At 40.6% G+C, this 288358-nt stretch overlaps 16 protein-coding genes across 24 annotated transcripts; 10 read left to right on the forward strand and 6 right to left on the reverse strand.

The window, feature by feature from the left end:
- Positions 1 to 4253: 4253 nt before the first annotated feature.
- On the forward strand, positions 4254 to 25969 carry kcnn2 (potassium calcium-activated channel subfamily N member 2). Of its 3 annotated transcripts, XM_063888977.1 has the most exons (9): positions 4254 to 5122; positions 5497 to 5592; positions 14843 to 15261; positions 15542 to 15683; positions 15794 to 15904; positions 15990 to 16117; positions 18116 to 18124; positions 21009 to 21078; positions 23980 to 25969. In XM_063888977.1, exons 1-9 carry the CDS (start codon positions 4352 to 4354, stop codon positions 24253 to 24255), a joined length of 2022 nt encoding a protein of 673 aa, XP_063745047.1. In that variant the 5' UTR covers positions 4254 to 4351; the 3' UTR covers positions 24256 to 25969. The 3 variants fall into 3 exon arrangements, with proteins under 3 accessions (XP_063745047.1, XP_063745045.1, XP_063745046.1); XM_063888975.1 differs by lacking the exons at positions 18116 to 18124; positions 21009 to 21078 and having other exon boundaries at positions 23980 to 24228; XM_063888976.1 differs by lacking the exons at positions 18116 to 18124; positions 21009 to 21078 and having other exon boundaries at positions 5500 to 5592; positions 23980 to 24228.
- Positions 25970 to 26929: 960 nt separating this feature from the next.
- Positions 26930 to 32794, forward strand: drg1 (developmentally regulated GTP binding protein 1). The gene is made up of 9 exons (XM_063890123.1): positions 26930 to 27157; positions 28116 to 28239; positions 28370 to 28545; positions 28648 to 28717; positions 29016 to 29185; positions 29895 to 30025; positions 31196 to 31363; positions 31521 to 31643; positions 32439 to 32794. The coding sequence occupies exons 1-9, from the start codon at positions 27119 to 27121 to the stop codon at positions 32536 to 32538; spliced, it is 1101 nt and encodes a 366-aa protein (XP_063746193.1). The 5' UTR covers positions 26930 to 27118; the 3' UTR covers positions 32539 to 32794.
- A 5979-nt stretch (positions 32795 to 38773) lies between these two features.
- On the reverse strand, positions 38774 to 45399 carry stard7 (StAR related lipid transfer domain containing 7). Its single transcript, XM_063889190.1, has 8 exons — positions 42973 to 45399; positions 42659 to 42819; positions 42432 to 42481; positions 41842 to 41952; positions 41635 to 41717; positions 41406 to 41505; positions 41225 to 41309; positions 38774 to 40935 (listed from the first exon to the last, which is right to left on the reverse strand). Exons 1-8 carry the CDS (start codon positions 43425 to 43427, stop codon positions 40757 to 40759), a joined length of 1224 nt encoding a protein of 407 aa, XP_063745260.1. The 5' UTR covers positions 43428 to 45399; the 3' UTR covers positions 38774 to 40756.
- Positions 45400 to 47088: 1689 nt separating this feature from the next.
- On the forward strand, positions 47089 to 59954 carry slc20a1b (solute carrier family 20 member 1b). Its single transcript, XM_063889732.1, has 11 exons — positions 47089 to 47386; positions 48408 to 49123; positions 49496 to 49636; positions 51251 to 51336; positions 51621 to 51717; positions 54994 to 55113; positions 56218 to 56475; positions 56674 to 57286; positions 57414 to 57599; positions 57724 to 57808; positions 58364 to 59954. The coding sequence occupies exons 2-11, from the start codon at positions 48772 to 48774 to the stop codon at positions 58517 to 58519; spliced, it is 2094 nt and encodes a 697-aa protein (XP_063745802.1). The 5' UTR covers positions 47089 to 47386; positions 48408 to 48771; the 3' UTR covers positions 58520 to 59954.
- Positions 59955 to 64094: 4140 nt separating this feature from the next.
- On the reverse strand, positions 64095 to 70911 carry pcyox1 (prenylcysteine oxidase 1). Its single transcript, XM_063889186.1, has 7 exons — positions 70376 to 70911; positions 70012 to 70159; positions 67593 to 67799; positions 67332 to 67506; positions 67026 to 67237; positions 66603 to 66755; positions 64095 to 66513 (listed from the first exon to the last, which is right to left on the reverse strand). Exons 2-7 carry the CDS (start codon positions 70121 to 70123, stop codon positions 65843 to 65845), a joined length of 1530 nt encoding a protein of 509 aa, XP_063745256.1. The 5' UTR covers positions 70124 to 70159; positions 70376 to 70911; the 3' UTR covers positions 64095 to 65842.
- Positions 70912 to 70936: 25 nt separating this feature from the next.
- Positions 70937 to 74016, forward strand: fam136a (family with sequence similarity 136 member A). Its single transcript, XM_063889191.1, has 3 exons — positions 70937 to 71230; positions 71336 to 71476; positions 73192 to 74016. Exons 1-3 carry the CDS (start codon positions 71144 to 71146, stop codon positions 73378 to 73380), a joined length of 417 nt encoding a protein of 138 aa, XP_063745261.1. The 5' UTR covers positions 70937 to 71143; the 3' UTR covers positions 73381 to 74016.
- On the reverse strand, positions 74004 to 80809 carry gmcl1 (germ cell-less, spermatogenesis associated). Of its 3 annotated transcripts, none has more exons than XM_063889189.1 (16): positions 80701 to 80809; positions 79469 to 79521; positions 78748 to 78930; positions 78516 to 78639; positions 78291 to 78387; positions 78106 to 78203; positions 77888 to 78000; positions 77734 to 77799; positions 77479 to 77563; positions 77301 to 77391; positions 77055 to 77195; positions 76637 to 76706; positions 76444 to 76519; positions 76199 to 76344; positions 75791 to 75878; positions 74004 to 75679 (listed from the first exon to the last, which is right to left on the reverse strand). In XM_063889189.1, exons 3-16 carry the CDS (start codon positions 78921 to 78923, stop codon positions 75539 to 75541), a joined length of 1512 nt encoding a protein of 503 aa, XP_063745259.1. In that variant the 5' UTR covers positions 78924 to 78930; positions 79469 to 79521; positions 80701 to 80809; the 3' UTR covers positions 74004 to 75538. The 3 variants fall into 3 exon arrangements, with proteins under 3 accessions (XP_063745259.1, XP_063745258.1, XP_063745257.1); XM_063889188.1 differs by lacking the exon at positions 80701 to 80809 and adding an exon at positions 79767 to 79802; XM_063889187.1 differs by lacking the exon at positions 80701 to 80809 and having other exon boundaries at positions 78748 to 78925; positions 79469 to 79821.
- Positions 80695 to 88623, forward strand: agxt2 (alanine--glyoxylate aminotransferase 2). Its single transcript, XM_063889185.1, has 14 exons — positions 80695 to 80931; positions 82002 to 82090; positions 82240 to 82430; positions 82548 to 82671; positions 82772 to 82866; positions 83138 to 83231; positions 83793 to 83886; positions 84679 to 84779; positions 85003 to 85095; positions 85818 to 85950; positions 86083 to 86171; positions 86323 to 86472; positions 87744 to 87842; positions 88231 to 88623. Exons 1-14 carry the CDS (start codon positions 80835 to 80837, stop codon positions 88330 to 88332), a joined length of 1551 nt encoding a protein of 516 aa, XP_063745255.1. The 5' UTR covers positions 80695 to 80834; the 3' UTR covers positions 88333 to 88623.
- Positions 88624 to 99136: 10513 nt separating this feature from the next.
- LOC134868217 (alanine--glyoxylate aminotransferase 2, mitochondrial-like) lies at positions 99137 to 104372 on the forward strand. Its single transcript, XM_063889184.1, has 14 exons — positions 99137 to 99298; positions 99986 to 100074; positions 100301 to 100491; positions 100601 to 100724; positions 100832 to 100926; positions 101015 to 101108; positions 101576 to 101669; positions 101890 to 101990; positions 102121 to 102213; positions 102289 to 102421; positions 102541 to 102629; positions 103072 to 103221; positions 103437 to 103535; positions 103723 to 104372. The coding sequence occupies exons 1-14, from the start codon at positions 99202 to 99204 to the stop codon at positions 103822 to 103824; spliced, it is 1551 nt and encodes a 516-aa protein (XP_063745254.1). The 5' UTR covers positions 99137 to 99201; the 3' UTR covers positions 103825 to 104372.
- dnajc21 (DnaJ heat shock protein family (Hsp40) member C21) lies at positions 103901 to 109021 on the reverse strand. The gene is made up of 12 exons (XM_063889183.1): positions 108632 to 109021; positions 108293 to 108386; positions 108075 to 108198; positions 107790 to 107921; positions 107308 to 107612; positions 107049 to 107215; positions 106779 to 106875; positions 106286 to 106453; positions 106144 to 106192; positions 105869 to 106059; positions 105571 to 105658; positions 103901 to 105351 (listed from the first exon to the last, which is right to left on the reverse strand). The coding sequence occupies exons 1-12, from the start codon at positions 108726 to 108728 to the stop codon at positions 105190 to 105192; spliced, it is 1674 nt and encodes a 557-aa protein (XP_063745253.1). The 5' UTR covers positions 108729 to 109021; the 3' UTR covers positions 103901 to 105189.
- A 624-nt stretch (positions 109022 to 109645) lies between these two features.
- On the forward strand, positions 109646 to 113526 carry bxdc2 (brix domain containing 2). The gene is made up of 10 exons (XM_063889672.1): positions 109646 to 109868; positions 110205 to 110316; positions 110438 to 110481; positions 110561 to 110631; positions 111281 to 111330; positions 111554 to 111627; positions 112068 to 112118; positions 112420 to 112521; positions 112634 to 112762; positions 112878 to 113526. Exons 1-10 carry the CDS (start codon positions 109719 to 109721, stop codon positions 113118 to 113120), a joined length of 1026 nt encoding a protein of 341 aa, XP_063745742.1. The 5' UTR covers positions 109646 to 109718; the 3' UTR covers positions 113121 to 113526.
- rad1 (RAD1 homolog (S. pombe)) lies at positions 113455 to 116409 on the reverse strand. 2 transcript variants are annotated; one of them, XM_063889673.1, is made up of 7 exons: positions 116334 to 116409; positions 115765 to 115964; positions 115447 to 115555; positions 115186 to 115343; positions 114923 to 115023; positions 114478 to 114576; positions 113455 to 114373 (listed from the first exon to the last, which is right to left on the reverse strand). In XM_063889673.1, the coding sequence occupies exons 2-7, from the start codon at positions 115957 to 115959 to the stop codon at positions 114196 to 114198; spliced, it is 840 nt and encodes a 279-aa protein (XP_063745743.1). In that variant the 5' UTR covers positions 115960 to 115964; positions 116334 to 116409; the 3' UTR covers positions 113455 to 114195. The 2 variants fall into 2 exon arrangements, with proteins under 2 accessions (XP_063745743.1, XP_063745745.1); XM_063889675.1 differs by having other exon boundaries at positions 116246 to 116376.
- A 2485-nt stretch (positions 116410 to 118894) lies between these two features.
- On the forward strand, positions 118895 to 170696 carry dym (dymeclin). 2 transcript variants are annotated; one of them, XM_063889784.1, is made up of 17 exons: positions 118895 to 119106; positions 119864 to 120073; positions 122950 to 123002; positions 123208 to 123301; positions 124369 to 124505; positions 126087 to 126159; positions 128183 to 128308; positions 130104 to 130243; positions 135764 to 135949; positions 136079 to 136257; positions 138379 to 138504; positions 138644 to 138757; positions 138970 to 139064; positions 142357 to 142456; positions 157641 to 157823; positions 159966 to 160079; positions 169248 to 170696. In XM_063889784.1, the coding sequence occupies exons 2-17, from the start codon at positions 119934 to 119936 to the stop codon at positions 169395 to 169397; spliced, it is 2010 nt and encodes a 669-aa protein (XP_063745854.1). In that variant the 5' UTR covers positions 118895 to 119106; positions 119864 to 119933; the 3' UTR covers positions 169398 to 170696. The 2 variants fall into 2 exon arrangements, with proteins under 2 accessions (XP_063745854.1, XP_063745855.1); XM_063889785.1 differs by having other exon boundaries at positions 126093 to 126159.
- On the forward strand, positions 147631 to 151514 carry LOC134868886 (uncharacterized). Of its 2 annotated transcripts, XM_063890259.1 has the most exons (5): positions 147631 to 148731; positions 149482 to 149541; positions 149677 to 150063; positions 150362 to 150505; positions 150595 to 151514. In XM_063890259.1, the coding sequence occupies exons 1-5, from the start codon at positions 148063 to 148065 to the stop codon at positions 150856 to 150858; spliced, it is 1524 nt and encodes a 507-aa protein (XP_063746329.1). In that variant the 5' UTR covers positions 147631 to 148062; the 3' UTR covers positions 150859 to 151514. The 2 variants fall into 2 exon arrangements, with proteins under 2 accessions (XP_063746329.1, XP_063746328.1); XM_063890258.1 differs by having other exon boundaries at positions 149482 to 150063.
- A 6718-nt stretch (positions 170697 to 177414) lies between the features above and the next one.
- On the forward strand, positions 177415 to 194007 carry smad7 (SMAD family member 7). Its single transcript, XM_063889760.1, has 4 exons — positions 177415 to 178859; positions 179783 to 179836; positions 183143 to 183214; positions 193098 to 194007. Exons 1-4 carry the CDS (start codon positions 178394 to 178396, stop codon positions 193634 to 193636), a joined length of 1131 nt encoding a protein of 376 aa, XP_063745830.1. The 5' UTR covers positions 177415 to 178393; the 3' UTR covers positions 193637 to 194007.
- A 34896-nt stretch (positions 194008 to 228903) lies between these two features.
- ctif (CBP80/20-dependent translation initiation factor) lies at positions 228904 to 269630 on the reverse strand. Of its 2 annotated transcripts, XM_063889778.1 has the most exons (14): positions 269461 to 269630; positions 260383 to 260617; positions 260114 to 260185; positions 258722 to 258844; positions 258446 to 258519; positions 257286 to 257390; positions 257062 to 257140; positions 246817 to 246893; positions 243400 to 243480; positions 239586 to 240216; positions 238304 to 238603; positions 236143 to 236298; positions 232428 to 232481; positions 228904 to 231781 (listed from the first exon to the last, which is right to left on the reverse strand). In XM_063889778.1, the coding sequence occupies exons 2-14, from the start codon at positions 260557 to 260559 to the stop codon at positions 231557 to 231559; spliced, it is 2154 nt and encodes a 717-aa protein (XP_063745848.1). In that variant the 5' UTR covers positions 260560 to 260617; positions 269461 to 269630; the 3' UTR covers positions 228904 to 231556. The 2 variants fall into 2 exon arrangements, with proteins under 2 accessions (XP_063745848.1, XP_063745849.1); XM_063889779.1 differs by lacking the exon at positions 243400 to 243480.
- Between the last annotated feature and the right edge of the window lie 18728 nt (positions 269631 to 288358).

The following is a 288358-nucleotide window of genomic DNA, read 5'->3' on the forward strand; positions in this document are numbered from 1 at the left end:
AATTATTATGAATGATAAATGGCCACTGTAGAAGCTATTTTATTTTTCTTAATTACTATAATTTCATTATTTAAAGGCATTGCCCTTTGTCCTTTTTATCAATGTTTTAATTTGTCTGTAGAAGCGTCAAAGTTGACTGCAGTATTGTCTGAAAACGGAAATCAAGAATGTGCCCTAACTTGAGTTTGAGGCAAAATTGAGGCTCTTCCAATTGACTTATTTAAAAAAAAAACACTCATTCATGCTTTAATTTCTCATGATCAGATTTGATCTCATCATATCCTGTAAGTGTTATTTAGAGCACAATTTAATAAACTTCTATTAGTTGAATAAGGCGTATGAAGTAATAATATAATGGCAAAAGAATATGTTAATAGATTTAAGAAAAAGTTAAATCAATCCTTCCAACCCTTGTCATAGTTTTAAAATGCTGTTGAATGATCAGGTGGAGTCCACTTTGCCCAACTTTGTCATTCACCTGATGATCCTGAAGCAGGAGGACACCTGCGCATCCCAAAAACAATATCCCCTCATAATTGTGGGAATTTAAAGGCGATCAATGTTCGACAAAAAAATGTAGTTTCCTATGCCTTAGGATAGTGTTTTAGGTATGTTTCTTATAGCTTATGTGTCTACTCCCAGTATACATGCACGTGAGACACTGTAGGACAGAGTGAAATTGAAATTGGGTTAGAAAATACTCCCAGAAAAGAGGTTGAAAGGAATGGCCATGACTCACAGGAAGAAAATATTTATGTCAAGGGTGTTCTTGATGTTTTCCTGTCTAAATGGAACAGTACCTTCACCCAGATGAAACTGGGAAATGACTTCAGAGCATTTTTAGGCTGTTTCTGTTAACCTAAGCAGGTAGCTTACTTTGCTACTTGCCTGAAAAAACAAATGTTTCTACCTGTCAGAATAATGAAAACACAGTCCAGTAGGTAAACACATAGAAGTGAGGATTAAAGTGCTGCCGACTCTGTAATTGTGTAAGGCAGCATGTTTCCCTTTTTAAGGTACATCAGAAAAGGAGAGGAACGCACGAATAAGGAAGGGCCGAAGCCCACAACTCTGAAACTAACTTTCTTTTTCATGAGCTTAACAGCCGTTTTTATCTGCAGGATTCAAACCTCACTGGATCTGAATGACATTTTAAAGTCTATAGGAAGGAATAGAGATGGCATTTCATAATCATGACAGGCAGCTTACATCTCTGATGTAGATATCAAATTGGCCAACAGAGTAAAGATGATGATTGATAAATGTCATCATTGTTGTGCCTTGCACACACCCTACCCAAACCTCATGCATTTACAAAACAAAAAATACTGTTACAGTGGTCAAATTTCACATTTGATGACAGGCTTTTTTATTGCTCAAAGCATTCTGCGTATTCTGCCTTCTGTCCCAAGTTTTGCAGATAAAATCACTTGAGAAAATAGGTACCTTCCCAAAGCACAACTTTTCATAGTCATCCAGACAGAAGAAATCAATATGCATGGAGGTAATTTTACTGCAAAGTACCTCCATTATGTTCTTTCAGACAGGACGATAAAACAGAAAGTGAACCTCAGCAGCCAACAAAGTCGGTCCTCCTCTGGAGTGACAATAAACATGCTCTTTAGGGCTCATGGTCATGTTCCTCAGTGAAACTGGTCACACAGGGATCTTTGTTTTTTGCTTTAATTATAATTCACATAAAGTTCTACACTGAAGTCATTCTTTATGACACAATAAATGTGTTTATCAAAACGTTGCCTCTCTGTGTCTCTATATTCTCTATATATGTTACATTTACATTTAAATATTGTATGTGGTATCTGACTTTGTCATCTTGGTTTGGATTTGCATTATTGAATTCTCCTATAGACTTGCTACATGAAATTCCAATTTTCCCTTAATGTTTTATTCTGTATTGTTGAATCCTCGTTCCTGGAGTAGCTGATGTGTGAACATTGGATGCCTTTTTTTTTTTACCCAAAACTGTCTCCTGTGTATGTGACCTCTGAAGGAAATTTAGTTTTATCTGGGAAAGTTTATATACTAATGTGAAAAGGTACTTACTTACCTCACTAAATTATAGTTCTTCACACCTCTTGTGAGACAGTCTCCAGTCATTTTCACCACTAGGGGGAGCAACAACTAGTTTCTAATGTACTGATATGGAACATAAATGAATAATATGTGCATGACCAATATGAATGCACTTATACTAATTATAGTTCATTGATCATAAATCTCTGACTGAGTGAAGAACTGGCCTCTAAGACTCTCATGGGACTCCTTGAGCCTCTATAAAGATTCATCCCAGATCTCCCTGAGCAGGGCCTTAATGTGTGAGCATATACATAAATAATTATATATTGTCTTGCATTATGTCCTACCTTTTGTTATATTTTGTATTTTTCCACCACTTACTTTTTCCCAAATATATGATTGTTCTTGAATATCATTTAATATTTAGTCTCTTCACATGTTTTTTTTAAATCTTTGAATCTTATCAGATATCCCTTGAATCCTAATCTTAATGGGACGGATTATATAGTTTAAAGGCTATATGTGAAACTGTACTTCAAGATTTTATGATTTTACAGCACTAGATATCAAAGATAATAAACACAATAATGAATTAGTTCTAAATAAGCATATCCAAAGAGCCATGTTATTTTCAATTTTTAAATTATCTTTGTTCTGGTTGGAAAAGCCAAACATTGTGCTGTAATGTAAAGTTATATAGCTGGAAATATTTTTGTAAGTATTAGTATGAGTTAATTCTGTAGTTGGATAGAAAGTTCTTTTAACTTTCAGATTCATAAATCAAAATTAATAAGTGCTGATGAGCCTCGGTGAAAAACTGCAGAGGTAGTCGGGGAGCTTCTGATTAACTGACTGAGGAGGGGGGCTGAGGGAAAATCGGAATACTTTCGGTTAATACCAAGATAGCTGCAATTAAGTTGGTGCAAATAAGTAGGTGCATGCTTTCACCTGCAGCAATAAAATATAGGAAGATCCCTTGACAACGCAGCTCTTCTGTCTACAATAATAACAACATTTTTCCCGAATAGGAAACCCTGTGGCTTGAGTTCTTGCAGAATGTCTCCATTCACTGGACTCCACACTCACAGAGAGGAGAAGAGGCTGTAAAGGTGGGGGTGAGTGTCACGTGGTTTGCGGACTTAGCCAATCAGGGCTAAGTGCGCATTGCGATCCTGTGCAGAGGGCTTGTTTTATTAAAGGGTTGGTAGTGATCAATGAGCGAGTGGAGCTGTCCACGGTGCTGAAAGTTAGTTCCTCATGGATTGACTTTGAGCACTGTGGACAGCTACACGTTTCTTGCTCCTTTTCAAAAACAATATGTGATATATTTTTGACTCGTCATTTTTCAACTTTGCAGTTGTTTTGATTTTTACAATACTGTTGTATGATGTGTATATATAGAGAGGGACAACTTTATGAGTTAATACAACTGAAGCTCTGATTACAATCCCAATACAAATACGAAAACTACTCCAATATAGTGTAACAGCCCTAAGACTAAATGTGTTGCTGCTGCATACACCCGGACATGTGGATGATTGTGTTTCAGCATGTGCTTTATGCCTTCACAGCTGCTCAATCTCGGGCAGTTGGCTGTATTTCCTCGGGGTGATATAACTCTTCTACTCCATTAATAACGCAGCCACCAGCGGTCACATCAATCTGTGGCTGCAGACACGAGCTCTGGCCATATAGGTGCTACAGGCCTGCACGATCACATGGTCAGCAGCCAATGAGCTGAATGGAATCAGCACCGTGTAACTCAGCGATGACAGCGAGCTACGTGTGTTTCCTATGAAGTCAATAAATGGGAAATAAGTCTGAGATTTATGAATAGGCCTGGCTGATGGCTGTTGTGTGCAAAAGCTAAATTACAACCCTTTCAATGGCAGTATCTCAGAGGTGTGTTCATAGAGTGCAGTACAAAATTAGAAACACACCTTTTATGTGTTTGAATTAACACTTTAAAAACATCTATTTTTCAGAAGTTTTAGAAAGAAGTTACGTATACGTTCAGATATTTGTAAAGATGTAAAAGTGAAGGTAGATCTCCAAAAATATGAAAACAGTCATATAATGTATGTTGATCCTAGTGGAATGAGGCTGGGCTTCACGTCTCATGGTTGCAACCTTTTTTTCATGACGTCGAGACAGTTGTTTTGGTCCCCCCTGCCCAATCGGAGGCTGTGCTCTCATTCTACCGGAGCCGAAATGGGTCTATTCATGCAGCGGCTCTGTCCTCCCGTAAGTACCATAACGCCCTTCGTGGGGTGCTCTGTGGTACCCGACTGCTGCTTTAAACGGCAGCACTGACATGGAAACCCCATTGCAGCTGCAGAACGATTTCTTTCCAGAGCAGCAGTTCCAGCACTGTAAGTACCAGCACTACTGCGGGCGGGAGGATCGGATCGGCAAGCAGCACGACCAATGCTGCACCTGCAGTAGCTGCACCTGTGATGCGAGAAAAAGCCTCGTCTTTCGCGGGACATCGCCGACCACTGTGGGAACTTTGAGGACACCTTCGGAAACGTCTTCGAGACAAGGTTGCCAGTACAGCGTCTGCGAGTTCACACCCTCTAGTCATGGTAGTTCATCCAGGCATCATCATCCTCACCATCAGCAGCAGCATTGCCGCGATCGGCAGCGGGGCAGCCTGGGCAGCAGCCACAAAGACAGTAACTCCTACAATGAAATAGCCATGAGCAGCTGCAGATACAACGGCGGCGTAATGCGGCCGCTGAGCAACTTGAGCTCGTCCCGCAGAAACATACACGAGTTTGATTCCGAGTCACAGCCTTTGCAGCCCATCTCAGCCGCAGATGCGTCGGACACTTTAGTATCCAAGCCGGACAATAATTCCACCACACTGATGCCTTACGCATCGGGAGACGGAGGGGGAGGCTGCGGTCACAGCGGCGGTAAATCGGGGAAAAAGAAGAACCAGAACATTGGGGAAAAGCTGGGGCACAGGAGGGCCTTGTTTGAAAAAAGGAAGCGGCTCAGCGACTATGCTTTAATCTTTGGGATGTTTGGGATCGTTGTTATGGTTATAGAGACTGAACTCTCATGGGGAGCTTATGGAAAGGTACGTATCCACGCAGAAGCCAGACACTTAATTTATGACACTGACGGAAGAAGTAATTAAGCAAAACTTGGGCAGAAAGTGTTATATAAAAGTTATATAAAACACTTTGCCTTGACTCACTGCAAAGTGTCCCATGTAGTCACATGCAGGCCAAAGGCCCACTGCTGTCCACCCATCGACCCCAATAGTACACAAATATATCTCATGTCAGAATTTTCTGCAGTATATGCTACACTTTAAGAAGCTGCATTATTACTTGTTTTTCCTTCAGGTTTGTGTCTTACATGTAATAATAAGGCTGGTTTACCATCATAAGAATGTGCTTTTATGTCATGATGTTGTGTGTTGGCTTTAGTGTTATTGCTCTTTTCCAGGAGTCCCTGTATTCATTAGCTCTAAAATGCCTGATAAGCCTTTCTACCATCATTCTCCTGGGGCTGATTATCATATACCATGCAAGAGAGATACAGGTAATGTTGTCACACTTTTCCTATTCTTTAACTGTTCGTGTTGAATGGTCATCAGTCAGTACATGTCTCATCACATTCAGTTAATGCTCAATTTGATGTGAAATGAACCCAACTTTACAGGAAGTCACAAATAGGTTTGGTGGTCAAAATGTTTTCCATAAAATTAGTATTTGCTGTCAGGAATTATGTTCTTTATTGACTTTCACAAGTGCACTAAAACAAGTTATTGTATACTGTAGGCAAGTGAAGTGTAATATTTCGGTTTCTGTGCACTGTGGGACAGAATAACTCAATGAATTCATATTTATTCTTTTTCTTCCCAAAGTTCACATGAATAATGTATGTTCCAGGACTCTGGATGTATTGAACCCCAACAAAAAGCTATAGATCCCTGTGATTGCATAATGACAGTAGATGTTTTTGCACAGTAGAGTTTAGTAAACTGATGATCATCTTTTGAAGCCCCATTACCAGTTCATTATACATTTTGATAAGATTAATGAACACCTCGCAGGGCTCAGTGGATGAATATAGATTGTCTGCGTCCCCTGAGATGTTCCAACACTTGGACAGTTTTATGACCTTGCCTCGGAGCATTGTTACATTACTTACAGTTATTCCTGCGCTTCAGCACTTGTGTCTTTGCTTAACAGCCACAGAATGAATGGTGCCACTGTCTGCAAGGTGGATGTATGTTGACAGCAAGCTTTAAGGGATCAGAAACTGGCTTTTCTTTTAAAAATTAAATCAACCTAAAACAAAAACTTGTCTTGAAAAAAAACACAACTCAAGCATTTTCGCAAATCTTGAGTGACACAATGTTTAATCGTGTTAATGGAAGGATGATGAAAATGTTGATTTAAAAAATGATATTAGCTGATCCAGCTTTTTTTAATATGATTATATTTCAAATGTAGAATCTGTTTCAGGACACAGTAAATGTAACATTTTGACAATTTGCATTGTCCATCAGCGTTGTTGGAAAATGTAGTGCTTACTAGTCCAGTGGAGAATCAGTCATTGAAATAGACCAACAGTGAACGTGTTGCCCCCTTCAGAAGTTTCACTGTAAGCCTTTCTTTATGAGGAATGAAACAAATGCTCAAAATTATCATAGTTCAATGCATGAGAGAAGACTTGTCATTTCCCCAGCAGGCAGTACCCAGTAGCTGTTTATAAATTACAAAGCATACTGTATGTTTGCATGAGAGTGTCGTATATCAGTCTTCCCTCCCATGGCCTCCGCACCTTTTACTTAATCCTGTGTAAATTATTCAATTCTTAAACTGAGCTTCTTGCTTGTGTTAACTTTTCTTTATGTTAAATAATGTAGTGATTTAGTTGTGACTAATATCTTGCAAAGGTGCATTTTTCATCACGGCAGGTTTCCATTTAGAGAGTTTTACAACAGATTGTGTTAGATTAGTAGTTGTGCTCAGCTGTGTGTTTATGGTCCTTGTAAACCAGTTAAATACTTAAGCACTGGATTTGACTACACACTTTCGTTCACCATTTCCCACATATTCTCACTGTCATGGTGCAGCAACACATCTGTATTTGTAAATATGGTGATGGAAGCAGTTTAAAAGAAAACTTGAGGGCTCTTCATTTTATAAGGTAGAAATGTGTTTTAAGCAACACAATTTGCTTCCCTACAAGTCAGCTGAAATGTTCATTTTTAGCTCTAAAACAAGCTATTTTCCCCATTCCTTTGATTGTCAGTAGCTGCACATGTACCACACCAGAAGGCTGTTTCAAACCTCTTTGATCCAGACTCCTCTGACAGTCATGTCGATATCTAACCAATTTTTCATCCTAGATAGCGCTCTCTCGTTTCACAATAACATTTCCTCTTTTGCTGACCCAGAAAAGTTTATGGAGGCAATTGTTTGCCCCAGAGTTGATTACTGCAATGCACTTTTCACCACATATCCCCTCTCCTCAATGATTTATATACACTTTATTGAAATGTAGAAGCCTGAACACTTAAATGAATCAGAAAATGTCATCACGTTACTGCAGTGTTTCTCACTCTCTGCTCCTTCTCTATAAATGTTGATTGTAAGGTCTGTCCTCAATTCAGCAAGTCCTCTTTGGAACAAACTATCAGCCAGTTCTTGGAAACTGACTCCGTCCTTTTATTTAAATCCAGTTCATGGTGTTTATGTTTGGACTTCCACCACACACATCAGCTGCTCCTTAGCTTTCCTTCCTGAGGGACTTTAGTGCCTGTTTTTGCTAATCTGTCAATACTTAGTTCCTGCAGACTGACCTTACTTGCACAACACAAACACACATGCACACATTGTTTACAATTGTGTTCCCCTTTCGCTTTCTCTCTTTCACTCCTTTGCATCTGATAAACATATGTGGTTTGACTTCATATGAATTCAATGTAAATGTTTCAATTTTATTTTTCCAAGTCTGGTTAAAAGCCATGTGTTTCAATGAACCCCTGACCCCAGTTTTTAACACTAGTTTTTGTTTCCTTTGCAAACTTGTAGGCTTCTTGTCCAACTGATGCTGACTCAAGTGATGTCCTCTGAGGCAAATTATGGGACTTTGTTCAGCTCTCTCTAGAAATCCAAAAGACATGTGATATATTGTCAGTTCCCCTTTAAAAATCTGCAGAGCTAAGCTAATACACTGAAATAAGTAACATTTTAAGATTATCCAGAGCCTCATACATTATACAACTATCTTCAGATGCTGTGCTGCACTTCAAATGACCAGTACATTTACTTAAACATGAAAGCATCAATGGAGAGCTCCTTTACGTCATAGCCTTCCCACATAGAACTTCACTGAACAAACACAAACATACTGACTAATTGACTCCATACGTAGTATTAAAACCCTGAATAACATACCCTGTTGTGTTATTCAGAATACTGAATGTCCCTGTTTTGTCAACCCCACTTCATTTTTGTTATGCCTACATGAAGTAAAAGCAAAATTAGTAAGTGCTTTTTCTAAAGTGCACTTTTCCATGTGAGATTTTTTGCTCCTGCAGTGAAATAGATTATGCATGCACACCCATGTGTACTCACAGATGCCTGTCAGATATAGAAGCATAAGTCAGGATGATGAAATATTTCTTTACCACTTCTAGCCCCTTAAAACTGATTTACTTGTCAGACTCGGTAAAGACGGTGCCCTCTCATGTTACAGGGTATACCAACAGGAAGTTTTTCTTCCTCAGAGTGACTGAAATCTCAAAAGGTCAGGTCAGAGGGGTCAGATGTTGGACACCAGCTGTCATTTGAAATTTTTAGGGATACATACATTCATGGCTGTGCAGCGATGGCAGTGATGGTGACCTACAGAGCTAACTGCATTAACAGAGAGGAACAGTGTGTTCTGCTAAATATCCTTAGACCTGTCTAGCCCTCTACAATTAAGATTCCTACTATTTATGTTTAATCTTTTGCACATATTAATGTTGTTCAGTGCCTTTTTGTACTTCTTCTTCAAAAGTTATTGGCCTGATTTATCCCCACTGATGTCTCTTGTGACAGCTGGCGATCCGCCTGAGGAATTTTTAGACTTTTCAGTTGAGTTTGCTGCGTTAGCAGGCAGAGACTTACTGTACAGGTCGAGTGGAAGTCTATAGCTGCTGCATGCCTTTGATTTGTCATTGTCAAAGTCTGATATGAGCCACGAGCTGGGAGCATCGTTCTGCTCTCACTGCTAAGAGAGTTGATGAGTTCACCTTTTTCCCAAACACACAGGAACTGACATTTTTGGGAGTTTTCTCTCCTCACATCAAAGGCTTGTTGCCGAGGGGCATTTGTGTGAAGGCCATTGTTTGGTCACCGTACCTTGTCATGACAGTTCTGCTGACTTTTCCTAAACTAATGCTTTGGGGGCTGCTCTGTCTTTGATGTTTACTTTTTGTGATAAAACATGTTTTCACAGTTGCACACCATTACATTTTACAATCTGCAGAAAAGATAAAAGAACAACAATTATCCAAAACTGTGCCAGAGAATCCTGCCAAAGTCAGACTTGGCCGTGCTTGTCAGACCGCCTCTGGGTGGTGCGTGTTTGTGTTATAGATATGGTGTAACTTCAGGACATGCTGTGCATTTCTCACAGTGAAATCTGTCCTCTACCTGAGACACCAGACGGGAGTCAGATAACCACCACTGGCTGGTGACCTCAGTGTTTTCACTGAACATACAGGATTTCAAGGGCAGATGCATGCCACCTCCCACAGAGTTTATATTCCTTAATGCTATTGAAGCTCTTCATGTGACTCCCATGCAGATGATGTTTAGGTTATTAATTTGTTGGCCACAGCTGCAACACTTTCAAGAAAAAAAGATGTATACAAGCTTTAACTTTGGCTCAGAGAAGCTTAACTTAACTTGAATAGAAGAATGTGTATGTAAATGGGAGACTTAACTTAAGAAACAGAAGCAAACTGATTCTGCAACCGCTTCAGATTTACTCCGTAAAGTGGCCGCTTTGATATCATAAATAAAGCATTGCATTAATCGAGCAGGACCTCTCAACCTAATTCGCTAATGAGATTGAGCGATTTCATTCTCAGTGACAAGATATATGTTCCCATCTCCACATTACACAGATTAAATATTGAGCTGGACTCCATTAGTAATATTGAGCGTTGTGAAACCAGTAACCAACCCAGCTTAGCATCGCAGGTTAGCTCCTCTGAGACTGCACAGTGTTGACGCAGGCGGAGAATGATCTCAGGACATATTCAGCTGTATTGTGTCTCGACCTGACATGAATGAAACCTTCCTCATGATGAGGAAGGAGCATGCACTCTTAGAGATTAGACTGGATTTTGAGTCCATCAGAAAACAAGCTGAGAAAAACGTGACTGCTAGGTTTGTCCTCAAATCGTCCTCGTCGCCTCACTCAGTGTTTGTTCTCTGAGATGCGTTTCACAAAGCAGGGGCTTAATGTGTGTGCTCTTGTGCTTTGTTTTCACTCTGAAGAATACAGATTTTTTTGGAAAGAGACGACATTTTGTCCGGGGACAATGTTAAAATTAGGATTAGAATAAGGCTTGCATAGTCATACTCCAGTGTCCATAACAATATATGGGCCAGATTTAAGAACACAGACCTTTTAAGAAAATAGTTATTAAATCAATCAGTTCATAACCGATGACAGTTACTTTGTGTGTCGGTCCGCACCCCTGTTTGATATTTCTTAACCATTTTAAATTAATTGCATTAAAATGTTGTGCAGACATTCATAGTCTCGATTGGATGAACACTCTATTTCCTCTAGCACGTTTACTTGCTTAGTGATATGGCTAAACTGACCCATTAGGTGACTTAATGAACTTACAAACTTTTCAATTTGTATGTTTGTTTGGTTCAGCTTGAAACTGATGTTCCTGTTTGTGTTTATGTAACGTGGAAGTTGTTAACAATCCCTGATGGCAGATCTTCATTTGTTTCTTGTTTTTTCAGTTTTTGACGATCTTGCTGTAAAAGGCATTATTATAGTTTTTGGGGATGTGTTGTGAGGTGTAATTTATTCACATCCCTAAATCCCTCTCCAGTACACATTAATGATATTTGATTTATAGTGTAATACAGGTATACAGTATAGAATTATAGGCTCAACTGTGTAAGTTACCTCAAATTTAGACGCCTTTAATCTGCTGTGTTTAAATTATTTGGCAGCCTTGTGTAACTCATTTAAAAGTGTCCTGTTTCATTATGTATGTCTTTATTCCTAATTCTCGGTGTCTTCCTCTCCATCGTCTTATGATCTAAAACATATATGTATATGAATATGTTGTTTCCTTTACCTCTCCGTCATAACTGTTGGGTCTGCTGCTGGCATGGAATATCGATGCTCTGAAGTAAAGGGCCCTTGAGTATTGTATTTCAGGTCATCCATTACCATAATTGCTTTTAACCACCAAGTAGGCTTTCCTTATGCAACCTGCGCTTAAATGTTTAATTGCATTGTTTTGAGTTAACACACTTTTTAACTGCTTTTGAAAGGATGCCTGTGTTGTTCAAAATGTAAAATAAAACGCTGCTTGTGCAGTGGGCAAACAATAGATTTAGCTGCATTCAGAGCACTACCTCTGTAAGTAAGAAACCATAGCAGATTGGAGTCACAGCTTGTGTTTCCGTGTCTACATTACACTCACTTGGTAAGCCCTACAGGACAATCTTGGTTAGAGTTACACACTTCAATGACAGATGTCAGTTTGTTAAAAGAGCTCGGTGTCGCTCATTTGATATGAACAACTGCCTCTGAAAATTTAATTAATGTGTTTTCTGTGTTTGGGGAAACTTTGATTGTAGGCTTTAAATAAATATAGATGAGCTGCAGCGGCTTTGTGGGTCAGCTGAACAGTTTCTTTGGGGCATGTGTTAGGTGTAGCTTGTTTTGTTTTTGTTGTTATGGACCAGCTTGTTGACGGTTGTTATTTCTTGTACAGTGACATATAATTGGCTCAGAAGCAGTAATAAGAGTGCAGTGTTTGTTGATGTTGGGTCAGTGAAGTTAGTGTGTTGAAGCGAAGCGCTGCTGTAATGCTGGAGTGCCTTAGAGGCTGTCAAACTGAAGCATGTGGAGCATTCATGTATGTCTGTGAGAAAAGTGGCAGTGCACACCATTATTGATTTGTACTTTCTTTGTCCTTGAAAATGTTGAATAAGGGCCTTCATTTCAGTGTGAGGAAAATGACTACTTCAGCAATTCAATTTTATGTATTACTGTGAAATTTACAATCTAGGTCACTGATCCCATTAGCCCTCTAGGTTTGGGATCGTTTTCTTTTTTTCTATAATGAACAATTCCAGGTAAAACTAAATGAAGAGTAGTCGGCACATGCCCCAGTTGTGTTGTGTGCCTTCAGTGTGTGTTAGATGTTATGAACATTGTACCTTCAAAACTGCTGTTCAATAAATCAATGTATACAGTATTTCAGGATTAAACAGCTATGGGGACTGTTGGACAATTAGTCTGGTGGGTAGTGAGAGGCCAAAACTTAGGCTGTTGACATGTGACATAGAGAAAATTAAAAAAGGGAATTTCAAATTTGATTTCAAGCTTACTTTATAGTGAAGAAAGTAACTGTAGTTCTGCTATAATGCAGAATAAAGTAAAGGTGGTTATTGCCTTGTAAAAAAGGTCATGCTTTATAAAGAGATACATTTATTATATGAATTAAATTCCTATAACTGTAGAGAACTGCTTTTAATCTTTCCAGAAACTGATATGTCCTTGACAAGAAAATACAATTATTGGTCATGACGCACACAAACAAAATGTTATTGATGCAACTTTATTGCAGGAAAAGGGAAGGAATTAAATAGAAATCCAAGCCATTTAAGAATTAAAAATTGAGATGTCGTCCTTCTCAAAAATGTAAAACTAAAATTACATTACCACTGTTATAACCCCGGCATCATTATTTTTGTGTCATCCCTTAAATTTAAAAATATATCCCATCCTTCTTAATGGTTAATGTCAACCAGTATTTGTGTAGTTGAAAAAAATCCAAATTGCACATTTTAAATATCAAAGATGTGCTGAGCTCAAAGATGAATGATGTACAACCCTTTTCTTAGAGATACCAAACTTTAAGCAAAAATATTGTACTTTAAGTGTGCATATTTTCATTTAAATCCAGAGATGTATAATTCATTGCTATGCATATCAACGAGTTGTCCAACAAAATGTAATCTTGTGCAGTTTTTTCAATCCTCACGAGAGGCTTCTGTTCTCATGGCAAATGCAACCGCTAGGAAACATCGCTTATATTTGCTGACGGCAACATTTAGTGAAATATCTGCTGCCAGTTGTGATGGCCTGTAGCAGGCAGAAGACCTTGAGGTGATTGAGTGGATAGAACAGGAGCAGCTGTGGAGTGTGGTGTGTCAAGAAGGGGAATTATTTGACAAAGGTGATGGAATCCACTACAGTTTGAAAGTATTTAATCTGTAAACCACAGAGGCAAATATAACACTCAAAGAGAGGAGTAAGATTGAGAGTTTATCTACGACTGTAAGCATGATCGGGGATCACTGTGATGGCAGTGATGGACTCCGACGTTAGTTCAGGGTGAATACACCCAGCAAGTGAATCTTCTGGCCGAAGATTGGATTGAAAGTGATGAGGAGGAGGGAGGGGGATGGACAAAAAGAGGGGGCAGCAGAGGTGACCATGTGAGGAAGTCGCTGTATATGACAAAGGACAGGGTGGAGAAGAGTGATGAGGAGTGTTGAAATCCACCCACACTGAAGTCCCCAGTGTGAAGCCCTACCTTCTGCTCGGGGTGGCCAGGCGATCAGAAGCTAATGCTAATGTGGAGGCGGCAGATGTTCTCATCAGTAAAATGCTTCCTGCATGCTGCTAATGAAACACTTATTTTCTTATCCGTTTTATTCAAGGAGTCTGTAAGCAGAAGAAGAAACAAACCTTTTTGTCTTCTCTTACTACAAATCAATTCCATTGTATGAATTCTTCCCAGAGCCCTAGGTGATTTCTTTAAATGCTTTGTTTTATTTAACCAAACCTGAAATTGCAAAGACGTTACATTTGCAACAATGATGACAAAGAGAAACAGCCAATCCTTTAATTCATGAAGATGGAAACTGGAGTTTGAAATTTTTCTCTATTTTTGCATGACTTCATAATAGCTGAATCATAATGCTTTCGATTAATAGATTTTTAAAAATCTATTTAGCTCAAATTTGAAGTGACTTTCTACCTTACAGACAGCAGTTGAATTAACTTTAATATTTAAATCAAATAACTCATAAAATACGTAATCTCACAGATTTTGTTAGCATGATGAAAGTAATGGAAAAAACATGCAGTATAATTTTCTTTGAAAAATATACTTAAACATGAATGCATGATACTTCATGTTGCAACCTTCATCAGATACCCCAGTGCATATCTGAAGGCCACATTTTTGCCTCAAGAGTGTGTAGCGTCCTCTACTCATCATATAAGTAATTTCTCTTTATTTTTTTCTCCTCCAAATGTTGTTTCGAGCAAAGGGATACATTTTACGCTCATTAAAATGGCCAAAAGTAATATGATGCATATATCATTTGTTTTAAATGGGGAACAACATTGAGAAAAAAACGCTAGGTCTGAGACACAAAAATATGATTTAATGACCCCAGGCTATTTGTGACTTATAGTTTAATAGGGTTTAATGATTTCCTGTAGCTTGCTGTGTCACCATGATGGAAATGTTACCCTCTGTCAGCCTCACCGTGCCCTTTCCCTGCAGTTATTTATGGTGGACAACGCAGCAGATGACTGGAGGATAGCCATGACATATGAGCGCATCTTCTTCATCTGCCTGGAGATCCTGGTGTGCGCCATCCACCCCATCCCAGGGAACTACACCTTCACCTGGACAGCACGCCTGGCCTACTCCTACGTGCCATCCAAGACGGATGCAGATGTGGACATCATCCTGTCCATACCCATGTTCCTGCGGTTGTACCTCATCGCTCGTGTCATGCTGCTGCACAGCAAGCTCTTCACAGACGCCTCGTCCCGCAGTATTGGTGCACTCAACAAGATTAACTTTAACACACGCTTCGTGATGAAGACCCTCATGACCATCTGTCCCGGCACCGTGCTGCTGGTCTTTACCATCTCACTGTGGATCATTGCTGCATGGACTGTGAGAGCCTGTGAGAGGTGCCTGGATCCGTTTCTCACGCTATACAGCACTGCTCAGCATGAAACATAGATAAGGCATAAAAATAGATAATGTACACAGTGCTTACCACACTGGATCTAAGCATCCTAGAAAGATTCCCAGGAAACAATTGTAGTCCCGAAATATACTGACAGCACATTTTATGTTATGTACAAAACTACCAGTATTTCTTTATTTTTTTACACATGGGAATTAGTCATAATGTTAATCTGGAGTGCATCTCATGCATGAACCTTATGCATTTATTATTTATTGCAGGTACCATGACAACCAGGACATAACCAGCAACTTTCTAGGAGCCATGTGGTTGATCTCAATCACGTTTCTTACCATTGGTTATGGGGATATGGTCCCAAACACGTACTGTGGGAAAGGAGTCTGCCTCCTGACTGGCATTATGGTGAGAAAATCAGAGTGCTTGCCGGTCAATATTTAAGTAATAATAGTAGCTTCTATGTTACTTTCCACACACATCCACATGATGTGCCTGAATGTGTGGCTATTCCACAGGGTGCTGGCTGCACTGCTTTGGTGGTGGCTGTGGTGGCAAAGAAACTGGAGTTAACCAAAGCTGAAAAACATGTCCACAATTTTATGATGGACACCCAGTTAACAAAAAGAGTAAGTAAAATCTCCACATTTTGGATGTTAACCTTTCTGATTTCTAAATTCAAATGTATCCTCATTTATGTGTTTTGCTCTATAGGTCAAAAACACAGCTGCGAATGTTCTCAGGGAGACGTGGCTCATCTATAAGAACACCAAACTGGTGCGGAAGATGGACCACGCTAGAGTCAGGAAGCACCAGAGGAAATTTCTCCAAGCCATTCACCAGTAGGTACCCCGCTCTCAACCGCGGACCTCGCTGTTCATGTTGCTCTAATGCCTTTCATTCCCCCAGAGTGTTCACTTGATACTGATGAAACACTCATTTGAAATCTGACTTGTTTGACACCTGTAGCAAAAATATGTGCTGGAGGATCTTTTATTTGTTTCACCTGATTTAACAAACTTTACATTTGCAGCTGTGGAAATTAGTTGGCTTGTTGATTCTGCTTCACAAAGAGTGGTAAAATAGGCTATAGAACTACATGTATGTGAATAGCATTCGCTGATACATAAGAGGACGTTGTAATACATGTATTGTAATTCGTCATTATGTAAGTTGCATATTGTATGTGGAAATGGGCATTTTCCTTGGAATGAGATATCACTCCTCTCCAAGTCTTCAGTTCTACATAGGTACTTTTACAAAGATTTAATTTTACCTAGAAATATTCTCAAGTTACAGAATAGAAAGCAGTATGATATTGATCTATATCTCTGCTCCTCTCACCTTTTCTGCAAGATTGACCGGTGTGTGCTTCTTTCGCTGTAAATGTCAGGTTGACCTCGGGGCTGACACATGTGGGTTTCTACTTTTCTAGCGACTGGTCAGACACTTACCTGTCAGCTAGTCTTTTAGTTAGTCCCCAAGGACCCCCAAGGTACTATCTAACTCCAAAACAGTATTGATGTAAGCTACACCTCGCTCCTATTTTTCTTCAACCTCCAGTGCTTGCAAGCACATCTCAGCACATCTGTGGCCCTTTCCAATGACTGGCAATCAGCTCAGTGCTTCATTAAAACAAGTAACTAGTGGTGCATTGCTATTATGTAGCTTTATGCTCAAGTACAGTGTCCTCGCTTGTATGTTTGTTTGCTGTCTGTGGTTTTGTGTATGTTTATGGGTCTTTGTTGTGTGCAACTTTTATTTGTTCATGAATCTTTTGGACATATATTCATGTTTTAAAGACATAAAGATGTTTAATCACAAGGTAGAGAGGTAGAGAAACACACAGTCTGCTGCTGCTGCTGCTGCTGCTGCTGCTGCTGTTGCTGCTGCAACCTGCTTCCAGATTTGTGCTGTTTAATAGCATTTTGTCATGGTTGCTGTGATGATGTCCTTGCTGTTGTATTTGGCCGATTTGCAGCGGTAATGACAGCGACTCATTTCCACCTCCTGTTCTGTAGGAAAGCTTGATAATGTAAAACCCTTGGAGCTAAATTTAAATCTACAGAGAACCAGATTTAGTGGGAAAAAGTCACGTCCAGCTCTGTGTGCAAGGACAACTACTCGGCATGGAGTCAACATCCTCCCGTCACACCGTTATCTTTTATCTGTTTCGCTTTGAAGGTAGTGTGTTCACAGGCTTTATCTTGGAGAGTTTGAAGTATTGCCTGTAGGTGAGATGAATAAAGGACAGGAAGTGTTCTGACAGCGAGCAGTTCGCTCAAGTGGAGGGTTGGAAAAGACCTACAGCATACCTTGAACTGTCATGACGCAATAGCAAATATCAAATTAGATACCCTTGTGCCGGTTTCCTCTAGTCAAAGCTGCAAGGCAGTGAGAGGAACTTCCAGAAGTTTTCATGAATCACTGTAAAGGATGTGAGGTGTAAACATTTTTTGAATGGAGCCATACGTAGATGCCTTAGGCCACTGTTTGTGTTGGGGAATGTTTACAGGAAGTTTGTTTTGATCTACTGTGTTTCTGATAACCAGGACAAGTGTGGAAAAAAGGGATTAGACTTAGAGAGCAAGACACGCTGCAGCTAATGGAAAACAGTCCAAACTCAAAGAGATAACACGCTGGTTGCAGGAAGAAATAAGTAAAGGGAAAATAGTTGCCGCTGTTCAGAGGTGAGGTGACGGCGTACCAATGAAGCTTCAAGCAGCCAGACTTGAGAAAACAGATTTTGCCATCTGAATATGTATATCTGATGTTGTAATAATTCATTTGTCTACTTCATGTTTCCTTTTTTTCCTGGTTGTGTCGACACAATGCAATAGAGCTCGAAAGTAAGTCTTCGCCTCACATGTAGATACAGACCTGTTGTGTGCATGCTAACGAGAGCTTGTCCTTGAACCCAATATGTGACTAAAAAATTACACTCCCTCATTTGATAAGTGAAATTCATGACACAAGAAATGTTGTAGCATACACTGATCAAATCATTTTGCACGACATTATCATATTGTTGCTAAATAATTTCATTAAAGATACAAAGGTTTACACTTGATGCCCGTTTCCACTGACTAACATGTCAATTTGATAAAACATACATTAACCATTGCCATTTACCATTTTGCATACAAACAGCTTTATTAACAAACGCCTTTTTTACGTCTTATTATTGGGTAGACTTGTGCTGCACTTCATAGACACACCCATGATGCATCTTAAGTGAATTTCAATTATCGGTGATGGAGGGTGTTTTTCTTTCCATTTTCTGCATGGATGTGATGACAATTTGATCTTTAATCAGAAAGCCACTGATTAAACTCCAACCAACTGTGCTTTCACGTACCGAAGGATGACAACTAGAGCTCTACAGGAGATAGGCCTGCCGTAGCACAAGTATACAACTTACAATATCCCTCAAGTCATGTTATACAACTTAGCAGTCATGCTCATACCGATCAGGGCTCAGGGTCATCTTTCGGCGTGTGGAACCATTGTTTCGCCTGTTGCTACATTTGCAGCCACATTTCCTCCATTTCTCTGTTGGATGACACAGTGGAAGACGCTGATCTAGTGTTATCATGGCTGGTAAAGAGCATAATAACACGGACGCATAGCTTTCATTTCTGCACTAGGTAGCATTAACAGAGCAAGTAGTAGACACAGTTTAAAAAGTCCTGAGGTCATTTGGATGGTGCTGTTTATCACACCGCAGGCATGATGTAGTGTGCATGCAACCAAATGTCTCGCAGTATGTTTGAGGCCATTACATCTCCTACATCATGTGTCTCAGTGCAGTCAGACCATCCCCTTTGGGAACGCTGTCCCTTTCCCTTTACAAGGTTGAAGTGGGAATTATGGAAAGGGGCATGGCAGTGAGTGCTTGTTAGCTCAGAGATCAGTGGATTGGAGAAACAGGAAAGTGACCCGAAAGGAAGGTCAAAGTAAAGCCTCCTAGCAATCCTGTTTGTGCCCGAGAGGCTGCCACGGTGACCGACAGCATGAAGCTGTCAGCAGGGACAGTAAAATAAAAAAACAGACGGGCTGCAGAGTGGTCTCCCTGCCTATTACACTGAAGATAAATTAGCATTTCTTTCCACAATGAGGTAAAACGAGGTCATGACAAAGAAAGCAAGCCGAGGGGGTAAAAAATATGGCACAGCACTAACTGAGATTGCCTTAACTGATTTAGTGTGGTAGTGAAAAGCTTAGCGTAGCCCTTTTCCTTGATGAATAGCAAGCACATTTAGAGTGGCGATTGAAAAGGAGAAATGCTCATGGGGAGTGATTGACTGGGGGAAAGAGACACACAGTATTCAAAGACGGGCCAAGTAGGTTTCCTCGTCCTAACCTCGAGCTGCCCTTTGCTTTGAACCCATCTGACAGGTATTCGTCATCCAACTGTGAAATGTATAATTTCAACAGGTCTTACATCAAACGTAAAGTAATTTGACATTGACTATCCATTACCTTCCATCATTTTAGATACGCTCTTTTTCTTTTATTTAAACACATGAGTAATACAAGTGAAATTGTACTCTGTACTTGTCTTTACAGTCTGCTCTGTATAAAGCATTTGCTCCTCCAATGTCAGGACACCGTCCTTGGCCTTTAGTTTTCTTTAGGGACTTCCCTCTGAATGTCTAACCTGTAATCTTCGCTCAACATCTGCCTGTATTCAGGAAAGAGATAAATGATCCTGCATTGCATGAGAATAGTTGCATTTCACCTAATTAACAGATCCACCCTCCCAAGGGCCCCTTAAATCCGCTATTCATAAATAACCTTATAATCACCTCAAACTGAATTCAGTCAGCCATAGGTTGTTCTTATTACATATTTGAAACGTTAGCAAACTGGCCATCATGATGCTATTCTGTGTATTGCGCCCAGCGTAATTTAGCATGCGTGGGTGATTCAGGAGAAAAAAACCCTCTTTAATATCTTGAAACCACGTGAGGTCGACTCTCTACAATACTGCACAGTTGCTGTTTTTGATTCCCCTGAGAAGCTCAGTGAAAACAGGCTTTAGGAGCCTAATTAAGCAGGCAATGTGAATTATTCAAGCATGTTGTATGAAGTAGGCAGTTTTTTTGCATACCACAAGTAGGATTTTTGGTGCACAAAAAAAGTGGGCCATTAATTTACTGACGCTGGGAAAAAGAGGCCTTTTTATTCCTTTTTTAACAAGTGATGTATAATTATTCTATTCATGATGGAAGATTAACAGGATTCATTAAATGGCAGACTGTGTAATCCAAATGTTTGTAGTGGAAGACCGTACACATATGTGCAGCTGACTACTTTCAAAATAAACTTCTTTATGTCAACATAAAACAGTGTTTGATATCTATGGCTTTTGAGTGACTTAATAATTCATACAGAGAAAAGTTGGTTTAACCAAAAAGACAAGTTTAAAGATTCAATACACTTTGGTGTTTTATCATCTGACATGTTAAGCTTTAGGACTTGATATTGGGTATTGGATTGAAAAGGATGTAGAGCTGGTCTCATTCTCCTCCGTGGCAGCGCCCTCACCCTCTGTGGTCTCCTTTTCACTTGCATGCAGCTCAACCAAACAGACTGACCCCTGCATTCTCGACACACATTCTGTGCATGTCCTGGGAGTGTTCTCCGTGTGTATGCCTTGTGTGTGCACAAATTTAATGACGAAATTCTGATAGCGTTAATTTATTGGGTTCTGAATGGTCTTGTGTTCAGATTGAGAAGTGTTAAAATGGAGCAACGCAAGCTGAATGACCAAGCAAACTCACTAGTGGACCTTGCTAAGGTAAGCTAGACTAACAGTCTACTGCTGCATTGTACATTAGGCTACATAACTATCCTGATAAGCTTCTTTCCTGTGTGATTGAATTCAATGCATGCTAGTTCACACGCTGAATTAGTTGTGTCTTCTGATATAATAAAGTCTACAGGTGTCAAATAAACAGACAGGATGATTATACATACATCTGTGTGATGCCTCTGGTTGTCTGCACTCAACTGAGATCCTGTTTTTTTGGGTTTAAAATATTAACTTCATTTTATTTCACAGTGTAAATTGCTATCCCCGTGACATTTTTCTCCAGAAAATTAATGAATGAAAGTGAGGAGAAACCCTTTTCTGCCTGTGCCGTTTTACACTTTATGTATTCTCTGATGTTTGTCTCCAGATGCACTAAACAGAAGTTGAAAAAACCTTAGGGAAAGACCAGGCAGCGTGCCAGCCTGACACAGCAGAAACAGTAACCTGGGAAGGGAGACACACTGTGATCTGATGATTCAGCCAGAAGTTAAGGCAGAGAAAGGGGGGAGAGAAAGGCAGGGGGCTTTGACATTCAAACGTACAGCGCAGTCGAACTGGATTCAGGCCAGCGTGTCACCTAAGGTATTAGTTAGTATTGCCCAATCCCCTCGCACTGTAAAACAGCAGCAAGAGTTGTTATGTGACATTGGATAAAAAGTGGCTTGAAGCCAGTGCTGGATATATAAACCCTGTTATATGAGTCTGTTGCCATAAGAGGGCAGCGCAGCCTCAGTCTCCCTGTGCTTTTTTTCTGGAAAGATGGAGCTAAATAGAGCTGAACATATCATTGGCAGCTGCATTGCCACTGCAGTGCAATGTGAAATTCCTCAGAATACAATGTATCCCCTTAACTCATTATCTCCTCTACAATCTTGGATACAACCTGTTTTTTTTTAAATTATTTTTATTTGACACACGGTTTGAGTGAATGTTGTTTCTTTCCACAGCATTTACTTTTTTACATTTTGTCACTCAGGCTGAATTAGATGTCCTCAAATTACAAAATCGCTCACTGAAGCTGTTGTTTATAATGATCTCTGCCGCTCTCCTCTCTCGTCTTCTTCAATTTTATTGTCAAATACTAGATATATGGTGTCAATTTTTGTTTTTATTATACAGTTGAAGTTCATCCAACATAACGGCAGTTTCATCCTCGATTTATATGTGTTCCCTCCCTATGATTTTTCTAGGGCCATTTATTTTGGTCTCTAGCATTTTATGTCATCACTTTTAATGTGTTTCTGTTGCATTTCATGATTTACAGATGTCGCCCAGACTTGGGTTGTTTTAGATCCACATGCAATACATTTCTGAGTCATAGGAAATATTACATGATAATATATCAATACATTTTATTAATACACAAACCATTTAAATGTTGAATTGCGATTGTGAGCAACTGTCAAATCTACACATCAACCAGACATTAAGCATTTCATTTATGTTAAAGTCCATGATACAAACCCTTGTCTCCACTAGCTGTCAGGGTGAGCGCTGTCACTGCTACTTTAGTTTTCACTGATTCACATAAACAACCCATCCCATTACTCCCACCTCAAATCAGAATTGGACAAGGTAAGTGATGGATGACATCGCCTCCAGGCTGCCAGCAGGGATTATTAGTCCTCCGCTGAATAATACCTCAGAAACCGCCCTGCAGCAACATCACTTCCACAACTCATCCCAAATGTGACATGGATTTCTTTAGAGTGTTGACTACTTTTAAAGAGTGAACCTCAGGAGCTAAAAAGCAGAAGCTACAGTATATTTTCCTGATGGATCAAAAGGGCAGAAAGCATCATGCGAAATCAGTAGGCACCTTTCTTGTCTCCTCAAGGTTATAGGATAATATACTCTTGTCTGCATGGTAACGAGAGGTCTTGTAAACCGGTCATATAAAATATACCCTTCTCAACCGGCCTTTGCCAGAAAGCTGTCCTCATGGTTGTTATTTAACCTGATGTTGCCCCCGGGACTGGAGGACAATGGGACACCTTGATAACAAAGAATCCATTATGGTACCATAATAAAAGCTTTTACTTTAACTTGTAATATTTGATTTGACATTTTGGCTTGATTGTTATGATGCTTACTGATATTTATATTTCCTCCTATTGCCTTTTGTGTTGATGCTGCGATTATAGGATGGCTTAACACAATTTTTAATACGGTATTGAAAGAATTCCCATATCAAAGTTCAGTAAAAAATATACGTAGAATCATATGTAAAATGTTCAATATGAGGCTACAGCTGTCGGGTTCAGGGGGGACGCATTAAGTCGGTATCTTCAAAAGTAACTTTGTTTAAAAAAAAGTATTTCTTTGTGTTATTACCCCTCCACTGTAACTCAGAGAGTAAATCCTTTCCACTGAAACACAAAAGGGGAACTAAAAAGACAGTAATTTTCCTCGCTTTGGCTGCTGTAGCCTCATATTAAATTCTGTCCCTATCACTTACATTGAAATCACTTGAGAGGGGGATATCTTTGCCAGCACAGAACAGCGAGAAAAGACAATTGCCAGAACAATTAACACTTTCAATGAACCTATGGGCACATGAATCTTGTTTTAAGACAGTTTACTTATAGTGAGTAACTACTGATCTATTCATATTTATTTTTCTATTGCTGAAAGTCTGAACAGAATGTGGTGCAAGAGTGAATATCTTAAGTCAAGGTCACATTCTTCTATTTCATTTTCCTTCTTTTTCAGAATGAACTCTGTCAGCTGTATAGTTATTGAAGCATCAAAGTGTTGTTCTGTATTTTTTATCCTGTGTGTTAATAATGGGTATAGATACAGTATGTTATTTTCAGGTTGTCAATCAAAAATAACAGCAATTTGAAAAATGACAATATTAACTGTATTTCCTCTCCACTCTTCCAGACTCAGAATATCATGTATGACATGATATCAGACTTGAATGAGAGAGGAGAGGACATGGAGAAGAGGATTGCGCTGCTGGAGACAAAGCTGGAGACTCTACTGAGTAACTTGCAGGCTCTGCCGGGACTCATCAGCCAGGTCATCAGCCAGCAGCACAGGGACTTCCTGGAAGTGCAGCTCCAGCCTTATGACAAACACAGCCCTGAGCGCTCACAGTCAGTGTCCCGACGAAGGTCGTCCTCCACAGCACCACCCACATCCTCAGAGAGCAGCTAGAGTCCAAGGGGCATGCCTCCACTGATGACTTTTGCCATCATATGGCCAAGTTGCATTTATCGTAAAGCCTTATGGTTTCAATAAGTATTATCCAAATTCTGATGACAGAATCCACAATACTGGGGACAATGCATTTTAATGGATAACTTCATGCTGTTATTTGTTTTTTAATACCTCAAAAGATGATGTTATCCTTGCTCTGGTGACATGACCCCAATGGCGCTTCCCTCAGTAAAAGGCCTATCGATGGGGGTACGATACAAACTCTACTCCATCTCTATGCAGAGATAGCCAGTTTTATGTGGCAAGGTTACCATAAGTGAAACTATTGCACTAAAATAGTGCTTCTCACAGACTTTGCTCCTGCTGGCTTGAGTCAGTTGCCGTGTTCCTCGAAGCAAACTGAGTAATCACTGAGAAATCAGCCAGGAAGCATGACAGTGATATTGGGGAAAAGAGCTGTGTTTGATGGACTGGAGTGAACTGAGAGCAGGCTGCAGATGAAAATCGCTGCTGCACACTGTCACTCAGAGATAACTTTAAAAAGCTTGAAATGAGGGAAAAAAGCATATATCTTTTAGGTTAGGAACAGCATCAACTATAGCGATTTTCCTTTGCAGAGTGCCCCTGTAGAATGACTATTTTTGGGGTGGCACTGCAAATAATTTAATCCTCTAGTCAAAATGAATGCATCAAAATCTGTACTTGCACTTACTTTTTAATCAATGCACTTCAATGCTGACTGACGTATTATATAAAAATGCGTTGCTCATTAAAAGAAGAACATTTGAGATGTTTGGGCATGGGTTTATTATTGTCAATTCTCAAGTTGTGGCTAGTGTTGATGAATCAAGTCAAAGCCCTTTTTTCCCCACAAAGAAGCATTAACTTAGAGCTGTAGAGATCTACAGGAGTTTGTTTAGTGATCAGTAATAATTATCCCTTGTCTTGCTGTGTCTCACCTCCTGTTCATTTTTTCCCTGTGCTATTTATGCTTGCTGTCACCCCAACTGGGCAACAGCAAATGCTGAACAACAACTCGCTGAAACACGTATCTACCTTTTAAAAAGAAAATGCCTATTTTTATATATTTTGATGAGGACAAGCACACCTCCTACAACTAAACAAACAACAATGGGGATAAAGCGACGGATTCAGCATATCTAGCATTTGGTTTAACATTTCTTGGACTGGAGTTAAGATACATAAGGTTGTCTAATCAATTATATCCTGATCTTGATTATGAACTATTTCAAATTTGGAATCTTTTTAAGATTGCATTGACTTTTTACAGCAAAGGCTTTAGATGACGCTTGGCTGAGCTCGAAGGGCAATATTCAAGAGCGGAGCTGGTAAATCTATATCTACAATTTCTATCAGGTTTTGAATTGTTCAAAAATAAAAATAAATATAAGTAAATATCCTCTTTGGCTTTTCATACAGTCAATCTCTGTATTAACTGTTTGAAAGGCCCTGGTGTGGCCAATATACCCACTAGATAAATAATATTCACTATATGACAATAGTTTTGAATGCAACCTTTATTAAGGTTCACAGAGCATAGCATGGGCCAGAGGAGTTAATCAAATTGACAGCACTGATCTTGTTCAACCAGCCCACCCACTAACCAATAAGTCAATGATGGTCAACAAAATGACAGATATTCAGTCCACAAACTTCAGCAACATAGATACCAATGAGAGATTATACTGTATGCGACTTAAACAATAAACAATTAAACAATAACAAATATACAAGTTGACTGCATCTTCTTTGTTGTGAGAGGATTTGTATTTTATATGTTTGTTTGTGTATTAAATTAGATTTTTGGCATGACAACCTTTGATTTTTCACTGACCTACCAATAAGTGGAAACAAATAAAGGTAGGTGTTTTCAGGGTACATTTTTTTCTATTTTAAGTATTCTAACGTATACTGTAAAAGGTTGACCATCAGAGAGTGTATTCTATTACAAGTTATAAATCCTAAATGTAAATTCTACTGAAGTAAAAGTACCTTTGTGTTACCAGCATAGCATATTTGAAGTGGTACCTTAAATTAAAATTAAAAATAGAAGAATAAACTGTCAAGGCAGAAAAATACAGTAAACTCACTCACTCACATGTTATTTTCAGTACCACCATGCCAACTTGGTGAAAATAATGCAAAATAATTTATTTTAATTGTGTCTTATACACACCAATTTTGAAATAGCTTCTACTGTATGTCATGTGACCCAGTGAAACTAAATCAATACCAAAAATGAATATTTCACTGGACAAAATGTCTAAATTTTTTATTGAAATTGTTTGCTTAATATATTTATTTGTGTATATATAGTTTAAGTCTTATTTCTCTTTACTATAGCTTCCATGTTGTGTAAACCAATGCTATAAATCCAGCATTTTATTACTACACTAAACAAATAGGACACAGCTGTTATTAATGAGAGTTTTTCTATTTTATATGAATAGTGTTATACAAATGCGGTGCTTCCTTTATTGGAAACGTCTATAATCTCCTTAATACTTTACATGTCAAGTGACCTAATGACTTAATCAATGCAGCTTTTTAATATTACACTGGACAGGTGGGTGTCATCCCATTTCACTGGATTTTAGTTCAAAAACTGTGAATTAATTGTCATTTCTCGCTCCTGGTTATTCTGTCCTGTGAGTCAACGCAGCGGGCAGTGTGCCTTCCTAAACCATCGCGAGATTTCCCGTGAAGTGGCGCACAGTGGCTCTTGCGTGGTGCGGCCCGGTGTGCATGTTAAACAACATCTAACTTTGCCGAAACTTCACGTTAAATACTTTTTAATTTCTTCCAGTAGCGTTGGTTGGACACAGGAACATCCGCCACCATGAGTATACTTGCCAGAATAGCAGAGATCGAAAGTGAGGTAAGGTATTAATAGACAGTCGGTGAATCAGTCACGTTTTACAGTGCTAACAGCTAGCTAGCAGTTAGCACTGTAGCCTAGCTAACACAGCTGGGCCACGTATATTTAAGTTACTTCTATTTCTGGCCCATAGTTACTTGACATGTAACAGTGTGTATGAAAAAAGCTGCTTTACGTGTTAATTCGAAATGTATTGATAATCCGAAGTTAAAGGGCTTTGCTAGGTTAGGCCAGTAACGTGGATACAGTCACTGCTCCAGATTGTGTTTGACTGACTGGTGACCAGGCGGCTAACTTCACAGACTTTGTCTTAAATGAAGTGCCATGTGTACTAAATACTCCATTCCCTGCAGCGCAAGAAACATCCAAATGTAATCAAAATGAAGTTAATATAAAATACGTCGGTTTTTGTTTTGAGCAGCCATCGTTTCCTTTTTTCTTTTTGTAAAGTTCCACCATAGAGATGTTTTTAAAAAATGTTTTAAAAACTGGTTAGGCCTAAACTGAGAAAATGGTGATACAGAGAAGACGTAAAGGAAAACCTCCCATTGAACAGATTCCCATTATTCCCAGTCATCATTATGTCTTACTACTACCAGCTGGTTCATTCAAAGTATAGGTTTTCCCTTCGTTTATTAGTATTTAAACCTATCTTTAAACAATCATCAGTTGACTATAGGAACATGTAAACTGTTTTTGCATATGTTAGTAGGTAAGTCCTCTTCATGGTTATTAAAAGGTCTCTTGCTAATGGACCAATGTATGCAATTGACCCCTTTCTGCAAATAAATGTTTTTTATTGTTCATCACAAGTTTTTGTCTTTCTATAAGTGTGTAATAATTAGTTTCTTTGACTGTTACTTGTAAAAATCTGTCATAACATACTGATCAGTCCTTACTACGAGACTGCCATGTAAACAGAAAATATAACATCTGATGCTGGTACTGTTAATTGTAGATGGCCAGGACTCAGAGGAACAAGGCCACAGCTCACCACTTGGGTCTGCTCAAAGCTCGTGTTGCCAAACTGAGAAGGGAGCTCATCACACCAAAAGGAGGCGGAGGTGGTGCAGCAGGAGAAGGTAAGCTCAAATACTTACAGTTTCTATCATTCTTTTACAAACATGCCTTTAAGTGTTGTACTGTGATTTACAGTATAACATTGAATATTTAGTTGATTTGAATTGTGTATTCTTACATTTTTTCTTTCAGGTTTTGATGTTGCAAAGACGGGCGATGCCCGTATTGGCTTTGTTGGTTTTCCCTCAGTGGGAAAGTCAACCCTTCTTAGTAACCTGGCAGGTGTGTACTCTGAGGTTGCTGCCTATGAGTTTACCACTCTTACCACGGTCCCTGGAGTCATTCGCTACAAAGGGGCCAAAATTCAGGTACAAGAAAAGTCCTGTTTGTTTAGGGCCTGCATAAGAGTTTTCAGTGTGGTATGTTTTCAGTGGGTTGCTGTTTTAACTGTCTTTCCTTTTGTCTTTTAGCTCTTGGATCTCCCAGGAATCATTGAGGGGGCCAAGGATGGCAAGGGTAGAGGCAGACAGGTCATTGCAGGTAAAGATGTGATCAGTGAGGTTTCTGCTCAGACAGGCTTCCATTAATGAAATATGGTACGACAATTACGAACAACACACTTTTTGTATGTTCGTGGGTCATCAATTTCTTTAATGGTTTTCATTATTAAACTTGGTAATGTGTAGTGCATACATTTCAGTAATTTCACAAAATGTTCAACACATCTAAACAGTACATTATAAAGAGATGTCCACATTTGTTTCATTTTCACAACAGAAGTGGTGAGTCTTTTATCCTCTCTCTAACTAATGTCTTCTCCATCCTTCCCATGTTTTAGTGGCTCGAACTTGCAACTTAATCCTAATAGTGCTCGATGTGTTGAAGCCTCTTGGTCATAAGAAGCTGATAGAACACGAGCTGGAGGGCTTTGGCATCCGACTTAACAAGCAACCACCCAACATTGGCTTCAAGAAGAAGGACAAAGGAGGCATCAACTTTACCTCTACAGTATGTCTCACACAGAGTAACAGCAATTTAAATACAGAAGTGCACGCTTCTCACAGTTTTAAGTCTTTAAAATGGTGTAAAGAGTGTTATACTTTTTAGTTTTCTTTAGTGTAGTGTGTACTGTTTAAATGCTGGTTGTTCATTTGTCCTTCACCCTAATGAGTTGAGAAAAAGTGAAATAATCACGAAAAGAACCATCACTCTATCAATAGTCAATTAAAGGATATACCTGAATATAGCAATTATTTTGGCATGCAGGATTTTAGTTGTCAGGGATATCTGTGGGTGAATGTCAGTTTGTTTTGATGGTGGTTATTTTATCTGGCATCCCATTCATTTAAACAAACATGTGAAAGCCTTTTAATACTGTGTGTTTGTATAGATGAGTTATTTGAAGGTTGGCTCTGATCTGCAGAATCAAATGCAGACAACACGTTTTTACAAAAGATGTCTGTCACCTTGGTAACAAGCCATGAAACCCTTTAAAATGTCGCTCTCTCGTGGACATGTATGAGATTACACTTGCCTAAATTGCTCCGACACATTTATTCTTCTGTCCTGCAAAATATCAGCATTTACTTTGCATTTGGTAAAAACCAGCACCCGTGATATTTTAATGATAGATTTCCCTTCCAAGGTATTTCTGTATTCATTCGTCTCACTGTTTTGTGCTGATTGACATCATGCCTGTCATCCCCTCTCTCATCAGTGTGCACAATCCGAGCTGGATGGTGATACTGTTAAGAGTATCCTGGCAGAGTACAAGATCCACAATGCCGACATCACTCTGCGCAGTGACTCCACAGCTGATGACCTCATTGATGTGGTGGAGGGAAATCGGTAAGCTGCTGAAGTGCCAGAATGGGCCTTTCTTAGTCATTCCCTGTGGGTGTGGCTTCTGTGAATCATAAATGACATTTAATTCACACAAAACCACTGCAGATACATTTGGAAAGGCTATTTTTGGGTTCCAATCACAATTTCTAGTCCACTGTCCATTTTTTCATAATATTTATAATGCATAAAGCTATAGGACTTCAATTTCTCCATTTAAAATCTCCGCTAATATGTTAAAGTGAAGCAGATGGATAACGTAGGGTGTGGCTTGTTCAGTGGGTCTAACTCCTGTATACTCGAAAAGGACTTCATGTCCCAAGACTGTCTTTCGACATTTTATTGCAAGGCACCAGACAGCAGCCTAACCTTCCGGCAATTGTAATGAAACTGATCCACATGGTCTCTCCTGCACAAATGCTCCCTGTGCCTTGCCAGGATAAGAATTGCAGTGCGATAAAATATTCTTTCTCTTAAATATTACAACCAGAGGAAATGCAATAACACACACACGTGAAGTTGTAGAGAAACAGAGCGCTCACGGGGTCTATTTGCATAAATGCTCTCTGTGTCTGTAACACAACGAACAGTCATAAAATGCTCCATTCTTACTAACATGGTCCCAGCAGTACAGTCCTACATTTAAGGCTACACCGCATTAATACCACACAAGGGTTCTCTCTGGATGAACAGATTCAAGTTTAATAATGAATACAATTTTGTCCATTTTATTTACAAATATAGGTACATTCACATCTTAAGTAATGTCTTTTGACAATTGTAGCAGAAACACAAAGTAGATGAAGAACATGCTGTACAAGATGAATTCGACATATCAATTTCTATCTATTTCTCCCATAATAAATACATTAATGTAATGTTGGGAAGCATGGAAAATTAGGAAACATTACTCAAGAAGTATCAACATGCCCCTGATGAAAGTCTATCATAATGCTCAAAGGATTCGACTGGTTTTTATATATCATGTTCACTAACACTACCAGTAAATGCAGTAAATGGTTTACAGCAGTTTGCAATTGATGGTAATTATTTGTTGGAATCATTTTATTAATATAAGTTTAAGACGAAACCACCATGGTGAAACCATTAAATGTATGTTTGCTCACCAAGCCGAGATTTCATGCGGCAGCAACTTACGGTCTCTTGTCACAACAGGGTCTACGTCCCATGCATTTATGTGCTCAACAAAATCGATCAGATCTCCATCGAGGAGCTCGACATCATCTACAAGGTGCCCCACTGTGTGCCCATCTCGGCTCACAGCCGCTGGAACTTCGATGACTTGCTGGAGAGGATGTGGGACTACCTACAGCTTGTTCGCATGTAAGAGATGTTTCAACAGTCCCCACTAGAGGGTGTGAATGGCGGTGAAAGAGAGTTGGGGATTTAAATGGTGCACAAGGAGCCTACTGGATGTGAGATATTATATGTGGTTGGTTCAGGCTGGAAATTTTGACTGAGATCATGTGTTGTTTTGCAGCTACACTAAGCCCAAAGGTCAGCTTCCTGATTACACGTCTCCTGTTGTGCTCCCCGATGGACGGACTACTGTCGAGGATTTCTGCTTGAAGATTCACAAAAACCTGATGAAAGAACTCAAGTAGTGAGTACTCTCTATTGGCTGGTATTTTTCTTGAACACCACCCCCTGAATAGTTATTCAGTTATCAAACATTTAAGCATCTGGTGTCATTTAAAATGTATATAGACAGAATAGAGCTATCTTTTAAGCTTGTTTTTTATTCCTTTACACATTAAGGATAATTCTGAGCTTTAGCATCATTATAAAGCACGGTTCTTGTTTAAATTTTTAGCATTTTTTACCTTTTTGAGATGACAATGTAAAGGCAGGAGGCTCCTGTAATATTATTTCTTTCATATTCCTTGCTCAAATGTGTGGAGAGAATTAAACCAGAAGAAGTGGTAAACAAAAGTTTCAAACAAAGAAGTCGCTTTAATCACTGCCATTGCCCTATTTACGGTGAGGTTTGCCAGATAAGCATTAATTCAAGAGGCTGGATTAGGATCTGAGATGATGGGTTGCACTACCTTCTCCAAATGGAAGCGCTAAGATCATCAATCAGTCGATTTGTTAGTGCTGCTGAGCATTACCTGTCCTCCAGGGAATAAATGGGTCAAACAGTGACACCCACGATTAGGAAGCCTATGTAACTGAAGGATTGCATTGCACCCTGTGGGTTACTTTATAGTGCAAAACCATTATTGCTGTAGCACAGAAAACATTTATAGTACCTTTGTCAACCAAACGTTTTTAGTTTGGATTGTCACATCATAGCCTCTTTCATGCCGTTTCTGTAGTTCTATAAGGTGATTTAATTAAACATGTCTTAAAGGAATAATTAATGCAAAAATGTTAATATTATTTTTCTTTCTTTCAGTGCACTTGTGTGGGGAGCATCTGTGAAGCACAACCCTCAAAAGGTGGGCCGAGAGCACCTGATGGTAGATGAAGACGTTATTCAGCTGGTGAAAAAGTAAAAGGAGTCAAAGTCCCTGCATGGCCTGTGTATCACAAAGAGTTCTGTACATTTGCTCAGTAAATCACCAACGATATCTATTGGAGCATCTGCGTCATGCGGTTATTTTGGCCGTAATTCAAAAGACATAACTTTAATTGTCAAGTATAAAAGATCCCACTGTACTTAACACCATGAATAGTTCATATTGAATATTGGTTAAGGCTTGCATTGGAATGAAATAAAAATCAGTTCAATAAAAAGTGTTGCTGTTTAAATTCTTGCCACCATTTTCCTTTTTTATTCAGCCTTATATTTGATGAAATGTTGCAAACCTCCTGCAGTATATCATGGCTAACGCATACCTTTAGCTTATAGTATGTACAGCACTGCCTTTACACAATATATACTGTTACATGCGGAATTCATTATATTAGGACCACCATAACACTGCAGCTTAAACATTTGACCCTTTTCTATTATACATTTGCTGCACAATGGATGCTGGCTTGCATACTCTAAATTGTGATGGGATGCCGGAGACGACCTAATTTCCACACACTGATTTGGACCTACTAAATATTTTTCTGATATACTAAATAGTATGTTTCTGTCAGTGTTGCAGCTTTTTTCAAAGAACATTTTTGGCCACCTTGCCTTCATCAGGATGGTGCAATATATTCATCAAGTGTAGCCAAGCACAGTTTTTCTCTCTTGAAATCAATAAGATCTAATGTGCTGCATGCTGTTTACTGCAGAAGCGTCACAGAAATGTTGCATCACTGAATCCTGTGCTTGTCACAGTATCATGGTCTCTTTCAGAAACACACCAGCACTCGGCAACAGTGTTACCGCGGCCATTTCAGTCTGGCTCAGAGAACAGAAGTCATTTAAAAGCCCTGTCCTGCTAAGTGATTTACGTGACATTGATGATGAAGGCAGTTATTCAGGCTGCTGGACCACACCCTCTCTCTAGAAGGGACGGCCACTCAGGTTAATCAGTTCATTCACTCAGATGCAGTCTGGGGACATCATACGCCAGCTGTTCACAACTAACAAGCCTCCACAGTAAAATAAAGAGCATTTCATCAGAGCTGGGAGCCCTTCTGGAAGCTTGCATTATCTGATGTCGATATGTTGCAACCTGCATGAAGTGAAGCGGCCATTTTGTGTCTTAGCACCTAATGCCTGCCAGTTATTCAGTGGAGGGTGCCAGTGAGTACATAAGTATATGGACTATGGTATGATAGGCAGATGGATAATTAAAGATTAAACAATTGAAGAAAAAAAACTAAAAGATGGATCAAATTCAGCTACGGTTTCTAAAATCTAAAAGGCAAGGCAAGTTAATTTATATAGCACCTCTCAACAGGCAATTCAAAGTGCTTTACAAAAATGAAAGACATTTAAAAACAGTTATTAAAAAGCAGAAAGAAAATAAAATGAACATAAAACATGAATGAGGTATAAAATACATGAATAAGAGTTACATTGCAATGTTAGAAAAGAATAGTTCAATAAAAAGCAGCGGCAAAAAGAAACGTTTTCAGCCTATAGAAGGGTTGTTCAGAAGCACTTAATGTGCTGCAAAGATGGGATAGTGGCGTTTATTCAGCTGCTTCTGTTTGAATTAAACAACCCTTGGATTTAGCTGATACAACACATACAACAAATGTATCCAACATGAAAAGCTAGGCATGCAAAGATATACAAAACTAATTCCAAAAATATCAAATCTACAAAAAAAAGATTGTCTGCAATAAAATAAAAATACAAATGAAATGTGCAACAGCTGATAAGGATTTCAAAGTTATTTCAATGTCTTCATTTTCAATTTCTCCATTGAATGATCTCCCCTTTGCATTAGAGATGAAAAACTGCTAAACGAGAACACAAGAAGAAATGTCCCTGCTAATAAATAAGAATACATTTAATCATAAGGGCTATAAATAATGTCCATAAATTACTGCTTACTCTGTGTCTGATAAAAAAACACTGTTATTTTGGATGTTCAATAAGGACATGCAACAGGATTCATGTTCATGGATAGGAAAAAAAAGACAATATTCTCACATATTTGCTACAACACTATGATGATCAACGATGATGCTATCGAGTATATTCGATGTTATCAACTAACATTTCTTAAACAGAGTATAGCCACTTTGGTTGGAAAAGCTGCAGTGGTTGAGGGTATGCATGCCTGTCCCGCAGCAGAAGGAACAACCCTCCACAGAAACACCACCTCTTCCCCACCCCCTTTTACCCTGTAAATTATGGCAGCACTTTAGCTAATGAAAGAGTTGAAGACTGGGCACTAATAAAAGCCATTAAGTGAATAAAGCACTTCCCCTCTAACAAAATTAAAGAATCTACCCATTTGGAGAGGGAGGACTTTGTATTAATATTTATGAAATGCGGAACCGGTGGCCCCCCCAAACACCCCAACCCACGTCCAATCCCAGCCTGACCAAGTCCTCCTTGCCAGCGCACCTATCCCAAGAGAACATCGCCAACCCCTCCTTGCTTGAAGGAGGGGCAGGAGATGGGGACTTGAAGGGTGCTGAGGACGCAGTCAGGACAGTCTGTCTGCAGTTGAGCAAGCTTGAAGACCCAAAGACGCAGCTCAGATCTCAGAGTCGCCTTCGCCAGCCCTCAGCCGGCTACACCTAACACCGACTTTGGGACCAGAAGATCGTAAGGTGGGTTTCCTAGCAAGAGTAGCCGGAGGTTTTTCCTTAACATAAAAAGTAAGTTTTGAATAGTCTCATATTTGTAGTGTTTTATTGGTCCTTTGCTGGGTCATGACCCTTAGTCTGATTTTTTATACTTTGCTTTGAATCTGAATCTTTTAATGGTAAATGACCAAGAACAGTTAAACATTCTATAGTCAAATTAAGAGTCAGGTGCATGAGTTTGAAGTGCAAGTTCTTTAAACAGTGATAGTGTTGATTTTTCAATTTTTGAAGAAAGAGAAAAACTCCCAAAACAAGGTAAGGATCCATAATTATGTCTCACAATCATCCTTGCATAAAAAAAACATCACGCCATCCCATCAGTCACACTGCATCCCTTTGAAACATCACTCATTGTTCTGAAAACAGAGGTCTTTTTCACCGCCGTCGCCCACCATTTTCACCCAAAGAACTCCCATTTTCGTGCCATTTGGTCAACTACAAATGCAGGGTTTCACTTTGGTGCATCAATATGCATTGTGGTGTAATTTCATCACACAAAGTGGTTCAGTTGCCAGAGCTCTAAGTTGATTATCGCACCATGGCTTCTCCTTTAGTGAAAGGTCCCTGGGGAGCTGAAAGAGACACAAGAGAAGGTAACAAGATTGTCAAAGCTTTTGGAGAAACAGATGTCTCTTAGCTTGATGGTATCATGACTCTCGACATTGCACTCAGTGACCGTTAACATAGTTAGGACTAAATTGGCAGAAGGGGTTGTGTCTTTACTCCAAGAATTCAGAAAATGTCTTCAAATGGACAACAGCAGTATAGGTATAACTATCATTCTTGAGTCCATTGGTATCTCTGGCCACCAAGACTTGGTTTTTAGTCAATTACACGTACAATTTCAAAGACTGGACTCTTTAAGATGTTGCGTTTCCCAACTAGTCAATGACGAATTACCCAAAAGTGGTTTCCATTGATCAGTTGAATAGTACCCAACAGACTGATGGAAAACTAATTTGATTTAGCCACCATTCCTCAGGCCTGCTGTAAATCTTTTCCAGAAAACCTGTAATATTTGAATGTTTATATATTTGTTACTTTTTTTTAATCGTGTTTCTTTGAGTTGGGCAGAACGGGCGGGAGGGTGTGGTTTGTCGCAGTTTCTGCGCAGGAAGGGTGTAGCCCTTTTTTCCGCAGTGAGTTTGACCTATGACTAATGTTTTTCACACTGCAGATGATTTTAACTGCAACCTTATAACGATCCTTTTCTAATCATTGTGTGAAACATTGGTGAGATTTGTCTTATTAACAATATAACCATTCGCTTGCATCTCCGCCCTCACAGCTTTGGACTTTTTCAACTCTTGAACTGAAGATACAAATCTTGCAATGTGATTGTCCTCTAAATGCAAGAAAATACTTGGACGATTATGTATTTCTTTTAAGAGTTTTAATACTTTATGAATTGGTTGACTAAAAAGTTATATTTCGTTTACTGTTTTTCTCCGCTTACTGACATTTACAGAAAGCCCGATGACAAAGTGTTCATGTTCCTCGGATGCCTTTGAGCTGGATCTCCTCTGACCTGTGTTGGGTTTTCTGTCTCTGCCCAGGACACCATTGTGCTTGATCTAACCATGCAGTGCATCTTCTGTCCATGGTTCTGCCAAGCACCTTGGAGGCTTGTGAGCACTATCGTCAATTTAGAAAAACTCAGATTTTCCTTTTGAAGTCAGAAATGTAATGGTCAATCTTTTGAATTTGTGAATGAATAAACTGAACGCTAAAGTCAAGCAATAAAACGCAGACATTTGGAGAGAATCAAGACTAGAGACTATGTATGAAAAGGACAGTAATTATGTGAGAACTTTGTTTTAATCTTAATCCTGTTGTTCTCTCCCATGATGTATTCTAAGATGTACAACCAATAAAGAACATTTTAACATCCTGTGTGTTTAATTCGCATTTTCTTTCTTTTGAATGTTGAATGAAGGTCAAAATTGGATTCAAAAAATAAAAATAGAGTGGGCCTCCAAGGATTTATATCATTCCTATAAATAAAACTGTCAATTTCTAAAATCTGGTTGGTGTATAACTTGGCAGATTTGTGGAAACAGATCAATTACTGCAAGTGCTCTGTGGCTTTCAATAATGGCTAATCATTTCAGACAGTTGAGGTCATACATTAAAACAACAGCACTCTGTTGAGACTGCGGACACATAACCGTTCTGTAAATCAAACCATATGACAGATGCTCATGTGTGTTGTAGAGGGAGTTTATGTTCTTGAAATGATTATACAAATCATGTTAGCTTTGTTTCTATATAGTTCCCAGCTACTTACTTTTCAGTCCATGTCGTCCCATAAGTCACAATTAGTACATTCAAACAATAAATGAAATTATAAAACCAGACTCATCCTTTCTTATGACTCTTTTTTTTATGATTCCAGTCATTGTGTGCTGCAGGCATTACATGACTACATACAATGATGAATATTGCTTTAGGACTTTTAAAGTTGATTCTCTGTTAGATTGACCATTAAAGCGATGAAGTACACTGCTTTTTCTTTTCATGTTGTACAGGGGCAAAGCACTCCACCCTGGAGACATATTTATTCATGCATTTCTCATATCAAACATTATCCCCGAAAAAACAACTGTCCTTTTTTGGAAATTCAGCAGTGTGTGCCAGTTAAAATGAAAGATAGCCTATATTGGCTATGCTTTTAGAGAATCAGTAGACATTTTTTTACCAGCCGACAGTTGTAGAAGGAAAAGCATACTTACATTAATGATGTCTCTGTTCTATTTAAGTGTTCCAGTTCATAAGGACCTTGAACGGCATAAGGAATTCAGCCGTCAATCATTTAGTTTTTCCCCAACTGTTGTTAAAAATCAATGAAAAATCTGTTGAAGATTATTTAAGCAAACAGAATTAGCACATTTTTCTGTCAAGTAAATACATTATTATAATATTCAATAAGCCCTTCAAAACGACAACAAAACCCATCAACTTCGAAGTATTTCTGTGTGGACCTTTTCTTATTTTCAACAAAGCAATGAAAAAAATCTATAATTAAAGTATGCTTGAAGTATGACATCTTATTTCTCTAAAATGCTAGGTTCTAATAAAATGTACAGCATACACCATGTCTACTGATTTGAAGCAGGTTTTAAGTGTAGTGGAGCGTGACGTCGATCGACACTAGATGATCTGGAAGCTAGAGCAGTACACTATGATCATATGTAGTACATACTGCCACTTCTCTATGATATGTGCTTTACATACTGTATGGAATAGGTATTTAGTTTGATTTAGGAAACAGATTTAGCCAGTAGAATAACTCTCGTTCCAAGCTGATGTGTTGAGCTGTCAGTGCGTTCAATAAACTGCGGAGCCTCTTTACCGTCTGGCACCGACCTTTTGCCCAGACAGGGAGTGTGGGGTTTACAGATTATCCCATTAGACAGGACTACTATGGCTGCTTCGCACAAACCCAAGGATAATCACCCATTTCTCTAACCAAGACAAGGTCGAATCCAAGAGTGCTCTGCAATGAACAGCTGAACCCAGTAGGACACACATGAAGATGTTTATTTGATCTAATTATTCGCAAGTCCATTTGAATCAGTCTTGAAATCACAGTGTAATAAGTGCACACGATTACTTATCTGTCCCCAATTAATTCTCCTGTTAGCTAATTACAACACACATTACTGTCTGCTAAAAGAAAACACAAAAACATTATGCGACAACTCTTCTAGACTATGGCAGGTGGCACAAAGCCGTCAGCAAATGACAAAGCATTAGCAGTTACATTCGCAAGCTGAACATTAGCACATGTTGCACAATGTTTAATTGGTTACATATCTTGAGTCCATGTTGTTTGCCCACACAAAACATAAATATAAAAAACTGCATTTTATTTCCATCCACACTTTCAACATATGTGTATATCACAGCTTACACTGCCATTTTTTTATGAATCAAATAGCTGGAAATACATCATTTCAGAATTGTACACATTGGATATATTATTTTGTGATACTGTGGATCCCACCATTCTGCTTTATTTTGAGACAGCTACTACTACTAATTCACTCAGATGTACCAGCTTAATATGACATTACATTTTAGAGGAAGAAGGGATGTTTTTAAATTAATGTCAAGGTATTTGTGCCAATGTTTCAGGCTGTAAACAGTGTATTTGATTAGGCATGGTTTTATTTCACATATTGTGAAGCTCTTCGTACATTCACAACACCCCGTACCAAATGAATTACAAAAGCAACAAGGATGAATTGGAAGGATGGATTATAGTTTCAGTAGAGCCCACATTAATAACAAAAACTAAAGAAATCATGGAGGACAAACATGTTACAGAGCTTGTGAATAAGGATGTTTAGTATCCAGGCATTGTTGTTTTTTTTTAAATGAATGTACAAGATCTACAGTAACACAAAGAAAAAAAAACACACCAATAATTCCAAAAGTACAAACTCGTTATGTCTGTTGTGGACACCAGAAAGAAATAATCTGAACTAAAATATGACAAATTAACTCCTATGAAATGGAAAAGGATGGTGGTGGGGTACAAGTGTGCCCCAATCTCTCTAAAAAGGGCATTGACTCATTAAATGTGTCTCTGTAAAGAAGTGCATCAGTACCATGGTATTTGAGGATGTATGTTGTTGTTGTTATAAGACACTATGCCCATATTGCTGAAGGACTGGTTTATCTTCAGAAGGCTGTTTTGTCAACGCTGGCAGTTTCTTCAGTTTCAGCATGGTGTCATGAAAAGCGTAAAACCTTCACTACGCAATCCCCAAAACAAAAACATGCCTCTGTGGGCACATTTTCCAATGACGGCACCATGTTTTTAATTCCATCCCATCCAGTCCAATGAAGATCAATAAGCCATGCTGCAATTCTTCATCAGTGTAGAATTTGTGGCCGTAGTTTTACAGTTTTGTGCTTCAGTGATGTCTAATAGAAGTTAATGTTCTATGTCCATTTCACAACATCTCTCTGAAATCTCACCACGCATACAGTAAAACAGAATTGTGGCTGCATGCGGTCTGAACAGCCTTTAAACTCGAGCCTTGCCCACAACGGAAGACAGGACATAGAATGACAATTGAGAGTACGTTTTTTGGCAAAAGCATCTCTACAATTATGAATTTTGGCTCGATCTTGACAAGAAATACATCATTACGGAAGGAGGCAAAAAATAATAATAAACCATTGCACTTCCTGCATAGTTAGGCAATAACAGGGCCAATGTCACCAGTCTGAATGAACATCTCCACAGAAACGGTTGCACCAAAGCACAGTAATGCTGCCTTCAATACAGTCCATTGTTCTTGTGACAGCTCATCTATCACCGATTTGGCCATGTCTACGGATGGACATATTATTTACTTGTCTTTAACGTAGGTTACAACTTCCATTTGCAGTTCATGCAATCTACTTAAAAGTTGGGCTGGAGGGTATAATCAAAGTTCAAGTGCACGTGAAAACACACCAATATAACCCCAGGTCTATAACATATCCATCTCAAGCGTAGAGCTGTCCAGAACCACCAGTGTGAGACTTTTCGCCTCCGAGGCGCTCCTGGCTCGATTGGCGGTTGGCGTCACTGGATTTGACGACACTGGCGTAGTCATAGATCCCCACTTCCAAGTTCTTGGCCCTCAAGGTGGCACTATGCAGCTTCTCTAGAAAAGCAGGCATACCTGCCAGGCACAAATGGAGAGCCTCCTTAGTGTCAGGTGAACAATACACAACATTAAATGCGAAATGTGAATGTAATGCATAAAAATAAAGAAATATGGAAGCAACAAAAAATAAAAATGATAAATATGTACAGGTTCCTTGTGTTAGGATCTGAAGTGTGGGAGTTTGGTGGTTATGTTTCCTTTTGATGTCATTGAAAATGGTAAATGATAGACAAGTAATTCAATTTGATACAACATAATGGTTCCATGCAGCCCAAAGTAGTTTTAACCAGCGAAGAGATCTCACCACTTGACACCATCCAGTTCACGCAGTAACGGGGAAAGGCGGTCTGGGGATCGTCACTGTAGGTCAGCAGATAATCAAATCCATTCTGCAAAGAAAATATACGTCAAACGCGATGGCCACAAATCACAGTACCCTGGATGCAAGTTAAATACATTTGTGTCACACCAGATGCAGGACAAACCTCATCAAAGGACTTGTGAGGGCGGATGACCATCTTTGACTCATATGAATGGACCCTTACATAATCCTGAGTCTCAGGGACTCTAGGATGCTGGACGGCTCTAAACAACAAAATCACAAATATTACAGAATCTTACTGAAAATTACAGATGTAACTAATTTCATAATGTATAACAAATAAAAAACAAATGCATCACATTTGACTCCAGACATTATTTTTGAAGTCCTACCTGGACACCAGAACCATCAGGTTGTTTTCCACGTCCACATCGTAGCGGCGCACATACACATAGTCCCTTGAGTACATGGGATACTGTGAGGGAGATTAAACAAGGTTAGCAGCGGACAATCTAAAGTGAAACTTGTTTCCTTAACCACTTGATAAGCTAAGGTTATACTTGGCTTGTACAACAATTAGCAAATCAACAGAAACTCACAGGAAAGTGTGTAGCCCAGTGCACAACTTCAGAGCCTGTAGAGACATCTCTGTCCACCACTTCAAGCTTGATAACCAGTGCATCCCACTTCTTCCTGTACTCTGTATCCAACTGGGGGAAAGCGAAAAACACAAGTCACGGGTCGGGGGCTTAATATAGCTCACAGAGCAAGCTTTACGGTTGCTTTTGTACTGCAGTGCAAACGTGCTGCTTGTGTAATAGCAGCTGGAAAATACAAATGTAAAAGAGTTTGCAATAAACATACCATAAACATAAGCTATGACAAGATTAAACAAATGTTCGATTTCCAATGCTATAAATATTAATTGCTTTAATCAAATTAAAACCATTTCCAGTTGTCTTATTTACTTGAGTAATACATGGTTCGTCAGTCAGACTTCGTAACGGAGGAGATTGCAGCACACCCAAAACCGTGATAAGGGATTAAGATTGCTGATCCCTCCCTCGCCCAGATGTTTTCCTGATTATAAGCCAGCATCTCAATAGAATAAGTCATCTTTTGAACTTTTTTAAATTAATTAAAGAATAAACATTCCTACACCACATATCAACATTTTAAAAGTGTGTACCTGTACATTGAAGAACTGCCTTGGGGTGACATCGTTGTAGGAGCCCAACACTGTAAAGAATAAATAAAAGCACGCCGACTTCAAGCTAAATCATAACAATATCACCACCACCAGAGTACCATGAAAAATCTCAAAGCACAAAAGGCACTCAGAGAGTTAAATGGGTGCATTTATTATCTGCGTTCCAGAGAGCCTGGTTACATATGTGAGATTGTGAGTTGGCTCACCTCTGTATTCGTAGAGGTGACTGTCAGGTATGGGTCGCTTCCATACTTTGAAGCCTTTGCTATCCAACACAACTTCCCAGCCAGGTTCCAGTCTGGAAGCTGTCTCTGAAGCTGTGTTCAGACATTTTACAGCCTCCAATGCTTGTAGCTCAAGTCCACACCTTCAAATTGATGCAAACAACAAGAAAGGTTATTTAACATAAGGCACAGGTCACAAGACAGTTGTAGTGACACTAATATGGATTTATATGTTTTCCTGAAGACATTTTTCAAAACATTAATTGATGTATATAACATTAAGAAAGATATCAAACCTGTGAATTTCCTCATCTTGAATCTTCTCATTCTCCCACATGAATATACCAGCAAGAGCCGCGACCAGCTTCCCTGTGGGGGCATTTTTGCTCTGAAATCTGCGCCATATGTTACCAACCAGGGTCCACCTGGTGCGCTCGGAGTACAGGTTAGAATAAAGCTCTCCGACTTGGCAAGCACGGCGGAGCCTCTGTCCGGTTACAAAGCCGCAGTGATCGGCAAATATGGAGAGCAGGCCCTTCCTCTTCTGTCCGGATCCAGCAGCCTCACTGGCACCAACACCTGCCCTCTGCAGCCAGGACAGCAGCAGGCCCATGCGCCTACCCAGCCATGGGAGACTCTCAATCTTTCCTCTGCCCTCTTCGACTGTCCGCCTGAATGTCCGGCCGCTTTGAAGCTTTAATGTAGTTACACCGATCTCACAGATCGGACGGCGAGGCATAGAGTGAAACATGCCAGCAGTGTGACCGTGACACAAGTTCCCCAAAACAAATGTGTGTCAGCAAAGTGCTGCAGCTAGCTCACAAACTTAGCAGCTAACGATATAGGGTATGTTGAGATGCACAAAGCATAACCTTTATACGGATGCTAATACGGACAGAGTCATACCTGACCTGACTGGTTTTAACGTTAGTTAAAGAAATGTCTACGAGCACGCGTCATGTATCTTTAGCATTAAGCTAACTATCGTTATGAGTCAAATGTCTACAGGTACGACACTGACAAACCACACCAACAACGCGTTCTTTCTGAATCGATTCTCTAATAACGACAGTGTAGATTATAGCTTCAAGTGTAATTCCAACACAATTGTCTACCTGTAAATCTTTCCTGGACCCACTGTTACGCTTACAAACTCTTGTAGTACATTTGACCTCCTTTTCCTACAGTCTCCCACACACCCACACGGAAGTCCCGCCTTACAGACTGTCGGCGGCCGGTCATTAGACGGTTGACTTTCAGGGCCAGTTCTGATTGGTACCAGTGGGAGCCTGTCTTAAATGAAGTCGTTCGGGCACAAGCAAGTGTACGGTAGACCTTACCAAAGCCCCTCACTTACCAGTTTATTCGATGAACTGGAATCAGATTTAGTGACATACCGCTTTACTGAGTGAGGAAATGTAATTTTAAAAACTGATCCAGGATCAGTATCTACAGAAAGCAGACTGGGTAGAGGATGTTGTCGCCCATGATGTCGCCCTGGAACATTAGTTATATAGCATGAACAATTTTAAAAGACAGCAGTCACACGTTTGTGATCAAACACATACAAACAAATACATGTTATTGTTTGGATATATCTTTCCAATCTCATTGGAAACAAACGTTTTACATTTATAAATGTAAAAACCTAACATACAACTTTTAAGAAATAAATGTGTATTAAGAAAACAATTTCAGCAGAAATGATCTGTAGGTTTTTATATAATGTTAATATTACAGTCGAGTTGTAATATTGTTAGTGACAATATACAAACACACTTCATTGTTTAACGCTCACTCGATGTATTTGGGGTAGTTATGGGAGTTAAACATTATAATAATAGAGCATTGAATCACCTTATTAAAGGATAAGGGCAGATAAAAAACACAATTGTCTGTTGCTATTGTATTGTATGTTATTATTGTAGTATCCGCCAGATGGCGCTGTTTAATCATACACAAAACGATGTGTCCATAGATGAACATAGGGTCCATACAGATAAAGAAATAGTTATTTGATCAAAAATGTAAATCTAATAAACACAGCTTTTAAAAATGGTACATCTGAGCACTGTCCTCAATGAGTTTGATCCGTAAAGTTTTGCGATGCACTGAACACCACTCCCCAGATATCAATGGAAGCGACTGTCTAATGTATTTCCATTTATCTGACCATGTCAGTATATTCTTTTTTGATTCAATGTTTGTAACTTAGAGAAAAAACTCCAGGCCCTCGTTTGATCGATTCGTCAAATGTTGGCTTTCCCATGAAAGGTGTAAGGGATTTTAGTATCATAAGACCATTACTAGACAAACACAGCATGTGACTTTTTATTTCAGCCTTTTTTCTTAACAACAAAAACAACATAAGTAAACAGACATATCGAGGTTATCCTGACTGCTCTAAGAAGTTTGAAAACGTAGGCTGCAGTAGGACATTTGATCAATTTGTTTTCATGCTCTTGACTATTGTACTGGAAACTATAAACACAAACACCAGTTGAATTTAATTCTGCGGTTGTTACTCTTTACTGACATGTTGACAGTCCCACCATGTTATCTATGACGAGGTCACTTTGTTGGTTACTGGTGAGTGAGTAAACAAGAGGTGTAATATAATTGCCAGTCACTCACTGCTATATTTCTATAAAGACATCATTAAATTAAAACGTTAAATTGTTTTTCCTTAGATAGCGCGCAGTTTAAAAGTCACCGCTCTACAAGTTATACAACCGATGTGAGGGCCACTCCTTCCTTTGTGAAACGCTGCCTTCAGGCACCAACATAAGAATCGTACGAGAAAGTACCAGTGATCACGGCCGACCCACCCCTAAACATTGCCCAATGGATTGAGAATGAGGAAATTTTCCATGATCCTCAAATGAATGACGTGAAATTGGGAGAGATTATGTGGGAGTACGGACGTAATGAGAATAACAACTATATGCGTTTTTATTACAGAATTATCCAATGTAGATACATGTTTCATTGTGGTATGTTTATTGAGTTCTAAAAGTTAAGATTGTTTTGTCTTGCAACAACTATTTTGCCTAAACAATAAGTCTGAAAAACAGATTTTGCTATGCTTATTGAGCAATTCTTCCTCCATTCAACATATTATGTTTCTATTGAACACAGTAAAGAACTCACGAAAGAAAACGTCTTTTGTTAGAGGGTGAATGTGTTGTGATTTCCAGTCGGATGCACTTGAATGAATGACAAGTCCTCTGTAATGCAGTCAACATCACCACCGGGTGTTTTCCTGCACTGTTTTGACGGGACATTGTTTTCCTCAGTTGGCAAAGCAATGTTTAAAGGTAAAAAGTGGTGTTTGTCTCTTTAGTGCCTACAAGGTTGTGTTTTAAATACAGGTCACATGAAAATGTAGGTAGGTAATGGAGGAGAGACACAGACAGACAAACAAACAGACAGACAGACAGACAGACAGACAGACAGACAGACAGACAGACAGACAGACAGACAGACAGAATATATATATATGCTAAATATTGAAGAATAACAACTCTAAATACAGTTGGGTAGATTCACTTTTAATACAATTTGTATTTTATAAGATCACCATATGTTTTGTATATAATAACCTGATAGGCAAAGTAACTACATCTCTGAATAGGATATGTGCAGAGCAGTAGCCCACAAAGTACATGATGTTCCCCTCACAAAAAGTGTAATAAAGTTATATAATAAAACAGCACAAAATGAAAAGAAAAGGTACAAACACCTCAAAACTGTACTCAAGAATATTATTCACATTAAATGTAAAGTAAAGTACTTAAAAAGTGTTAAAGCCACGACCTTTCTCTGATGTGGGATCCTTTTTCTTCTCCTTTTTTCAAGAATATATATATATATGTAGATAACAAATACACACAAAACATTGACACCAGGGTTACACAGGAACATATAACGAGTACAAATAAGAATATAAAAAATAAAGAAAAAAAGAATGAAATATTGAGAAAATTGTAATAAAACAAACAAGGAAAGCTTTCAAGTAAAAATATTTATCAAAAATACATTTGGTTTTGATTGCCTTCTTATTTTGTTATATTTTGAATAACAATAGTGCCATATTAGTGTAATAAAATAAAATATGTCAATATATCAACATTTGGAGTCAGTCCATTTCTTCTTGGGCATGTGAAATTGGAGTTTTATAAAATAATTTCAATAATAATAATATATTTTTTATCATATCCGTGACGTTTAAAGCTTATACATTTCCTCATCCTGAATATGTATCTTCCGTCCCGTTTTTCCTTCAAGAAAATACTCTGATGTGGGATCCTCTGACGAACATGCACCGGACTCGTGATGAGCCTAAATAAAAGAGCCGGCTGACAGCTGGGCGCAGGGCGGGGCTTAAGAAGGGTGTATCCAATAAAGAATTCTGTTCCGCTCCTCAGCACGAACAAGTTCTACACGCGGCTGTACGCGCTCATTCAATCGTAGACGGTTCTGGATTTGGAGTTATTTCACATATTGTCGTAATTGGCTTGTTCACGTTGTCACTTTATTTCATTTATTTTTTTGCGCAAGTGGTCTTTCCGAAGGGGGTCGACTTCAAATCCGTTTATTTATCCGTTGTCCCGCGCGCGCTATAGTAAAGACTCCATCTGTGCGCCAGGCTAATTAGCTTACTGGCTAGCAGTCACTTGTTCTTCGCAAGTCTGACAACGGCAACGTGTGGTAAGTTTTTATAAATCAGACTTTCTATCAGAATATATCATGTACAGTGTTGCTGGTGTTTTTTTTACTGAACTCCAAAAATAAGGTTATCGTTGTTAAATGTAGGGGCAAAGCTAATGCTAACACCAGCTGGTCAGATAGACCATTGTGTATTCATAGCTAACCGAGGAGTTTTATAGTATAAGCGCAGGGGGAGAAAAAGCTTGTTTTAGGATAGAACATGGTGGCTGCTTTTGAGGTAAAGTCAACATTGATGTCTCGAACCGAGGTTAAAGGGATACAGGCAATAAAAACTCTTCAATTATGTTAAGCGTAAAGAAAAAGGCTCGACACACGCATATCATAAATGTCGTTGCTTTGAGTCACATCCGGTTGCATCCCCTCTTAAAAAAATACCCCACATTAGACATGATTAAAACTGTTACACAGTATTCATTATAATACACATAACTGCCCTTTTACATTAGTTAAATATATACGAGCTGCTTTTATCTCGTGAAGCGGTATGAACAGATCAATATAGCGGCCGTGTTCAGTTCTGTTCAATGAATGGATGATGACACGTGCACACGTACAAACGACTATTATGTCCGCTGTTAAATAAGGAACTCCGTACTTCGTAATGACGTCCACTGTCAGCAGTGCTACAAAGAAAACGTAATAGATCGTTATACAGGTGGTGAATTGGGATACAAGTGAGGACGTTGGCGTAGTATAAGCTCCGGTTTCTTCCTGCGACATTTACCAAAAATGGCTTCCCATTAGGTTTCCAGCAAAGGCATCTAATAGAGACCATCCTGCCGATCTAAGCCTATACACAAGTTTGTGTTCCACGTTTCTGACATGTTTTAAATTATCTAGCTTTACAGATGCTGTTATACCCGTTTGAAACCACCCCTGAACTCCACTCTGTCCCTCAGTTGTTAGTATTGTTTTGTATGCTTTTTCATGACCCTCCACATGAAGGTCGAATGAAAAACAGATTTTAAATCAGACGTTTTTTTGTCTTTTGTCTTTTCAGGATGTACCTGAGCTCATCTGCAGTTCAAGTTGCACAATGGCAGTTTTAATCTGTGTGATATCTCAGCACAAAAGGAACAAGAACAGATCTAGTTTAATTACAGGATAGCAATACGCCGACACTACACCTCTGTTTACCTTTTAATTGTGTTCTGGTCAGCGCCAGTTAAACACATTACAAATGTGCACTGCTAAATCTCAGTAACCCTGTTTAAAACAGGCAAGCCTAAATAAGATATTTATTTACCATTTACCTCTTTAAAAAAAAAACTTGCTACTGTTTATAAGTAGCATTCTATAAATAGCTTTGACAGGCATTACTTCCCTTTAAAGATTGTGAAGCAATTTCTATATAATATAAAATCATGGTTTCGACAACTGCCACTGCAATGATACTGGCCAGCACAGTTGGGCTAGCGACCCAGTCTACTTATCTAACAGAATACACATGGCTGCTGGTTGTTGGCTTCATCATTGCCTTCGTCTTAGCCTTTTCTGTGGGTGCCAATGATGTTGCCAACTCATTTGGCACAGCTGTAGGCTCAGGAGTAGTCACCTTGCGACAGGCATGCATTCTGGCCACTGTGTTTGAGACTGTAGGGTCTGTGCTCCTTGGGGCCAAAGTGAGTGAAACAATCCGCAATGGTATCATCGACGTGAACATGTACAACGGCACCGAGCACGTGTTGATGGCTGGATCCATCAGCGCCATGTTTGGTGAGTAACTGCAGCATATCTTGTGTGTAGCTAAACCTACGGTCATTGAACCCTGTAATAGATCTTTGTGGAACAGAAGGCAGTGCGCCATCTGGTTATCACAACTGGAATAGGCAGATGTCAAACCCACACCTGGAAATGTGGATCAAACTAATTGCGCTTTGTTTGCTAAATGTTGGAATCAAGTGGTCAAAAAATAATTTGTGAAACGGCTTACTGCAAATGTTTCGAATGTTTTACCTCTTTAACCAATTTCTATTGTGTTTTGCCATAGCCATCTATTGCATTTATGTTTTTCTTTTAACAGATTTTTAAAGCTGATTAGGGGTTAGTTTGTCAGCCTAATATGATGATTGCGTTTTTTATCTTTAGGTTCTGCTGTGTGGCAGCTGGCTGCATCCTTCCTTAAGCTCCCCATCTCTGGAACACACTGCATTGTTGGTGCTACTATCGGCTACTCGCTTGTTGCCAGAGGCCAGCAGGGAGTCAAATGGCTTGAACTTCTACGTATCGGTAAGTGAAACACTATTATAAGCTGACTTAATTTCCCCAGTGTTTATTTGATATACATCATATGCTATATTGATGTTATGGCATGCTGTGACTAGTAATTGCAATTTTTATAACGTGTCAGCCAATGTTTTGTGCCAGCGTACAATACATGGGTCATTAAAGAATTAGAAATGTTGGAATGCTTCCACATTCAAAGAGTCACCACTTGCACAATATGTAATGTAGTAATTTTGCTGCCTGGGTTTTATATATAGGACATTTGATAAGCTCTCAATGCTTGTCAGCAAACGAGTCAACTGTACTCAAAGCTTTACTGGAATATACAGTAGCAGCTTTCGCAAGCTGTTTCTCGCATTTGTTGCATTAGATGGTAGATTGCATGGCTATGTTCCACTATGGGAAGCCCAAACCTGATGAAAACCACAAAACTGAATCGGTTTCCCAACAGGAAATGCCTTTAAAGTGTAAGAAGAAGAAGACATACTTTTATTATCATTCACTGCTTCATCTCCACCCGCCTGGATTATTGCAATGCCATCCTCACAGGTCTCCCCTCAAAAACCCTGGACAGACTGCAATATGTACAGAACTCTGCTGCTAGGGTCTTAACTGGCATTAAGCCCTGGCAGCACACCACCCCCACCCTCATGCAGCTCCACTGGTTACCTGTCAAATTCCGCATCAAATTCAAAATCCTATTACTCACCTACAAGTCCCTCCACGCCCTTGCCCCCCGTTACCTCTCCGACCTCCTACACCCCTACACCCCCCTGCGGTCCCTCAGGTCCTCTGTCAAGGACCAGCTGGCAGTACCCCGCACCCGACTTAAGACTTTTGGGGACAGGGCCTTTTGTGTGTCTGCCCCTACCATGTGGAACCAACTCCCCCCACACATCCGCTGTGCCCCCTCAGTTGATTCATTTAAAAAGCACCTCAAGGCACACCTTTTCTCTGAGGCCTATGGACTTTAACCCCCTCACAACCCCACCTGGCGCCCTGCGCACTTGCACCCTCACTCACTCTCACACACGCACTCACACACACACACACACACACACACACACACACACTCTTTGTAAAGCGACCTTGAGAGTCATGAAAGGCGCTATATAAAATTAATTTATTATTATTATTATTATTATTAATCCCTTACAGGGAAATTGCTTTCTCTACTCTGTTGTGTTGACACACATTAAACACACAGAGGATATACATGCACAAACACAGAGGAAATGCATGCACACACAACCACATGCAGAGCAGAGAGGCAGCCAGGTACCCGGCGCCAAGGGAGCAGATAGAGGTTAGGTGCCTTGCTCAAGGGCACCTCGGCAGTGGCCTAGGAGGAGAACTGGCACCTCTCCAGCTACCAGTTAGGTGCCTTGCTCAAGGGCACCTCGGCAGTGGCCTAGGAGGAGAACTGGCACCTCTCCAGCTACCAGTTCACTCCATATTTTCTTTTGGTCCAATCGGGACGTGAACCGGCGACCCTTCGGTCCCAAGACCAAGTCCCTACTGACTGAGCCACTGCCGCCCCTACTAGCTAGTAAGCATGTATTTTTTGTCAGATATTGCTTTCACCTAATTTGAATTCTTATCATTTTTGCATTGCAGTTGCTTCCTGGTTCCTGAGTCCTCTTTTGTCCGGAATAATGTCAGCCATTGTTTTCTACTTTGTGCGAATGTTCATCCTACACAAGGTAAGCTGACTTTTTTTTCAAGTGGTAGATAGTATGTGTTTCTGTGAGTTAGATGAGAACCTTCCTGAGAGATTGTTCTTGGTCAGTGTCAACTCTCCCCTGCCAAAAGTAAATAGAGGAAATGTTTGTTGCATGGTGAGAATCAAGCTACTGTTCTAGCAGTTCCTTATTTACATCATTACAGGGAGAATCGTATTACTGTAACCTGACAGCAAAGTCTGGCAATTCTGTTAATGTGAGAGGAATCTGTTTTTCTGAATTGGTGCTTTGTTTTGTTCCTGTAGAAAGACCCTGTGCCTAACGGATTGAGGGCCCTGCCTGTGTTTTACGCCATTACTATGGGAATCAACATTTTCTCCATCATGTACACTGGAGCTCCGAGTGAGTATCATTGTTTCAGTCATTTTGCTCTGCATGCCTGCCCACAGCCACAGCCTAAAATAAGCTGCTCCCTCAGACAGCTGGATGCCCACACCTATTCCAGACTGAATCAGACTGTTTACCCTTTTCACAGAAGCTGTGTTTATTTTAACATGTTTTTTGGGGCTTTTCTTGCTTGTGGTTCTATACGGGTCATAGCTGGAATGAAGTTTTTAGAGCGGAGCACAACAGGGAGATGGAAATAAGATTTCACTTTACTGTTGACGTCACTGTCTGCCCTTCGTGAAGGAGGAACAGAGAAGTAAAGAGGGTGTTGTAAATGGCTGTTGTTGTCCAATGCCAGTTTTATTACTGCTCACAACTTGTATGGTATTGCATTAAATGTTGGCATATCGTTTTCCAGAATCTCGTCATTAAACGAGCAACTTTCGCTCCTTGTGTTTTCTTCTCTCTACAGGGCCTAAAAGTTCAAGATGTTAGCTGGCCTGGGCCATTAAATGGCGGCTACAGGCCAGAGTTTGACCAGAAATGGTGCGCTGATGTGTGCATGCACATCAGCGGCACGCTCACAGAAAGGAGATGCGGTTCCCACATAGCCCATAACCCCGCATAGCCAGGCACATTCTGTACAGTTGTGTGAAGTCCCTCACACCTCAATGCACTGTACATGAGGACCTGTACCTGGGTACCTCACATGGAAAAGGTGCGAGACTGCATTTCAGACACCTTAGCTAGCTCAATGCATCCTATTTAATTGTCACCAATCACACAGATCTCATTGTTAAAGCCTCAAGACTACAGTGGAGCCGGTCTAACATTAACCATCAATTCCTGCATGATAAATAATAAGACTAAGCATGAGTTACAGCTAATTCAGTATCCATCCATTTAATTATATATATTGTTTTAACTGTCTTGTGTTTATCATTTAACCCAGACTTTAGTTACGTTTTTTGGCCCAGTCCCGGATAGTGTACTTCACTGGCTCACATGCCAACCACAGCTCAATATTGCTGATGTATGCACTCTAATGCAGCAGTGACATCTTCCAACTGAGTACAGTATGTCTGCTTCCCTGATCTAGATCTTATCACACTGGTGAGATTGGACACCAGAAATCCCACAGCACATTCCTATACTCAATATATACACCAGTGCCAGAGACCTCAAGTCAGCATGTGCATGCAATTTAGGCCAGCAAAGAATTTGTGGGTCAGCTGTTGGTCTGTTGAACAAACAGGTGACTTGGGCTTTTAACACCATCACTTAATTGCTGTCATTCATTTTACAATGAAAATATATCTCACAAACAAATGTATGACAGGTCCTTCTAAGCAAATGTTCCACGTGCTTATCACCTGGGTAAAGAAAAAAGTGTCTTTCTAAGTCTGTATCAGTATCTGAATCATTTTCATTTACTTAGTACCTGGGAGAGCTACTCAAAATAGAAGAACAAGTAACAACAAGGAAGGAGTATACAGTACATTTTGACCCCCCCCCCCCACACACACACACACACACAAGCCTCAATGTGTTAAGCTGGATACACATTTTCTGCCTGGGTCACCCTCTGAAAAACAAACTCCTGGCAGCGTTGGTCACTCTGGGGATGCAAACAATGAGCAACATGAGATGATACACACCTGTTTGAATGGAGAATTACTTTCACATGATCCATTGTCCTCAAACTAAATCTTAGTCTTCAGAGGCATAGTCGTTGATGGATACTTATTGTGAAACTGGGATTACAGCCCTCCAATGCTAAAACTTAATCCAGCTGTAACTTTATCCTAATACTGTTGCTAAATTCTACTCGGGGCTCCAGACAAAAGTAAGAAAATATGACAATAGTTTACTTGCCCAGTGAGTCATAAACTGCCCTTAACTCTTTGTAATTTTGGTTGGCTGCTTGATTCACATATGGTAGTGGAAAAAACAACAAAACATGTTGTGCAATGTAGGCCATGGGATACAGAGGTTTATGGGAGGGGTTTGGACGCAGCCGTGGTTAAAGCCAATTTCCTGTCCTGTCTCATTCATCCCACTGCATGGCTGTGGTATAGACTCATTCCTTTGTGTGGGAGGGTTTATCACAAGGCTAGACCTAGCCTTTAAATCCGCCCTTTTATATTTATTGTTAGAACAAACAAGTCACTGTGACAAAGAGTGTTCATCTGGATTGTGTTGGGCCCCTTTGTCAAGTGGAGGGTTTTTTTTTGAGGGGGGTCAGTTTTACTAAGTTGTGACAAATCCCACCTGTTCCTGGTTATCCTACTACATGTGAGCTCAGTGAAAGATGGGAGCTGCTGTTCCGCTTTTTTCCTCTCCAGTCCTGACAGGAGTGAGCTTCCATTGCGTAACTGAATAAACATCAGTAAGGGGCTCTGCAGTCTCGTGCTGCACCGTGAACTCAAAGGACACAGAGACACTTATCACTTAGCCGTGGCCCTTGTCTACTCCTGTTTATCTTAAACTCCAGTCCTGAGAATGTGTTTTTGTTTTCCCTATATGCATGGCCAAGGTCACCTCACTGGTTGTGGTAGTGTCGTTGGAATTTTCTACACATCTTCGTTTTTGTTCTCTCACAGCGGCACTGCTTACTTGCATCTTCTCTCTGACAAAGATGAATGCTTCCCTGGGGAAATTTAAACAGACGCTTTTTGCCAGCATGTGCTGCGTTATACCCAGCTCTTCTGCACCAGCTCTGCTGCAGTCTTGGCAAGAGTGTGTCATTATTGCTACAGCAAACTCAGAGGTCCAGTAAAGGACTCCCCCTTTCTTTTTGTCCTTTAGTAATGTCGCCTTTTAAGGAAATTATTTTCCATGTGCCTTGTTGGTGGGGCATTTTGGGGTCATGGTGACATTTGTGTCTTTCACCTTTTTTAGTCTTGCATAACTGTTCAAACCCGTGGGGTACACATGCTTTCCATATTTAACTAGGACGTGGCACAATGACGCAATGCAGTCATGCTTGTGAAGACTAAAGGTTGACGCGCCTGGTCAGCTGTTATTGAGTTATTCTAGATGACTGTAATTCTAATATATTGGTGCATCCTTGTTTTTAAATAAGAATATGTTCTTGCTAACATAACTTCATGCTACTTACTAAAAATACCACAAGCATATTTTTATAAAATTGCTCTGTTTGCTGTTTCAGCCAATTTGTGTGTTGTCCTAGAAAGGCAGCACCCGCTGCCCTGTTTTTTAAAACTGCCTTTCTCTATTCTCCTTTTTGTGTCTGTCCGATTCTGTCCGTGGCACCTGGTGATCCTTCAGTGTTGGGATTTGACAAGATCCCTTGGTGGGGCACCCTGCTCATCTCCTTGGGCTTCGCTTTGCTGACTGCCCTTGTGGTCTGGTTTATTGTCTGCCCTCGCCTCAAGAAGAAGATTGAACGTAAGTCACATTTATGTTTTGGTACCTGATGATTCAGTTTTTAAATCCTTGTCGTCATTTTCTGCTGACCACTAAATATGTTTTTTCTAACCATCGTTGGACAAGCAAGGGATATAACATTGCACTTGAAACCTCAAACCATTTACACTGCGTTCTCATATTCATCATCAGGAACGTCGCTCTTATCAAAATCAGGAGAAAATATTATCATTCGCTTTTGTTCCATAATCTGGGATTAAAGAAAAAAACCCTAGAAGCCTGCACACACCCAGTGTGTGGTTTCAGTGTTGAAGGGTAACGCCATGTTAACCTTCATGAATGTATGCAGTCCCCTCTGTTGGAAACAATACAGAGCTTTTTCATACAAGTCTTTAATCAATGTTACTGCATTAACAATCTACGGGCAAATGAAAGAATAACGGTTTGTTTTTAAAACAAAACAACTTTGTGTTTTTCAGAAGTGTATATCCAAAATAAATAATAATAATTTCTTTAGGGTTTTCTACTGAAGTATTAGATTGTCAGACTGAGCTCAAAATATTTGTCATGGAAAAATGCCTGTCTGATGTCCCTTTCAGTATCAGATAAATGTCAGACTCATCCAACTAAACAAGATCTAAGTTATCCTCCCCCCCGGCAGCCCAGCAGCCTAATCTGTTCATAGTGATCCACTAATGGCCTTTAGCGCCTTGACTAAAATAAGCCTAAGGTTAACATGGCCTTTGCAGTGCATGTGGGTGGAAGTCAGAGGGTAACGGAGTTCTTCACGTCCAGCTTTGACCGGTTTGGACAGAAAACTTTGAGAAATATCTCATAAAAATATTGTCTCTAGTATCTGTTTCACTTTAAAACAACTCATAATTGTTATGTGAGCCACCGGCTGTGTTGACTCTTAGCGTGTTTCATAAGATGAGCGGCCAGCGGCTGTGTAAATATGTGCCTTGTAATGTCATAATCATTCATCTGATCCTGTGAGCACAGGTTAGGTTGCATTTAAAGGTCTTGTTAGTTATGCAACATGTGCTGTGCTAGTATATCTAGTTTACACTGAATATTTTTGGGCGTGACCCAAGCAACGTCTCACCATTACTCATCCCCTACTAGGAGATATCAAGTCTTCCAGCCCCTCTGAGAGCCCCCTGATGGAGAAGAGGGAGCCGAAGGAGGCTACATGTCCCATCCTGAAACAGACTGCCACGGACGCGACTCCACCTGTCGATCAGAGTGCATCTGCTCAGCCCCAGGCCGCCTCTGAGGAGCGCAGGGTGGCGTTTGACATTGGAGACTCTGATGACAATGACAATAATAAGGAACGCAGGGTGGCATTTGACATTGGAGACTCTGATGACAATGACAATGATGGTAAGTGTGCCAAGACGCATCCCTGTTTAACACGTGAATGGCATGAACTTAATGGAACTGACAAAGTTGTATTATGTAAAGGGATGGGGAAAACCCTGCTGTGCATTCTGGCATCATGTTTGCAAATTAATGTAAACAAACATGCATTTAAAGTTACGGCAATAAAGACTAACAAAAGTTTTCTCCCCCTTTCTGCAGACAAACCGGTTCAGTGTAACGGTCAGGTCAACAACCAGCAAACCCAGCACATCAATGGCTCTGCGAATTCAGCCAATCGGGTTCAGTTCAACAACAGGCCAGCACAGATCCCTAGTAATGGGTACAGCCAGTACCACACGGTGCACAAGGACTCGGGCCTCTACAAGGACTTGCTGCACAAGCTCCACCTGGCCAAGGTCGGTGACTGCATGGGCGAGGGGGGTGACCGACCCATCCGCCGTAACAACAGCTACACCTCCTACACCATGGCCATCATCGGCATGCACGGAGACTTCAAGCACCGAGAGGGCGAATACCGTGCCTACGAGGATGGCGACAAGGTCACAGGATCCGGAGGTCAGGAGAAGAAGCGCGTGCGAATGGACAGTTACACCAGCTACTGCAACGCTGTGGCAGAGCACACCACTCCTGAAGCTCTGGGAGAGGGTGACTTGACACTGGAAATGGCGACGGAGGACGCAGGTAGCAGCCAAAGCTCTCTGGAAGACGATGGGCTCGAGGCGGACAAGCCAGAAGTCTCCACTCTGTTCCAGTTCCTCCAGATTCTCACCGCCTGCTTCGGATCCTTTGCTCATGGAGGAAACGACGTCAGGTATGCAGATTCCTTCATGAAGGTCACTAGTTATCAGTCGTGTAGCTAAAAGATGACACTTACTTGTTAATCTCAAAAGTAAAAAATGATGTCCGCCTGTTCAACCGTTACATACTTCCCTCTGCAGTAATGCCATTGGACCGCTGGTAGCGCTGTGGCTGGTATACACGAGCAGCAGTGTGTATTCAAAACAACCCACACCCATCTGGCTGCTGCTGTACGGAGGCGTGGGCATCTGCGCCGGACTCTGGGTGTGGGGCCGCAGAGTGATCCAGACCATGGGCAAGGACCTTACACCCATCACCCCCTCAAGGTATTCAGAGCTGTTTTTTCCTTGAGTCATTCTACCACATCCTCCTCAGACATTACTATAATTTGGCTCTCACACACCCAGACATGGGAGAGATTTAAGTGTTGCTGTTTTTATTCCCCTGCAGTGGTTTCAGCATCGAACTGGCCTCAGCCCTGACTGTGGTGGTAGCTTCCAACATTGGCCTGCCTGTTTCCACCACCCACTGCAAGGTAAGCTGCTCAGACACTGGTCTGGGAACTAGACCGAGACACGGGACACACACACACACACACAGACACACACACACACACACACACACACACAACAAACAGGACACAACAAACAGGACACACACCAAACAGGACACACCAAACAGGAACCCAGTCTGAGAAGGTCTGCACGTGGAGCAACTTTCTCATTACTTTGTAGTTCAAAATGTAGGTTTGCACACTAGAGATGGGACAAAATGGGGTTTTATTTTTATCTTCAGGATGAAACAAAGCTGTCTTGATGTCTATCATGGCTGAGAAGTGACAAATGGAACCTGCTTTAAAATAATCATTAAAATCTTTTGATTAAGCAGCACCTTTTTTAAATTTATTTTTAATGACCTTGTTTAAGATGGTTTAAAAGGGATGTTTGCAAAGTATTTGTTTGCTCCAGTATTTTTAGTGCCATTTTTAGTTTGAAGCAGATTTTAAATAGGTCAATGTTGTGAACTACAATCATCGGGCCAGGATGATTTGGAAGATGATAGGATTTATCTGACCCCGCTGTGTTTCTAGGTGGGCTCTGTGGTTGCAGTAGGATGGCTGCGCTCGAGGAAGGCAGTAGACTGGCGACTGTTCAGGAACATCTTCATGGCGTGGTTTGTGACTGTGCCCATCTCTGGTCTGATCAGCGCCGCCATCATGGCCATCTTCATCTACGGCATCCTCTGAGGATTCAGCTGCACCCCAAGCAGGGGAGGAGAAAGAAACCGCTCCAGCGCGCACCGAGAGGAGTCAAGTTGGAAGGCCAAAATATATCGCTTACCTCAAGCCAACAACTTTGGATGAAAGAAGGAAAACAAATGTTTGAAATGACTTGTGATATGGGCCTATGGTTCGTGGCTGCATCATTTTCAAACTAGAGTTTGCTTAGTTCCATTTGGGCCACTTTACTTCCAGCGGGAAGATTACAATTATTTGGTCTGACTTGCTTTTGCATATCTCATCAATCTCTAACGAGTTAATCTAAAAGCTTCAACTTTTTTTGTGTTTCTAATACTCATTCTTCCATTTATTTTTTTCTACTTTGCAATTATGTATATACAACTATTCTATTTTTAATTTTATCTTACACGTTTAGAAAGAAATGAACAATTGAAATGCAGTAAAAGCCTTTTGCTGATGTAGCTCTCCATTCATAACACAAGCTGAAAGTGACGTAGACGCAGAAGTGTTTTACGTGAATACATATTCATTTGTGTGTATGTGTGCGTTTCCCCATTTCAAGTAATTGTTACTATTAATGAATTGATGTTTTGCACCTGGCTTTCTTGTATCCCCTAAACTGTGGGACCTTAGCTTCTCTCCCTCTCATGTTATTGAACAAAATTGACTTTAAACTGTAAAGTTTACTCGGAGAGGCTAGTGACAGTGTTTTCCATATTTAGAAATGTGATGACATTCACACCTGCAGTGTTTAATGGCACTTATCTGAATAATCAACACACTGGATGACCACCTGCAGGATATGCCGCTGGCACGGAACGACACAGCCCTAATCATTAGTCATAATGGGTTATTATCAATCCAGTTTATCTGAACCTATTGAGGCTCGATATTCATCAGCGCACAACAGCCTGAATAACGTTTACTTGACTTTGAGAAGTAAAACAGCTGAGTGGTAACAAAATATACTCTCAAAGACCTTAAGTCTCCTGTTGAAACTTGATTGCATCATCTTTAGGCGTCCTACAGCGTAGTTTATTTTCAGTTCACATTGTAACTGCCTCTTCCCAGTATGTTGGTTCCTCTGTGGAATTTGCACCTGCCTAGTTATTTGGGTTATTCTAGCTTTTTATCCTGGCCTTTGAATGTGAATAAGGTTGTAAAAGAGGAACCCTGAAACTGGATGTGATCTGACTGAGTGGTTTGATGTTGAGCTGATCTGGTCTCTTGTATGAGGTCAGACATGCGTTGCATGCCATCAGTATGTGGTCATTTGGCTGCAGTACTAAATGCATATCAGATCAATAGATGCTGTAGTTGCCTTAATTGTGTTGATTTTCCCTTTAGGTACCAAAGAAAAGTTTAGTTTTTTTAATGCACATGAACATACACTAGTCTACACTTGTGGATGACAAAAAAACAAATAAAAATGGGAAAATAATTCTGTTGAATTTGTATTTTTTTTGTACTAATTTTGAACAAAATATTTGTATTCTCTCTCCCTCTCTCAAAACGAAAAAGGTATTGAGTAAAGTTCCCAAAAGGCAGTTCTGAAATGCTGACCAGAAGTATTTAGTCACAATGAAAAGAGAGGACAGAAGTTGTACAGTTGTGGAATAGTTCCCTTTTTTATTGGCAGTAGGCTCAGTGCGGCTCGGGCACCGGGTGACAAGTGGGCGTCTGGATCCACGTGCTGCTGCGCATTCTCACTCCAGTACATCTGTGACGCAGGGAAACAGGATTCCTTTACGCTAGCTTTACATTGCAAACACCACAACTCAGTAGTTTTCCAGGGCTCCCAGAGCAATTACATGAACCACCTCTAGGTTTTTCTCTTGTGACTCACATTTCCCGCAGGTACACATGAATGATGAGTGCATTAGTGTGTAATTATACTGCTGTACAGCACAAAGCAAGGCTTATTCTATCCAGAAAAAGGTTATGGTGCTACATCAAGCTATTCTCTCTTCAAACCAAGGCATGAAGGTTTGTCTTTGCGCAATTATCGGAAAGATGAAATTTAACACAGCATCAAGGATCATGGATAAGAATTTCAAAACTATCTTTTTAGGACAGGGACAATGCATCCTTGTCATAAAAATAGAGTAAAAATCAAGCACAATAAATACCGGGGGACATCTCAGAGTGCCCTGGATTCTTGTCCTAGATTTACTCGCATACAAGGAGGACTCTGTTCAAATAAACAATCCCAGCATCTTATTTTTGAGGCCTTTCCACGGTGACTGGGATATGTAGAACATACATTGAGTGTTTTTATACATTAAACTGGAACACACAAGTAGTTTTTACAAGCTGTGCAGTACTTTTGTAATTGCCCTAAAGGCATTTAACTGTTAACTAGTCCTGAGCATTTAAAGGTCTGTAAACACTGTTTAAATCTAGCTGAGACCGGCTCTGACTGGCTCTGTTTACACATTGTGTTCATTGCACAACCCACAATTTAACTTTCATTGTGTTGCTTAAACAGTTGAACAAATCTTGCCTCAGCCGGTACCATGAGTCGGCCTCAAGGAAAGTTAGGCACATTCTATAATACCAGTTAACTGATAAGGATACATTTCAGCATACTGATGTCAGTGTATCATTTACACGTTTCCACCTTTTCCACCATTTTACTTCTTACCCAAACTGCTCTCAGTCTCTGGCACTGCCTCATGGTGCTCTGTGAAGACATTAAAATGTACTTTGAGCGAAAAATAGTGGGATAGTAAAATGCTTTTAGTACCATTTGGCCAAGCTCTCACAAAATATGGCATTGTTAAACCGATTCTAGGATATGTAGGGTGTTTTTCTCTGATTGATTTGGTCATGTTTAGTATTCGTTTGATTGGGATAGGTATAGTTAACATGGGGTAGAAAGTTGGAGTATTTATGTATCATTTTAAGTTTGATTAAATATAAAAAAGGTGTGTTGGCACTTTCAACTTCAAATGATTTGTTGAGAATTTGCTGTATATGTTTGCTTGGTATTCTTGTTTTGTTTTTTTAGTTATATATAATTTGTCCGTACATTCTGAATGTACTGTATATTTTAAATACGTTTAACTATAACATTTCAATATCCAAAATTAAACATGAATCACTATGAAAAAAACACAGTAGACGATTACACACAGTGTGTATTGTAGTGATTGTTTGACTGAAAACAGCTGGTTGTATTATTTTAGATTACGTACCCCGCCTCTGTCTCCCTGTCAAAAGTAACAAAGACACAATCTGTCATTGACAAAAGCTATAATTAGAGTTTGAATGTGTTACTGAAATGTACAAAGAAAAAAAAACCTAAAGTCTGAATCTCACCATCTGCTTCCTCAGAGGACTCAGACTGGGACTCTGTGTGGAGAGGAATCAGTCACAGGGTTGTGATATTTGACATGTAAGTGGTTATTTAGTGCCTGCAGAGCTTCTCCAAACTGTCCTTTATCACCATCTACAGGCTGAGACAAACAGTAAAACCTCTCTCACCTTCATGAGCTGCTACTTCAGAGTTCCCACTTCCCTCTGCTGGCGGAGGATTTCACAGTTACATAATGTTGCATTTAAGTTACATAAAGGTCTTATAAATAAAAGGGGTTGTTTTTTTTACACACTTTTTTTGGCGTTCACAGCTCCAACCGGCTCCTCCACTGTTGGAAACATTTATAATAGTGTGAAAAAATGATCCATATGTGTTCAGATTTGATCATTCATTCAACATCCAAGTTTAACTTACCAGTCTCAACTGTAACAGCCTCTGTGTGTGGAAAATATTGAAATTCATTATACAAACCAGCTTCTGCTGTTTTTATTAAATGAGTAGTACTTCCTCTTACCAAGGTAGCGGGCTTCCTCATTCTGTTCTTCCGTAACTGGAGAGGATATGGTAAAGATAATAACAGTTTTACAAACAACATAATGGATGAAAGGTGTATTTGCTTATGAAGTCGCCTCATTTTGGGCCCTGGTCATTGCCCTGGACTTTGGTCAAACGTACCATTCATCTGAGCAGCCTCCTGCTTTTGAGCGGCCTCAAACTCCATCTGATCTGAGGAGACAGAGTGATAAAATGATAAGGCCATCAGCGAATAAAGCCTATGGGCAGTTTGTGTAACTAATAATTAAATGTAGTGCTATGGTTCAAACATCAATAACATTAAAAGTGTGTGTTAGGCCCCTCTTGGAATCCATTTGTGCCCCAAAACTATATTAAGTAAGATGATTCTTAAAATAAAATAACAAAAGAAAAACTACATTTTTTCAAAAGTCAGAATTTTAGAAACATTTGGCGCAAATTGCCTTTATGTGTATATCTTAAATATCAACTTGTAATGGGTTTACAGATTCAAAATAATTCATTGTGCTCCTTTTCTTGTCATCAAAGCTCAAAGGACTAATGTTTGTTTGCTTTATATATAAAATACCGAGAAGCCTAAAAACTCCATAATGTATATGAAAACTTCTTTCTGCATTCAAATGGTTCTAGCGGTTCTGAAAGTTACTTCAGATGTGTGCTTATACACGCCCTGGGAACACCAGGGAAGGTTGTTTAATAAACATACTTGAAAGTATAGTGCATGAAACACATTAAACATTAGTTTCACAGTCAGCTGGTTCTCAATTGGACCACTGTACCTATGTTCAGCAGTTCACTCAGCCCATCTGGATGAAAAAACAACACATTTGGATCAGCTTTGAGTCATGCGAGTAAATATGATCACCACAACCTGTTTTTTATTGACAACAATATCCTTACCATTGTGAGCAACTACTTCCTCTTTCTCTGCAGATTCCAGAGATGCTGAGAGAGCTAGGAATCATCACACGTTTTTCAATCAGGCTTCAAATAAATACAAAACTGAACATCTGTTATAAATAAGTCCTTCACATTAGCAGGAAAACATATTCTTCTTACCAGAGTGAAACGCAGACACAGCGAGGAAAGCACACAGTGGCACTAGAAATCTCATCTTGGCTGTTGTTCAGGGTAGTGGAAGATTTTGGGTTGCCGTCACTTCACAGCCTCTTATATCTTCAGTCACATCACATGTTTTCCATGGACATGCCGCTCTGGTACCATTGTCCCTCCCTACCTGAGAGCACAGCTGGGCGGCACATCACCACACAGACACATCCTTATTCAGGCTGTCAATGCCCGCCTTTGTTGGCTCTTCTGTCACGCGGGCCTTTATTTGGGGTGTCACTGTGTCTGCAAAAGAGAAAAAAAGAGAGTCCTCACATTTGAGCTGAAAACAATGTTCATTTCCTTTTGGTAATGAAAATGGTGATTTCACCGCACATCCTTAGCTTATGGATGATGTAATTCAGTTAGACAATTCCCCAATTAATGGTGCAGATCAAACAGAGGATGCAAAGAGCTGCAGCCGTGACATGCTTTTTACTTGTTTCCTTAATTCCCTTATCTGTCATTAAATAACTGCAGAACATTTTCCTCATAAAAAAGGAATTAGAAAAATCTGGATTTTAGATCAGGGAGAAATTCAAACGGTGAAAGTGAAAAGAGAGGAAAAAAATGTAGATATAGAAATAATCAATATAACAAAAACACAAAAAGTACAAAGCATTTGTCTGATCCCTTTATTGTGATTGTAAGCACTTGACAAACTGTTAAGTCCAGAAGGTTTTACTATTATTTAAAATGACAATACATCTAAAAGTTTAAAATTGTAAACAAAAACCTTTTTTTATTTGTGCAGAACAAGTCAGTTCAAATACTCCGAACTGTCAGAGTTGTATTGGCATTTAAAAGAGAATTAAGGGTAAACTTGAAACTGAATTTATGTCATTGTTAAAGTATGTCTTGACATTTACTCACAAGCAGAATTTGTTTTTCTTCAAAAATCTAGAAAAATACAATTAAAAAACATTTAGCAAATTACAGTTGTCTTCCCAAAAGGGGCTAAAGAGCATTAAAGCAGTTCAGGTATGAACAGTGACACCAGATAAACCAGTAAACAGATCTTCTTCCATATGTTATAACAAAACAGAAATGCATTGTACTTTTTCCAATAGGTCCTGGTGGTAAGACTTTTGATGGCAATTTGAACTTCGTTATAAAGACACATTATTTCTAAAATTATAGGGCGACTCGTTTTTTAATAACAACATACTCTAATATCTTTAAGGCACAGCTATACTAGTCGAACGTATGCACCCTGTCAGAGTGATTAAAGTGTCCAATTATAATCTTGTTAAAAATATCAGTACGATTAAAGAAAAGAAAAAAACACGGAAGACAGTGCACTTGTCTAACAACATCAACAGTGTTCTGCTAAGGAGGTAGAGGACTCAGAAATCATCAGAAGAGACTCAAATCCATCAATAAAAGGACATCTTGGTTTATGTGTCACCTACAAGCTGGTTTGCTAGATGTTAGCTGTACCGTGTTTCTAACAACAGCAGTGCATATAAAAAAAGACTACATCTAAAAATCATTTGAAGACACACAGGTAGACAGAGGAACAATTGAGGGCATGTTTCTACCCTGGAGTGCAGCGTGGTTCAGTGATTAAAACACTCAGTACAAGGAAAGTACAAGGAAAGCAGAGGAAAGGCAACAAAACAAAAAGATCAGACAGGTTTGAAACAAATCCCGTTTGCAAACCACGATTTCAGATCCTTTAAAACTCTCATTGTTGTTGTCCTAAAAATGATTGACAAAAAGCTACAACAATAAGATCAAGGTTGTATTAAACCCATATGGTCCTTAACAGTAAAAGCTGAGACACTACAGGCAAAATCTGTTTTTTAAGTTAATTTTGAGGGTTGAGGCTATTTACTCCCATAACATGTCTTCTTTCATGCTAGTGAGAAGAAAACATTCAAAATACAAATGTAGGCGTTTATTTTATTAAACTTTGTCTTTTTGCATCGGTAGATTTCTCTTGAATTCACAAAAGTTAACATTATATAACGAGAAATGGCTTCTTTTATTTTAAATGGCAGTATTTTCTGATGTATTGAGTGATACAGAGATGACCAAAATGCCCAGAGTAAAAACTCTTAACATGTCCTTGGCTTTTTCCATTATTCAGATGTTTGTTTTTGCAAATGTAGGCAAATAAGCACACCATCTGAAAATATAATACACCATTTGCATATTTCTTTAGAAGGTTTGTAATACAGTGTAAGTCTGATGGTGATGTATTTATAAAACCTTTTTACCCTGTCCACCTGCAGTGTCTCCTTAAAGGGATCCTAGGGCCCCACATACCTGAATAGAGAGGGGATTTTATAGTGCAGCATGCGCATCAATGAGGCTCTGTGTGGGTTTATACTGTGCTTGAATGATGGTTTTGTGTTGCTTTTAGATTAGAGTTCCCCTCTGAGTCGAGTGTGCAGGTCTTCCTGGTCGATCTTGCCCTCCTGTTGGTGCCAGCGGTGGTGTGCCAGCAGGGCCAAGTTCCTGGCAGAGATGGCACTCATCTCCATGGCACTGGCTGCCCACTCCACAGCATTGAGGTAGTAGAGCCGGTTATGCAGGATGAAGGGAGGTGTCTTACGTTGTGGCGGGCGGTAAAAAGGATAAGCCAGCCACTTGGTCTCTGACGATGAGTCCCATGTGATGAACATGTCCTGCAGCTGCTCCTGGGACAGTGAATGTGGAGAGAACACCTTCCAGACGTTGGCCTCGCTGGCAGGGGGCCGCTTGTACCCCTCAGGGATGTGCACAGGGTCAATAGAGCTCAGGCTGTTGATGATTGACCCCTTTGAGTCCATGGTGAGGACGTCAGAGACAGTGAAGTCTGAAGCCTTCTGCGTGGTCCCGAGGAAAGACACGTTCAACATGCCGTGGATCAGAGTGGAGACCGTCTGGTGGTAACGACCGGGGTAGTGAGACGGGAGTGGAGGGGAGAAGCCTGAGAAGGTGATGTCTGATTTTCCCTGGTGAAGCGGTGTTGCTATTACCACGATGTCATACAGAGAGTGTGCTGAGCCTGATTCTCCAACATAATTTACCTCGTAGAAATTAGTTGTAGTGCCTAAACATAGGAAACAAAGGTTAAAATAAAATACTAAAGATAATAAAAGTCAGCAAATCATCAGTAAGACAAAATGAATGAAAGGATACCTGACTTGGATGGTCGAACTTTGATTGAAATGGAGGTCACTTTGGCAGGGATGAGCTCACTTTTGCTGACGTACAGCAGTCCAGAGCACACTTTCTTATTGCCTCCATCCACCGCCCACAGGCCTGAATCTGCACCTGCTAATGACACCGCCCCTGGGAGACAAAACATACAGTACATGATATTTCTATACAGAGTATATCGTTTACCAATACACATACTGTATACCATACATCTTCCTCTGATCGTCATTAAACTAAAGCCCTTAATTAATTCAATGTTATTGTGTTTGCCTGAAATACGGAGAGCGTTATTTCTGGAGTAGGAAGATGGTTAACATAAACAAATGTGAGCAACAACAGCTTTTCGAACAAAAGAACTTGAGTTATGTGAACCAAATCAAACGATTGTAATAAAAGACATACCCACAAAGCCATTGAGGCGGACACTTTGGCCATAGTTGACACGAGTGATGGGTGAGACGATTTCATTGATAAAGACCTGCGAAAACCCTTCAGCCATCATCGTTTCCTCCAGAGTTTGATTCAGCAGGGTAAGAAAACTATCTCCGCCCATGGCATGAAGGAGCTTATCCACACTGGAGAATGAGTAACCGTACTGCTGATACTGGTAGATCCTGTAAAAAAGAAAATCAATCACATCATCACCTGCCTTGATAATCCTGGATCTCATGCTGAAAAGAATGCGATTTAATAATGTTTACTCCTCACCTCATAAATTTGTCCAAAACACTCTCCACCCACATATGCATTCGGAGAAAGTTGAACCCGTATCGCCAGAGCATGCGCAAGATATTTACTATATACCAGTCACTCTCTTCAAAAGTGAGCTCCTTTCCATCAAAGATTGCCATCTTAGAGGGGACATCTTGCCTCGGAGGAATACCTGCAACAAATTTAAATGAGGGTACAATTCTGTAAACTAAAATAAAGTTTCAGTAGTTTGGTGGTGAGTCTTGTTAACTATGTTACCTAATTTTTCAATGAAGTGTTTCATGTGTAGGTTCAGAGGATGGACCACTGCTCCTCCCGTCTCATACTCCTGATCTCCAAACTTCACTGTTGCAAGTCGTCCGCCAACAGCGTCAGGTTCAAACACATCGATCTTCACTCCGGTTCCAAACTCCTGCCTCAGGTAAAAGGCTGCAGCTGTGCCACCAATGCCCCCTCCAACCACGGCTGTAAAAGGGGAAATGACAACGCTGTAATTCATTGCTCAGCTCTAATCACTTATTTAAATCCAAAATATGTTCACTTCACTATTTCATTATCCTTGTTTATGCCCACTTAATTAGTAAAACTGAAGGTCCATATGCATGTTGAGTGTGTATTTTATTTGACACATGCAGCTTCTATTATATGAGATACTTAATATAGACACAGCTTACATACAATATTGTCTTAAAATGCCATGTTTAAAAATCTGCACTACAGCAGCAACTAGTATTCTAGATATATATTAATATATATACTTAAAATAAATAAAAAGACAAATGTTTTATATAGACTGATATATTTGACCAAGCACTACAGGATGTCCAGGACAACTAGTCAGCAATTAAAGCATTGATGGTATTTTTTGCAAATCTCCATGTGAGCTACATACATACAGTGGGGCAAAAAAGTATTTAGTCAGCCACCAATTGTGCAAGTTCTCCCATTTAAAAAGATGAGAGAGGCCTGTAATTTTTATCATAGGTATACTTCAACTATGAGAGACAAAATGAGAAAAAAACATCCAGGAAATCACATTGTAGGATTTTTAATGAATTAATTGGTAAATTCCTCAGTAAAATAAGTATTTGGTCACCTACAAACAAGCAAGATTTCTGGCTCTCACAGACCTGTAACTTCTTCTTTAAGAGGCTCCTCTGTCCTCCACTCGTTACCTGTATTAATGGCACCTTTTTGAAGTCGTTATCAGTATAAGACACCTGTCCACAACCTCAAACAGTCATACTCCAAACTCCACTATGGCCAAGACCAAAGAGCTGTCAAAGGAGACCAGAGACAAAATTGTAGACCTGCACCAGGCTGGGAAAACTGAATCTGCAATAGGTAAGCAGCTTGGTGTGAAGAAATCAACTGTGGGAGCAATTATTAGAAAATGGAAGACATACAAGACCACTGCTAATCTCCCTCCATCTGGGGCTCCACGCAAGATCTCACCCCGTGGGGTCAAAATGATCACAAGAACGGTGAGCAAAAATCCCAGAACCACACGGGGGGACCTAGTGAATGACCTGCAGAGAGCTGGGACCAAAGTAAAAGAGGCTACCATCAGTAACACACTACGCCGCCAGGGACTTAAATCCTGCAGTTCCAGACGTGTCCCCCTGCTTAAGCCAGTACATGTCCCGGCCCGTCTGAAGTTTGCTAGAGGGCATTTGGATGATCCAGAAGAGGATTGGGAGAATGTCATATGGTCAGATGAAACCAAAATAGAACTATTTGGTAAAAACTCAACTCGTCGTGTTTGGAGGAGAAAGAATGCAGAGTTGCATCCAAAGAACACCATACCTACTGTGAAGCATGGGGGTGGAAACATCATGCTTTGGGGCTGTTTTTCTGCAAAGGAACCAGGACGACTGATCCGTGTAAAGGAAAGAATGAATGGGGCCATGTATCGTGAGATTTTGAGTGAAAACCTCCTTCCATCAGCAAGGGCACTGAAGATGAAGCGTGGCTGGGTCTTTCAGCATGACAATGATCCCAAACACACCGCCAGGGAAACGAAGGAGTGGCTCCGTAAGAAGCATTTCAAGGTCCTGGAGTGGCCTAGCCAGTCTCCAGATCTCAACCCCATAGAAAATCTTGGAGGGAGTTGAAAGTCTGTGTTGCCCAGCGACAGCCCCAAAACATCACTGCTTTAGAGGAGATCTGCATGGAGGAATGGGCCAAAATACCAGCAACAGTGTGTGAAAACCTTGTGAAGACTTACAGAAAACGTTTGACTTCTGTCTTTGCCAACAAAAGGTATATAACAAAGTATTGAGATGAACTTTTGTTATTGACCAAATACTTATTTTCCACAATAATTGAAAATAAATTCTTTAAAAATCCTACAATGTGATTTTCTGGATTTTTTTTCTCATTCTGTCTCTCATAGTTGAGGTATACCTATGATGAAAATTACAGGCCTCATCTTTTTAAATGGGAGAACTTGCACAATTGGTGGCTGACTAAATACTCTTTTGCCCCACTGTACATGCATACATACATACATACATACATACATACATACATACATACATACATACATACATACATACATACATACATACATACATACATTCTACTGTGTCAATGATTGTGCGATCAGATAGCAACTTAATCTGCCAATATCATGATCTTTAGGTAAATGGTTATTTTCTAATATGTCGAGGCTTACCTATCTTTTGTGGTTGGATCTGCACCTCCGGGGCTGAGGCTAGAGTTCTTCTCCCAGTTTGCCAAAGCCCCAGAAAGAGCAGGGCTCTCAGTGACAGTGTTTGTGGATTCATTGTGGTTGTCTATTTCCATACAGCACTTCTGAGCATCTGTACAAGAGGAATTAAGGTGAGGTATGATCAGTTCCTGTTGCTAATAACTTGAACGCAACACTCTCTAGTCTCAGTCTGGTCAAAGGTCACTGTTGTTCAAAGTCACGCAAAGAATAACAAAGACAGGAAATATAAAAATCGATTATTATGCAGTGCAGATTACGGTGCATGTTTTATATTTTTAAATAAAAAGAGTTGATGGCTTGCACTCACTATGTCAGAGGTCGATAACGTTACAGAAGAGTTTGCAGATAGTCCAGAAGTTGCCTTTAGAGAGTTGTTTCAATGTGACACTTTAAGATAAATTCAGCGCTTGGTTGTTTCAATGTGACACTTTAAGATAAAGTCAGCGCTTGGTAAAACTTCCCTACTGAAAACCGAGCTGTTACAAAAGCTACTATGAGACACAAACTGTCAAAAAACGAACTAAACTAGTTTAACGGTTGAATCATGTCGGGGCGCCTGGACCGTTCCCAATGTTGAGGCACACTTCCGGGTAAGTTAACAGTAGAGTTTCACAATAAAAGCCATAAAAATCGAGTTGTAAAATTAGAGTATGCAGTTTATATCGCAATGGTCTGCAAATAACATATTATTTAAGGCCTATCGTTTACTGATCACACTATAAATTTTCAAAAAATAAAACCCGAGTATAAACAATAATAGGCACTTGAATCCATTTCAAAAAATAAATAAAATACAAATTGTACAACCTACTGGAACGTTAAAAATTAAGTCTGACTTCACTGACCACACAAAACGGAAGAGGGTTTTTTCCTAGAACCGGTTGCGGAAATACAGCGGAAATGACGCAATCTTCTAACAATCTTGAAGCATGCTTCAATGGAGGTGACCTCAAAATCAAATTGTAGAGTAACGGAACTTGCCTTCGACACCGGGTGTACATCGACTTATATCTGCGTGCTTTAGATGCTTAACTGAATCTTACATTTTAGTAAATATTTATAGTAACGAACAGAGATGGCAGAAGCACATCAGGCACGCGTGCATGCTGTGGTGGAAGAAATGGTCCAAACCCTGGAGAGGGACCACATCCGTGTAATGCAGGTAGACGTCTTTATTGTAAAAACTTGAACTTTGCATGCAGTGCTTCGTCTGTCCAACATTAAGCACCTGTACTACGCTTTACGTGTGTGTGTGTTCCTGCTGCAGGGTCGCATGTTCAGGTGCAGTGCAGACTGCTGTGACCGCTCCACTGACTCCATGTCTGTGGTGCATAACTGCATCGAGAGGTGTCACACTCCTCTGGCCAAAGCCCAGGCACAGGTCACTTCAGAGCTGGAGAAGTTTCAGGTAAGGAGACATTTAAGTGTGTGGTATTTTCAATATAAACTTAAGCTTTTCAGGTCACATTTTTTCAATGACCAGGTTATATTTCAGTGTGGCCTTTCAAATAAAGGTGGTATAGAGCTCCTGCGGTCACGTGACTTTTGGTTGGGAGCCACCATTTTGGCAGTCAACATGACCACCGGTGCCAGTGTTTTCTTACCGAGCGAGTATACTTCTCATTTTAATTCAAGTGAAATTCGGCTTTATAGTACAAAATTAGAGAGATTAAATATAAGCGACCCATATAATTCACCCGGTGTGCTTTTCAAGAGCATAACCTCCTGCTCTGAAGACGATGTACCCGACTTGCGCTACGCAGACATCCACAGCTATCTTGTAAGCTTTCCATCAGTGTACTCAGGAGACTCCCTCAGAGCGTACAAAAGCTTGGAGGCTTACAAATGGTGTCAGTCCGGCTTCGTAAACAACATTCAACTGTGGAGTCTTACATCCAAAAACTTCGGCATCATCACTGCAAGGGTAAGTATTAAATTATTCCAGTTTGATAGGCAGTGTCACGTTAGCAGATATCTTTGCCTGCTCTACTTTGTGCAGTTTAGCCTTCTGCCTTCTGTTAAAAACCTCCAGTCTCGTTTTATGTCTCCTCTTCTCTGGAGATGGAAGGTAATCGAAAATTGAGGGGATAAAATCCGGACTCAACGGATTATCACTCTTTCTCCCTACAAAATAAGAAGGAATATTTCAACACGGGTTTGTTTACCACTAGCTTGCTACAAGCTAACTTGCTAACTGGCTAGGCTGCGCCAGAGCCACACTTGTTGAGTTAAAAAGGGACATCACAGTGTCCGTTAGCTATAATAACTGGGTGCTACTTCTTAAATTAAACTAATTAAATTTAATTAAACTGACCAGAAACTTTTTGTAGCATTGTACTGTATTCCTTCACCCACCTGATATGAAGTGATCACTGCATAAGCGAAAGCCAACGGCCGGGGGGGTCCCATCTTTCAGTCTTTTTCTGAAGGCTCCTGGCTCTTTTAATCGCTCCAATCCACTTCTCCCTCCTCTCCGCGTCTTTAGGAATGCGATAATACGATACACCTTTCTTTTTCCCACGCCTATTTGTGCAACCTGGTGCACAGCAGTTATCCACCATCCTTGACAGTCTGCCAGTGCCTGTCAATTTACTGCCGCGATGACTGCCAAAATGGCTGCCCCTGTCGTATCTCGTCACGTGACCAGCATATATGACATCATCTGCAGGAGCTCTATAGCCACTTCAACCAAACCTATTACCACATAACATGATCGGTGAACCCACATGAGGTCTTTGGGGTAGATAATGTGTTAACAAAACTAAGCGACTTAGATGGATGTATGAACCAGCTATGAACAATAAAAGCAGTGTTTATTTTTACAAATAAAGAGCAAAAGAAAGAAACAGTACTATTCTATACAAAAGCACAACACACCTCAACATTTTGTCTTGTGCATCCAAATTTATAAAAAAGAAAGTAAATCCCCCATCTAGAGAAATATGTCACCTGTCTTTCATATGTAGCTACACTTTCACCATTAGAAACATTACACAAATGTTCAAACCCTGTTTGAGCCAAAATGCTTCATTGCCTTTTCACCTTTAAATCTCTCAACATACCTACTACTGGGGCTTCTCTCTTACCTGTTCTTTCTCCCATTACTTTTCTTTGCCCCTTTAGGACCGTCTGAGCCGATGCACGATGCACTGCAATGATAAGGCTAAGGATCTTTACGACTCTGGTGCTAAGGAGCCAGCTGTTAGATCCCTGATGGACAGATGTGTGGGCAGCTGTGTTGACGACCATGTGAACCTGATCCCCAGCATGACCCGAAGAATCAAAGATAATTTAGACTCTATAGAGCAGTGAGGAGCAATACGGGTGGCTATCGTCCATCCTGAAGTCTCAGCCTGAGGCCATTACATCCAAAAACAGCAGCGCAGGGTCAGTCGACCCCGCAGGTTTAACAAGTTACAACCGAAGGATAAATGGCTGGAATACCATAAAGGGCGGAAAGAATTACTTTAAATGGTTCAAAGACACAGGTCTTGATAGGTGTAAGAGGCTGCAACTGTAGATGTTGGTGTTGTGAAGTTTTAAAACGGCTCCCTCTGATATTTGCGTTTGCACTGTGTTAAACAAACAGTAATCTCCTAGAAGCTGAAAGAAATCCAATGATGCATGTGGTGTGTGAACAAAATAACATATCAAACAAGTTAAATATAACAGTTTAAGATATGGAGTACATTCAACAATTGTGTGATCTGTCCTTTACCTTAAACTTTTGAGCCATGTTTAATTCCTAAAATATCTCCAGTATGAGCCCTTTCTCCTTCACTCGTGCTTTTTTTCATTTTATTGTCGAGTTCTGTAATTTTCTGACCCCATGGTAAAATGTTTATGAATTAAAAAGTACTGTAGATGTAGCTGTTTATGACCCACATTACTTCCATAATAACATGAGCTGAGGTTGAGGCAATAATAAAAAACAGTTATGCTTTCTTATATATTTTAATGATCCATTTACTGTCTCATATATACAAATGGTACAAGAAAGGCAACACTGTAGGTAACTGCAATAGAACTTTTTACATGGAACAATTCAAGAAGCAAACACACTGTAAATATAATGCAAACCCCACAACCCATTGTGTTGGTTCAAATCTTATATATTGGAAAAAAGAGGATCATGGGATAGCACCACAGCTGAAGTGAAGGGGCAGTTTTCATTGGCTGTTGAGAATTGTATACATATTTTTTTTGAAAAAAAAAAATCATACAAATTTAGTAGAAAATAAATAAAAAACAAAGAAACACCTTGACCTTTGGTACATCTATAATATCAAAAGAGTAACTTGGGATTTTCAACTCTACTTTTATAACTTGAATGCAGTGTTTGATATAATTGGAATATGGCAGTAAATGTTATTTACAAAGTACAGGGATAGTAGTTAATGGGTATATTCTGGGAGCTGTTTTCTCCAGTTTACAGAAGAGTTGGTGGACTTTCTGATTTAAAAGTATTAACAGAAGCGGCTCTGGTTTTAAAATGCATAATGTCTTTCGTACACTTACGCACATAAAGCATTTTGTTTTGAATTAGAAATACAGAGACATGTCAAACTTAATACTTAGGGAGATGGACCCCAAGCCGTTAGAAAGGGACAAAAAAAGGCTTAAATTCCTGCTCTTACGGCATCTATCAGTTACCTTGTGTAGTCATCACATGCCTTTTATTTGACCGTTCAACTTGTAGTGCAGGGTTGTGTACCAATGTAACAGCAGGTATGACGTTAAATCTCTAGCAGCTGATGTTCAACAGCAGCCGTTGCAGAGAGGCTGTGTCTCTCTCTCTCTCTCAGTTAACTCTTGTTACAGGCTTCAAGTGTTGGCATATATTGTACAGTCACAAGTCAAGTGAAATAACATGTCCAGATTGTTTACAACTCTGTTGGCATACATGGTCTGTTCTTGATTCAAATCATTACAAATGACAGGTGAGTTTTTGAATGCAGTGCCACACCTATGACCACAATCGATTTACATATTGGTCCGAACGAGCAACACACGTGAAACATCCTTCACAAGTCAGTAAAGGCCAGTAAAAAAAGTTTCATCCACTGGAGATTTCTCATGTTCCCAAATTGTAGGATGATAATGCCCAGACATGGATAAATTGAGATGTGTGATTTGGGGGTAGTCTGACCTCCCAGTGCACTCAGTTCATGGCAGAGGTCGAAAGTTTGAAGCTGCACTGAATACAGAGGTGGCCTGATACCTCCTGGCCACTACCTCCATAACGCTGGAAACCCCATGCATGTGAATCAAACTGTCAATGTGCCTAAACACAGAATACACGGATGGAAACAATGTACCTCATACACCTCACTGTGTCACACAAGCATGCAGATGGTATGTCCAATGTCAGCGTGATGGTATATGTGGCGGTGGATTGTACGTACAAGAGTGTGCCAGAGTCTCCACGTTCCCAGAGGGATAGTTGCAGTTAATGGCAGCTGAACGTGTATCAAGACACGGTGCGAGTAGAGCTTTCCTGTTCTGAGGAATCTGGACGAGGGTCAGTATGAGGCGACGTATACAGGAAGTTACAGCACACGTAGAGGGGGAATGTCAACAACCGGCTGTCCAGGTTCATCACAACATACTCCTGAGACATTGAAGAGAAAGGAAAATTATTGAGCCCTGAGCATTTTACACAAGGTAATGAATGACATAAAACGGATCCATCTACACCTGGAGGTTAATAGTCCTCACTTACCTGGTCTTTCTCAAGGGTGAGGAGCTGGTAACCTGTTGAGCGACTGCAGACCAACTTTCCACGGCTATCGAAGGAAGCAAGACGTAACCTAAACAAATAAACATTGATGTATAAGACTTTCTAACAAGGTTGAAGACACATTTAAAATGATGGACAATACATTTAATTTCTTATTTTCATGCTGTGAGTTTAGATAAGAAGTTTGATACCACTAACTAAATGTCTGTAAGCCTTAAAGAATAGTCTTAGCTACCACCAGTAGATGGCTAACATAGCTTAGCATAAAGACTGCAAACATTAGGAAGACTGTTGAAGTCCAAGGATAGTATCCCAAAATGTCATCCCAACTGTTACTGTAATAGTTTCAATACACCACTATCATTTCCAAATAAGTTCAGTTGTACAAACCTGAATGCCAGATGCCTTCGAGGTTGCAGACTCACAGCGCCCCCACATGGCTGACTCAGAGTATTTCTTTTGAAGACTATGAAGCGGTTTGTGTAGGTCACCAGCAGATCAAAACCAAAGTTAAAGCCTGTCCAGCGCCAGCAGTACTGAGGAGAACAAAATGAATGTTTGATATTGTTGTAAAAATAAACCATTATACATTGTACAGAGGCAAAAGTTCAGGTAGCAGAAATTGTCCAACTCACATCTCCATCTTTAGTGAGTTTCCTACCACACCTCATACTGCTCAGCTCAAACTCATCTTTGTTTGCTTCCTGTGGACTGATGACAGACAGGTGCTTTTGTCAACTCAACAGCATTAATATTCATACATGTGTTATGGCTATAAAAAAGAAGTTGCAGCAGCTGAAAATTAAGTGTTCAGTCTCAGGTTCTCACCCGTTATCATTGTCAAATTCTGTCCGGAGCATAGCGAACCACTGGTTTTTGTACACTGACGTTAGCCAATCTGGAATCGTAAATATTAACAGTGCATTAACACATGGCAAAAGACAATTCCTACAGGATTGGTATGTTTTTTCAGTCATAGTCTTTATACCGCTTGGTGTGAAATCAGACAACTTTAATGGTTGAATTAAGTACAAAGATGAAAATAGAATATTTGTCTACAAAATTTAGCTTTATTTCCTAAAATAAGGAGTAAGGTTACAAGAAAGCTTTTTAAAACTAAACGGAAAATTAAATCAAATCAAACCATTTGATGGCTTTCATACTAGATCATTAAATTAAAGATGTATTTTCCCAGAGTAGAGAAGAAAATTCATGATAAAATTAAGTCAGAGAGACAATATCTTACCAGGGGGCAAAATATTGTCTCTCTCCAGGATGCGCGCGGATGCAAGATCATTGATGATGTACTGGAGACGGACATATTTGAACACTGAACAAAAAGATTCACCCTCCTCTGTGTTCAAGAAAGGCTCTTGTTCACACAGGTCTGGAAAACAAAGACGAGTCAGAGAGAGTCAAAAATCTGTGTGTGGATACCAACGGAAAAGTTGCACATGAAGATCGCTCTTTTGTAAGATGTGGACTTATGTACCTGTCCTGCGTTTGCAAAGCCAGGCGTCAGCGTCAGCCAGAAGCTGCTTGATCGGGCCATCCCAGGACGGATTGAGCTGCAGAAACATCCACTGCAGAGAGAAAATACAAAGACAGCTCTGAGAAGGAGGTCTGATGCTATAGTGAGTTTATTTGGAGTGACACTTGATTTTATGTACCTTTTTCAGAGCAGTGTACACATCCATCTCTACCTGCATGACAAACAGGTCAGAGGACTGGATGAGCTGCTCCATTATTTCTGTCCTGTAAATGCAAACAACTATTTGACATTACTTTAACTAAGAGGAACCATGTAATAATCAATCCGACACAATATTTCATTTGAAACCTTCATTATCAAACCAGTTACAATGAAACCTAAAGAAAGGATGGATGATGTGAAAATTAAAGAGCTGCGAGCTGAGCAAACGCACCCAAGTTCTTTCATCAGGTCGACATTTTGGTGGGTCATCAGGTTGTTTAGAAGCCACTCAAGACACCTGCGGAAAGGTATACAGTGTGATATCAGTACACAGAGAATACAGATTAACAAATTAAATACTGTGACTTAAATATTTAAAATCTGACTTTTTCATTACTAAATCCAAGCCATAGATGCTGGCACAAGCATAGAAGCCACACACAGTCTTCGCACTGATGTTTTCCTTCATGGTCTCGCCACACTGCTGGATCAAGCCATCCTGTAGACAACAGCAAACCACAAGACTTGGTATCATCTGACCACATGTACAAAACCAATCAATCGAGATGGTGATTTTGCATTTCAAACAATACAATGTACTGACCAGCTGTAGCATACAAGCAGCGGCAAGTATACTGACAACTCTGCTGGGCTTGATAAGAACATCATCCCGGTACAACGATCCAAATACGACTTGTAGAGCTGAACATACACAAAATAGTAAATTTGTATCAGTAAATCTGATAAACACAGTTGACAGCAGCTTTTGCGGTGACCGAGGTATTTTACCTTCAGTGTCGATGTTCTGATCAGGGATCTCCAAGTTGATTTCCATCATGTTGGACTCTTTCCAAGAACCACTGAACATGCTGGAGAAATACCCTGACTGCAAATTGCAAGAAGTTGGGAGAGAAACAAGAAAAAGACAGTGTATTAAAAGACAGTCAAAGATAACGTGCATAAAAGAATACATTACTGTTCGTAATTCTGGTGTTTTTGTATTGATGTTTTTACCTGGCACAGATAAACTTTGTGGAGGTTCCACTCCTGTCCCAGAGCACAGATGCGAATATCGCTGTTTTCTCCATTTAGGAACAAAGTCTGATAAATGTATCGGGATGTGCTTTTCAATTTCTTCCTGCTCAAGTTTAGAAAACCAAACAAACAGAAGAGGCAAAAACAAATGTAAGACAAATAATGATGACTTAAAGATATCTGACTCTTCTTTCCGTTTAACCAGCCTTGCCTGCGAGGTGTATCTAAAATGGCATCGTCCTCCTCTTGTTCACTGTCACAGTCACACTGGGCATTTCGTTTCCTCTTCTTACAATCACAGCCATGCTTGTGGCTAGTACTTATGCCCTCAGCAGCCTCCTCTTGTCCCTGAGACGGGGACTGGAACCTACTGCTCAGACTCCCCATCACTACACTTTGAAAGAAGTAGCACAAACAAAACAGACATCAAAATAAGGAAGTCAGATGTACTGTTTCTTGACATTGCAACTGAAATTCATCAATCAATATAATATATCAAGATACAGATAGGGACTTGTTGTGGTGGAGTTTTCTTGTTCTCTTTATGGTCTTAACAAACAAAATCTACATTTCTTCATAACATCTTGTTATTGTTGCTGCCATGTTTATTTATACTGTTTAGCATTCCTACTTATTAGATCTTATTAAATTAAGTGTCTACTTACTTGTCCAACAGTGCTATACGAATGAAATGTAATATTATTTATCAAAGAAGCATTACCTAGGTTAAATAAATGTTCAAGATGAAAGTACTTGACATTAGAACCAATAGAGCCTTGTGAGTGTGGGGCTGTCATACCAAGCTGATTGAAAGAAAATCTACCCAAAAGGCATAGAAATGTGCATGTGTCTTTGAGTCTGCACAGGCTCCTTTCTGCAGCCAGCATATGCATACCAGATGTAAAGTATGTGTACTTAAAACAACAACTTACCTTATTACCCGGATGCTCAGCAGCGGACAGGGTGAGGGAGAGGTGTTGGGTAACTAAAGACAGGTAAACACCGGATGATTATCCTGGGTTAGAGCAGGTTAAAAAAGAGCTAACCTCCGGGCTAGCTTAGCTGCAATATTCACAAACAATGGAAGACAAATAACAGCGTTACATCTGACAAACTACTACTCCACACACGCCTTCAGATCGCAAAACTCTATTTGGTTTCAGTCACATTTTTGTGGGTCAGAGGAACTGTAAACCCAGAGACAGGAGATGATGATGTGTGTGTTGCTACCCTGAAAATATGTGGCTGCTTTTGTTGTTCTTCTTCTCTCGCTGGTAAATGGTAGCATTCTACGTCACAGGTGTCTGATCTGCTCAACGTCGCCACCTACTGTGGCACGCATAAACGACATAAACATGGAATATCTTTTGATTGTCTTAATCTTAAATGGCGGAATGTTACTTAGTCGGCCTACATTCACTCAGCACCTAACGGTAAGGCTCTTGTTCTTAACTTGAGCATTTCATTTAAGTTTTTGAACATTCATCTTTTAGTCTATAAATGTCCAATCCCAGTTTTAAAAAAACTAAGGTGTTCTAGAATTGTGTAGTTTACAAACCCAATATACTAAATTAAACATAATGAATTTGAGAGGATGAATAATTTGTTTACTTTTGCATGAACACTTACTTTGAATATCAAAATAGTCTGTGTTTGTGAAAGGAGTACTGTTTACTAATTCAACGTATCAAACCTGCAGTACACTATTTTACTTGGATAAATATCATATCTAAGTAGAAGTTCAAAAATATTAGTGTCATGATATACTCAAATTACACAAAGTAAAACCACTCATTATGCAGATTGGTCCATTAGAAGCCTACATTTATACTTGATTACAAGTAGGCTAGGTTCTGTTTATACTTCAATGTTGCACCTGATAATGGTGGATGACATTTTAAGAATTGCTGGGTAGCTTATTATGTTACAATTCAACAAAACGTGATTGTTGGTTTATATTTTGTATTCATATTCTAAATCTGCTAGGTATAAGCTGTCACATAATTTGAGTAGAGAAGAAAGTTCAATATTTGTGCAAGATAGAAGTAGTAGCACAACATGAAAATACTTAAGTAAAGTAAAATAATAAGCTGATATAATTTAACTGTTTATACGACCCTGTGTACGTGCGCACGCATCCAGTGACGTGCATCGGGCCACCTACGTTATTGATATATGGACAGGTTTATTGACCGCCCACTTGAAACTTTTAAATTCAGAAAATCCACACAGAAATCCGTGTGCAGCTGAGTGTCCGGCGGGAGTAGCATAGCTGTGAGCCCTCTCTACCAGCTCATCATGTATAAAGCGGTTTCCTCTCTAAGTTTCCGCTGTGCAGTTCTAACAGGACAGTCTTGCTCTCGGCAAGGTTCGGTCAAATTCCACTTGGCAAGTGGTGAGTTACCGTGGAGACGAACAAAATCCAGAGCTAACCAACGCTAGTTGGTTATTATGGTCTGTCTTAACATGTTTGTCATGGTAAAGTAATGTATAAACTCGAAGGTATGTATACTTTTAGCTTCTTACGTTCACTCTAGTGCAAAGCCCGAGTGGTTTAGGCAGTTTTGTGTGACTCATAGCCCAGTTTTAGCCCAAATGTGTGAATGAAATAACGAAAAAGTAACATTGTAACTCAGTTGCTTGTTTATTAAGTACCTATTTTAAAAGAATGCAGTTTAATACAACTGTCCTGCAATGAATCCAAGTTTGTAGAAACCGTTTTAGAGAGATACTATATGTGTGGCAAGTGTTCAAATTGTGTATCCACACCATAAATCAATGAGGGTATGCAACATAATAGAAACTACTATTAGTTCCATAAAAACATATAGTTCAATCAAAATGTTAATTAAAACCTAACAAATGAACATCCAAGAGGATAGAATAAAGTGTAGGACTGTTTTAGAGTGCATTGGTGCCAGTTTAAGTGATTAAGCTTTTCAGGTCCATTAAACATGTATATTTGGTAGGATGACATCAAATGTGAGTCACTAGGCTAAATTATATTAAAGTGCAGCAGGAAAAGTTATTGCCATTCATTACATTGAGTAATTTTATGTTACAATGTTGGCTGTGTAGGACAGGGAATAGTTACGCACATGCTTTTTAGACTTTACATAATCTCTGAACCAGTCCAGTGCACTTTCTATCCCACATTTTACAACTAAGAGTTTCAGACGGGATTTTATTGTGTGTTGCACAATGTGAGGTCTAAAGGGAACTGAATGTGATTAGTGTCAGATAAATACTGAAAGACTGGATTTTATAAAAACATTAACATCCCTAACTCTTTTTGTACACCTGCCTGCCTGTAGACAATGTGTGGAAAGACATATATGAGTTGAAATAACTTTTAAAAATGACTTCCCAATGTCACAGGTCAGTTTATGCAGCTCATGTGGTTTCTCAAAGGATACACGTCTCTTTTACATTACTGTGTAAGTTTCAAGCAACATCATTTCACAGGTGCATTATGTCAGAAATCAGCCTTCAAACACCCTCCCAAAGACATCCCAGATATGCCCTCATGCAATTTCAAACCAGAGGAATACACGGTAAGAGCAATATCCTCCAGACATACATTGTCTCTAAAGCTGGCCCTATTATTTTGTGATCACCAAAGAAATAGTATACAATTTAGATATAAACATGCTGGTGATGACAGAGTGTGTATGTTTTTTCCTGTGTATTTGTCACTGTCCAGGGCATGTCCAAAGAGCGGATAATGGAAATCCGTAGGCAGAACTGCAACCCCATGATCATGAAGGTCACCTTCTATAAGAAACCAGTGTTGATCCACCAGGGATACATGCAGTGGCTTTGGGATGTGGATGGGAGGCGATATCTGGATCTATTTGCTGGGGTGGCGACTGTTAGTGTGGGCCACTGCCACCCGTAAAGTCCCTTTTCTTTCCTGTGCCACACAATGAGAGCATGATTTATTATACTGACAGTTTCTAATAAAACATATTCTTCATCCTTATGTCTGATTCCTGACATCTATGGGTGCAGGAAAGTGACAGCAGCAGCAGAGCAGCAGTTGAAGAGATTGTGGCATACTACAAACATCTACGCCTATCCTACTCTCCATGAGTATAGTGAGAAACTTGCCTCCTACTTGCCGGATCCTCTCAAGGTACCATAGTGGATTTTTTTTTTGTCAGCTGAGAGAAGGAGCCTGGATAAACATTTTGGCTGTGATTAAAATGTCTACGGATCTTTGTCCCACTGTCTAGGTTGTATATCTGACCAACAGCGGCTCAGAAGCCAATGACCTGGCCATGTTGATGGCTCGGCTTTACACAGGCAACTTTGACATCATCACTTTCAGGTACAAGTCTTTAAATATATAGAGAGACTTCAATCCAATGGTTATGATGAAAATAAATACATTAATTAAGAGTATTTAACATTACCTTCTATAAGGTTAAAAGACTAAAATACGAGGCTGTGTTAAAAAAAAAAGTTCACATCCTGGAAATAGATTTGTATTTGTTTTGCAATACTTTTGAATTTTTCTCATTAATTAAAGATTCTAAGTTGTGAAAAGCTATTTGTTATCCAAATCTCTTTAATGTTTTGGATCCATTTTGTCTTTCCAGGGGATCATACCACGGTGGCAGCCCACAAACCATGGGTCTGACTTCCAACGCAGCATATAAATACCCCATTGCCAACGGTTTAGGGTGCACAAATGTATGTATGCATTATTATATTACAGTCAGCAGCACATAAGAAACACCTTCAACTAATGATACAGATACTCATTTATATTATAATGAGGTGGAATTTATATAACAGTGATTCACATGGACATATGTTTGTGATAAACAAACATCTTCAAAAAGACAGGGTTATGAAGTTGCATTTCTCAACCCTTAACACACTTAAAGGCAGACACACACACACACACACACACACACCCAGTAGAAATGTCTTGAAAAAAGTTGCCTTTACAAGCAATACATTCCTAAACATGAAATCACTTGGAGCTAATTAGTAGCCACTTTCTTATATTTTGACTGCCTTTGCACTTTTGTTCTTTGCATTGATTGAAATAATGAAAATACAAAGAACTTTTGCATTAAACAGCTTTACAACCTCCCTTTTAGTTTTCAAAGTGTCCACAGATAAACCAAATCATGTGAAAAATGTTATGGCAGCACTCCCAAGTTTGATGATGATTTCCTTGTGCTGCGTTAATGTTAATTGTTATCGCTTCGATTTAGCTGACTATGTTTTTGCCCAAACAAACAGACCATGTGTCCTGATGTGTTCAGAGGTCCGTGGGGAGGAAGCCACTGCAGGGACTCTCCTGTGCAGACCATCAGACAATGTAACTGTGCACAAGGTACAAAAGCCAACCCTCAACACACCCACACTGCTCATTTCCTTGAAACTCTTGACTGTGAGATTAGGCATTACCGCTGCTTTTTCAATATTCCTCGTCAACATTAACCTTACTGTTTGTAATGTGTTGTATTCATGCACAGTGATAAACAATGGTTGATGCCAGAGTTTGTGTATCTTTTAGTTATTTTTAGTATTCGAATTGTGAGTTTACTTGCAGCACGATAAAGTACATATTTTATTAGAGTGAATACCGGACGTTCGAAAGTGTTTGGTCTTTATCCTTTGACCTCATAAGGTTCAAAGGCTCCTTCTATAGTTCATCCACCTCTTTTCACCTCACAAAACAAAGATCCGTTATGCTGCTCTATGTTTTCAATTTAATGTAGTAACCACTCTGCTGCTGTGTGTTGAACATAGTTGTAAGCTGTTATAGTAGTAGGTGATATGGGCAAAAAAATGATATCAGGGCAATTATAACAGACATACCTTAAGCCATACACTAAAATATGAATTTAAAGAAAAATCAAATTTTCAAAACAAAAATACAAGTTTGGATTTTTTCACTGCATCTGATTTTGGCAAGCTTTAACTCTAAAGAATGCGGTAATATGACATTGTAATCTCATTGTAATTAAGGAGTAATATTAAAGTTTATAGACAATATATTGAATAATTGCTCCGCCCATAGCCTAGGTGTGAATAAATGAACATCACTTCCTTTTAAGTCTGTATTTGTTTGAGACAAAGCTAACGTGATCATTTTTTACGTATATTTTGTGTGATCCAACAGGTCATTGCATGGCAAATGACAAATACATCGGGCAGCTCAAAGAGACATTTGCCACAAGTGTCCCAAGTCGAATCGCTGCTTTCTTTGGAGAGCCCATTCAGGTTGTTATAAGAGGATTTGTCATTCTTAAATCAGTGTGTTGACAATTTTGTCTTTCAAATTTGTCTGTTAGCCACATTATCTACAGGATGTCAGTACAGTAATATTATCAATAACATAATGTGTTTCCCCTGTATATTTCAATTAAAACAGTGTTTGTTAGCAAGTCATTCATGTTTTTAATTTCTTTTGTTGTACTTAATATAATATGTTTGATTCATACAGGGTGTTGGAGGAGCTGTGCAGTATCCTAAAAACTACCTGAAGGAGGCTTACAAACTTGTGAGAGAGAAAGGAGGGGTTTGCATTGCCGATGAGGTGAGATACACATTTAATGTCAAATGGATTCTTAATGTACAGTCTCTGCAAGAACACAGCAAGGTTTTAGAGCTTTTTCTCAAAAAATAAACTGCTGCCTGCTGATGGAAATGAGAGTGAAGAAACTGAACCAAACAGTAACATCGCACTCGTTAGAAAAACCAAGATTAGCTTAAAGTTACTAAAACGCTTTGAACAGCAGAGGGGAACTGCAGACTCAAGCGACAATTCTCGGCTGATTCCTTTTACATTACTCATGGTCATTTCGCCCATTGTTAACATAGAAATAGCAATGGTTGCCGCTTTAAGAAAAGTGAAAAACAAACTGCTCAAGTCAATAATTGAGTTTTTTCTTTATCTTTACAGACTAAGTTATCTTGCAAGATAAGGATTCTGCATTTATGTGTTTACTGCCCGTCAAAAATCGTTCTTTTTTTTGCATGTACAATGATTCTGTTCAAATACACTATTTCCACAGTGTTGTAGATAAAGATAAGGCAACATATATATTCAGTATTATAATAGTGGCTCAGTAGCTTATTTTCAATGGGAGCATGGTAAAGTTCAATATTTAAAATGTATTGAAAAATAAACATGAGCTGATCATTTCTAAAATTCATGTTTTTATCCAACCAAATAATCTGCTTCAATAAATTGTTTTGGTAAAATATAATGACAGACAGTCAAAGCCCTAAAATACATCAATCTTTTTGCACCAACAGGTCCAGACTGGATTTGGGCGAACAGGAAGCCACTTCTGGGGTTTTCAAGGTCATGATGTCATTCCTGATATGGTTACAATGGCAAAGGGGATCGGTAATGGTTTCCCAATGGGAGCTGTTGTTACCACAGCAGGTGAGATATATGAGAGAGCATTGAGTGTGTTGGTCTACTTGTATATTGTTAAACAGGATAGAATTAAAGAAGATAGGAAATAATGGTCTCCGAAGACCAAAAATCATACTTTTTCATTCATGTTTTTTACAGAAATTGCAGCCACATTTGCCAAGGGGGTTCACTTCAACACTTTTGGAGGAAACCCTGTGGCTTGTGCTGTTGGGTCATCAGTGCTTGATGTAAGAACACATCTCCTCTTTGTTCATCAGTCCTTTTTCAGAATAGATCTGTGTTATTTTCCTGCTGTTACGTAAAAAATAAATAAAAATAAAATCTTAACTTGTAAACTGAATTAACTTCAAACATGACAAATGTATTTTTACTTAACAGGTTATCAAAGAAGATGGCACACAGCAGATCAGTCTTGATGTTGGCACCTATCTGATGACAGAACTGGCAAAACTCAGAGACAAGTATGAGATAATTGGTGACGTCCGTGGAAAAGGCCTCCAGATTGGTGTGGAAATGGTCAAAGATAAGGTATTTATTCTGCAACAGAAGTCACAACCTCACATGCTTAAACAACGTGTGTGTGTGTGTGTGTGTGTGTGTGTGTGTGTGTGTGTGTGTGTGTGTGTGTGTGTGTGTGTGTGTGTGTGTGTGTGTGTGTGTGTGTGTGTGTGTGTGTGTGTGTGTGTGTGTGTGTGTGTGTGTGTGTGTGTGTGTGTGTGTGTGTGTGTGTGTGTGTGTGTGTGTGTGTGTGTGTGTGTGTGTGTGTGTGTGTGTGTGTGTGTGTGTGTGTGTGTGTGTGTGTGTGTGTGTGTGTGTGTGTGTGTGTGTGTGTGTGTGTGTGTGTGTGTGTGTGTGTGTGTGTGTGTGTGTGTGTGTGTGTGTGTGTGTGTGTGTGTGTTGTACCTCCGGGGGCATGGTTCAGCAGTGCCCCAGTTAACCATTAGCTGGAGTAGCAGTGACCATCTGCAAAGACAAAAATGTTAGCTGTAGTAAATGTACCACTCATCATTCACAAGTTTGTGTATCAGTTGATAATAGTAGATATTTGAAGAGAGCAAGCAGGGGGAAGGGTCAGTACAGAAGCTGATAATTAAAAAAATGACGGATGGGAGTGAATTAAGATTTTATATATAAAACTTCAGATTTTTTTGATCTCTATCTTTCTAAAACAACCCAGTTATTTTGAAGGCACTTTCAGCGTCTTTGTGAAATATTTTTCAAAGGAGGGTAACCGGGTAAATGTTGGCTGTGGCATGGTAAACATTTATGGTGACCTGCCACCATGGTAGATTCATTTCCAAATACTGAGAAATTAATTTGTCAGGGATTAAAGTTTAATGAATAATTCAATTGTACTACTATCCCATACCACTTAATACTGTGTTATATCTTAAGTGTTTTCCATAAAAGTGCCAAACAAAAATAAATCTCTATAAATATTTGGTAGCCTAACCGTGGCAGATTAGAGTAAACCTTAAATCAACCTCTACTGCCAAGTGGACCTAGCAAATGACAGCAGGTATTTCCCATTTCTGTTCTCCCCTTTTCACCACCACACAGCTATTCTCTGGACCTCAAAATACCTGGCCAAAACTGTCCCTAAACACACACAATTGATTTAGTTAATTGTAGTTGGTTTAAAAAAAACTCTTAAATCAAACTTGGCGTAAACTGTATTAATCATTGAACGTAAGCAGTTGCTCTATGTTCATATAGTTAGTTACTTAAATTAAATTCCTATACTTATTTTAACACAGCTATCCTCATTTATCTGTTCACCTCTTCTCTGTCACCCACAGGCCAGCAGAGACACCCTGCCTCCTGAGGGAATGAGTGAAATCTTTGAGGACATCAAGGACATGGGGATCCTGATAGGGAAAGGAGGCCTCTACGGACAGGTAACAGCACTCACCTTCTGTTCCTGTCGCTATTTATTTTTTCTGTGCCTGCGTGAGTCCTAAACACATGGGGAATAACACACAGCTCTGGAAAACCTTAAGAGACCACTGCAACATTATCAGTTTCTCCGGTTTTCTATTTATAGGTAGGACTTTCTCTGTTTTGCAATTCAACAGACACTGGAATGGTTGCTATATATGTAGAGATTGAGATTTAAGAAACATTTGGAGTGGCCTCTTAATTTTTTCCGGAGCTGTATGTTCAAGAATTGCCTGCAGCGCCTGCCCTGTCTTAACTGAAGGACACACAATCAAGCACCTGACCTGGTGACACCATTTCCCATTTTATAATCTCCTCTTTGGTTATCTGTTTTTCTCACCACCTAAGATCTTCCGCATCCAACCCCCGATGTGCATCACAATGGAAGATGTCGATTTCTTTCTGGCAGTATTTGACAAGGCCATTTACAACTACATGGAAAGAAGATGAAAGTGAGATGAAGGTCGGCTGGAATGCTCAATGGCAAGAACCAAACCTGGAGACCCTCTCAGGAATAGACTGCATTTAATATATATTTGAAAATGTGGGAAACATGCCAGTATTAATCATTATGACCATATAAGTGAAACTACCTCCGTAATTGCCTTTAAAAAGCAATTGTTATATTTAACTGTTTTAATTATGTTGTAATTTGAAGACTTGAATCACTTAACATACCTCACTAGTTAACTGAGAAAAAAGAATCATGTACAGTAACTTTCAATAAACTGAAAAACTGTTTTGGATCTTGCGAATCATGCTTTGGTTTAAATTAATATTATAATAATAAATCTGTTATTTTGAGGAAGAAACATTTGCACTTTAAGACATTGGTCGCACCGCCCCTTGCAGGAAGTCATTTGATTGGATTTCACTATCTTTCACAATTTGTGGTATGGAAACTGAAGAAGGGCTGCGGTTTTTTTTTTTTTTTTTTTTTTTCAAATATTTTATTGAGATTTTCAAATATACAAACAGACAACGTATAACAAAACAATAAAATGAAAAGCAAAAGACAGCAGACAGCACCACACTAACATCATGTCATATATGGGTCAGTACAGACAGATAAAATATTCTGGAATGAGGGGTTAAACCGAAGAGGGAATGAAAGCAAAGTAACAACATAGGGAAACAGCCTTTAGCAGTCTCTCCCACTCTAGGGGCCACCAGGAGGACTCCAGACCAGGGCGTGGCGCCCCCTTTTTAAGATATCAGAGACACTGAGGGGAATATGGTCAAAAAAGGGTTGCCACAGCCTATCAAAGGAACTTTCATTACCCTTCAAGACTGCGCTCAGCCACTCCATTGGTAAGACTTTGAAAATCTCCCCGCGCCACTGGTGTACAGTAGGAGGCCTAGGCTTGATCCACTGAAATAAAATACACCTCCTTGCCAAAAGTAGAAGCTTGAACAAAAGTTTTTCCTGCATGTATGGCATAGACAAGTCATCATTCACAATATTCAACAAAAAGAGACCAGGCTCCTTATTTACATCTTTGTTAAAGATCTTGCCAAGTTCCCTTGCTACCCTTTCCCAGAATTTAGATAAGAGGGGGCACTCCCAGACACAGTGAAAGTATGAGCCTATGCCTGTTTTACACTTGGTACATAGAGGAGAGATCTTTGGGTCAATAACATTGAGGAACTGGGGTGTGCGCTGAAGCCTGTGAAGGATTCTATACTGACTTTCAGTGAGTCTATTGCAAAGAAAAGTTTTCCCTATTGACTCCAAGGCATCAGACCATTTCTCCTCCTCAAGCTCAAGTCCCAGATCTCTCTCCCATACATTTATGATCTTGTCAATATTAACTGTGTTGACTGATTGTAGCTTTCCATAAAAGTGAGAAATGAAATTCTTAATGCCCTGGTAATGTAATAAAAAAGATTCTATAAGAGTAGCTATTGGTTTATCTATTGGGAAACTCAGATTGTTAATAAAATGCCTGACCTGCAGGAAGCCAAAGAATTGATTGGATGGGATATCAAATTTTGCCCTAAGTTGTTCGAATGATAGCAACGTATTGGACACAAACAGGTCACCAATAGTTTTAACCCCTTTATAATAATAATAATAATAATAAATTAATTTTATATAGCGCCTTTCAGGACTCTCAAGGTCGCTTTACAAAGAGTGTGTGTGTGTGTGTGTGTGTGTGTGTGTGAGTGCGTGTGTGAGAGTGAGTGAGGGTGCAAGTGCGCAGGGCGCCAGGTGGGGTTGTGAGGGGGTTAAAGTCCATAGGCCTCAGAGAAAAGGTGTGCCTTGAGGTGCTTTTTAAATGAATCAACTGAGGGGGCACAGCGGATGTGTGGGGGGAGTTGGTTCCACATGGTAGGGGCAGACACACAAAAGGCCCTGTCCCCAAAAGTCTTAAGTCGGGTGCGGGGTACTGCCAGCTGGTCCTTGACAGAGGACCTGAGGGACCGCAGGGGGGTGTAGGGGTGTAGGAGGTCGGAGAGGTAACGGGGGGCAAGGGCGTGGAGGGACTTGTAGGTGAGTAATAGGATTTTGAATTTGATGCGGAATTTGACAGGTAACCAGTGGAGCTGCATGAGGGTGGGGGTGATGTGCTGCCAGGGCTTAATGCCAGTTAAGACCCTAGCAGCAGAGTTCTGTACATATTGCAGTCTGTCCAGGGTTTTTGAGGGGAGACCTGTGAGGATGGCATTGCAATAATCCAGGCGGGTGGAGATGAAGCAGTGAATGAGGGTTTCGGTTACTGAGGCTGAAAGTGAGGGTCGGAGTCTTGAGATGTTTTTCAGGTGGTAGAATGCAGATTTAGTGATGTTGATAATGTGGGACTGGAATGATAGAGTGGGGTCGAGAATGACACCCAGGTTGCGGACAACGGGTGATGGGGTGATGTAGCAGCCATCTACTTCCAGGAGAAGATCCCCAACCTTCCTGAGCAGTGGCTTGGGCGCCACAACCATGAGCTCAGTTTGATTGCTGTTGAGTTTGAGGAGGTTAGAGGTCATCCAGGTTTTTAGTTCTTGCAGACAGTTGATGAGTGGGCCAGGTGGGAGCAGAGTGGAGGGTTTGGTGCTGATGTACAGTTGAGTGTCGTCGGCGTAGCAGTGGAAACTGAGGCCGTGGTGACGAATAATTTGGCCGAGGGGGAGCATGTAGATGGTGAAGAGGAGAGGGCCGAGCACAGATCCCTGGGGTACGCCATGATTGACTGGGGCCAGGATGGAGTTGGCATCTTTCAGGGTGACATATTGTTTGCGGTTGGAAAGGTAGGACTGAAACCAGGAGAGAGCTGAGCCCCTGAGGCCGATGAGCTCAGTGAGACGGGAGAGGAGGATGGAGTGGGACACTGTGTCAAAGGCTGCAGAGAGGTCGAGGAGGATGAGGATGGAGATGAGGCCATTGTCGGCGGCAGTGAGCAGGTCGTTAGTGATTTTAATGAGGGCGGTCTCGGTGCTGTGTTGAGTTCTGAAGCCAGATTGGAGGGGTTCAAAGAGCTCATGGTGTGACATGTGATGTTGAAGCTGGGAAGCCACTGCTCTTTCCAGAATTTTACTTAGGAAAGGAAGGTTGGAGATTGGACGATAGTTGTTAGGGTCGTCAGGGTCCAGACCGGGCTTTTTCAAGGTGGGAATGACTGCAGCTGTTTTGAAGCCTGAGGGCACCACACCAGAGTCCAGTGAGCAGTTTATGATGGCGGCAATAGAGGCAGAGATGACAGGGAGGCAGGTCTTCACCAGGGTGGTAGGCATGGGGTCCAGCTGGCTGGAGGAGGTCTTCGCTTTGGACACCAAGTCTTGCACCTGGTCAGTGTCCAACATGGTGAAGGAGGAGAGGCAACACTGCAGTGGGCAGGCAGTAGGGGTGTCGGCACCAGGATGGTGGGGAGAAGGGGGGGGTGGCGTAGAATATTGCAGAAGGTGATTATGAATAGTTTCCACTTTTTTCTGAAAGAAGTCCAGGAACCTGGAACACAGATCAGCTGCATCAGAGGGTTGGGGGGAATCAGGAGGGCGCAGTAGTCGGTTGATTGTTATGAAAAGCTTTTTAGGGTGGTTTTGTTGGTTATTAATAAGTATGGAGTAGTAGAGTGTCTTCGCCTTCAAGAGAGCCTCCTTGTAGTCCCTGATGTGGTCTTTGTAGGCCTCATGGTGTACGGTGAGGCCAGATGTCCTGTAGCGCCTCTCAAGCTGGCGGCCGGCTGCTTTCATGAGGCGGAGCTCAGGAGTAAACCAGGGAGCGGGGCGTGCAAATGAGACCAACCGGGTTATGGGAGGGGCAACTGAGTCCAGACTGAGGGAGAGAGCAGTATTGTAGTGTTCCACCAGACCATCCACGGTGGTGTTAAGAGGGGGAGTGGCCAGGTGGGTCACAAGGGTGGAAGACAACAGGGATGTGCAGACCTGTTTGGTTTTCCGAAATGTGATGGTTCGTTTACTGGGCTGACTGGGAAGGGGCACAGAAACAGAGAATGAGATGGCGAGATGGTCCGAAATAGCCAGGTCATCACACTGGAGATGACAGGGGGTGATTCCAGTGGAGCACACAAGGTCAAGGGTGTGCCCCTTGGTGTGTGTTGGAACATGCACATGTTGCGCAATACTAAAACAGTCCAATAGTGACAAAAAGTCAGAGGCAAAGGGGCAGTTAGCCGAGTCCACATGAATGTTAAAGTCACCCATTAAAATAGTAGATGGGTACATGGGGCAGATGGTGGCAAGCAACCCGGAGAGCTCTGACAAGAAGTGGGTGGAGGCTTTAGGCGGCCGGTAGATAAGCAGCACTTGGAGCTGTGTAGCGCCTGCCAATGCAAAATGGAGACTTTCGAAGGAAGTGGAGCTGACTGGAAATTCTTTGACCAGTATATTAGATCGATGAATAACAGCTAGCCCACCACCACGGCCAAGGCTACGGGCCTTATGAAGATACACATAGTCTGGGGGAGTGGCTTGGTTAAGAGTTACGAAGTCCTGCTGGCTCTGCCATGTCTCTGTCAGACATAGGAAGTCCAGCTTTTTATCCAGAATAACTTCATAAATTAGTGGGGCTTTGTTATTTAGTGAGCGAGTGTTTAATAACATAAATGTGGCAGCCCTATTCATGGAGGCAGCAGCAGGGGTCACAGTGCAATTGATGGGGAGCAGAGGACACCGGTTGACAGCAAGTGGGCGTGGTTTGTTATGATGACGTTGCAGCAGAGAAGCGGTGCACCTAACTGAGGGGACAGCAAGAGTATTATCCATGTAAACAAACTTGTGCCTGGCAGCCCTATGCACGTAGCGGGGGCGACGAAGTAGGCAGAGAGATCTGATGACCTCAAGACAGTTCGGAGAAGAGAGAGTGCTGAGTTTTAGAAGTTCAGCCGCAGAGTAGAGAGTCATGGCGGCGGCTAACTACGAACAGGAAAACTTCAGCAAGACTATTATGGAGGAGGCAGTCCGGGTGAACCAGGTCAGTTGCAGCACTGTTGATCTGTGTCAAGCAGGGTATCCGTAACACGAACACTCTCGTTGGTGGTAGTCCACAGATCGTCTTGAAATGAATGAAAAGTATACGCAGATTACACAGGCTGACGAGAATGTAGCGACGCGAGATTGATGCCTACTAGTAAGCAGATCAACTCGTAAACAACAGCGATTTGCAAATCCCTGTAGCAGCAACCTGTAGACCCGCGATTCAGAGGTAGGAATCCAAGTTTGGAGTCTGATAATTTTAGCGAGTTGGAGAACTTTGGAGAACTGAGAAGCGGCGACATTCACGCCAGCGTCCTCTCAGCCGCCATTCATTATCATACCAGCTCTGGAAAATGGTCGTGCCCAACCCTGGAGGGAAGGCACTGTTTTGGGTTATGGGGTGCAAGATTGTGGAGTATCCCTTTCTACCAACCATTTTCACAATGTCTCTCCATGTTCTAATTGTACTCACCATCATTAGGCTATTTTTCACCTCAGATGGAAGCCGGGAAGCATCACACGTGACTAGGCTGAGTAGAGATATAGAGGGACAGTGCCAAGCATCTATGTGGGTTTCTCCACCAGGGTCTAAGAAGTGTCTCAGCCAACCTGACACAATTTGTGCGTGACAGGCCCAATTGTAGAACTGGAAGTTGGGGAGGGCGAGACCCCCCCTTTCTTTGGGCAGCTGTAACGTTTTCATTCTGAGGCGTGGCCTCTTACCGTGCCATATAAACTTGGAGACAGATCTTTCAATGTCGTTAAAGACAGATTTCCTTATCGTTAGAGGGAGCATCCGCATAGGGTAGAGCAACCTTGGGAGGATATTCATTTTAATCAGGTTTATTCTACCCATCCAAGATAATGGGAGATCGAACCATCTATTTAAGTCTGTCTTTATTGTAGTGACAATTGAAGCAAAATTTAGCTTGTAGAGGCTATTCAAATCAGCTGCAATCTTCACGCCTAGATAGGTGAAACTAGATTCCGACCATTTAAAGGGGAAGTTTACCAACGCATTCCTGGTCCCGAAGTTACCTAACGGTAAAGCCTCAGATTTATCATAGTTGATTTTATAGCCCGAGAAGCTGCCGAAGGTGTCTATAGTTGATATAAGAGCCGGAATAGAGACCTCAGGTTGTTTTAGAAAAAGAATTATGTCGTCAGCATATAGCGCCAGCTTATGTACAACGCCTCCAAGATTGACTCCAGAAATCCCACTATGGCAACGTATGGCTTCAGCTAAGGGTTCGAGGGCCAATGCGAACAGCAGAGGGGACAGTGGGCACCCTTGTCTTGTGCCCCTTCCCAGATGGAAAACCTCCGATGCACAGCCATTGACTAATACCCTAGCCATAGGGGAACAATATAGCACCTTCACCCACTTAATAAATGTAACCCCTAACCCAAATTTCTCAAGTACATTGAAAAGAAAATCAAATTCAACTCTATCAAAAGCTTTGGCCGCATCGAGAGAGACGCAAAGCATTCTGTCTCCCGTTGAGTGGGCATACTGCAATACATTAAGAAGGCGCCGAACATTTGTTTGAGAGGACCTGTTCAAGATAAACCCTGTCTGATCGGGGTTGATTAATGTGGGCAACAAAGCCTCCAGTCTCCTGGCTAGCAGCTTTGACAGTATCTTACAATCAACCCCAATCAGACTTATTGGTCTGTAAGATGAGCAGCAATCCGAAGGTTTATTGGTCTTTAAGATGAGTGCTATATTGGCCAAATTAAGCGTCTGTGGCAATGAACCTTTATCAAAAGAATCCACATACATTCTGGTAAGCGGACCAACAATTAAAGCAGCCATCTTTTTAAAGAACAGAGGGCAGAACCCGTCAGGACCACCGGCCTTACCCCCTTGCAATGACATGATTGACTCAGATACTTCTTCTTCTGTAATGGGAAGACATAGAGTGTTCCTGCTCTCATCAGAGAGAGATGGCAAATTAATATGCTCGAGGAACCTATTCCTATCCTCTGTATTATCAGAGAGGTCTGAAGAGTATAAGTTTTGATAGAAGTCTTTCATAATTTCAGTCATCCGCTTGGTTTGAAAGTGTTGCACTCCTCTACTGTCCTTTAATGAAGAAATTAAATTGGAGTCAGTCCTACCCCTTGCTAGACGAGCTAATAGTCTGCCTGGTTTGTTGGCGGACTCAAACAGACGATGCTTGGCATAGAAGATAGCCGCTCCCGCTTTCTGAGTGAGGAGACGGTCAAGGGCCGAGCGAGCTGCATCTAACTTTAGTAACACTGAATTAGAAGAGGACAGTTTAAAATCCCGTTCCAGATCAGATATGTGCTGTTCTAGCTCTATTTGTTGCTTGAGTGATTCCTTCTTTTTAGCAGACGTATATGATATGATCGCACCTCTCAAGTATGCCTTAGCAGTCTCCCATACTGTAGATGCTGACACGTCAGGAGTTTCGTTGATGGAGAAAAAGAGTTTTAACTGCTCCTCTAAGTATTTAAGAAAACTGGTATTACTAAGCAGAGCTGGATTTAGGCGCCAGTGTCGTGATGCTGGATCATAGTAAGGAGGAGAAAATTCAAGATAAACAGGTGAGTGATCTGAGAGAGCAGTTGCCTTGATGGAGCATAGTTTAACCCTATCCAGAGCCTGCCTTGATGTAAAAAAATAGTCAATTCTGGAAAATGAGCCGTGTGGGCGGGAGAAAAAAGTGTAATCTCTAGCTTTAGGATTAAGTGTCCTCCAGGTGTCAAATAAATTCAGATCACAACAAAGCTCTTTAGTAGCCTCTGCCATCTTTGAAAGGCGGGAGGTCTTGGAGGGGTTGTGATCCAACACAGGGTCTAAGCAGGTATTTAAATCTCCCCCTAATATTGTAAGATGTGAGATATCAGAAGACAGATCCGCCAGCAATTTGGAGTAGAAAGACATTTCAAATGTATTGGGAGAGTATACACACCCCAATGTAAGACGCTCCCCATACAAAAAACCTGTAATCAAAACACATCTCCCCTCAGAATCTTTTGTGCATTTCTCTAAAGTAAAGGGTAACTTTTTATGGAGCAATATAGCTACTCCACGACTCTTAGAGTTAAAGGAGGAGTAGAAAACTTGGCCAACCCAATCCCTTCTTAATTTTAAGTGTTCAAGATCAGAAAGGTGAGTCTCTTGTAAAAATGCTATATGAGCTGCATCCTTTTTGAGCGAGGAGAGAACCTTGCGTCTTTTAATTACATTGTTAAGCCCCTTAACATTCCACGTGATAATCTTAGTTACACTCATTGATATTGGGCTAGTTTATGCAATATGCACACTACGTCTGTAACCGTGACTGATAGCCTACTTATTAAAACGCATAGCAGTAAAGATTGAATACATGTCGCTAAGATCACACACGACGCATCAGTGGCGGGATGACCGTCTGCAGAGATATGATCAACATTAACGTTAAGCAAGCGACAAGAGGTGGTGCTGTCAAACAAAAAACGGCCGTACTTGAACAGCGGCCCATGTAACAATACCCCAATTGGGGTCAGAAACAGACAAATGGAAAGAGTTATTAACAAAAATAAACTTTTAAGAAAGTAAAAATAAAACACCCAAAGGGTAGCACAGCAGTCCGCGACACCGAAAGAGGTCATCACTACGGAGAGGGAAAAAGGACTAAACAAAAACTCTCCATGCAGCCCCCGCGCCCATACAAAGGCTACCCTGCCCGTTTTCTAAATACATTATCATTGGCTAGTTAGTTGAAAATAAAATGAAAAAGGCAGTAAAAGATAGTTGCAACGTGTCCAAAACTAATAATGCCTACCTACATGTACAAGGATATAGCAAGCCCCAGTGCATGCCAGGCTCACCGGTAACATGTTACTCCAAAGAACCGTCCACAAACGTTTGTGCCTCATATGCATTTTCAAATGTATGCTCGGACCCTCTGTAGTTGACGACGAGCCTGGCAGGATACCGCATCACGAACCTTATCTTCTTATCCAGAAGTTTTTGGCAGACATCATTGAAGGAGCGACGTTTCTCTCGAACAGCCAGGGACAGATCTTGAGCGATGTAGATAGGGGAACCCGCATATTCCAGATTCTGCACCTTCTTCGCCGCCGACAGAATTTTCATCTTGTCCCGCGAGTTGTGAAGCTTGATAATCACTGGAGGAGGACGATTACCCTTTGGTCCGAAGCTCCGGTGGGCTCGGTCGATTTTAATGCGACCCTTCGCAGTGGAAAGCCCAAGGGCTGTTGGTAGCCAGGACTCAAAGAACTGAATAGAGTTGTTGCCTTCGGCATTCTCCTTAAAATTGAGGATTCTTATGTTGTCCCGTCGGCTCCGGTTTTCCCCCTCGTCCAGTCTTTGAGCCATACCCGCACTACACTTCTCCATCTCCTTGAGCCGTTGTTCCATGGTGGCCAATTGGTCCTCCACATTGGAGACCCGCTGTTCTGCCTCGCCGATACGTTTGGACTGATCATCTAGGCGGCTCGTAATTTTGTCTAGGGTGTCAGAGAACTTGGATAGTTTCTGTTCCATAACCTCACCAATATTCTTGGAGACTTCTCTTATAATAGCAGAAATGTCCAATGCACTCGCATCAGTCATGGTGCTAGCATTAGCTAATGGCGGCGCCACAGCTAGTATCGAAGCATGGTCAGAGATTTTCGGCTGAGTCTGTCTCTGCTTCGATGGTTTTTCTTTCTGTGATTGTCCGCTTGACTTCATTGTCGTGAGTTACACCGGGGCTGCGAAATTTGGGCAAGAAAACAGCACAATGGCTAAATAATTTGCAATAAATGTTACATGGGCACGGGAGCTCTGCGAAAACACAGCCTTCAGCCAACCATCGTCACGTGACCCCCGGGCTGCGGTTTTAATTCATTTTTTATTCCTGTAATCTACTGAAATAATCTATGTCTTTGGGTTCTGGGTCAAAGGCAGGGCTTTTTGCAGTGCCCAAATGGAAGAGATGAGCAAGTCCCAAAACATATGGTGGTGGGTCAGGATGCAATCTTAAACTTAAAGAGCATACAACTAAAGTACCTAACCTAGGCTCTAATGTTGAAAACCAAAGCTTGAGTCAGGGCATCTAAGAACTTGTTTCCTGGCAAAAGTATGGGGTCTTTTTAGTCTTTAGAGACCTCTGACTCCTATCTTGTCTGGTAATGACAGTGAAAAACTGGTCCTGCATTTCCCCCCTTAATTCATATCCACATCGAAATGTAATCTGTTCTCCTTGGACCATACTACACCATACACAAGCCGAAACCAAAACACCTTCTTGGCAAAAGAAGTTAACGGGGTTTTTTGGAGACAAAATGGAGGTTGCTCAGAGAGGCCTTCTTCATGGCTAGGCTTACTTCACAGGTGATGCTAGGTGTTAATCAAAGCAGCTGAGGTAGCACAGGTTAATACAATCCCGTTTACCATGTCTCTTTTCAATTTCCAAGCAAACCATGTCAGCATGCACAGTCCCAGGGCTCTGAAACAGGCTTATGTACATTGTCATTAATGTTATTATTTCAACTGTGCTTTTCCTGCTTTGGTAAGTCAAAATATCTGCTTTGTAAAGGGTCTACTGTAGGAGGGAAAACAGGCTCACCCCTGCTCAGCTCAGAGTGTGGTTCATGTTTTCTCTGGCTTCGAACAGGAAATAACTGGCCCCATCCAACACATCTTTCCATAAACCGTATCGGTTAACATGTGTTGGAAATACTGGGACATTGTGCTGCTGGTTATACATTTCATTGTGGCATTGCAGATTAGTTATTGTAGCAGGGTAGGACCGGGTTACCATTGGCTGAGCACTATCCACCCATCCTTGCAACCTTCAAGAAAAAGGAAGAGACTGCTGCTGAGCGTCACACACTGAGAGGAGAAGGACTGCTGTGTTCTCTCTGAACCTGCTCAACATGTTTAAAGTCGTACATCGTCTGGGTGGCCGTTGTGCAGTTTTATCAGGACAGTCATGCTGTTCACGTGGTTCAGCCCAACTACACCTGGGAAGTGGTGAGTTACCATAGGGATGAGGATCGAGAGGATGAATAAAACATGATTGATCCTGGTTTGTCACTAATGATTACATCACAGTTTAGGAGGGATTCTATGCAGCCACTTAACGTATCAGATCAGATGACAACACATTTTTGGGGTAAATTATAACAGTTTGTTAATTTAAGAATGATTTAGCTAATGTAATTGTGAGACAAGATAACCTGTCTTTGTCTTTGTAAAACTCAGGAATCATGGATAAACATTGGCTGTGGGATAGGCCCAAAAGCAAGACTTTATATTGTGAAATAAAAAATGTAAAAAGCAATGAAAAACATGTCCTAAAAAATGTGCATACTGTACTTCACTCAAGAGTTATTTAATATCAGAATGGAAAATGGGAAGCATAGTTATTCCTGTGTTGCACAATTTAAACTCAATGTGGTTAAACCATCAACCAGATTTTTATTTAAATGAATAACAAATTGACTAGATAATTCAGAATGTGTTTGTTATCTGTAGATAATACAGTACGTAGCCTGAAAGCAGGTCTCTGAATTGATAACTGAGTTAAGACCTCAAAGAAAACTAAACGACAGTCAGATAAACATTCCCCAATATCACAACAATGTCATGGTAAGGCCTTGACCAAATTATGACATCTACTGTACCTCATTCTGATTTTGAATCAAATCATTTTCACAGGCGCAGTATGTCAGAAACCAGCCCACAAACATCGTCCGGCAGACCTCCCAGAGATGCCCTCATGTGACTTCAAACCAGAGGAATACAAGGTAAGAGTGTTGTGGCATCAAGACTGTGTCTGCACTGTTCGGCCCTGCTTTCTGAAATTGCTTTAGTTCAAATGTTATTTCAATTCATCTAATATTTTCCTTAAACTTAAAACATACACAACCCATCATTTATGGAGAAGGTCTGCCCAAAGTATTCTACAACAAAAAAAAAGTGTCACTTTCTTGTTATACTTTAACTCTTTTCTTGTGATTCATTTTTATCCAGGGCATGTCCAAAGAGCGGATGATGGAGATCCGTAGGCAAAACTGCAACCCCATGATCATGAAGGTCACCTACTATAAGAAACCAGTGTTCTTCCATCAGGGATACATGCAGTGGCTTTGGGATGTGGATGGGAGGCGATATCTGGATCTATTTGCTGGCGTGGCGACTGTCAGTGTGGGCCACTGCCACCCGTAAGATCCTTCTCTATAGTGGATATGTAACATGTTGAAGTTTAATGTACAGATTTCAGTCAAAAATCACTGTTCATGGTAACATCAACTTGGACATCTCTGGGTACAGGAAAGTGGCTGCAGCCCTACAGAGGCAGTTGAAGAGAGTGTGGCATACTACAAACATCTATGTCAACCCTACTCTCCATGAGTATTGTGAGAAACTAGCCTCCCACTTACCAGATCCTCTCAAGGTACCATGGGGGATTTTATTCTTACCAAATCAGCGTAAAAAGAGTGCAGGAGTCTGGATTAATATGTAGGCTGGTTTAAAAAAAAACAACTCTGTCCCACTGTCCAGGTTGTATATCTGACCAACAGCGGCTCAGAAGCCAATGACCTGGCCATGTTGATGGCTCGACTTTACACAAGCAACTTTGACATCATCACTTTCCGGTACAAGTCTCCGTTATAGTCAATATTTTCAAGGTTGATATCTTGATAATTCTTTTAGAAGTTTGACTTTTTTTTAATTTATCCTCAGAGGATCATACCATGGTGGCACCCAACAGACCATGGGTCTTACCTCCAACTCACCCTACAAATACCCCATCGCTACTAGTTCAGGTTGCACAAACGTATGTATACATTGATATATTGTCACTTGCAGTATGTCAAGTATACTCACTTACGGTTAAAGATATGTTGTAAAGCGTTGTTTGTATGTTAACTGAACACTTGTAGATTTGATCATGTAGGCATAAAGGAGATAGACGGCAAAGCCACAACAAACATCACTCACAGTCAAGTGGGGTACAACTAATAAAAAAATCTATGCAGCCAGTGGCATGGTCTTGTTTAGTGTTAATTCAAGGCTGCATAGGTTTTTTTATTAGTTATTAACAAGCTAGCCATAAAAACCAACAAGATAAGCTGTATGTGTGCAAGAATCAAGCAAATTCAATTCCTCTATTATTTGCATTGAACCTGCTTTTTGTCTTTTCCACTTACTATTTTATGGCAACACTCTCAAGTTTGATGACGATGTCTTAGTGCTACGTTAATGAGTGAGTGTTGCTTTTCTGGTTTCTGCCCAAACAAACAGACAATGTGTCCTGATGTGTTCAGAGGTCTGTGGGGAGGAAGCCACTGCAGGGACTCTCCTGTGCAGACCACCAGACAGTGTGGCTGTGCCCAAGGTACAAAAACATGCAAAGGTTCTTCAGGTTAAACACATGCAGCGATGATTCAAACTACTCTGGTTATCTCTGGAGCTCTCATGAATGGCCTAACTCTACACCATTGTCTGTGTGACTAAGCATTAAGCTCCTTCTTCAATACAACAAAATGATAAGAAATGCTTTGGGATTACTGCATTTTTACATGCTTTGTCACAAAAAAAAATCTCTGTTCCCACAGGTCATTGCATGGCAAATGACCAATACATCGGGCAGCTCAAAGAGACATTTGCTACTAGTGTACCAAGTCGAATTGCTGGTTTCTTTGGAGAGCCCATTCAGGTACTCTATTCTGTTTTGTAGTATTGACCTGAAAAAGTCATAACATTTCTTGTCTTTTATTCATGTGGTATTACTGTTTGTGTTAAGAAGGTAACAAGTGACATATGTGAATGTGTTTTGTTTATCACAGGGAATGGGAGGAGCTGTGCAGTACCCTAAAAATTACTTAAAGGAGGCTTACCAACTTGTGAGGGAGAGAGGAGGGGTCTGCATTGCTGATGAGGTTCGATACACAAAGATATGTTAAATAATATGTTCATTAAAGAAATTGTCAAACTAATCTGTTTTTCACCAACAGGTCCAGACGGGATTTGGGCGAACAGGAAGCCACTTCTGGGGTTTCCAAGGTCATGATGTCCTCCCTGATATGGTTACAATGGCGAAAGGCATCGGTAATGGATTCCCAATGGGAGCTGTTGTTACAACACAAGGTGAGATTATACTGCAAGAAGTAAACAGCATGTTAGATTTAAACTGTGAAACATAAAACCCTTGTGTTAAGCAGCAATCAGGGGAGGTGTAACCTTGTTTTTTTTCATGTGTTTTCCAGAAATTGCTGCTTCCTTTGCGCAGGCCTTCCACTTCAACACCTTTGGAGGAGGTCCATTGGCTTGTGCCGTCGCTTCATCAGTGCTTGATGTAATAATTAATCAGACCTGAGGGGGAAGAGTCAAAAGTGGAGGAATCTATCGTTAAAATATAGCGATGTAGCGAGTAGCCCATGTACTGCTACAACAACGCAATGATTTGATAAGATAGGAGAAAGATGGGACAAACACATATTTTGAGCTTACAAGCTTGTTAATATTCAGTTAGAAAACGTGTTAGCTTACCTGAGAGCTTTTCATCTTATATATAATAACTGTTTCAATGTTGAACAGTAACAGAACAGTAGCTATTGAGAAAATAGAAAAACATCAGAGTGCTCTTGTGACTATACTAGCCTGGCAGACGGGTAATGTCACTTCAATACCATTTCCTGTCGTGACCAGGCCTGAACTTGAAAATAAGTGTCAGTGACATTAAAAAGAGATTAATAAATGAAGTCAGACATTATAATTATAAGATGTTTACTCTACAGACTATCAAAGAAGATGGCACACAGCAGAACAGTCATAATGTGGGCACCTATCTGATGACAGAACTGGCAAAACTAAGAGACACGTATGAGATAATCGGTGATGTCCGTGGAAAAGGCCTGCAGATTGGGGTGGAAATGGTGACAAATAAGGTATTGTAACATAATTGAATGACACCTCTCTTCCTGTTTTCTATACTCATTTTAGTGAACCTGTTGCATCCACTAAGTATTTAAAGAAATGCCATTTGGTAGTCTACTTTAAATTACAGTTTCAAATCAGTGATAGACCAAGAGGAAGACGACTTTATATTGTTTAGCAGATGAAGCCACATCCTTTCTTTTTAGCTCTTTTCTGTCGTCCACAGGCCAGCAGAGACCCACTGCCTCCAGGGGCAATGAATGAGATATTTGAGGACATCAAGGACATGGGAGTCCTGATAGGAAAAGGAGGAGTCTACGGACAGGTAACAGCACTCACCTCAAAGTAAACTGTCCCTCACTTGATAACCACTCGGCCATTTTACCAGCCTATGATTATTCATCATTACCTTATACAGTATGTGCCTGCAGTGACACAGAATGAAGCACCTGAATGGTTATGCATGTTTTCCGCTAAACTCCTTATTTTCTTCTGTTTTATTACCACGTTAGGCTTTCCGTATCCAACCCCCCATGTGCATCACAAAGGAGGATGTAGATTTCTTCCTGGCTGTTTTTAACAAGGCCATCCAAAGATACATGGACAAAAAATGAACTAGAATCAAACCTGGAAACCGCTTGCACTCAGCATTAGACTGAATTTTTCTAAGTCTTGAAATAAAAAAAAATGTAAATGTTAATAATCTGCTGTTGTGTCCTGGGAATTTTAACAGTCAACTAGGATATGCTTATTATAGACATGAAGACGCCCTGGCTGGTGTCTCATCTAAAGGTTTTTATTTTACAGCGAGGACATAATTGTTCCAAACAATGAGCAAACAACTTTACTGGAGGGCATCATTATATAACTCTGTTGTTCTTAATTTATCTCTGTCTAGATCTATTTAATCAACTTTATATGTTTGCAGGCAATCGGAATGTATCGATTATTTCATGTTTGATGTAGAAACTACTTGTGCTTTTACTTATCGACGTAAAGGGACAGTGTGTAGGGTCTGGCAGGATCTATTGACCCTCTCATCATGTATCTTAAGATAGTTGTGAATACTGTACCCCATATCTGCTAATAGATCTTCCTTTAAATTCCACCTTTTTTTGCAATGTTTTATCTCTCACTAATAAAAGAGGCATATGAAAAAGTGCATGTTTGGTACATCCATGACATGGTTACTAAATGCTTTAATGCAAAACATTTCAGTTGTTGTATGCATAGCAATGTGCAGTATTTTATTTTCATGATGTTGTAATACCACTACACAGCATTTTATGAAAAACCAAGAGAATTGCCAAAACTCATAATATTATTACATGTCATTTGTCATTGTCTGTACAGAGAAGTTTATAAATTACTGACAAAGGTACACGTTTCACACCAACCTAAAAGACTAGTAAGTCGCAGTTGCTCATACATACATAACTGTCTCCCAGAACAGTTTTTTATGTATTTTAATAAGAAACATATCCGCTCTCATTCAGCAAACCAGCCCGTTGAAAGTCCAACTTTAGTTCCCAGTATGCCGCTGAGTTAATGGCTGCAGTCGAAAAGTCTTCTTTGCTGAGGAAAGTTCCTAACTGAGTGAAATGATCCAGATCTAAGTGGCAGCCATGATAAGAGCTGGTTGAAATCTCCGAATGCTTGGAAAATACTTTAATTTTTATCTCCTTTAACATTGTATACACTGTACAATCCTTTAGGAAAAAAAAGGAGAGAATGCATTCCCACAATTTTGTAGCAGCAACTTTTAAAGCTCTTGTTTAAATACAAAGCCAAGTGTAAGTGTAGTTGAATTCTCTTAGCACCATGGAAGTCTTTTCCTAAATTCCCCTTCACATCTTTCCTTTAACTCATGACGTTTTCCATGGAGGGCAAGGAAAAGTTGTGAAGAAAAGACATAGGACATCATTTTTTGACTAGTCAACCGCAGCCAACCTTTTTCAGGTTCATGTGTCCATGAAGTGTTATCTGTTCTTCTTCTTGTCTTTTTTACTCTTGGTTGTTGATCTTTGAGGAGCGTTTGAGGAGATCGCGATGGCGTGACCGCTGGTCTTCAGATGATCAAACAACTTGTTCCTTGTGGGGAACTCAGTGTTGCAGATCACACAGTTGAGGATAACTTCCTTCTGGAAGTAAAAATGGGTTATGTGATTTAATATTACAAGTATGGATAATTTTCTTACAGTAAATCATATAATTCATTTGATTTTGGCTACTCATAAGGGAGGGCAAAGTAAACACAGATGCTGTTAAACTGACATGTGTGGATGCACGTAAAGGCATAGTGATAACAAACATATTGGATAAAAATCTCTGCCATAAATGCTGCGTTTAACTGTACAAACCTCAGGACAATTTTCTTCTTCTGTGGTAGACTTTGCATTCTTCGGTTTCTCCTTTCCTCCCACCTTCTTCCCTTTGGTCTTCCCAGAGCTAGGCAACATTCAGATGACAGATAAGCAACAATTTTAGAAAGACTACAGAAACATTCGAGTAGAAACCAAGTGTATGGCAAAACACAGAGTTAGTTTTCTTGTTCCCTCTGAGCATAAAACGACCACTAGTTTTAACCACCACAGATTTTTGAACAAATCCTAAGAAAAAGACATTGACATGTTTCCTTAAGAACAGATCTGTACTGACCTCTTCACTTCTGTGGGGGCCGGATCCTCCTGTTTCTCCGGATCTGTGGGAGTGGTATCATCCCGTTTCTCCAGCTCTGTGGAAGTGGTATCATCCTGTTTCTCCGGCTCTGTCGGGTTCTCTGACTTCTCAGGGGCTTCTTCCTCGCAGGTTGTCAGTGTTTGCTTCTCTTCCTCTTCCTCTGGAGTACTCTGCGTTGCATGAGAACATCATTAATATAAAGAAAGCATTTAGGAAAGGTTCGAATCCCCTTCAATACAAGAGAAGATGCTCACCTGTGCTACTTTCTGCTGTTTCTTTTTCCTCTTTTGCTTCTTGGAGAGCCTGTGTAGGTGAAAGAAAGACATTTTATAAAATTCTGATGAGTCATCAAGCTCTTCCCACCCTGAAAGACAAAGTGAGCAAGTAGCTACATACCTTTGTCTTGGCTTGTCTTCCTCCTCCTCTTCCTCCTCCTCATCTTCTAGCTTAGTTTCCTCCTTTCCGTTCACATTCAAACCAAGTGACTCATCCTCTTCCTCCAGCTGTTGCCGTAGTATTGCCACCATCTCCCGGTGCTTTTTGGATTTTTCATGGTTTTTCATGCTGCAAAGAAGAAGGTAAACAAACTATAGATAAAACGTAAAAAGGTAATACTAAAGCAGATTAAGCACGAGTAAAGAGAATAAATGCCCTTTACGGATACATATTATGACCACCTTTCCAAAGCCAACTAAAGGAATTAAACCCGCAGAAATGAATTATTTAAAAAACACCCTTGAAGTGACAACGACTGATAATGTCATTTCATTTTACCGTTATAGTTTTTCCCATTCTTCTGTTTAAAAAACATTCAAAAAGCATCACAAGAGGAAGTAGCGTGTAGGTGCAGAGGACCTCTGGTAGGTGGAGTGAGTGGTAGTTTACTCACGCTTTATCTGATTTGAAGGATTTGTCACAGGCTGGGCAGTACAGACTGGCATAATAATCATCCATCGTCAGCTCGTCTCCATTAGGCTGTTCTGCATCTGTAATTGAATATACAAATGTTTATATAAAAGGCACCAGACACAAAGTAAAGGGAATAGGTGCTACCTGGCAAGTTGAAAGTTCTGCCTGATGGAGTATAAGATGTTGCATTTGATTTGAGATGTGTTACAACGTGTAAGTGCAGAAGTATAAAGTATGCAGTCTCACTGACCTTCTCCCTCATCACTGTTCTTCTCCCCTTGGTCAATATCCAACTCTTCTTCCTCACTTTCTGATCCATCTCCAAACTCCTTTCCATATTGAGCCTCCATCTGCTGCAGCTCCTTCTCAAGTTCAGACATGGCTGCCCAGCTCTGCTCCTTGTAGCCTTCTGCCAGTCTGGTATGGGTATAAAACATAGTAGAATGAGTATGAGGAAAAAGAGAGACAAATAAATGTAAGATGTAAGTCACTGTGCATCCACCACTTACTTGGCATTGCTAAGTTTCTGCTTCCTCCTCAGCTCCTCCGCCTTCTTGATCTTCTCAGCGTTCTGCTCCTCCACCAGCTTTCTGTGGGCTTGCACACGCCGGTCACGCTTGCGGACAAAAGCCACGAGTTGCCGCACAAGCTCGTTGCGCTCTTTTCGAGACTTCTCTCTTGTCTTCTTGTTATCTTTCTCCATAGCTCTTTTCTCCCAGCGGTTGGATGCCTGCCTTGTATCATACTCCTCCTTCCAGGCAAAGTTTTTACGAGTGCAGAAGCTCTGCCAGTAGCCGTAAAACACATGCACGACCTGTAATATGAAAATAGACAGATTAAACATACAAGCTGAATAAAAGTAATCCCTAAATTTAGTTTTTATTCAGAGAAAGACACGAAAAACGAATTCACGATTTAATTGAATTGTACATACATTATCCAACAGAGGAACAACAATGAGGCAAAGACAAAGTGTGTGTTTTTTGCTTACAGTATCATAGTCACTCTCAGAGTCTCCAAAAGGAGGAAAATCTTCCTCATCATCATCCTCTTCCACCTTACTGTGCTCCATCTCCTCCTTAACAATGGACTCAAAGAGGTTTTTGTAGACCGTGTAAAAACCCTAAGGGAAAGAGAGATTGATGATTGATCTTGTTTCATTTGGCACTTCCTTGTCTGAAAACCATGGCAGAAAAGACGTGGTTGAAGGTTTGATGTGACCGTTTGTAAGTTTGGGAACAACATGATCCCTGCACACATCACCACAAACACTAACCTTCTCGTCATCTCCGAAGCCAGAGTAGCAGGTGACAGTGAAATACTGCAGGAGGTCAATGCTGTCATCTGCATAATCTCCACTGATTCCTCCTTTCAGAAGAGCCTCTCTGTGATTGTCATACCTGCAACACAAAAGAAAACATACGGATAAAACCTAAGGCTTTTTTAACCCAAAGTTTGCACATAAAAAAAGTTTTTGTAAAAGATATGACAAACCAAGCTCTTTCCTGGGGATCACTTAGGACATCATAAGCTGCCTGAATCAGCTTAAAATGCTCTGCCGCCTCCTCAGGATTGTCCAAGTTTTTATCTAGAAATGTTCATATGGAAGCAAAAAACTGTTATCGGAAGGTTTGAGAGAATAATAGCCATATACTACACCATCATAATGTAGTGCAACATGTCACTCTTGAATGGCATATATACTTAGCAAACCACAAATCATTTGAGATAACTTACCAATACGTCAACAATAATATTCCACTGTGATTGATGATTTTACATCAGATAGTGACTATAATGCTACTTAGTGGGTCCATGAGATGTTGTGCTTACCTGGATGCCATTTTAATGCTAATTTACGATATGCTTTCTTCAAATCATCGTCTCCTGCGTCTCGTTTCACGCTCAACATTTCATAGTGACACTTCATTGTAAGCTAACTGTTAAGACAAACTCCACTAGAAGAAGTGATCAGATGTTCACGTTGCCAAACGAAGCTAACTTTAGCATGTAACTATGCTAACTGCAGCATGCTAGCAAAAGAGTTTAAACGACCCTGACTCCTCCACTGATAACGACACTATTGTAACGTTGAGCCTAACATATTGAAAAAAATACATATATTATTTTTGATAAAACCGATACTTGAAGACCGCTTGTTGAAAGCATTATCAATGGATATATCTGTAACATATGGTAACGTTAAATCTCGCGAGAGTTGCTCTTCTTCACTTCATAATTTCGGCAGATAAGAAACTATGATTGAGTGGTGCTGCTGCCCTCAAGCGTTTGAATCCGAATCAACATCGTATTATATTATCCGGCCATGCAGGTCTAGCCCATGGAGACTGTTCTGTTTTTGAAACCCTGACTGTGGCCTTAAAACATTACATGCATCTTACATTATAACAAATTATAAATACCCTCAATTACTTCTTCATTCCAGTTAGTCAAACATTTCTGTAAAAAATCTTTTTCAAGAGCTTACTGCTTTGCATATAATGTTGTACTTGACTCCCTTATTATAAAACCATACATCATTTGTAGTACCTTCTGGTAAGAAATCTAAAATACAAAAAAAAATAAAGAAATAATTTGATATAAAAAATGTTACATTTTATAATAAAAATTCAAAAGTATTTCTCTTGGCATCTTTTGTTTTTGATTGTTTCTTTCATTTCACGGAAAGTGAAAGACTACTCAATAACACGAGGATATCTATATGTCTTTCGGGATGTATTCGATGCAAATAAATCATGTAGACCACTTCGACTATATTAACAAGATAACATTTTATTTTTTATGACGTGCAGGACATGCATTACCTCCTCCTCTCCACCAGAGAGCGCTTCCTCTGCTCTATCCACACGTGTGTTATTGGAGTATGATGCTGCGCGAGATCTGCAAAACATAAAGAAAAATGTCGGCGTTCAAGAGAAAACGTGGAGGACAGACTCCTGGAAATAAAAAAGCAAAGAAAGTCAAATTTGTCGCAGATGCAGGTGAAGCACCGGTAGAAAATGATCAGGAGAAGACAAACGAAATTACAGTTCCAGCACCGGTTTCACAGGTAAGTGATTGTGGTTATTTGCCATAGAAGATGGTAGCTTAGCTAAGTTTTTACACGGGGGTTTGTTTTATGTAAGTTATTTAATGTTATTATTACACTAAACCACTTAAACCCTGTAGTTTGATCATATACATTGATTGGTGTAGTTTAATATGGTCAATGTAGTTATCAAGAGAGAGAGATCAACAGTCACCTAACAGGGCCAAGCAAACATTGGATTTCCTTAATTATTTAAGATTAAGATTCCATCTGGATCAAAGGGGAAATGTCTCAAACTCCACAATAATTAGCAGCTTTTTAGTTGTTTTACATTTTAAAATAACTTCTTTTGAACAGGGCAAATGGAAAAACAAGGAAAGGGTTCTCATTTTCTCCTCAAGAGGAATCAACTTCAGAACAAGACACTTGATGCAAGACCTGAGGACCATGATGCCTCATTCAAAAGCAGGTTAGTTCCTTGTGTCATAAACAGACTAATTTCACCCAACAAGTGCTGTCTCCACTTTCGATGTTGAGATATCGTGTTGTCAATTACGCTACCTTATCAACAATGTCTTTTTGTTTGTCAGATACAAAGATGGACAGAAAGGACAAGTTGTTTGTTGTTAATGAGGTGAGTGTGTTGTTTAAACCTTGAACACAGTGTTTTATCACATGCATTACAGCATAATTGAACATCTGCGTTTTCCCAGGTGTGCGAGATCAAAAACTGCAACAAATGCCTCTTCTTTGAGGCCAAGAAGAAGCAGGACCTCTACATGTGGTGAGTATTTGCAGTGTTTCCCACAGATCTGAAGGCAATGTGTGGCGGTAGGCCACCTGGCGGGGAGGGGGGGGGGGCGGTAAAAATAAAATAAAAATGTACCGCAAACTTGCGACTATAGTTAGCCTAACTTTATAAAGAAGGCGTAATCGCTTGTTTGCTATGGGTCGGGTCGGGACGGGACAACATTGTATTCAAAATATAAAATATTTATATAGGACTTTTTAATGTGTGATTTTATTAAGTTGCACGTGATACCAACCTTTTGTTGAATTTCGCCAGCCGTCTTCTCTGCACTAAGGCACAGCTTTCACGCTTCCAGGGATGATATCGTTGATGGAGACATGTGGTGTGCACGGAGGGGAGGGGCTGTGTGTGTGCAGGCTATGTGAGAGAGACGCGTGACTGACAGAGAGACGGAGGGAGAGCAGGGAAAGGAAATGCAGCTTAACGAATACGATGCGTATTTTTTAAATAGCGTTAAAAAAATTAATACTAACGAAACGCAATGTGTGGCGGCCGGTGATGAATCTGTGGCGCACCGCCACGAATTAGTCTATGTGTGGGAAACACTGATTTGATCTGTTATATTCTTTAAAAACACGAAGTAACAGGAGAACATTTTTTCATTTCTGTTTTTACCCTACAGGATTTCAAACACCCCTCATGGACCTTCTGCAAAGTTTCTGGTTCAAAACAGTGAGTAACCTTTATGTAGTTTATGTATATTTGTTTCAGTTTGCAACAAATGCATTGCAGACAGAGTGCAGATCTACGGATCAAAGAGAGGCGATGCAGACGATGTGTAACTTGTTAAACATTGTTCTTATAGCAAAAAATTGCTCTGTAAATATTAAACATCAGCCTTTGGAAAAACCCATATCGAACAACTGCTTAATTCATATGATTGTTTCCTCCACAGTTCACACACTGGCTGAACTCAAGATGACAGGAAACTGCCTCAAAGGATCCAGGCCGCTGCTGTCGTTCGATCCTGTAAGTAGCACTTGGCAGAGGGAGACATGTCTTCAGATATTTAAATATCCGGATCAAAAACAATTCTTATCTTTTTATAACAGACAAATATTTTCTGACAGTTTTTGCTGTCTGCTATGTCATTAAAAATGTTAATTTATCTTTAATTCATCATTATTTAATATCGTTTCAGTGGTGTGCTGTTGTGTGCAACTAATTCCTGATTTGTGATCTGTTCACAAAGAAAGATGATTTGTATTATAAACCCAGTCCTTTGTCCCTGTTTCCTGATGAATTGATGAATTTAGAAAAATCTAGACCTCCGCACTCTTGGTACATGATTGCACATCAGCGATCTGAGTAATGAAGGATCTTAAGTTTCGCAGTTCATGGTGCAAACTGCCTGAAGTATTCGTTAACGCATGCTGACAGCTGATGGATGCCGTTTGTTTTCTCTACAGAAATTTGACTCGGAGCCTCACTTTGCTTTACTAAAGGAGCTCTTCACCCAGGTATGTGTAAGATGCAATCATGAGTCATGAATACACTTTTGGGGATAATCCAGCAAAGACCTTTTTGTTCAACTGTAGCCAGAGGATGCCATTGTGCAACTCTGAGAGAGAGCTTACCAGTGTTGTTTACTGTTATTTACAACAATACGATACGACAGTGTTGTAGTAAAGTTTACTTTATCCAATATGACTTTTCTGGAGTCATTGATTGTATAGATGGGGTAGTTAATCCAACAATAAGCAACTTGCATTTGTTAGAACACTGAAGTTTTTACATTAAAATATCATTTACATTTGTTAGACCTTTTCCACCCCGCGGTACCACCCTAAGAGCCAGCCTTTTGTGGACCACGTCTACACATTCTCCATTGCAGACAACAGGATATGGTTCAGAAACTACCAGGTAATGTTTCACTTTTCCTCACAAGGCTTTAATCATCTCTTTTAGTTGTGTGTTTTTCTTTGTTGTGGGTTCAGTGTTTATTTTTGCAATTATTTTTCTGTGCCACTTTCAGATCATCGAGGAAGACGCTGCTCTTGTGGAGATCGGCCCTCGCTTTGTTCTCAACCTCATCAAGATCTTTCAGGGGAGTTTTGGAGGACCTACGCTCTTTGAGAACCCCGACTTCACATCTCCTAACATGGTGAGGATCCAGTGCAAGCTAGTTTAGATTGGAAGTTTGAGATGTGTATGTTACATTTCTGCTTCAAATCCTTAATTTCCTTATTTATTTATTTATTTATTTTGTTCACCTTCAGCACCGGAGACAGATCCGACTAGCCGCAGCAGCCAGAGTGCGAGAGAAGCAGATGGTGAAGGAGTTGCAGAAGATGAAGAAAGGCGAAACAAAGGGGGATGTGACTGAAGATGTTACAGCTGATGTGTTCCTGACACCAGCTGATGACAAGCCTGATCTCATTCAAACAGAAGCGCCTGAGCCCAAAGTAGTGAAGAAAAACAAACACAAAGCTTTCAAAAGGCAAAGGATGGCACGCAGGTAACTGGATGGACTCTGATACGCTGGATGATGGCTTACGCCTGCCATGATTCACTGTGGTCTCGAGTAAATGTGGTAATGCAACCGTGCAGTCAGGTTTAAAGTCAAATCTGATTATTTTTTTCATTAGCGTACAAGAAGACTTTATGTACATGGCATTTAGTTATCATTGACAGAATTGGAGGATACCGGTTGTGTTCAAGATCTGTTGGCATAGTGTGTGTTTTCAAACGCATTGTACTCTCACTCAGAAATATTGTGCAAACTGTAGCTGGCCATTAAGGTGCAGCTTTAACAGTATTTTTTCCCTGCCTTTTTTGATAAAAGTACATATTCCATCAACGTAAAAGAACGTTTATTGATTTTTAGTGAATAAAGTTGTTTTATGTCATAAAAATGTATCAATTTAATTCTACTGTCTGTCGTCTGATATATTCTCAATACAAAAGGTGTTCAAAGGCATCAGTATACACATTCAACATGGCAATCTATGTGTAGAGATGCAGAGAAATTGAAGGCCTGCATTGACTTGCATGTAAATGAAACTTCTCCTTCTTTAGCCATCATCTCTACCTCCCTGCATTAGTAAAAAAAAAAAAAAGGTAGATTCTCTAGAAAACAAATATTGTATGAACAGATGGCGGCCACAATAAGACAACTTTGTAGGCTCATTTAGTGAAAGGCAATGTAACGTAGCAAGAGATATGACCCAAAACACCTGTCTGCATATCGAACAGTAACTAAACACAATTCTGTCCATGAAATGATGTACGATGGTGGTTCAACTGCACACAGGTACCTAACAAGATCATGCAGGAGTCATTATCTTTCCACAAATCCAGTGGCAATGCTCCACTCAAATGCCTGTTGGCAATGGATGAACTGATTGACTTTCTTCAAAAACTTGAACCTCTTCTGTCCATCATTCACCATAATGCCTATTACGTCCAGCATGTATATCCTGCGTGCTCCCCGCGGCTGTACGGCCTCCTGTGGTAGACTTGGCCTTTTCATTCAGGTAGGGAGCCAGCCACCACTGAGGTTAATGTTCTTATTTAAAGGGAGATTCGACAGACTAATCAGTCCTCCGCCACATCTTCGTCTGGACAACAATAATATTCTACAAAGCAGATCTGTCCATCGTCGTTCCTGACCAGGTACTGCAGAGAGAGGAAGCCCCTGCTGTCTGTCCTCACTGAGACCTTACAGGACAAGGCCAGGGCTTTGGTGGATGGCTTCAGCAGAGACATCTTGTACCTGTCACAGGGAGAACGTAACTTATCCCAGTGTTTGTGCTAGAGGTTGACATATCAAAGGAAAATGTCACAACAGCTCGTATAAGATTATTTCTCCGTACTAACCTGTTGGTTTGTGTCTTGGTGCATTTGAACAGCTCCATCATGTCCGAGTCCTTGGGATAATCGTAATGGGCATTTCCAGAGTTCCCAAATGTAGACAACCTGAAGGGCAGAACAAACCAATGAACACTGTAGCTAAAAGGAAGCAAGTTAATGTGTGATTCCGTTACCTTGATAGATTAGCAATTTAATTATTAGTGCAGGATGACCATAGCCCCACTCGGCTTAATCTTTGCTAAGGTGCTAGAAGTATCAAAGAGTCCTCAATGATAAAAGAGATATGCGCACTAAAGGTATAACTGCATTGATTTAAGTGTGTGGATATCTCCTTTATTATCATCATCAGTAGGATTATTGATTGAATTAAATGTTTTTTTTAAGTTTAAACATTATATTGCAGAACAAATAGTGATGCTTTAAATGTTATTTCATTTGGCATTAAACACACCTGAAGTATGGCTGGCTGGGGGACATGGTGATCTGCAGCACCTCACTGGTCATGTCGAGCTCGGAGAAGGCTTCCTTCAGACTCTCTGACTGCAGGATCACCTTTAAAAAGAGGTCAAAGAGTAGTTATAGGTGGTGTATCGCCTTCAATAAACATGCAGATACTGTCATATGTATCCTTTATTGGCTAGTAAAGTATATGACATACACTGCAAGGAAACAGAAAAGTAGTTTATCTCTTTCATTACATGCATGAAAGACCACCTTGTTCGTGACGTTGGTACTGCAGAACTCAAAGTCAACGGGCTCTTCTGGTTCTTGGGTGTTGATCTTGCAAACTGTCACTACCCCACCCTCCTCCAGGAACAGGGTCAGAGGGTAACCGTACCCCTTGTAGCACATCCGAAGAGCTGTGGATACTCCTTCAACATTACACAGGGAGGAAATGACAATTAGATGGATATTAATCTAACTTCTTAGTAAACTGTGTTTGAACTGATTATTTATTGTTTCCTTTAAATTCACCTGGAGTTGTGCTTCCTCCAAAGATATTGAGGCAGTCCAGCAGAACTGTGAGGTTCACCTGAAACCCCACCATATCTTCCTTTATGGTGAACTCCTGGAAGATTTTAGACTGGAATAAAAGACGAGAATTGTCAATCTATGTCTAAATGTTACTCTCAGGACTCTACTATATATATATTAGGGTTCCTCTGGTTCCTGATGACTCTGATGGATGTCCTTTAAAGTATGACCATTATAATTATTAGGAAACCAAGATTCCGATACCTCAAAATAGATCTAAAAATCATAAGGATTATTAAATATGTAAAGCGATCCCACCTGAATGAAGGCATTGGCCTGCAGACATTTGGAGTCCTCCACAGTGACCTTCAGACCATTGGGTGTGGCGTTGAAGATGGCATGGTCTTTGAAGGTGATGGCTTTCAGTATGTTAGACAGATTGCGAGCATGATCCAAACTTGCCACTAAAACGTACTGTTCATCTTCGCCTTGTGACTGGGTTGACAGAGGCATTGTGGCTGTAATGAAGACACAAAGGACTTTACAAGAACGTTTAGACTAAAGAAAATGTTCAGGAGGGTACAAAACTGCACACAACTATAAAAAACCCAGCCAGTTCAGGTATATTTTGGTGCATACCGGATACCATTTTCATTGAAAATCAGGGGCGAACAAATAAAAAGGTTAAACAGTGCCATTCATGCACGAAGCTGTCATTTAGCTGTCTGTAATTGACTTATTTAAAGCAAGGCTATAGGATCACAGTTACTAAACTACGTAAATATATCACTGAGGCTACCTTCGGTGCAACGTATTGTTGACTATTTCCGGTGAATACACCTTATAAAAAATGTAACTTATACTGTAATAATGTGTAAGAGACTTACACAGTTGTAAATCAGTATCTCGTGTGGTTGTTTTGAACTGGAAAGGCGCCCTGCTATGTAGCAGCTTCCGCTTCTCTCTTCATTACCGGAAGTACGTTCTGCGCATGTGTGGATATAGACTTCCAGAGACTTCGCAGCAAAGACCAAAACACAGGAGAAATATCCTGTCTTCAGCGGCAATACGTGACAAAAGTGGTGTGTTGTGATCCACAGAGGTGAGAATTAATAGTCAGTTAAGGTTGTATGGCTTAAAACATGCTGTTAAGTCTGTAAGAGGTATAATACCCCATGTCAAATGGCAGGTAGCTAGCATTAGCTGCTAACAGTCAATGATGACGGTGTTCGCTTATGGATTATTAAAACTAAAATGAGTCTCTTAAACAGCAGTTTTACTGACAGGTCGCTGGTTTACAAACCCGACTGCTTTGTGAACTAGTAGATTAATACATAATACAACTTGTTACTAGATACAGAGAAAATATTAAGAGGATACATGATGCTTGTTTATTCCTCCACGTGAAGCTATGTCCATCATACAGTCCTGGTTGTCTAAAGCTCAGTACAGAAGCTCTAACATACATCACTGCACTGTGAATGACAAGTGAAGATTCATATTTTGATGTTGGGCAGAATCAGAGATGGGTGAGATTATGTTAAAATGTAGTCAGTTTCTGAATACAAAATAAATTACATTTTTCTGTTTTGTTAAAATGAACATTGTCCATTTAAATAACGAAAGCATGTGAACAAATCTGAATAGCAGCCACCTAGAATCATCCCCGGTCCATAACAAATGACTGAGAGAAAGGCACAATACTATTATTGTTTTTCTTCATGTTGTTGTTTTTGTTGTTGTTGTTTTTTATATTTATTTGTTTAAGTCTGTGTCTTATCCCTGCTTTAGGATCTTTATTGTGGGAGAACGGTAAAAGCAGCAGTCATGGTGTGCATCCCCTGTATTGTGATTCCTGTCCTATTGTGGGTCTACAAGAGGTTCCTGGAGCCTTACATCTATCCTTTCATCTCACCCATAATTAACACATTCTGGACCAAAAAAGCAGTCCAAGAGACAGCTGCTACTGACCAAAAAGTTACCAACAACAGTAATGGGACTCACAAGGTAAGACTTTCGAAAAATATTGATTTAATAAAGAATTGAGTTATTTGTTAATGATTCTAGGGCTCAACAGTGTACAGTGAATGTAGTAGTAGATGTATTCTCTCTAAATGTATTTTATTCTTTTCAGCAATTTTGCCCTGTTTTTGTGCAGGGGATTTCAGATAACTGTTTCAAAATCAGTCAAAAAAACATGTTTTCAAGACTGCCTAACAAGCACCACTTAAACACAGCTCATCCAGACACTCTGAATGTATTTTGTCATATTTATTGAGTTTTGCAGGTGAGATTTTAGTTTGGCTAACTAAGACTGATACAGTTGTTAGATTAAGAGTCTCTTATATGATTGTAGGTTGTGGACAACAGCATTTTAATTTTTTGCTTCTCATTTATTTCAGCCTGAAAGCAACGGTGAAGCCACTGCCAACGGATCCACAGTAGCAACAGATAAGAAGACGGATTAACAGCTCTAAATGTTTAGAATGCATCGTAAACAGTGTAAATATGGCAGTTATATAATATAGAGAAACTATAAATTAATTTATCATGTTTTTTTGAGCGATTGGTTTTTAATAACCTTCCATATTGTCCTGACTTGTATGTATTTCTTTTCCCATTTGTACAACATTAACTTTAAGAGATTGGTAATAATTGATATACTTTCCTTGTTAATCATGAATTGACTTATACATTTACTGTGTTGATTATTCGCTCTCTGTGGAACAGTTTTGCTAGGTGGATCTTGTAGTTTAATGAATAAATAAATAAAAAAACCTTCATATAAAAAAAGATGCTCATTTATTGATCCTAAGCCAAGGTGAACCTTGGGCTTCCTTACTTCATATTTTAATGTCAATAAGGGTTTGATTTTTGTTGTATTTTGTGATATTTTAAACTATATAAAATAGTGTCATTATAATATCTGTAAATATATTGTTTAAAATGTATCACTGTAATAAGTCTTTAATGACAAATTTGAAAGAAAACATATTAAAGCATTTGTTTACATTTTTGCCAAAAATAGTCACACAAAATGTAAGTATATAAATGAATACAAACACACCTGCATGTTATTTATAACACATTAATACATCCTGTGTGTGTTATCACTGTTAGTGTGATATTTTTCAACTGAGTTTAATTAATGTATAAAGGACATATTTTATTTTTATATTTAAAATATGTTTATTGTTTGAACCCATATGAGTTTGCTGACTCATCTAAAAAGTGCATGGATCTTGTAATCATTCTATTCAGCCAATATAGATGTGATACCAGCCTGTTTTCAGCGTGTACCTCAGAAGTGGTTACAGCATGTACATAGAAAATCTAAGTTTAGATCAGACCCTGTGAATCTAAGTTTAGATCAGACCCTGTGGATCTATTTGCCCTATTTCTATCTGCGACGTCACCGACGTAACCAACACCAACGTCGTCATTACGCAAGGGGTGACGACGTGGAAAACATGGTGGAGAGGAGTATGTAGAGTAAACTTAATTGTCGCAATTTAGCTACAGTTTCAAGTGTTTGCACACTGAAATTACACTTTATTATCAAAATTGGACAGAATTCTTAATTTGGGGAAACAACAGTCGCCTTTTAACGGTCCTGGGAGTAGAGAGAGCCGCGGTAACTACGAGAAGCATTTCTGACAGGTAAGCGGTCAGGTGATAGAAAACAAGCCATGAATGTTAGCTACTCTCTGGACACTGAGTAATAAAACGCCAAAAGTGAACATGAAATGTTCGTGAGTCAGTAACTTATCAAGCTATGGTTTTATCTAGTGTGAGTGTCACTACACCGTGTTTACAGTCACACTTGCCAAGGCTATTTCTTGCACTGGAAACAGGATGAGCTAGCTAACGTCATACAAGTTGCTTAACTCAAGGACCAAATGCAACTGGAGAGGCTTGAGATATCACACTTGGAAACTCATTCATTATTACACAAACTCTCAATTTTGTGGTAGCTAGCAATAGACAACAAGACGTTAATAAGAAAATGGCATGTTTCGCTCAGCACAGCTCAAATCTGTGGCTTTTTGTGTGACTATTGCTGTGTAAAGTGCACCTTCTCTTTGGTTACCACAATTGTGTGCTTATAGTGTTATCAATTTTCTGGGCAAATGTTGGTTCGCTGGCTACACTTGTGTGCTAAAGGTGTGTCACACAAAACACACGTCCTTGTTCCTATGTTGTATCCTGTAATGAACCTGACCTCTTTTAAATGAATATACTGTATGTTAGGATGGATGATTTAGCTTACTTGATGCAAACATGGATAATGGGTCATTTGAAGTCGAGAGTAGGCTCGAAATGAAATATTTGTATTATATCATCCTGCGCAGTGGCTTAGACATACATAGTTTGTTATCTTTGATGGCATCCATAATTGAAGTATACTCTACCCAAGGATTTGGCATATGCCTGGTGAAGAAGCAAGAACAGTGGTGAGTCTGGCTGAGTGGAGCCAGTAGAGAGAGATGGGAGCCAACACCAGCCAGGTCAGTGACCTGTCCGACAATCCGAGCCTCAAGACCCTGGTGGGCACAGAGTCCATATCGGAGAATGATCCTTTCTGGAACCAGCTCATCTCCTTCACCTTCATCAGTCCCACCAGCAGGTACAAAAATACACACATGCACAGATTTGTCTTTTTCAGGAATGTATCAAATACTGAACATTTCCTGATTTCAGCTTCACATGTTAGCTTTTCTCTGTTTGGTGTTCTATAAGGTGAATCATTTGCTGGACAAATAATAGCTATAATAAGGTCAACTTACTATCTTTCTCAATGTATTTTAGCCAACTCTCTTCATGCTTATGACATAAAAATGCCATTTAAAACCCAAAGACAAGCCATTCATTTGACCTTTTTTGATGATTTTAAGCCAAACTAATTTTACAACATCAATAACTTTCACACTTAGTACTTTGTATTTTTGACTGTTAAGTTGTGTGTTAAGTACCTTTTTTCTTTGGTTACTTTGACCACAAGGCCATCCTATCAGAAGAATAATGGATTTGAATTTCAGAAGCATTATCCACATTTTTTAAATCATTAACCGAAAAATGTTTATATCGATAGTGAGAATAATTGTAGGTTGCAGCCAAAATCCTTGCATTCCCAACAGAAAAAAAACCAAGAGCAGGCCAGGAAGGGAAACATATTTGAGGTAACATGGAAAGTGTCCTTAGCAACCTTCCCTGCACTGTACCAATGTTATCTCTCTAAAATGGTTATAGAGTTATGAAAATCTCATATGGCTACAACCCTATCCCAGAGTTACAGTGTGCTATATCGACAGTTTGTTGGCACAGAACCAACTTAAGGAGAAAGTCTTCTAACATTTACAACCAGGATCAAACATTAAACTGTAGGCAGGATGTTTGCAGAGCTCACCTCAGTAATGATTCATCAGGCATATTGTCCCCGCTTGACTGAGAATAAAACAGCATTTGTTTTCTTTGTAAATAGTGTGGAGAAGTAAAGACACTACAGTTAGTCTTTTGAAATAGTTTTTGGCCTGATTTTACAGATTTAACTATTCAATGTTCTCCTCTTTTTCTTTCACATAATTTATCCTTTTTCTTTTACAAGACATACATATGCAAAGTGAACGTATATGAAAGATGAAAGAAAGATTCAACTTTATTGTCATTGCACAGAGTACAAGTACTAGGACAACGAAATGTGGTCTCTGCATTTGACCCATCCTAGTGTTAGGAGCAGTGGGCTGCCATTATGTACGGCGCCCGGGGAGCAGTGTAGGTAACCAGTGTCTTGCTCAGGGACACCACGGTGGCACTTGGTCTTTCGGGGACTTGAACTGGTGACCTTCCAGTTCCCAGGCCAAGCCCCTATGGACTTCGCCATATTGACTGAGATCAACACAAAATACAGGAACACTAAATTGGTTAGAGTCAGTGCTGCAACTAACAACTTTCATAATCTATTGATATGCACATTATTGTTTGGATTTATTGTTATAGCTTTAAAATGTCAGAAAGTAAACAAAAGCCGAAGTTGATATATTCAGATTCGGGCTGCAGGATATGAGAAAATATGCAATAATGTTGTTAATATCCCGAAAACAATATTACTTGTGATAAATACCTGATAATAGAATGTACTCAGTTCTACATTTATCCTGCTTTCTGTATATGGCTTAAATACAACACATGTCTTGTATACAGAGGTGGGAGAAGTACTGAGACGTAAAGTAGAAGTACCAGAGTGTAGGAATACTTTGCTACAAGTAAAAGTACTGCAATCAAAATGTTACTCAAGTAAAAGTACAAAAGTATTGGCATTTAAATATACTTAAAGTACCAAAAGTTAAAGTACTTATTCTGCAGATTGACCCATTTCAGAATCATATATATGATATGTTTTGATTATAAATATTGATGTATTGATGTGTTTATCAAAGCTGCAAAGGTGGAACTAGTTTTAATTACTTTATTTACTGCTGGGTAGAATGTGAGTTTAATCCAGGTGTAACCAAACTCTTATTTAAGTGATCATGCTGTTTATAATTAATCTATATCTGTAAAGTAACGAAAGGTATTAAATAAATGTAGTGGAGTAAAAGTACAATATTTACCTCTGAATTGTGCTGGAGTAGAAGTAGCACAAATGGAAATGCTCAATTAGAGTAAGTACCTCAAAATTGAATTTAAGTGCTTTAGTAAATGTGCTTAGTTACATCTAACCTCTGCTTGTATATAAGCTTAACATGAAAGGCACCAACAAAGAATATGGATTTCTCGGTAAGTTAAAAGACAGTATCACTAGAAAACTACCCTTCAAAATGTGCACTTTTGCAGTCTTCCATGACGTGTTATCTGAAGTTGAAACAGTAATGACATAAAAAAAGACATTATGTGCAGCCCTAATTCAGATTATTTTCTTCTTTGAGTATAATCAATTTCCCCAAATGTCTATCCCTCTAAATGTCTTCATAAGAGCCGGCTGCTCCTGTCAGTTCTGTCTCATATTAATGTTTCTTTCCCCCCCCCCGCAATTATGCCTTAGGGACATTTCTGACCAGCAAAAAAGTAGGGCCTTAAAACATATAACAAGCATGACATGACAGAAATGTTTTCCAGAAATGAAAGAGATTCCACGGTGAAATCTAATCAAAATGTGTAGATTGCATTAGTTCGTATGAACCCCAAATGCATCAAGCTGATCGAATAAAGCAGTAAATAAAAACACTTGGTCAGAACAATATAATAAAAGGTTGGGCTTTACATCCTTACATGTCGCTACACGTCCCATGCAATCTTAGATGAGCATTATCTTACATTGTGTGTTTTGAGTCAATGCAGACGCACATTTTTGAACGTTATCAGTGTCTATTTGGTTTTGCGGTGGTTTTCTAGCCGATGGTATGAGCAATCAGAACCTCTGATCCATTTCTCTTACTTATGTTTAAGCTATCTTTTCCCTATCTTTCTAAACTAGCCTCTTCCCTTTGTTTCCCTTTATAACAGTGGAGACTCCAAGTTACTGGAAGAGGCTGTCATCCCCCTCGCAAAGATCCTCAGTAGGTTTCCAATAATTGAAATATGTTTCATGTCGGTTTCATTCTAGTGGTAAATGCATTGATAACAATGAACATCCACTTCTCTGGACTTATCATTAAAAAAAATACAGTTGTTTGTTGTGTGCCTGACAAGCTATCAGATTATGATGTTTCTGCTTCTTATGTAATGCTTCTTATAACATATTTCCTCCTTTTTTCCCACAAGTTGAAAACAATCCCAGATCGGGGAACTTTGGCGCCCTTGTCAGAATTTTTCTGGGAAGAACCAAAGAGCTGAAAATCTCAACAGAATGCCAGGAGTAAGTATGAGAACCTCAGATAAGATAATGAATTCAGAAAGGACAGACAATGTGTGTGTTATTGTTAGAGCTATTGTTTGATCACTGGCAGTCAGGGAATCTTACAAACACTGAATCGGTTGTAGCTTCCCTTGAGAAAATTGCTGAGGTATAACCATCAACACATGTGGCATTATGCACTCACTGCCAAACTCCATTTCCACCGATTCCCCCTGCCCCACTCACCGAAATTGTTTGGGAGGAAAATCATTCTCCATTTAACATCATTAGAGGTTGGAGTTATCACTCCCCGTCCTCTCCCATTTATTTCCCCCACATTTCGTAACAGATTCTGTCCCATACACAAACCTACATTTTCTGACTCTAACATACTTGGTATGTGCAAATTGTCAGTTTGTGGGACTGATTAGACTGAGAGTGGTTGTGAAACATTGCGGCTTGCACTGCATGGTTCCAATCATTTCTTGTTTTCCTCTTTATTTGTTTCTCAGCCACTCTGTCCTGATTTTGTCTCTGTGTGAATACTGTAGTGTGTAGTTTCATGTCACTCTACAGGGAAGGTGCCTGTTTTCTCACAGTTTCTGTGGTTGTCAAAGAGAAGGTTATGAGAAAACTGTTCATCAGCAGCATTTTAAGCAGTACAGAGGGAGATCCAAATTATATATAGTAACTGATAAACAATAAATGCACGAGACATCACCCACATTCAAATTATGTTCCTGTGATTTTGCTCAGTCAATGTAAGATGACAATTACAAGTGATAAAAGCATGCTTTATTTATTTGAAGAAATACAATTAAGGCTAGTTTCATAACGCAATTTTTTTTAATCCCAGACTATTTAAGTGAATAACTCCAGTATGCCGAGCTACTCCTGTCCTGTGTAACTATTTGATTTTTAATGAACATATTACCAAAGAACACTTCAGGGTCAGCCAGGTTTTCCTTTATACATTTAGGACATATATCAATGTCACAAAGCTACCACTTCTTAGCATTTATTTCCATCACAGTTCTGTGTTTGACCTTCAACGCGACAACCCTTTTTTCTTTTTTTTGCTTCCGCAGTCAGCTGTTTATCTGGCAAGCCCACAATGCACTGTTCATGATTCGCTGCCTGCTCAAGGTGTTCATCAGGGAGATGAGTGAAGAAGAGCTGCACCTACAGTTCTCCTACCAGGAGAGGGCACCAGGCTCCTGTGAAGGTGAGCTCCATCACAGAAAAACATTTTTGCAAAACACCTTACTGTTGTGCATATTTCTACACCGTTGTATTGTATATTTCCATATCGTGGCTTTTTTTTGGCTTTTGTTTTTGTTCCAAATATTTGTAGAAAGCAGATTTTTCTGCCGTATGTATACATATATTATCTTTGTTATTGTTATTATCAAAATCCTATGGCTGTCTTTATTTACTTCTTTTTCATATTCGTTTAAAAAAATAATATATATATATATATATCTGCAAATGTTGTTCCTTCTCCAAGGTTCAATTTCAAGTTTTATCCGTTCAGAGATTTAAAAAAAAAATCTTAAAAGTGTCTGCCTCTCAGTGGACTCATAAGATATGAGTTATTAGAGTATAGCCACAAGGGTCAAATGTGTAACACCTCCCTCATAAACCTAGAGAGAGATAAGAAATTGGCTTTTTAATTGAGTACAAACCCCCCCCGGCTACTGACCTGGATCATCTGTCTCTTGGAGACTTCTTTAATAAAAGTCTGACTCTGTGTCCACTGACTGCTCATCTTTTTTTGGCATCAAACTCTAAGCCTGTCGGAGGAAGTCATACACAGTGGGTGCCCTGTTGATGACCTTGATAAATGTACATAACGTAACACTTTTTGGTTAAAAGCATTAAGACTATTAAAAGGAAAGAACAATTTGTGGTGGTTTGTTATTCCTGCTACCACCAGTACTCGCGTACACAGTTGAACTATGACATTTTCACAAAGACTGTCTCATAGCACTTCAAGGGTTAGATCTGCTGTGCTGGGTGATCGTTATACAATGATCTTTCTGAGACAAAATCACACCAAGCTAATAACAGCAGAATTGGTAAAGAGACGATAGTTAGGAGGTCGTAAATGAAATCTGCAACAGTCTAAAACATATTTATCTTCCTTGCACAGTAATCTTCATGTGTGCGATTGCTGGCTGTCACAAGGCGTTACTCACTTAAAAAAGGGAATTGTTGAGAGCGCTGATTTCAGGCAAATGGTTTTTTGAGGAGCTTTAATCAGAGCCACGGGCAAGCACCGTCACTGATGCTACCTAAAGAAGCTCATTACTTCCATAATGGGCAAGTTTGAATTTTATGCAAAAATGTAAATTATTAAACATATTAATTTGTTTAATCCATTAATTTCCTGCCGCTTATCTGTGTCCAAATTGCGTTAATTTGATTAATTCCATGATTAGGAATTATTGCTACATACTGCTAAAATAAATTAATCCAGGCCATTTCATCTCTCCTGGAATTCCATAGTTTTTTCATATTTTGGCCAGTATGATCATTAAACGGCTTTTAAATTACATTCCACATGATATTAAAAATGTCTGAACAAGTATTAAATTATACTTGGCAAAAACCAGCAGGAAATCCTGTAATCCAAATGAGCTAATTCTCCTCCGTGCCATTCCTCTATACAGCAAGCATGAAATATGGATGATGGGAGGGATGGAGAGAAGGTAGAACTGGAGTTGGAAGAAGCTAAAAGAGGCTGTGATCAACAGGGAACAGACCTTACTGTCTCATATAATAACTCCCTCAACCCCTTGTGTAGAAACAGGCAGCGAGGACCTCCTGGAGGAACTGTTGTCCAACCTCATTCACCTGATCGTAGAGGTGCCCCTGCTGTAAGTATCTCACTGTACCATCTATATGAAAGTGTTTGTGTGTGTGTGGATGGTTGAATTAAACCCCATTGTGTTTTCCATACACTAAAAAGGTCACACATGCAAGACTGATTCAGTAACAACACTGAGAAGTGACATTTCACTCATCCCACACAGGGATTTATTTAATGTCAAAGTGCTAATTCTTCAAAACCACTTGTTTGACATTTTATTATGAGGAAACAGCAAATACATGAGTTTTTCATGTAAAAACCCAGTTTATTTGTTGTTTCTCAGCCCAAACCGTCATTTAGTTTGCCTTCTTTGTCTTTTTGTTGGTTGTTAATGTGTCCAGGATGTTAGTCATTGAGCAGTTAATGGAAAACACTTTGTGAAAGTTTGTCTATAACTCACTTTGCGTGCTCCACTTGCTCATTCACTAACCGAGAGAAGCTGGAGTCCATTATGGATTATGGTTAGGCTCGGATGTCCATGTGTTTCACTTCCAGAGCCGTCAGCCAGACTGACGTGCTGGAGCTCTGAGCTGGAAGAGTGACGCGTAAAGGGACAACATGAAAAGGAAGGGATATGACTAAAAGATGTTTGCGGTGTTGAAAAAAGAGAAAAAGGCTTGAAATGAAAGTTGGATTAGGAGTCGTGCCAATGAGTGGGAGAGGAGGGAACATAATGATTGAAAAATGGTATCATCCTTTACTCCCCGTGGGCGGTGTGCACGCTAACACTCTCTGCTTTAATGAGTGAGTGTGTTTACTCATCAATGCTGGAATTATCTCCTGCCTGCCACTCTGTCTGTGGCAGATAGGCAAAGAGACACTACATACATCTGTAGGCAAAAACCTCGAGTCAAAACAAGTTCACAGTAACATGAATGACAATGGCATTTTCCTCGTCTCATCTTAAACTTTTCCTCCCTTTGCCCTTGTCTGTATTGTGTCTGTTTTGATCCTCCTCTCTTTGTCAACCAATCTATTTTCTGTCTCCGCGTCTCTTCTTATGTCTCCGGACATCAAACCCCAGCTCTTCTGTGAATCCATTCAGGATTCCTACAACATTCATTGTCTAAGCTTCGAGACTTCCACCTGTTTTTCTTTCCTACACCACTTTTGTGGCTGTTGGCCCATTTCCTCTGTACGTGCTTCTGGTTTGGATGGAAATATGTTTTTCCCAAATCTTGAACAGAATTTGAACCTGATCTTTTGTGTCTTCATTTTATAACAAAGATACATTTTGACCTAGAAATCAATGTTAATCCTCTATTGATTCCATGCATACTTTAACTTGCATTTCTTCTAATCAATTACAGTATTTAAGTGCCTTACATTTACACTATGATTTAAGTCTTTACTGTTTGAGATGTCTTGAGATATATTGAAGTATATTATTTTAGTTACTATATTTTTTATTTATTTTACAACACCTTTTAAGCCTTGACACATATGGCTTACATTTGTCAAGATACAGTAATGTTTGAAATCTTGGGATAAATCAAGCTGTGACTTGTAAACCTGGGTTTTGGTTAAATTTATTATAAGCTTTTTTCACATTTTATGGACCAAGAAAAGTATTCAAGATGAATAAAATAACTGTTGAAGACCTGTGTACACACTTTCAAGTTTAGTGTGAAATGAAATCGGTAAATATGAAAGAGAAACACCATGTTTAAAATCAGGTTACCTAATTGTAAGCCCTGTGTGTGTGTGTGTGTGTGTGTGTGTGTTCAGGTGTCAGGAAGCACGTAACGGTTAAGAGTAAGAAACAGGCTTCAATGAAAGGATAGTCATCAGCAGTGGGCTACTTTCCAATGGCATCACATTCGTATATCAAATATCCTGCTTCCCAAAACGTGTTGAATTAAATGTATTAATATTTTGAAAGGCTCATATACTGTAAGTATCAGGCATTTGTATGTGTTTTTCTGTCTAAACATTGTGTTCTTACACATATATTATAACATTTTAATTTGAGATATAAGAGATAATAATATATTTGCATTAACTGTTGGTGCGTCTTTCTTTTGCTGTAGTGACATCACCTACAGCATCCTGTTTGAAGCGGTGACCACGCTGCTGGTATTCTTCTCCTACCAACTCTTCAACAAAGATATCCTCCGAGATGGATTAATCTACCAGCACATCATGAAGGGACGATGGTGAGGAAAAACACACGTGACGAGACTAACATATTGGGGTTCAGAAAAATGAAAGCAGAATTGGAAAACTATCAAATGAAGTTAGTTTTCAATACAAATAAAGAAAAATGGGACTGCATTACTCTCACTTATATCTGTAACTGGGTCATCCACAATCCGTTGAAACATTTCCTAACGCAGGCCCAGATCATTTTGGATCTTATCAAATCCAACGTGACACTGTCTGATATAGACCGCTGTTTATATCTAGACCCTGATACTTCCAGACAACCTCATCATGTTCCCAACAATGTTTTCATGTGTCAATCCATTGATACTAAGGGGGAAAAACAGAAATGATCTAATAGAACTTTATCTTCTTATCTCGTCAATGTGACTTTATCTTCTGTGATTCTGAAGGAATGTAATCCAGTGACTCGTTCTAAAAATGTTGATTAGCAAAATCTTCAGCGTGGGAAAATTAGAATGTGGATGTAGTATAACTTGCATTATGCTTATACAGTCTGATATTCAGCTACTTTTAAATGTTGTTAATCCCTAACCCTTAACTTTGCCAACATATCGTATCATATCACAAAACTCTGGTATTTTCCGGGAACTCATGCTACGGTCTTGCTGACCTCACTCTATCATCTCAGAAAGGTTCAATCCTGACTTTAGTGTAAACCATAAGTGTTCCAACCTTTTTATAGACATTACTCTTTCAAATGACACTTTTATAAACTATGTAGTATCTATAACAGTCAATATTGTCCAGTAAAATAAAACTGTCGCTTGCCAATTTTGTCAGCTAGCTAGCTACTAAGTTAAGCTAACATTAGCTAACATGTCTTTGGCTGACTTGGAGATGGAGACTCCTGTTAACACAACTCCGTATTCTATATTGAGTCATGAATAAGGCTTGTTATACCCAGGGGATAATGCAGAATGAAAAATGTATCCAAAATAGCTTGTAGGAATCATATACTCCTATTATTCAGCATCATATGTTCTAATGTGCACATGGTTAACTGTGTGTGGGGATAAAAACATGACTTTATTATCTTGAATACATGCATAGAAACGTTAAAACCCATTTTGAAGTCTAGTAGTTTTGTTAAGATGGGTCGATAGGGATGGAAGTAATTTTCTTTTAGGGCTCTTGCAGCATAACACCCAAATGAGAGCACTTTGGATTAACTGCTAATGAGAAGGATAAATGCTTTGGCGTCGCTGTTGTTGGCAAAACAGATCTAAATGACTCGTCATTTAAGAAACAATGTGCTGTGTTACTGGAAAAACAGTGATATTGGGTAAACAGATACTCAAATTGAAACATAATATGGACAACTGACACACACACACACACACACACACACACACACACACACACACACACACACACACACACACACACACACACACACACACACACACACATATACCTGCATGTACAAAAAGAAGCCCTATCTCTGGCTCCTTGCTTTTTAATGCACTAAGAAAGGGTCGACACCTACTCCTATTAGTAGCAGATAATGAGGCTGAGTTGGCAAATGAGCTGCCATTTTTATTCCCCCCGCCAGGTCTGATAAAAGGAATAATTTAAATGGTTGCACCCGTGTTCATATTCTCTATTCAGTAGAGTGCAGTCAGATGTAATTGATGCTTCAGTTGAGCATGTAAGGGACAGCTTTTAAAGCCACAGGACTCTATAACCTCAGGGCTTTTATTATAATATTCTATAGACAGTAGCATCTGAAGAAAGCCCCGGGTGTCTTTTTGAAACTCTCTTTGCATTTCTCTCTCTTTTCCCCAGTTTGTCTTTAACTAGTCGGCTGGTGAAGACCCTGCTCTATAACTTCATCAGGCAGGAGAAGTGTCCACCTCCAGCGACCCACATCTTTGAGCAGAAAGCCGAAGGAGGCCTGCTCTACGGTCTTGCATCAGGGGTGGCAAGTATGTGTACACACATCCACACACAAATAACACAAAAAGAAACAACAAAAGGGAGATTCATATTATATGTGCAACTTATATCCCAATTTTGATAGAGAAAACCCCAGTTTTTATGTATATTTAACTGTAGGTAATATAGGTAATGTTTTAAACTGTTGCAAAGCGTCAACCTGGTTTAACTTAAACCCATCATCATGTTTTTGTATTTAATCACACTTGTTGCTCACAGTTTGTTGTAGTGATTCTGCTATGTTCCTCACAACCAAATTAAACTGGTGAGTAGAAATGGCATCAGAAATTATGGGAATGATGGTCAAAATATAGAGGTTTGTGCCAGACAGTAAGGAGGAGGAGAATTGAGTTTATTTTTTATTTATTTTCTCCTTGGAGCCGACGCGGGGTAAATATGATTAATATGAGAAATGAAAGTGCGAGCCATGGCACTGTGGATGAAAGTGATATCTCAAAAAGGAAAAGAGTGCGTGTGTGTGTGTATCCAGCTGCGTGTGTGTGTTGAATGCATGTTTGTTTGAGTGTGAGAATAGGGCCGGGTTTCCCCTACAGATAAATGCTCTTTGTCGGTTGTTGGTGGCAGATTCCTATCAGTGAGCCATCAGCATTCATCCCAGCCTGTCTGTCTGTGGCCAGTGATCGGCCCGATGAGTTGTGGTGCCCTGTCCTGTTCTGTAATCCCCTAGAGCCTGTCTGTCTGCAGCCGCCTCCCTTATACACACACGCACAGACCAACAAAGACACAAGCGCTCTTATGCTCGGAGCTCAGAAACAACACTTGTTTTCTTTCCCCGTCTCTCTGTCTCGGCCATGCACACAGCCATCAGGGATTGGCAAAGCACACATTTTAATTTGGATGTTGAAATTGGTGTGTGCAAGAGTTTTGTTCTGTAAAAGCAGTAAATATTAGTTCAATTTACTTAACTTTTCAGCATGAGAAGAAATAATCAGCCAGTTAAAAGAACTTGCAGCAATTTTACACAGAAATATCAGTTTACTATGGTTAGAATATTGTAGGGCTGTACACATTTTCAATTAAAGCTGTGAAGGTCTGTCATTATATTTAAGGATGTAAAAAAAACCCCACCTTGATTTGATTATTGGAGTGATATAAATGTCATTTATGGTGTTGTTAGTTAATACAGGTGCATGCTTCTCTGTGTGTGTGTGTGTGGCAGGTGAGAAAGGAAATAAGATTGGAAGGTTAAATGCCCACAACTATGGATTGATACAGAATAAGTTAAAGCATGTGAATTTTGGAAATCGTAAATGCAAAATTGAATAGACAACACTTTGGATTTGTTGAAAACGTTGGATCACACAAGTGAAAGCCAATTCTTTGAAAGCCACCTCTTCAAACTAATGATGCACATTGTGGGGAAAATAATTATGTTAGAACAATTTGTGATTTAGCCTTATATCATGTAAACAGTTATATAATGTCATATTTTTAGTCTTGGCAGAAAGCCTGTGTTACAAACTGTGTATCTACAAATCAGTGAAGGTCCAAACGAGGGGCCTAAATGCTCTATGAAGTCTGTAAACCCACATACTGTATGGTGTACTGGACCAGACAACACTACCACAACCTACTTTGCATTCATGCTTTTTATAGCAAACTGCTAGTCATGTTAGCAGCATGTAAAACCATTCATGCGTACACACTCGCATTCATAGGCGCTCTGGCTTCCCCCCCCCAGATACAGCACTGGTCATTGGCAAAGCAAAGCAGTGCTTCATTTCGTCGCCATGTGAGTGTGTGGGCGGATAGGATGTCTTTTCCTCTCTCGCTTTTACACACTCTGCTGTCTGAGTCTGAACGAGAGTCTGCAGGGGGATTATCACCCAGACTGGCAACTCTTCTCTCTCCTCTCCTCCTCCTACACTTTCATTTTTATCATTCAACTTAATATGACTCTTCTTCACTCTATGTATTATCAGTGTCAGGCTTTCACAATTTAGAATTTCCCTGGCCATGATTATGCTTGATAATATGAACTGGTGTAAATGTTGAAAATACTATTCAATTATTTACATTTCTGAGTCTCCATGCACAATACTTTTCTGAGCTATCAGTCTGCCTACCAACAGAAACACATGACAATATCTTGTGTGCGATCCCCGTGTTTGATATCAAGAGGCTTACAGTAACTGCCTCTTCTCTCTGCTTCTCCTATCATCCCAATCTACTCCATTGATGGTGACAGCACCACAAACAGCTTTCTATCCTTACATGTATGAGGGTTAGGTCATCATCAGCGTAGCACACTTAACAGAAATGTTGCTTTTTTAACTGTTAAAGGGTTTATGGATAGATTTTTAGCCGAAGCTTCTTATTATGATTCTGATCATTTGATACAAAATCCCTCTAAGTCTGGGGAATGTTTTCATTTGTTGCATATGTTTTTGTTTGAAGGCTTTTGGACTGGGTATATATTTTCATTTGTGTGAGCATATCAGAATAGTGTGTTTGTTTATTGACTGTACTGCATGTTTCCCCATGTACATTTTTGGATAATCACAATGGGTTGGACGTACTTTGTGTGTGTATATGTGTGCTTTGCCAAGGCATCGGCCTAAAGCCCTGATGGCATATTTTCTTCTGTGTTATGCAAGTAAATAAGTAAGTAGCACATTATGTCTGTGTCCGGTCACCAGGCGTTCACATCTACATATGCACTGAAGGGTATGTTCTTGGCTCTGACTTTGAGAACATACTCCCCACCTCAGCTCCCTCCTCTGGCGTCTCCAGAGGCAACTGATGTTGGTGTTCAAGCATATGTGGCACTAGCGAACATAGAATCTTTTGACGATTTATACGTACTGGTGATGTTTATATTGTATTCATACTATAGTCAGTGTTGGTCTGTTGGTCCTCTACCTCGGTCTGCCTGTAATATCAATAACTACTGAACTAACCAGCTTTTCAATTAGCGCAAAGATTTTCAATCATCCCAACAAATATATTCAAAGGTTTGCCACAAAATTTGGCGCACACACTGTTTCCCAAATAACGTATCCTCATAATTTTGGTGATCCTTTGACATTTCATTCACCGCCATCAACCGGTAGCAACACAGTTTGTTCTAATTTAATTCAGACTGAACACATGAAGTACTCTGGCGATTCTAAAGGACAGTAAGGTAATGATATTACCCCAATAAACAATGTAATAACAGCAGCAGCATCATTTAAGGGCCCCACTGGCGTGCGTGCGTGCGTGCGTGTGTGTGTGTGTGTGTGTGTGTGTGTGTGTGTGAGAGAGATACCCATCATTTCAATCATCATTTGGTGCCTGGTCATGTTCAGGTGAATTGGATGTCAGGGGGAAGATACTTAGAAGGGATTGCGTACAACCTGAATATTTCAAAATGGCACATATTTGATTGACTGATGATATTTGGGTTTGAATATGTAAGCCAGCAGTCGTGTTTGATAGTTGGGATCATTATGAAAGGCTTTATTTCCTTAAACCAAGGCTGCATTCCAGCCTAACTTAATGGATTTTAATAAGCATTTACAACGTGCTAATATTGCACGGAGCCTAGGAGATATCTGTTGGTAATAAAGGCCTTTAAGAGATGAAAAGATACATTTCATATGTTGTTATGGATACAGGCTCAAGTAAATTAAGACTTTGTGGGTGCAGTTGAGTTGCGTGTCTAACAGAAAGATGCCTTTGCTGCCCTCGAGTCCCGAAGCCCAGATTTTTCTGATTTTAAGCGTGCCAGCCTCCTTGTCTGTGTATGACCTTCTCTTTTCCTCACTCTTCCCTTCCCTTTCCTCCTCTTCACATTGGCCTCCTCTTTTTCCACTGGGCTTCAGGCCAGGGCCGGAGCAGGCCATAGCAGTGTAGCATTATTGGGTTTATGTGGTGGGCAGGGAGACAGGCAGAGGGAGTCAAGCCAGCCGGATAACAAACAGCACCCTCTAAGGTAAAATAGAGTAGAGCCCTGTGAATGTGTGTGTGAGAGTAAGTGTGTTCGAGAGTGCAGGAAATGTGGCTGCCAGACCGGGCTCTCTGACACTGTTGGGCTAGTCAGTGTGGTGCCAGTGATGAGATGAACTGGGCTCCGTCATGAATTGGCCCTCTCTTTTTTGAAGATATTGTATCCTGTATCGTGTATCGAGAGAGAAAGACAGACATACTGACAACTGATGTATTCTGTCTTTTGGGGTTTTCTTTTTTTCAATGTATATGCAGGTTATTGATGTCCTTTTTAAATAAAAATATCATTCAACTTCGAGCAAGAGTTGCATACACATTTAAAAACCCCTATTCAGATTGAGTGACTGACTTTGCTATGCTGTTGTAAATTTAAAGGCAAACCACGGATGTTACTAATAATTCAACACAAGTTGATGGATGGAAACCCTGAGGCAGGGCATAATTGATGAACAACCAGTAAAACTTTTAAAACAGTCACAAGTTGTTCTGTCTGCTTCCTTTCAAAACTGTACACCAAGAGGACACTGGGATGTGGCCTCAGTGTATGTGAGGAATTTCACCCCTATAATGTTTTGAGCAAATGTCTCTTTGTTTGTTTGACTCACTTTCTTGTTGGTTCAGTAGCCGATTGAACTGAGTGTGTCATAGTTAGATCACGATGACTTTACTCTCACACCAAGAAGAGTGTGTGCAAGTTCAGATACACCGATTTGCTGTTCCATGATGCTCCACTAGATGGCAACAAATGCACTTGGCTTCACCTCAAATTCAGTAGCTTGGTCAGTGGGAACCTGCTCCACATGGTCACACTGAGCTTGGTCCGTGCTTTCTGTGTGGCTAGACGTGCAGGAGCCACAGACTGTCATCTGTGTACCTTGGTGTTCATGCTTCTCGTGCTTCCAGTGACGCCTGAAAGCACCAGCACTTCTGCGGCTCTGTAGGAATATCAGCTGCCTCTCATCCCCCAACAAGAAAAACGAACCCTGCTCCAGTTGGCCGGTAGTTCCAGTTTCTCTTTGTTCTGCGGCGCCGTCTATGTTGTTTCAAATTTCAGGTGCTTCAAACTGTGGTGCGTGACTCCATTGTGCCCAGTCTGGCCTTGATTACATGAGTCTGACTGCACATACTCTTTTGCATTCGACTCCTCATGAAGCGTAAATCAGTTAAAGGCTGAAGAGCTGCACGTAGTGGGAATACTAAAATGCTTTCTAGAAAAGGTTGAATATTCACAACCTGACTATTCATGAGGCCTGCAAAGATCCATCCATCAGTGTGTTGTACTGACACAGGGATGTGTGTTTGAGAAGAGGATCATTACATTTTTTCTGTGCTTAAAGCGACTTCAATTAAACTAATAATATCAATTTATCTGAAGTATTGCCATTTAATGTAACACAAACTGGAAAAAAACACAACAACTTGCAAAAATGTATGAACGCACCAGGTATGGAAGTCATAAATAACTAAAAAGGCATTTTGGGTATAAAAAAACATGGTTTTTCAATGTTCTTTTGGGGAATATATTTTTATCTGTGCACTCTTTATGTGTCTGTCTTCAGGTGGGTTATGGAGTGTCTTCACATTAGGAGGAGCTGGCAACAAAGCCGGTGTAGATCAGGAACACAACCCCTTACCATTGTCCAATCAGAGCCTCCTGTTACTGCTGGTGCTCGCCAATCTGACAGACGGGCCTGACTGGCCAAACCCCTACCGCCAGGCCATCACATGTTTCAGAAACACACAAGGTATATATCTGTTTGTTTTACTCTGTTGTTATTATTAAAGAGTCATTCACGTGTGTTACATGTACCGGCTGTTAATGAACGAATGTGATAAAATAATCATCCTGACAATATTTACTCCTCCTCATGCAGACACATCTTCAATGTCCGCTGAGCAGCCTCACACCTTCCAGATCAACTTCAACAGTCTGTACACAGCGCTGTGTGAGCAGCAGCGCTCTGACCAGGCCACACTTCTATTGTACACCCTTCTTCACCAGAACGCTAACATGAGGACATACATGCTCTCCAGGACGGACATGGACAATCTGGTGGGTAGAATGCTAATGAAGACCGTAGTTACTTAATGTGCTGCACAGTTACATCGCCCTGTTTCTCTCAATAGACAATGGATTGCTTCCATTCAATTTGGGATAATAAAGCAAAATAAGCTCTATGGCTAAAAAAAGTTTTCAGATTTACATGTTCAACAGATAATCTTTACCAATGAAAGCTACTTAAATGATTTTACTATGTGTATATAAATCGCCACAAGAAAAAAAGCTAACAGTACGCTGTAATAAATCTACACCAAGGTTGCGTAACTTAAACCAGCACCACTGAGTAGATCCCTGTTTTTGGCAAGATAGCATCTAACAACCGCCATTGTCTAATATTGGTAAAGCTTAAGATTCACAAAAGTGTTATTTACTTTTGTATTCTGTGTCATAGTAAAACACATTGACATTTCTTAAGCTTGTATTAACCACAAAGCTAAATTCAGACCTCTAACCTAAAACCCTTAATTTGTTCATTTTTGGGCTCATTGGTCCAGCATTCTTTGCACACATGTATGCATTTGAATTGTTTCTGTCTCAATCTGACATTTATATGTCCTGTTGTAGTTTATTGACAAAGCAGAAACAAAGAACACTGGGTTTGGCAATCCTCAACCAAACACATTATGCAGGCCTTCTTACACGCATTGTTATGGCCATGAAGTCGTTTCATCTTGGACCAAATGCTGTGGCTTGGAAAACAGGGAGGATGTATACAGTGGCAGCTGGTGCTATCTGTTCCATGTGGGACAGTGCCAGTTATTCCTTACAGCAGAGTGAATGTACTGAGGCATTTAGTGAATGAAAATCAATCTCTAGACCAGCTTGTCAGATGGTATTACGTATGAACATTGTGGACTGTCACATGTGAGGCTTTTTCGTGCAGTGCAACAGTAAGTCATTTCATTTTAATAGAAAGGAGGTGAAAACAGTAGTCTGTTAAGCATCACAACAACAGATTCATGGCAAACAGCAGACACATGCAGCAAATGACTTTAATAGACATCACATTATAAAAAAAACGCAGGTCAATTAAATTAATTTATGTCTATCAGCATGACCTCTCTGTTATTTCTCATTTGTGGCTGCTATTATAAAATTGTACCATTAGCAGTCTAGATTGAGCTTATTATGTAGGGGGCTACTAATGAGTCTAGCCATAACAAAGCACGGCTGCACTGCGGCGTAATGAGCTAACACTGCATCTGTGTGGGTTCATCGCTCAGCATGCTAGCTACTAACTGCTTTCACTCCGATAGAATGAGTCTGAGAAGACAATATTTTCACTGTTGACGTTAGCGGATCACTTTTACCATCTGTTCTGCATATCTGAATATAACATCCGCCTCTGCCTATAGTTCAGCCACCATGAATTAGTAAATAATGTAAATATATTCTCAATGGGTATCTGCAGTGCAGCTTTTACAGTTTTATTATGTCCCTACTTTATTCGGCCATCAAGTCTATATTTGAGTTTTTCTATATTGCTATGTTTCCACTTTTTACTTGACATTTAATATGCTTTTATACAGGACTCTGGCAGGATTCTGACTTGATACTAACACTGCTAAAGTCAAACACTTTAAAAAATACAACTAATGCTTGTTGAATTAAAAAATAGTTCAAAAGGAATTGACTTAACAGAACGAATACGAAAGGCTCCAATAACCAAAAGAATAATAGCCACATGGTAGTGTAGCAGTTTTCTACGGTTACCCTCTTTCAACTAACTATAATAATCCCTGAATGCAATATTGTGCAAGTTGATATTGCATGACAATGTCGATATAAAACAAAAACCTATAATGTGCAGCCCTAATAAAATAGAATTGTATTTGACTTGTTGTTAAAGCTTTAACAAAGCCCCCTGGCTAGACAACAAAAGCTACTTTTCACTGAAAGAAAAATACAAATTATACCTTAAATTGTGCATACCTGTGCTTTGTAGAAAAGAAATTCAGCTTTCTTAGTTATTGCTTGTTGCAGGATTAATATTTATATTTCTGTCCCTTCAGGCTGTTTGAATGTGAAATCTTGTGCCAAGGATATAATGAATGTTTTTTCTGCAACTACACATGCTCAGCTCTCCCTTCTGCTACCCTGTCCTCCTCTCAGGTGTTACCCATCCTCGAGATCCTTTACCACGTGGAAGACAGAAATTCTCATCATGTCTACATGGCCCTCATTATCCTCCTCATCCTCACTGAGGACGACGCCTTCAATCGCTCCGTCCATGAAGTGGTGGGCAGACACAACTTATTACATATTGTGTACATTCAATCCATTGCACTGAACCCTGTCTTTTACTTGCAATAACTGGTGAATAATTCCTGATGAATTCAAAAGTCAGGTCTCATTTCTATGTGTCTCCCACTTGCAGGAATTGAAGAACATCACATGGTACACGGAGAGAACATTGACAGAGATCTCACTTGGCAGTTTGCTCATTTTGGTGGTCATCCGCACCATCCAGTTCAACATGACCCGTACAAGGGTACGTTTAAAACAGATTCATTCACACAGTTTCCAAACAGCAGTGCATTCAGAAACCAAATAACATTTATTCAAATGGTAATTATTGTACATCCACATCCTCCATATGGCATTTGTTAAGATGGAACCGTATAGATTGATACTACAGAGTCATTTGTTGCTTTGCAGTAACATAATTAACATTTTCATTTTTGTTTGGTCCATCCTCCGCAGGATAAGTACCTCCACACCAACTGCCTCGCTGCCCTTGCGAACATGTCAGCCCAGTTTCGTTGTCTTCACCAGTATGCTGCCCAACGTATCATCAGGTGAGGAAGTACTGAACCATGACAGAGAGAGTGGGACAGATGATGATATATTGAGTTTATTTTTAGCTTTTTTTCTCCTTTTATTCCATTTTATAATTGACTTATTCAGTCTTTTGTGGTTTGAAACAAAAAGTAAAGTTGTTTAATTACTGATTCTGAATCTTGACCTTTTCATTTGACTGTCTTCTTAACCTCCATCTAAGTGTGGGCGATATGCATATAGTAGTCATTATATCTTCAAAATAGATATAAATAAATTGAGGAATTGCTAACATATAAAAGAACCAGACAGAGCTGCATTTCTTCGGTTTATTTAGTGGATTAAATATCACGTTACAGTCACTTAGTCACAACGATCCAATATTCCCCTTTAAACAGTCTTGCTTTTTCACTTGCAGCATTTCAATGGTTTAATACACCTAGGGATGATAAAAAATGACTACCACAGTATAAATGGTATGGCAAAGTTGCTGACTTTAGACAAAATTGTCTCATATCATTGCCACTTCTCCGACCCCTACTAACTCTAAACTGTGCTGAACGCGCTTCCTTTATGGCTGAGAAGTTGAATAAAAAAGAGAAACTGGGTACTTAAATATATGAATCTGATAATCCGGTGGAAGAGTTGGCCTACCATCAAAGACGTAAATGTGTTATGGCCAGAGGCCTTCCTCGGAGCATGAATATGGTTAAAGTCTGCCTGGAAAAGAGCTGTAGCAAAGAGAGAACTTCCTGTCCAACATTTTTGTAGTTTTTTGAACTGAAATCAACAGCATACTAAGTGTATATCACATTTAATAAGAAAGCAGGACATGACACAATCTTTATCTGTGTGAGCAAAGATGCAAAACAGAGGAAGAAATGGTCATAAGACACGGGTGGAAGTTTGTGTCTAATGACCGTTATAGTAACTTGACAGTGGCTGCTGCAGAAGAAACTAAGAGCTAAAATATTGAGAGGGGGGGTGTGCTTGTGTAGAGAATAACATAACACTTCATTATGTAACACAAAATAACTGAAGGAAAGGATTTGGGACGTGAGGAAGTGAATGACTTTAAAGAATAGGTCCAAACCGCACACATCAAGTCAATCGTGAGTGTTTGTGAACTCCAGACGCACAGGAAGGAAAGTTTCCTTCTTGAAGACGTGCACACATTCACACACACTCAAGGATCCTCTTATCTCGCTGCCAGTGTCTCTCTCTCCATATCTGTGACTCTGTGGTGTTTTCAGTCAGAGAGGAACACTGTCTGTGAATGTCTATCCTGTGGCGATGTAGAGCAACTGACTCCATGTCTGATGATAATAATAATGATAATGAATATGATGGCCAGGGCTAGGCTAAACTGGCTGGCTTGATAAAGGGAATTTCCTGCCAGGAATTTCCAAATGTCTGCCAGGCAGTGCTGAACTTTGCTTCATAATAGACTCTCGAAGAGAATCGCAGTTGGTGTTGTTTGTTTAGAGGCAACAGTGGGTTTGAATTGCCTCCACAACCAGCCTGCATCTTTCCTTATTATTTAGAATTTATCCTCTCTCAGCATTCCCTTTTTGCTGCATTGTTTTCCTCAGTATCCACAATCACCTCTGTCACCGCAGATGCTCATGTGTCCAATAAATCCATCAGATATTCTATTAATTGTTTGATTTCTGAAATATTTGTGGCTTTTTTGATCTGACCAACAGTCAAAAATGGCTATACCAAGACATTTTTTTCCAATTTGGTGATAAAATAAATGATCTGCAGTTGGTCATGCCTTCAAATAAATGTGTGAACATGCATGTAGCCAGCACGTAACCACCCACTGTGTGTGTCCGGAGGAGGATAATCCTTTGAACTGGGAAGGACAGAGCACCTTTACATCTTCAGTATGTCAGTGGAGACCATGTCTGTCGTTACTGCAGGCTCATAACAGATTTTGGGATCAGGCCAGCAGTGTTGAAGACATTCTGTGTCGCTGTTCCCCGGGCTGGGTCCGTCACTGCCTCTCCAAAAATGAGGGATGTAATTGTAGGGCAAATGTCCCAGGTGGAACTTGGTCGGTGGTCTCATTTAGAATAAGAAAAACTGACTAGATAGTACAACATGTCCCATTAAGTACTCATGGCTAATAGGACCTTTGACAGTGGTTCTGTAGATAACAAGTAGACCTCCTCATAGCTGCTCAGGTATCTTCATTCAGCTATCATTGGGCCAATTAGCCTGCAGAAAGAATGTTGATGGTGTGTGTGTGTGTGTGTGTGTGTGTGTGTGTGTGTGTGTGTGTGTGTGTGTGTGTGTGTGTGTGTGTGTGTGTGTGTGTGTGTGTGTGTGTGTGTGTGTGTGTGTGTGTGTGTGTGTGTGTGTTGACAGATGGACAGGTGTAGCTTTAAGGGGCTTAGCTGAGCTCTGCATCTGAGATTACCTACCCCTTTGCTGTCATTGAATTTCATCTATTCTGCAATTTTTTCCTTGATTGACACACAAATTAAACATTCAACAGCCTCGGGGCCTGGGGAAAGACTATTAAAAAGTTGTAATTAAAACAGAAGGTCACTTATAATTATGATAAACACTGCAATGAATATGATATGAGACTCTGACGTGTAAGACTCAGTAATAAATTAAGATGTAATAAAGAAGTCAACAAGATGAATCCATCTTTACACAAATCCTGTTGTAGAACTTGTTTTCTTCTATTATTTTAAGGTACATGCGTGTGTGTATGGACCCACCTCAATGCTACCGAAGCATACTCTTACCTGTACTATGTCGATGTGTACAGCCATCACATCCAATCAGGCTGTCCCGTACACACACAATAAAGGTTAAAGCAAGTTAGATATCTTGTGGGTCAAATGGCAGAACATCAACACACACATATGCAAAAAAGATGGAAAATGTACTACGGAGAAAACAAAGCTGTGAACTCCGCAGGCCTGAATATAGCCACGTTATTGAAAAACTAGTTGTAATGGTAAATTAAACAAAATATTTACATATTAAAGACTTCATTTCTAAAACTGTCCTTTTTAATTATTATTTTTTGATTTCAAAATGAATCATTATTCAGTATTTGAATGGCCTCATTTAAAAGCAAAACACGCCGGTCTCTAATAATAATCTGTTTTTTAATAAAGGCTTCTCTCCTCAGTTAAGCTGAGTAAAGGTCACTGTTGGAGTATTTACAGCACATTAATTACATGGTGTAGTGTGACAACTGTGTATTCGGTTTCATTTGGTGAAGTGTATCATTCATCTGTCGTTGCTGCTCTCACTCACTCATTCCCTCTCTCTGTGTCTCTCCCGCAGTTTGTTTGCCCTGCTGTCAAAGAAGCACAACAAGGTTTTGGAGCAGGCAACGCAGTCTCTGAGAGGCAGACAGGGAGACAACACTGCCTTGCCCGACTACGTGAGTAACATATGCACAAATAGATAAGGAAATAAATACATGAAATACAAAAACACATAGATATATCAAGCTGCTATTGGCACTATTTAAATGTGCCTTCTCTAACAATACAGGATGAATAAAACAATGTGAGTTTCAATACCCTGCCAATAATATGAAAAAGATGTTAGGAGGGATAATGCAACAGAGGTAACAAAATCTATCTACAGACAATACATTCAAATAAAAAGATGTTAAAAGGAAAATATAAAATGTTTATAGTTGAGATGAAAAAAGACAGCCATTAACCTAAATAACAAAATGAAAAGATGATGCAATCAGTTTATCGGTCATTGCCAAACTGATGAATTAAGTCTTTAATTCATCAACTTTGGCCTGATAGATGAATGTTGTCTTAAATAATTTATATAACATTTGACATATTTTGTAATTATTCGCCTTCTGGCTTATTGGAAAAGAAGATCGAGACAGCAGGCCTAGTGCTTATGTACGGGACTATTTGTTTCTTTTGTTTGAATTAAAGATAATTAAGACATCATTGTAATTAGTAAGCTTTAATAGGTGCTGGTAGGAAGACTTCAGTCTAAACCAAACATCTGCCTACTGAAGCTGCATATTAAGAATACAGATGTGAAAGTGGTATTGGATTTCTCAGCTGTTGATTTGGCAACGCAGTGATATTGAGATCTCCCTGAAACATCAATGTTGATCTGAAATTGAAATCTTAACAGCACCACATTACTAAATAAAGGTGGGCATTTCAAAATGATGTCGTCCCAATGCAGTCGTAATCAATGGATCTTGTTTGGACAACACACCTGACCACTGCGTACCCTCTCTTTATTATTGACTCTGTAACTGTCTGTGTTTGTGTTCAGCCACTTCTGCCTTCAGGTTTGTCTGTACACGTCTCAGTCTGGCTGTCTCATTAGATTTGCTAGGTCCGAGATAAGTGTGAGTGCGTAAACATATTTGTGTTAGTGTGTGTGTGTGTTTGGGGGTTGGAGATGTATTAGGAGGTCCCCATAGATGCCCTCAGGTCTTGTGGAAACGTGAGTGTATTTGAGTGCTTCTTCAACCATGTAGCTGCTGTCTGATGAGCCCCCCTTACAAACAGACATCTGTGCACAAACAAATATGCACACACACACACACACACACACACACACACACACACACACACACACACACACACACACACACACACACACACACACACACACACACACACATCCATAAAAACATATAAAATGCAATTATTCAGCTTTGTTTTGATGCGTCCTCCCTTCAGGGCTTCTTTTAATGCTCTGTTTTATTTACACACACATGCATAAATGCCCATAACATATGACTAAAAATGTAAAAGAACAACATAAAGAGAGTTCTGTTTGCCTTGATTATATCTTCTCTGTTAAATATATCCGTCCAGCCAGATGTTTCCATACGAGAGTGAATTTAATAATTGTGAAAACAAACGAGACAAATGCACGCAGACACAGTAAGCGGTCGGACCGTAATGTCAACTGAACAGCGTTGCTGCTTTTGGTAGAGTTCCAGTGTGTTGCTCAATGGCATGTGTCACATTTTCAGGATTATTTCATGGGAATTTTACAATAAGTGTTTTTTCCAAGAACAGTGTCTGGCATTCTGTCTGGGTCATAGACTTTTGAGACAGAACTGGTCCACTTTTTTCTGATACCGCAGTTATCCTTGAGCTTAGACTATACTAACTTAATGTGACATTGGTTCCCATAGAATACTGTTTACAGCTAAAGTCACCTTTCAGCTGTATTAACATCTCTTGAATGAAGAGAAGAACACATTGTATTGTTTGTCTTCTGAGCATGAGCACACCCACCTAACAGACTAAACTAAGATGGTGAACCTGCTCAACATGTTAGCATTGTCATTGTGTGGTTGTAAGCATGCTAAAGTTAGCATGAACCTTAAAGTGCCACTGTCAAGGATAAGAGTATGGCATATTAAGAGGGTTTCAAATGTAAACCTTATCAAAAGGGATACTACCAAGACTTTATTATAAATAACAATTAGTCTTTTTCTCCAGAACCAAACATGACATATTAAGATAACTTGTTTTGTCATACATAGTAATATCCTTTTCTGATGAGATCTCTAGAAGAAACAACAGAACTGACCCATTACGCTGCAGTTTATTTTACACAGTATTATTTACTTTCTGCAGATACTGTGTCAGGATGTTCATGCTGTGTAATTTGTGTATATATATACACTGTAAACGACTTAGACTGTCTTCGCATTTATTGTTTATACTCACATTTTTAAGCAAATAGCTGATTAATTTGTTTAAATCAACGAAAGAATGAAATCCTAGATGAAAAATAAACCGCTATTTAACTGTTACAACTGTAGTAGGAAAGGAAGCTTATTCCATACAAGTGAAGTTATGGTTGATAGTGTCATCTACAAGCTAAACAAAAGCTGGGGGGGGGTTTGAAGAGAGAGGGTTGGCTTGTGATGGGCATCTGGAAACAATGTAATTTGGCTGAGTCTGGCTCTGGAGAGAGAACTAATGTTTGTTTAATGTGGGATTGTCCTGAACATGTAATTGCTCTCTTTTACGAGGGAGAGACTGAGAGGAGGATATGAAAAAACGTCAACAAATGTTCTAAGCTGCGGGTTAAAGCTGGGGGCTTTCTGCGTATGTGTAAACGTCTCCTGCTTTTTTCTCTGTATCCCCCCTGCATTTCCCTCCCTCTTGATGTCTGCCTCTTGGTATTTCTCTCATATATACCTATACACACAGAGCCCCCGCCCCCGATCCCTGAATGTGTATGTGCTGCTGTGTCTGGTTAGTGTCAGGGAAGAAAGAGTGAAGGGTAAGGGCCTCCTTGAGCCCCAGGGGGACAGCCAGAGGCTCCCAGTCCAAGCAGGGCATCTCTCTCGGGGGGCCCCACAATTGCTCTCTGCACCTCTGATTGCACATGTTTTTTTTTTTCCTTGCCCTTTGAGATATGTGCAGTGACATGCAGTATGTGCTCGTACACACACACACACACACACACACACACACACACACACACACACACACACACACACGTGTATGAAAATAAGTATGGGGCTGTGCTGGGTCGCATTGCATTTGCGTTGTGTGTCACTGTTTATGCTCCCAGCCAGTGGTAATGTTACTTCTGTGCCTCTTCGTCTGTTTACTGCTACGCATTTCTGGGAAAAGACTACTACACACACACACACACACACACACACACACAGAACGCCAGAAGCATGTTGGACCACCCTGTCTATGTGTTTATGTCCGCTGGTTGAGTCACAATCTGTGATCTGTTTTTAATAGCCAGAGTAGACACATGCATTAGCTTAGTAGCACCATTCCCTTTGTTTAGGGAAAAAACAGAGCCCGGAGATATGATAACTGATAATAAACATTATGCCTACTGTTTATTATCAGGCTTTTCAGGAATTTGCCACTTTAATATTAGGCTACAAAACTGTTTTGCAAAATCCCATTCATCCTGACTGTAGTTTTGAAAGTGGATTAACGTACCATCAGACAATCCTTTTTTTTTAGGGTGCATTCTTTATTGCCTTGCCTAAAGGTGTTTTACATTGTCAGTTGATGACTCAGACATAGTCATACCGACCAGTACATAAATACAGCCTTCAAAGTCCCATTAGGAGCCAGACGAATAAATCGGCTAGCACACTCATTTCATGTCTAGGTCATAACGGTTTTTTTCTCTTCTTTATTCTCAGTCTATTCGCAAATCTATCAACAATCAATCAAACATTTTTGTTGTATGTAAAAGTATAAACAAAATAAAAAACGCAACACATTTTTTATAAAACGTGATAATGTAGTTATACTGTAAGCAGCTACAAAGACATTTAAACAGTTACATGTACTGACAACACATTTAGACATATATATGACTTGTATTAATACATGATTTAAATAACATTACAACTCTGTTTCACTATATTGTCCTTAATTATCTTTCCATACCGCAGACGCCGCTTGATGCACATAGGAGGAATACTCGTTAATGAATACATTACTAAAGACTAATGCTAAAACAACTAAATTATAGTTATATTTAAACCCTTTTTTAATGTTGTGTGTACTGCTTATACATGCTAAATAAAGGGATTACCAGTAAAGTGTTCCTCTTGCTGGAAAACTCTGTAGAAAATGTATGACTGTATCATAAGAAAGTGCTTCTCAATTCTTTCTTTTCCATACTTTATGTCCTCTCCTGATCTCTCTTCCCTCTGAATATTTTATTTGAAATGATTATGTTCAGTATAGGCTTCAACTACCGCTACTTGTGAGTCTTGGGATTGTTTAATATGGGAGTTTAATCACCAGGCCTCACATTTTCTTTGAATTCCACTGTGCTGATGGAGACTCTATAGCACAACATTGTGTGCAGGGGCAGAGATCAGTGCCTCCCTTCATACATGGTTAACATGGCAGGGCATGATTGACTGAAGTGTGATGGAAGCTGTCATATTTCTTATAGTCTTTTGATGTAGAACCAATTCCCCCCACAAGACTGATGTACATTCTCATAACGCTTTCCCTGAAATCAGAGGTTACAGTGCGCACACACATCGCTTCTCGTCATTCTATGTGAAAATACCCAGAGGGGTGGAGAGGAAGAGAGCAAAGAGGAAGGTAACGGGCGCCTATGCATTTAACATTTCAGTCCTGCAGTACGGCATGAGGAGGATTAATAACTAGCTTGTCAAACCAGGTTCTTCTGAATTGATCTTGATGTTGTGAGAAGCAGCTTGCAAGTGGAAAAATAACTTGTATTTTTCTCTCTTTTCTCAAATCATTATAGAGACATTTATTGCTGCCTTTTTAAATTCCAAAGTAGCAAAATAGTTGCTGATCTACATTTGGTGTCTGATATAGGCCTAGAAACTCCAAGATCAAATTGGAGTACCTGAATTATATTGTATTATGTCACCAACAATTATGCAGCCCATTGCAGTTTGGTTAACACCATGCTGTACAACACTCACTTAGTAACAACCCTCAGTGAATGGGGTTAATGAAACCATGGTTCTCCCCTGTACAAATAAAAGGACCCAATCTTTTAGATGTTTTTTAGAAAAGTTAACACTGAATAAAATCATCTACAATGAGGTCGAGCTTTACAAACAGGGTGTCCGCGGGGTCTTAAAAAGTCTAAAAAAGTCTAAAATTACACATTTTCAATTTAAGGCCTAAAAAAGTCTAAAATATAGAGATATTTCGTAGTGTAAGTCTAAAATTGCGTTTGAGTAATTTAAGACCTACGTTTCAATGCAAAATATCGACAAAGGATTTTTTTTTTTGTTTGTTTTGTTTTTACGTCCTCTTCCACGCCGTTCTGTTTTTTTCTTTTTCTGTTATGGTGGCAGTTATGGTCCGTGTAGTTCTACATGACATGTGCTGTTAGTGGAACGTACAATAATAAAACTACAGATGTGAAACGGAAATGTACTGTCGTCACAGGATGCAGCAGCAAGTGTTTTGATTCTGTGTGCGAGCAAGGCGGGAATAGTTACGAAGTAGGATAACGTCCGAATGGCAGGAGAAAGTTAAAAAAAAAAAAAGGATGGGTAAATGTAAATTCAACGACAATTGGCTCTCAATAGGGCAATTTGCAGACTGGCTGAAACGCGTTCCCGCTGATGACAGTGAGGCATACTGCACGTTTTGCAAAAGAACTCTTAAACTCGGGACCCTGGGCATCAAGGCACTGGAGTCTCACACAAAATCCAGCAAACACCAGGAGTCGGCAAATGCAGCACGCAATTCCCATGGAATTGCCCAGTTCTGTTCAGTAGCGAGCAGCACGTCGTCAATAAATAATACGGGTAATATTCGTGGTCTATTGGGCTCCACTGATACAATGAAGGCAGAAGTTCTGTGGGCGCTTAACACAGTGGCTAAACACCAGTCATGCAGATCCAATGACGGCATCGGAGAGCTTTTCCAAGCGATGTTCCCCGACTCCACAGTTGCCAAAACATTCCAATGCGGGAGAGACAAGACGTCGTACATACTCCGATTTGGAGTGGCAGAGTTCGTCAAAAAAGAGCTTATCTCAAAGGTGACCGGGCCCTTCGTCATTATGTTTGACGAAAGTCTTAACCACGCAACAAAGAGGAAGCAACTGGACCTTCACGTAAGGTACTGGGATGACGGCCAGGTACAGTCCCGGTACCTGGGCTCACAATTTATGGGCCATGCCACAGCAAACGACTTGCTGAAGGAGATCAAAGTAAGTGCTTTTTTTGTATTATTTTTATCCACTGATTGGTCGTAAAAATGTTACTCTTGATTAAAATTAATAGAAGTACTTTTGGCCAATCGCTGCGTTTCTTACATCTGGAGTAACATCTTGTTACGGGGTAGCCAGCTGTCACACCGGGTTTATCGTAACGCAACATTGCCCCCAGCACCGGTTGTTGCATAACAACAACATGGCCCCAGATGTCGGTTGCTGCGTAACGCAGCATAGTTGATTTGTCATTGTTGGGGATGTATGTTATTCGTCGGTCTCTGCATTACGGCAGGGATCATACAACTTCCGTGTTGCGGTAGTTTTATGATCCCAAACGTAATGCAAAGACCGACGAACGATTTCATCTCCTGTTATGAAAAGGGGCTCCATTTAAAATCGGAAGGTGTGTGGCTGCGCGTGTGATCCGCATATACAGTTGTCTCTGTCACCATGTCCAAAACGTTTCTTAGTGAAAATATTTTGATCATTGGGAGATTTGGTTTATTCATTTTCTGAAGTAGTGCTCTGCAATTGCTGTGTGAGAGAATGAATGAGGACATCTGTGTATTAAATTGCCTTCTCTTAATCATAATTTGTACATGCCTCCTTTTCATTGCCCAACCTTTACATTCTGCTCCCATTACTTATTTGTATGCTAGCTGCACATAACTATTGCCTGTGTGTGTGATTTTGTTGTTTAAATATATGCTAATTTAATTGACTGGTTGATTTGTTTCCTTCCCTTAGGAATGTGCGGGCCACCTGGACCTCAGCAAGCTGATTTCGATCTCAATGGATGGTCCAAATGTAAATTTTAAGTTCTTTGAGCTGTTCCAGGCGGAATATGCTGACCTGTACGCTGGTTCTCAGCTCATATCTGTTGGTAGCTGCGGGTTACACACCGTACACAATGCCTTTAAAACAGGCTTCTCATCGTGGCAGGTGGACAAGATCCTCAGGGCCTTGCACACATTGTTGCATAATGTTCCCGCAAGACGAGAGGACTACGAGAAGACCACCAGGTCTATCCGCTTCCCGTTGGCATGGTGTGGGCACCGATGGCTGGAAAACCTGCCTGTCGTGATACGAGCGTTGGATATCTGGTCATCTATGCTGGTGTACACCAATGCTGTGAGGAGAAAGGAGCTTCCAAATCCTGGCACTGGAAGCTTTGCTGTAATCGAAGAAGCCCAGAAAGATCCCCTGACTCTACCTAAGCTGCAGTTTTTCAGGAGCATCGCCCAGCTATTTGATCCGTTTTTAAGGAAGTACCAGACTGAGGAGCCGGTGATGCCTTACCTAGGCAAAGATCTGGCAGAGTTGATCAAGGTAATGCCTTTTCTAATGAGCAGAACATTATTTAGGAAACTGTCATGAAATGGATGTATGGATTTTATGATTGCATTATATTGATTTTGAGAGTTTTGGTGTGGTTATGATGCCAGCCCACCCACCCACCCCATTACACCGCCAGCTCAAAAGTAAAGCATTATGTAGGCCTGTAATTAAACAAATACAGTTGTGAACAAAGACACTTTCACAGCAAATCTACAACAGTCAAAATGGTACACAGTATTTTGCAAAGTAATTATGTAATTGAAATGTTTCTTTTGTTATCGTCCAACAGAGTCTGATGCGTCGTTTCGTGAAACGAGAGGTTCTGCAGGACATCACCACAGCCCAGCTTACCAAACTGGACATAGGTGACAAGAATATCTTGATGCCGGTGCACTGTGTTGATATTGGCTTGGGTGCTGAGGAGGCCCTCAAGGTACTAATAGCTTAATGTCAAAGATTATCAGGGGGAAGCCCATGTGTACAGCATTTTTGCTTACATTCCTTTCGCATTTCTCTGTACAGAACAGCAAAAGTTCAGACCTCAGGATTCTTGAATTTAAAAGGGACTGCATGCAAGGACTCTCAAGCATGGTGAAGAAAGTACAGGAGAAGAGTCCTCTTAAGTACAGTACCGTTAGGCAGATGGATTGTCTAGACCCCACAGTGATGAGCAGTGATCCAGACGGCTGCAAGGCAAAGATGAAGGGACTTGTGCAGACATTTCTGCTCAACAGGCAGCTGGCAGGAGGAGTTTGTGCTGGTACTAGGAGTTCTAGAAAGGGCTGAGGAAAATTATGCGTGCCACTTTCAGATAGGCTAGATGTCTTCCTTCATGGCTTCATCGGCAAGGCATACCCAGATCTTTGGGCGTTTTGCAAGACCCTTTTACTGCTTTCTCATGGTCAGGCGTCTGTAGAGAGAGGCTTCTCAGTGAACAAAGAGATCGAGACGGAGAATATGCAAGAAGAAACATTGGTCGCACACAGGCTTGTTTACGACTACGTTGCAATACATGGGGGCGTTACCAAGGTTCCACTTACACCTGACCTAATGAAATCTGTCATGGCTGCCAGGTCACGGTACCGTGTGCATTTGGACGAACAGAGGAAGAAGAAGGAGACAGAGACACAAGGGAAGAAAAGGGCACACGCGGAGGAGCAGTTACAAGACCTGAAAGTCAAGAGGGACAGTCTACATAAAGTTACTGAGAGCCTGGGCAAAGAGGCAGATGAGTTGGCAGAGCAAGCAGAGGGCAAGGCTGGGAGCAAAATGGCACATCTGATTTCAAAATCAAATGCTCTGAGGAGGGCTGCCAAAGACAAGCTCTCCCAGCTTAAGGTTCTGGGGGATGAAATTGCCACCAAAAGTGCAGAGCTTAAAAGCATGTAAATAATGTAAATAATATGTTTGTTTCATTGACAATAAATGTAAATTGACGGCAATCTGGCTTTGTTATTTCTTTTTTTTTAATACTTCGTGAAGGTCTTAAATTTAACCCATGATGGTCTAAAAAAGGTCTAAAAAAGTCTAAAATTGCACTTGTTAAAACCTGCAGACACCCTGTACAAAATATATGTTACCTCTAAGGCTGATGCCATCCTTTATGTTGCTTATTGTGTTATCTTCTCAGTTTCAATATAATGTCCCTACGGTTCCTCTCATTAAGTCAATATCCTGCTGAGAGCTGACTTCCTGACTCCCTTTTTTAGTCTCTTATCTTCCCAAAATGTTTCCTCACCTGCCTAATGAAGATGATGCGAGACGTACTTGTGACTTTACTTGTTAGCGTGTGTCTTTACATATCTATCAGCCTCTAATCTTCTCTTCTCCTTTGTGCTGACTTCTTCTGTGTTTATTCCTGGGCAGTAGGAGTGCCACCTCGTGCCGGCAGCAGGTGTTCTGGGGTCTTAATGATTGTCTGCTTTCCAAATGATAATGAGGGCAGCCCCACTGTGCCCCGGTCTTTTCTGATCGAGGCGCAGCAAAACAAAGCACAGCTAGCAGCCGATCAATTAGTCGTGCCCACCTTTCTGCCAGTGTGCTGTTGCAGCGGTTACTGTCATCCTTTTTACCGGTACTACTTGCGTCATCATTGATATCACTGCTGCTTTGCCCCCCTGCAGTTACTGCTAGCCAAGACTCTGAGAGGTAGTGTGCCAGTTTAATCTGTTAATAAGGCGTCTGTCTGCAAATTTGGCTGGACTTCCCCTCCGCACAGACAGTGATGCAGCGATTGTCCAACACATTCTTTCCTAAACAGAGACAGACACATTGCATTGTTGATGTTGTAGTACCGTCTTTTGCTTCATTCTGTGTGTGTGTGTGTGTGAAACAAAGGATGTTTTGTAAGGCTATGTGGTAAAAAGAGGCACAATACTACACAAAATGGTGCGATTATGACATGGCCGTGGTTCCATAAGCAGGTCAGACAATGACCCATTTAAAAAAAAAAACTTCCAAAAGACTGGGCTGCTCAGCCAGTCTGACCCTCTCTGTCTGTCGACGTGGTGCTTTTTCTTCTCTTCATGCTTTCCTTCCTTTACTTTTCTTATAAAGCCTTTGCTGTTTTTGCCTCTTATCATATCGAATCAAGGATTAAAACGCAAATATTCTCTTTATTTCTGTTGAAGACTTTGTGTTCTGTGAAAACATCCGTCTCTTAGGCGTGGCTTTTAACTCATTGTGTTTATCTGTCTCTGTTAATCTCCATGTCCTTGTCTTTGTCAGTACTCTTTCTTAATATGTCTGGTTTGTCTGCCCTGCAACAGCCTGCAGTGAGCAGCAGGGCCAGCCAGGGAATCACTAAGCTATTGGTTTAATGATGCCAGCTCCTACTTTACAGGGATTTACATGTCTGTGTCTGTAAACACCCTTACCACACACACAAACATGCATAAAAAACATGCTTGGGTATGATAGATGGCTAGACACAAACACGTACAGATTGTGAAGTGCGGGCAATGTCCTTCCCAGGCGCTGATTGCATCTGCAAACTCTATAATTTAGTTTGTCAAAGAGATAGCAAAGGTCAAACATACCTGCAGACATAACACATTTGTGCCAAACATGTTGAAGAGTTAGCAGAAGAATCAGACAGATGGACACACACACACACACACACACACACACACACACACACACACACACACACACACACACACACTTCCTGTTAGGTTTGTATAATCGGGGAAATAAGTACAATGGGGGCAGGATCATTGAGACTAATGATACAGCTCATGTCTGAGGCCTGTGTTTTCCTGGGTGGAGAGAAGACATTAAATAGTGGCTGTGAATAAATGACAATGCAGCAGGCTGGAAAATAGTGCAAGGCTGGAAGAGAAGGAGCATAAAAGTGGAGGAGGACGGAAGGAAAAACTGAGGAAGGGGAGCGAGAAAAGAAAGGAAAGGAAAGGCTGTAATGATTTCATTCAGTCATGCAAACACATGTTGGGTGTTTTTGGGCTGTCTAGCGGATGCATTTTTGTGAAAAACAAGTGCAAGAGAACATAGTGGGAAGTGGGAGAGGAGGAGCCAAAAATATTTAAGTCCTGTCTGGGTTTCAAGTAGACCATGGACCTCTTAATCTCATCCACTTGACAAACATACACACTGGGCCAGGCAGACGTCTAGCTAGCCTATTTTCATGTGACCTGAATTCCCCAGTGTGGCATTTTTTCCCTGCCAGGCTAATCTCATTAAGCTGGGTGCAGGGCTAGAGAACAAACACACTCTGCATCCCTCACTCCCACTCTGCCTTCCTCTCCTCCTTTTGTCTCCTCCTCATCGCATTCACTTTCTCCATCAAGCCCCCCTACTCACTTATTCTATGCTTCCATTTGTGTTGCTGTCTTCCTTCCTCTGCCTCCTCTTCCTCCCACTCGTATCTGTCGCTGCTTTTCGTCTAATTACGGCCTGCCACAGCAGAACAGAGTCGAGCCGCTCTAGCTAGGCAGTGGAGTCGAGCCCAGAGAGCCAGCTCTGCCTCCAGACGTACAATCAATCCTCATTATATCCGGCTCTCCTGCCTTCACTTGCCTCTTCACGTCAGCCTGTTAAAGTGCCGCACACCTTGGTCTGACGGCCTGCGGAAATCGATGCTTTACATTTTTGCATCCGTGTGGCAAGCCTGATTCATGGTGGACGCACAAGAGAATACAGTTATTCTAATCATCATAATCCCCCTGGCTACTTTAAGGAGGTGATTTTGAATGTTCATGTGCATAAGATTGTACGTATGCTTATGTGTGGCTCGAGCAAAGAAAAAAAAAGGCCACAGTAAGAAAAGTTATTTATAAGATAAGGACTTCATTCCGAAGCAGGGCACCAAAGACGTAATGCGAAATGCTACCACATGCAGTTCTGTTGCAGATGGTTAGCCCAGATTGAAGGTGGAATCTCAGCTTCCAATCAGCTTGCTGTTGCAGTCTCGCTGAGCTGCTGTTTTGAATTTGGTCTTAGCTGGTATTAGCAAATTCTTGGTCAAAACAGCTCTCCATCAGAACAATGAAGTTTGTCATTAACATGAATCCTTAACGATAAGTCTCATGAAAGAGAACATGACGTCTTATATTCTTTTGTTAGAAAGTTGTCTCACACTGCAGAGGAAACTAGCTTTTTAACCACAAAGCTTTACTGATTTATACATCTACACATTAAAAATTAAACTGGCTTGCTCAGCACCTCATTCTGATGTATTTTACAGGAATTTCAATACTTCCAAGGGAATACACTTCTCTCATTTCAAGCCTGAAATTGAGGCAGGATGTAACCCCAGAGGAAGTTGCTGATGAGTACTGTCTAAGGCGAGGTTTCCTGTAAAGCATAGATATATACTTCAAGTTTTGTCTGTGGCGGTCAATTAGGTTTTTTTAAGAATGTATTTATATATTATATATAACAATATAAGAGTTGTGCAGTTATTATTGTCTGTTAGATATTTCCCGTGTTTTAGCCAATAGCCACAACTTGATCGATATAACGCAGATTGTATTTTTTTTGGAATAGCTGAAGAGTAGTAGCGTGCGCTTGTGCGTTGATGTCCACACACTGCAGGAAAGCTATGCATCCTTAACTATCACTGTAGAGGCAGAATAAAGACGCATGTAGAATTAAAGAAACTTTCAATATACTTCTTGGCAAAATAAAGATTTGTATGTTGTCAGTAATACATGTGCCTTTACTGCAATGACATATGAAAGAATCTGTTGATGATAAATACACAAACATGGTTGTCCATTCCATTTTCACGAGATCACTCATTGTGTATGTCAAATAAGTTATTTTAAAATAATACATTTTGCTGTCCACTATTGGTTCATACACTTCCATATGAAGTACTCATATTGCATTTAGTTTAAAAAATGTATTAGATACAGTATATAGGCCAATATTAGATTATAACAGATATATTGTTATAGGGTAAATACAGAAATGCCCAATGAGGAAAGAATTCAACCATTTGATGTCATTTATCAAATGTAAAGTCTCTTGCACAGTGTATATCTTGGGTTAGGGTTATTAGTCTTTAGGCAGTCTAACTACTAATGTTTCATTTTTATGTAAAAGGGGGATTTGGCTTAAATGTCGTTATCAGATTGAGTCAAAAGCATACACTCGCCCATGCTATTCTTGGTAATCGTAAGGACGCAGGGTCAGGTTTAGAGTATGTTTTCCATGTGTGTTACAGTGTTGGTCCTTCCACCATGGGACTTACTTCAGTAGTGCATCGTGGCATTAAGCTAAGCTACTTTGAATGTTTTTGACTCCTGTATTCTCTTAGTCTGCACTTTTGTCTCAGCTTCTGTTAGCCGTTGTGTTTTTGCTTTGTTCTGCCAACATGGATATACAGTTTATAGATTAGATAAATCTCCGGTCGAAAAAGCTTCAAAGCAGTTAGTGGTCAAGTTTTTAAACGCTGGTAATTCTTGTTGGGCAATGATATTTCTTTGCTATCCTTTTGGCAATTGAAAAACAACAAGCCATGCCTACATTCATTTTTCCAGCAGTGTTTGTTTTCATTATGATGCAGCGTGTTACTATTCATTGTTTTCTATTTTTTAGATTGGTTTCCAAACTGGCTGCATCATCTTGGGATCTTATCTTTATAATACCATCAGTACATGATAGATTTGGCAGAGCTTGTCCCGCCTTTGTCACACCCTGGGAAATCATACATCATCTCTTGAGCTCCATTCGCCAATTCATTGCTACGTGGTTTTATCTTTTAAAGATTATTCATTTTCCCACAGACTTTCAGCCGTTTCCTCTGTGCCCCACAATGGACAAAGCCGTGAGGGACGTTATCTCGTCATGATGGCGTCTGTCTATCTGTCTGTCTGTCTAGACAGATTATTGCGAGCACAGTAACTAAAGAACAATGTATGAAAGAATTTCTGTTCTTAAACAGCAGGTTCCCCAAGTAAAGCTTGATTAGATTTAATCCGGTTGCTTACATTTCCACAATACTGAGGAAACAGATTTCCGGGGAACTACCCAAGATTCTTAGAGGAGTCATCAAGGGCTGATGATCAACTGTTTTAAAAGCTAGTAGTGCAATGGTTAAAGGTTTTATAGCACCTACAAGATGGAACATTTTGAACGTTAACAAATGGGGGATTATTAAATGGCTGTATTGGACTGCTTAAGACCGTTCAGGTGTACTAATAAACTGGTAATCATAATGTATTTGTGGTATTTTTGTTTTCCAGTTAACTCTAAATTTCTTTGAAGAGGAGATCCGTCTATCTAAAGGTCTTCACGGATATAATTAGTTCCCAATAATCAACACCCAAATCTTTCCTTGTTCTAAATGTATTCAGTCTAAGCTATATGCATTTACTTTAATAAATATATAAATCAAATAAATATTCAGATAGTCAAGCATATTCTTTCATTCTGCCTCCTTGGATATACGGCTAAAATACAACACATTACTGACTGAGTAAAAAAATAAATAACAATAGAAATTATTTCCCCAAAATATTGGAGACTTTCTCTATGTTTTTTCCATGCAGGTTGACTTTGCAGTTTGCAATTTTTGTGCTAAGCTAACTGCCCGCATCATATTAAGTATACATACATGACCTTCAAGCTTTTTCTTTCAGATACCTCTGACATTTGAGCTGTTGTACCTTTTAATATACATAACCTTTACATTTAATTCCAACATTTTACAACTTTTGTTTTTTCACTGCTTTATATCTGTATTTTATTATTATTATTTCTTACATTTGTGTGATGAACTTTTTAAATAACTTATCAGCTTTCTGTCCGTTGTTCCCACACCTATCTGCTCCCATACTGTCACCTGTCACTTACCGACAGTTGACTTTGCCCAAGGAGGAAACGCAGTGTGACATGACCTGATCTGTGACTCACAAGGTCACCTATCTGCCCCCCTCTTGGCTGTCAACTTTTATCCTTCTCATTCTCCTCCTTGCCATTTCTTCCACCTCTCGTTCCCCCGTGCTGATCAATCTATCAGGAAGCAATCATTTAAAAACACCATTATAAGTGAAACCAGTGTAGTGGGAAACCAATTAACCTTTACATCCTCCCTCTCCCCGCAGGCCCAGGACCTGAACGTGATTGAGGAGGTGATCCGCATGATGCTGGAAATCATCAACTCTTGCTTGTGCAACTCTCTACACCACAACCCAAACCTGGTGTACGCGCTGCTCTACAAGAGGGAGCTCTTTGAGCAGTTCAGGACACATCCATCCTTCCAGGACATCATGCAGAACCTGGACACGGTCAGTCCAAGTTTTCACTCACATTTTAATCAGAAGTGAATTAGGAGAAGCTTGAGCCTGGGATTGCAATTTTTCCTTATGGCTGATCTGTGGTAATTATTCCATAGATCAAGGTTATACAGATTTTCCTTGAATGTCTCCACCTGAAGGGGAAAGTTTCAAAAAGCCAAGCGGTGCTGGAACATATGCGAACTGCATCGTTAACATGGTATGCAGTTGGGCTGTACTGACTCCTGTGAGCTTAAGTAGTATTGATGAATTAATCAGTCCCCTTGTGTTGAGAGGCTGTGTGTCAAATATTCATTGAGCGTTGGGGGAGGAAGAAACAGTGTGAGAGAAAGCTGTCATTCATGGTTGTCATAAAAAAGAGGAAAGGAAGCTTTGGTGTGTATGAGCATGTGTGTGTGAGGGATGGGGGATGCTGCATACATAGCCATGGGTTTTGCTGTTATCCATAAGTATGAGGGAAGCATGCTATCTCGAATCCCTCAGTTAAGTCAGCCTCCCTAAGGCTATTCTGCGAAGCCTTCCCTGCGCTTGAAAATCTGTGTGTGTGAGCATGAGATTCAGGATGAGGGGCTGCTTTTTTGCTCCTCTAAATTAACCCCATACGGGAGGCCTTCAGAATTAATGAAGAGATTAGTATTAGATATACACACACGCATGTACACACACGCACACACACAGAATGCCCCGGTGTGTTTGAATTCTCTAAAGCAATCACAAAGCGTGAGCAGAGAAAACATTGCCTGTAGATGCGTTTTTCACTGTTGGTTTGACAAAAAAAGGAGCATTAAAAAGAATCAGTAATACCTAGAGTTTTTTAATGATCAAATATCAAACATTTCTCAGGGGAAGAATCCAGCACAGCAGTGGAAACGCAAAAATACAATTTCCTTGATCTCCTGTTTGGGCTTAAACCCAGAAGGCATCAGATAATTTGAGCTCAAGTGAAATGTTCTTTTTAAGTAGGATGAAACACGCTCTAACCCTATGGTGAATTTGTAATTTGAACAACTATAAATGTATATACTTTCTGAGTTTTAGCCTTCAGGCATATTAGCCGATTGCATGTTCACAGCCTTTTGAATTTGGTTTGGAGGTTTTTCACTCTCTAAAAGCAGATTTTATCCAGGTTTTTTAGACCTGTTTGCTAAGATTCTCAATCGGTAGTGTCAACTCAATTATAATTTACGTAGCTCTGCATCCCTGCATAGTATAGACACATTTTTGGATCAACTGTCGCTCAAACATGACATCCCATTGACAACGTCTTGTTCGCTGTTGATGCAAAATCAAAATGTCATCCCAAATCAAACAGCTAGCCTGTCTTTCTGACTATGATTCGAGTCTGTAGCAGTGTTACTGTTTACAGAATGAAACCATCTACATGTCGCTCAATGACACGTTGTTCTAACTTAGATCCCCATATTGCTCCCAGTGTCATCATATGGGGTGTGGCTGCTGCAACATCGATGTGACAGCTCGGAACAGCGGGATTAAAAGAGCTTCATGACGGAAACAGGATTGATATTAAACCTCAGTGAGATCAAAATGGCATTAGATCCTGTGTGAAGAAACAGGAACTAATGCTGGAGGATGTAGACTGGAAATTTAGTGGAGACTTTTATAAATGTATATCAGCTAATATCCTTTTTTTTTTTCTTAAACAAACAGAATTATACAAGTTCATTTCTGTTATTTTACAGTTGATATTACTGTTCATTTTAAAGTGAAACTGAGTTACTTTAAATAAAATGCAAAAAGCTAATCAGCTATACAGAAACATTTGGTACTGCAGTTAACAGCCTCTAATTTCTGTTTTAAATATGAACCAACATACACACAAATACCAATGTATCCGTGATAGCATCAGGTTTCCAAAAAACAGAGTGCACAACAGTTGTGGTTTAAAATAGCTTTCAATGCTTAGGATAGAAAGAAAGAAACAATGAGAAATGTTAAGTGGAGTTTACCAGTGTCTAGCGTTAAAAACCTTGATAGAAGACGAGGAAGCATTTTTTTTTTATAGGACATTCTGTGAAGCTCTATTTATAATCAACGCCATTAGCCAAAATGTATTTTTGGAAAACTTTGGTTCTGTATTGTAATTGGCTGTTTCCTCTTGTGTGACCCTTTTAGGTGATTGGTTTCTTCAGTCAGCGTCTGGAGCAGGCTGGAAGTGACCTGTCAGTTGAGAGGGTTCAGGAAGTCATTATGAAAGGAGCCCAGGCCCTGCCCACAGACAGACTGAAGGTAAATCTCTCACGCGCACACACACCACACACACCATACACACACACACACACACACACACACACACACACACACACACACACACACACACACACACACACACACACACACACACACACACACACACACACACACACACATAGTAGGGGGGCAGATGAGATAAGCGAGCATAGAGTCGAGGAACAATGAAATATGAGACTGGCTGAAGAAAAAAGAAGTGGGACATATTGGACATCAAGGTGAATGTGTTGGGGGTGCAATGTGTTGTCAAGGGCTGCGAGTTATGGTTGATTTTGTGCCGGGGAGATGAAGAAAAAGAGAATTAGTTTGTCTAGAAAGGTGAGAGAGGGAGAGGTATGGGAGGGAGATATAGGCTGAGGCGAGGGAAACATGCAAAGAGCCATTAGGACATGAGACGAAAAGGGCTAAAGCCCAATCCTCATAAGCATTAATGCCCATCTTCTTTCCGTCTCCGCTGGCCGGCTACACGCGAACATGAAATGGCATTTCAGGGAGGTGGGATGGGGGGCTAGGGGGCACTTTGTCATGGGCACATCAGACTCGGGGAGGGAGTGGGGGGCTGGGGTGGGACATAAATCTGCCACTGCGCCTCGTTACCCAACACTCCCAACACTCCTGGCGGGTTGGCTAACCCCCGCCCTTCCCAGCGCTCCTCCATTAATCAGTGAGGAAATATGTAACCAGCGGTTTCTCCACTCCGCTCCTCACCAGCACCGAAGCTCTTAATTGCATGTTTCATCATGTGTTTCATGTTCTATACTTGGCGGCTGGCTGCAAGGCATTTGTCTCTCTGGCCTATGTGGAGGAGGGATGGTGCGTGGCCACGCGTCCGTGTGCTCTCTCTCTGTGTCTCAATCTCATTCGGCTCCTTGTAGCGCTAATTTAGCGATCGACCAAAGAGCCGTAGAATTACACATTGAGCCATGTGGATAACCCTCTGTGTCCTTCAGTGAGGGGGCTTTACCTGCAGCACACACTCATGCATTCAGCTGTACTGGGAATATGTGGTCTATGAGTAATAATAATCCTTTATTCATAGAGCTTTTTTTACATAGTGATTCACAGTTACAGCAAAAATAAAAAGGCATCATGTTTTAAGGAAAACTGATCAAACAGAAAAGGAAGGCATAGGAAAAGAAAAATATTGGTAAAAGACAAGGGAAATGTAAACTGCAAAAGGCTCTGTGGTATCAGTATGCTTTATTAAAGAAGCAAGATGGCGCCGAGGATGGCTGCCGTGTCTCGAGCTCCTCAATTCTGCTATACATAACATATGCATCTGTCCATACCTCCTCATTCAACAGTGTAAAGTGTTTAAATACTCTCAATGTATTCCACATATGTATATATTTCACATCCTCAAATCTTTATTGTTGTTATTGTAAATATTCTTCTCTCTTTTTGCACTATTTTATTTATGTTATTTGCACCATGTATGTTGAGTTGTTGGAGGAGCACGCGACATAAGATTTTCATTGCCAACATATACGCTGTATCTGCTGTGCATATGACAAATAAAGCCTTGAAACCTTGAAACCTTGAAACCTAAAAGGAGATCTCTTCTTAAGGATGTGTTTGTGCAGCCATTTGTGCCAGTTTTACTCTTTGTTTCTGTTGGGAAAAAAAAGTGATGTGCACATTGACTCAGCGCCACCTGAGTGCTTTTCAGCTCTACAGGGTGACATGAAGCGAGGAGTATATCTGGGCAATGTCTCCTCGGGGAGAAGTCCCTGCCGCCTGATGGTACCATTGCTCAAACAAACAGCTGTCTCTCTACTTTTCGCTTCCCTTCATCTCATTTACTCATTATGCTGTACAGCTCCCAATGAGAAAATCCATAGGCAGGATTAATGTTGTGTGGAATCATCGATAAGTTGGTAATTACTCAGTAAAAGCTTGGAAAATAAGTAATGGTGTCTCCATCAGCTGTGTTTATATCTGGATAGGGCTGTCAAGGAAGACATGTAAGGGTAATTGTTCCTGTCTATAAAACAATAACAAAAACAAGTTGAGTCTGAGCATGTTCTGCTGTTTTTTTCATTTATTTGGGAAGTTATTCTAACCTGAGGTCATGTTCACATTTATAGGAGCACAGTGCATGTCAATGAATGCTGTATTTACAAACGGGTAATCTGCTGTGTTGAAGTTTGAATTCCTGAAGATGTAGCCATGTCAGCGCTAGGCTGGTTAAAGAAATGTTCTCCCTGTTTTGGCTTTCTGTCCTCTACAACCAAAAGCAGAGCTCTCTAAGAACCTTCTTCAGGGGACAGAAATGCAATGCCATTGTAAAATAATTCACCATTATCGAATAAAAATACGAGGTCAAAACACAATGGAATTCTGTCAACACATTTATACGCAACATGGCTAACAATATTTCTATAAAAGTCTGTCTTAATTTTAAAACTACATGTACATGTGGTATAAATTTGCATCTACTTTGGTGTTTCCAAATCTTTTAAGTAGAGGCCCCTTTCTACAGTGAATCGTAAAATAGTTACATGTTTCCTCTGTTCAGATTAGAAACTGCAACACAACCAACAGTGATGGAAAATGACTTGAATGCAGGTTAATGACAGCATCCATGTTTATTCAAATTCCAACATTTAAATGGGTGATCGCATAGAAGGTCCTAACTTTGTTGCCGCACAACAGATTGTGGCGAGGCGGCTGCTATCAGAAGGTTACACACAGGCTACTCCTGATCTCTGTGTTCACCTACATTTAATTACAACACTGCTGAATTCAAATGATAGTTGCTCATTTAAATATATTTTCAGTTTCTGTGTCAGACATCGATTAGTTTCAAATTGTTATATAACAGTTTCTTATAATAACAACCGTTAACCGACAGTAATTCTGAAGCCACTCTGCTGCCATGATGAAGCCGTTCAGGTTAACAACGACAGCTGCACCGTGTGGTCGGATGGATTGCGTTTTAAAGTGATCAATCACAAAGGAAGTTAAAGGGCACAGAAGAATCCTTCTCAACTTTACTGCCACGCGACCCTTGGCCCTCACTTTTCCAAACTCTGTTTCGCCTGTACACAGTTTATCACCAGGTCAGCATTTTAAGGTTTATACTCTCTGAAGAAAAATGTCTTTTTCGAGGGAACAATCACATAAAACGTATCTTTTCTCAAAGGGTAACATTGATGCTTTTTCACCTAACCTTCATAAGTCCATAGAAATAACTTTTTTCAAAAAGTCAGAGTAGACATTACTTTGCAAGTTGTCATTTTTGCATAAAAACAGCATTTCCCGTGTATCCACCCTTGTGTGAATCTGACTCAAACGGCTGCCTGGAAATATGTTTGTTGGGAAGGGCAGACAGTTGAAAGAAAGTAAACACACAGAACTATGTTGTTTAAGGTAAGCTAAACTGAAAATAAATCATGTTTACTCAAAGGATCTTCAGCATATCTACACATAGAAGTAGACATGTAAATTAGGTCCCAACTGAAGAAAGGATTAGAAGAAGGTGGTTAATACCTCAGGGATGACCCACAGCACCTCGTCACTCAACTGCCTCTCTCAATCTTTGTGTGTTGTTTCAGGGTGTGTGAGGCTGATTGGCTCTCATGGGCAGTGTCTGTGCAATGAGTTGTTTAGCCTGACCAGCTGAAATCTGCCTCATTGAGCAGTGATAGCCGACAGACTCTCTGGCTCCTCAGGACAGGGCGGAGGGGGCGGGGGGGCTTACCAGCTGTTACTCTATACCTACCCCTTTGTAGGTCTGACGACTGGTCAGCGCTACTTTCCCACACATTGACAACATAGGGAATATACATGTTCTCACTCTTAAGTCAGTCCTGGGTGCCTCAACTAAAATGTAGGGGGAACAAGGCTTCTGCCCCGGAATTAAGATTTCATTACTATATATTGCGTTTGTGTAATCCTTTGCTCCTTTTGGATATTAAATGCTTGAGAATGATTTCAGGATGCAAGTTCTTGCATCAACATTTTGTAATTTAACAAATAGATAAATCAATGAACTTTAGTCCTGCAACAATTTAAGCAATAAACAAATTAATCTTCTCTACAAAATCTTTACAAGTTAACAAGGCATGCTAGCAGTTCTTTTGCTCTTCTTTCTTTGGCTGCTTTATAGACACTGGTAGCTAGTTCACATGTTCACAATTTTTACAATGAACTGGTCCTAATCAGCGCCAAACACAAAATAAACATTAGTTCGTTTTGAAGGTATTTGGTCCGATAACCCAAAGTATTGGACACTTTTTACAAGGTGATATGAAATCGGAGGACCACATCATTACAAATCATTCTAACGGGGACATAAATGTTGTACCAAATATCAAGACGATCAAATATTTGTCTTAACATTTTACAAAAAGCCACAAATGTCCACATCATTGTGGTGGAGTTAGGGATTCAAACATAAAAGTTTATACAAAATGTGATGGCAATTCCAAACTGTTGGACTAACTGTTTTATTTACTTTCAAAGAAAACAGAAAAGCTAGGTTGAATGTTAATATCTTACATTACATTATATCATTACAAATGTTGTAAATATATTCAGTGTTTGCTTCAATATAAACCTCAAAGCATCTAAAAATATTCGGTGGATGTTTTTCATTTTGAAATATAACCTTTCTGTGTGTGTGTGTGTGTGTGTGTGTGTGTGTGTGTGTGTGTGTGTGTGTGTGTGTGTGTGTGTGTGCGTGTGCGTGTTTGCGTGAGTTCATATTTGCTCCCTAGCCGCATTCTTCTCTGTCTGACCGAGCTCTGACAGCACAGCGGCTGCAGAGGCGGGACGGGAACACTGAGTCCTGAGTAAAGATATGAGGCCAGCCAGTCAGTCTGTGTTCAGGGGCGAGGGTCTGACCCGCCAGGACCCATAACTAACTGATATGAGCCTGGGCCAAGTGGGCCCAGACAGCTGCCAGACAGAACAACACCAAGTAGTGGAGGAGGGAGAGAAGGAAACAGGGCCAGAGGAGATATGTAATGAGAGGAAGCCACAGTGCAGACAGATTAAAGAAGAAGATATTATTAAGGATGATATATGCTCCCCCCCCCAGAAAAATCAGGAACCCTTTTTCCTTGAGTCATTTAGTGATATCCAATATTTCCCATTGCACCAAATCCCGTGGTGTTGGTTCTGTCCAACATTAAAGTAGGAGGAAAAATGTTGCCTATCATGATTCATGGATAATTTTTTCTCATTTTGTGCTCAATATCTAGTGAATATCATCCTGTGCGTGAGCAGGACCGTATATTCCTGCCGTTTAGGTTCATAATTTCTTCTCCAGTCAGCACTTGTCTAGTTGAATTCTCGTTTGAATACAAGATGTTTGTTTTATTGGCATAGGGTGCATCATTTCCACGTACTTTTCAGTCACTTGACAGCTTGTGAGAGTACACCCTGCTTTACTGAACCACACTGACAGCTTTTATTTATATAGGAACAGTTAAAGGTTTTGGACTCTTGTTGTGTTGAGAAGATTAACACATCTCCCATTTCTGTTAACTAAATATCAAGGCAAAACACTCCGTTAGCTAAACATGTGCTAACGGCTAGCGTCGTTCTCTTTTGTACAAAGCTGGAATGTTTAACAACACTTTTTAGTTTTACAAGGCTTTATTTTAGATACTTTTATATATCGTGTTATTGTTAATAAAGTGAGCTTTAGAGGTGTTGCTAGGAAGATTTTGTTACCTTTGGACGGAGCCAATGTTTCCCTCTGTCAACAGTCTTTGTGCTAAGCTAAGCTAACGGGCCGCTGGCTGTAGCTTCATATTTAACATACAAACATAAGAGTGGTATTAATCTTCTCATTGTACTTTTGCCTTGAAAGCTAACTTTTCCTTAAATTAATAGGTTTTTCTTTGCTTGATTGCTTTAGCAGCATTTTGTTCTTTTGTTGGCGTTTTCCTTAAGCTTTAGTAAAATGATTGTTGTTATTTAATGGGGTTAGTATAGGCAGCACAACTGCACTAAGTTGTTGGAGCTGTAATCATGTAATATTTTTTTTAATCTGCAAACAATAACATTTTCCTGACACATAAACCAAATGTGGCCTGACAGAAGAACATACTTATTTTTCATGGAAAATGTTGGCTTATGCGAAGACACAACGCATTTAAATACACGCAGCAATCGCTGAGGAAAGATCATTTGTGTGCCTATAGTCAAGATATGATTTGTTTCACTTGTTCCTGTAAACTGTGAAAGCTGTATTCAAAGGTCATGAAGTGCTCCTCATATTGTGTTGCAATCCAGTCATTAGACAGAACATCTAACTGAATTATTTTTATTCAAATGTCCTGCTACCATGGAAAACTTGCAATGTGAGATGATGTATTCCTACTTCAGCTTTATGTCTTTCTATAGCTGTGTTACTGCTTAATCCACATGTTCCTCAAATATATGATCTGCTTTGTATTTGGAGCATATTTCCATATAGTGGAAATTAATGAGGGAAAGTTTTGACTTCATAATGCCCTTAAATAGAAACAACGTTGATAACACACGTGTTTGTTGACGTAGCAGTGTTTGTTGATTAATGCTTTAATTATCTTAATGATATAATTAGCATAAGTACTTATGTTTTATCAAAATGATTATGGCAGGTCATTAATCTGCAACCGCCTCCTGTTTTAGTTTCTTGAGCTAAGGAGACAACAGACTGGCTTAATGAAAAGAAAAGAATATCCATCTATAAATGAAAAACTTTACTTTACAGAATCAAAATCTGAATTCCTGTATTAGTCCAACAGTGGCATGTTTACAGTGTTACTGCAAAAGTGGCATGGCAGGTAAAAAAAAGGCAACCAATAAGATAAAAGAAGAATTGGTAATATTATTAATAATAAATAAAAATAAGTACAGAACCACAGCAAAACATTAGAAACATCATTATAATAACACAATAGCAAGTAAAATCCTGATCCTGGGTTGAGTAACCATCACCATCAGTGTCATATTAACATTTGATGAGTTGGTAAGCCTGCCTACGAGACAGTCACCTACACACAAATACCATCCAGATAATAAAGCTCCTGCTTTGTGTCTCCCCATCACAATGGCGGTGGTGTGTGTGGTCTGGCCTCAGTAGCCTCAGCCTGGCATCTGGCCTGTGACCCCGCAGCCCCTCTGTCTGTGTCATTATGATACTGATAGTGAGGCTGTGAATAGAGGCAGCCCGGACTCAATAGAGCGGGCTGGGATCGCCACATAAAGGCCGTCAGCATCTGTCTGTCAGCGCAGACTGATTACTGTACATGCGTGTAGTTGACAGGAGGATATAATGAGGTACCTTTTTATTATTGATGCTCTTATTCTGCTGCCTACCTGCTGTTAGGTGGACTTGTGTTCGCTTCAAGTAGGTTTTAAAAACCGTCCAGTGTTTCTTTTGAAGACACTCCACAGTGGAGCACTTTATCTTGTTAATGGGAATTTTGTCAAATGGAGCTGCATTGATTAGTGCATCAGTTGTTTGGCTTGTTTTTGGAGCAAAAGAATAAAACAATTAACTGATTTTGCTTCCAAATGTGAGAATTGTATTTTTTCTCATATAATTGTAAACCGTACATCTTTGGGGTTTCAATTGAAAAAATGTTTTGGAAGTACTAACTTTTGTCTTTTATTCTTGGAGGTTCATTTTCAACTTTGTTCTTAGTCTAGATATTGCAAATAAAACTATTGATTTACCAATGTTTTTGTGACCAGCAGCCTGAAACTCAAAGATTATTAGATTCTGCCAAAGTCTACTCAATTTGGGATTCTAGAACTTGGACATTTTTGACAATTTAGCTTTTTAACTATTCATCCAGTATCCAAAATGTTGCTTAATGGACATGCATAATAAGTATATACGAAATGGTCCAGTCTACAGTCCACAGTTTGTTGTCTCTTTGTTCCCGCTGGATTAGCCTCAAACATAATCAACACTGAGGCCCAGCAGTATGAACTTTATGACCTCTCTCTGTGTGGCTCAGTGAGTGTTTGTCCATTAAAAAGCCATGTCATGACAAGCTGAGGCTTGAAGAGTCGAATGGCTATTACCAAGTAATCAGGTTACTCAGCCCTTCTCCGCTGGTCTTTACAATTAGGTCACGATGGCTGACACGCTTTTAAAGTTACACTTCTATGTTTGGTTTCTGTTTCTTACGGTAGATTGGTTTTGCTTGTTCTTCCTGTGTTTACTTGTGTTGAGGTACATTTTCTCATTTGTCCATGGGCTGTTGCATGATGGACAGTCACACTGTAGCTGCTGGGATCTTGAGACGACGTTAGCCCTTTGGCGTCCCTTTTAAGAGGTCAGTGGTCGGACCGCAGAGTGATACGTGTCCCGCAAGCAGCTGTAAGCAATTTTACCTGACACACAGATGGAATTACATCTGCCAGCAGGATACTGTACGTGATGAAGAGTGATTACTAAGAGCCCTGAACACGTTATCTCACCTGCATAGCAGCAGAGATGTCACTACGTTGGTCACAGCATTTTACAAATGTCTTTCATCAGCGCTTTCCAATATGGGTGATGGCACTGTCATTATGATGTTGAAGTCTCCAGCTATGTTTAGTCCAATAACAGCACTTTAGGAAAAGCTGCAGCCCTCTCATTGATTTCAAAAAGATGCTGCAGCCTTGACATAAAAACATGAACATTTGAACACATACCTGGTAAATAAAGTGAATAAAAACAAACTGAATAAAGGGCTAATTTCAACTTTTGACCTGGCAAGTGTACAACCAAAGATCAAATGTTTGTCACCATGTTCATATTCCAGAGTAGTAGAATCCAGTGTCGGTGTGGTGCCTTGTCCTTTTTCTTGCTTTATCAGGCACAAGCTTCATGAATAGTATTCTCGGAGGTATCAACACAGCTCCTCTGGGATATATATGAAGCTGATTTGTGTTTGAAGTCCTTGAGCTTTAGGATTGCAGTCTCATGCTAAGAAGGTTTTATTTAATCTCTTCTTAAAAGTATGAATACTACTTGTGTTTCCAACGCGGCAGGGAAGGCATGTTAAAACACAAGGTTTCTCCCCATTTTGAGTATTCCTGTTGCAAATATCTCTGTAGATTTTCCTCAATGTTTCTAAACGAGATACAGATCTATCTGGGTTGTGCATCCTACCATTTTTCATCCAATATCTTCTCTTTTTGTGTGAATAGAAGTTTCCAGAGCTGAAGTTTAAGTATGTGGAGGAAGACCAGCCGGAGGATTTCTTCATCCCCTACGTCTGGTCCCTGGTCTTCAACGCTGGAGTTGGCCTTCACTGGAGCCCGCATGGCATCGAGCTGTTCAGCATGGACTCTGGCTGAGAAACCATGAAGCAGATGTGCGTGTGTCTTCATCCCCGTTCAATATAAGGAAAAAAAGAAAGACTGAAGGCATGTGTGTGTTTGTTTGGGTGGGTGTGCGCGCATTGCCCTTTATAGTATGTGCACGCTGCTTTGAAAGTGCCTCGACCTTGTACAGACTAGTGTTTCTTTTTATGCAGCACAACCTCTTTCTCCATCATATCATAATAAATCCTCTGCTTCTACACTGTGAAGCTTCATCTGCACTGGTTAACTGTTAACGCAGTGGAGCCCACTTATATACAGTCAGGCCTGTGAGGATTATCTATTTAACACCTGAGCAGCGTCACCTGTTTCTGCAACACACGCCGAGTTACTTCAGTTAGACATTTTGTTATTGTGAGGAGCTCAGCACACTGGCGAGGGATAATCCAACGGTTTTTTTTTCTTGCTTACAAAGAAAAGGTCAATTAAAACACGCGCACCTCAGTGTTACACTGCTCTGGTTCTTCTACCCTCTGCACTGAATGCTACTCAAGGCTTGGAAATCATACAACACACCTTTATGAATAACTTACGTAATACTGAGTTTCTCATTATTACCGTTTTATTTTGACCTACATTGTTCTCTGGATACAGGTACGATGGGTATGTATAAAATATTTTTGTTTGTCAAATCCATTTTAGAAAAAGGTCATAGAAAGCGAGAAAGTTATCCCCTACAGAAAGTCTGATGTTTTTTTATAACATGCATGGCTTTCAGATTAGACTCCACCAGTGTTTATTGGTGGAGACTTCCATTATCCCACATTGGTTATCATAATACTGATTACTGTTTTTTAGTCCCTGGATAATATGAGCGGCCCACAGGACGATGATTCATGTGATTTCATTGTTGCTTCCAGTTTTGACTTTTCCCTGTCTTTGTTGTTTCCATTTTTTCCTGATGGTAACCAAAGCAACAACCTAAAATAGGACGAAGTTATTAAACATCCCGTCCTCTGTGCATAATTACAGATGGCTTTTTGATTTGTCACTTTCTTTGCATCTTTGACTGGAGACTTCGTATTAAATTATTTATTTTTCATGTATATTGTTTTTTTATATATGAAGCCCCCCCAATAAATGTAAATGGTGGTAGTAGTAGTACTGAAACAAGTACTACCAATGAGAGAAAAAACAGTGGTACTATACTTTGATTCTTCCCAGGTGGGAAACTGGCTTTATATTATTACATATAATATGACAACAGCTGTCATTTTTGTGGCGAATATTACTTTGGAAATAGGAGTTTAAATAAAAATATGAAATCAAAGTAAATGAAGTGTCATGTGGTTCTTCAGCGAAGTGAAATACTATACGATTACAGAAAGAATATAGACGTAAAGGATGAGTTTATTTGACTTTCATGAGCTTTAAAGATATTACTTATTGGTGCATTGACACAGATAGTCAGGCAGACTATACAGTACAATACAGTTAGCTAATCCTACAGTATTGATCGTTTCATCAAACACTTGCCAAGATAGCAGAGTTTATTTTGCAAAATGTCAAGCAATGCAATGTTTTGTGTGACTGTCTTTAATTTGATTCAACCAGGTGGATGTTCTCGTCACGTTTATGGAGGGGCCTAAAGAGGTAAAACTGCCTTATATTTAACAATAAGAAGGTACACTTACAGGAAAGTTGTATTTGTCCTTCCCTTTTCCAGCAGCAGTTCCCAACAAGGGAGTTGTGGGAAGGAGACAGCTGCTGTTTAATTTTTCCATTATTGGAAAATATTGACATGTTGACTAATATTTCACTGCATACACTTCATCAGGGCTTCTTTGGCTTGTATTATTTTCATCTACAGTGCTTATTTAACTCTGCACAGACAACTCGCATGAAAAACTCCTAAAGACAAGTAGTCCCATGCTCTTTATATCTGTATCATAGAATAACAATCAACTTTAACAGTGTGTGTTTCTCGTGTCTAATTGTTGCCTGTTGTGGTCATGGTTGCAGAGGCAGCAGAGTCATAGGCATGAAACCACTTCGGGGGGGAAAGTTTATGGCACAATGGCAACCACTGTGTCGCTGGAGCTCCCACTTCCTAAGAGAATTTCATGCTTTTCGTCTCTATTGTATTGATTTTCGTGCCTGAAATTCTCTCATTTTCAACGACAATGTAATGGATGCAATTTGATGCAAAGAACGGCCCATTTTCAACGAGGGGTCGTCAGTAGGTTACAGTGAGGCTGCTTGCTCGAGGACAAATTATCCGGGCTTTTTCTCTCTGCACCAACGCTCACCTGCTTCAAGCTTCATTATCCACAGCCAGATGGTCGAGGGGAGGTTTTCACAAAGTGACATGGCCCTCCTTGTACCATCATGGTGTGGGGGTCACCTTACCATGGGCTCCCGTTTCAGGTGACAGCAGGGAGACGGATGGGGCAGGGGCTTCTGGGATGGGTAGTTTATTTATTCTTTACAGGCTGGTACATTTTCATCAAGGTCTAGGTGAGATTGTGGGGCAGCGTGGCTCCAGATGCAGAGGTCACACCCAGATCAGCGTCAGAAGTGTAAAAAGTAGGGCACTGGAGACCAGTTTGCTGAAGTGGCTCTGTACTAAGTACTGGTTGCCCCTAGTGACACGGAGCTCATTAATATGACAGATTACCACGGTTACGCTTGAAGGTCGTTAGGTTCAGTGGTTTTAGGATTAGGTCACAGCCAGCGGGAAACTCGTTTGAGGACTTGAGGACAGCACCAAGAGTTAGATATAAATAAATAAAAGTAAGCACAGACAAACACTTACTGTCGTTCCTTCCTACGCTGGAATGAAAACAAAGTCTCAATGGGTTGGACCGTCAATGGAAAATGCAAAAAGAGATATAAAGAAGAGACAGACTGGCTGTATTGTACTCTTGATGTCTGCAAGATATCAGCAAACCTAAGTATAGCAGTCATGGGTGACAGAAAGGGAACAATATCTGGTCACCTCACCTATGGAAAACCTTTGAAGTCACAAACCAAAGATATTATCAAAAGTATGATGCTCTTTCATAAAAATATTTTGTTTTACATTAACCAAAGTCCCTGCCAGATATTTAACATCATTTTTTTACATTTGAACTCAAAACTAAAGGCAGTTGTAGAAAGATTACCTTTTATTCATTACCTAACCCTAACCCTTAAACTGCCTCAACTATTGAATCTGTTTTTAATATTGCTTGTGAAAGTAGCAATACAGCTGTTTGCGAATGTGGACAACCATATACAATAATCATTCAATATAAACTCTTAAGAATGAAAAAGGTACCAGGGAGGAGGGCTTCAATGTTTGTTAGAGCACTATTATGCAGCTCAGCCAAGGCCTCTCGTGCTTGTGTGTTATTCTGCTTAGTGAAAGAAGTAAGGGCTAGCAATGTATAGGATCCAATTTTAAGGAATTGTTTCACTATTCAAACAGCATTTGGACATAGAAAGTATAAATATATATTCCCTAAATATTTGGAAAGACACTCAGAAATGATGCATTATTAAAGTCACTCATCTTCACTACAAGTAAAAATGTTGGCATGATGGTAGAAACCGGAAAATATTAAAGTGGTCACCAAAATGATATAATTTTTCATGGAATCCACAAACATCCAGACCACACTTAAATCATTAGGTTTGAAATATATTTTTTCCATTCATCTGGCCTTAGCACTCTTACTGTACATGTAGACCAATTAAACATATGCAGATCTTTCAAATTGTTTCCCATTAATGGCCTATAAAGAGAACTGGGTCACTGAGGCCTCCAGCTACTTTTATAAAATGTCACAAATAGAATCCCTGAGTTAAAACCAGACTAAATAAATGGGAATCTAACGTGATCTGTTCTATACAGTGTCATCAACTAGATACACACTTTTATCAAACAGCAGCTATTGGACATGAATCACTTCAAGAAGATGTTTTGCCAAAACTTGTTGGAACAATGATGTATCACAGTGTTTCATCCTAAGTTTGATCCATCTGAAAAAGTTTGGATTGATTGATTATATATTCTCTTTTTATTGATTGACTAGTTTCTGCATTGCTCAGGAATACAACTTTTAATTTGTAAGAGGCAGAATATGGTATTAGTGTTGGGAGCCGCTGCCTTAGGACAAACATTTACATTCCTTTTTGTCATTTTTGATTAACAGGTAAATGCTAATTTGCCTCAGGTTTCTAATGACATCTGAAGGTAAGGCCCGTCGCTCCTTGTGATGTAAATTGTCTGTATTTACAGATAACATGGGTGTGAATCCTTGTTGGAACAGGTTTTCAGATCCTACTGTTTATAATTTAACTTATAGAAAAAGATTGTGATTTATGTATTCTTAATTTCAGATTTTGGCTAACACTCTTCAATAGACAATGACTAGACTTGTTTAACAGTCAGTTTAAATAGCTTTTTGATTGTGCTTTTCCGTTTGAATAAGTTAATTATGCAGATAACTGAAATGAGTCTTGAAAAACATTTAAAACTTCCTGTCTCTGAATCACTAAGATCTTACCATTGCTAATACAAATGTCCTTGTGCTAGTAAATATATATCCATCATCCATTTTCTGTATTATGGAAGTTATATTATACATTGCTTTTACATGCTACAAATGACTGCTATTTTGTATAAAAGTTAAAACAATTACCTGAAAGGTGGATACTAATACCAAGACGTTCAATAAATAGCTATAGCAACCAAACAAACATTTCTATCTTAAAGCTTCTCAGTTGTAAGGATGTTCTGCCTTTATTGTCAATTTTGAAAATGCAATGAATATATTTAAGTGTTGGAGTGTTTATCTGACAGTAGAAGTAATTTGATGACATCCCCTAAGGTCTTTGAATATTTTAGTGCCCATTTTTTTCATGACGTTTTATAGACTACACGATTAATCGATGATGAAAGACATAATTTGCCCGATTGCTTTTCTTTTAACACCCTGCCCTGCTGTTGAGATAATGTGTGTGATGTGCAGCTCTAGCATATGTCTTTCTCTGCACCCTAAGGTGTAATATCATTGACCAATGTCTTCAGTAGCGTTTCGGTTCACTTGACATCGTAATGTGTCACTTTGTGGACTCATGGGATGAGCCTTTCTGTAATGTCAGCAGCTCTTATAATGTCGAAATATATTTGACTTACTTGCACTTTCGGTTAAAAATGTTAAATAAGTAGAAATGTCCTAACTTAGAAATAAATACTCATTAACCCCAGTTTAGATAGGGGAGAGAAAAGGTTGACCTTTGACTTATAACCATTCATTGAAGGGTAATCTTAAAACAGTGTATTGCAGCTAACTAACAATTTAATCTTAGGTTTTTGTGGTTAAGTCAGTTGTGTATTTTTTTTTCTCTAAACAATACAATAAGAACAGAAGTATATCCAGCTCGTCAATTTTCACCCCAGGATTTTTTCTATGTAATATAATTCTGCACTGACATTTACCAATGTGAGTGTTTTTGCACCTTCCTGACAAGATATCAGATGTGCGTGTGGTAGAAGAATATCTTTTATATTTTAAATTAAACTTATTTGTATTGTTCTTATCTTAGCAATAGCAAGCTCCCTTTGTGCCATCTTCAGCCTATTCTGAGCACTGTGGTTCAGACAGAATAAGCCTCTATAATTGCATATGCATGACCCCTTGTCTGGAGGCAGTCACTGTGTCAATAAATTATAGTAAAGGCCAGGACTGCTATCTAGAATATGAATCATCTTTTTCTGCGATAAGGCTGTTCTATCATACTGCATGCACTCTTTTAAATCAACTCTGTGGACTTCCTGATAGATAATTGCTGGGGCAATTAAATAAATTCATGCATGAACACAAAATTGAATATTTATACAAAATATCGTATTATATTATATACTATGTTATATTATATTAAGTGATATGCGGTGGGGTTTGCAATGAGTAATGCTAAGTATGGTCCAAACATGGTGATTAGGAAATGATTGATAAAACTGTCTTGCACATTTATTAAGACCAGAATGCAGACAGACTCTTGCAGCCAGACTGAAATGGAAAATGGTTAGATAAAATTGGCTACTTCCTGGAGTCTGGAGAATAGTCACACACACAAAAGGAAGGGCAGGGAGATGTAGAGAGAGAGAGAGAGGGGAGGGGACAATGTGCGTCTACAGCCACTTCCACAATTCCTCTGACAGAGCTTTTCCCTTGACTGATTGCTTCCAGACTACCTTAAAAAGCGTTGCAGTCCTCTGAACCGTTTGGGCTCTTTGCGTTGCGCCTTGCGCGGCGCCAGTGGGGGATCCTGAGACCATGTGGGGATGAGCTATTGACTACCCCCCCCCCCACACACACACACTCTACACGCAGGCGCACGCACACGCTCAAAAACACTCTCGCGCGCGCACACACACACACACACACACACACACACACACACACACACACACACACACACACACACACACACACACACACACACACACACACACCCCTCCTCCCTCCGTTGCCCGACCCTGCACATCTCATCATTATCAGCCATCCACCCCCCTGCCCTGCAGCGAAACTGGCTCACTGACACATTAACATACTGCTGCCTGCACCTCCTCCCCTGGACTACTGTCTGTCTAGGGAACACAATTAGGCTACGGAGGAGACACACGCATTCACATTCGAAAAAGGCATTCATGTTAATGCACTCAGTGTAGGCTGATGGAAGACTCTGCATGCACTAGGTATCTGGTTGAAAATGTAGGGTATTTTGGCATAGTGGTGTGAGTTTGGTGTGTTTTTGCCGTGTAAAGCAATTACACGGCAAAAACACACCAAACCCATACAATTCAATATGCATCACTAATAATATAAGAACAGTGTGTCAAAACATGGCTTTTTTTATTGTAGTTGTATGTAAAAATGTAACTGCCACAATGCTTGTTAGTGCAGCCCATGTTACTTCACATAATACGGTAAATGGATCAAATCAAACCCTCATGCCTATCATAATAAATATGGATTCAGCTGATAAAGAACCACTACTGGCAGGCAGGAAATTGATCCTCAGCCGATGGATCGTTTAAGTGTATTAATAAAGAGGGGTGGAAACTATTGTGTTGATAATTAAGGAGGACAAACTCAAAAAACACTTAAGTCCCATCTGAAAGACAAACGTCCAGCGGGAGGCAGCAGCACGCTCTCGTCTGTGTTTCGGACATGTTCACTTTTTGACTTTGCTGCCCTAAATCGGGACTCGCAGGCACAATGTATCTCTCACCCTTTGGTTGTCTTGGTAGACAAGCAAAATCTTAACAGCTATTTGGTTAGTTGTGCTTAATGATAGTGCGAATGATGGCTGAAAAGTCTCAACCAGGGCATACAACCCAACAAAATAAAACAAGTGAAAACTATTCTGACTGATCATCATAACAATCGGGAAAATATGTATTATGAGATTATACGGTCTATTGAGGTCCATATTCAAATATAATTGATTTCCTTCTCCATTACGCCATGGGCTATTTACCATGAACTAGAAGCATCATTTTTATAGTGTGAATATAGGGTCGGTAGCCTATCACTAATTAAACACTGGTACGCCTTAACAGGGATCAGATATTAATTGAACTAACATTTCAAAAGATAAAAACGTTTCTTGTTTTTGTATTTTATTAATCTCGTTCAGTAGTGCTTATGCGTGAAACTTGCGTAAAAATAAACCAAAACGTATAGGACCAACATAATATTCGTTAAATTAACCACAAAACAACCACTAATGTCTTGTAACAATCAGGTATAACATAATCACTTGAATTAAAAGTGTGTTTCTTTTGACCAAACTTAGTTTTTCAACCTTGTCCTCTTATTTAAAACTTTTCAATTTGTTAACTTTCTCTGGGAAAATGTTAACTTTCCAACTCCTTTTTAGGTCTGTGTGCGCGCGTGCGCGCGCTGTGGGCTTGTTGTTTGCGCAACACAATCACATTTCTTTTAAGCGACAGGGTGTCTAGACACACACGTGACCGGGCGCGTCAATGCGCACTGGAGACGGAGCAAGGGCACCCAAACCATCCGCCTCATTTACAGACAGAGAGCCTCCTACCCCCATCGAGATCACTCGTCGAGTTGCTTTCTTCCACACTCACACACGGAAACTCGGTGCAAGATACGAGGTTGGATTATTTAGTCTTTAAGGATTCGTCTACTAAAATTGGCTACGAAGCTCGGTTCACGGACGTAACCCGAGGGTCGCTATCCCTTTTCCTCAAGCTTTCAAACGCAACTCAACTCGGGGGAGAAAATCATTCCTGGATTTGCTCCCTGGCTCTTTGAACGAGTCTCATTCTTGCCAGCAGATCTCATCCTCTGCAAACGAGTGGCATATTTAGACGATACGGGATAAAAAAAAATCCTCCGCGATCCTGCTGAAGAGCCCTACTCCGTGCAGTCGGATCAAGGATTTTGTGGATTAATGCTCTTGGAGACACGGTGGCGAGCTTCGGTTTTCATGGGATAATTGTGATAGCGTTTAGGCTTAATTAGGCCCCAGTTCGTGTACTGTCTACTACACCTAATGCGCTTATATAGAAAGATGTTTTGACATTGTTTTTACGCTGAAAATCGACACGGAGTGTGTTTTAAAGGGTTCAGTTCACAGCGCTGTAGGCTGCACATCACCAAGTAATTGTAACACATTCAGGCCAATGCTGCCGTGTAGTAGCAGACGTGTTTAAGCTGCAAGATTCATTGTTATAGTCTAGTCTTAAACGCCGTGACGTGATGATTATCAATCCGCGAAGGAAAAGCTGACTGTCCCGGGAACCTCGGCTGTTTTTCGGTGAACAAGCCTGCAGGAGAAGGCAGCAGAGACTGGCGTATGCTACAGATTTCCTCTGCTTATCCAGCTCCCAGTTTTTCCGCCGTATTTTCTCAGGCTGCTTGTCATTGCCTGGACTCGGATCCCGGAATCTTCATGATTTGCGGACACCATGCTCGTTTTTTAGCCGGGGAACCCTCTTTTCGTCCCGCATGTTTAGGACCAAACGATCGGGGCTCGTCCGGCGACTCTGGAGGAGCCGTGCGCCCGTGGAGGGCGACGGTGAGGCGGATAGAGGGACGCATGGCTCCGGGGGCTGCTGCATGGGCAAAGCGACAAAGGTGGCCAAGTCCAACGCCGGGTCGGAGGCTGAACTGAAGGCGTTGACACACACTATACTGAAAAAGATCAAAGAGAAACATTTAGAGGTGCTTTTGCAGGCGGTGGAGTCCAAGGGGGGTGCCCGAAGCCCCTGCTTGCTCCTGCCCAACAAAGTGGACGCCAAAGTGGGTCAACAGTCTTACTCTCTCCCCATGCTGCTCTACAAAGTGTTCAGGTGGCCGGACCTCAGGCATTCCTCGGAGCTGAAGAGGCTGTCTTGCTGTGAATCTTACGGGAAAATCAACCCAGAACTCGTTTGCTGCAACCCGCACCACATGAGCAGACTTTGTGAACTCGGTGAGCTTGATCCCTTTTCTATAATGACCTCCTCACAACAAAAGTTCTGAAATTGCGTTTAATTCTCTGGTGGCTGGGCCTCATTTTAAATCAAGTGCACATTCAGACACAGCGTCATTAGGCCCATGTCAAAGAATTACCAGACTCTTTAAGGGATAATTAGCCTAATTCAAATGACATCACCTCTCTTTGCACAGTCTTGAGTTTCCTTAAGGTCAAACTTGACCGATGTGGAAAGTGTGCCAAGTGGCCCCCTTCATATTTTAGAAAGAATGCTGTCATTCAATTTGATTTGGCATCTTGACATTGAAATAGTTACATATATGTTTTCCATACAATTATAATAATGATGATTTATCTCGATAGTCTTTTTTTGAAAATGCCAAGGTTTTTTTCATAGTTAGGCTACATCCTGACTTTACTTTATGTATTTTGGCACTTATCAGCTGTTTATTCCACCTTAAATCAGGATGGTTTTTTTTTTACTTCTTCAAAGCCCCGGTTTTTTAAACAAACAGCCCATCAGGTATTGCAACATTTCACAATTGGCATTTCCAAAGTGCATAGCGACTCATCCAGGGCTTTACACTCCTTCCACGGTGAAGTTCCCAGGGCCTGTGTGTGTGTGTGTGTGTGTGTGTGTGTGTGTGTGCGCTGCCTTGGCGTCCTGGGCCAAAAGAGGCCCGTATCTCAGTTTGTCCTAGACGCTGATAGTGGCCCTCCTGGCGCCAGGCGGCCCCCGGTTTATCTGCCTGCCAATGAAAGGCAATAGCCGCCCGGCCGGCCTCTCTGCCTGCCTCTCCAGGCTGAGCTGACTGACACAAAACCTTTTCCCAGAAGAATGACAACTCTTATCATAAAGTTTAGATCTCTCCCTTGTTATTTTCTTATGGTCTGCTTCTTCTTTCCTCCCCTCCATGCAGAGTCTCCTCCTCCTCCGTATTCACGCTATCCCATGGACTATCTTAAACCACCAGGTGAGCTTAATGTAGTACACATACATAAATGCAAATGTGTATTTCCTGCAAAACATGCACATCTAAAAGGTTTTCTTGTATTCATGCATTGTTGTGTTGTCTGACATTACATTTGCATATGGTTTTACACGTGTGTGTGTGTGTGTGTGTGTGTGTGTGTGTGTGTGTGTGTGTGTGTGTGTGTGTGTGTGTGTGTGTGTGTGTGTGTGTGTGTGTGTGTGTGTGTGTGTGTGTGTGTAACAGCTCCATGTTATGTTGTGATTTATGATAGCAGTAGAGTGGCACGCCTGGCTGGCTGGGCAATTCGAGCATGGCTGTCAGCCAGGGCAAAGCAACACAACGTTGAGATACCAGCTATAGACTGACTGGCATGTCACCAGGGGCACAGTGTGTGTTTGTCTGTATGGCTTATTGGGGGAGGGGTGAAGTAATCATCAGAAAAAGGTTTAGGCGCTGTGTGTTTGGGTGTGTGTCACCATCACACATCTGTTTTTGGATTTGTTTTTGCTTTGGTCTTGCCTAATTGTTTTGTCCCTCCACCTGTGCCAGACTCCACATGCTGCTGTGGTTGTCATCCTATTCCCCAGTGCTGGAAAGTGGCATCGGGTTATGTCATAGCCTATTAACTCAGCTTTGAAGTGTGTGAGATTTCATGCTATAACCAGAATAGTGCAAGACTGGAGAGGAAGAGAACAAGAGGTCCTCTTGTCACAGAGAGGGTGACAAAGATATACATTGCAGTATACAGAATATCATTTCCAAGCTTCTTTGTTCATTTACCTCGATCTGTGCGTGCAGCAAAAGCTGAGAGTTGAACAATGACCTGCCAGCCGGTTAGTCAGGAGAACGAGAAAGTGGCTTTCAGTGAGTGAAAACAATAGGAAGTCATTGTAGCTGCAGCTGTGGTTCTTCAAAAGCCCCCCTTCTCCCTGTCTTTATTTACCAGGCTTTTGATATTGTTTTAACTGAAAAGAATTACCAAAACCTTAAACACAAGCAGAATGTATCTTCAAGGATCAACAATGAAATCCTCTTTATACTTAACCTCCTCCTGATGTGACGTCTGTCTCGGTGTAGCGTATTTGTACCAGTTTAGTTGGAAACTTTCCAGGGGTAAAAAGAAACGAGAAGGTAAATAGGAAATGCAAGCTGGATGCGGACAAAGGAAATTATTATACAACAAATGTTACCACCCTGTTTACCCTCTCAGAGCAAATGGCAAAAACTTGAATTGCTTTCACTCTGTGGGAATTACATATTGCAAGCAAGAAGAGAACAAGGAACGGAAAGTCTCATTGGGTTGTTCCCAGAGTAGGGCTTTTATAAGAGAAGAGTTAAAATATGCCTCCTTTAAAGTCATATTTCAGCCTTTAAGTGAGAAAGTGCTGCAATCATTATGCTATTTCCTCACTTAATAAGGTCAGCTGCTCGCTGTGTGTCTGTCTGTCTGGCTGTCTGTGTGAAAGACAACATATATTAATAGGACAATGGAGCAGGCTGGAGGGGGCAGAGACACATGCACACACACAGGACAGATGAGCTTATCAAGCAGAAAGATGGGGGTTCTTCCCCAGTGGCCTCTGGGAGTTGTCAATCATCAACGTCTTGTGATTACTGGGTTCTTTTACAATTTTCTTTACTCATTTTTTATTTGCTTTATATTAGCCTTTGTTGAATCACCATGACATCCAGAATATCTGCATAGATGTCTTTCAAGGGGCAATCAGATGCAAATAAAAAAATCAGCAGAAAGTGCAAGAGCTCTGTATTTTATGATGATGTTTTTTATGATTCCAGCGAGCAGGAAGTTGGGTTATATGTGTCAGGGCCTGTCTGCTGCAGCAGTGGTGGTCAGTATGAAAGCAGCCAAAATGTAAAAACGCTACCTTGTTTCAGCTCTGGGGAATATAAATCACCCACTGTTTAGTATCTTCCTCTCTGATGCCCCTCAGCCCTGTGGTCAGCTGTGAACTGTTGCCCGGGAGACCAGGGCAAAGGCTGCTGGCAGCCAATGAAAGCACTGCAAGTTGGGGCTTTGCCATTGCATCTCGTTACTGTGGCCACAAGCAGCACGGGCCGCGTCCGGACGGGGCAGGATGGCAGGGAGGAGGGCTCGCAGGGAAACCGCTGCTCGCTGTTTCTTTATTACTTTACAGCTACTGCAGCTCCGCTTGGTCAACACAGGGCCAATGAGACTGCTAGCTGGATAGTGGAAGTATTTAACAGAAATATCATCCTCCAACTCGCCAGATGTTGATTCAACTCATACTAAGCTCCTACTTGCTATATTTCTTCACATTGCATCCAGTGTGGTTGTTCCAAAACACCTAAGATAGAGCAATTAAAAGGTCATTTGACTTTTTTAGCTACATACTTTAGCGCAACAGTAACGTTCAAAGCTTGCAATGAGTGGAGTCAATCACCACCACACACTGTGGTTCAATGGATGGAAGGTGAAGCGCAGTGTTGACGTGCTGCAAGAGGAATGTATTATTAGTGAATACCAAGCTACCAGCAGTAGTTCTGCAGCGGGGTTAGCCAGCTCCATGGAGTGCGCTACTCCGCTCAACACACACAGCGTTTTTTGTAAAAAGATCCATTCAGGTGCCACGTAGTAACTACTCTTCATTATATGTTTTGGTGGGAGTTAAGCATTCAAATGCATAGAGAGGGCAGAGAGAATGAGTATTTTAATTCTCTTGTCTGGTGGCTTGTGTGGAGTATATTTTAAAGGAAACAGCTTTTAGGCTCTGTTGGTAACAAAATGTAAAACTTGATCAAGAAACATTTCTTATACTTTCTCATGCTTCTAATTTCTTAGGAAGAAAAGCACACGCAGGAATTATATTAAGAGGCTGTTATCAAACATCTACTTTAAGAGGCAAAGACATTTGATTATTGAGCAAGGATCATAAGTCTCCAGCCCTCACCTCAGTCATTAGCAGCCCAATACAGCTCCTTCCAGATCAGCAGCTCGTCTGTGCAGAGGTGCCGGGCTAACGTTCCTCCTGAAGCAGTGGATTATGTGGGATTATCAGGGGTGTAAGAAACTCTCGTCTGTAAGTCTTGTCTGTGTGTGTGAGAGTGTGAGCTTCATAGTCAGCGTCTTCATTAGGCATTGATTTCACTGGAGTGATTGACGGTCTCACAGCTGCTGCTTTGCGCGCACACACACACACACACACACACACACACACACACACACACACACACACACACACACACACACACACACACACACACACACACACACACACAGGAACACACACAGTGCTAATTCAAAGTCTCTCTTCCTCTCTCCATTAGATTCTCCAGACTCCGGACCTTCATCCAGTGAGACTGGGGGAACGACATACTCAGCCCCTGTGGGGCTTTCAGGTAAATATGACTACAAATAGATTTCTCATCTTTTGCTACCGGCCTTCCCTTTTGAAAGTCGTATTATTTTCTTCCTCTGTTTTTTTTTCCTTCTCCCGTGCATTCCTCCCAAAACACACACTCCTCTCCTCTCCGTACTTGTGATGAGGCAGTGATTGTGGGGGCCCCTGCTTCCCCTATGTAATAAAAAAAAGTCAGTGAAGGAGGGTGGTGTATTTCTCTCCACATAAATTCCTCCCTCTTGGCTCTTTGAACAACGCTGCTCTCTTCTCCTCTTCCTCTTCTCTTTCTCTGTGTTATGTTGTAATGGAAGACAAACACGACAAACTGTTGTTTGGAGAAGAATATGCTCTGTGCGTGCGGTATTGTGGGAAAAAATAGCAGCAAAGAGACGCTCCGACTGACATGCCAGTGTTTGTCTGGGTGTGTTTGTGCGCACAGGGGATGTCTTTGTGGACAGTTAACTCTCCTCTGGGCTCTGTGTGTGGATAAGAGCTAGACACAGGCGCCTTTCTTTCTTCCATCTCTCATGCTGGACGTGTTTCGGGCTTCCTCAGCTTTTCTCCCATAATCCCCTTTGGCAGCATTGCCTTCCTTACCCTGCGCCCTGTCCGCAGGCTACAGAATAAGATGGTGTTCACGGCGAGAGAGAGAGAGAGAGGGAGAGAGAGAAAGAGAGTCTGCTTTCTGCCTGAGATTGCTCTGTGCTGTACTCTGCTTTCCTTTGCCTCAGATGGTTCTCATTACTGGGCCTTTAAAGCCTGTTTTATGTCAGTTTGTGTTCGCTGCCCATTCTCCCCCCTTCTTTGTTTGGTGGGGGTGTGTGTGTGTGTGTGTGTGTAGATGGGGGAAGAGATTGGAGCAGTGCTAACATGAACAGAGGAACTAAAAATCTGTCCCCTTTTCTCTGCTTCTTCCTTTCCTCTCCTCCGAATCTCAGGTGGACATTAAAGTCCTCTCTGTGTGCATTAACAAAAGACACATTTTAGACCCGGTTCAAACTGTGAAACCCTAGAACTGAGAGTCTTAACAGGCGCCCCCATGCTCCCTCCTTTACTCAGCGTACCCTCCTCCCCTGTTTTCCTTCCTGGCGTGGATGACATGGCAGCAGCGGCCAGTACTCTGCAGAATGGGCCTCCTCAGTAAAAAGCAGTAGAGGTAGAAAGGCCAGGGCAGGATGGCCGAAGCTCTCTGCCCTCATGATTTCCCTGGCGAGCCAAGAAAAAAGAGGCTGCTCCTTTGCTTCCCTCCCTCTCTCCCTGCTTCCCTCCTTTGCTCCCTCCCTCTGGGGCTCTGACAAAAGAAACATGGCTCTCCCAGAGGCCCGCTGCTGACCTTCTAATTCACTCACTCTGACCTTTTTATGTTCTTCTCCAGACATATTTACAGAGGAGAAGGAAGAGAGAAGAGGGTTTCTTTGAGGGAAAGACTTAGAGTTAAAGACGCAAGAGTCGGGCTGTTACTTCTTGACATTGTAGTAGAATAAATAGATGCTTGTCGACATTGATAAAAAGATAGATATATTGGAAAGAAGCTGCAGTTATACTTTAGGAAGAGCTAAAAATGACACAAAAGAGATTTTCATTCATCTTAAAACCCCAGGTCAGACAGAGCCTATGATATAAGGAAGAGAGATATGCTCTTCCTCTCATCTTTCCGTTTTGATTGGTCTTGTTTATCCACCTTAAAAAAGCCAAGAACATCCAGGCTGGAAGGAGTTAAGTGAGCTGCGACAGCGACAAGCGCAAATGCAAACTAGGCTGCCTGCCAGGCTACCAGCTCCAAAGCTCCTCTCGCTGGCTCACGTCATCAGCTTGGAACAGAGCGGAGAGGAGGGAAGAGGAGAGGAGGAGGAAAAGGGGGTTTGATGGCTGAAGGCCTGGAGCTGGGAGTCAGGGTGCTGATCTTGGTTTGAGTTAGCGTGAGGACTTTAGCTTAGAGGTTTAGGTTTGCCCAGAAACTGAAGAGAGAGATCAAGAGATAGCTTTGGTAATGGGAGATCGGGTCAGGGTTAAGAGGGCACTGGATTGTTGGTTATGAATCTCTGGAGTGTTAAGTAATATTTAATCGTGTTAGAGACTGGGCGGCTCTAGTGGCACTCACTTAGCCAGACGTCCGTCTTCTTAAGCACCAAGGAATCTGGACCAAAGTTTTCTGTGTAGATGTGTGACTCTTGGGCTGAGTATCATTAAAGTTGTTGCAATACTTTTTTAAAAATAGTTTTGGTACCTATATTGAGTCCAAATGATCTCACTGATCACAAATGTTGTCTAAAATTTGGCAACAATTGGCCAACTTTTGAACTTAGTCTGGAACAGTACGATGAAAAATGATCTATATTATGAATCTGACTGATAGTATTTGGTCATTACGGAATTGGACACACTTCAGGAAGTCCAACGCTTTGAGTATCAATACCCAGCCATGGTGTGTACATGCATTTAGTCTTCTTAAAAGGCGAGTTATAGACCTCTGTTTGTGCCTGGTTCTTATTCGATGTGTAGCATTGGTTTTTGTGTGTGTGTGTCTTTGTGTCTGTGTGTGTTGGTGGCATGCCTGCTGGTGCCATCGGGGACTGACCCGGAGTGCCTGCGTGTAAGAGGATCCAGTCGGGCTGCGGTGACATGTACGCACACACGCATATTCACACATACACAACGACGGGCAGATAGGATGACCTGGTGCGAGCCCTGGCGCATGGCCGACTGTCACACAGGCGCTTCCTCCCACTGCAGGTTAAATTTAGGCTGAGTTGTATTCTTATACCATCAGCCACCCCGCTCGTCAGACAGTCGGCCAGCCCTTCAGTCAGTCAATTAGTCATCCAGTGAATCGGCTGGAGGTATAACCTTCATCAGGGGCTCTGACACAGATTAAATTTAGTCTTGGCACCTTGGCTCATTAAATCAAACTAGTTCTGCTGTCATATGGAGGGCCCTGAAGAAACGTCCCATTTTCTGTGCTAACGCAGTGGGAGTAAAGGCCTGTGGGTTGTTTTGAATTGGTTATTATGAGTTATTTACAGGAAGTGAAGTTTAAATATATATAAAAAATATACATGACCAATGTTAATACACAATGTTGAATTTTATGGGAAGCTAACTTCCAGCAATCAGCGGCTCAAGTCAGAAACAGAGCGCCCTCAGTCTCCCTCCTCTCTCTCTGCATTCCTGCCTTGTTTGGGTTAGCAGCAAAGGAAAGGGCTGCGCAGGATATGACCTCATGTCTTTGAGGAAAAGGGGAGCGGACAGGGAGGCAGCAGAGGCCTCTTCTTGACGGAAAACAAACACTGAAGTGCACCAACCAGAAGAGGGAGGGAGTCAAACAAAAAGAAAGGCAGAAAATTAACATTTGTTTATGAACAGATAGAAAAACTAGCCTTTTTAGGCCTGGTAGATTTGCTATGGAAACAATTTAAAGAAAATGAAAGACAAAACAAAACACTCTGCTGTCTGCTCGGGCTGAACGTGGTGTCCTTTTCCTTGAACAGTAAGAGGGTGGAATGAAGTGGGGAGAGAAGATGGCGGCTTTGGGTGGAGGAAGAGATGGCCGGCAGCTCTGCTCTGTTCTCTGTAATTTGGAGGTTGTGTGTTCAGCCAGCGAGTTGAGCAGAGCCGGGCCGCTCCGTGCCGGGGCCAGGATCTCTCATTACTCCCCACTTCCTCTCCTTGCGCGGCAGCCAAGCCGCCTCTTGGCAAGGGACTTAATTTTGGTTTTGGCTGTCCTCTGCTCCCCACCCTGTGTCATTATGCTGCACAAATCGAAAAAACAGCACGCGGAGACAGTGGAGGATGGAGAGAGGGGCGAGAGAGAAGAGAGGAAAGAGTGCCTAGCTTGTTTTGATTTGTTCTGAAGATTTTCTCAGCTTTAGATGCTTTATACTGTTTTGTTTTCAGCGTAGCATCCAGACTGCATTTACAGTTCAAAACGTTAGCCTACCTTAGCATTAGCCAGTTGATTGAAAGGTTGGCTATGCCGATTTGGCTAGGAGCCAGACCTGGAGGGAAGCCCAGAACAAGATGAACATTGTTTTGTTTTGCAGTCACTCTGTGGAAGTGGATTTTGACATTACCTCAATGTATGAAGGAATGAAAGAGAGACTGAGTGTGAAGGAGAAAGAGGACGGGAGGGAGAGAACCCCCCCTTCAGCAGGATAGAGATGGAAATGGAAATAAGTGGAGACACATTTCTGTTAACCTGTGTGTGTGTGTGTGTGTGTGTGTGTGTGTGTGTGTGTGTGTGTGTGTGTGTGTGTGTGTGTGTGTGTGTGTGTGTGTGTGTGTGTGTGTGTGTGTGTGTGTGTGTGTGTGTGTGTGTGTGTGTGTGTGTGTGTGTGTGTGTGTGTGTGTGTGTGTGTGTGTGTGTGTGTGTGTGTATACTGCTGTCTCCATCCTCCCGCCTGCTCATTCATGTAGTCAGTTTCTTTTGTGTACTGAGACTGGAGGTGTGCGTGTCTTCATCTAAGTGACAGACTATGCCCTGTCCACATCTCTATCACAGACCGCAGTGCTGGCATTACCCCAGATCTACATACACATTCACAGACCTACAGAGGTGCATAATTATTAATAACAGAGAAACAACACAGATACAACTGGCTCTGCTGGTTGTCTGCGGTGTGTTGTATTATTTCAGTTCCCATGGTGTCTCACTACATTACAACAATGTAGGTGATTGTTCTTCTTGTCTGTCCATCTGTCCGTGGTAAGTGATCCTCTGACTCGTCTGTTTGCAAATGTGAGCTGTTGACATCATAACAGGCTGTCTGGCACCTTGTTTCTGACTAGCCCAGTGTTTATTTGTCCTGTCACCCTGGGAAAGCTGGGTTGCAGGAGATTTTGTGTGTTTTTGTCTGAGTGAGGGTCAGCATGATGAAGTGTTGGAATAATAACTCCACAGGAGGACGAAGGAGGTGTTACAGGGGAATAAAATGTCCTAAAAAAAGTATTGTGCTGCAGAGTTCTGATAATGTGGATCCAAATGGAAGATTCTGCCCAATTAATTATGAAACATTCCTGTATTTTATCTTAAACTGAGATAAAACACCATGCGCCAGCAGCATCGAGATATGTGGATCAAGTAATTATAGCAGAAACTTCTACTCTATACTGCAGAAAGAGGATTTAGGAAAACATGCTCCATTTCTTCTCCTTATCTTCTCCCGGTCGTGGCCGGATGGTTCATGTTAGAGATGGCGTGTCTGCAACTCATTCTCTCTATCTGTGTTTCTGCAAGGAGTCAGATCTGTAGATAGAGAAACCGTGCCACTCCCCTATGTGGTTTTCCTGCCATCGGGGCTTTTTTAAGGTTCTTGAAGTGGGGGGAAGGACTTCACTTCGTCTTACGTAACTTGCCACCTTAAAGAGGCACTTCCTCTGTCAGAGCCGTCTCTCTATTTATTGGCTTAGTAAGATTAAACAAGATGTCATTTATTCTTTACAGTTGTTGGTTAGAAGGAAGTGAGCTCACCAGACCTCTGTAACCCAGCTCCTCACTAAAATAGCCTAATTCAAATAGCTTTTTTTTAACAGACTGCATTCTCTTCTTCACTAAAACACTGATCATAATCTTTCTAAGCACAGATTGACTCATAAACAGTATATCAGTAGAAAAGAAATACAGTTTATTGCTTAAACTGTCAGAGCTGTATTATAGATGTGAGACAAGGACACTCCTCCTTTCATCATTTCACATAGCTGACCTCTCTAAAGGGGTCACCTGCCATTCAACCTGAAGAAAGCGAAGTTTCCGGTAACAAGGTCACTGCTTAGTACTCTTACTATACTATAACATTATTTGTATTAACTCTAAAAAATCGATTAACACAAATGTCAACACTGAGAGTGAAATGCACAGGTTTTACAGACAGAACACACAAGGCTGAGTATATACGGCGTGGCACAGAGAACAAAAGGAATGCATCCAGTATGACCCTTGACCTTTGGAATAGACTTTCCCCGCTTTGAGAAAGGGTGTTGACTTAGAAAGTAAGGCACCATGGAGAGTCCTTCCTTTTACCCTAGAGCCATTTCCTTCATGTCTTTCCCATTCCTCTCCTCAGACGCGGTGTGTCTAATGACGACAGGGTCATTACATGTCTGAGGCCAAGGAGGCACAAACACACACACACACACACACACACACACACACACACACACACACACACACACACACACACACACACACACACACACACATACACACATACACATAGGGCTCTCAGGGATCGATGCGAGACTATTTACCGATGTTGATAGTGTTGTGTCCAGGAGTGAAGGTTGAAAATGTGTGTGTGCATGAGGGTGTAGGCGTGTGACTGTGTAGACTTTTTTATTGTTGTGTGTGTGTGTGTGTGTGTGTGTGTGTGTGGAGTCAGACAGAGGTAATGATTAACCTTTCCAGACTGGCCCTGAGAGAAGCACCCAGTCTGTCATCGCCCCTCCCCCTCTTCTCAGCCGTCCCCCCTCCCTTCCACCAAGTCCAATTGTCTCAGCTAGCGTTGCGTCCACTCTTTGAGGACGTGGACCATTAAAATCCACAGGGGAGCTAGCAGTGTGTCCATTTGGCAAATGTGCCCTCCCTGTGCTTGGTGTAAATATTTTGCATTGAAAGGGGGGTTTATTTAATCACATATATTTACAGTGTGCCCCCCTCCCTCCTACCTCGCAGACCATAAGCTGATCATCCAGTAAATGCCTCGAAATCCCTGGAATAATATGCCGTTTTCTGTTTGCACAACGTTGCTAATGGCTAACGTGCACATTAGCGCTCACCAGCAGCTTGTTGCAATTTCTTACATTGCAACAGTTTTTTATAAGGCCTTTTTATCATTTTTGTCATCCATAATTACATGACGCTCACCAATCTGGTCAAGTATCATTCAGGCAATGATCTAAGGACATTTAGCTTTCTTCTTGCTTCATAGTGGACCAGCAGGGAAAGTCTTTTTTTATGTGTGGGCCCCATGGGACAAACCAGACTGGGACAGACTCGCAGCAGACATCTGACTGGAGCAGAACAGAAAGGTCCAGGGTGACAGATGGCCTGAGGCTGCCAGCTAGCCCGCTTATCTCCAGCAAGGACAAGCTTGAGACACACAGGCTGAAAGGCCGCAGAGCAGACGAGCAGGTGGGGGCGGCAGACAGATACACGGACTAATGCTTCGATAGGCAGACGTACATATGTATATGTGTATATATATATATATATATATACACACATATATATATATATGTATATATATATATATATGTATATGTGCAGGCGTTGCTCTGTGTTCAGAGGCATTACTCATGAGGTGTAAGCTCATCTGCTATCAGGACAAGCTGTGAACATAGTCTTCAAGAGGCTGCGCCCCACAGATGGAGTAGTCTCTCTGTCTGGCTTTCTTTCTGCTGATACTGAACAGAAAGAAGTTTTGTTTTGTTTACCTGTTTGAGCAGGACAAATACTGTAACTGTATTTATTTTGTGTGATTTGTCTCGCTCTCAAATTAGTTTCCAGTCAGTCTATTATGTAACTGTTGCTGTGCTACTTTATACTTCTACTCCACTAACCTCCTGATGATCGTGGTCATCATAGTTTGGACTATGATGATCGTGGTCATCATAGTTTGGACTAAACAAATATAATGGAAAGCCTGCATTACAAACCAGGTGCACAGTTTAGAAAGACATTTATCAGTCAGTAAGAAAGCAGCCTTTGAGAGATGCATTGTGGGTTGACCAATACCATATGGTCAGATTTTGACTTGAGCCATTCTTTTTCAATCTGGAGCTGACAGGACTTGTAATGTATTATTTCTACATGGTGGTATTGCAACCTCTACAGAGGGATTCTTTTTGCTTTATTAGCTGACCCTTTCTGCTCCCTCTGTTGTTTTTTTTCGTCTGTCTCCAACCCTTTGCTTTTATCCTTTCCTCGCTTTTCTCTCCTCTGTGGTTCTCACTTGCTACCAGTCAGAGTTTCTGAGAGGAGAAGAGAGGAGAGGAGAGGCGGCGAGGGAGGGGAAGTGGGGCAGTCTGTGTAGTCCTGAATAGCAGGGTGTTTTCAGGCTGCAATGACAGGCTCAGACAGGCAGCCGCTCTAATGACCTCTGACGCCAGGCCCTGTCTCTCCCAGCAATAACAAACACACACAGGGCCCCACAGGTGAGCTCCACCAGCAGGCCCTCTGTCAGCTGTTAAGAAAGTCCAACGCATCCTTCTCCTTATCATCCGCAGTGTTCCTGTATGTACATGTAAACCAGACCCAAGAGCAAAGCTGGCCAAGGATTGGAGACACAAAAGACACTCTCTCTCTTATCTCCAAGATAAATGCTTTTTCCCCTCCATTTAGTTTAAGGTAGATAGCTGGGTACTTAGTTTCCCCGAGCACCCCATGAGGACGGATTTACGATAAATTCCCCGAGGCTTGGCTCTGACCAACTTCAAAGAACACAGCCCCTCTTGTTTTATGGAAGGCATGCTTTCAGTTTTCCTCCCCCCGCCCCCCCTTCTCCCCTCCTCTCTGTTTTTGGCTCTCTTCTCTCAGTGTTGTCTTTTTCTTCCTTTTTTTCCTGCTTCTGCCTGTGTCTAATGAAGGCTAATGACAGGCCGCGGTGAGTCCTCTCAGGCCGGCAGAGATCCTGCCGCATTAACGTTGCAGTTTGTCTCAGACGGGACCTTCCAAATTACCAGTTGCATTCACAGCCACCGCCAGATGAAACGAGAAGGGGAAGGGTGGGGGGGTGCCTGGGAAGGACGGGGGCGACTGAAATGGCTCTGAGCGAGGCTCTGTAAATTTTTTCCTTCACATATATTTCCCCTCTTCAAGATTTCTTAACCCTTAAATGTGTCTTTCATCGCGGCTGTATCTGAGTGTTTGTGTGTATGAGAAGAAAGGAAGTACAGGAGATTGTTGAGCAATTGATAGATAGAGCTACAGCAATTATGTGACGTCCCCTAAAAGCACGAGAGATGATGAAAAATCAGGGGAGGAAGCAAAGTTGCAAAAGTAACAGTCAAAATATGTGAAAAGCATTCCTTCTCTTCCCCACCCCGCCCCCTCTTTCTTTCCTCTTGCGCACTCTCTGTCTCCCTCTATTTCCCTTGCGCCTGACTGGCTCCCACTTTTCTAGCTGGGAGTAGCTGGGAGCCAGATTTCTGTGGAATAGAGATATGAAGGGAGAGAGGGACGGCGCAGGAGGCACACTAAAGGGAGACGGGAGGAGGGGGGTTTGGAAACTGGAGCATGGCCAATGCTACACTTCTTTTACGCTCAGGGGAAACTTTAGACTAGAGAGGCCTAGCTTGTCAACGATTCAGACACCAGGGTTTAAGAGTTAGTGTCCTGCCTTGCTCGTCAGCTAAACACCATGTGCCTCACTGTAGACAGGGAATGGTTTATGTGTTATGAAAGTCACCTCTCTTGTTGCTCTGTTGCCTGGGCCTCGTATATTTGAGCATGAATTCCAAGATTTAGCTTATAATTTCCTCCAGCAGAGTGAAGCATGTTGCAGATAATCAGGACAGTGGGTTGACGTCACTACATTGTTGGCCATGGCCCTACAGAAATACAGCGAGCCAGACAGAAGATAAGCATTTAATGCTGAGACAAATATTGTACTGCGTGCGGACACTTGCCTGCCAGTGTCTCTGAGTTGCTTCAGGATGAGTTTAGCTTTGGCTCTCAACTAAAGCAAACTCCACTGATTTCTCAAAACAGGGACAAGGAAGAAGTTGTGAACTGTTGATTATTTCTATGGGCTTTTATTTGAAAGCATCTTTTCCCTTCTCCTCTCAATCTATTTGCTTCTCCTATGTCCAATGTCCTGTATCATTATGTCTTTGCTGTGCAGCTTTCCACAAGTCTGACCATGTCCTCCCCTTTCTGTTTCCTTCAGATTCCCTGGCGTTACAGGAGTCTGGCGATCGGGCCCATTGGTGCGTGGTGGCATACTGGGAGGAGAAGACACGTGTCGGGCGCCTCTACTCTGTCCAGGAGTCCTCTCTGGACATCTTCTATGATCTACCTCAGGGGAATGGCTTCTGCCTGGGCCAGCTCTGCTCCGACAACAAGTCCCAGCTGGTGCAGATGGTGCGGTCCAAGATCGGCTATGGCATCCAGCTGACGCGTGAGCCGGATGGGGTGTGGGTCTACAACCGCAGCTGCTACCCCATCTTCATTAAGTCGGCCACACTGGACAACCCGGACTCTCGCACGCTGCTGGTGCACAAAGTTTTCCCCGGTTTCTCCATCAAAGCTTTTGACTATGACAAAGCCGGCAGCCTCCAGAGGCCGAACGACCACGAGTTCACGCAGCAGCCTCGCACGGGCTTCACAGTGCAGATAAGCTTTGTGAAGGGCTGGGGACAGTGCTACACGAGACAGTTCATCAGTAGCTGCCCGTGTTGGCTGGAAGTCATCTTCAACAGCCGATAGCAGCGGCTTTCCTCTTCTTCACCCTCCTCGCCTCTTCTGCCCCCCTCACAAACAGACTGCACCAACTTTTCCTTTTTTGTTCCAGAGGTTCAGACAGAGCGAAAAAAGTTTTAAAAGAAGAAGAAGAAAGTATACAATTCTGACGGACTTTGTTTAATAAATGAATAAGATTTAATGAAATAAAATAAGAAGCGAAAAATGTATTTTATGTTATATATAAATATATTATTAATTGTAAATATGAAGACGTTTTATATGCATCATTATTTATGTATTGTGCAATGTGTTGATGAGAAAAAGAAAATAAGATGCACTTTGCTTAATATAAATGCAAAACAAAGAAATGCCAAAATAAAAAAAACCACAAATAACATTTCTTGTCCAGTCTCTTTATCAAAGGATTTCTTTAGGTTTTTTTTAAAAGTTTAATTGAATTTTTCAATGTTGTCTTTTGGTTATGTGCATAATCCAAATGTTTGTCTTTACCTTAAGCCCTTTTAGTTTAATTTTTAACATATTTTCAACATTTTCATCTTAAATTGGTGTCAATGAAGGACACTTGTGGGGAAAAAGGAGTCAGACAGTGACAGAGTCATAACTCATTGTCCCTATCCTTACAGGCTCATTACGCCTTTTGCAATTGTCTGTTGTTTCCAAGTTATTTTCGGACAAATGTCCCTCTTCCTCTCTGTCATTAACCGACCAATGACATCACAGCCAGGAAGTAGTAATGACAAATTTCAGGAACCAATAAAGTCAACAGAGAGTCCAGCTTCCTGAAGGAGCCTCTTTATTTTAATGACTGATAAAGACAAAAGGAATGTATTGTAAAAAGTCACCACACAAATAATTTTATGCCACACCTGAGGATATGAGCGAGTACTGGAAAATACAGTGGAAGATTACAACTTCATTGAGACATCTCAGATATCCGATGAATGGCCTAAATATGCGATTAGGGACTATGGCCTATTTATGACCTATTGTATTTCCAAAAACAAGACAAAACAAAATAGATTCCCGTCTAAAACCTTTCTGTGTGTGTGCGTGCATGTGTCTGTCTGGACCGTGTCCTGTTGCTAGTCAGATGGGTGTCTGTGAAGAGGATTACTACTGTAAGCCTGCTTTACCCATACACACTGTCTCAAAGACCTACATTCACAAGACCCATTTTCCACACCATCCAACCCCATCCTCCGCTCTGTTCAACAGCGCTTTGAAGAACCTTGAATTGTATTAAGAATATGAGAGACAAAATAACATATTTAGTTCCAGTGACTCAGTTGTGGAGGCCGGACTAAAATGGAGCATGCATGTGTACTCCCTCCCTTTCCCTTTAAGCCCTCTTATGAAAGAGTTTAATAGCAATTTACAAAAAACTACAATTTTCTTGTCCCTAAAATCAATGTTTTCCATCACAATTAAAATAGTTTATTGCTTGCATATTCTAATCACCAAATTCTTACTGAAAATGTTTAATACATAAATATTTGAATTATATTGGCTGACATATCTTACATTACAGACTTGGGAAAAAAACTGAAATCCTTGCTGATAAATACAACAGACATTATTTGTGAGTATTAAAAGCCTCTTGAGTTAATAAACTCTTGCTCAAGAACACATATTTGTATTTTTTCCCTCCACTTTTATGATTGACTGTGTGCCCAGCGAATAGATAATTGTAGTATTGTTATTAAAATATAAACCAGACAGAAATCTTCATCAACAAACAGTGGGAAATGATAGCGTGAACATTAGAATAGCCCACAGGCGGATGGTGCCACACTGTAGGACCCTGTTCCTTGACATCATGCACTTTAAACTCATGGCTGCCTGTTTGCCCTGCAACAATAATCCCCAACCCTGCTAATACAACTAAAGCAGCTCGAAGCTTTGTGTGTGTGTGTGTGTGTGTGTGTGTGTGTGTGTGTGTGTGTGTGTGTGTGTGTGTGTGTGTGTGTGTGTGTGTGTGTGTGTGTGTGTGCGCGTGTGCGCGCTTGCGTATGTGTGCGCGCTAGAGAGAGGAATGGCATAATATCCATGACTTCCCTCAGACAGGGTGACCCTGTTTTTGCCTGGGCAATATTCCATTAAAACTATTACAGAATTCACCAGCGTGTCTAGTCAGCAAAGACATTCGATTACACATTTAAGCTGTATTACTGAACAGCTTCTAAGAAAACAACATGAGCATTTTATAAGCGGTTCTATTTCAAATTATACAGTTTTTAGCAGCCTGAACCACTGTTTGGCCATCATTTCAGAAAGATACCACAGATACACTTCATGGGGTCCAAAAAAAACAAGGACAACACATTTAAACAGCAACACACAATAAAGTTCAACTTTCAAGGTTGTATCGAAGGCTGCACAAATGACATATATGTATATAACTATATTTTCTTATTTTTCTGAGTGACTGAAACTTACATGTGTCTTTATATAAGCACACAGTAAAAGCTGGTGATGCACATTCATAAAGTAGGCGGATATTATATATAAATTATTATAATAATACAGCAGAATTTTTATAAGAATGCCGGTCTTACGTCATTCATGTGAGAGCTAAAAATCAGCAGTATTTTCTGACATGAAGTAAGACCAACTATTACTATGATCCATATCATAGGCTTCTTTTATTATTTCGTTGTTCTGTCTTCCTTTCATCTGGTCCTCAAATTGGAGTAACAGCGCCCCTCTGGATTGTAACAGCTGGCTCTTGTTATTTAATGTTTGTGGTCAAACAAAGGTATTACACTCTACCGATGTGATGCAGCCAGGTCAAGTTAACATGCTTTGATTAAAAGAAATATAACAATCAGATTCATCACGCCATTGTGAACCCTTTTTTCAAAAAAGGTCCCTAGAAATAAAGTGTGAAATAAACTTTGCAGCAGACTCACACCAAACTAGTTTGAACCTTTGGGAACATTTAACTTTTAGTTGCAGTGGGACATTAATATCACCTGGATATTGACCACTTTACACCTCCATGAAAGACAACAGAATGGGCATTAACGTCATGTAAAGTGAGTCAAAATACACCCTGCCTCCTGTCTGTCTGACTTTGCTTGCTGATGGCTTCGCTGGTGCTTAACTGTGTGTATTTAACTACTTGCTGTGTGGCTGTCAATGTTATGGGGGTTGTTTAGTTTACTGTACTGTCCTTAGTTTGTCTGCTGTCTGCACTGCCCAGACACAGACACCATTTGGAGTTTGCATTTATTGGCAATTCAGTCACCTGTTGGCTGTATGTGGTTGTCTATAGCCAGTTGGCCTAGTTCAGCCTAATTATTGTTTTTCTCACTTCCTTGTTGTGTCTTTATGTGGTGTTTATTTGCAGAAGTAGGCTTTGATAATGTTTTGATATTTAGGTGTAGTGATTGGTCATCCTTATCCTAAACCATGGATTGAAACTATTAGATTTATCTACATTTATCTTAATGCAATTAATACATGACCAGGGCTACATGAAACTGGTTGTTTGTTCCATTAAAATGTCAGAAAATGGCCAAAAATGTTTTGTTTTTTTTCTTTCAAAAAGGATAAAATCCCAAAATATTTTAAAATGACTTTAAAAAGTCAATACTTAAATTTAAGAGGCCGGGTCCAGCAAATTATTGGGATTGTTTGCTTCACTAATACTTAAACACTGTCTTGATTGTTTAAAATATTTGCAGATTTGTTTGTAGTGAAACAAAGAAAATGGATGCTACAATCATTCCTCTTGTATAGTGACTTTGAAATCATCCTTTCCTGACACATTAAAAGGAAAAAGAACAAAATCCAAATGTTACATTTAATTTTATACTATAAAACCAGTTAAAACAGAGACTTCAGCAGTCTGAGTTGGACCAAACAAGATGTTATTCTTCAATGTTAAGGCCCTGAGATACTTACAACGTACACATGCATGAGACTATTGTATTGAAATTAACCTGAATGTTTTTTATGCTTTTACATTACACTTCTGCATATCATACTGACAAGATGCCATGTTTGTTCCGCCATCTTATTCCACAATATAATGAAATGCTATCAGCCTCTGCATGCTGAACAGTTGTATACGAATCAAACCAACGTGCGGTCGGTCTGTGGTTTAACACACCCATGCAGTAGGCTAGTCTCTGCAAGTGTTTGTGTGTGTGTGTGTGTGTGTGTGTGTGTGTGTGTGTGTGTGTGTGTGTGTGTGTGTGTGTGTGTGTGTGTGTGTGTGTGTGTGTGTGTGTGTGTGTGTGTGTGTGTGTGTGTGTGTGTGTGCAGACCTGGGGGGTTGGTAGGATGAACAGGGTTCATGTGGTGTGTAGGTGGGGCCTTACAGGCCTGTTTATGTGAGGTTGGTGGGGGGTTGCTTTGGCCTGTTCTTGTGTGTGAATGTGTCCTGACCTTTTCACTTCAGGAATAATTTATTTCTAATTCCAATGTCATCTGACATTGAATCTAATGTAAACATCCTCTTGATTGTTCAAATAATGTGTTTTAGTCTGGAATGCGAGTCATCTTAAATTGCGTTATTGTTTGAGACATCCTATATGCAGTATATATAGATCAAACGGACTCTGTATGCTTTGTCCATTGCATGCTGTGTGTCTATGTATTATATGGGCTGTGTGTGTGTGTGTGCGCTCATGTGTATATATTTCCATGTATTCCTGCACACGTTTCTGCATGCATACATGTAAGGATGCAAAACAAAGTCCTCGTCCGTGCTGGTAGACACAAAGCTAGACCCCCCATCCCCCTCTTCCTCTTCCCCGTGGGGGGGGGGGGGGGGAGATAAGACAGTCTGTCTATCTGCCTGCCAGGAGGGGGGCTGGGGCCAAGGATGGGAGGTTATGGGGGTGGTGGGGTGGGGACAGTCTAGCCGTATTTACTGGCTGGCTGTGTCGGTTGGGGGTTTGAAGCAGGGTACAGTCACTTCTGGCACTCTTGTGCTTATTTAGCCCCAGCACGGCCTGGAGTCATGTTTTTTCTAACATCAATGAATCACAGACAAAATATCAAACACACACACACACACACACACACACACACACACAAACACACACGCAAACACACACACAGACACACACACACACACACACACACACACACACACACACACACACACACACACACACACACACACACACACACACACACACACACACACACACACACACACACACACACACACGTACACTTAGCGGCTGAATGTGTATGCACTCTATAGGTGTTTCTTTGATCTCTGCTACATATAATAGGCCCTCTTATTTCAAAGTTTTGTAGGTACTCAGGGAAAACTGCTTTGCGGTTAATTAAAATATTTGGATGTTATGTAATATACACTTTTGTCACTATTAGCTGACAGCAGCAGAAACACAGCTCTCTGGTTGTCATTATAAAAATGTTTTTTCAACTCCAGCGTTTCCTGTTTGATATATTTTGAGCCACATATTGATCTGCTGCTTTGATCAGTCCCACACATGCCTGTTTCTATGTGCACTGTTTATAGTCGTGTTTAGAGTTTGTGAGTTAAGATGCCGTTGTTTATTCATCGCTATGCAAACTGCTACTGTGCCACAACACTATTCAAAATTAAAAGCGTGGCTGCAGCATCTTTCATATATTTCGGAGAAATGTTTGAAGCCTGATGTTTGTTTTGCAGCACTCCACTTCATAGTACAGTGACTGGAGCCAGCACAACAAGCCTCTTGTAAACTTCAATTGAAGCTGTTTGGGGGTTGAGTCAAATAATCAAAACGCAGAAATCCCCCCAGTAAAATAATGTTAGACTTGAGGACGTCAGTTGTGATGTTGATGGTGCAAACCTTTTGACTGAGTAACATTTCATGCATTATTGGGTTGAAGAGAAGTGGTGAAGCTTTTTCTTGACCACTGTGCTTTAAACTGTGTTCCCTATTATGCTATATTTCAGCAATATATTGTAGGGCAATATCTATAAAAAACATGTCTGTGAAATGTTTTGCTCAAAATACCAAACAGATCACCCATTGTAGCCATGCCTCATACCCCTCTATTTCAGCCCTGTTCCTGAAGTGCTGATTCTGTGACTGTTACTTAAAATTTGAGCTGAGCTGAAGCTGGCCACGCCCATTACATACAATGGAATACAATGTATTCCAAATATGTATATATTTCACATCCTCAAATCTTTATTGTTGTTACTGTAAATATTCTTCTCTCTTTTTGCACTATTTTATTTATGTTATTTGCACCATGTATGTGGAGTTGTTGGAGGAGCACGCGACATAAGATTTTCATTGCCAACATATACGCTGTATCTGCTGTGCATATGACTAATAAAACCTTGAAACCTTGAAACCTTGAAACCTTTGGGTCATGCACGATAGGCTATCTCTGAAGAGAGAAGTTTCTAACGGAGATACTCAGCTAAACGCTGCCAAGATTAAACGCCATATTATGTTCAAACCACATCAAGCATTATTTCTGAAACACTTGTCAGTGTTTACCACCAGAACAGAGACATTATGTATTATATAAACAACAACTAAGTCCCTCCTGGAGACATCCTGCTGAATACACAGACACAGAGCTGCCTACTCGAGGGGATTCAGCTCGCGACTGTATATTGCGGACGATAGGTTGGGACGTGCCACGTGGACGGGACGTTGCCTTGAGTTCAATGTAAAGCCAGCCCATATTTCCGATATGACATTATAACCGAAGCAAATCTGGATCAGCTCGTTTGTACCTCTGTTTTTAGAGATGTGGGTATGGAGGAAAAGAGAGAGGGTTGTATTTTCTGACACTTTGTGAGACTCCTTACACACCGGGGACACATATTTATGTCTAAAAGACAGCAAAAAGTGCGTTTTGCATAATAGGGGACCTTTAATTGCAAAGTGTTGTCATTTACAATTGGGTTGGAAACTAACAATTGCTATTATAATCAATACATTTGCCAATCATTTACTATTTGTGTTTAGAAAAATCCAAATCTTAATTATTTCTGTCAGGCGAAAACCCATAAATGTTTCGAGTATTATCATTAAAAACAATGAAAAGTAGTAAAAAGTAAAAAGCTCGTACTAGGGAGTGTAAATCAACTATACAATTATTTTTTAATTATTTAACTTATGTTCACGTTTCAGAGGCTTTTTAAAGTAATTATTTAACATATATGTGTATGTCATTTAAACTGTTTTGTTCTGGACAGTAGAAAGTTATCTGGATAATTTATTTAAAGAATAAGGCATCACTTATACTGAGACATAATGTATACTGTGAGCCTCTGCTGGAAGTAACAAGACGTTCTCTTTCTGTTTTCACTGAAAGTAAAATGTTGATCAGATTTATAACCCCAAGGATGAGTCCTCATACAATATTCCATTGTTTATTGAAGCAGCTATAGCATTCCCAATGTTGACTTTGAAGTCTGTGAAGTCATTTTTTAACCCAATATGTAAATTACCCCCGTCCAGCTCAATAATTTGTGATTTATTTGGCAATCAGATTTTTTTCAGAAGCTGGATTTTTCTTTTATGGATAAAAGAAAATACATCTTTAATTCGATTAGTATTTTGTTAACCAATAAGCAAGCCAAATATATAACACATAGCACTACCTCTATAGGTTTAAATGACTCAAATCTGACAGGAGCTTTGTCTTCTGATGCATTTTAATAAAAAACAGTACATTTGGATGTCCATATTCTTCCATATATTCTATATTCTATACCTCAACACCTTCCCATACACGTCACATCAAATGAAATCATCACATACCGCTCCCTCTCTGATGCCCCTTCTATTTCTATATATTTAGAGTGCAGATTATTACTATGATAAATCAAGGGAAATGTCAGTGAACACACAGAACATACCCTATGAAACATGATTGATAGGTCCAATATCAGAGTAAGACAAGCTCGACACGACTACAATATCCTTTCACTTTTCTTTTTCAATTACGTTACATAAAAAGAGCCATTTCCCGGCCTTCCTCTTGATTATGAATTGCACTGTCCTCTGTCCTATTGGGCCTTCCTGCCAGAGGCCAAAACCCCCACAGAGGAACAGTGTTGATGTCAGACCCACTGACAGAGAGCTGACTTTAATAAAGCATTGGGAAATTCATTTTCAAAGGAAGGAAGTGGCATGTGGAGACAACAAGACTCTCAAAATATGTGGCTGTATGCACGGTATGCACAGGAGGCAGGATGCAACAGAGATACCCTGCTCCTCTTCACGCACATGAGCACTCAGATATTTGTACAAACACCAATGTCATAAATTAGGTAGGCTCTGTAAAAGAACATAATGTATTATTGCAGTATCACAGAACTTTGCAACATGGGTCCATTTGAGCAGCTGATTGGGTGCCTAGTTGTTCGTCTGTAACGGCATTCCTTCCAGCAGGAGGGTTACAGACGAGGTCGAGGGCTAAACCACCACATCACCGCTGCTCCCCTCACAGTTTGGTGTGAGGTGACAAACGCCTCCATGTGGATTACAGTATTTCTGGCATTTTACAACCAGGTTAGCACTACAGCGGCAATACAAACCTCCGCCACAGTCGAAGAAATTGTCCAAAGTTGTAATGCATATTAACGTTGACAAAGAGTTTGTGACAGGGAGAGAACGAAGAGGAAATTTGAAGTAGTGGGGGTGACGAATGTGGTAATTTGAGATGAATGTTTTGAGTTAAAAGTTGGTTTAACATTTGACTGGAGATCTGTTTGGTTTGTTGGTCTCTGTGTTTATGTGGGTGTCTGTGTGTATTTGTTCTGAGTGTAGTGCAGACTTTGTAAGATTCCTGTGTGGATTGGAGTAAATGAGAGCTGAGGAATGTGAGTGGAGGGTAATCATGGCAGACCTACAGGAGTAACCAGATACCGACTGCCAGACATCAGAGGAGCGGGAATCCCTCCGTGCCGACACACCACCTCCTGCAGGAGACACTTTGGCTGGGACCTTAAAACCTCCCCCTTCCTTTGACCCAAACCTGGCCTTACGTGTCTGTCCAGTCTCACACAGTCTAGTCAATACTGCTTGGAGGAAAATCAAACTGTAATATTTAGAAAATGTGTTTGTTGTTAAGATCACTTTCAAGCAGAGGCTAGGTATCTCAAATCTCTTCTTAAGTTAAGAAAAAACACTGACAGTCAGTGTCAGACTTAACCAGGATGCTAGCGCTATTGACTTTTTCTGCAAATCTTTTATTTGAGTGTGCCAATGCTGTTCTTCATCACACATTATTATGTAAAGGTACATAGCTCTGGGGTTTAGACTGTTTGTCAGACTAAACAAGACACTTAAAGACATCATCTTGGTCTTTAGCAAGTTACTCATTTCAGCACACATGCATAAGTTAATCAACAAAATAATCAGCAGATTAATAGGTAATGGAAAGAATGGTTGTGTAGCTACTAATATGTGATTGAACACAATATTTCCTTATTTATCGTGCTTGCAAGTAATAGCTAACTCTACCATTTATATTCGAATAAGCAATGCTTTATGGATCCCTACAAAGACAAACATTTCGGTTGTGATGGAGGCGGATACACACACACACTCATGATGCAAAGGAAATGGTTGATCTTTATCCTATTTTCTGAATCAGACCGTGACCCTGCTGTCTTCCTCCGAAAAACATCCTGTCTGACCAGAGAGAGAGAGCGAGAGCGATGCAAACAAGATTGGGTGTATGATGTTATTTACACGAGCAAAGAGAAACACAAATCTGATCAGAAACAGCTTTAATGCTGGAAAACATACTCCTCTTATTTTGTAAATCTCCACTTTTCATTTGTTGGTCATTATTTGATTCCACTATATGTTCCTTTTTGAATGGACCTTCCCTTACTTTATAAGTCTTGACGACACTATTTGTGTGCCCTGTTATCGTGGCTACTTTTATAGAGTTAATGAAAGGGAACATAATGGCATTAAGAGTATCACCTTCTGCAATAGCAATTTAGAGTATCCCACTTGCCAATTAATCATCACAGAACTGAATTGAAAAAAAAAAAAATCACCCAGGCAGCATCACTAAAAGACAGCAATATCCTGCACTAATAAAAGTGGAGTGAGCGTTTAAAGGAGAAAAAACCTTGAGAAGAATTAATCCCTGCGGGAACATTTTGTGAGTGTCTGACACAAGCAAGAACATATTCAATACATACTTTACGTGTGTATACACATTACGTGTGTGTGTGTGCGTGCACGAAACATGCACACACACAAACACACTCACTCTCATTTGGACTTTTCTACTTTTGTACAGTAGACCCTGGGGCCTTGTTATGTGAAGAGCAAGATCAAAGCAGGAGTGCTGAGCCAGGCAGTAGAAAGCTAAAGAGAAGGAGATATAAGGAGGGAGAGAAAAGAAAGAATGAACATCCTGGGATTATTTCAGAAACGACTACAGCTAGTGCTTTTACCTTAATTATCTGCTCGCTCAATGCCAGGAGAACAGAAGCAGCTCAGAAACGGCCGTCTATTCATCCTACTCTCGACTGAGAGCTTGGTAAAGAGACGGTTACACTGATTCCACTGCTACTGGCTCAGTTTTCATTATACTAATGATACAAACCTGCCTCCATGTTTTGTTAACTACAGCTGCAACTCAAGATTATTTTCTTTATGTATTAATAAGTCTGTTGTTTACTAGATTAATCCAAATAATAGTTTGTTCTATAACATTTCGGAAAATGGTGAAATTTGGAGGGTGGAAGTGCAATCTGATTAATGTTTTGTCAGTCCAAAACTCAAAAGATTTGAAACAGAGAAACTAAGAAAAGGAATAGCATTTTGTTTTTTAACTTTCTGCCCTGTAACAGTGAACCCTAAACAGTGCTGTTGAATACTTTTCTTTTGAGTTACTCAAATTAATGACACTTAACATTTAAGTCCTTGATACATAACAAAAATCCACATATGTTGTGGTGAACAGTTTTCATTTGAACTAAAACAATAAGAAAATAGTTCCTTTAGAAAACAATGAAATGGTTGATTGTTTTTCATGGAATATTTCAGTGCTTCGATGCTTTGAGCGCCACACTGCTTCCCATTTAACTCTTTCATATCAGGGTGGTGTCTGGACACATTTCTGAAAACATGGGCAAAATAACTAAACTACCTCTGGATACATACTAATAATTACATTCAGTAAGATGACATCCCTTTCAGAAGGTTACATTTGAAAAAGTAGGGGTATCATCTCAGAAGTCTAGACATTTATGTCTGCACAACAACCGTTTCTATTTCCTCATTAAGTGAGTACCAGATTGACTGCGGCATCTGTAGAGAGTGATGCATTATGGGTTGTTTGTAGCCTTATTGTTTTTGTTTATTTAGGTTGAATTAGTTCATCCTTAAAGAATGATAGTATGCAAAAGTGACAGAAACTTATGTTTCAGCCTCTCCAATATATATATTATTATGGTATTAAACAATTAAACAATATATGTAGGGGTGTGAACCAGCAGAGACAACTAAAGACATTTAAAGACATTACTTCGGTCTTATCTTTTAAAATTATTTTTGTAAACCTAACTCTTAAGTGGGTAAAACTAGAAAAAATATCTAGCAGATTAGTGTCAGTAAGTACAAACATAAGCCTTAACCTGTTTCACTTTCAAAAAAGAGAAAGCCTTGAGGGATAAAGATTCTCTTCTTTTTTAACGAAAATGTGGTAATGATTTTCTCTGAAAGTGTTTTGTATCTTAAAAAAACTTGTTTGATACACAAAATGTTTCACTCATTTGGGTGTACCAAGCCTTTCGGATATGAAATCACAATCAACCACTGCTACTGTTGTTTTCTAAAGGGAGTTCAGAGCAATAACCTGTTCTGTTTTCCCCGGGCGCTGCACAATAGCTGCCCACTGCTCCTAGCACTAGGATGGATTAAATGCAGAGGACCAATTTCACTGTGTGTGCTCTGCTGTGTGCATGTATGTGACTAATAAAGAGGGTTTCATCCTCCGATTCTAGAGAGGCCAAAGAAACCCTCAATAAGTTATCAATGTCCTGTACAGTGCAACACCTCTAAGTATCTCTCCCTGCTCCTTTGCCTCCCCCCTGTCTCCTTTCTCTCTGAGTGGTCTCTTCCTGTTGCCTTTTTCTAAGCACGAGCCAACAGCACTGACGTACTTCCATGTCGTACTGGGCGAGCTGTACTCTCCAAACACACTCAGGACGAAAGAGACTGGCAGAAATAAAATCAAGATAGCGAGGAAAAAAATAACCATCAGGAAGAGACTGTGTGTTAAAAAGATATACCAAAGAAAGAAAAAGACAGGTTGATTCAATCGTGCTGTATGCACTTTGCTACACAGACAGTGGATAGATATTGACATCAGATATTGTTTATGACATCAAGCTACGATATCAGATGAATAAATAGATATGTTACCCCAAAGAATAACAACATTTTTAGTTGTGAGAATTGCTTGCAACGTTTTTTATAGCTTTAAATTACAAATCAATCAGTGCTTTTTGCAAGTGTTGAATTAATATATTGGTAAGTTTAGTTAAAAATGTAAAGTTACTGTCTTTCTTTTCAACATGTAGCTGAATCAGAGTCTGAAGCTGCCTTTAAAAACCCACATTAAAAGTTACCTCCAAGTCTTGTGTCTGCCTCTGAACAGCATATTGACTTTAGATTGCCTTGGTCACACTTGATGGAGCTAATAATACAAACGCAACAGGGCGCTTTTTCATCGTAAAGCTTTTCATCTCTCTATTACACATCGCTCTTTAGTTTGTGTAGCGATGCCTGATATTGAATGGTATTGAAGGAAGGAGTTGGAGAGAGACTTTTAGCTGGCGTGAGGCTGAATATGGCTTTCATCCAGTACCTGCCATCATTCATCTGGGCAACAGTGGTTATTGAGAACAATCAGAGATGCAGAGAGAAGTGCGCTGACAAGCTTTATACGCGTGATGATGTGTATGCAAAGAGCCTGAGAAAATGTTTTTCTATCCAGCTCTCTGCCACTGTACACGTTTTCACGATACAGGAAAGTGGATATTTTATTGGAAAGCCAAATAAGATAAATACACACTGTAAAAAGCAAAACCTAAACGCATTCCAACTGTATTTTACTTCGGCTAGTACTGAAATATCTCTAACTAGGTTAAAGGGAATCAAGACATGGACTAGCTTGATCTTTAAAAGATGTTTTATAGAAATGTATCATAAAGCTCCAGTTAGGAATAGTTTTTTACACCAACAAATAATAAAATGACTCCTTGTATCTAGTTTAAAACCTTTTTGTCGAGTAGGAAAAAATTCATGGGTGAAAACTCGGCTTTGAACAGAACCTCTGATTGCCTCCACTTTTAAAGCTTAGCTAGGTTAAACATGTCTCAGACCTGTTTCTGAACTGAGCGCACAGAGATGAAATTGATATTGATCCACTCGTCTGACAGCAAACAAGCAGAGCCCTGTCAGAGCCGCCTTTCAAGAATAGATGTTTTACTGACGTAAATCAATAGATTAAAATCTCACCTGACAAATGTGTGAAAATGATGAGTCAAATTGCATTGTGCTGTTAGGGATATAATCTTTGTGTCCACATCACATAATCTGTGTTCAGAGATTAAGTTAATTTCTGAAGATGTGATTGTTGACTTCATAACTGATGGTAGTTCTTTGTTATAAGAACCATGTGAAAGTGGTTGCTCGCCTTGTAGCAGGTTGCTAGATACAGTAGGATTTAAGTGATGGTGGAGAATGGTAGGAGTATAGTAGTAAAAACTGTGGCTTTATCACACAAGAAACTACAGCTATGAGCAAAAATGTGTTGGCTTTTAATCATTTTTTAATCGTTTTTCAAGAGAGTTTCCCAATTGCTAGAGTTATTAGTATGAACAAGTGCAATGTCATGTTATCATTGACTAATTTAGATATTGGTTTCGTTGTTTTCACTTATCCAGAGAAATATCTCAACGCCTCCAAGATGCATTGGAACAACAATTTGTGTAGGAAAAGGTTAAAGGTTAGTACGAAATCACCTCTGAAGCAAATGACGTCTCAAACACAGAGCATTAAAACTCAAACAGCAGAGGCTGACATGGTGAAATTAGTGAGCGACGTTGATGAGAATACACTGAATTTACTGGACCACTCTTGGCTTTATTCAGTCCCTCACTCTACACAGCGCACACACAGCTAATCCTGTTCATGTAATTAAATCCCCTTTGTTAGCTGAGGAAATGTATCCACGGGTCCAGGATCTATCTGGGCAATGTGATGCCTTATCAAATATTTGGCAACACACCAGACCAAGCTTCTTTGATTCCTGTGACTATGATGGAGAGATGAAGGAAAGAGAAAACATTTGGATGAAAAGGAATACGTGCAGGGACCTCCAATCAGAACACAACAGGAAAGAAAAAACGTGAGACTTGCAGCCCCCACCTACGTACACTAGTCTGTCACGTACAAACACAACACTCTGACGGACTGTGATGTTCAGCAGGAGCTATTATAGTGATTAGGGCAGTAGACACACACACACACACACACACACACACACACACACACACACACACACACACACACACACACACACACACACACACACACACACACACACACACACACACACACACACACACACACACACACACACACACAAGCTTTACAGTCCCATCAGACATGAACCAGCAGCTCTTCCATCAGTGCTGAAACACACTTTCCTCAGCTCACTCTACTCATGTGTATCATTAGGAAAATATAAATTCTTTGTAAAGCTAACGACACAGCACCAAAATATGGATTAATTATAGGTATGTGTAATGACTTAAACAGATCAGAGCATGGCTACAATTGAAATGGAGACGGGGTGCAACATTTCATTTTTTTCTCCACTTGCCATATGGTTAGGGAGTTTTCACATTTAACCAGCCAATAGATTACCATTGTTTTCTCGCTGCTGAGTCTTGCAAATCTTAAAGACTTATTTTCCCAGCATTTGGCCGGCAAATGGTGGCAATTTTGTGCCCTGCATGCACATATTGTGAGTACATTATTAGAACAGTGTTTTCGGAGATATTGTCATTGTAACCTCCCTTTGTATCTTTAAAATGTTTAATGTTCTCTAAGGGCAGTATAAATAAAAACATGACAAATCACAATTTACATGAACCAGAATTATTTCAGACCCCTAACTTGGGTCTAAGTCAAAGCTGGAATATGCAGAAACTAAGAAGGGGGATACAGCTCTGCTGTTGCTAAGCAACTGCATGCTTCAAAGTCCGTGGAATTTAAACAGTGGAAAGGATCCAATTTTCCTGGCGACGGATTTCAACGTCGCGCCCTTCTCAGAGGTGCCCTGGACGTTAGAGCAGAAGCGCGTCTGAACAGTGACGAGTGCGTCAATGTATATGTGTATGCATGTATGTAGGTTGCATTAAGGGAAACAAAAATCCCACTGCAGCCTTGAAACGTGAAGGAAAGAAGGCCAAATACAGCGAGGCCATGTGTGGGAGCCTGTGTGTGTTTGTGCCTGTGTGAGCTGTACAGAGACTGTTGGGCCGTGTTACCATTATAAGACACTTGGCGTAGAGGTGAATGAGAAACAGAAGACTTGCTGTTACACCTTCATAAAATCAAACTGTGTTGGCTAACTCTCCCGTTGGTTTAGCTTTTTAACTGCTTGTATGTTGATCTGATTAATAATGGGCAAAAGGGAATGGAATTTCCATTTTTTTTTTCGTAATCCGGGGCTTGTGTTGCCTTCTGTCCGACCAGCTGAGCCACACACAAATCCCTCACCATTTACTGTGGCATGCTGAACTCTTACTGAACCAGTGTACTGTTAGTGGAGCTGAAAAGCACATCCAGTTCACAACATTGATTTCACTCACCCAGTCAATTAACTGGCCAGTTAGTCATCCAGCCCTCCATCCAGTCACCCAGACGGCTGGTCTGCCTCTTTTTTGGCGCATTTCAGATGGGTGTTTGGGTGTGAGTGAGCATTAAAGGATGAGATTTGAAAAAGATTACCAAGGACCAGAGAGCTGCCTTGGGGCTTCATGTGCTTTTCAACAGAGCCGCCGCTGTCCCTGCTGCATTAGTGTTGGAAAGATGTGGTGTGTGTGTGTGTCTCTCTTTTTCTCTCTCTCTCTATCGCTCTCTCTGTCTCTCTGTCTCTCTCCTTAGCTAAGTGGTTCAGACATTGAAAAACTTGACTGCAGGGGCTTGCAGTGATATCTAGGTCTTCTCTTCTCTTTGATGATGTTTCCCCATTTACGGTGTGTGTGGCCATGACAACATCACATCTGCACCTCTCTTCGCTTCTCCTTTGACCGTCCTGTGCTCGGCTCTCATAAAGCCTCCCATCTGTGTGACTGCATGGAACTCTGGGGAAGTGGCTGGGCATGCTGGCCCAGAACAGGACATCTGGCCTAATTATTCATTCTACTAATACCCTCATCTGGGACAGTACAGTAGATTACAGTAGGAAAGCTCTGTGCCGTGGAGAGGGGTTGAGTCTGGGTTGACGGAGGCGCTCCAGCTACTCTGTTTCACTTCTCCGGCTAGTTGTGTTGCGCTGTGACACAGGACATTGTCTTGGTCAGATGCATTCTCACTTGATGTCAATACTTTGTTTGGTTTAGGTGAGGGATGGCACATGGGTGGAGCATGCAGGAGGCACGACATGATGATTACAGGCTGTAGTTCCAACCCATTCTTCTGGCGTTGCTTGAATTTCTCTGAAGATATGGGCCCAATATTATTATTAGATCTTTTTTTGTAGCTGTCTTTGTGTAAAAGAACCCTCTTCTTCACTCATTTTTGTTCATTTTCCCTTGGTTGTAGTTCATAAAACACCATCAACTCCGCACTGTGAATTCTCCCAAAAGTGGACTCTTGTTCACCATGTTGCTAAATAAATTAATACCTGTTTGTTTTGAAAAGGTGATGATATGTCAATGCTGCCCTCAAATAGCCCAAAAAAGTTTCAATATCTGTTTGGCATGTATATCTGTGTACCCCTATACAATCTTATTTTGTGCCTATGTACTTTCTATAATGTATATAACTTGTAAGCATGCAGACCCAAGACAACCAATTTTGTTTTGACAAACGTAAAAAAGTTAAGTCTGGTTCAGATTTTTCTATATTTACCCAAGGCACCCACACAGGAAGTGGTGTGTATAATTGGGGCAGCTCTGTGAGAATGTGCAGCACATCCCTCAAATAAACGGCTGCCAGTGGAGTGCACTTACCTGTCCTGCTGCCTTCAGATAAGATGACTGTGGGGATTTAATCACCTGAAAGTGATGAGTCTCACACAGCATAGAAACAGCTGTGGACAACAGATACAGCTCTACCATAGAACAGACTCAGCCTCACTGGCATTATGGCCTTTATGACACACTGATGTGTATGTGGTCCTGTCAAAGGGTTGGAGAATTAACATCAAACTGACAAAGCAAAGCATTGATGTGGTTTTGCAGAGCATCTTTGCTAAGTTAAGCTGTTTTCACAGCTTTGGTTAGCATGTCTTACTGTCTCTGCTGAGACTGGGTTGAAATAGTTGGAGGAGTAAAGCCGTTGTTTGTGCCAAAACGACACTGATTGGTACCTTCACTCGACTACTGTGTACTCTCTGCTCATTGTATCAAAAGAGATGTCAAGAGCAGCCATAAGATTACATAAAAGGTGCAGATGGGTGTTCATTCAATGTCTTTTCACTAGATATGTTTTTGTTTGGGAAAATAAATGTCATTTATTGCAGTCGTATCAGAGGAGTAAAGAAAATAAAATGAAACAGTGTTTGACTCTTACATTATGTCAAACCCCAGTGAAATATGCCAGCAGTGATGAAAACAAACGTAGAAATCAGCAAGATACTGTATATAGTCAACATGAAACCCAATATGTGGGGACTGTGCCAGCTCACCCAGAACTGAACCCTGAGTGTGACTGAGAGTGTGAGAGACAAGAGGGGAGGAAGAGGAGGAGGAGGTGGTGGTGTGGGAGCGACAGAAAAAGCCTGGTGAGAAATGAAGTGGTGAGTGTGTGTGCGGGTGTGTCCATGTCACCTCCTCCTCTCTGCACCACAACTTGTGAGGGCGACAGCCTGTGAGAGAACAGGAAGCAGAGGAGACTGTGGAGGTGTGACTGTGTGTGTGTGTGTGTGTGCGTGCGTGTGTGTGTGTGTGTGTGTGTGTGTGTGTGTGTGAGTTTGTGGGCAGGCTAGCACCTAGCTGAGCTGACTAGCACTCTGTTCTATTGTTAGGAACAATATTTTGTATCTCCCAAAGTGTCTTATTGGGAACATTTCAAACTAAATCATCATTAAATTATTTTATTAAGAGTTTTTGTTTTTCGAGTTGATTTGAAAAAATACTGGCCCAATTTTTATGTCACTTGGTGGAAGGTGTAGCATCCACAAAGAATATTCCATTTCATTTTGAAGCGGATCCTGAATCAGGGGACTGGTGCACAAATTATGGTTCACTTTTGTTAAAATTGTGAGAGGCCATTTGTGCTGCATTCATGTGATGTTGGAATAATCAGAAAAATGTGTGCCCGACTGGGAAAATGTAAGCAAAACACCAAGTTGTTTTATCACTCCGAGCAGTAAAGTACAACACTTAGCGTCCACGTTGTTTCCACATTACGACGTAAAACTTGGAAACACACCGAAGTCCAAAGATAGACTTCTGTACTCTGGAGATGTAACCATCCAAAGAGCACATGAATGCACCTTTGGCCTTGGTTAAGGTCTGTGCTATGACATTATAATATAACTGGGATTTTCCAATATCTAGAGGATTGTTTAAATAAAGATGCCCTTTTCTTTTATTCAAGAAAGCCTTTTTCTTTTAACTCGTATTTCCTTTCAAACTTGGCTCAGATGACTGGGTGGCTGTTTGTGAAAATCCAATAGCAATTCCCCAAAGCACCTGGTTGTTCCCTATGATACGAAATTGATTTTCTCTAAGGGGGCAAACTAATCCTCCAAGCTAGCTATGAAAACCAGGCATGTGTCTTTGTAGAAAGTGAGCTACTGAACTATTCGTGATTTTCAACACTATTGTTTTCACAGATAAGGTATCCTTTCAAGTAAAGTCTTGGGGATAATGTTGAATTTAATTCAGCTTTAAAGGTTGTTTACAGCACTAAGAATATTGCTGCAAATCACTTTAGCTAAAAAGTGTAAGACAAAAAAAACAAAAAAAAAGCAATATGAAACTTTCATTCAGAAAGCATATTTAATCAAAAAGAAATCCTTATCAAAAAGATACTTAAATAATTGATCCCTCTTACCTATAGCATACACTCACTATACACATGCAGCACACATGAACCGCATACATGAACGGATCACAGGTTCAAGGGAAGTTTTAGTTTGGATTTTCTTCTTTTTTCACTGAGGTGGCACGTTTGCAGTATTAATGCACAGACATGAACTCAAGCAGCAATCAGGGCTGGGTTAGCTGAAAATGTTAAGCTGAACACAACAAGAAATAAGTTTTAACCATTTGTCCCAAATCGTGTCTTTTGTGTTTCTCACGGTGGATTCACCAGTGGAGCCTATTCACACATAATAGCCAATATAAGATTGTTGACTATAAAATAATACAGATGTCTGCTGCTGAAATATGGATTCCAGCAGAGCAAGTGGCTGAAAGAATAACCACCTGCCAGAGAAAAGCAGTTTAGCCTGCCACACACTGGATTTTATAATATGATATCAGCTGGTAGTCCTTTCTTTTCTACATAAAAACCTAACTTCAGCCAGGTCTTCTGCAGGGTTCAAAAAGTTTGTTTCTTGACTCCTCAGGCATTTAAAATCTCACATAAAATGCACTTCGATACAGCTTTTCAAAGTATGCAAATATGATGAGAAGTTATGACTCACAGTTAGTTATTATTATATCATCTTTTTTAAAACTGATTTGTATTATATGAATGCAACCTGAAATGGGATGAATGGCCAACATTGATTGGATTAACCCATTAAAAATGACTCATTCTCTAAACTCATTTAAGGTTTGGCTAAAAATCCTCATGGTGCTGGTTGTAACGCTACAGCAAACACCTTTAATATAATAAAAAAGTTATAGTAAAGTAGATGTGTCACATCAGCATCAGCTTGCTATCAAATACAAAAATATTTAATAATTAACATTACTTCCTAAAGGAGGCAAGAGAACAATACCTTAATCCTTAAAACATTTTAATTGGATAATGTTTTTAGGAAACTGTTATCAATGTTTTTTATATTTAATAACGGTTTGTTGAGTTTGGGTTTTTAAAGTGTTTTGACTCTGATACCTACAAAGCCTAGGTTGAAAAACAAACAACAAAAGCCATTTTAGTGGCAATATTTCTATACCTTTTTAAAATATATCTTTGGCATGTATGAACAGTTTTTTTCCTGTACGTCATCAGCAGACCTAGAAAAGAGGAAAAGATATACCTGAATTAAGCTGATACTATGAGATATAACTTCTAATGAATCACTCTTGCTCTAATGAGCCGCAACAACATGGATTGTTTTTTATTTTGTTATTGAGTGGCATGCCTCAAGATGACTCATAAAAGATGGTAAGGAAATAATGTGTATGTTTACCCTCTTTTCTTCTGAATGTAGTGATGGAATATGAGTGGTATAGAGCTTTAGATGTAAATTACACCATAAAAACAATGTGTGGCGCACAGTGAGTTGTGATTCTGTATTCATGACCTGCCCCCAACCAGCAGACAGGATAGTGAGCGCAGCTGGCAGCCAAGTGTTGAAGTGTGTGTGCGCGTGTATGTGTGTGGGAGTGTGCACATGATGGCTGCATCTAAAGTAGCCCCTGTTGTACACTCATGGCACCATGATTCAATTATATAGAGCCAGTGCTTTGCCTGAATATTAATCTGGGGGCCCAAACTTAATTTGTCTGGCGATGGGGGACACAAGCCCATCTGGCTGTATGGTAAGTGTGACTGTATGTGTGTGCAAGCGTGTGTGTGTGAGGGGGTTGTCTGTCTATTGTGCGACACAGAGGGACCTGTCACGTTGCTCTGAGGAAGACAGATCAGTTAGTAGGAGGCAGACAATCAATGGGTGCACACACACACACACACACACACACACACACACACACACACACACACACACACACACACACACACACACACACACACACACACACACACACACACACACACACACACACACACAAGCTTTACAGTCCCATCAGACATGAACCAGCAGCTCTTCCATCAGTGCTGAAACACACTTTCCTCAGCTCACTCTACTCATGTGTATCATTAGGAAAATAAGAGAATAAGAATAGAAAAAATGATGGATAAGTAATCAGGATTTTTCTATGTGAAATATTTATTTAGTTATGTAGATAAAGTAGGAAATATCCCTGTGGGAAGAAAAGACTTCTACCATTTTCATTTAAATAGGCTATAAATTACAATAAACAGTGAACACATCTGCTGTAAATGAATCGAAAGCAATATTCCTACCATTCATGCCTTAAACTGGTCACAAAAGTCGTATTTCTTTCAAATATAGGAATTATCTTACGGTAGATCCATATTCAGAATAGCATTAACTCTTATTAAGCATACAGCTGTATTGCTGTGTATGCACAACCCCCTGTGGATAAATGGGAACCCCCCCCCCCTCACATCACCCACAGTCCTTTGGGACAGAAGCATTGCCCCGGGGCACTGAACGCAACCTCTCCTTGACCTCCCTGTGTGCAAGTGACCTTCCTCTGACGTATAAGGTTAGCTTTTATACTGGTGTCGAGGTCAAAGGCAGCGACTGAGAGGACAGAGGCTGAATAGAGGGGAGGCAGAGAGGGGGGAGGAGTGGCGTGAGAGATAGGGGAGAGAGCCGGGACAAAGAGCAGAGTGCAGGAGTTGGTGAGACGAATGGGGGTGGGTTGAGGAAGTTAACAGTTCATTCAGCGTGTCTCCCACATTCTGCTTCACAGTATTTGCCTTGCTCATCAACAGGAAGCCGCAGGGCGCAAGAGGGCTGATAATGCAAGGAGACAGACGCAAACACACACATGCTTGAATGATCATCTTTCAAGGAGGTGGTCTATGACGTTTTTGCATATGTAGGGTTGGTGCTTAGTTTTTTTCTGCTCAGTGTTTGTGAGGGGCGACAGACAGTGAAGGAAAGTTGTGAAAAGGTGTCTACCAGCTTAAAGCTGATAGAGAAAGTCTCCTCTTTCTCTATCATGTCTGTCTCCTTCATGCTGGGCTCTGTTATTACGGGTAAAAGTTCTCCCATATCCAATCTTGCATCACACACTTTACATCTTTTTTTATCTCAATCTTCTCTCCCCTCAACCACCTCCTCCCCCATTTGCTCTCATGCTAACCTCGTAACTTCCTGAAACCTAACCTCCAGGAGTCAGCATCTCTATGCTCATCTGAAACATCGTAAATAGATCCCTCCCATCATTATACTAAATTGACCCCTGATATGGTAGACTTGGGCTCCAGCTTTGCTCTCTGTGATTACATTTGGGTGTATTTGATACAAGCTCAAAGTTGATGCCCTGCAATAAACTTAAAAAACTTAGAGATAATGTGAGAGAATCCCATTTGATGAAACGTGTTACAGATTTAAAATATGAAACTACATTTTCAGTCTTATTGATTTATTTAATGGACCAGACCTGGACCAGATGTGGTGGTATTGCAGGTTTTCCACCTATAAACTACACCTCAATTCTTCCAGACTTTTTACAAAGTAGACTATGCATTGTAACACAATGCTGGATTAATTTGCAAATTACTTTTCAATTAATTCATCAATGATTTTGTTCAGAAAATGCTACACATTTTGAGCCCCATTTCCCAGATTGTAAGGTGATTCCACCTGTCTGGTCCTAGAAATATAACAAGATATACAAGTGAGAAATGCTGCTAGTCCCTCCATTGGAGAAGCTACATCTAGAGAACTTTTGGTATTTTTCTTTTGAAAAATTAATTCAATTGATTATGAAAGTAGTAGTTTAATTTCGCTGTCGTAGATTTTCATTTTTGCAAAAAAGCATTTGCTGCCTGAAAGGTAAGAAATGTGTAAAAATGCAAGTTTTCAGAAATGTTGGGCAGAGATGTTAAGTAAGCACATATTATAGTTAATGGCCTAAAACCACCAGTAAGTTCTATTTATATAGAAAAATAAATAGTGGTACTGATTCACCTCCTGCATCTGGTATTCGAGTCTATATCGTTTTCTTTAAGGTCACCTCTCAGTCAGCTTTGAAAAGGCTTTTAAAAACACCCTCACTACAACTCTGCCTCTGTTAATAAGCCTGCAGTTTAAGATATGTGTGACATGGATGTATCAGCAGAGCCTGCTCTCAAAGGGCATAGCAGGTTTTTACACCTGTATGTTAATTCTGACACGTTGGTGTTTCCCTTGGCTCTGAGGTGAGTGTTAAGACAAACTAGAGTTTAATTACCGGCCAGGCAGTCATTCCCCCCACACGTTAAACTGCACTGTAAACACACACTGGACGAAAAGGTGGATTAAAGAACCACACTGAGGAAAGTAGGCGCGAGTCTCTTTCTCTCACTCATAGAGATCAGGAGTTTACGTGTCTGACCTCTGATGTTTGCTATTATTTATTTAGAAGAAATCATCAATATTCCCTCATTCCTCGTCGTCTGGCCTCCTTTACCCCCCCCCCCCCCATCTCAACACATGCCTGGATCTTAGCGTTAAAATGCTCCAGTGTGAGACGTGAGCCGTGTTAATAATTTAGATCAATAGCAGCAGCCATTATAAGAAGACAAAGCACACGCCAAAAGAGATTTTATAGAACAATGGTCATACTTATAGTGACCGATCAATAATCATATCAATCTGTCATGGAGAACAAACTATGAAAAGCAATCAAGTCCAATAATGTGTCACCTTAACTTGCGTAGCACCACTGTATCAGTAATACACAAATCAAGTATTTCTGATTGTAAGTAAGAGGTTTGTTAATGCATGCGATATTCCCCGTATGAGGCTTTACACGTTAAATTGATCGATAAAAAGTAATTGACAATTTCCCAAAGCAATTACAGTACATACCAATTAGTTTGTGGTGTTAGCAACACGTCAAACAGGAAGGCGATCCTCGCGCTTTAAAATGTAAGGACAAGTCAACAAAAATAATTATTTTCTTAGGATGTACATCAGCAAACTTTCAAATGTGTGGTTTTTCTGTCCTTTTGTGATTTGTGACGCGTTACCTTCCTACTTCAGCTTTTTGAAGGCTGTGAATGGCTGGGGAGTCGTACCATGTGCTCTCCACCGACGCGCCATAAAATCACAATGAGTGTTTGCGGGAATTTGCAAAGAGGTGAGAATCCAAGCCGATCACCTTGAGTGAGATGGGAAATATGCCGTTACCAAGACAACATGCCTCTACACACCTACTGCTACAGAAACAAGCTTCACCTGCACGACTGCTCAAGACTTTCCGAGCAGCAAAGTCTAACTTTGTTACAGCAGCTTTGTACCACACACACACACACACACACACACACACACACACACACACACACACACACACACACACACACACACACACACACACACACACACACACACACACACACACACACACCATCGATTCACAAACACATCCTACGCTCATGCACGTATGTTTGAGTGTGTGTGTTTCCAGTATTTTGAGCTGGAGCCTTGAGTCATTCTTTTAAGAAGCGTGGCCTATAGTTGTGCTGATGCCGAATAATGTCACCATTGTAGCGCTCGGTGCCACCAATCTCGGCGTCGGCCCCAGTGTCTCCGAGAGAGGCCTCGCGATCGGCTGAAAGGCTTGATGAATGGCTCTTTGTCTGCGGGTCTTGTGTCTGAAGTGCAGCCATGAAGGCTCTGACATACACACACACACACACACACACACACACACACACACACACACACACACACACACACACACACACACACACACACACACACACACACACACACACACACACACACACACACACACACACTATTGTAACACCCACTTATTTACTGAGTAGAGGCCAGACTGAAATATTACGTCTGTGTTTCAAACAGATTACATAAAGTGAAGCATTTACCAGCACACACACACACACACACACACACACACACACACACACACACACACACACACACACACACACACACACACACACACACACACACACACACACACACACACACACACACACACACACAGTCACATATAGATGCACAGATAGAATCCTGGGGATATGGATAATGAATTACTTTAGAGGTGAGAGATGCTTCAGTCCACACATTGTAATTTTGTAATTATCATATATATTGTCCTGGCATTTTACTCATGTCTCAATGTTAAAAAAAAGGAACGTATTTAATGAAGCGCATGCCTCTTGGAGGGGGAGGACCAGGCCATATAGAGTGTGTATCATATCTGATCTCATTAAACATGTTATTATTGTCATAAAGGAGTAGTAATAAACGTCGTTAGCTCTGGGGACTCATAAAGATGCTGTAATGGAAATTCAACGCTTCACTACTGATCTCCTTTTTAACTTTGGTCTGTGGAGGACATTTAGCAGCTTGATAAGGAAAAATAATTCTTGCTTGTTGAAATGATGCTCTTATTTTCTTCAGCTTAACATCATGAAACAGAAGTTTGGGGAGAAAAATGTCAGTGCTGGAAACACTGTGATAAAAAGAGAAATGATGAACTGTCTGCTCCACTTAGAACATGGTGACTGAGAAAGCTACATTTTGTTTCTCTCACAGAAAAAGGAAGCAATTCATAAACAGATACAGAGAGCAAGAAAAAAACATGTACGTGTGTGTGTTGTGGATATTCAGCTCTGTAGGCACAGATTGTTTTTTCCGACACAATGGAGCATTCACCGTCAGGAAGCAACATAGCCAGATAGCTGTCGCCAAGCCTGCTTATCCCCCTGGACTGGCTACAGTTTGGCACCACATGACTAACATGGTGACCCAGTGACATCAGATGGAGTTGGTGGAGGAACGTGTCTGAGTGGCTGCGAACCCTCGCTGAGAGAGCGTGTGACAGGTGAGTTGCAGCCCGCCAGGCTCCAGGGATGGTGTGTAAGGTTTGTGTGGGAGGATGTGAGACACAGTCTGTCGGATGGAGTCACATTTTGGCCAGTGTTTTCTGGGTTTCCCAAAAGGCATCAGCGCTGTGAGCTCAGAGTGGGACATAGTGAGAAGATCGTACATCAGCAGGAAGCCTCTTGGTATGGTGGTATGAATTGTGTTAGAATTGATAGATCCTGTGAAAACATGAATGTCAAAACAATTAAATGTTATACTTTATTAACATATTGCTTGTATGCTGTATGAGAGCAAAAAGTATAAAAAATCCAGAAACAAATCTAAGCATGCTATTTCAAAAACAAAATGCCACAGAATAGTCCTAGTATGTCTACAAAAGGTCATAATCTATACCATTAAATGAAAGTAATTAAAATGTCACGGTAATACTATGTCATAAAAAATCATGGTGTGATATGTCATAAACAGAAGGTCATAAAAAGAAATATAGTCAAACATTTGTGTAGATTGAACAATAGAATAATATCACAACCATAACCTTGTTTACCAGTAGCTAGTGTGTGTAAGTAGGTCATAGTAACTGGGTTTCTTTACTAACTGGCTACAGTATAATGAGAATCATTTTAAGCAATGATTTATCAATGAGATGAAATTGCGCTGGATTATTATGTATTCAGCTTTTGAATCTATTTGAATCTTTTAAATCGTTCTGAGGTACGCGAGCCGGGAATGGTTTTGGTCTCCACAACTACAACAAAAACAACTGTCATCATTTTCAAACTCCCCAAAACATTCTGTACACAAACGGATGAACATGTTTCATTATCAACATGTGTATATCTGCCATTTTGTTAAAAGCTTGTCACATGACAGTTAAGTTTGTTTTGAAAGGGATGCATTTCCAAATTCATCTAGACTAATGAGGACATTGTGACAGACAGACAGACAGACAGACAGACAGACAGACAGACAGACAGACAGACAGACAGACAGACAGACAGACAGACAGACAGACAGACAGACAGACAGACAGACAGACAGACAGACAGACAGACAGACAGACAGACAGACAATTAAACAGGCGGCAGCTGCTCTACTGCTGCAGCAACTTCAGTTACTAGGAGACAAGAAGACTAAACGAGTAAAGACGCCTACTGTATCTTATGTCTGAGTTTGTATGTGTGTGTGTGTGTGTGTGTGTGTGTGTGTGTGTGTGTGTGTGTGTGTGTGTGTGTGTGTGTGTGTGTGTGTGTGTGTGTGTGTGTGTGTGTGTGTGTGTGTGTTTGTATGTGTGGTGTGTGTGTGTGTGTGTTTTGCTTGTAGGTGCCAAGTGGGCATGCTGTTGTTATGTACAAGTTAAAAAGAGAACAGGGAAGAGAAAATGTAGGGAGGGGGGGTTGACATGAAGAAAACAACTCTTTTAGCGTCTAGCGTAATTTGAAGGGGAAGATGAAGAGAGAAAACCAGAAAACAACTCTCTCTGTGTGTGTTGGATGAACCATAAGATAAAAAGCCTTCAGAGCAGTTAACCTGCTGTAGTGGAAACACACAAGAATAATGAAGAGGTTCTGAATAATTAACACACTGGCCAATTGTTTAGCTTTTATTAATTCACTTTTTACTGTTCTTTTGTTGGCGTACTTCAAAGCTCAGCTAGTATAAATAAACCCAGCATGTTATGGTGAGCAGACGCTTGAAACAATACTCTTTATTAGATGAATTAACTGAGGTCTAAGTTCTGCGTAATTATGCTTCTTATTCTGTTTTCCATTGGCCTTGAGCCACAACACGTTCATTAACAGTCTCTGTGTTGCTGGATATTACTGTGATGTTTAAAATGTCTGATGGTATAAATCAATGAAATGTTCCCCCCACAGTTCACGCACACATCTCAAAATAATTGGGGACTCTAAAAGTAGCAGGGAGTGGTTTTATGTTATCTCTATGTCCACGGGTTATTGTCTTGTATGCTCTGATAGTCAAATGTTATCATTGGTCTTTTCTTCGTAAATTAAGCCCTTGTACAAGTTGAGATGGATTCACACCATTGTTAATCGTGTGTAAAAGAGTTAATTGTAGGTGTTGAATCAGTTTATGATAAAGGAATTTGGGCGAAAACGGGTCATGGTGGCCATTCACATCTGTGTGAGTGTTTCATTTCATGTTTAACTTTGGTGAACTTTCAATACCAAATCCGAATCGTTGACTAATAGTGACATCTTGACAGTGTTAGCTTTTGATGGAACAAAGCAATCGTGGTTATTAGCTGTTTCTCATCATCCTATTTTGGTTAACCCTCCAGTGCTGGGAGTTTTAACTGCTCCATAAAAGATGAAACATGGTTCATAAACAGTTACGATTCACAAGACATTGTTGTAAATAGCTTTACATTATTATTCATGTGCAGGTTAACAAAGGGTCAATGGTACAATAAAATATATAGGAATGGTAAATGGACTGTACTTATAAAGCACTTTATCGGGGCTTAAACGACCCTCAAAGCATGTCATCATTCATCCATTTACAATTCATTCATACACACACACCATGCAAGCAAGCAACTAGGGGTTTAGTATCTCGCCCAAGGATACATCAGCATGTTGACTGCATGGGCAGGGATCAAACTAACTACTGACGAACAAAGTCCCTCGCAGCCACAGCCGCCCACACGTTTGAAATAGACAAACCTTTGTGCAGCTCATATAGAATCATACAAATAGGATGTAAGATAAGTTTGGATGAAAAAAAATACATAAAAACAAATGCTATATGAACAAGTGTGAAAAAGTAAAAGGCAAGTTTATCCAACACATTGCAAGGGTTCAAAATGTCATACTAAATCTCCCTAGAAGTTGTTGCTCTGCTTTTGACTGTATTCTATTTTTAGAATTGATTGTATGAGTGTTTGAATGATTGACAATTGAAAAATAAACATATCCTTATTTCTAGCAGAATTTGTAGTACAACTCTCATAAAGCGAGCTTCATCTGATACAGAGAGACGGCAGCTCCGCCTTGAAATTGTCTGCGTATGACACTCGCCAGTCAAAATCACTGTGACTCCCACATCACAAGTGTTCACACAATGCCAATACTAGTAGATTTTGGACAGTAACCGTTATATTTAGTGGTGTAGCAGTGCCTCTGCCTCACCCTCTGAATCATCCTCCGTCATTTTAAGGCACGTCAGGTTATTCTAACAACTTGTTTTAGCTCCAGAAATGTCAGAGGCTATCTTAACACCTACTGCTCCTGCAGGAACATGGCTCAGAATATATTAATTGTACGTATTAAAGCAGCTTCAGACTACATTGGAATAAATAGTGTAAGAATTGTCTCATATCTTTTTCGATTAAACCAAACATTTTTATTTTTATTTGAGGGCACTAAAATAACCTCTCTTACCATGACAACTGTTGTTCAAGCTTTTTTAGATAAAGCCTCAGAAATTAAACTGAAACAGGACTTAGGTCTGAAGGTGCAGATCTGCTTTGCTCTTTAGAAAAATGTAATACATGCACACTGGGCTATATAAACACTTCTAAATTATAAAACCTAAAATACAGTTCTGATTTAATAATTTGTTGATAAATTGATTAGTCAAACCCACAAAAAAGTAATTGATTACAATCTTTATTACAAATTAATTTTATCATAAGCTGGAACAATGTGTTGTCATCATATTAATTGACAACAGTTTTGATAATCATTTGATCTTTTAAGCCATTTTTAAGCGAAAATGTTGTAACAAAAATAGTCATTAGTTGTAGCCCTAAAGATATTCATTATTTTTAGTTATGCCCTATTTATCGTGTTTTAAAAAAAAAGACGCAGCCTGTGAGATGCAGGTAGTGTAGATGCAATGCATTCAGTTGATGTGTTTGTGTATTGGAACTGTGTTCAGTGTGTGTGTGGAGAGTCTGTATGGACGTAGACAAAGCTTTAACTTGTAGTCCATGTGATCCAGTGGCTGGGTGCTGAGCTCTTTTATGTGTGTGTTTACACACAGAGTATACTGAAAACGCGCTTTGCACAGCATGGCACCTCACAAATCAAAGGACTGCTGGCACGCGGGGCTGTGGGGCTGTAAAAGCAACAGTTTTGGTGAAGAAACTCTTCTCTTCTGCTGTTTGTGAGCTTCACTGCTCTATGTGATAAGCTGTCCACAGACCTTCATGTACCTCCTAATGTTTTTATTCCTTATTTATTCTTCAGTTCTTTGCACTTATCTGCTTCTCTGTCTTTCAGTTGTGCTCTCACCGCAGAACTTTCTGACTATCCGTCACAGAAGTTCAGGTTGCCTAGCAACAGGGTCGAGCACATCGCAGCGGGTTGCCACAATGACAGTCGCTAGGCGGGAGCCTGGCAACAAAGACATCAGGTGTTACTTCCCACTGCTTGTCTATGGACACTTCCACCGACCTCCGACAACTGCAGTGTGTGTGTGTGTGTGTGTGTGTGTGTGTGTGTGTGTGTGTGTGTGTGTGTGTGTGTGTGTGTGTGTGTGTGTGTGTGTGTGTGTGTGCACCTCTGCTCCAGTTAGCAGCAGAGCCTCCACTGATGCTGTTCATGTCCCTTCTCATCTGTTATTATGTTGAAGTGTGTGTGTGTGTGTGTGTGTGTGTGTGTGTGTGTGTGTGTGTGTGTGTGTGTGTGTGTGTGTGTGTGTGTGTGTGTGTGTGTGTGTGTGTGTGTGTTTTTGTGTATGTCTTATGTGTGTGTGTGTTTGTTGATTTCTGCTTGAGTGATCAGCCACTCGGTGCAGCTCACAGCGGAAGCTTTGCTCACGCCAGCTTGTCAGCCACAAAGGAAGACACACTTCTGGGTGGCTGGTCTGGTCAAGCTCGGAAATGACACACACACACACACACACACACACACACACACACACACACACACACACACACACACACACACACACACACACACACACACACACACACACACACACACACACACACACCATTCTTCATAAATTACAGCATTTAGCTGAGATGAAGCTTGTAAGAGAGACAAAAGGCAGAGAGGAAAATGATCTGAAGTTCCAAATAGGTTTGTTTTCTCTGTACTTAAACTATCGATTATCCTCTTACCCAAAAATGTTCTTCTCCTCTCCCTGCATGAAGGTCTGTCTGTTGATGTTGGCTGTGTGTGTGTGTGTGTGTGTGTGTGTGTGTGTGTGTGTGTGTGTGTGTGTGTGTGTGTGTGTGTGTGTGTGTGTGTGTGTGTGTGTGTGTGTGTGTGTGTGTGTGTGTGTGTTGCTGCTGGCAGCAACAACGTGAGAAAACCTACTGCAGCACACTTCTTAGCCATAACACTGCAAGGGAAAACATGCTCGTGAACAAAGACGTCATGTTTCCTCACCCAAAAACACGCTGTTTTAGGACCTGTCACTGGCAGACATGAAAGTGTGTGATTTGCATTGCTGCAGAAAAAAATATGTTGTGTGAGCTTTTATGAGGAACACATCGTCAAGTGACTCAGGTAAGTGCGTCCTACTTGTCCAATGAAGTAATACAATGTTGGAGTCATGAGGTCCAATGATATGGAAGTTATTGAACAAATTCAGACTTTTAAAACAGCTGAATTTGAAGATGAAAAGCACATTCAGCCACAGACAATTCCCTCTCAATTCTTTGTGCTGTTAGCTTCAGGCTGCACATCCAAGGACAGACCCCCACATAAGAACTGAAAACCTGCACCATAAGTACATTTGACTTGCATCGTATGAACCTTCTCTGGATTTCACTTGAAGATATTATTATGTTTAATAATCATATTTAAAATGAAAACAACCAATTCCATTGTTGATATTATATTTCATGGTGTTATTGACATTCTTTATCCTTATGTATCCTTGTGTGATCTCTTACCTGTCCTAGCTTGTTTCAATTATAATCCTAGTTCTGCTTTAACACCTGATTATCACTATGGGGATCAGTAAAGGTTTATCTTATCTTTTCTCACCTTAATTGGTAATAGAGGTGCAAACTTATGAGTATCTGAAGTTTCTTATTAATCCCTTTCCCCCCTAAATTAATCCACCCAACCATACACATCTCCCTAACCCTCATTTACTGACTCAGCAGGTGCTCTACCAAATGGGGCACTGAAACAGTTAATTCAGGAAGTGAGCAGGTCATGACATCATTTCCTCCACTGCCAGTACAGGAAGCAGGAATACAGCTTTCCAGTTTCCCCTCTGGTTGAGATCACGTTTCACTTTTCCTCCAAAAATGTCATTTTGACAGACACAACACACAAAGGAGCTAAATACAAATAACTTGAACTTGATATTTTCTAGATAGAATATCGTAAAAAAAGTAAATGTGCAATAAAAAGACACAAGTTTGTCTCAGACATGAGAATAGTATAGGTCATCATTAAAGAATAATAAAAAAAGACACAAGGATTCTCATAAAACGTCATAAAAAGAATTGGTAGACATATAGCACATATATACAAAGAAATCTATTAAAAATAAGTAATATTAAAGTATGTTATAACAACCTCATAGCATTATATGTCATTAAGAAATCAGATGCCAAAGACTGTACGTGTTTTTAAAAATGTTGGTATTTTATATGGACTATGTGGCAAAATGTAAAGGTGTATTATAACACATAGATTTAAATAAGATGTAACCAAAATAATAGTCATACCAATACGAACTGTTATTGAATAAATATAGTCCAGAGATCCACATAATAATCAGTTAAATGTCTGCCTCCAAATATAGATGAGATGTAATCTGTTTTTTGGGCAGTGGAATAAACTACAGCGCAGTAGCTGCTTCTGAGATAGAAGGTCAAGAGAGCGAGCTAAAACCACTTGGTAGCCCACAGATATTGATTTCTCCCACAGCAAACGTACTGCAGGAAAACATCTGGGGATGCTTCTGCGTGTTTTAACTTTACTTTGTTTTACACAATATCTGGCCTCTGTCCCCCTCGGACCAAACCATAGATTCTGCAGCACTCTGCTCTAGTTTGTTTGTGTGCTGATCAAACAGTGCAAGACTCGCGCTGCAGACGGGAGGGCAGAAACACTAAGATAAAGGTCTAAAAAAACACAATGTGTGAGCCATCCTACAACTGAAGATACTTGAACCCAGGATGTGCTGCTACTTGGTACGTTTGTGGGAGAGTGTGTGGTGAGTGTGTAAGCAGTTTATTAATGCCAGTGTCCTCCCTCCTCGTCTTTGGTTCGTCATCATGAGTCGAGTTGCTTTTGTCTGGCTAAAATAATGGATGGTACTGAATCACTGTGAAAACACACACACACACACACACACACACACACACACACACACACACACACACACACACACACACACACACACACACACACACACACACACACACACACACATATTCTTCCATCATTGCCAGGGAAAGTAGGCAATATTGATGTTCTCGACATACTACAGCATGAAGTTCTTTTCGACATGCTCTACTGTGTGGCTTTTCCTCATATTTTCAACATACTATCCTATGTCCTTTTCAATAGAGAACAACATAGGATCCTATGCGCTTTTTTCTGATATTTTTCCATTTTTTTTTACTACTATGTTGTTTTTCCTGATATCTTTCACATGCTATACTAGGCGTGTCCAAACCTTTTTCCTTGAAGGCCACATACAGAAAAACATACGAAGGACTGGGCCACTCACTACAGGTGAGGTATTTGCCTCATAAGGTAATACACAATTCTCCATAGGGTTTTATTCATTTCAGTTGGCAGCTCATTTCTTAAAACAGAAGCCTCGGAGTGCTTATAATAAGTGGAAATATGAAGGGTATATTTAAGCTTGTTATGCAAATAAATTATTGGGCTTATTTTTATTAACTTAGATTTGTTTGAAAATGTTTTCAACTTTAATTGACTGAATGTATATGAAGGGTGGGCTTATTAACACATGAATACTGCTTTGCAATATCTGTTACATATATGTTTAAGAAGTACAGTATAAGAAAAGCGGGCTGCAGTTGGCCCCAGGGCCGTAGTTTGGACAATGTACTATACTAAGCAGTTTTTCAGCTATTTTTCGACATAATATAGAATGTTGTTTATCAATCCATATATCTCAGACTCCTTTTTTGACTCCTAGGTCTGTTCAATTCACCCTTACTGTGTCAGACAAATAACACCATCCAGTTGTAATGTGATCTGATTTTATGCTGGCACCACGGCTACGGTCTCTTAACAGTTTCGGCTCCAGCAGCACAGCCAGCGAGACATTACTCCTCAGGGCTAATGTGTCTGTTCGACTGTCTGTTTCCACTGTACAGAGCCAAATTAACCGTGATGCTAATTGTCGGCTCTGTCTTTCTTCCACTATTTGCCTTTATTCCTCAATAGGCTTCTGCTATACTGTCCCAAGATCCAGCCATTTCTATATATATCTATATGTTCTCTCACTTCATCTCCTCCTACATTTCTTCCACTTCGTCTGTCCATTTCTTCCCACATTCTTTATTCCTCCCTCCCTTCTTCTGCTACAACTGCTGAATCTTTCTTCACGCTCTTTTTGCTGCATGGGTTGGTCTTTTACTGTATATACTTTAGTGACAATGGGGAATATGTTCCCTATTGTCCCTGTTTGTAGTGTGGTTAAAATAAGCATACACGTGTTGTGATGGTAGATGAAACGAAATCATAAATCTATCTCTGTCAAGGATAACGATGAGCAAAAGAACACAAAGCTCCTCAGTGTTGATGGAAAATATTTAAAGTGCAGTTCACACTGTCAAATGGATTTAAATACTCTGACGCATGGGATTATGTTGATTGATGTGGACGAGTGCTGAAGGACGTCCTATAGGTGTCCTCAGCGGGATGGCAACCCCAGCACTGAGATCTTCCGTTGGGACGCCCTGCAGTCGGGGAGCCCCAGGCATGTGTCAGGGCTAACCAAAGGCAAATCACCGGCCAAGGACGCCATGCAACCCACACGGTTGTTAGAATTCTGAAGTGTGGTCTGTTTAATGTGTGACCATGTAAAGGTGAAGACATGTAAATGAGCAGCTCCAGTGTGCACATGTTCGAATTGTTAGTTTAATGGCCTACTGGGGTGCTAAGATTAGTTACGCAGTCAATCTGGTAATGGCAGAGGAAGCAGCGTGTGCACCATTGTTCCCTTTGTGATGTCTGAATATCTTTATGATGCCACGCCGACTTGCATGTGATGGTGCTGCTAAGTGAGCGGACAGAAAAACACGCCACACGTTTGATTCTTCACATCTTTTCCTGTTAGTTTATTTTTTCAGTTGCTTAGAAAAACAAAACAAACAAGAGCTCACGAGATGACACACTATTGCCAATCTACAGGATTTTATCAATACTCATGAGAATATGCAAATGAAGGGGAGTCTCATTCAGTTGTCGAGTAAGTCATGTGACCCGAGCAGAGGGGTCTAAGGGCACGCGGGGTGGGGGGGCTCCAGAGCCACAGACGATGGGGGGCGATCCCCACCTGCCCCCATCTGCAGTGAGAGCCAGTCGTTCTTTGCATAATGAAAACTCACTGGTGGGTCTTTATTTCATTTACTCAAACACGGTAATACCACACTTACACAGCAAGCTAGGTATCACAATGGTTTCATGTCTTGAAAAACCCACCAGATGGGAAATATATATAAATGAGCTAAATATAATTTAAATAGAAACCTAGAAACAAAATAAAGACAAGAAAATAAAAACAATAACTCCTTAAGCAAGACACACTTACAGATGATTAGGCTGCACCTCAACAACACATTTGTGAGCATTATTCACCTTTCTCCTCTAGCTAATCTTCTGGGTTGTGTTCCTACCACACAGGATCTTAATTCTTGATGCAAGACAGAGAAAATTATATAAAAACACTTAAAACTGCCCACAGGGATTCAATGGGAAACTAAGTATGTATGTGTGCGTGTGTGAATACTCCCAAATCAAAGACCGATTTCCTGATAGAAACGCATGGAAAGGCCGAACTTCAGCCACAAAACCACAATCTTCCTGTGTGTAACATCTCTGTTGCACCTCTATCCCAATGGTTTTAAATACTTGTAAATATACTGTAAGCAGATTATAGATAAAGCCCATTTACAAATGGTACATGATTGGCTTGGTACGTCGATATCATAGTTCACACGATAGCTGGAATAAGGGTCACATATGACTAGCTAATGAGGTCATACAACAAGATTTCTTCTTTTCCTCATTGTCCTCTTCAAATACACATTAATAGTCATTTTCCCCAAAATCAAAGCAAATACAGTCAATATTAAACACTTGCAAAATGTCCACTGCAAAGAATGGCTTGAGTAGGAGAATCTTTTTTAAAGAAGCATTTCACTTCTACTTCTCTTTATGCCATGCTCTTTTTTTGTGTTTTGACAACATTTTTTTCCTCTTCAAAGTATTTTCTCTTCAGCAACATTACGGTTTGAATAAGTCCAACATATTTTTCCTCAGCATGCCCTCTGCCGAACACGAGAGCTCCTATAAAAGATGGATAGATGACAAGGCCACTATTCCATTAAAACATCCTAACATCCCTCACTATGCTCAACCCATTCGTCTCACTACTGAGATTTTCAATATTAATCCACAAGCACTGATTCCAATTCAAACTTCTGCCTTTTTTTAGAATTTAAAAGCAAAACAGTGCAAACAAATCAAATCTGTGCAATAAGGCCTATCGCTAACACCTCATACATACATTTCATCATAAAAACAAGACTTCAAAATGGACAATAAAAACACTAAATGATTAAAAAAATAATATAATAACAATATCAAAGATGTGGTTAACAAAGCACGTACATGCACGTCTTACAGGAGAGACCCTCTGTAGGACAAAACAAAGGAAATATCAGACAGCAGTGTTTTGTTTTGTTTTAATGCTTTTCTAATGCTCGCCCACTCCCCCCCCCTCAATATTCCTACTTCTTCTATTGGCGACACCGGGCCGAGCTCGGGGAGCAGGGTGCCAGAGGGGTGTGTCGTCTCACATGGGCTCAAGCAGCCATCTGCCACCCAGCTCCAGCCAGCCTGATCCTTATCCTCCGCCCAGCCAGGCCCAGCAGGCCCGCTGTCTCATCCCCACAAAAAGGCTTCCTGCTGGGGAGTGTGGAGCTGGGGAGACAAAGGCAGGGAGGAGCTGTGGGAGCTGGGGAGCTCCACAGCGAGGCCCTTTGACCTGGTCCCTGGCCCGGCGGGGCAGACGGCCCAGACAGACAGCACTGTGTCTGCACCCTGCCGCCTACTCCTCCTCTCTCTCTTTTATCAGCCACACAGACCCCAGGGGCTGAGGAAGAGACAGGGGAGGGGGGAGGAGAAGGAGACAGAGAGAAGGGGAGGGTGGTGGGCAAATGAGCACAATGAAGAGACTGACACGGACTAACCTGACCTACCCCTCCTCCCTCCTCCATTCATCTTTGGGTACGAATCTCTCTATTCCCTACAGGCATGCTGCTGCTGCCTTCTCCTCCTCTCCCCTGTGTGACCCCTTTGTTGTCTCCCCCTTCGTTATCCCTTGGCAGCCAGCCCTGTGTGGCCAAGCATGCCCCTACTGGCCACATATACGCTGCTGTTGTGTGTCAAATACGCTTTTCATTGTTTGAACCCCACATGTAGTGTTGCCTTGGTGGCTCAGGGGTCCTGTTTAGTGGAAAGTCAGTTTTTTTTTTTGCGGCAGTGGTCACCCATCTTGGAGAAATTAGTGAAATGTACAATACAAACGTAAAGCATGTATTCATTTTAGGGAAGATAGTGTTGTTAAATTCCTATGTTTTGGTAAACGTAGAAGAGAACATTGATGCTCAACTTGAAAAATGTTTCTGCGGGGCGACCGAGGGGGGCTTGTCTCCTCTCCACCTGTGGGAGCTGGCACCTAGGCAGTGGTGGTGGTGAGCTTTTGGATGGTGCGGTTGTAGTATTGAGTGGTGAGAGCCTCCAGGGGGTTCCAGCGGTGCGCATGCAGCTCGATGACCTCCATGAGGAGGGAGCGGGTCAGCGGCGATTCGCCCGGGCTGAGCATCTTGTCCCTGACGGTGGCGAGTAGCTCCGTCATCATCTCAGGGAGCTGCTCCTCCAGGAGACGCCCCATGCTCTGCAACTGGTGGAGAAACGAGCAGAGGGAGGGAGGAGGTGAGAGAAAGTATGTATGTCGCTAAACAGAGAGCAAAACACAACGTCTGGCACCTTGTTACTGTAGATGCAGTCAGACAGGAGAGTTCACACACCCTGTGGCAATGTAGCGTGTGTGTGAGAGTCATCAGGACTGCAAGGAATGCGTTTGTGAGCATCTGGGAATTGGTAGCCAACCGGAGCTCACCTATATTTGCTCTTTGTGTTCTTTCAACCTCGTTTTATTGTTTTCTTATCATTGCTGCTGAGAGATTTCGGTTCTTGCACAACGACCCACGTCTGATTAAATCCATAGTTGTACTTAAATTCACCTACACTACTTTATTATTCATAACCCTCAGGAGACGACCGTGGAACACCAAAGATATGGGTTTGAGATTGTGAATACTGTGGACCGCTCCAGCCTGTACCGCGCATTAAAATGAAACATGGCTTTTATGGGTTTCAATATAGGCTGAATTCATTTTTTACATACATTTGTTCAGATGTTTTACTGCATTTAATTTGTTGCCTTGCTCTCAAATTCAAATCAGCCTTTTGCTTGAAACAAAAACATGAGTATTAACTATGTGTGTGTGTGTGTGTGTGTGCGTGTGTAGGGGGTGGAAACATACCTCCATTGAACAGCACAGCACAGCATCTTCCTTTACATCAGTGGACTCCAGTAGCTATAAAGGGACAAGAGCAGATACTATTTGAGTATACTGGGAAAGCAAAGAGCCGCACAGCAAACCCCAACAAGGCAGATTTATAAAACGGTGTATATATTTAGATGTAGGCCACAGTAGGAGATTAAGCAAATGCAAGTGTGTGTGTGTTCATCAGTTCACAAGAGATGGAAAAATAAAGACCTAATCCCAATTGTAAATATTTTTCTACATTAACATTTTTAATCTTGGAAGACAACACACCAGGCTTTCATCCTGGCAAACTAGCTAACCGTCAGACATCAAGGCTGGCTCTGTGCACACTGTATATCCGCGTGCACACAAACAGTGCAGCCAAAAACTAACTGTGAAGCTGGTAAACATGCTAGCTGGCTTTCCACCCCCCCTCCAGTGGCCCCATGCACAGATGGGCATATAACTGGCACTTTCAAACAATGCAGGGAGCGAAGGCCACAAAGGGAGATAGACCCACATAGAGCCTCCCATAGATGTATAGATCTAAATCTGTGCACATCTAGAGCCAGATTACAGTATACAGATTACAACATGCTCCTTTTTTTACTCCTCTGCTCATCAGTTTAAGTGCTACTTTGATTTTCCTGAGGGAGGGAAAGGAAGGAACAAGGAGGAAGGGAGGGGAGGTTTTTTTTCTGTAGTGATGTCTAAATAAATCTTAAATGAGTACAACTGCTGCACAGTGAACCAAATGAAGTAAAATGCAAAGATCAGGAACAGTTATGGAAAAATGAGTGATAGAGAACTGTTTAGAAGCAGTCTGTCATTACAAGGTGTCTTGGAACAGCTCTAATCAATATTTTTCAGTTATGTTGGACAATCACAATGTCAAAATGGCTTTACATGCACAAAGTGTTATTTAGATATACTTATATGAAACTAAACTACAAGGTTGATTGATAAAGAGTGAGATAATGCATTCAAGCCAAATAACCCAACCAATAGTTTTTCTGATTCTAACTTTTGTAGAAGAAGTTCATACTACTTAACTTTGATTATATGCATGCTTTGAGAGCAAGACAGAAAAGAAAACAAAGACATGGAAATTGTTTCGGATTCTTTGAAACTAAAAAAAGAAAGGATACTTCAATCCAAATGCTTTTATTTCCCCGCTGTAAGCGTAATGGTATTCCACCTATGATTCAGGCCTGGCAGCTGCGTGGACGGGAGCTACTCAGCGTGCTGAGGCAGGCGTGGTGACAGTAGGGCTGTTTGATGTGGGAACTACAGTCTCGTCGTTCCCAGAGAAGGAGAGCCGTGTGACATGCAGGATTGGCTCATAATGAGTTCTCTGGGGAGTCCAACACGTTTAAAATGGACTAATCTATACTCATGTATAATCGGTTCTCCTGGCAACTGAGGTAGCTCACTTTTCCCTCTTCTGTTTTTTTAAAGTGGAAGAGGAACAGCTGCAGGAAAACAACCTTTCTGAGAGACTACTTCAAGCACAAAGTCTCTCTGCTGAAGCTGAAGCAGACAGATCTCTGGTTAGTGACATCACAGAGAAACAAAAACTCTGCACGGGGAAGCACTGGGATTCTGTGTGATTTCCATTTACTGTAATTTCACTCGAAACATATTTGATCTGGAACATAAAAAGCTATGCAAACTAGGACAGCCATAATCATCTTGTAGCACTAAATGGAAAATATAAATCAACAACTCGAATGACTCAGTGAAGTCAGCTAGAAAAACATTCATACTTATTTAAATATTCTGCGAAAGCTTCATCTGTCCTTCAGCTTGAATTCACTCATGCATATTTTGAAACCTGTCATCATAAGCTGGCTAAAAAGAAAAGTAAATGATGTACGAGTGCTGAAAGAAAAACATTTTTCATCAGAGTACTAATGACACGCAGAGCGCTCAAAGTTAATGACTACTTCAACTTGAACTCCCCTTCCAATAGCTGCATAGCAACAGAAGCATCAGATCGAGAAACTTCCCTTAGTAACATTACACATCATCCTATTTTTGTACTTTACTAACTGCTTGACAAGAAAAACACTACAAACAAAGCACTCACAGTAGCATGATGCTCAATATTTACAGTTTATCTGAAGAATGATTGATAAGATGTGAGTTAATTGCCGGACACCGTGAGGGCCCATGTTGACTTTAAAAAGGGATACCAAGGCACATTATAAATAGTTCCTGTTGTCTCCTCCAGACAGTGTGTGTGCAACTGTAAACCACCATGGGCCACATGCTTTTTTTATGTTAATGTGAGCGCCCTGCTACCTGCCTTCTGATTGGCTGTTCAGGTCTGTTCCCCCTTAATAAAGAAATGTTGGATTATTCCTTTATTTTTTTTAAAGGTGCAGTACCATACTTTACTACAATGGTTTGGGTAAATGTCTCTGCCAGTGTAGGTGTATCCAAATTATAATTGATATGTTTGCTTTGACACTTAGTCAACGTTTATCTTACTTAGGGCATCTATGTGAATTGTGCGCATATTCAAAACGTTTGGTCTGTGAGTGTTGACAGGCTTAGATCACCGCTCGCTGACCTGCGTCTATATGAACAGCTGTCATGTACACTTTAAACACACTTCCTTACACACCTTAGCTTTTACCTAAGCCTGTTCTGCAGGCTATAACTACAGAGGACAGCTGCTGTAAAATGCACTGCCACACAGAACACGAGCTGGCACATACTGTGTACTCTCATGCAAACACACAGGCGGGTGCACATTATGGCACATAGCTTGTAACAGAATCTGACATCTACATGTTACGACAGGAGAAACAAAAAAAACAGACGGCTAAAAATGGGGAACAATGGCTCCTGGACATGGAGATGTTATTAGAAATGATTTTGCCATATAGGTGTGACACCACTGATGCTGGAATACGGAGGTGTGTAACACCATACGTCCACACCCTCGGTCATGTTGCGGAGTCCTCTAACAAGCTGAGATAATGATTATTCTGGGCATACGCTCAGACAGGGTGTGGATGGCATTTGTTGTGTGTTGATTGTTTGTTAGCGAGACGCTGGGTGTGTGTTGCGCGCCAGACGGGCAGAGGTGTGGACGTGGGCGGTGAAACTACCTTGCACGTGTCTGAAAACCTGCCATTATCTATTCTCTCTCTGAAAACTCCACATTAAAAATGTGTTTCACTCCCTGTCATCTCCCCTCTCCCTTCTCCTTTCTCTGCTACCTGTCGTGCCGTCAGTTAACTTCCTCCGCAGTAACTGTCAACCTGACCACAGCCTTCTCAGCTTCCTCTTACCCTCTTACCTCTTCTCTCTTTCTCCCTCCCCCCGTCCTCACTCACTTCCCCTTTCAATATCCCATCTGCCTTTAACCACTTCTGTATTGCGTCTGCTGTGGCACCCCATATGGTTTCCATGGTCACCAAAGGAGTATGTCTAAGAGAGTACGGGCATTTGATCAGAAGTGGACCTGGTGTCAAGCATTTTCTTGGAAGTGGTGGTGACCTGACTGTTTGAACCACTTACCAAACCCTGAAGAGTCTAGACAGGGTTTGGCAAAAAACAGGAAACTTGCTTGTTCCGATCGTAACAGACAACATAAACAGACACAGCTGGAAACCTTCCTCTTACTGGAATAAGCAGACCAGTTGATTAAATGGTAAATAAACATACTTGTTAGTACATTATTGATCAGGATACAGACCTCTCGTAGGCAGGTGTAGATGGGACACACCAGCACCCTGAATGGGTCTGCAGAGCTGCTCCTCATGGTGCCAAACACCTCACACAAGAAGGTGATGAAACCTAACCACCTCTCCACATCCGACTGCTGGAGCTCCTCTCGACGGGCAAAGTCCCTCTGTGAAGGGAAAGAAAAGACAGATGGATACAAAGTTTGAAAATACACTGAAACTCTACAGGCTGAATCGCTTCTGTAGTAGTTGTAGAAGTAGGCCGTAGGTAGGTGGATATTAAAGTGTCCCATAAACTCATCAGCAGTGGCGATAATCACCATTAACATCTCTGCTATCTCCCTGATGGGAGTTTTTGTAGGTGGCACAGATATTAACCTCGCAGCATGAAGTACTTGAAGCCAAAAAGCGGTTGAAAAACACATTAAACCAATCCATGAATTTCATTTTCTGCCAGAAGTAGAGGAGAATATGTTAATTTGGTTTGAAAGTGAAGGGTACTGAACTGTGTCAGTGCTGTAAAAGTGTTGGGGCTAATATGGGTTAATGCCTAATGCGCACTTTTAAAGATGTTATACGGCAGGTTAAACTGAAACTGTATGCACTCAGAGGAACTCACTCTGCTTTTCCAGAGACTAAAGTGCACTAGAGAAACTGGCGGCGTATGTTCTCACATACTCGTACAACACCGCCGAAAGTCTGCTTGTACACAGACATACACAGAATATGTGTCCTTGAATGGACCAACCAACGAAACGATGATGAGGAAGGTGACAAAAGCATTAGTGAACAACAAAAGGCCACATGCTCTCCTCAGCTTTAGATAAATAGGATATTTCATAGGCACCAGTCTGACCATGTTTAATGAAAGCATCTTCCCTGGTGCCTTTTTTTTTAAAAACACTTTTTATAGAGCCACACTAATTGCCCCCATATTGAGATCCAGCGATCAGGGAGCAACGTCATTAATTATGGCCTTCATGAACCCACTTATGACATTTAAAATGTTTAAAAGCCAAAAGCCAAAATGTCAAAGACCAGGAGGGGGTCCAGGCTGACTGGGAAGTGGGAATTAAAGTGAGAAATAAACAAAGAGGATGTGACCACAGAGCTGTGAAAAAGGGGGGAAAATAATAAAGCAGAGAAAGAGGGGAAAATAATTACGGTGGGATTTACTACTGCTGGGTCAGGGAAAAAAATCACAACATCTAAAGAAATGGAAAAACTAAGAGTGTGGGATAGCAGTCGAAAAAAAGCATCTGCGGGAAAAGAAACAGGAGTGGGAGTGAAAGAAGGGTAAAAGGCAGCAGGTGGGATAACATTTAGATCTGGGATGTCTTCTGGAAACAGCGTGTTTGTCTTGCCTACTTTTACAGCATCGGCCACACTGGCAGGTCTCGCCTGACTCGTGACAGAGAGAGGGGCGAAGAGGAGGAGAATGTTAAGAAAGAAAGGGAATGGAAGTGTGCAGGGAGAAGTAGCGAGGCATTGGCCCGTGTCGTTCTGGGTGAGGGGAGGCGATAAGACGGGGAAGCGCGGTAATAGAGAGCTCATGAGGGACGAGGGGGGGGTGGGAGGCAGGGAAATATATAACGGCTGAGAGGATGTTTTCATCATGGGTGCAGGACTGGAACTGTGCAGTTGAGTGAAAGGGTGGAAGGACGAAGGGATGGTGGGGGGCAGTCTCTCTCCCCTGGGTGTTTAGATTAGAAACTTTGCCCACTGACATTTACAACATCACACACACAGTTTGGCTTCCACCTGAAAGTGCTTCCTCATAAAACGAAGTGGGTATGAGGCTACTGAACAAGATTTTGGTAAAACAAACATAAAAAATGACTGGTTTGCCAAATAAATATGCAACAGACTTTGTGAAAAATGAAAGGGAGTATGTCATTTCTATCCTTTTGTTTTTAATGACTCACTCATGGAAAAATACCATGGCACTGTTAAACAAATTGTGTCCTTGTGTCTTTTTTTTATCATACAGCTATCTTTGTCAAACTGCATTTGGTTGAAAGCTAGCTAAGCTAGTTTAACTACCAGAAAAATACACTTGCACGACTAAATCCAGCAAAATGAATGATGGGTGTTCTTTAAAGAAAATCAAGTCAGGTCCATGAATGAGTAAGTTTTAAACATTTTAGTAGCTAACCCATTTCCTGCCCTCACCTGCAGCATGTTGAGCAGCAGAGACCTGAACTTGGTCCCCTCCACCATGAACAGCGCCATCTTGTCACAGAGCTTGGCGGCTGTGGCGGCGAAGCTCCTGTCCGACACGGCTTTACAGTAGATGGTGCTGACCACCTGAGCCAGGGTCTCCTCGGACCGCGCCGAGCACTGTGCCTCCTCCATGAAGGAGGCCAGCTGCTGCTCCACACCGCTGCTGTTGCTCCTCATGCTGTTGAGAAGCTCCACCAGCCGGTCCATGCTCTGTGAGCCGGGGCCGGACGCCTCCACACAAGACTCTTCCTGAGGGGGGAGATGGAAATAGTCGTGAGTGGTAAGTGACCATGTTCAGTTTCACAAGCTAGGAGAATTTATTCAGGGATTTCATAGCATGCTGACTTTTTTTTGAAAAATGCATATACAGGTAGACAGGCTGTTATTTCTGCTGATGAAAAGCAGTTCAGCCTTAGTTACATTAAGCTCATTTAAACCAGTTATAATTTTTTTGAGTCTACTTTATGTATATGCTTCTCTGGTGCACAGCTCACATGTTTTGGTACATTGTGGAAGAGAATCCCCATTTTAGAATTTTGATTCTGGCCTTGGGTCCTTTATTACCTTTCATTCCTCCCCCCCTCTCTCTCCAATGTCTACACTGTTCTCAAATAAAAGAAATATTCCGACCCAACAACCTTATTTCTAAATAAGTAGCAAATTAAATGTGAAATTTTAAGTTCGGTTAACCCTTATCAAACAGAAACTGGCTTTGACATTAGATTCATTGTTTCACTGACAACAGTGTTTATCAATTCTTGCCTGGCTTCTCTGCTGGGTAGTGCCGCGCTGTCAAACCAAACCACCCCTGTTGGTAATGAGTTAGAAGAGGGAGACGAAGCTGAGAGCAGCAACGCAGTTGGCTGACTGGCCAGTTTAGTTCACACAGTGGAAAACATCAGAAACTGTTACGCTAATGCCTCTTTTGTTTCCTCACCTCCTTAGTGAGAACATGTTCGCCCCTCCCTGCCAGTCTGGGTGTGTCCTCATGAATGCTTAATAACCAAGCAGACGAATGACTAAAGCAAGGCAGTGCAACACACCTATGTGTCTACTCCACTGTCTATACATTTTAATGAGTACGTGTGTGTGTGTGTGTGTGTGTGTGTGTGTGTGTGTGTGGACATTATGAAAGTAATTGTACAACTAAATGGTAGCATGTGTGTACACAGACACATTAGTCCTGATAGCCCTAATACTGACTGGCAGGCACTAAGCAGCTTTTCCGTACCTTGTCCTTTAGTCTCCTCCTCAGCCTCTCCTTTGACGACTGCAGCAAGTCGACTTTGGGCCGTTCCGACTGGCCCTCGCTTGCCTTTCTACTTCCTGGTGGGTTGAGAGATTCCTTTTTAAATGTTGGTTGGGGGAAAGCGTGTGTGTTTGGTGTGGACTCGGGTCTGGGCGATTCAGTGGGACTCTTACAACTGTAGTCTTGAGGTGCGCTGATCTGCTCCTCCCCTGCTTTTACATTCTCAGTCTGTTTGTCTTTGGTTATTCTTGGGGGTACTCCTTTATCCCCTGTAAAGTTCGTCTGTCCGTATCCCTGACCTTTCTGATTTGGGTGCCAACGCCGGTTCTGGCTGTATCCGTGGTGCGGGGGTGCTCCCTGGCGCTGCCCATGTCCCCCTTGGTACTGGCGCGGCGGCCGACCTGCGCTACTGTTTCTGTTATCTCCCTGTTCCGGTATGTTCTGCTGCTGTTGGTTTAAAGACTGTTGTTGGGTTGGATCCCTCTGATGCTGTGGTGACTGTTGTTGTATCAGCTGAGGTTGGTTCTTCACTCCTCCGCCTCCGCTTCCTCCGCCGCCACCTCCTACTACTCCTCCTCCTCCTCCTCCTCCTCCCTGAGGCCGCTGCTGTCTCCTGGATTGAGAGAAGGTTTTAGAAAGCTTAATTGTGATGTAGCAGCAGTTTGAATCCCCCACTGTGTCACAATGGCACCAAAATGGCCTACAGCGTCCACCCTGCCCCTCTGTCTCCCAAAAGCACAATTTGGTAAAAAAGTTAAATTCTCTGCTTTCTTTAACTCTGGTTCTGGCCCAGACTAAACTCTTCTGTATATACTATGAAGATTCACAACTAGACACAAACAGTTACCCATCATCCACGGATACAACCTTTACTCAACTAGAAATCCAAAAGCCCAATGACTGCTTACATGTGGATGCACAGTATGTCTGTGTATTCCTGTCCTGCATAGCTCTGTTCTTTCGCTGCACTGGCTCTGGGCTTCACAAGCTGCTGACATATGGTCCAGGGGATTAGTCACCCTGGCACCAAGGAGGCAGCCTATTATCTGCCTCAGCCAGTGAACCTTTGCTCCCTTAACACCCCCCTCAACTCTTTAAATGCTTTTTATATCATGAAATTGTGCAGGCTGACGTGATTTTCAAAGGAAGTCAATCTTGGCCCATTTCAACAATAAAGTAGAGAGCATCTTGTGATGGGATCAGACCAGCCACAGAGCCAATCAGGACAGGCCAATGGCGCCTTCCCCACTTCCTGCAACCTGTACTTCTGCTGGACTCAGAGTACTTGTCTTGAAAAATGCCACAAGTGCATGAACACTAATATGAATGTATATATGCACACAAACCAGTTACATGTTCTGTGCAGAGTGAGACTCAAAATAAACGTACATATTGGACTTTTTATTGTAACGTCTAAAGCACACACACACACAGAGAGAGAGAGAGAGAGAGAGAGAGAGAGAGAGAGCGAGAGAGAGACAGAGAGAGACAGAGAGAGAGAGAGAGAGAGAGAGAGCGAGAGAGAGAGAGCGAGAGAGAGACAGAGAGAGACAGAGAGAGACAGAGAGAGAGAATGATGACATGCAACAAAGGTTCCAAGGCTATAATCTAACCTGGGACGGTGCAGTTATATATGATGAGCTCTACCCAAACACTCCAAGTTAAGGTTTCTTTAATAGAGACATTTACAAAAAGATTCACAAAAGTGAAATGTGACGTCCAACAGGCTTTGTAAGTCTAGTGGAGGCTAGACTTGACGTGCCAAGAAAGGCAACTTTCCTAAACTTGGTTGGTCAATGCCGAGACTGCAATGGGGGTATTCACCACAACTCGCAAAAGCATTTCTTTGCACTTATTCATTAAACACACTTTCAAAGGCTTGATTTTAGGATAAAAGATTCATCAAAAGCAAGACATCATTTCAGACAACTATTCCAGCTTGTGAAAGAGAACTGTGTCGCTATCCCATTCAAAATGAACTTTCTTTCCACTGCAAATTAATTAATGTAAGAACAACCTTGGAATTATTATTATTGTTGTTGAATAAGTTGAATAAAGCTGTATGGACAGTTTAAACAAATTCTGGGAGAAAGAGACAAGGCAGAGATAATAGATTCCATCATGTCTGCAAAAGTAATATAACGGGTGTTTTAAAATCTTGAAAAGAATATTCAACAAGTGGTAAAAACATTATAGGCGATGAGATTAAGCCCTAATAAATAATTTAAGCAACCAGCAGCCTGTACGTGATGTGTGTGAATGATTTAGATACATATCATACAGAACTATGTATTATATGTATATATTACACAGTTGTTTAAGGCATCTCAAATTTCTTCTGCAAAACAAACAGGTTTGCGTCATCCAGACATTAACTACTCCTTGCAGCCGCGACTGCTTCTTCCGTGTCAGCAGAAAAGGTGTTGGCGTGATGAACACGACACTGAAGCAAGGAGAAGGTGGATGTGTTTAAGTGTATTCATGGTCTTTTTTTTCGTGCATGTGGTTCATTCGGTTTATGTGTCTCGCTTGGCCACTCTGCTCCACTCTCTCGGGGAGGTTGGCAGACAGTTCATCTTATGCCTGTCTCCTCTACCCAACATCCTGTCTCGAACTTAATGCCACTCTTTCCGGCTCTATGCAAATATCATCAGTGCCTTTTGTAGACTGAAATAGAGCTCTTCTATCGCACACATCAGGAAAAACCCTCTTGTCACGCACTTCCCACAGCAAAACAGCTAACTTTTAAAAATCTACTTGGCATTATAACCCATGTTTTACTTAATCATAGAATAAAGTCTAACAGCTTAACATTGATTGAAAGAAATTGTGAGATCTCATTAAGTAACTGCAGAGGGTGATATTTTATAATCTTTCGTAAAGCTTTAGAGTTCACCGAGACCGCTCACACATTCTCTCATCTGACGATCAATTTTGTCTTTACACTAGCTTTTAGTTTAGGCTCGGCTCTAATAAGCTCTTCTCCTGATCTACTGGTGATGCGCAGAGGTGATTGTGAGACAGTAATAAAATGTTAATCATGTTTAATGACTGAGAGCTCTGCCGTAGCTTGAGTGGAGATGGGGCGAGCCATCCGGGTAGGTGTTTGCATTAAGGATAGATAATGAGGCCACTGAAATGTCATGTCAGAATTCTTCTTGTTAGAGACAGAACGTTCTAATCAAATAAAAAAAGGATGAACAGGTAAAATGATGGTATGATCAGATTTAAAGGTCTCCTATTATGCTATATTTGAACAATATATTGTAGGGCCATATCTATACAAAACATGTCTTTGAATAGTTTTGCTCAAAATACCAAACAGATCACCCATCGTAGCATGCCTCATATCCCTCTATTTCAGCCCTGTTCCTGAAGTGCTGATTCTGTGACTGTTGCTTTAAATTTGAGCTGAGCTGAAGATGGCCACGCCCCTTTGGAGCGCATGCAGCTCTCTCTGTCTGAAGAGAGAAGTTTCTAATGGAGATACTCAGCTAACTGTGCTGTGATATACCCCCATATTAAGTTCAAAACAACATCAAGCATTATTTCTGAAACACTTCTCAGTGTTTACCACTAGAACAGTGACATTATATGTAAAAAATGTTATTCTTATTTCCAGTTGTTCAGATCTCAAATGTAAAAATCCCTATAGGCCTACTGGTCCCACCAATTACAAACTGACCTTTTGATGCAGAGGCTTTGTCGAGTACAATAAATCAAATCACTGTTTCAAATGTCAAAAAATGTCCAGGTCCCACTTTGTGCGCAGGATCTGGTCCATGTTGTCACTGACCTGGCTGAGACTTGCCGCTTTCCCCCAGGGCTGTTAGGCAGGAGTATGGTTAACTGGTCTCGGGTGAACTGATCAAGCGTTCTACAAGCAGGAGAGGAGGTCGCAATGCAGGGCGGGTGGAAGGATGGAGAGTGGCAGAACAATTTGTGGAAAAACGGCGGTGAAATTTGTAGTAACAGGGAAAGACAAGAGGTTATAGAAGATAGAGGGGAAGGGGGGAAAAAGCATCGAAGCAAAGAGGGAACAAAAAAAAAAACACTACAGGTTGATAACTATGTCAATCAAACAACATGCATAGCACTACAGGAAGTGGTGACTAAAAAGATGAAATGAATTGGTAGGTATGATCATGGGAGGAGGTAGGATACAGATGATCCATCATTAATGTTGCTTTGGATGGAGAACTCGTGGAACCATTGGTTGACCCAGACTAGCCAATTGATCAGCCCGGGGGAAGAGGAGCCTGCAGGCCAGACAGTCAATAACTCGGCCAGAGTCCATGCGGGCCGCGACTCACCGCTTTAATGGACTGTGGGGAGACAGGTTTCTGCTGCTTGACTTAACATTTGCATTACTCACTGTTTTTCACAGGTTTTAGGGTTCAAGGTCTCAGGAACATACTGAATGTGTGCACACACATGCAGGCATACTTTGGAGATTGCAATACCTTTGAGTAATCGTGACCAGAAGCTGAAAACAAACGTTTGATAGGAGGTGTAGAAAAAACAATCAGACCTGCTGTGTGCTTTTACTCTAGTGCATTAATGCAATAATTTGGAAATGGTACCTAATTTGGCGACTCTTTGTGCCTTTTTTTCACATCAAGACCAACAGAATATGTCTAGATGTGAAAAACTCCCTCAATGAAAAGCACATCTTAATCAGTAAAGGTCTAAAAGGGAAGGAGAAGGAGCATATTAATGTCTCCTTTGCTGTTTTTCTGTTTTGGAGCAAAGAGCGGTAAGCAGCACATTCCAGTAAATCACAACTAATTTCAGCCCTGCTTGACGTGCATACTAAAGTAGAAACACATGCACTACCTCCCCTTCTTTTCCTTCCTGCCGCAGCCAGCCTACACTTTTCCTTTACTCAATCTCACAGCCTCACTCCGTCTCTCTTTCTTGTGCTTCATGCAATACAACCCTTAAGCTTTGCACGTAGACAAATGATCAATATTTACCTTTAGATTTTTTACCCATTGTTGACAGACCACGTACAATACTGATATAACAATATCTGCGTGGTTTCTCATTACAATGAATATTCATTGTCAGGGAACTTGAACTCAAATCAATATCAACATAAGAGGATTAGCATGTTTGATAGACAAACAGGCAGTTGATGTATTTAATGAGCAAACATGCTAAGCTTCATAAAAAGTGACAGGGATGTGGAGGCCATATTCTGTGCAAACTGGAAATTATGTACCTCAATAACCTGTTACAAGACTTTCACATCTTTAATGCTGCGGTCTGGAGCAGGGTCGCCTTGCTCGTTGTGTTGAGTCTTTCACGTCACATTTTACATTTCTTTTGGGTCTTTGTAAATGTGTATACAAACCTTCCAACTATGATGACATTCTTTCTAGCAGTGCTAACATTCCACACATGAAAACCCCCTGTTTTAAAGCCCAGGATGTCTTTGAGTAAACTCTATCCCTCTAGCTACAAGGAACATCTATGGAAGTGATTTATCCCGCAGGCAATCAGTGAGACTTCATTTTAATATATTTCCCTAAAGGTGTTTTTCAAATATTGTGTATTTTGCATATTACTTTTTGGACCATAAAGTTATATTATATCTGTTCTATAGACTTCTGTCATTCCCTGTCTCTCTAATTGTTGCGTTCTATCAAAAAATCTCCCGCTGAGTTGGGGTAAAAAAAACATCTTGTTGACGAATCATTTAGCCAGTTGCTGACATGTGCAACTTTTTTTCATCCCCAACTTCATCCTGCTTTCTCCATCTCTGCAGTGCAAATATATTTGGCCAACTTTTACAATTCTTCTCTTTGGTTAAAGGAGGAGTTTGACTCAGCTTTGAGGCAAATTGTGCAGGAATATATTCTTAAGCTCATCACTTAAAAGTAATTGAACAGAAACTAATACATTTTTGGTGAAATGATACTAAATGTTCTTTGTGGTTAAAAGGTTTAGAACTTCCAAGTGATTCAACTTTGAAATCATTTGCCTTCAAGCTTTACATTTCACATTACATTATTAGTCACAGGTTTGCCATTGGTTCTTAACATATTGCAGTATTTAAGAGTCTGTATCTTCCTGCTGTGTTGAAGCATCCAAAGGAAAGTGGTAAGCTTTAATACAAGCCAAATCTTTTATCAATTTTTCAGCTGAGCTTGTGCGAGTCAACAACTTGAGAGAGAAATATAAAGCTTGCATTATGCATTTCCATCACAGTTTCAGTTAATACAACATGATAAACGCAGAGCAGCCACAGACCAAGCCACATCTGCATTCACAAACATATGCATGTATAACCAGTTCTTGAAAACAAACGATAAAAGCACTGTGGTTAATAAAACAAGATGACCTCTTGTTAATATTTCCAGTTCACAAAGCAAACATATTGAAACCTAAGCACACTGCTGTTGTTCCACGTTTAGATTTTTTCCTCAGCCAGGCCTTCGCTGTGCCCATTGCACAGAAAAAAACAATAGCCCTGCACAGTTCCAATTACTCTCTGTACTTTAAAAACAACGATGAAAGTGCTTTAGTCCATTTGGTATAGCTAAAATTTCCTCTTTTTTTCAAACCACAAATACAACCCAAATATTTTCTCTTTCCCCGTCTCTTAGCAACTGAAGAACAGTTTTCCAGTGACATCAGGGCAGGGAGCGAGAGAACGAGAGCGATGTTTGCTTTTTCTCTTCAGGACGTGGTTTCATGAAGTCAGACTTGGGTGAAATTAGATTTCAGAGTGTGTACAATTAGAGCAGATGTGCCGGTATGAAATTTAATGGCAGATTTAGCAGTTTGGAAACGGGATCAAAGGTTAAATGATGCAAAGTAAATCCATAATCAGATAAAGAAAGAAAGCTAGATTGTTGAGTGCAAACAAGGGTGACTGAATGACTGGCTTGAATTTTAGTGAGTAAACTATTAAACACGAAAAACCTTGAACGTCTCTGCAGTGCTTTTCCTGTCTGCAGTGAAGTGTGGAGCCTGCATTCCTGTCTTGACATAGCTTTGGCTGGGGATGTTAAGGCTATAGGGCTGGCTGTGCACTGACATCTGACATCAACACAAAAAACATTCCCTCTCACTGAGGTAGGTTAGTGTGTGTGTGTGTGTGTGTGTGTGTGTGTGTGTGTGTGTGTGTGTGTGTGTGTGTGTGTGTGTGTGTGTGTGTGTGTGTGTGTGTGTGTGTGTGTGTGTGTGTGTGTGTGTGTGTCATTACCGTCGGTCATTCCTCCTGCGTCGGAAGAGCTTTTTGGTGTTTGCGATCTCAGCCTCATTAGGAAGGGGAGGGAAGACCTGTTGGGGACAAATTCAAAGATAAGAGACAGCTCCCTTCATGAACAGCCTGAAATGAAAAGATCACTTCTTGGAAAGTATCAGCAGAATCCTTCATCCTTGCTGTACCATCAAAAGTACACAAAGGGTTTGATTTCTAATAGAACAGACGAACCTTAGGTTTTTTCTTTAGAAACAAAAATAAACTCATTTGAATGCATTTACTGAGGAGAATTGTGCAATGCCGTCTTCTTTTCAAGACTTCGAACATGAGTGAAGAGGCTTGTTCTCCTGAATATTTTTCAGAATCTTAAAACTCATGGTACAGGCTTGGATTCATAGGTACAAGGACTTTAATTGAAAGATATTGAAGCTAAAAAACTGAGATCCAAAATAAATGTTCAGGTCAATAAACAACTGGTACTGTTATTTTATTTGATTACATTTAGTATTTGTTGGCATACGCCTGAGAAATATATTTTTTTCATATTAAATATGTTATAAAAAACTTAGAATGAAAACTAAAATAATAGCATCCATCATCAATTTAACATCTGCCCTGTCAATCAAACAGCATAGTGCCCCTTCACTCACTATCACTTTGTACAGCTGTTACCATGGTTACAGTTGGCCTAGCACAGCACTGGTGGGTAAATGGTGCTGTTGTAGTTGGTGCATAGATGTGTGTGAGACTATGTGCAGTATACGCGTGATGTCTGCTGTGCATAAGTGGCTGATGATAGATGATGAAGATTAGCATATATGGTGAATACAAAGCAAGGATTCAAATGTGTGTTATTTAGTGTGTAGCAAATAGTTCCAGGCTGATGCAAAAAATTCCCCTAACTCGCAAACACAGCATTGTGCAAGAAGATGACCACAGTCTGCAAAAAGGGAGACTCGGGCACTGTTTTTACTCTCGGAACAGTTCACTTCTTCCTTTTCTTGATAAAAGTAGAACCAAAATAAAAGTCAGTGCATCTTGTCTCCTGATCAGCATATCAAGCATATAGATGATATCTGAGTCTAATCCTCTTTTCATTGGCTGTGTAAGCAGGTACATGTGGAATATGCTTATCTTTTCATACCCCCAGAGCATTCACTTTTTGTTACGTGTTTCGCTTGCGTTTTTAGTTTCCATTGGTAGAGAAGTGGCAAGAGGTTGTGGTGGGTTTTGTATAATTGAGACAAGAAAGAGTGTGATCTTTTTCAACTGAAGCTTACATGAATATATAGGAAAGAAAAAATAAGAGAAGGAGAGTTGAAGAAAGAGGTTTGTAGACTGCTTTGTAATGACTTAAGGCGGTGTTTTACTAATGTGTACACAGTATATAGCATGCACTATAGCTGTAGAGCATCAGCTACGTTTTGCATTGCAAAGTAGGAATTCTACTTACATATTTTGTGTCCCTGACTTTCTTTCTTGCACAAACATACTGCACATCCAGCCTTTCAGAACATACTGTAAATGTTCTAATGAGTTTGCTTGAAATGTAAGACTGCTGCTCTAACCTACTTCTCTTTTAGAGAGGCTGCTGGGGGATCGTACGATTCTGATTGAATCCAGATGTGAGAGGCAGAAAGTGTCTGTATGTGTGTGTTTGTGTGCTGGGGGGCACCGTATTCCTGTGGCACAGGAAGATCCCAAAAAAGGCAGACAAACACACACTTGAACCGTCTGTCGGTACAAAGCTTTACTTTGACCAGAGACTTTACATATAAACCCAAAAGTATTAACATCCCCAGAACGACATTCTGCTTTTTTTTCCCAGACTCCTAGAGTGGTCTGACAGGGAGGAAAAGAAGGTGGAGGAAGAAAAAAGAAAGAAATGGAGGAACTGTTGCATGTTTAGCTACTGTAGTTTTCCTCTAGGATATCATTAGCTGTAATTCTGCCTTCAAATGGTAACCAGATGATGGTAAGTACGCACACACACACACACACACACACACGGGTGAAATGATACACGCAATACACTTAACTTCCAAGTATTTTCCCATCACTATATCTCAGATCTTAGGCAACACTTTTTCTAAAAAAAAGCTCTTTGAATTGTCAATTTGTGTAAAAAGAAAAGAAAAGAGGAAGCATATTTTGGACAGCACTAGTGCTTTAGAGAAAAGCTGTCGGCAGGAACGGAGAAGGAGGAAACGAGAGATGAAGAGCTGTCTCTGTGGTTGAAAGGAAGAACTGTGTGTGTGTGTGTGTGTGTGTGTGTGTGTGTGTGTGTGTGTGTGTGTGTGTGTGTGTGTGTGTGTGTGTGTGAATATGCTATCTGCAGGTAGCAGCCAGCACGGGGAAGATCAAAGAGAGGCGTGTGCTGTCCTGGTCCCCAGCCAGAAGACCCCTCACCTCGCGGCAGGCAGTGCGAGCCCTGTGGACGTGACAAGGACAGCGAGGGGGGGCTAGTTGTGCGAGTTGGAGAGAGCAGATAGAAACGGACAAAGGAATTGTTTTCTTCTGTGGTTTGGTTTATGTATGCAAGAGTAAAGACTATCAAGGTTATCAAGAGATTGGTGAAGGGTTATTCCAAATATTTTCTTAGACAAAAAGAGACAAGCTGCTAATTTGGATGAGGAGAGGGATCCAGGACAACGCTTCACGTTTACCAATAATAATAAGTAGCATTTGGACTGAAAAGGAGCCGAGTTGGTTGTAATGATTTGCTACAGCTTCTGAGATTATAAGATGTTATGTAGGGGGTTCAGCTTTATTAATAGAACCACAATCACCCATCAGACAGGATTTCATCAAACCTAGAAAGCCGTCGCAGCCACGATTGTTATCCTCCATCTCGACAGTAACAAGGTAAACACTAGAATTACCCTGTTATCACTACAAAGTAATCTAGCATCAATGAGTGTTCAAACATATTTGATTGGCTATCCCCAAGCAGGATCCTGGAGGAGCCCGGAAGAAAGACCACAGAGGAGCTAAATGAGTAGACGAAAGCTGGAGAAGGGGAAAGTATGGATGAGGAGGGTTTTTTTCATGGGGAAAAAAGTTTTGACAATGCGATTCATGTAAAGTTTGAAATAACAGACTGAAAAATGAATGGAAGCATCAACACAGAGGGAGCAGCTTTGCATGTGTTTATTGAGGGATTTAGGATATCTAGTTTGACAGTTAAATGTGTTGACAAGTTTCTACCCAGGTCATTATATCCTTGAGACGGCTAGGGATGAAAGAGTGGGTGGTGTTAGTTGATTCTTGGCGGTAGCAAAGGGATTGTTAGACTAAAACAACAAATGTGTTTGAATAGCTTAAAATTAAACAGTCAACTAAAATGCTCCAGAAGAAGACAAGGTGTACTGCTGCAAGTTAAAATACAATCCTGATTGGGGTGTGTTTTAATGTGTGCCTTGTATTATGCGCCTGGATGTCTGCCTTGAGAGGAAGTTGACACACCGTGTAGCATTGCAGGGGACAGCACAGGTCACTGGGAGAGGCTACCTGGGATGCTAGCAGAGAGGATGTTACAAGCACTCAACATCGCCACATAGCTCCCAAGCAAAACAGATGATCTTCTTTGGAAGTAATGCATGATTTAGCCTTTAAAGCACATTTTATGACTCACCCCAGGCAGTATCTAAAAAGGTTTTTTATTTTTCCGAGGGTTTTTGCCAGAAGGGTCATTGACCTGGGTCAGAGACCAATGTCGATCCATTCATAACAATGACGTGGCTTTGGTGCGAAAGGAGTATAAGTAACGAGGAAGGAAAGTATGGAAATGAGAGAGCGAACGGGGATGGAAATGTGAAGAATAGAAACTGAGAATAGCGATCATAGGACTTTCTCTGCAATGGCATGGAAAGTGAAGTGCACGTCTTCCTGCGCCTTCTAGTGTGTAACAATTCTGGTATGATGGTCATTCAGTCCGTCCATTGTTTCCCTCAGCTTATTTATGTTACGAGGGCCCTCGGCCAAAAGCAATAAATTGAAAACCGCCCCAGGGGTGGCATTACAGGACAGGTTGTTGAGAGCAGAGGAGAGAGAGAGCGAGTATGAAAACAAGAGGGACTGTAAATACGAGATAGCAAGCATTTCAAATCCAGACGAGCTGAAGTATAAAGGCTGAAATGATGTTGCCTATATTACAAGCCTGAATGAATAATGTGTCGTTTATGTGGCCTCCGATTGCTTTTATTTTATGTGTCCATACGAAAATTAGCTTTAGCTGTCTTTATGTTGTGAATCGATGTTTTACAACTATAATAACAGGCTGTTCATTTATCATTAGACAGCCACATAACTGTAACAATAAATACTACCGTGTTAAAATGCCATTCAAATCTGAACCAGGTGGAAACCTTTTAAACTGTTTAGCTGATCATGCCCCGAGGTATAGTATTAAAAGTGATATCTAATTAATAAGTAAGTCAGTGTGCTACATCATAGATTGAGCAGGTCAAAACAGATTCTATAGTTAATACCGCCACAGTGTATGGCTTAAGCATGTGTAAGTGGAAGTTAAGCTTAGATTTTGTGCCAAATAATGACTGAAATGTGAACTGTGTAACAAAATCAATTGTATTTGGCGTTGACCTTCTTTATTTTTATTATAATTGATTAACAAAAGTGGATTCCTACAATGAGAAAGAGAAATGCTACACAACTTGGTATTGGCCCTTACATTGCCGCCATCATAGATGTGTCCAGCTTGCTCATATCAGAAATGAAGTTAACCTTTAAGATTGAGAATTGTTTTTCTGTAAAATTCCTGTAGGAAAAGATTTGCTGCATGTGTCATGATCCCTACGTTAGGCCTTTCATGTAACATGCTCTGCAGCTGATGCCTGCCAACCAGGGCCAAAGGAAGTGATTCAAAGCTGCCAAAGTCAGGTACAGTGGGTGATCGGTGATAAGAGGGAAAGATGTGAGGTCCTGACATCCGTGTCTCATTTAATAAGTGATCTGAGGCCGGAGCCACAGCAGAGCACAGACAGATAGACAGCCACATCAAAGGACTCGGGGGTCTAGCTACAGGAGGAGACGGAGCCATTGTGGGATCAAAGTGTCAGAGGAAAAAAAAACCTGAAGTTCCCTAAAGAAATATAATCATGAGACAGCCAATGCTACAGCAGCAGGTTTCATGTGCTACAGCCTGGTTACAGGTGAGGGAAAAAAAGACTTCATACGTATCCTCTTTGTTACACTGACGGTCTCCTCATATTATTCTGCAGAATAAAACCTGATGCTTCGTGTGCGGTCGAGTTAACATTGTGAAGACCAATTATTAATGACCCCTATTCTTGTGGGGACATTTTGGTTGCTCCGTACTGTGCTGATTTTACTACTTTATTATCAGCATCATAAATTGACACCGTGGGCAGCACTCAACCTATCATGAACACATACTAGAGATAGAGAATTAATTTAATCATGGCGCAGGCTGGAGGTTACCTTGTTTCTTGGGATTTAGCACCGCAGTAATATGCCAAGTATATAAATCAGTTCAAAGAGGGGAGGGGGAAAGAAAAAAAAGGGGCATGAAATCAAGTTATCTGCCTTTTTGGCCTTGTTCTTTCCCAAACTGCTTTACAATGCAGATTTCATTATTATGCACTTGTGATAGAATAAATTAGGTTAATCTTGTTTGTGTACGTATACTGTCATTCAGACGTGATGAATTTAACAGTCACTCGTGCAATATTTAATAGCTCTGTGGAATTAATTACAATTCTCCCAAGGTAACCTGCTTTCATGTGTTCTCAAGTCTCCAGTGTTTCTCGCAGGATTGAGGCCAGAACGGAGCGCTGTGCAGCGGTGATTAAGCCAGTGTGTGCGGTTAATAGAGTGTAGGAGCCAAGCAGCAGTAGGACCAGGAACAATAGCAGGAAGAGACCACAGGGAGGGGGCTGCCGGTCACCATGACCCCCTGGATATTGTTCTGCTGCCCACCAGCATTTGAAGGATCGAGGGGAGGGGTAAAAGGATGACAGAGGAGGTAGGAGTGGGGAACCGAGCATAATGATGGGAGTTAGAAGAGAAAAGGAAAAAGGAAACAGCAAATAGGAAGAACCGAAGGGAGACGAGGCAAAGGATGACAGAAGAGATGTGCAGGAGAACAGTGTGTTTAAGGTAATCAGAAACACACAGGAACAGTGAATGTGTGGGAGCTGATACTATGAGAGGAATGCAGGACTCAGACAAAGTGACAGCTGACAGACAGACCGCCGAATAAGCCCACCCCGCCCCCCCACTGTCCCTTCTCAACTGGAGCCCTGCTCTGCGGCACGTACACTTCCAGACGGAGGGGCCAACCAGTCTGTGATATCTCAGCTCCAGACTCCTGCTTTGTTCCCCTGTTGGACGGCTTTGTTCACGGCCCAGAGACCGGATGTCTCCTAAATGACTTGCCGCTTTCTCCGTCTCTGCTCCCTCTAACCCTAACCTTCTCTTCCTCCTCTGGTGCCCTTCATTCTGAAAGACACTTTGAATTTTATCACTGACTGCAAAGAAGCAAAACACCTCTTTGTATAATGTACACCTCAGTTTATTTGTGTAGAATATGTTATAATAAAAGTGTCTTTCTGTGGCCATAGTTATATATTTCCAGCAATACTATTTACACTTTTCAAACCAGAGTCAAGAGAAGAAGATGCCATGCACATGTCTGTACAGCAAATACGAAGCTAGAGTCAGGCTAAGGCTAGCTTAGCCTTAACACTAGCTGGTCCCACTCTATCCATTTTATTTTCTTAAATCCACATACCGCCTATCACCAAACCAATTTTAAAGCTAACTACCTGACATGCTATTTGTTGTTGGTTTCATCAGGATAATAACTGAAGTGTAAAGCCGCTATTTTTATCTTGGAATCCAGTAAGGCTAGGTCTTTCTGCATTTTCAGGCTTCATTCTAAGCTCAACGAGCAAGCTGCTTTCTAAAGCTGTACATTCATACATGCAGATATGATAGGAGGTATCCCGATTGGAATCTAACTCTTGGCAAGGAAGCAAAAAAGAGTTACTCCCAAGGTGTTAAACCATTACACCATATGCTGTTAATAACATTGCTTCCAGCTATAACCAAGCTGAGGCTGACCGTCATGGATACTGCCTGGATTCCTGGTAACACTGAGCTGACATTATCTTGGCAGCCAATAAATTACCTCATGGGAAAGAACATCGGGTCACAACAGTCATACCATTTGCACAGAAACAGAAGCACCCACTCCACTCTATTTCAGATGAAAAAAACCACCCACAGGTAAGAGAGCCTTGCTATTAAATAAATAAAAAAGAATTACAATGAAGTTGGTCAAGGAAAGTGTGTGTGCATGGATGTAACACATACTCACACAAAAAGCTGTTGATGTCTGGAGAAGCAGACGTATGCTGATCTTATTTCAGGTACAGTAACACCCTCATGAACCCACACATGCAAACGAGCTGTGGCTGTCACAACACTGAGGATCACACTGACATGATCATCCTGATGATGCCAAACACCCTGTGAGGTAGATCAAGTGTCCATGCTACCGTACACCATGCGTCATGAAGGAGGGAAAGGTCTTGGGGGTACCAGGGGAAAACATTACTTAGATTTGCTAGTTTCAGTTAGTATTTTTGAGTAGGTGGAAAGTTGATCAATTTGAGTCATATATTCTGTTGTTTCATGCACGCTCTCCAAGCTAAGGAGTTTTAGAACTGTTGGTCAGACAAAACAATTAGATTCATGCCGAAGAATTAGATTTATGTCACTTTGGCTTATAGATACACATAGTTTACATGTTATTGGCTGAAGAAATGAATCTGTTAATTGATCAGTAAATGGTTCAAATATTAAAATAAACTCTTTATTGTAAAAATGTGTTTTTTTATCCTCAATCCAAAAGTTTTTTAAAGATCATCTTTGATTTTTATGCTTAACATCTTTTCTTCCTATTGCTTGCATTACTGTATGTTTTAATTGTGTTTTTTTGAACTATTGTTTTTACAAATTGACATACAATTAACAAATATTATAGTAATTAAATAAAAGCAAAAATTGTGCACACTTGTTTTTTATATTTTACATTATATTTAGAATCCATGCATTAGCTGTTCTGAATCCACCGATGAATTCCTCTCTCTGAAGGCAGCGGTATTGTATGAACTGGATGACATTCCAGAGAGGCCGGTAGAGGTGCAGCAGAATCTGAGGGCAGGAGGAGGAAGCCCTTTCTATCAGAGTCATTCACACGCCCACACACACAAACAAGATGTTTTCCACATCCCAGGGCTGTTTGTAAGTCTATTCCAACTCCTGGAAAGGGGAGGTGAATGTTGGCAGGAAGTGTGGAGCGTATAAGGTGAGTTTGGATGAGCCCTGGAGGAGATGAGGGGCAAAATAAGACGTGTTTCTGGCTAGATAATAATATTGATGATAAAGAAAGTCTGTCAACAATCTGTATTGAAAAAAATCCAAAAGAAGTATTCAGATGCTTGGCAAGTCCTATAGCAAAAATTAAAGATAATGTGCTACGTGAATGATATTATTGATCCATCAATGTGCAAGTAGGATTTTACCTACATTTGTATTAATTCTGTTCAAACCCATTATTTCTGCACAGATGCAGACAACGATCAGGCTACAGTTATACATCTATAAGTGGACTTCAGTTTGAGTGATTTATATTAAGTATAGGTAATAAACATTCAGTAAAGTTACTGGCCCTGGACAATAACATGGATACTGGAGTGCCCTCAGATTAGTCTTCGGGGCTGTCCCACACCCAGTGGATGGCTTCAGAGTAAAAACTGGGCCTCAGTGGCCTGGCATCACTGCTGCATGACTCCGCCTGACAGAGCTTTCAGGGAAACTTTAAAAAGTCAGGGAATCACAGCAGCACAGACCAAAAGTGAAAGAGAGAGTAAAGCTGAAAGCAAAAACAGCCAAAGAATCTGAGGGAGACAAAATCCCCCCGACTCCGTGTCTCTGACCTTGCTGTATCCCAGTGCCCACACATATCCGATACCTAGGTCACCAGAGAAGTGCAGTTAATCCCCTCTTTCAATTTGCACTAACTGAAAGAAGGGAAACAGCAATCTTGGCTTAGGAGTTTTACAATGAGGAAGCCATCTTCGCAACTCGGCCCATTTTGGCTGAAACCCTATGAGAGGCAAATCACAGCTCGATTACAGAAGCCAAGAGCGGAAGGAAAGAGGAAGACACTGTGACTCAAACGCTCTGAAAGATGGAGGACATTTTGGCTCAGAGAGTAGAGGAAGGAAGAGAGAAGGGTAACCCCAGCGGTGGGTGAAATCTGCCGTCCCACGGAATCACAAATCACTTTGGAAAGCACAATGGTCAAAACCCTTAAATGGTATACACAGCTGCTGAAAGAATTACACATATTTGTCTTCCCTTTGATGGCGTCAGAAATGTCATATTGAGGAAAGCCTTATAATGAAAGACAATAGGAAACTGTTATATAAGGCTTAAGACTATAAGATATGTACAGACAGGGGCTTATCTCCTCCCTAGAGAAGCCTTCTGCAACTTTATTGTTAAGACAGTCTCTTAAAGTCTGAGTAAGCCAAATTAGGTAGATATTTAACATCAGTTACATAAGTTTTAGTTGTCTCACAATGTAGATCTGGACAAAAAAGTATTATTTTGTGAGCTCAAAAGCTATCGAAAAGGTTTTAAACTCATACTTTTTTTCTAGACATTTGAGGGCTGTTTAAATGTTGTACATACATTTAACCACCAGGGGTCAGTACAACCTTTTGATGCACCTTTTAAGTCAGTTACAGCGTTTGACCAGCAGGTGTCCCCAAATGTGAAATTATCATCAAAAAGTGTCATTTATAACATAAGTATGAATCCATCCAAACTAATCTAGCATGTATGAATTGTTGTTCTTCAGACAAAAAAATGCTCGTAAATGTATTTTCTTATTTTTATGATTAATATTCTGGTGGTTTTACTTACAGCACCAGTAGTCATATAAATAGATCTGTTATTTTTCCATTACGCCACTAGGGGTCACTCTCTGACAACTAATGGGTTATTATCTTTGTGAGCGGCTTGCTGGCTGTTCACTGTATCACATCAGTGCAAAAGAGCTCTTACAAAACCACATGATGTTGCATGTGCATTTCAAAGATATGCATATTAAGACATATTGCTTAACCGAGTGAGAAATTAATGTAAGTAGGGGCAATCACATTGACAAAAAGAGAAAGAACTGTGACTTACAGAGCGCAGATGGGGCAGGAACCTCTCGATGTCATTCATGTCTATGCCGTCGTCTTCTTCAAACTTGTTTTTATTCATCCTGGAGGAGAGGAAGTCACCATCAGGGATTGAGAGACATAAATGTGCTTAGTGACAGAGGACAACCTTAAAGCCGCATCTTAGATAATATGGAATGATCAATACTATGCTGAGTCAGGGCAGCATCAGCAGAACCAAGGTCTTACCCCTCTCTGTCGATGTGTGGCAAGTGCTTTGGCGTTCCTCTTAAGTGTTTCCTGTGGAAATGACTGAAGTCCAGCTTCTCTGGTTGCACGTCCCAGCCTGCACCTCTGCAACACAGAGACATATTGAAAGTTAGAGACATCCAGCGTCCATGTATACGCACAAGTCCTATAACAAGAAACTGTGAGGTGGTGAGGTGTGGAGAGACAGCTGCATCTTATAAAAGGCTCTGTCAGTCACGGACCAAATGGGGCTACCATGGACTTGTGTCACCACTAGGGGAGTCTGGATACATTATTTTATTTTACTCAAGGACGTAACTTAGTTAAAACTTAAACAACATTTTATGTTTTGAAACTCTAAGCTGCAGCAAATCTTCTCAAGCAGCTTTTACCAATGTCAAGAAATAACTCCCAATAAATCAGCTTCTATTTAATACTCAACCAATGCTACACTTCATCTGTCAGCATGGAGGGAGAGTTGCTCCTTCACTGTGTGCTCAGATGTGCCACCGTGGCCGGAAGTTAGGTAGCTGACGCTGCCGAGCAGCTGTTACCATGGAGACCAGACCTCCCACCAGTAAAGATGTAAGTCTCACACATTTTATCCTCTTCTAGTTACAGGTCAAGCTCATGTTTGAAAGGATTTTCACTCCGCTCTAGCGTGTAAGAAAATCAAACAAGATTTCAAACATTAAGGGAGGGAGTTGAGCCTTCAGTAGCAGAAACACTGAAACTAAATGTGTTTCATCATCAGCAGGAAGTCCACGACTTAGCAGTGTAGCTTCTTGATTAACTGAAGTTAGTTTGGGATGAGGTGGCAGAACTGACTTTTGAATATTGATGTCCCTTGTTGCATTTCTTGTGAAAACCTACTGTTTGATACCCATAATTCATGCTGTCTTTTTCTCACCATAAGAAAACAAATCCAGATTTACAAAACAGCACACCTTAAAATAAACAAATAGAGCTGTACCTCAGGAAAGTAAAGTCCAGTCGAGGGGAAGTCAAAAACAGTGAGACTTTCACCAAGCAAAAATAGTCAGAAGCTTATGGACTTGGAGTGTGTTGATCAGGCATGTGGCCCTCCAGGAACAATGGCTGGAATTCAGGATCAGTAGACTGTACAACATACAAGGTGTGTGAAGCAGACAGGCACCTACCCGCGTGAGTCCATTGTGTTGGCAGCCCATATGTCTGTCCCCAGGATGTCGAAGGAGCCTTCTCTGTTCCCGTTCTATCCCAACAGCAAGGAAAATATTTCAGTATGACAACAAAACACTTCTTTACAATCTATCACATACCAAACTCACTAAGATTTTGTTAAACGTCATAAACAGGAGCACCACTCGATCTACTAAAGCCAGAGGAGACATACTGTAGGTAGTGACATATGAGAAAGCAGACAAACACACACGGACAGGCAGGTGTATCTGTACCTTGGCAGGGCCTGTGAACTGGTTGTTTCTGCCTCTGCTGCCGGAGCGCGAGCCAGATCCTGGTCTAGAACCTGAACTGGGCCTGGAACCTGTACTGCCGTTACTGCTGTGATCCCACTCATCCTGCAGGGTTGAAAGAGGGGAGGACTGAGTATTCTGTGTCCGTCAAAAACTCTTGTATCATTGCCTTGGACATTTTTACTTTCAAAAGCTGTAGGTAAACAAACACAAGACTTCTTAATTTCTCTACAATGAATACATATTGACAGGAATTTGATGTATTAATATAAATACAGACATTTCAATTCTAGTCTTTCTCTTTACGTTCTTCATATTTAGAGCTCTGCACTCTTTGAACCACTCACTCGCGCTGCTTCGCTACTTACTTCCTGGTGAATCATACCTCTAAATCTCTGATGAGCAATAATACTCTGAATCACTGTAGACAGTACAGTCAGAGCAGAGCAGCACACTCTCTGATATGAAGCAGACTAACTGACTGATAATTCACTTAAGATGATTCAATTACTGGCTCAGGCTGCAGAGTGTTATCAAGAGCGAACTTTCTACATCAATCGCAGGCTGTGGACTTCTTACGGCCGGTGTTCTATCCAAACATTTGAGCTGACGGAGGGGGAAACTGCTGACCAGAACATACAGGGCTGAGAGCTGAGCAAACCTACGCTTTAATCAATGAGATGCTCCAGTGACCAGAGGGAGGATGAGCACTGGAGGTAGCAGTAGAATGAGAGCTGTAGAGCTGGGTAAAACATAAAGGAAAGCTGTGCTCACTGGTTTGTTGGATAAAACTAGGACTGCTTATATTCACCCAGACTAGCAACATAGATTCATGGCTACAAAAGTGAATTGCACATGTGCAACATCAAATAAGTCGTTTCACCATGTTTTTTGTCATGTGTTGTGACGCAAACACAGGTCAGGGCTTCATGATTTAATTTCATATCATCTTTATTCCCTCCCCAGTAGTTTTATTAACATTATAAAAGTTAAAGCCCTGTTTTGTGTGCTGTCAGACTTTAAATATATTTGTACATCTTCAGAAAGTAAAGGGGGGATGCAGGAACAGTTATAAACCGTTTGTTATTGCTTCGATATTGTCCAAACACTGATATACATTAAAGGCCAACCATATAAACTGTACTTAGTTCAAGATATAAAAAAAAGAGACAGGGATAGGTCGTTCTTCCCATTCACTACACTCCTAGTGATAGACAGTAGGGTACAGCTGATCCAGTCATTTTTTGCCAGTACAGCCCTTTAGTGGGATCATGAGTATGCTTTGCAAAGCTAAACTGTGACTGATTATTCAATGCATAATTAATAGTCACCTCCAAAGCTGTGAAATAAGCATAACCCAATGAAAACACTTACTGGCTTGGTTGAGCCTCTTCCCCGTGAAGACGTCCAGCTGCCATCTTTCTTGTTGTTACAGTCATCTGTCCACTGGAGCAGAGAAATGGGGGGGGGGAGAAGGTGCTTTAGTACATGAAGTGGGTTTATTTTGTGTAAAAAAAGACTTAACTCCAATAGGGGCCGCTGTTTTGATGCAGGCTGTACCCCAACAGAATATCTTTTGAATGGCAGACCCCCCAGAGTTTGAACTAAGAGCATGTCCTCCAGGGAAATAATAAGACTCTGACCTGTGGCACCTTGCCACCATTGTCTAGGTCCAAGTCTCCATCTGCCTTGTCTCCCAGAAGCCCCTGCACCTGGTACTCCAGCACATAGCTGTCGATGAATCGCTCCAGCTCCTCTATCTCCTGTGAGCGTGTGCTCCCAGCCTCCGATGATGCTGACGCCACTGAGGAGTTCTCCATGACAACCTAGGCTGTGACGGGTGCAAGGGGAGCAGGGGAAGGGAAGGAGGGAAGTGACCTGTGGAGGGAGGAAGAGAAAATTACAGATACATGACTAAGAGTTTACAAGGTAGTGCATGGATCACCTGTCAGTACAAGGCTGGCCAGCGTTTATAATAAGAACATTAAATGATATGAATGAACAGACATAAGGTGAGCTCAAGCCCCAGATGAGGGGATAGATTTGCATGTGTCCACGTTCAAAAAGAGCGCTCAAGTTTATGACTTGAATGAATATTTATCATTATCATTATCAACAGACTGATGTGAGGAGGCTTGCCCTCAGATTTGCATGAATGAGCTTCTCACCGCTCAATGTAAAAGCCACAGAGCAAGGATGATTCATTGGAGACACCGCTTACGGCAAGCAAAGCATAACACCTACCGGCAGCCACATTCAGTGTCAAACCGGTCCAACAAAACGTGCCTTTCTATCTTAGCTATGATTGTGTTTGACACAAACAGACATGAACAGAACAAGCTCTCCTCCATTTGCTACATTGACCTCAACAGTGCTTCTCTGACTAGTTCAGAGAAACTGTGGAGGGCTCAGAAAAAAGACAATGGGTGAGGCCGCATTAGTTACCTACTCATACTGCCAAAATAATTTTGACAGCAACCGGCAGGAGTTCCCTACCAGTGCTAATCAGTCTATTAATCCACTTCTTGATTAACAAAAATCCATTCATCACCTATTTTGATAATAGATTAATAATTTCAATACATTCTCAAGCCACACACAGCTTCTCTAGTTATATCTATGGAAAATATGATGATTTTTTCTTTCATTTGAAAACATCGCCCAAAAATGTGTGAAGTCTTGACAGGATAACTCTCAAATTCTAACACTCAAAGACGGTACATGAAGTAACTGCTGCCAGAAAACTTTCATATATGCAGCACCTGCTTTCAAATAACAAAACTGTCCTGGTGTGGGGCAGCAGGAGGCCCAGGTTGTGTTTTCACTTGGAAAACCTCAGATTCATCTCTGCTTGTTCGGTCAAAAACTCTCCGTTGTCACCATTCATTTCCCTCTCCATGTCAACGTCCCTCTTTGTTTTTCCACCTCTCCTCTGCTGTCTCTCTCTCTCCCGTCACCGTGTGTGTTGTGGGTGTAATCACCTGACCCGCGGCCAACAGGAGAGCAGCTCCCTGCTTGTGTCTGTCTATTGCTACTAAGCTCCTTTACATCATGGCTTGATCACCAGCCATGCAAAGAGGATTTATGGCCCTGGAGCACGCAGAATAGTATGAGCCCTGGGGACTCACCGGGGAGCCCTGCGCATTTGTCAGTTGCACACAGTTTTCACACTTTGTTTGGGTTATGGGCTTTTCTAACACCCTGAGATCAGTGCTATACTTCTATGATCTATTTTTTATTATCACATTTGAACTCGACACTGCTGCACTGGATAGAATGGCATCAAACAAAACAACAACATAAAGTAAAGAAAAGACTGGGTTCCACAAACTATTTCAACAGAACAGCTCTTACTTCTTTTTGTGTACCAATGAGACTAGACTAAAAAGCATGTTTACAATCTCTGTGTTAATATTACTAAGAGAGAAATGCCCCGTTGGATGATCAGACTTTAGGGTTAGATAAAGGACAGCACCCCTGGTGAGAAAACGCCAGGATCCTGATCAAGTCTCTTCCTCAAGGACAGGGACTAACCCTTCTCATCCCCACCCTGCTGCTTTAATTTATGTATTTAGGACTAATGCTTTTATCTCTGAATACTATGTAACAGAGTATGCCCTAATCTGACATACTGTAGTTACAGAAGTATCATTTACACATCATCAACAATATAATCCATCTGTACACTTATACCAGGCTTTTTGAGTAGCTGAGTGAGTGGCAGCTAGCAAGGTGCAGAAGCACTTGGAGCAGCTGCTTGAAGACTTTTTTCCCCTTTAGAAATATTTAACAATAAACATGTGATGCATAACCCTCTAAAAAGGTGTACATTTTCACATGCTGGTACAATAAACACACGCATTCTCACTTCCCTTACACGACATGCTCTTTTGTAATGTTTTATTAAGACTACAATGTACTTACACACATTAAATAGTATTTCAATTATCTTAGACCTTAAGAAAACTTAAATACAGGCACAGTTTTTAATTCTTATTCCTGCCATCACTTGCAACCCCAAAGCCACACCAACATCTGTCAAATCTGAGCTCAAAAAAGACGTCTCTCTTCTATGTTGTCCACTCCAGTTTGCATATCTGAGGTTGTAGGGGCATCAAAAGCACTATGTGGCAGCGAATTGTCATCTAAATTACAACCTAAACACAGTTGAAATGAATGTAGAAGCATTCATTAATGGTAGTCTTAAGTTTTGCATCACTAGTTTTGATGCATACTGGCAGTGGGTGCAGCTCAGTACGATGTCCTACGCTTGTCCTTCACATGCGGTATAGAATTACGGCCCGAGGGGAAGCTGCTGCCAACAGCTATTGACCCGTCTGTTAGTACAACTAGTTCTCCATCTTTTTATCCTGGTTGACATGATTCCTTTGTATTATAACATTTGTTTTAGGACTTTCAGAGCACAGTATATCATAGTTTATGATCCAACTGTACAGCAGGACCAACAAATCACACTGTAAATGCTTTAAAGTAAAACCGGATAACACCATCATCAATCCAAAGTAAACACTCGTTCTGCTTCTTTATCATACAGCGGATTCAAAGTCCTTTCTATCCTGCTGTGTTTCATAGCACACCGTTCCAAATCACATTCTAAAAAGTGGAGGTGACATTTGCTTTGCGTTCACACTAGGCTTAATCTTTCAGTCTTCTGATGGAGGAGAACAATATGCTCATGTGAGAGTCAACGACCCAAACTACCGTCATCCCTGTAGGGTACCAGACTGAAGCAAGGGATTCATCCAACCTAGACAAAGAAAGGGCTACTGTACTGTATTTAGCAAATAAAAAAAACAACTTAAGGAAAGCTTCCTGATCGCTCTTATGATTTGGCAGACACCCCCAGAGTTTGCACTAAGAGCATGTCCTCCAGGGAAATAACAAGACTCTGACCTGTGGCACATTGACACAAGACAAAGCGCTGATATGAGCTCTCATATTACAAGACACCGATGCAAATGAAGAGGGAAAGCATAAGCATTCATAAAAAAAAATTGTATTTCAGCAATCATGACCACCTTAGCATTTTCCTTTAGACTCAAACTGGACGAGCGAATGAGTTAGGGTTGAAACTAACAATGATATTTCCAACAATTCAAATAAACAACTTTTTGGGGGATAAAAGTTTAGTGTCCAGTTTTTACACATCAATACCTGTTTACAGATCTCGGGGTGTACTCCGGCATATGTTAAAATCCATCCCTTAATGTGAGGTAAATTGAGACAGCATCAGAAGAGGCGTTATAGAGTATAAGCTACTGACACCTCTAGCTCACCCCACCTCACTATTTTATCACCTTTTCCACGCCAATCACAATTTAAGTCAAAACGCTTAATTCCTTGTCTTGCCCAACCTTTTATTTGTTTAATATCAAATAAGACAAACATCTACGTTTAACAATTGAGAAGCTGAAACTAGTAAATGTTTGTTGTAATAGCTTAAAAGATATTTGAAAAAGACATTCAGTTATCAATGGGACAATGCGAGTGACTGCCCACCCTTTTTGTCGGTTCCACTCCTTCCCCTTCCTCTTCTAAAATGACATCTCATCAGTCCCTTGACTCCTCCTTTGTTCCTTCCTGTCTCCCACACAGCTCTCCCTCCCTCAAGTCTACCAGCTGTTCTGAAAAGATCTGCCTGCCACACTACCCCAGCCACGCTTCTAGCTTTTTAAAGAGCTGCCCCTTCCAAAATATCTTGTTAAGGCAACAACACCAGGCAGGACCACTCTTTACCATAAACGAAGTATGATCCAACAGCATATCTGCCACAATGACCGTAAATTTGAGTCAACACCTCTCTATAACAGTATCAACAGAGACTGAACACTATTTACTTCATGAAGGTAGGATTCATTGCAGGGCTGTTGCATCAGACTCCAATAATAAACTGGCAGCGGAGTGTATTTGAGCCACTTAACTATTGAGAGATGCTTGCAGTGATTCAGAGGTCTAAAAAACAGGAAAAGAAAACGGAAAGACACAAGTCGAATGAATGGTGCACTAAAACGAGGTGCCTAGATACCTTGTCACAGCCAGTGACACTGCTGACCAGCAGAGAAAGATTGGCTGTGAAAGGCAGAGCAGCATGCAACTACAGTAAAAACCAAGCTGAAGAGTGTGCCTGGAGCCCAGCACCATCCAGACTGATACTGAAGTGGCCAGACAGACACAGCATGGCACTGGGTAGCACACTGTTTCCTTGTTTGGGAGACAGAGACAAATGCCAATAACCATTTGTCCTGACAGAGAGTAGATTGACTACTTCCAAAAAGAAACAAGAAGAGTTGATTGTGTATGGAGAGTGTATCATCATGTGTTAGAGCAATAGCAATGTGCAGTACTTTTCTCAAATGTATTTGTTATTGACCTTTTCCTTTGTTAAGAGTATGCTGAATTATTTCTATTCTAGTGTTCCTTTATATTATAGATCCTTTATCACTGAAATAAGATCAAATCATGCTATTTGAGTATGGTATCCGAAGAATAGTCTGAAGTTTCATACCAAGTATATTCTGCAATAAACTGCAACATCATAACTTTGTCAAACACTTTCCCATGTGTTCCATAAACACAACACCACTACAGTAGAGCCCTAAAAAAGTCTGCTAGCAAATCACCCTGGCTGCATCATGGGCACGGCATAGTAAAACAACCTAACATGTATCAAACAAGGCTGTGAGCAGCCTGATTTGAAGCCTTTAATATTGTTACACAACAGTAAGAACCATAATCCACACAACCCAAACAAAGCAGAACATGAGACCCGGTCTACACAGTGGGAGTCTGAATAAAGTTCTCACCCCATGGAGCGAGATCCTCTAAATCGCTTAATCTGGTCTACTACCGACTGGAGGGCTTACCAAACTCACACTTGGGTTGAAAAGTACTGTTTTTCTTTGGGGTGAGATTAGATGACGTATGGTTGTGAATCTTTTTCCACTGTTTTTGTTTATATAATGTATAAAAATGACTATACAACATAGGTGCGTTAAAGATTTCCATGGTTTTTAGCACAGCTTCAAAGACTATGCTACCCTGCTTTTCACAGCACATAATCTATGAGCTCCTTGATAAAATCTCAAGACATTCAGAGTGTACCGTGCAGCTGATAAGGCAAGATGGACAAGGACGTAGACTGGTTATCGAACGTCTACCTTCGCCATCAACACTAGCAGTCAACCACGGAAATCAAATGCTGTTTCAACCAATCCCTGCAGCGAAGAGGCCTGTAGACTCATATGCAAGACGTCAATGAAATACATGCAAAACTGGCTGAGCTATAGTCATCATAAACTAAAAAATGGCATTTACAGAAGGTTGGTACAGGAACAAGGTTGACAACCACACTTAAATTAGGAATAGGAGTTTAGGTTTGCCACCTCCTGAATTGTAGCAAGTTGCTGTGAGAAAATGTGTTTACTCATACCGTCAGAGCTGAATGACCTGAATCTAGAAAAAGATAGCCTTTATATGTCAAAGAGGGGGGATCCAAGGGCATGGCTATGTGTACACCTAAAACAATAGCCCCATTGTCCCCCTATGCCCCTGTAGTGGCCTAATGGGAGAGCATTGGGCATGTGCAGTACTGTGGGACTGTAGCCCAACAATGCTTTTCTGTACGGATCCACATACACACAAATACAGAGGCCTGGCAAACAAGTGAGTGAGTGTAATTCAGCTCACAGGCTCCACAACATATATGGAACGTAAATAGAAGTTCTGAGGCCTCAAAGCTGAAAAGAGAGGCAACAAAGGTTAGTGGACAACCGAGCTGCAGCCATCGTTGGTCAGGGTTGAACACATGAGATGATAGGAACAAAACAAGTAACTCTGACAACAAAAGGTGGGCCATAGAAAGACTGGGACAACAGTTTGGCACATATTGTTCATTTAAGAAAATGAAAAGGTCAGTCATTTGCACAGAGGCACTAAGCTAATGGCCTTCTGCTCTCAGCTTTAAGCCACCGCCTGATATCTCTTAGTGTGTTTCTCAGTCAGGAACCATGTGACCTCCCTCTTGTCATTGTATCTTCCCACTCACTCATCCATACCTTTCAGGGAAAGTAATGAGCAGCAGTTCCCACCGAAATGAGGCGAGATTTGTGCTGCGCAGGATGAGTCAGGGCGCCCCACTTTACTGCAGGCTCCTGTCACTCTTTCCATAAGATGCTGCTGTGTGCGCTCCTCCTCCACATTCTTTAAAAAACACAGCATGCATGTACCTGGGGGTGAGACGCAGCAATAAAAACTACTACGCTGTGTCTTAGTGTTAGCTTTAACATGAGGCAGTTACTCAAACATGAAAGCCGGGCATCAGAACTTGCTACCGTTACTCAGGGCTGAGTTCATCACATCACTGCATCAGTCATGTGCTGGGACTGCGGCTCATCCGGGTGATGGTGACACTGCTCTTACTCTGCTTACATGGTCTTATTTAATATAAATCGTTTTTAAACTCAGTTTAAACATCAACAATACTCTTTATTCATCATAGCATTTGTATTTATATCTCAATACTTCACTTTCAATATTAAATTGAACTGTTGTAGCGATGCAATCAGGTAAGGCCCTTCAAAATGATGAAGGCTAAATGATTAGGCTTGCAGTTTTTAATCAAACACCAGCTTTTTGAGAGCCTAAACGCATAGATTAGATCAAATTCATTCGGAGGCATCTCCCACTCATTTCCAGTGGGTGACAGAACTTACGAAGTTCCTTCACATGGGGAAAATAAAGTGTACTTCGGGGGGCTCCACTTGTAAATTGTATAGGACATGGCAACCATTTTTAACGTACATGAACAGTTTGAAGCTGTGTACCCTTCCCAAACTGACTCATCATTTGTTATTCATAAAATAATAAACTGAATTAGAATACAGATTTTCTATAGTCAACCATGTCTAACATTTATCTCAATGTTTTTGCACTAGTAATGTTGTCTTATGTTGCACTATTAATGTTGTCTTATTCATGTGAGGCAGCTCTTGGCACCAAGACAAGGTGCCAAGAGCTGCCTCACATGATATATACACACAGTAAAATGTCCTGCAAGCATAGACCTGTATTCAAGGACAATTTTACTTTGTCTTCACCCATATAAGATCAATATACAGCTATGATAACATCATATCTACTCATTTTCAATTCATACATATAGATATTTGTTAGCTATACATGTTTGAATTAACTATGCTCACAAAAGGTTAAAACATTTAGAAATTGGTTGATCGGTTTTGCTAAACTTTAGATGACAGGCACTAAGCCAAGTTAGATGCCACTTATAACAAATACAGACACTGGCTGAACCGGACTTACTACTAGGCAGACATATTTGTTAGCATATGCCTCTAGCTGAGACATGCAATGGACAAGTTGGGTAGAGATAAAACGCCGAGAGAGGATATCATTCATTCAAAGGAACACATTTTCCTCTCAGCAGGCTCAGATCAATTTGATTATTCAGTAACCCTATCTACACTGCAAAAGCTGCTTGTTTGAGATGGGCATAAATCAAGCAAATGTTGCCATAGTTTTATGCATCAAAGTCTTCAAAATCTGTATAGTCACAATTCAAGTCAGGAGGGTCTCACTTGTGTGACTTGTGGTAGCATGCAGACATTCCTTTACCTCACTAAAGTCACTCTGATCCAATCAGTCTGTGAACAGCAGGCATCTCAGGAATGCTATGAGCAAACTGAAGTTTCAAGACTCCTACAGGATAGACTTACTTAGTCATTACAGTTTCAAAATATGAGAAAAGATTTATACATAAATCTGTATTGATTTTTCAGTAACCATGATTTCAGCACACATTCAACATAGTTCAGGTTTGTCCCATCTGGTGCTTATTAATGTAACATTATCCAAATTTACCACATCAACTAGGCCACTTAGTCTACTTTCTTCAGTTTTCACAAGAGATGACAGATCCTACGTTACATATGAGTTCAAGGTAAATGAGTGACTTCCATCTGTCCTGCCACAGCCTAGCAGCAGCTGTGACCCCTCTCTTTGTTGTTACAGTCAACAGCTGAGACCCGGGCTGCTGATCTGCAGCAAGCTCTGCTGCTTTCCAGACACACTGACTTCTAACTATTTGAATGGATATTCATGTAATTCTTGTCCTGCAAGTACACCGGCACTGAAACCAAACTGTTTGCAAAGTTTATCCTAAGAAATACCCGTAAGGAGATGATCAATACCTTAGTTATGGTTGTTTTTTTATTGTGCACTACTATAACCACGCCCATGCTGTCTGGGATGCTAGCACGGTATGCACACGTTAGCCAAAGAGTTGCATGTTGACAGGATGTTTATGATAAGTCACTGCACCATTAATGTTGCTTTCGCAGCAACAAAGAAACATCTGGAGGCTCCTCCACACCCCGGCGTGTCCGCCCGAGTCTAACCGGTAACAATGGTGATGCAAGCTTTGCAGCTAACCAGCCGGTGGCTACACGTTAGCTAGCTACTGAGTACAAGAGTAAACAGCAGGCCACACATTACTTATTAAAGACGACGTAAGTCAACTGTGCCGTAGCAACAGGTCTGCCAGTTCAGGCCAAACCATAACCAGGCCACTCACAGCCACGACTCTCAGCTAATGCAGCACATCTTATAAAACGGTTATCTCTGGTTACCACGGTTATAGCAACCGACAGACACCTCCAGCGGCTTATGAAGAGATAAATCCTCACCCGAACAGAGACTGTGAATCCTGGTGAACCCGGGATCACCTCCTGAATTCAAATCCACCGTGTCATGGGTGAGTTTTACCAAAAAGAAAAGTGGGGAAGAGGATTAGCTATCTAGTGGTCCCTATTACTCCGACGTCCTGGGGACTGAGGAAAGAGGGAATGCAGGAATGTGACGTTCAGTCCGGTTTGCGGGCAGCGTTGACACGTGCACTCCAGAGTGAAGCATTGTGGGATAAGTAGTTCGTTAAGAATTGCCTGAGAATTAACTGATCGATAACCGGTTTAACATGTCACAAAGCCCCCTCCCTTCTTGGAACACAGTTTCGGTACAGCACCATGCGGAGCCGGATCATGGTTCGTGAGGTTCCTGGTCACATGACTTTAGTTTCTTGTAACTTTGAGATTTAGGTTCTTTTAAGTGCTGCTTTAATTCTCTTAATCAATTTTCGATATTTTCCCCTTTACTCTCATTACTAAAGCAAACAGTCACTATTATTGGTATAACTTGATCAGTAGCAGTAACACTGTTCATATGTTAATATTTTTGCTGTTGTAGGTACATTTTGGAATAGGGCTATTTTTTGGTCAGTAGCCTAAATGAAGTTTAGAGTTCATTGTCCTACAGTAGCTGGCTAATATTACACAGTGTGTATTTAACATATCTGAGTTCATACAAATTAAACTTAGCACTTAAATAATCAACAATACAATTAATATATACTATAATATATATATCACCAGAATCCGAAATCAGAATCAGAAATACTTTATCCCAAACTGGGAGCAAAATACAAAAGAAGAAGCATAACAAATTACAAATAATTAGGACTAAAAATAAAAATGAGAAATATACAAATGTAAAAATAATACAGTGAAATGGAATATTAAGTAAATATAATGCAAATGTAATGTATGTTAAGTTTCAAGGTGCGCATGTTATTTCCAGTTCACAAGAGAGGCTATGGAGCAGTGAGTTGTCTGCCAGCCAGGGGGAATTATTGTAAAGTGTTATGGCAGTGGGCAGGAATGTGCTCCTTGTGACAGCCGAGCTGGAGCGGTCTGTTGGAGAAGGAGCTCCGCTGTCCTTCCAGCTGCAGGTGGAGAGGGTGGGTGGGGTTATCCATGAATAATACTCATTCACTTTATAATGTACAACCAAAAATGTACAGAAAACATCTTAGATGCAATACAATAAAACAGAAACATAAAAACAAAGAGACAAGATAACTGTGCAGCTAATCTCTGTCTTATTCCTTACACACAATTTCACCTGACACCCATGGTTTGAATCCGCCAAACCCAAACGACTGCAGATCACAGTAAAAACCTGCTTAAGAATAATTTCAATGTAACGATGACCCCTTGTGGACAGTTGGATAAATGCAGTCGGAGGAAAAGATGTGCCACTGTTGTGTTTGATTCTCTTGATGAGTACATTTTATGAATATATTATAATACCACAGGGATGTATCAGGGTCCTTATTCAATATGGTAGACAGCTGCAAGATATAACTAAGACAGATGGACTGACAGATAGACCTGTACATAAACATGACACACAGAAACCAGACAGAATGACACATAATCCATACCAAAGAACTACAGACAGGCGGAGCTGTCTAAAAGTGGAAAGGTAGACAGTTCCCCCCTGCTCCAGATGGCTACAGAATATGTTTGCCGCCACAGTCAGAGGCTAATTAACTATCATGGTGTGATGAAGACTCCAGCAGCAGTGCACCCCCACCCGCTTATTCTCCTTCTTCCCAGTCTCCCTTTTCTCCTCACTCCCTTGCCCAGTTCTATATCTATCCTTAGTCGTCCCATAATTACTTTGTTGTCGTCTCCACATCACCCACAGCACCGCAAGCCATTCATCCCTCCATGTCCCTCCCATACTGCTGTGCGTTTGCTCTCTGCATATGCTCCATCTGTTCTAATACAAGCTCACCTATAGATTTATTCTGTTGACGAGTCTTGTGCCATCCTTAAATCTGCCCTTACCATTTATAAGCAGAGCAAAACAGAGTTGTATTATGTTTAAAAAAGCTTTTACTGCAAATGTTTGTTTCGTGCTTATGTCTGTCTTGGTTTTACTTTTACTGAACTTGATATGCCTCACTTCATGATTATTGTTTCAAACCTGTCTCTTGACTTTAGGATACCATCGTCAGCAACTATGATTAAAAAATAGCTTCCTGGCTAACTCTGGCATTGTAACAGTACGTTTATAAGTATACAGTTTCCCTGGTGAACCTACTGATCTGCAGATATGAGGCGTGTGTGAAGCTAAGGTGTAAAAGTTTGTAAGAGTCAGAGCACTTTGCACTGTTGCCAAGGAAACCATAATGTTGAACTGCTCTGTAATTTAAATGTTCTAAAAATGTCAACACTTCTTGAAGCGCTCACAGTACTTTGAAAGGGTTTTCACAACAACTTAGCCATTATCATATTTTCTTTTTTCATGATCGTAACAGAGAGTAGGGTATTCAAAAATATTAAAGCCACCCACGAAGGAACAATGGTTTAAATGTTTTCTGTTTTAAATAATCCCAAATGTTTGCTATGTGAGCAAGAAATCTTACAAATCTCAAAGTATAATGACCTTAGTTACATTTGTTTACAGGCAGTGCCAACAGTTATATATACAATTACATATTCATAAGTCTTTTCTGAAGTTAACCTTGCTCTGAAAATCCTTTTTAAAGTGGGTTTGACTGATGTGCAGTAAATGATGCTGAGCGAAAGAAAAAGAAATGGCTGAGATTGGCGTAGCTGTTCAGCATAAAGCTGCTCTTCACCAGAGGATGGTACCAAGGCACCAATTAGCAGTGGAGAGGGCGCATGATGATATTTCCGTGTGCTTGTGGCCGGGGCAGCTCCGTCTGTGTGTGTTATAAAAGGCAAAACCATAAACATGGAATTAGACAGTGCAGGACCCGCAGCTCTTAAGGTCACAGACTCTCCCCTCCTGCGGCTTGTGAGAGCAACGGTGTGATATAAACAACACTGGCTAGCAAACTGTTATTACTCCATTTGCGGTTTTCATAACAGGGCGGCTGATTATTTGTGCTTGTCAGTATGTGAAGTTCATTAGGCCAACGACCCCAATGCAGCGCACCCCTGCGGTTCTACTCTTAGCTCGAAATGGGTAGAAGAGAAGTGTGGGAGAAAGATCACTGTGAACTAGATAGAGAGAAACTAAGTGGGTGGAAGTGACTGAACATCTCTTTGTGTAACACACACACAGGCGCGCGCACACACACACACACACACACACACACACACACACACACACACACACACACACACACACACACACACACACACACACACACACACACACACACACACACACACACACACTAAGCCTCAGACAAATAAACACACTGAGATTGGCCACATTTCAATTTGTTGAGTAACAAAAACATGATTTCTAACCAGTAGGTGGGGGCAGTAGACAGATCATACTGTTGAGCAGTGCCATTATACTGTTCTGTAAGAGCTACTGTACAGTATACAGGGGGCGGGAAGGAAATCATGAAATGCTTAACTAATAATAATACATAAGATTTATATAGCGCTTTTCCTAATGCTCAAAGACGCTTTACATAAAATCAGAACAGAAACAACAAAAAGATGAAAATGCCATGCAATGCAATGCTATCTACTCTAAGACATTTTGTGGTGACCACCAGCCATTTATCTAATTTAGTGGTGAAAATAATAAAACATTTATATAGATGTGTTCCTCATCTGTTCCTTAAAATGAGCCCACAAATCTTACCATCAAGCACAAGTCTGAACTCCTTATTTGTGACTATTCCTTATTCATCCTTATTCTTTATTTAAACTTGACAAGGAATATGCTTCACAAGTCTATCTCTTTTAACAGCATGTCATTTTGGAACAGTAAAAGAAAATAGGTGCATTACAGTAGTATAATGTTACACTTTGAAAGACCACAAGAATAAAAGCAGGGCTGCAATTAACATTATTTTCATTATTGTTTAATATTCAATATGTTTTTTTAATGATAGAAATGCATATACATATATCCCAGAGCACAAAAAGGACATTGGCAAATGTTTTGTTTAAATTATGTTAATTTTCTGTACATGTATCTTAAGAAATGTAGCAAATTCTCACATATAAACACCCAACAATCAAATGTTTTGCTTCAATAATTATTTATACGATCAAAATGATCAGATATTTTTTTCTTCAGTGATCTGTTCACTATATGTTGCAGCTTTACTGTACATACATGTCGTAAAATTATTTAAGAACTGTTACCGTTTTATTTTGGGGTATTTCATTCACAGGCTCATGCCGAAAATATGTGGGGCATAAAAACATTATTATTCACTTTATTTAAAATAACTCATTGAGCAAATAGATCAAACTAATCTGCTCTTTGCTTTGTCCTTCAGCATCTCTCCTCAGGGGCCGGCTTGCTCTCAACCCCCCCCCCCTCTGTCCTCCTCTCTGCAGCCTCACACTCCCCCTGCTGTTGAACTGCAGTAGGGCGCGGAGCGTCTGAGGAGTGCGTTGACAGCTCCGGGCCGTGTGTGCCCGCCTGCCTGTATGCGGAGCACCCGTTGAGTAGGTGGGTCTGCTGGAAGGGAGTGGGAGAGGTGGGAAAAGGGCAGATGGAACACAGAAGGAAGTTCACCAGCAACACATCGAGTGTCAGAAAGTAGAGAGGGGACAGAGAGGGAGGGGTTCAGAGGGAGCCGCAGGGACGGTGATAGGTAGAGGCAAAAATTGAGAGAATAAGGGGATATGCAGAGAGAAAGGACGATGGGTGGTCAAGGGATGAGGGAAAGCAAGGCAGGGTAAAGGATGGAGAGGTGAGAGATTTGTCAGGTACCACAGGGAGAGGTGATGGGCAGCAGGGTTGGAGGGAGGGTTTAGGAGTTGGAGTTTGGGGGGTGATAATGATATCAGGTGCAGGAGGGTATAGGATGTGTGGATGGATGAGAGGGAGGGGCATACGTTTTTGACCTTCAACAATAGTTTGAGGGTTGAAACTTGGAACTATTTTAATATAATATATTATTGGTGGTCCTCATCTTATGTCAGAATGCAATAATCCATTTTGGGTTATGATGGAGGGGTTGGAGGAACAGCACAAAACTCGAACAGTTTGGACAAAATGTACAAAAATGGCCAAACTTGATTTTATATCAATTTGACTTTGAACCCAACTGTTTGTAATCCTAGCATCATCCCTGAAATCGTACCAAATGCTAAGGACTTTTCTTTTGAAACCAAAATATTTTCAGTCTATGGGTTAATGCCACAGTCTTCAAATATTGTGCAGAACAGAGGAAGGATTCATTTAGCTTATTTCACAGAAAAGCTGCAACGGAAAAGAAGAAGAAAGAAAAAGAACTTGTGAGTTGTTCTGTTTTGTTTCAAGTTGATGCAATCCTTTTTTTAAATGTTATTCATCAGTGAAAGTCATGATAGATAAACCAATGTAATATTTATGGAAACATGTTTAAAAACGACATAAAAGAGTATACAATATGCAGGATACCCTTCAGACATATGAAAAACAGACCAACTTGACTACTTGAAACTTTGTGTAATTTTGTGCTCTTCAGTTGATTTCATTTTACATGAATTTATAAACCCCCTTCACCCTAATTGAAAAATGATACTGCAGTACAAAAATCAATGTTCAAGTGTTTGTACTTTGAAAAAATTCCTCCGTTATTTTAGTGTGTGAGGTACTTAAATACAATGTCACGAAGCCATCCCTGCTAATGTGCCAAAAAGACAACCAAAAAAATCTCATATTCTATATTCTCATGTGATCACTTTTGAAAAACAAACTCTACCCAAAACCACGTAATGTGTTTGCTTGAACCTATTGCACTAACTGTTTAGTCCGAGTGTTTTTGACAGATTACTACAACATGTTTCCTGTTCATTACGTCAAACTTTAGGGAATTTTTCATTATACCATCTCCTGTGTGTTGATGCACTTGGCAGTTACAGTCTAGTCCTTTTCATTTATGAGCTATGTCGTGGCATTATTGCTGTCTGGACATGAGTAAGGGCTGGTGTAATTTAAGCCATTTGGAGACAAAAGGAACGTTTAAAAAACAAGTGAGGAATTGCACTTAACCTCCATGCAGCAATACTCCAATTTAAATATGTAATTGACATCGTTAGGCAAAGCATGCAATACTTATTTTTCCTTTTGCGTAAACCTTGTACAAGTTCACGCTGTTGTTTTCAAATTCTATATAAACTGGTCTCACACACTCTTGTGAGGTTGTTTTCTTGGTTGTCCGCTCCCTGTTTACTGATATAAGTGAGGTCTGGTATGCTGCTGTCTTCTGATTTGATAAAAAAGTAGCATTTAACAACAGCCAGTAACTTGTTTTCCCTGGCATATTACCTTGCGTGATGTGGCTACATGGTTTCATATCGACTCCTTTCCCTGTATACATGGGTGTGCCTGTTTGCATGAGGACACTCGGGTGTGTGTGTGTGTGTGTGTGTGTGTGTGTGTGTGTGTGTGTGTGTGTGTTGAGTAGGAGGACTCCGACTAAGGGTGTTAAAACAGAAATTTCAGCCCACTAACTGACCTTGTCTGAACCGTACAGTGCACAGTGATATCATGAGGTGCCTTCAGGTCAGAGTGGGGTGTTAAAATTATCCAACATAACATCTGTGTGTGTGTGTGTGTGTGTGTGTGTGTGTGTGTGTGTGTGTGTGTGTGTGTGTGTGTGTGTGTGTGTGTGTGTGTGTGTGTGTGTGTGTGTGTGTGTGTGTGTATGTGTGTATGTGTGTGTGTGTGTTTTCTTAGTGTCTTGTCTGGGAGGGGGTAATGAAAGGAGTGTGTCTGGTTACACTGTGTTCAGCCCAGCCAAACTACATCCCACACAAGGCTCAGAGACTGTGGACTCCTCTGGACCTTTTTTTAATTAAAAGTCCTCCTCGCTTATGTGTGTGTGTGTGTGTGTGTGTGTGTGTGTGTGTGTGTGTGTGTGTGTGTGTGTGTGTGTGTGTGTGTGTGTGTGTGTTTGTGTGTGTGTGTGTGTGTTTGTGTGTGTGTGTGTGTGTGTGTGTGTGTGTGTGTGTGTGTGTGTGTGTGTGTGTGTGTGTGTGTGTGTGTGTTTATGTCATGTTTGCAAACACTTTAATACATTCAGTGGAACAGTACACAAAGGTCAAATTAAATATGATTACATTTTCCCAAATCATTAAATGTCAATAATGTGTATTTAGAATGATTTTAATGATTTAATCTACTATGTAGTTTCAACATTCTGTGGATCCTTGTACTACCTACTAGTTTAACTCTTAGTTGATATATGATTATGGCTAAAGTTTTGAACTAAAGCAAATGAAAGTTATAAATAAAGCATTATCAAGAAGGCTCACTTGCACATTGAACCTGTTCAGGTGAGCTCTTAAATCTAAGAGTTGCTATGGTATTCACTTGCGTATCTCTTTATTTAATGACATTTGAGTTATTTTTAAAACAGTCCCTGCCACAGTGTAGGCAATGTAAGCTGTTATTTTTCTTTTGAAGCAATACGTGTCTAGGAGTCTTAATTTCAGTAAAAATTAAACACGTCTATTTTCAATATGCATGTTTATATCCTTCAAAATAAAAGGCAGCACTAGATGCTTGGTATATTGAAACACAGATATACAGCTCAAAGTTGGACAATATGAATAAACCTATAATATAAATACAGTGCATTAAAAATATTTTAAAAACCAAAAGAACCAACTAGTGAAATCATTTAGGAAATGAAAAACATTATTATGAAATGTTATTTTATCAATAATTTTCACAATAAAGAGTCAAAATATTGGTTTTTGGAAAAGGGCTTTTGAGATAAAAAGGAACTCTTCTAAAGCAATTATTTAATATTGACACTTACAAACATCATATGGCTGCTATTATCAGCATCTGGACAAAGCTTCAACTAAGTATTGAAGCACCTGTGGGGCGTCACCCTCATCCAGACCCCTAATGACAGCCCTGAGAGACAGAAGAAGTGTGCAAAAAGTGTGTGCATGTTCGTGTGTGCATGTACATGTGTGTCTGTGGTCTTCCCATGGTCGTCATGGTGAGGGGAGGTTAAGGGCTGCACTGTAGCTGTGGCTAAAGACGTGATCAAGAGCAGTTTTTGTGTGCTTATATATATATATGTCTCTGTGTGTGTCTGTGAAACAGAAAGGCATGGTGCTTCATGGTTGTGTTTGCAGCAGCGATGGGGTGTGGGTTTCTTTTCATCATGAACAAATGTTACAAAAAGGCACACAATGTGAAGGGAGACAGCAATATGCATCCAAGTTTCACATTTATGTTTTGCAAAGCGAGCGTAAAGGAAAGGAATTCACAAGGTAAAGGAATACACACTGACACGAGGCGCAAGCAAGCCTATTGGTGATTATTGCCAATAATTGCTGGTGTGTGTGTGTGTGTGTGTGTGTGTGTGTGTGTGTGTGTGTGTGTGTGTGTGTGGGTGACTCATGCTGGAACATGCCTGTGTTTCAGATTTCTTCGTGTTTTTGGTCAGTCACGTTCTGTGTTTTGGCAGGAGTGGCACTTTCATCATCACGAATACACACACACAAACATACAGACAGATTCATTGGGATAAGATTAGGCCGCATGTGTAATTGTCAATCTACAAGGTATCATAAAAAACACACACACTGTGAAGAGATTTCATTGAAACTCACTACCTGCACCGCTGGAAATATACTGTTTTTCTTTATTTATAATTTTGCAGCCCTTTTAGAATACAAACAAAAAATAGATACTATATCAAATTATACTTCTATATGCAGGGCTGTCTCATAACATTTAAGAAATGCTTTTAGATTGTGAGTGATGCCCTGAAATATTTCTTTCAGTCTTGGGTTTGTGGAGAGTGTTTCAAATTGCAGCTAGCCGTGCGGCTGCAGGCCGAGTGGCCACTGCGGTGCAAAGGCAGCAGTCAAGAGTCCTTTTTTCATGACCTGTTTGGGTGAGGAACTCTGCTGACACACACCCCACATATACACTCATGCACCGACACGCCCATATTGCATGTGCACACACACACATTCACACACATGGGTACACCCCCTTCATACTGAGATAACATGTGCATAAATGTGCACCAAAAAACATACACTAAATTCAACCTATGCATTCATGCATATCAACACACATGCATGCCCGCAGCTGAAATGCACGCACACACACTCACTCACAACACACACACACACACACACACACACACACACACACACACACACACAGTATTTATTCTAAGAGTATATCCCTCCCTGATGACCGGTTAGGGCGAGGAGTGCTGCCGGCAAAGCAGACCAATCCAAGTCATTCTACAGTTGATTTACTGTCCCACCACCAGTCCACTACTGTATAATTACCCCAACGCACACACCAACAAACACACACACACATACTCACAGCATTATACACACATAATCACACAGGCACAAAGCACAAGCACGCACTTACTGTACACTCATGTGTACACACATGGATAAAACGTGTAACACAAGGGTAAAAAAATAAACAAAAAACAATGCCTGAGAAAACAGTTCTGCATAAAATAAATCCTTGTTGTGCATGTGTTGTTGATTTCTGCTCTAATTTTCAATTTAAGGTTTTATAAATATTGCTGTATGAGCACATGCAAAAAAGAGCTCAACCGTTTTATTATTTGACATTTTTGGAACACATGGACATGGCATTTAGTTGTCCAAATATAATATTCCTTAAAATAAAAGAGGGAAACCTATGGGAGATACAAATGAAGAATGGCCGTAATGATCTGAGGTTTGTGAAATCTATTGAAATTAAAATACTATTGATTTTATAGCATTGAAATATTTTATTATGAATCTGAATGTATGCATTTGCAAAACTTGGTTTTATGTGATTTAGAAAATGTTTCTTGAATTCAGATTAAAGTGATGAATATTCCAAAACTGTATTTAAGCTTTGAAATGAATTGATTTCAGATCTAAAAACGCAAATCAAGCCAAAAAATGAAGTTGTGTATACACAAAATATAATATGAACATCAGAGGTATCAAAAAAAAAAACACAAATATCTCACAGATACAAATGGTTGATAAAAAATCCAATGTGTTAAAAATCATTAAAATGACTTCTAACGAAGCGTTTGTTGCCTTAACCAGCAGGGATAGCAGGTTGACTGAATGGACAGAAAAAAAACAACCTATGGATAAACTTATCTCCCGTTCACTCCTATTGATTACAGTGACCAGTCCACTCAAACTCCACACAGGAAGGACCTTCATGTTTATCATTTTTAAAGCTTAATAAACCTGTGAATGCGTTTTCACTATGCATGCTGCACAACACATTTCTCATCTATAATATCGGTGCCAAACAGCCACTCCACCATAGCGGCTTCCCCTTCTTCTCGTGTAATTTTGCCCTTGTCCTCGTCCTCGTCTGCCTGCCTGCAGTCCGATTTGTCACTCTCAAACCTGCAATTGTATTCAAGGCCAAATATAGGGGTGGGAATGCTAGGGTGGGCTGTCTGTGTGTCACACAACAAAGCTTTGCACAAGGGTGTAGCCCTCTCCCTTACATCCTCCCACCTAACCGCCCGGCATAGCCAAGTTGTTTGCATGGAAACGCTTCTGTGTGTGTGTGTGTGTGTGTGTGTGTGTGTGTGTGTGTGTGTGTGTGTGTGTGTGTGTGTGTGTGTGTGTGTGTGTGTGTGTGTGTGTATGTGTGTAGATAGGTCGAAGCTCTCCCCACCCTCCTCTCCACTGGCGAGGCAGAGATTACTCCCTCCTCCCTACCCTTTTGCAGCTTTATTTGGAGTGTTTCTCAGAGATTTCATGTCCTGTCACTCCTTCTGTCTACAACACTGACCTTCACCGTTTCTGTTTTTATCTGCCTCTCCCTCTCAATTTCAATTTCACTTCCTTTAGATATCTAAGCAAACTCACTGACTCAACAAACCCAATGTATGGACAATCCTTTGCAATTCTGTTCAAATGTTTAGCTTCTTCTCTTTTCTTTTTTTTTTTTTGCATCCTCCAGGGCAAGTGAAATAAACAGCAACAGGGAAGCGCCAGCTTTTTGATGGGCATGTGATTTGTACAAAGTTACAAGCTGTTGTAAGACATGAATTGGAAGTTCCCTATTATTACATGGCAGAAAAAAATGAGCATCCTTTAATGTTGAGGGATGGAAAGGGAGATGATTATGGTTTATGTCCTGGGGCATCCCGATTATATGACCACAAAAACCCATGCTGAGTCACATAGGTCAAGATTGGATGTGAATACACACACACACACACACACACACACACACACACACACACACACACACACACACACACACACACACACACACACACACACACACACACACACACACACACAAAAAAACAAAAACACAAATACACGGCTAGAGAACTTTCATTTCAAAACACTAAAGTGTAATATTTTTCTCATGATTTACATTATTTTACTTCAGCCTCCAAGTTCTTGTTAACAATGTGCACATTTCCATTAAAAGCAGGATGATTTTTGCACATGGCGTCACGACCAACAAGTATCACTTCTATGCTAAACCCCGGTCAACACTCCCTACTTCACACAATGAAACATCAGAATAATTTGTCTGAAAAACAATGAGGCACATGGCGCACCCCAGGCTCAAGCGCCCCTTCCACCCATGATGATACTTCTAAAATATGCAGTGTGTGTGACAGCAGCTACACCTGTGACTCACCTGTGCATGTCCACACCCCTGAGATATCCCTCTACCCGTCCCTCCACCCCTAACCAATCCTCCACACACACGCACACACATATACACAGGCCAACAACACCACCAAGGGCAAGGGAGGGAGTTCAGTCTGGACCGAGGTGCAAGACGCTGCCCGCACGCTTTAATTTTCACCTCCCCCACTATGACCCTCTGCAACTGGTGACACAAGTGGCCTCCTGCTGCACGTCTAGTTTTTTTTCCTCCACCGTCTGCACCCGATTCCTGTCTTGTCAATCTTCTCTCATCACCATTTCTTACTTTTCTCTGCAATAGATTTCATCTTGTCTCCAGTGAAAAGAAAAACGCAACTTGTCTTTAACGAGTGTGTACATAAAACAAGACACAACAAGTCCTCATTCAGGGTTTAAGGAATTGGCAGCAAACATTTAAAGTATTACACACAAAGAAAGGATCTTTGGCTCGTTTCTCTCTATTCTCTTCTCCCCTTCTCCCAACTCATCCACTGGCAAGGTAACTTTTGTGAATATGCAGATCATTTTTTAATATACAGTTTTTATTACCCATCATGTACATCCAGTATATGTGTACATGCATACATTTAAATGTGCATCTGCATTCCTACACACATATGCACTCTTAATTGAAGTGTTTTTCTGTGTCACAATTGTCAAACAATGAGGATCTTGAGCACCGTGTGTGTGTGTGTGTGTGTGTGTGTGTGTGTGTGTGTGTGTGTGTGTGTGTGTGTGTGTGTGTGTCTCATCAGCTGATGAGGTGTTTACTAGGTTCTGTCTCTAGCCTGGAGGGAGCCCAAGCACACTGTAGTCCCAGCCACCACACACTAGAGTAATTGGCCTTTTCACACTGCATAAGCTTCATTATCTAAACCCCCATTTGCAATGCATAATATAATGTGCCACAGAGTGTATGGGGTGAATGCATAAACATATTTGGTTTAATTTATTTTTTAGGGGGATTGGGGTTTGGGGCTCACAATGAATGATTTAGGGGACCTGCTAACTGCAGCAAAATGTCTCACCTGCATTGGTCATTAGGACAGTTGACTCAGTTTCAAATCATTATGTATTCATTTATTGCATGTATTTAGGTAGTTGTTGTATTTACCAGTCAAATATTCAGTCAGTTATTTTAAGGGGTAACAGTGAGTTTCTCAATCTTAACTGCCATGTAGTTGGACAAATAACTGCGGCAAAAACATTTTAAAAAATCAGTTTTACAAATATGCAAAGGAAGTAAACGATTCAAAGGATGGCTGCATTATGAGTTAAACTCCAATGAGACGATGTCTTTGATTAAAAAATGTAGCTTGATGAAGTTTCTGCTGTTTTTATTTGTCTTGTGTGCTCTGTTTAACTATTAGGTTTGTTTGCTTCTGAAAGCATAAAAAACAGCGAGTGTTTAGAACGTCAGTTTCAGTCCTAACGTGATGATTTTAAATCCCTCATAGCCTCTGTAATATACACACTGTGTATGATACTGAAATGTGTTTAGAATGATTAAATTCTCACAGCTGACTGACTGTTTCTGTGGCATCTGTGCAGTGAACTTTTACGCTGACATGCTCCTGCCCTGTAAGGTGACTTGATAATGAAACTCTGGACACCCCTCCTCCCTGCTCATATCGCAGCATCTTTACCACCTGCGGCTTCCATACAGCAACCCCCTCTTCACAGATGCTGTAGTATCACAAATTCATAAAGGGTTCTGTTACATTGTGTCGAGAAAATCTTTGGACAATCAGCTGAAATGGTTGCCGCAGATCACAACCCTGCCCTCTTTCCAACGCTAATACCCTTACCACGTTTAAATGCATCTTGGCAACAAACATCTTTGTCTCCTTCAGAGTTACAAACAGTTCTCTTTCTCTCTAACAATAGTCTCATAAGGTTTCCTGGAACATTTGAGATGTCCTTACATCTGAAGAACAACAACACATTGACAGATGTAAAGGTATCTGAAATATTTCACAGTTCACTTACATTTTCTCATTTTGTGTTTCCCAGTTACCATGTCACTTCATAACATCATCTTCCCCTCCAGTAATATCTAACCGTCCAGGGGCGACAGATAATCTGATCTCAGACCCTGAGGTGACCAGTCCACCGCTTCAGTGCTGAGAGGGATTTAACACATTTTTGCATGATTTCACATTAGACCCTGTGGTGTAAAGTAACATTTAATTAGTACAGTAAAACAATTTTTAAGTCCTTTAGTCTTTGCACTTTTTGGTAATTGAAACTTCTAGACCACCGTCATTTCAGAGGGAACTTTTAATTCCCCTGCATTTATATGACAGATATAGTTATTTTTCAGATTTTACATAAATAATGCATAAGTGAATTACATACAACCTACTGCTAAATATGAAGATTTATGACTTAAATAATATATTTTTTGGTATTGATTAATGTATGTGAGTTGTTGCGTTTAGGAAACATTTCCCCTTTAAACTTTTCACATTGTTTGAGTTAGATACAATAAAAAGATCAAAAAACATGTAGAATTATGAGAAAAAAAACAAAAACTGTCGATTACTATTACTTATCTTTTCTGTTCCTTTTTGATTTTTTTTAATTCAGAAACAATGACAGGGACAGTGTTATCGGCAATATGTCGGCAATATGTGCTAATAGGCAGAGGATGTGAAGCTGAGATGCTATTTTAGTCCGAGCAGGGATAACTGGCTGGACTGTGAGACAGCCGGAAGCGCAGTAATGGTCAGTGTCTCCTGGGGGTCTCAGGGTGAGGTCAACGCCACCGGGCCAGGCCTCTGCTTCTCAGGCAGGCAGGAAAGGCGTCGGAAGGGGAGGGTTGGAGGGATGAGGACATGGAAAGAGTAAAGGGGAAACTGGTGAGAGTGCTGGCTGCCTGGACACACCTGCATGAGCACACACACACGTATCAGTTGTGTACTGTGAGTTTTCATCCTACAGGACACCAAGGGAAAGCACCTTTATGTCACCATGGCGATAACAGTGATCACATCTCAGTTATACGTGAACCATGACGAAGGGTGACTGCATGTACAGAGATTGTAACCAAACATTGTGTAAAGGTGGCGCCATAAATGCAAATAAAAGTCAAAAGTACAAGAAAAAATAGTTAAAGGAATTGCAATTTTTAAATAAAAAGATATATTGTGTATTGACATTCCTTAGCAACAGACACAGCCAGGTCGACCCCAAAAATAAAGAAACTACACACAAACACACTCTGCATAGTACATGTTCTCTAATCTAAACGGGTCATCATACATCCCTTTCATCTTTTTCATTACAGTGTGACACCGAATGGAGAGGCCGAGCTCATGATAGCCTGATACTGACCCAGAAATTTTAGTCGTCTCACATCCATTTACAAACACGCAACAGATAGCAAATCTCACGCTGGGTATGCTACTGATTTTCTCAGAAAAAGAACAAACGCTATCTTGGCTTTATGAAGACTTCGACATCTGCAGGTAATTTCTGGAGTTGATAAAAGCTTCAGCAGGATGTGAAGGTAATAAAGTACGGTTTGAACAACAATGTAGGCGTATTGACTCATGACTTTAACTTCTGGAATAAGCGACCATTAATTAAAAAAATGACTAAGGAGGCTTCACAAAAAACTTTTGCCTCAAACAATTTAAATGTAAAAATAATATAAATAAGATCCCTTTAAATAAGACAATTTTAAAATAAATGAAATTAAATAAAAAAGTAAACTAAAAGAAGTTAAAACTAAAGAGAATAAACATTCATCGAGATTGTAAAAGATAAACAGAAAAGTAACATTCAGTTTTCAATTGACTTTTATCAAAATATTTAAAGTAGAGTAAAATGTAAAAAAGGAGCATAAAGTAGAAAGCTATATGTTTTTGTATAACCTCCAAATAAGTAATTTAGAAATGATATGACCTTGACCCGTCAAAACCTAGATCAGGTAGTGTGCAACACTAATAAGTGTCTGTGTGTGTGTGTGAAAGTGTTTGTATGAGTGTGTGGGTTGATGTGTTTTTGTGGTATTTAATGGGGCAGTGAGAGACCCAGGAAGGATTTCGGTGGTCCCAGTGTGGCCTTTTATGCCGTCGGCCAGAGGCTTATGCCCAAGGAAGTAAAAGCTGATTAGAGCTTGTTCGTGTCACACAATGCAGCAGCTACCACCAGAGCAGGCACTGAGGGAATGTGTGGACTGGAACTGGTTTACAGCATGCAAAATACACATTAGAGCGCTGATGATTTTTTAAATACTTCTCAGGCTGGTAATTATTGGAAATATGTCAAAAGTTGTTATGTATCAGGAACATATCGTATGTCCTAAAAAATATTCGATACAGTTCCACATATCAGAATCAGAAATCAAAAACAGGTTTATTGCCAAGTAGGTTAACACATACGAGGAATTTGTCTTGGTGTTATGGTGCATACATACATAAAAATAAAACAAAAATTGGGACTGTGATACAGCCAACTTGTCCCTAGTTTATTCTTTACAGCCTTCCAGTGCTCTTTCCGTCCTTTCTTCCCTTCCTCTCCCCTCAGATTTGTCCTGTTCTTCATTCTCCACACACAAGAACATACAGTACATACACAGATTCAGTGCCAACTCCTCCATAAAAAACACAGCTTTTCTCATATTACACTTCAATCATTATCTCTATCCAATACATGAAACTCATTGCCAATTTGTATGCTGCAGCTTGCTTAAACAAATGCAGTTTATTGAAGAAAAAAAAAAAGAACTTGATCGTGAAAGATACAGTCGTCTTTCTGCATCTTGCACATTTATCACAGGAAATAGCGTATCAGGAAATCAAAGAACATTGATATAACTCATCCATGTCATGTCACAGCAAACCATTGTTTTTCTCCCCTCATTTGTTATTCAAGATGCTGACACCTGATATGAGCAAGGCCCGACATCAGCTTGCAAACAGGAGGTAATAGTTGTACCTCTTTAACAAAGTGTGAAGATATTCAGATTGAGATTGAGGAGGTGGTTTTTTTGACAGCGTGTGTTGAATGTCATTGTCTGTTGATTTTTTGAATTGCTTTCAAAAAAATACAAAACATGTTCATGACATAATCATTTGTAATTAATAACTACATAAATGAAGAGGAATAAAAGTCAAATATATGTACAGATGTCTTTTTTTACTTTTTGAATCTGCAACCGGGTCTAGTTTAACCTAAAACTTCACTTTATATCCCTTTAATTAAATCAAATTATAGTTTATTCATTTAAAATATATTTCAAACAATAAAACAATACTGCTTTCCTGTTTGATAAAATGGATTATTATTATCCTTGAGCCAAAAGTTAAGAGAAGGTGTGAGAGACATTGCCCCTGCGGAATCTCATCAGTGACTCATGAATGACATTTCTGAGCATTTCTTATCTATAGTATATGTGCGTCAAGCCCAAGTACCTAATCACCTCTGCGACAAACGTTACACAACTTGCAGAAAATAAAATTGGTGTTGAAATCTCAAATAGCCATAATTGAATTATACAGATGATTCATAGAAAACATATTCACTTACGGATTGAGTGTAGTTAACTTTACATTTTTAAAGCTTTTTTACCCACTTCCAGGTATAATTAAAGGTCCGGCTGAGTTACAGAGCTGCCATCACTGAGCCTCGTTGAGCCCTGCTGCTCTGGTTGAAGGATCATCACTGAGCCCCCCTGCTGAGTGCGAGTTTTGTGATTAGCGTGAAATACCAGAACCATCTGTCCTACTGCAAAGCTACCTGACTGCGCTGACATCTTCAGGCATCTCGTTGATGATAACACGCATGTTTGAAACCTACGACAGACAGTTGATCGTCCACAGCATCATGGGAGATGATCTAGCTCCTTGTGATTTGGAGAATGTTTCCCTTTAATCTGCTTTACTGATGGATAAGGATTGCTTTTCACTGTTACTTACTGCATATTGTTTAACCATGTTCCCTGTATAAAACACAAAGGAATGGTAAAGTAAACTGTAAAATGTGCATGTGAGCACAGGGTATCACACTAAATAACAGCAAAGTAATATCACTCACTGCACAACTGTATTGTTTTGGTTAAGTACAGTAGTACAGTATTTTTGAGTCAATTAGGAATATAACTACCTTCTCTGTGTTGATGTAGCTCCCTGAACTACACCTGATAATGTGAGATAGTCATTAAAGTACACTAGTATTAATACAATTTATATCAAGAGGCTTCCAATTTGGATAATGTGTGGGCAACGTGCTTCTCTGTATTGAGCTGATGAATATTAAAACTGAATTCTAATGTGAAGCCCACTATGTGAAAAAACAAGGTACTGCATGATTCTCAAAGTGCTTTTCAGACACCACAAACCATAAGGTTAAATGTGATATACTCCAACAAGCCGTAATGTCATGTCCTCTCCCTCATAAAGTCATCATGTAAAAACTGATAACAAGCCCAGAAGGTGAGTAAACTGTTGAGTGTTCAAGAAACACAACAACCATCTGCGATGCAGTTTCCTCTCCACCTCCCCCAGTTCACACACGTCTTGCAACTTCCTTCTGTAAATGTGAAAATGAGGGCGATCGATTGAGCTGGAGCTGAGCGCAGGGAGATGTTGATGCTGTGCGGCTGGGCCCTGAGCGAGTTGCTGATAGGTTGTAGGGTCACACACCCACCCACTCCTCATTTCCCATATTGCACTGCTGACATGGCAGACCTCAAACCAGTGGTGGGCGTTTCTTTTCAAGGTAAGGTTTGGGGTTAAAACTCATCTTCATTATATGCAACTTATAGGTTTCAGTTTTATATATACAGTATATATACGTGCAGTTATGCTGTTGTTGTTTTTTCACATCTGTCAGCACCACCTGCGTTCTGTAGGAAAGTGGAGAGACCGATACTTTTTGAGTGGAGGGAATAATGAGTGAATAATGAACTCATGCCATGTGCAGTAAAAAGTCAGGTCTACAAGTAGCTTTGAAGCATACAGTATATGCCATGCCACACCGTGTTCGAGCCACACGGCGTATCATCACATAGGTCATGAGAAAATGTTATAAATTGGGCCTTTGGTTGAATTTTTGCCTTGCTCTCTTGGCCTACCTGTAATCAAATACTTCGCTTAAGTTCATTTTTGAT

The sequence above is a fragment of the Eleginops maclovinus genome, chromosome 8 (assembly GCF_036324505.1).
Source record: "Eleginops maclovinus isolate JMC-PN-2008 ecotype Puerto Natales chromosome 8, JC_Emac_rtc_rv5, whole genome shotgun sequence".
Taxonomy (NCBI): domain Eukaryota; kingdom Metazoa; phylum Chordata; class Actinopteri; order Perciformes; family Eleginopidae; genus Eleginops; species Eleginops maclovinus.

Coding starts and splice junctions, on each gene's coding strand:
- kcnn2 (XM_063888977.1), top strand. CDS start 4,352: ATGGAAACCCCATTGCAGCTGCAGAACGATTTCTTTCCAGAGCAGCAG. Junction 5,593..14,842: donor ACCATGCAAGAGAGATACAG/GTAATGTTGTCA, acceptor CTTTCCCTGCAG/TTATTTATGGTGGACAACGC. Junction 15,905..15,989: donor ACACCCAGTTAACAAAAAGA/GTAAGTAAAATC, acceptor TTTGCTCTATAG/GTCAAAAACACAGCTGCGAA.
- drg1 (XM_063890123.1), top strand. CDS start 27,119: ATGAGTATACTTGCCAGAATAGCAGAGATCGAAAGTGAG. Junction 30,026..31,195: donor GATGTGGTGGAGGGAAATCG/GTAAGCTGCTGA, acceptor TTGTCACAACAG/GGTCTACGTCCCATGCATTT. Junction 31,644..32,438: donor CTGATGAAAGAACTCAAGTA/GTGAGTACTCTC, acceptor TCTTTCTTTCAG/TGCACTTGTGTGGGGAGCAT.
- stard7 (XM_063889190.1), bottom strand. CDS start 43,427: ATGTTTCACTCTATGCCTCGCCGTCCGATCTGTGAGATCGGTGTAACT. Junction 42,482..42,658: donor TCACCTCTACGAATACAGAG/GTGAGCCAACTC, acceptor TATTCTTTACAG/TGTTGGGCTCCTACAACGAT. Junction 41,718..41,841: donor ACTGGGCTACACACTTTCCT/GTGAGTTTCTGT, acceptor TCTCCCTCACAG/TATCCCATGTACTCAAGGGA.
- slc20a1b (XM_063889732.1), top strand. CDS start 48,772: ATGGTTTCGACAACTGCCACTGCAATGATACTGGCCAGCACAGTTGGG. Junction 51,337..51,620: donor GAATGTTCATCCTACACAAG/GTAAGCTGACTT, acceptor TTGTTCCTGTAG/AAAGACCCTGTGCCTAACGG. Junction 51,718..54,993: donor CATGTACACTGGAGCTCCGA/GTGAGTATCATT, acceptor GTGATCCTTCAG/TGTTGGGATTTGACAAGATC.
- pcyox1 (XM_063889186.1), bottom strand. CDS start 70,123: ATGAATCCACAAACACTGTCACTGAGAGCCCTGCTCTTTCTGGGGCTT. Junction 67,800..70,011: donor GATCCAACCACAAAAGATAG/GTAAGCCTCGAC, acceptor CCCCTTTTACAG/CCGTGGTTGGAGGGGGCATT. Junction 66,756..67,025: donor CCGCCTCAATGGCTTTGTGG/GTATGTCTTTTA, acceptor TTTGTCTCCCAG/GGGCGGTGTCATTAGCAGGT.
- fam136a (XM_063889191.1), top strand. CDS start 71,144: ATGGCAGAAGCACATCAGGCACGCGTGCATGCTGTGGTGGAAGAAATG. Junction 71,231..71,335: donor ACCACATCCGTGTAATGCAG/GTAGACGTCTTT, acceptor TTCCTGCTGCAG/GGTCGCATGTTCAGGTGCAG. Junction 71,477..73,191: donor CAGAGCTGGAGAAGTTTCAG/GTAAGGAGACAT, acceptor TTGCCCCTTTAG/GACCGTCTGAGCCGATGCAC.
- gmcl1 (XM_063889189.1), bottom strand. CDS start 78,923: ATGGGGAGTCTGAGCAGTAGGTTCCAGTCCCCGTCTCAGGGACAAGAG. Junction 78,640..78,747: donor ATTTTAGATACACCTCGCAG/GCAAGGCTGGTT, acceptor AAACTTGAGCAG/GAAGAAATTGAAAAGCACAT. Junction 76,520..76,636: donor GAATTTGACAATGATAACGG/GTGAGAACCTGA, acceptor GTCTGTCATCAG/TCCACAGGAAGCAAACAAAG.
- agxt2 (XM_063889185.1), top strand. CDS start 80,835: ATGTATAAAGCGGTTTCCTCTCTAAGTTTCCGCTGTGCAGTTCTAACA. Junction 82,867..83,137: donor TTTGACATCATCACTTTCAG/GTACAAGTCTTT, acceptor TTGTCTTTCCAG/GGGATCATACCACGGTGGCA. Junction 85,096..85,817: donor GGGTTTGCATTGCCGATGAG/GTGAGATACACA, acceptor TTGCACCAACAG/GTCCAGACTGGATTTGGGCG.
- LOC134868217 (XM_063889184.1), top strand. CDS start 99,202: ATGTTTAAAGTCGTACATCGTCTGGGTGGCCGTTGTGCAGTTTTATCA. Junction 102,214..102,288: donor GGGTCTGCATTGCTGATGAG/GTTCGATACACA, acceptor TTTCACCAACAG/GTCCAGACGGGATTTGGGCG. Junction 102,422..102,540: donor AGCTGTTGTTACAACACAAG/GTGAGATTATAC, acceptor TGTGTTTTCCAG/AAATTGCTGCTTCCTTTGCG.
- dnajc21 (XM_063889183.1), bottom strand. CDS start 108,728: ATGAAGTGTCACTATGAAATGTTGAGCGTGAAACGAGACGCAGGAGAC. Junction 107,922..108,074: donor GCTTCGGAGATGACGAGAAG/GTTAGTGTTTGT, acceptor TCTTTCCCTTAG/GGTTTTTACACGGTCTACAA. Junction 106,876..107,048: donor GAACAGTGATGAGGGAGAAG/GTCAGTGAGACT, acceptor ATTCAATTACAG/ATGCAGAACAGCCTAATGGA.
- bxdc2 (XM_063889672.1), top strand. CDS start 109,719: ATGTCGGCGTTCAAGAGAAAACGTGGAGGACAGACTCCTGGAAATAAA. Junction 109,869..110,204: donor TTCCAGCACCGGTTTCACAG/GTAAGTGATTGT, acceptor TCTTTTGAACAG/GGCAAATGGAAAAACAAGGA. Junction 112,763..112,877: donor ACTTCACATCTCCTAACATG/GTGAGGATCCAG, acceptor GTTCACCTTCAG/CACCGGAGACAGATCCGACT.
- rad1 (XM_063889673.1), bottom strand. CDS start 115,959: ATGCCTCTGTCAACCCAGTCACAAGGCGAAGATGAACAGTACGTTTTA. Junction 115,556..115,764: donor AGGCCAATGCCTTCATTCAG/GTGGGATCGCTT, acceptor CTTTTATTCCAG/TCTAAAATCTTCCAGGAGTT. Junction 115,344..115,446: donor TGGAGGAAGCACAACTCCAG/GTGAATTTAAAG, acceptor GTAATGTTGAAG/GAGTATCCACAGCTCTTCGG.
- dym (XM_063889784.1), top strand. CDS start 119,934: ATGGGAGCCAACACCAGCCAGGTCAGTGACCTGTCCGACAATCCGAGC. Junction 139,065..142,356: donor GCTGCCCAACGTATCATCAG/GTGAGGAAGTAC, acceptor TCTCTCCCGCAG/TTTGTTTGCCCTGCTGTCAA. Junction 142,457..157,640: donor ACACTGCCTTGCCCGACTAC/GTGAGTAACATA, acceptor CTCTCCCCGCAG/GCCCAGGACCTGAACGTGAT.
- LOC134868886 (XM_063890258.1), top strand. CDS start 148,063: ATGGGTAAATGTAAATTCAACGACAATTGGCTCTCAATAGGGCAATTT. Junction 150,064..150,361: donor ATCTGGCAGAGTTGATCAAG/GTAATGCCTTTT, acceptor ATCGTCCAACAG/AGTCTGATGCGTCGTTTCGT. Junction 150,506..150,594: donor GTGCTGAGGAGGCCCTCAAG/GTACTAATAGCT, acceptor TTCTCTGTACAG/AACAGCAAAAGTTCAGACCT.
- smad7 (XM_063889760.1), top strand. CDS start 178,394: ATGTTTAGGACCAAACGATCGGGGCTCGTCCGGCGACTCTGGAGGAGC. Junction 179,837..183,142: donor GGACTATCTTAAACCACCAG/GTGAGCTTAATG, acceptor TCTCTCCATTAG/ATTCTCCAGACTCCGGACCT. Junction 183,215..193,097: donor AGCCCCTGTGGGGCTTTCAG/GTAAATATGACT, acceptor TGTTTCCTTCAG/ATTCCCTGGCGTTACAGGAG.
- ctif (XM_063889778.1), bottom strand. CDS start 260,559: ATGGAGAACTCCTCAGTGGCGTCAGCATCATCGGAGGCTGGGAGCACA. Junction 246,894..257,061: donor TCCTGCCCCATCTGCGCTCT/GTAAGTCACAGT, acceptor TGTCCCCAACAG/GTCTTCCCTCCCCTTCCTAA. Junction 232,482..236,142: donor TCTACACCTGCCTACGAGAG/GTCTGTATCCTG, acceptor GTCCCTTTATAG/CTACTGGAGTCCACTGATGT.